The 288,358-nt window shown below is 44.1% G+C and overlaps 6 protein-coding genes across 9 annotated transcripts in view; 3 read left to right on the top strand and 3 right to left on the bottom strand.

Moving 5' to 3' along the window:
- The window catches only part of LOC147109514 (protein PALS1-like), a 135,588-nt gene extending 4,176 nt beyond the window's left edge, over window positions 1-131,412 (top strand). The window contains exons 2-16 of one of the 2 annotated variants that reach the window (XM_086003523.1): window positions 54,789-54,873; window positions 66,292-66,820; window positions 75,047-75,255; window positions 81,144-81,221; window positions 82,392-82,538; window positions 90,874-91,035; window positions 91,206-91,283; window positions 93,006-93,189; window positions 94,179-94,250; window positions 96,228-96,299; window positions 98,529-98,696; window positions 98,775-98,977; window positions 109,871-109,981; window positions 120,525-120,628; window positions 129,889-130,046. In XM_086003523.1, coding sequence (XP_085859649.1) covers window positions 66,454-66,820; window positions 75,047-75,255; window positions 81,144-81,221; window positions 82,392-82,538; window positions 90,874-91,035; window positions 91,206-91,283; window positions 93,006-93,189; window positions 94,179-94,250; window positions 96,228-96,299; window positions 98,529-98,696; window positions 98,775-98,977; window positions 109,871-109,981; window positions 120,525-120,628; window positions 129,889-129,913 — 1,980 coding nt within the window. In that variant the 5' untranslated portion in view covers window positions 54,789-54,873; window positions 66,292-66,453 and the 3' untranslated portion in view covers window positions 129,914-130,046. Of the gene's footprint in view, window positions 1-54,788; window positions 54,874-66,291; window positions 66,821-75,046; window positions 75,256-81,143; window positions 81,222-82,391; window positions 82,539-90,873; window positions 91,036-91,205; window positions 91,284-93,005; window positions 93,190-94,178; window positions 94,251-96,227; window positions 96,300-98,528; window positions 98,697-98,774; window positions 98,978-109,870; window positions 109,982-120,524; window positions 120,629-129,888 lie in introns of both variants that reach the window. The other variant, XM_086003522.1, reaches the window with a different exon arrangement.
- A 26,494-nt stretch (window positions 131,413-157,906) lies between these two features.
- atp6v1d (ATPase H+ transporting V1 subunit D) lies at window positions 157,907-176,766 on the bottom strand. Its single transcript, XM_086003521.1, has 9 exons — window positions 176,287-176,766; window positions 173,277-173,394; window positions 172,487-172,566; window positions 171,619-171,686; window positions 166,375-166,419; window positions 163,222-163,325; window positions 162,877-162,943; window positions 159,528-159,606; window positions 157,907-158,437 (listed from the first exon to the last, which is right to left on the bottom strand). Exons 1-9 carry the CDS (start codon window positions 176,325-176,327, stop codon window positions 158,299-158,301), a joined length of 741 nt encoding a protein of 246 aa, XP_085859647.1. The 5' UTR covers window positions 176,328-176,766; the 3' UTR covers window positions 157,907-158,298.
- A 157-nt stretch (window positions 176,767-176,923) lies between these two features.
- LOC147109512 (eukaryotic translation initiation factor 2 subunit 1) lies at window positions 176,924-201,757 on the top strand. Its single transcript, XM_086003520.1, has 8 exons — window positions 176,924-177,071; window positions 181,766-182,007; window positions 184,664-184,743; window positions 188,346-188,497; window positions 190,656-190,762; window positions 196,507-196,604; window positions 200,105-200,248; window positions 201,193-201,757. Exons 2-8 carry the CDS (start codon window positions 181,767-181,769, stop codon window positions 201,316-201,318), a joined length of 948 nt encoding a protein of 315 aa, XP_085859646.1. The 5' UTR covers window positions 176,924-177,071; window position 181,766; the 3' UTR covers window positions 201,319-201,757.
- A 10,315-nt stretch (window positions 201,758-212,072) lies between these two features.
- plek2 (pleckstrin 2) lies at window positions 212,073-241,289 on the top strand. 3 transcript variants are annotated; one of them, XM_086003517.1, is made up of 10 exons: window positions 212,073-212,199; window positions 214,021-214,522; window positions 220,718-220,882; window positions 221,294-221,475; window positions 223,924-224,015; window positions 232,067-232,254; window positions 233,666-233,767; window positions 235,546-235,629; window positions 236,361-236,442; window positions 239,156-241,289. In XM_086003517.1, the coding sequence occupies exons 2-10, from the start codon at window positions 214,475-214,477 to the stop codon at window positions 239,350-239,352; spliced, it is 1,140 nt and encodes a 379-aa protein (XP_085859643.1). In that variant the 5' UTR covers window positions 212,073-212,199; window positions 214,021-214,474; the 3' UTR covers window positions 239,353-241,289. The 3 variants fall into 3 exon arrangements, with proteins under 3 accessions (XP_085859643.1, XP_085859645.1, XP_085859644.1); XM_086003519.1 differs by lacking the exon at window positions 239,156-241,289 and adding an exon at window positions 237,551-238,429; XM_086003518.1 differs by lacking the exon at window positions 212,073-212,199 and having other exon boundaries at window positions 213,958-214,522.
- A 4,535-nt stretch (window positions 241,290-245,824) lies between these two features.
- On the bottom strand, window positions 245,825-279,432 carry LOC147109509 (galectin-related protein A). Its single transcript, XM_086003515.1, has 4 exons — window positions 279,194-279,432; window positions 278,357-278,445; window positions 253,307-253,481; window positions 245,825-246,291 (listed from the first exon to the last, which is right to left on the bottom strand). The coding sequence occupies exons 1-4, from the start codon at window positions 279,374-279,376 to the stop codon at window positions 246,148-246,150; spliced, it is 591 nt and encodes a 196-aa protein (XP_085859641.1). The 5' UTR covers window positions 279,377-279,432; the 3' UTR covers window positions 245,825-246,147.
- On the bottom strand, window positions 253,490-257,174 carry LOC147109510 (major centromere autoantigen B-like). The gene is given in 2 exon segments (XM_086003516.1): window positions 253,490-256,106; window positions 256,109-257,174. Coding segments are annotated over 2 exon segments (576 nt in total). The 5' UTR covers window positions 256,286-257,174; the 3' UTR covers window positions 253,490-255,707.
- Window positions 279,433-288,358: the final 8,926 nt, after the last annotated feature.

Raw genomic sequence — 288,358 nt, 5'->3', positions numbered from 1 at the left:
TAAATACTCGAAGGGGAAAAAATCCAGGGCTCTGGGGAAAGAGCAGGGGAGTGAGACTAATTGGATAGCTCTACCAAAGAGCCAGCACAGGCACAGTGGGCCAAATCACCACCTCCTGTGCTGTATCAGTCTATGATTCAATAACTTCTGGTCTATCAGCAGAATTTGAGATGAATTAAACTGGCAATTTTTATAAATGTAGCAACTCCATTCTTTAAGTATAAATTACACTGAGATTGTTTCCTGCATATGATATGGATACCTTCTGAGAATGGGATTTATTGAACATCTTTGTAATTGAGCTTCTTCAAAGCTTATAATGTGACAGTTTATTTTTACCTTTTGTCTAATATAATCTTCAATTGAAGCTTTAACTAAATGTACTGTACATTTTTGTTTGAAGAGCCCAGCACTTAAAATTCAGTATCTGATTAAATGTCATGTTTTGTAGTTGAAGACAATGCACCTCTGAAATTGATAATTACTTCTGCTTTTTCTTAAGATTCATTTTATGCCATTTTACCCAACAATGTATTTTTTGTGTCTGTCGTTACAATGAGTGTACATAGAGCTGGCTGTAAACCTTGTGGCAGACATGGTGATGAGCTGGCATTGCTCAAAGAGCAATAAAGCTAATTATCAAATTTCAGCTAAAGTTATATACCGTCAGGTGATTGGAGTATTTGGATTTTTGGACCGCATGCTACTGCTTAATATGCTATTTGGACTACCGTATTTATTTAATTGGGACTGTTGTGGTAATAATGCTCTATTTGATATGTGGTGATCCAGAGCTTGAACTTAAGATTGTCAAGTTGTGAGTGACGAGTGGGAGTTTAGAAAGACAGACAGACAGACAGCGCAAAGCATTGCCACAAGCTTCATTGTATTACAGGTACACTATCCCTTGTACGAAAGCCTTGGGATCAGCTGAGTTTCGGTTTTCAGAATTTTTCGGATTTCAGAAGGTATTATTATAAGACTGGGAAATTTGTATTTAATATAAATTGTAAAAGTTCAGGCTACCTCTTGCGACTGTTCCGTGTCTCATTCCCCTTCCTGCTTCTCTGGAAAGCCGGATATCGGCTGACTCCTACTAAGCTGGCCCGCAAATCAGGTTGGGGGTCGGGTGGGGGGGGGAGAAAAGAATATCGGACAGGTCGAGGGGGGGCTGGGGTCGGGGGGGGGGGGGGGTCGGGAGAAAAGAATACCGAACGGGCCGCTGCAGCTATCGGACGGGCCGCTGTATTGTTGGGTTCACTCTCCCGGTACCACCTCCACACTGCCCGGCTCGGCCTGCAATCTCCTACCCAGGAGGGAACTCTCTGACCCTCTGCCCTGCTCAGCGTAAGTCGTGCGCACGACTTACGCTGAACAAAAAAACTTTTGGTTTTTAGAGGTTTTCGGTTTTCGGAAGTTCGGATAAAGGATAGTCTACCTGTATTATTGGGCTTCATTAACAATCCCCTTTTTGTGCGTGAAATTATTTGAGTTCCAGCCTCACAATTTCAGTTCTTAGGATTGCCCTCATCAATATTTTTTTGGGAAAAAACAAATAATTTCTCTAATATTATGTTCATACCATGAATACAGTGAGATTTTCTCTACTTCATTGAGATTTATTAGGGGGTATTTGCTTCTTTAGAGAGACAATGAGCTGATATAATGCAGTGGCTGAGAATCCCTGTAAAAAAATTTTTTTGGAAAAATATCTTTACTAACATCATCATCGCTGGAGCATCGCTCGACTCTGCCCTTACCTCAGCTCATCTGCTGCTGAAACCCTCACCCATACCTTTGTTACCTCTAGACTTGACTATTCCAACACACTCCTGGCTGGCCTCCCACGTTCTATCCTCTGTAAACTTGAGGTCATCCAAAACTCGGCTGCCTGTGTCCTAACTCGCACCAAGTCCAGTTCACCCATCACCCCTGTGCTCGCTGCCCTACATTGGCTACAATGCCTTGATTTTAAAATTCTCATCCTTGTTTTCAAACCCCTCCATGGCCTTGCCCCTCCCCATCTCTGTAATCTCCTCCAGCCCCACAACCTTCCGAGATATCTGCGCTTCTCTAATTCTGGCCTCTTGAGCATCTCCGATTTCAATCACTCCACCATTGGTGGCCGTGCCTTTAGCTGCCAAGGCCCTAAGCTCTGAAATTCCCTCCTTCAACTTCTCCGCCTCACTACCTCTCTTTCCTCCTTTAAGACTAGGGTTGCAAAATTCTGGGAATTTTTAAAAGAGGAAACTTTCCATGGGAATTTTCGGGAATTTGGGGAATTTATGGGAATTTTGAGTTTTTTTGCACACTGACGGTTTTTGTCTCTGACCCTTATATTATCTTTGTCGTCAAAATAGACATACTGTTCCATACAAATAAAAACAGGCTTTCAAAACTTTATTTAGGTTATAATTTTGAACTTTATTGAACCCCCACAAAAAAGACCCATCTAAAATAAAATAAAAAGAGCGTCAGCTTATTTAGCCTGTAATTTGTCCTTATTTTGTCCCTTTGAGTCTTCTACTCATGAGTCTTCTACTCCTCATTGCTCCTCCTGATTCTCTGACTCTGGCTCTGACGTATCCATTTCCTCCTCTGTGTCAGTGTCTAGCTGTGTGGTGGAAACTTCTGTATCTGGCTCAATAAGTTGTAGGTTCGCCCGGATAGCCACCAGTTTCTCCACTCTCTTGTTAGTCAGCCTGTTGCGCACCTTTGTATGCGTATTCCCAAAAAGTGACCAGTTTCGTTCAGAGGCCGCTGATGAAGGTGGGATTTGGAGTATCACCGATGCAATAGGTGACAGGGCCTCAGATGCACAAAGTCCCTTCCACCAGGTATGTGCACTGATATGCTTGCATGATTCCCATATCCCATCCCCATTCCAAAGACCTTGCTTGGTAGAGAACTTTGCCAGACTTCCCAGAACTTTGCCCACATCCAGATTGAGATGGTGTGAGAGGGTAGAAATCACACTGTAAGCGCTGTTGATCTGTTCCCCAGAAAGTATTGGTCTCCCAACATGCTTTGGGTCCAGCATGTATGCTGCAGCATGAATCGGCTTGACACAAAATTCTTGACGCGTCTGTATGAATTGAACAATTGCCTTCTCCTCTGCTTTGAGCAGCAGGGATGTGGGTAGGGCAATGCTGATTTGTTCTTTTAAATCAGTAAAAAGCCTGAGAACATCTGACAAGACAGCGTCATCTCCTTCAATCTGAGCAATTGCAGATGCTACTGGTGAGAGTAGTTTAAGGCTGCTAACCACTCTCTCCCAAAACACATCATCCAGCAGTATTTTCTTGATGGTGGTTTCCATATCCCCAGACTGGGATATTGCCATTTCTTGCAGCGACTCCTTACCCTCCAGAAGGCTGTTGTACATTATGACAACACCACCCCATCTAGTGTTATTGGGCAGCTTCAGTGTGGTGTTCTTGTTCTTTGTCATTTGCTTGGAGTTGTAGGTTGCTGCAACTACCTGTTTTCCCCTGACATACTTAACAACTTGCTTGGCTCTCTTGTACAGTGCTTCCATGGTTCTCAAACCCATGATGTCCTTGAGGAGCAGGTTAAGCCCATGAGCTGCGCACCCAATAGACGTAATATGAGTGAAGTTGTTGCATTTGGATAAATGCTGCTGCATCTTTGTGGCAGTCTTTACATATGGCTTTCTACAGTGTTTGCACATGTACACAGTCTTTCCATCTTTAATGCCTGGGGTAAAATGCTTCCACACATCCGACGGTAAACGTGGCATTGTTCTATGCAGAGAAATAAAGGGCATTCATCTCTGTGTCGAACTGCGGTCGATCAGCACGATTGCAACAGGGTGAGTACATTTTTGCTGATGCTCCATGTGATGGAAGCATGACCTGTACACACACGACGCTACATCACCAATAGTGTATTATTTTGTATATTTTAAATTGAAGGACAACAGAGTTCAACAAGTAACTGGTTTATTTGGTATAAAGTCTGATTTACTTACTGCATCATCACAACATCAGCAGAAAACAAAATGACTTCCCTCAGGACCCCTAACCTGGATCTTAAAAAAACTATAGCAGTCTTACAGATGCCTGCAGGCCAATCACAATTCGATATGCAAATATTACAAGTAGAGGGAGCTAATCGCTCATCCAACCAATCAGGACACATTTGTTCACAGTCACACACACAACTTGTAATTATTAAAACAAGCCAAGTAAGAAGATAAACATATATTGATTAAGAAATTCCTTAATGATTAAGATTCCATCTCGGTTAGTAATTTTAAGAGAGGACCTGTGGGGGGGAAAAAAAAGACAGAAATACAAAAAAAACAATATTATGCTAGCATGTGCTTTTTTGGGCAAAATTCCCAAGCTAAACTTCCCGTGGAAAATTTCCGGAAATTCACCGGAAATTTACCGGAAACTTTCCACCCCTTTGCAACCCTATTTAAGACACTCCTTAAAATCTACCTCTGACCAAGCTTTTGGTAATCTGCCCTGATAACTCCTTATGTGGCTTGGTGTCAAATCTTGTTTTTTATCACTTCTGTGAAGCGCCTTGGGACAATTTACTACATTAAAGGTACTATATAAACAAGTTGTTGTTTACTAACTGGGGATTTGTCATATACCTGTGTACTTGAGTTAATACAAGGATGAATGAGAAATTAAAAAAAACTAGTGGTTCCTCCTGTGACATTGACACAGAAAGTCAGGATAAAGTGAATTTTTCTCCGTGCATTCGCAATGCTGTAGGTATGGGGATCTGAAGCTAATGAAACCTCATTTTGGTGGCCGAAGTGTGCAACTGGAGGTGTGTCTGTGTGACGGGTAGCTTTATCATGGGGAATCCTATCCAGATATCACCTCAGGCATGGCAGATTGGTAATGCCCAAACACATAGCATTATCTACAAGAGATCAGATTTGCTATGTTTTCAGATTGTAGATGTTCAGTTTTATGTCAGATATGCAGATGTGTCAGGTTCACAAAACTTTGATTTTGTACAAATATATAAATTTCATAATACACTTTAACATTTCTCAATACTTTCAGTAGCTTTAACACTTCAAAACAAAGCAACTTTCATTTATATAGTGCCTTTCATGCCTACAGGACATCCCAAGCGCTTCACAGCCAATTAAGTACTTTTGAAGTGTAGCCATTGTTGTAATGTGGGAAACACAACTGCCAATGTGCAAGGTCCCACAAGCAGCACTGAAATCAGATCATCTGTTTTACGTGTTGGTGAGAGATAAATGTTGACCAAGAGCTCCCCAGCTCCTCTTCGAATAGTGCCGAGGGATCTTTTACATCCACATGATGGGGCAGACGGGGCCTCGGTTTAACGTTGCGTCTGAAAAACTGCACCTCAGCAGTGCAGCACTCCCTCAGTAATGTTTTGACTTATCAGCTTGGATTATGTGCTGAAGTCTCTGGAGTGGGGCTTGAGCCCACAACCTTCTGACTTCAGGCGAGAGTGCTACCACTGAGCCGAGGCTGACACCTGACCAGCTATTTTTTAATTAAATGAAAAGCTTTTATGTAAGAACTTGTTTATACAGATGTGGCATTATTCTCAGCAGAGTCTAGCAACTTAATTGGTGGGGCATGCTAAATTTCAAGTGGCTTTGCAGGATATCTTTTATTGTAGTATTTAATTAAAATGAATTCACTTTTCATTATATTGCAACGCTTGTATCACACTCTGTGATTCTGATGTTATACATGTTGAGCTGGTTATTCTGTTGGTTCAGTCTTAAATTAAATTCAATTGAAAAGTAGATTTACTGCTGTAAAATGATTATTTAACTGTATGATTGATGAGGGATGTTCCATAGACGTTTCGAGCTTGACTTCGATTCCTTGCTATTGGAAGAGCTGGCCAGATTGTTGCCGGAGGGAGACGGGCTTTTTGACCAGTACAAAGTCTGTTGCTGCACTTGTGAATTTTAAATTTTTTACATCAACTTGCTATTAACATTGTACCTTCTACATTCAGAGCTACATGATACAATCGTTTTGTAAATAGAAAACTTCATATTAAAATATTTTTGGTAGATTTATCTACAAATAAAATTTCAAGTGCGTTTTATGTGGTTCTTTTTGCCTTCTGATACAGATGAATAGATTTTCTTTACTATTATTATTATTATGTGTACCATTGAAAGACATATTCCAAGATAACCATTGATGGTAAAATCATACTTTTAGTATAGAGGCTTTGTGATCGCCCTGCAAGAAAACCTGATATGAGTTCAAATAGGGTTTTGTGCAGTGCCGTTGCTGTTTGGAATTAATATGTCTAGGCCAGCGAAGGGTGATTCTATAGTTTCCGTTCCACCTTGACAGCATTTCCATTACAGAAACTCCTTTCTAAGTTGGAGTGCCTGTTGTATCAGATTTGGGTAAGACAAAGGTGAACCGTTTCCCAGTTTGCAAACTCTTGAGTATGAAAATGCATTTTCTTTTTCAGTTTAAATGAGTTTGTCTGGCTTTCAACTGCATTTAGGTGGCCATATTTCTGTGTACTGCTTATTCCCTATTACTTCCTACAGTACTGTGTAGAAGGAAGATAATTCAGAGGACTTGAGAGATGAGCATATTTGTGTCTTTATGAAGAAGTTTGGATTTTGTTTAATTGTCAAAGATGCAGCCCTTACCCCCACTTGAAACTTAATAGTGCAACAATTTTAATATTCAATGTATTTAATTGAGACTGATATCTTCTCTTGATCTTCCTGGGATTGGGTTTCGTTTTCTCAGCTTTGCTATATTTGTTCACGGTTAATGCCTCTTTTCTGTGTACTGAAACACAGTTTGTATTTGTCCTTGCCTCTGATATTCTAGCAACAGTGACATATAAATTAAAAATGGAAAATAAAACACAAGCCAGAAGGGATTCTGCCAGACGATGCTTTTACTAACGTACCACATTTCTGTAATATGCAGGGGCTGCTAATGCTGTGGAATCTTCTCCATTTATATTGTGGGCGTCAAAACAAAAGCAACTGGGCTTGCTCAAGCTCGCCGCTTTTGTTGCTTCTTGGGTTTTGTTTATTCTGGTGTTACAAGGGAGCGGAACCACCCTTTGAGGCCGCTCTTCCAGAGGTAACTCTTCATTTATATTAGAGCTGCTGCTAGTGCTGTAAAGGAATGCATTGCACTGTAATGTGAATGCAACCTAATTTCATGGACAGTGTAATTTGCAGGTGTTACCGTACTGCCCGGAAGCGGTGGTTGTGGGGGTGCTCACATTGTTGAAAATCCAATGCATGAAGTATGTGACAGCACTTCTGGTGTGTACTTAAATTTTAAGAAAAGTCACCAAACTGCCTTCTGCGATGCATTTATTTGCAGCCTTTCTGACGATAGGGTATGGTACTGTAGTGGTTATGGCTTTGGACTAATGAGCTAAATCCCACCATGGCAAATTGTGAACTTAAATTAAATAAATCTGGTAATTTGTGGACAAGCACCAGGAAAATAAAATGACTGTGAAAGCTGACTTTCTGTTGTAAAGACTCAAATGGTTCACTGATGTACTTCAGGGAAGAGGATTTGCCACTCCAGTCTGATCTGGTCTAATCCTATACTACTTGGGTGACTTTTAGTGCCTCTGAGGTGGCCAAGTAAGAAGAGGGACCAACACCATCTTCTCAGGGAAACTAGGGATGGCCAATAAATGTGGCCTTGCCAGTGTCGGCCACATCCCACGAACATGTATATTGAAGTTGCCCAACAGCTTTTGTCATGAGAATTTCAGACCAGACCTTGGCCTTCTGGTCCTAATTGAGAAGTCTAGACTATTACATCTGCCTTTAGCAGATCAGATCTAGTGTACGTCAGTTGTGATGTTCGCATGATGTCATAAGGATGAGATCATCTGAGGCTGAATTACAAAGCAAGTAGAATAGATCCTCTTGACATTGAAATGTGTTACAGATAATTTGCACCCAGGACATGAAGTATAACTAATTTATTTTTAAATTGAGAAACCAAGGTTGAGGGCCAAAGCCCATAGAGCAGGCTTCAACAAGGTTTTAAAATAAACAGGTGAATTAGGAAGTTGTGATTAAGCAACACTAAGATTGTAAGAGGAAGAAAAGACTGAGGGTGGTAAGGAGTTGTGTTTAGACTGTCGTTGGTGTAACTTTGTATAAATCTAGGCTTGTGAATGTATTTTTATTTATATGGAAACCATTTCACTGCAGGTAACATCTCGAGAATGCCCTTAGATAAGTTAGTACATCAGGAGTGCAATAATGCCGTCATAAATGGTATTAAAAGCTTTTCAACTAGAGAGGAATATATTGTGAAGTTCACAGCTTTTCTAATCTTGTGCCACAGAACCTGATTCCTGAAAAGGGAGTTGAGAACTGGAGGCAGATCAACAATTATTGGTCCTAATTATTTCATCCTTCACTTGAATTTCTGTATTGGGTGCTTTGCTGTTCTTGATGCCCATAAAGAATCATCCATTCTGTTGGTAATTTGTTTATGCCAGAATTCTGTAATAAAGTGAAGTGTAAGGTATTGAGTTGTTTATTGCCTCACATGTACTATTGAAACTACACCTTGATTAGCAGTGTGTTCAGGAACAAAGGGCAAATTGTGAACATGAGGGATCTGCACAATGAATTCCTCCTGTGATTGTCCTAGGTTCCAGAATTACATCAAAACTAGCGTTTTTATAATTCTTGAGATTTAAGGTTTGAAATCGGATAAGTTACTTGGGAATTTTATTAATGAAGTGCGTACATTTGTTCTGCCACATGAAGTAATGAGTGTATTGGTATGCACCCAGAGCAAGACTGTCCTGACATCTTGGCTCAGATTGGCTGTAAATAATGCCATCTTGCCGCTAGTAACGTGCTCCAAATTTTGGTAGTTTTTTAATTAGAATACCCTGCAGTGAGCATAGCAGTGAATCAGGCTCTCGGCACCGATCCAAGAGCTGAAGTGACGCCACGTTCACCATCCGGAGCTGGGGGAGGGTTTCAGTGAATGGAAATGCAACTTCTTTAACAAACTTTAATCTATAATTAAGCAGTAATGTCCCTTTTTGCGTTTTGAGATTTTTGTCAGTTTCCCCGTTGTGTGTGATCTATGACTTCAGGCCACTCCGAGTCACTACATTATGAATTATTAATAATTTAGGAATAAAATAATTTGACTTATTTTAGTGGATTATGAAGGCATAAAATGAGCTAAGCAAGCTAACCTTGAATTTTAACTTATTGAAAAGTTCTGAGTTTGAATGAGACTGAAGATTGCAAATCTTTGTGGACAGCAAACATTTACATAATGACACGCTGACTTCCGTCTGAATAGATGGGCTTGGCATGCTTTTGAGGTATATGTACATCAGTTTACGCATGACTGATTAAAACCTCATGATTAATAAGCACATTAGAGTTATTAGAAAATATATGTTGGTTGTGTTAGTGGCTGTAATGAGGTTGGGCACTGTGGGGGGGGGGGGGGGAGCAGAGAAGGAAAGGGTCATTTAAATTTTGAAAACAGTCTCATAAATTGAATGGGTTCCAGACATGGTGTGGCAATATTAAAATTGAAAATCCCAGGAGCAGGAAGTGGATATTCAAAGAGCATAGTTGTTTAATCTTTGCAACAGTAATATGTTTTTAACAACTGGGAGTTTAACTCCGATCTTGGAGCAATAAATCACCGTCACGACCAGGCCACTTAGACCATTATTTTTGACTGTAAGTAGCAGTAGCTGGCTTAAATATAGGAAAATCGCGATCACCATTAATTTTAATAGGGGGTTGGGCTATAATTACCTTCTAGCTGTTATTGGCAAGGGTAATGGCAGAGCTGTGCAATAGTCCCAGGAAAGTTGAGAGGCATAATTAATAGTGTAGGTAACTTACTCCATAATTTCCTCTTTTGCACTGTTGAAGGGCCCTACAACATAGATACGCCATTATAATGGGACAAGTCCCCAGGAAAATCTTTGCCTATAATTTGGGCTAGTTACAAAATTAATGTTATGCTACAATTCCTGTTATATGATTATGCTTCAATAATAAATGGAAATTTATTATGTGGCATAAAAGGAATACTTCTTTGGAAGTTGTTTGCTGGCTTCATCTTGGGGTACAATTGCTATTTTCATGTCCACACAAAGTTTCTGGTGTATATATTAATGTAGCAGTATAATTTAAGCGTTCCATCCCAATCGGGCCCCAAAGCATCCTAAAGACGAGGTACGAGACTGTGCAAGGAAGCAGCTTGAGTTTACATAGTATGCATTCTAACTCCAGACTGATTCTAAGATGCACTTAAAAAAATATGTTTTCATGTTTTTAAAAAGAAAATTGCCGCTCCTGCCCACAAAGTCCTAAAATTGAAGATTAGCTGCCCAAGTAGATATACATGGAGCTGCTTCATCGCTGACTATGGTGTGACCAGCAGCAATGTGCAGTCGGCAGTATAACTCCAGTTAACAGCTGCGCGTGACATTTCAGAGTCTGAGGCTAGTGTCATTGCAGCCTTACTTGTGCCTATGGCCTTTGAGTGCTGCTACTCATTACTTGCAGGTTATCCAGTTGGTTGTTGGTCAAGTGTAAGTTTGTATAAATTCTGATCTAATAGAAAGAAAAGAGCTTATATTTATATAACATCTTTGGCAACCTCAGGACGTCCCAAACCGCTCTACAGCCAATGCATTATTTTTGAAGTGTAGTAATGGTGTAACATCTCCGTGATGTTCTATATCTCACTACTTGAAACAATAACCAGAAGAAACTAATATTAACTGAATGGAAACCTTCTTGAATCCTGGTTCAGTATTGAATGATCAGCAAAGGCAATGTACTGTAAATAGCTAGTTTAATGCTTGCTTTCAGTTTATGTAACTTCTGTAAAGAATAGCTGATCCAAGTCTGATCAAACTGTAGTATCTATGGTATAAAACAGAAAATGCTAGAAACACTCAGCAGGACAGGCAGCATCTATGGAGAGAAGAAGAGTTAACGAAAGGTCATCAACCTGAAACATTAGCCCGGATTTTGCAATAAAAATAATGGTGAGGCTATCGCCGCTTGAAAGAGTCATGAAAGAATAAATCGGTCAGCAACTTTTGACGGATGCACATGCGCAGTTAAACATGGGAATCAGAAAATTGGTGTCCGAGTTGCCCAGCTCCTCCAGAAGCTTCGCTATACCGGTATCTTGCCGAAATAAACTAAAATGGCAGGGGGTTGGGAACCTGTGCAGGAAGACAGAGGAAAGGGAAGCAAGGATAGAAACAAAAGACATGAAGGAGAAAAGCAAAAGTGGAAGGCAGAGAAATCAAGGGTGTAAATCAAACAGGGCTACAGTAAATAATAATTCTAAAAGGACTAAGAGTGTTAAAAAAACAAGCTTGAAGGCTTTGTGTCTTAATGTGAGGAGCATTCGTAATAAGGTGGATGAATTAGCTGCGCAAATAGATGTTAACGGATATGATATAATTGGGATTACGGAGACATGGCTCCAGGGTGACCAAGGCTGGGAATTCAACATCCAGGGGTATTTAATATTCAGGAAGGACGGGCAAAAAGGAAAAGGAGGTGCGGTAGCATTGCTGGTTAAAGAGGAGATTGACACAATAGTAAGGAAAGATATTGGCTCTGATGATGTGGAATCTGTATGGGTAGAGCTGAGAAATACCAAGGGGCAGAAAACGTTAGTGGGAGTTGTATACAGACCCCCAAACAGTAATGCTGAGGTTGGGGTTGGCATTAAACGGGAAATTAGAGACGCATGCAATAAGGGCACAGCAGTTATCATGGGTGACTTTAACCTACATATAGATTGGGCTAACCAAATTAGTAACAATACTGTGGAGGAGGCATTCCTAGAGTGTATACGGGATGGTTTCCTGGACCAATATGTCGAGGAACCAACTAGAGATCAGGCCATCTTAGACTGGGTATTATGTAATGAAAAAGGATTAATTAGCAATCTTGTGCAAGGCCCCTTGGGGAGGAGCGATCCTAATATGATAGAATTCTTCATTAAGATGGAGAGTGAAGTAGTTGACTCAGAGACTAGGGTCCTGAATTTAAATAAAAGTAACTATGATAGTATGAGGCACGAGTTGGCTAGGATGGATTGGGGAATGTTACTTAAAGGGTTGACGGTGGATAGGCAATGGCAAACATTTAAACATCTACAGAATTTGTTCATCCCTGTTTGGCATAAAAATAAAACAAAAAAGGTGACTCAACCGTGGCTAACAAGGGAAATTAGGGATAGCATAAGATCCAAGGAGAGGACATATAAAAGCAGTAAACTTGAGGATTGGGAGCAGTTTAGAATTCAGCAAAGGAGGACAAAGGGATTAATTAAGAAGGGGAAAATAGAGTATGAGAGTAAGCTTGCGGGGAAAATAAAAACTGACTGTAAAAGCTTCTATAGATATGTGAAGAGAAAAAGATTGGTGAAGTCAAGCGTAGGTCCCTTGCAGTCCGAATGAGGGGAATTTATAATGGGGAACAAAGAAATGGCGGACCAATTAAATACATACTTTGGTTCTGTCTTCACAAAGGAGGACACAAATAACCTCCCAGAGATGTCGGGGAACATAGGGTCTAATGAGAGGGAGGGTCTAATGAGAGGGAGGAATTGAATGAAATCAGTATTTGTAGGGAAATGGTGGTAGAGAGAAAACGGGGAATTATAGGCCGGTAAGCCTGACATCGGTAGTGGGAAAAATGCTAGAGTCCATTATAAAAGATGTAATAGCAGAGCATTTGGAAAACAGTGATAGGATTGGACAAAGTCAACATGGATTTACAAAAGGTAAATCATGCTTGACTAATCTACTGGAATTTTTAGAGGATGCATCTGGTAGAATAGATAAGGGAGAACCAGTGGATATGGTGTATTTGGACTTTCAGAAGGCTTTCGATAAGGTCCCGCATAAGAGATTAGCGTGCAAAGTTAAAGCACATGGGATTGGGGGCAAGGTACTGACTTGGATAGAGAACTGGTTGGCAGACAGGAAGCAGAGTTGGAATAAATGGGTCTTTTTCCAAGTGGCAGGCAGTGACTAGTGGCGTACCCCAGGTATATGTATGTATATATATATCATCTAGACGAGGGAACTAGATGTAATATCTCCAAGTTTGCAGACGACAAAGCTGGGTGGGCGTGTGTGCTGTGAGGAGGATGCAGAGAAACTCCAGTATGATTTGGACAGGTTGGGTGATTGGGCAGATGCATGTCAGATGCAGTATAATGTGGATAAATGCGAGGTTATCCACTTTGGTGGCAAAAACAGGAAGGCAGATTATTATCTGAACGGTAATAGATTGGGAAAGGGGGAAGTGCAACGAGACCTGGGTGTCCTTGTGCACCAGTCGCTGAAGGTAAGCATGCAGGTGCAGCAGGCGGTTAAGAAGGCAAATGGTTTGTTGACCTTCATAGCGAGAGGATTCGAGTACAGGAGCAAGGATGTCTTGCTGCAGTTGTACAGGGCCTTGGTGAGACCACACCTTGAGTATTGTGTGCAGTTTTGGTCACCTTATCTGAGGAAGGATGTTCTTGCCATGGAGGGAGTGCAGCGAAGATTCACCAGACTGATACCTGGGATGGCAGGAATGACGTATGAGGAGAGATTGGGTCAATTAGGCTTATATTCGCTCGAGTTTAGAAGAATGAGAGGGGATCTCATTGAAACTTATAAAATTTTAACAGGACTAGACACATTAGATGCAGGAAGGGTGTTCCAGATGGCGGGGGAGTCCAGAACCAGAGGTCACAGTCTAAGGATAAGGGGTAAGCCATTTAGGACTGAGATGAGGAGGAATTTCTTCACCCAGAGAGTGGTGAACCCGTGCAATTCCCTACCACAGAAGGCAGTTGAGGCCAATTCAGTAAATATATTCAAGAAGGAGTTAGATATATTTCTTAAGGCTAAGGGGATCAAGGGATATGGGGAGAAAGCAGGAACAGGGTACTGAGTTTGGATGATCAGCCATGATCTCATTAAATGGCAGAACAGGCTCGAGGGGCCGAATGGCCTACTTCTGCTCCTAACTTCTATGTTTCTATGAGGGACTCGCCATTGAAACACGTGAAATTGTGTGAAGTTGCGGTACTTGCGTGATAAGAGGACGCGAACGTGGCACAAAGCAACTCGCGCCAGGGCGCGGCGTCCCGTGAAATTCAATGGGAGGTTAGCGGCGGCACTAACTGTTAGCGCCCTGCGGTGGTGCACCGCCGGCAATTACATCATCGCCGTGCGCAGCGCCCCAGCCGCGATCTTTGGTGGCGCACCCTGACTTACCGCCGGACGCTTTGTCCGACGGGGTCAGGGGGGCCTACCTGCGGCTGGGGCGGTGCTATTTAAAGGTGAGGTGCCGGGCTGCCATTTTTGTTGCTGGCCGCCTGCCAGCACCTGCCTCTGCTGCTGTCCCCGGCCTCCTTACACGCCACCACCCCCCCCCCCCCCCCCCCCCCCCCTTGCGGAGTGCAGATTTCTTTTGAGTGCCGGGCTCTTTTGCTGGCACTCCCAATCCCTGGGGGCCCAGCTGGGCCCCGGGTTATGCTGCACTAGGCCAGTCCCCTTGAAGAAGGGGAGGAAGGCCTGCTGTGCCGTGATATTCCCTTGCAGCGCCCCAAGAGGGAGGTGGGGCACTTCCAGTAGCGACCCACTTCCCTCTTGGGGCGCGACCACTCAATTTCGGTCGCGGGGGCGCTAATTTTTCCAGGGCGCTAAACAAAGGGGGTGCCACTCAATTTTTCACCCAAAGTGTCTCCTTAACGATTCTTAAATCTGATTGGTTAAGGAGACCAGTTGCTTGCCTTGTTCACAGAGACCTCTGATTCTCCTGTAGAGGGCGCCGTGCTGTTTTGGCTCTAATAACTGCAAGTTCCAGTGAGTGTAAGTGTAGTGAGCGGCCAGCACCATTCGTTAGCCACTGACTGCAAAATCCGGGCCATTAACTCTGTTTCTCGCTCCACAGATGCTGCCTGCCCTGATCAGTGTTTCCAGCATTTTCTGTTTTTATTTCGGATTTCTAGCATCCGCAGTATTTTGCTATTGTTGTAGTATCTTTGGGCGTATTTTTGAGTAAGGAAAAGTGATCGTTATGGGCCACTGTAGACGCCAAATTCTGGTAAATTGTCAATGAACCGTGAGACTACACATCGAACAACCTTTAAAGATGGCATTTTCATTCATCGACTTTGTGTTCTTGGTCAAAAAGCATAATGGGAGAAGAGGGGAAACATTATCACTACTCGTATCTTCTAAATATAAATCACCTGGTATGCCTCTTAACAGGCAGCCGCTCAGCTTGTTTGAATTGTGTACAGCCTGGAGCAGTTGTAGTGTTTGCAAGTTGATACTGTGCTTAATTACTAAGATTATAAAGTAAGCTCTGCATTAAACGTCAAAATGGTGACTAAGGTAATTCCCAAAAGCAGAATTTTAGGTGCTCTGCTCAACGTTAGTAAGGAGTCAGAATGGGCTATTGTAATGTAACTCCCAACTAATTAACTTCTTTTTCTGACTCACTGTGCAAAACTCTGCTGAGAACTGCTGCACCTTCAAATTGTGCTGACCAACCATTCCTGTGGTTCAGTCTCCATATGCATTCTGCCAGTTTCTTCAAAGTATCACTGCCATGTTTTGAAATTGCAGTGTGTTCCAAGGTTTGTATGTCTCTAGCATTGGAGCTACACTGCTTGTGTTAGTGCAAAGAAATAAGAAATTGTCCCTTTTTAAAATATATATCCTTAAATTGGTAGTTTTATAATAAATTGAATAAAATTCATTTAAATTGTTTCTGATAAAGCTAAAAGGAAGGTTCACCAGCGTTAAACTGAAAGAATTGGTGTTGCTTAGGAGTCAGTCGAGATGAAATGGCAGTGTCATGGCAGCTTGCTATGAAAAATACCAATTATAGTTTGTTGGTAGGGCCAACAATGAGGAGGGAGAGATAGAGAAAGATAATGCAGAGAAATTATTTAAAATTGGTTACAAAAAGCAAGCTGACAAATAATAAATTCAAGAAATGACGCAGAGGATGGAGAATCAGTGGAGGGAGATTTTGTGAAGGGATTTTCCTATACCCCATTATTCTTCACTTGGACAAGTAATGGAAGTGAGTAAGGAGGAGGGCTGGATTTACATAGAAACATAGAAGATAGGAGCAGGAGTAGGCCATTCGGCCCTTCGAGCCTGCTCCGCCATTCAATGTGATCATGGCTGATCATCCAAATTCAGTACCCTGTCCCTGCCTTTTCCCCATATCCCTTGATCCATTTAGCCTCAAGAAATATATCCAACTCTTTCTTGAATATATTTAATGAACTAGCCTCCACCGCCCTCTGTGGCAGAGAATTCCACAGGTTCACCACTCTCTGGGTGAAGAAATTCCTCCTCATTTCAGTCCTAAATGGCTTACCCCTTATCCTTAGACTATGACCCCTGGTTCTGGACTCCCCGGCCATCAGAAACACCCTTCCTGCATCTAGTCTGTCCAGACCTGACAGAATTTTATAGGTTTCGATGAGATCCCCTCTCAATCTTCTAAACTCCAGTGAGTATAAGCCCAATCGACACAATCTCTCCTCATACGTCATTCCTGCCATCCCAGGTATCAGCCTGGTGAATCTTCGCTGCACTCCCTCCATGGCAAGAACATCCTTCCTCAGGTAAGGTGACCAAAACTGCACACAATATTCAAGGTGTGGTCTCACCAAGGCCCTGTACAACTGTAGCAAGACATCCTTGTTCCTGTACTCGAACCCTCTTACTACGAAGGCCAACATACCATTTGCCTTCTTAACCGCCTGCTGCACCTGCATGCTTACCTTCAGCGACTGGTGCACAAGGACACCCAGGTCTCTTTGCACTTCCCCTTCTCCCAATCTATTGCCATTCAAATAATAATCTGCCTTCCTGTTTTTGCCACCAAAGTGGATAACCTCACATTTATCCACATTATAGTGCATTTGCCATGTTTCTGCCCAATCACCCAACCTGTCCAAATCGTACTGGAGTTTCCCGACATCCTCCTCGCAGCTTACCCTCCCGCCCAGCTTTGTGTCGTCTGCAAATTTAGAGATATTACATCCAATTCCCTCGTCCAGATCATTAATATATATTGTGAATAGCTGGGGTGCTAGGACCGATCCTTGCGGAACCCCACTAGTCACTGCCTGCCACTCGGAAAATGACCCGTTTATTCCAACTCTTTGCTTTCTGTCCGCCAACCAGTTCTCTATCCAAGTCAATACCTTGCCCCAATCCCATGTGCCTTAATTTTGCACGCTAATCTCTTGTGTGGGACCTTATCCTGGGACCTTGGGATATTCTTGTTGGGCACTCGGATTACTGTTGTTTCTCTTGAGCGAAAAGAAGTATTTATGATCTGCTTCTGTGACCTCAACCAAAATGACAGCTGCAGGCCCAAATTTATAAAATAACCAAAAATTAGAAGCTTTCTACTGTCTTTTTAAAAATCTAAATTGTGCATTTCAAAAACATTCTGATTTGGATGCAAGTCTACTACAGGCAGATTTGCAATTGGTCCTGTGTTCACAACATGTCGCTGACCTAAAATGGCATCTCTTTTCAGCAGTTTTTATGTTTTGGCAATTGAGTGCAACAAGTTGGGCTTGGAATGCGGAAAACACACACTCATTTTTAAACACAAAGCCAATTTCAAGTTGGTACTGAGAAGTGAGTAATATCACCAGTTTAATTACACTTATTTTGTTAAATATTTTTTAATGTCGGTTTGGCAAGGCAATGCCATTGATTTTTTGGGAATGATTCCATTACCCAGTGTCAACTGTGGCTCAGTGGGTAGCAGTCTCACCTCTGAGTCAGAAGGTTGTGGGTTTAAGTCCCACTCCAGAGACTTGAGCACAAAAAATCTACGCTGTCACTCCAGTGAAGTGCTGAGGGAGGGCTGCGCTGTCGGAGGTGCCGTCTTTCGGATGAGACGTTAAACTGGGACCCTGTCTGCTCTCAGGTGGACGTAAAAGATCCTATGGCACTATTTCGAAGAAGAGCAGGGGAGTTATCCCCGGTGTCCTGGCCAATATTTATCCCTCAACCAACATAACAAAAACAGATTATTTGGTCATTATCACGTTGCTGTTTGTGGGAGCTTGCTGTGTGCAAATTGGCTGCCGCGTTTCCTACATTACAATAATGACTACACTTCAAAAGTATTTCATTGGCTGTAAAGCACTTTGGGACGTCCGCAGGTCGTGGAAGGCAAGTCTTTTTTTTCTTTTTACATTTGATGGTGTTTAATTAAACTTTGGAGTATGAATAATGATGAATGACACCTTGCCAGAACCTTTTTTTTAACCCGATGCAGCTCAAATAAGTCCTTGTGATCCGAGATTTGATTGCGCAAGATAATTGGAGCTTCTTGATATTACCTAATAATAATAATAGAATAGGGCGGGATCTTGCACTAACGGTCCAACCCGGTAAATAATTTTTTGTAGAAATTACTTGACGCTTAAAACACAAGCTAACCTGTATCCAAATGTGGGTGACATTTTTCACACTGAAAGAGTTGATAGCTTGTTTGCTGTTTGTTAACAAAATCTTAAAGGTGGTTCAGTAGACTGGGAACTTGAATTTTCAATTTTGTTATGTAGCTCTGCTTGCAGTGACTTGATACTCAATATTGAAACTCAGGCTGAGATTGTCATACTTCACATGATGCACTCCTTTGAAGCCAAAAGCATTTAGTGGTGATGTGAAGCATGCAACATGAATGGCGCACAGAGAAGGTGAATTCATTGTGAGGGCAAAATGTTCACATGAAACAATTTTCTTTTACAAGATTAAAAATTCTCCAGCTGTTCTCGCCACCTTCCCTCTGCAAATGTGCAACAGAGGGATTTATATTGTAGCAGTACACAAACTCACTGTCCATCTGTTGTAACAGGATTACCGTTAGTCCTTTAATTCAGAACTGCATCACATCAGATTTTTAACCCAACCTTACAAATGGGTCCATACGATGTGCATTTATCTGTATCCAGCACCCGGAAACTTCTAAACACTTCATTCAATATTAATCAAATTTCCTTCAAACAACCCAGATTCATTTTTAAAAACTGGTCTTCTGGATTTGTTTTAGTTAAAAACTGCTTCCTCGATACCAAGAGCGATAATTATGCCCTTCAGAACTGGACCAGTTTAAAAAAAAAAAAAAAATAGATTTTTAATTAATTGCCACTTCATTGTACATATTGAAAAATTAATATTTTGTATTATATGAAAGGTGTAGTTTTCAAATAACACTTATCGCCTGTTTTAATCAATCAAGTTTTGGACTTAATGTTTTAGAAACAAAATCTTAATTTTTGTTTTAAGCCAGTAGATTGTACTTCTGTTAATTCAAAGTTGTATTTTTCACTTAAAGAATGCAGTAAGCTGAATTAAGCATTTGAAATAAACAGCAAAGGAGGCTTTTAGCGCTAAAAAAAATAAGAGCAGTAATAATTTGAATTAAACAACTTTGAACTAATAGTGGTAGTTAACTCGTTTCTAGTGCAGGAGTTGAGCATGTAATCTAGGCTCACCCTTCAGTGCAGTGCTGCGGGAGTACTTCATTGTCAAGAGTGTCGTCTTCTGTACGAGATGTTAAACCAAGACTGCATCTGCTTGTTCAGGTGGATATAAAAGGTCCCTGGGCACTTTCTTGAAGAAGGGCAAGGTGTCAAAATGGTATCCTGACCAACCTACATCCCTCAACCAACACCACAAAAGACAGATCAACTGGCCATTGATCTCATTGCTGATTGTGTACAAATTGTCTGCCACATTTTCCTACAAAGCAGTAGTGATCACGTTTGAAAAGTGAACGTTTGAAGCTGTTCTATAAATGCAAGTGTGTGTTTAGAGATGTGTTTGTGTCACACCCTCTGTCCTCAGCTGAAATTGGCTAAAGACCATTGTCCCTTTTGGCTAGAGATCAGGGATTGTAATTGGAACCTCTTGGTTTGTATGACTCATACACACTGAGCCACTGGGGAAGCTTTATGCCTTCATAGATCTAAAAACCTGTCGCCCACAAGTGCAGGTAAAATTTGCTTGATCAATTTAAGTCCATGGAACAACGTGTTCTGGAATTGGACCTTTCACTAAATGTTAATATCCTGTAGTGTGATAATTGATTACAGTGACCTTTTTAAAAATTTCGTGCAAACCAATTAGCACATTACAGGGCATTGATTCGTCATTTGTAGCCTTCAAAGACATTTTAGTTGTAAGTGCTTGGACAGGCAAAATTTCTGCTTCAAGCTTGTGACAGGATCTTCCACTTCCATTCGTTTTGGTTTGTATTTTTCTTAATTTGTTTTTAATATGTGTGCAGTGCTGACGGGGGCTCATATATTGGCCATCCCCAGTGGAGGGAAGTATTTTGACAATTGAATGGCTTGTTGGGCCATTTCAGAGGGTATTAAGCGTCAACTACAGTCACGTGCAAGACAGGACAGGTTGGGGTGGTAGGTTCCCTTTCCTGAAAGACATGCGTTTGGGTTTTTATGATAATTTGGCAGTTTTCACGGTAATCTTTTTTGATGCCAGCCCACAAATGACCAGATTTATTGAATTCAGTTTCACAATTTGACGTGGGTGTGAAGTAAAAACCTAGATAGCTTGTCTGCTATGTTACTGAACCTGATTCTCTTGTATTATGACGAGCATTATCTTTTGAGATACCTTAATTCCTTGTTAGTATCCCGCCTGTCACCTGGGAAATCACGGTTCAATTCCCCGACGGGGAGAGATTATTTTCTCTGGCACAGACACGATGGGCCGAATGGCCTCCTATGCTGGCAATTTCCATGATACATGCCAAAATTGTTCTTTTGAAGTTTCATTTTGTTATTTTTAATCCTTAGTTCATGTTTTAATACGGTCATTTTTCTGCTTTACATCTTTTGTTACAGGAAAATGAGCTGGGAGTACAGGAAACTTTGTTATATCTGGCACCGACGGGACCGAGCTGTTGCCGATCTATCAAAACTGCCGGACATACAAAGTTAATGTTGAAGCATACGGAGATTTTCATCTCTGTATCTGACGACGAACACGGTTGCTTAGCAACAGCTTCAAACAGTCAGCCCGTACCTTGGAAGCGTCTCTGTAGCTTAGCAACAGCTTCAGAGAGACTTTCCAAAGCCTGACTGTTGGGGAAAAAAAAGCCACGAGAAGAAAAACAACCTAACAGAACGGCTCCTGATTTCTGCCGGTAGATCGAGGTTTCCGGACATACAACCTCTGGATAAACCAAAGTCTCCTGTATTATAGGTACTTCAGGAGTATTGCTTTTATTAATGTTTTTACATGTCACAGATTAAATCCGTATGATCTGTTGCCAAGTCCAGCATTGGTTCTTAATATTTTTTACGTCACCAAATAAAAAGATGAGACATGACCGTGTCTCAAAAGCCATACTGGCAATCAAAACTACCAGTAAATTCATATTCCCTTCGTCTGATATGATATCTTTTTTTGAAAAAAACTGCGAACAAAAATTTGCAGTCACCTGGGCTATACTGAGATTCTGTCCCTATTATTCCATTGATACTTATGATGGGAACCTTGTACTATAAAAATTGTAGAAAATATATAAAAGCACTAAAATGATTATGACAATGGAGTGTGTGCTCACCGCTGTTCACTGATGAGCTACGAATAATTGTTGTAGTTTTGTGCAAGAGGACAAAGTGCTTTCTGTGGGGGAAGGGGATAAAGGCTCCAATCACATTCCTTTATTTCACATTTTTAAATGCCTGTTTGGGAGCGGATAAAACATCAACCTTGTTCAAAAAAAATGTAACATTACAAATGGCTCTTAAGCCTATAAAGAATGTACATATGCCATGCTGAACTTAAGGAGCAAGTTAGCTCTAGAAAAAAATGTTAACTCCCAAATAACTTCAAAGTGTCAGGAATTCCAAAATTTCCAATCATTTAGAGTTTGTCATAAAAATGAATTCATAGTGTCTGTCTGGAGGTGAAAAATTCAACTTTACTATATTAAGTGTCAGTTTATCTGTAATGTGTACTGGTGTATTATGAAACAACTATTACTTCTATTAATGTTGCAAAATATCCTAACCAATAAAACAGTGTTTGAGAGGCCAAACGTTTCTTTTGTTCTCTCCTCTTCTTGTTAATTGGAAAATAAACCACACTTTTAATACGTGCAAATAGTTTCAACAGTCATGGTGATCGAAGTTACAAGCTCAAAAGTTTGCTTTGTACTTGGTTCAATGATGTAATAAACTCTTGAGGGCCGATTTTAACTTCTGGTGGGATCATGCCCGGAAGTTTGAGTCAGAGACCCAGCAGATTTTAACTGTCGGGCCTCACTTGATTGCCACCGGCCAGCTGCTTGGCTGTTTCCAGCGGAAAGCAGCAGCTGGCTTGCGGGGAGCATGAAGATTGGACGGCACGGGGGCTACACGCCGGCATCGGGAGAAGGCTACCGGCAGCAAAATAAGCCGGTGGGGGGGGGGGGTGGATTTGCGATGGTCTCGCAGCTGAGAGGGAGGGTGGTGGTGTTAGCCTGTGGCAGCAGAAGCCTGGACTTTCCCTGCTCCTCCAGCCCCCACGAAGGACCATTTTTTAATTTGCCTTCAATGGCCTCACTGGCTTCCCAATGGTTTTACCTAACTGGGCGCTCATGGCTGGCACTCTGCTCAGGAGAAGGTCAAAATTCCATCAGGGTCTCCATATGTCACGGGACACTGATGTGCATTTATTAATTGGCTCCTGCTGAATTACGGTTGGAATCTCACCCACCAGTGTTAAAACCGCAGACAGACCAGAACGGAGTGGGAAATAGAGCCGCTCCATTTTAACTGCCCCTCGGTTCCTTTCCTGTTGATCGGGGAGAGTTAAATTTGCCTAATTATTTTGGATGATTGAAGCATAATAATGGTCAATAAGATGATAGTTGACTTAACCTCCTCAGGAATGTTTTGCAACATGGTCCTATATGTAACTGAATACAGTCCATGTAGGGCTAATTCAGCCAAGCGTTTATGCACATTGCTTCTGCCAGCTCATTCAGGACTGTTTTCCTTGCATTGAGGAAACAGTTTAGAAAAGCAAATTTTTTTCTAAGCTGTGTGTCGTGCCAGGATTGTTTTTTTTGTAGTTTTTTTAAAATAATGGTGGAGAAAATAAAGCACTATGTTCCTGACTGACTAAAGGTGCTGTATTTACACAGTGTGGAATGTATGTGCTGTACATTTAAATGATTTAGATTGTTGAGTTTTATATCGAGGCACCCAGAACTACGTGGGCGTACTCCAAGATCTTGATCAAAAAAGTGACTGCGTTCCATTACTGGCTTCTAAATTTCAGTAATTTACACGTCATTTCTTAGCATACTATTTGCAAGGTGTCACTGGTTAATATCACTTCACATAATACTGTGGTGCATTTAATGAAAATATTGTTGAATTTGACGTGTTTTTTTAGGTAAATAGGAAGTGTTGATTCGTGAAGATGTCTGTCGCACTCTTTTTAATTTGAGAGTTTATCTTTTCTCCTCCCTTCCCCTCAATTTCAATCGGCCGTGCATTAGTTGCATCTGAGAGTGCCATGTGAACTGGCCACATGCATGTGCATGAGAAGACCATGTTGAACCTTAGTCAAAGAATAGCTACAGAGGCAAAACAGAAGTGCAAGAAATTCTTTCAGTAGGCCAACAGTAAGAGGGAAGTTAGCGAACAGCTGAGAACAATAATCTAAACAGGCGCAAGGTAGTAAATACTTCCAAAGATTACTTCCTCCAAGTATTCAGAAGGGACGATATGAGCAATTTGCCTTCCCCAAAGAGAGCAATGACTTTGTGGATACAAGGGCCTAGAAATTCGTGGCAGCCACAAAAGCCGCTGGTGCCGCTGCGGCCAGGGGTTAACCGCCGCCGAAAATGGTGGCGCTAGCAGGACCGAAAAATTGGCACTCGGGACTAATGATCGTTAGGCCAGCGCTAAACTCACAGTGTAACCCTGTCCTGGTGGTGTTGGTCCTGGCAGCAGGCCCCAAAGTGGTGTGCCCAAGCGGTGTTGCTGCTTCAACAGCCTGTGATTTCGCAAAGCAGTGTGGGATTCTTAAAAGGGCAATGCATTGACATTTCTTAAAAAAGCAATGCCTTCTGAAATGATAAAAATAAAAATGATGTAAAAATATGACATTTTTAGCCTTTACAGCTCAAATGCCTTCTGGAAAAAAAATGAACATTAAAAGGAATTCCCAAATGGGAGTCTTCAGCTCTTAAAGTGAATTCCTTTCCACACCTTAAAAAAAAAAAAAAAAATGGGAAAAGTGCTTCAGCACTAACACAACTGGCTCAGCAAGCCAGGGAAGGGGCACCCAGGGTCTCGCACGCAGCACTCCAGCTTTGTGCAGGGGGGTCAACACTGCAAGAGAGGTCCTCTACCCACGGGCTAGGTGGCCCTCCAGAAAGAAGGATGTGGGGCCAGATCACCAAGGCCGTCACTGCCATCAGCGGCAAGCACCCGATCCTAATTTCAGGCCCAGTATTTCAATAGAATGGCATTGAATCTGCATCTTAATCACACGGTGCAGCCACTGCATCGTTGCCATCTCTCACTTGTTATCTTTGAGATTTAAAAAAAAATTCGTTCCTGGGATGCGGGCATCGCTGGCAAGGCCAGCATTTATTGCCCATCCCTAATTGCCCTTGAGAAGGTGGTGGTGAGCCGCCTTCTTGAACCACTGCAGTTTGTGTGGTGATGGTACTCCCATAGTGCTGTAAGGGAGGGAGTTCCAGGATTTTGACACCGCGACAATGAAGGAACGGCAATATACTTCCAAGTCAGGATGGTGTGTGACTTGGAGGTGATGGTGATCCCATGCGCCTGCTGCCCTTGTCCTTCTAGGTGGTAGAGGTCATGGGTATGGAAGGTGCTGTCGAAGAAGCCTTGGTGAGTTGCTGCAGTGCATCTTGTAGATGGTACACACTGCAGCCACGGTGGAGGGAGTGAATATATAAGGTGGTGGATGAAGTGCCAATCAAGTGGGCTGCTTTGTCCTGGATGGTGTCGGCTTCTTGCGTGTTGTTGGAGCTGCACTCATCCAGGCAAGTGGAGAGTGTTCCATCACACTCCTGACTTGTGCCTTGTAGATACTGGAATGGCTTCGTGGAGGCAGGAGGTGAGTCACTCGCCGCAGAATACCCAGCCTCTGACCTGCTCTTGTAACCATAGTATTTATGTGGCTGGTCCAGTTACGTTTATGGTCAATGGTGATCCCCAGGATGTTGATGGTGGGACATTCGGCGATGGTAATGCTGTTGAATGTAAAGGGGCGGTAGTTAGACTCTTATTGGAGATGCTCATTGCCTGGCATTTGTATGGCGTGAATGTTACTTGCCACTTATCAGCCGAAGCCTGAATGTCGCCCAGGTCTTGCTACATGCGGGCATGGATTGCTTTGTTATCTGAGGAGTTGCAAATGGAACTGAACACTGCAATCATCAACAAACATCCCCACTTCTGACCTTATGATGGAGGGAAGGCCATTGATGAAGCAGTTGAAGATGGATGGGCCTAGGACCCTGCCCTGAAGAACTCCTGCAGCAATATCCTGGGGCTGAGGTGATTGGTTTTCAACCACCACAACCATCTTCCTTTGTGCTAGGTATGAATCCAGCCAGTGGAGAGTTTTCCCACTGATTTCCATTGACTTCAATTTCACTCGGGCTCCTTGATGTCACACTCTGTCAAGGGCAATCACTTTCACCTCAGCTCTGCAATTCAGCTATTTTGCCCATGTTTGGACCAAGGCTGTAATGAGGTCTGGAGCCAAGTGCTCCTGGTGGAACTCAAACTGAGCATCGGTGAGCAGTTTATTGGTGAGTAAGTGTCACTTGGTAGCACTGTCAACGGCCCCTTCCATCACTTTGCTGATTATTGAGAGTAGATTGATGGGGCGGTAATTGGCCGGATTGGATTTGTCCTGGACAGGACATACCTGGGCAGTTTTCCACATTGTCGGGTAGATGCCGACAATGTGAAAGGATTAATTAATAACCTTGCAGTAAAGGGACATTTTGGGAAGACCATAATATAATAGAATTTTATATTAAGTTCAAAAGTGATTTAGTTAAATCCGAAACTAGGGTCTTAAATCTAAACAAAGCAAACTACGTAGGTATGAGGGGTGAGTTGGCTAAGGTAGATTGTGAAACTACATTAAAAGGTATGATGGTAGACAAGCAACTGCTAGCATTTAAAGAATTAAAACATAATTTACAAGTATACATTCCTTTAAAGCACAAAATCCCCCACAGGAAAAGTGGTCCAACCTTGGCTTACAAGCGAAGTTAAAGATAGTATTAGATCAAAGGAAGAGGCTTATAATGTTGCCAAAAAGAGCAGTAAGCCTGAAGATTGGGAGAATTTTAGAATTCAGCAAAGGAGGACCAAGAAATTGATAAAGAAAGGGGAAATAGAATATGAGAGTAAACTAGCACGAGACATCAAAACAGACTGTAAAAGTTTCTATAGGTATGTAAAAGGGAAAAGATTAGCGAAAGCAAATGTGGCTCCCTTACAGGCTTAAACAAGAGAAATTATAATGGGGAATAAGGAAATGGCAGAGAAATTAAACAAATACTTTGTGTCTGTCTTCACGAAAGAAGACCCCAAAAAAACTTCCCGGAAATAGTGGAGAACCAAGGGTCTAGCGAGAATGAGGAAATGGAAGAAATTAGTATTAGTAAAAAAAATAGCACTGGAGAAATTAATGGGACTGAAAGCCAATAAATCCCCTGAACCTGATGGCCTATATCCTAGGGTTTTGAAAGAGGTGGCTTTAGAGATAGTGGATGCGTTGGTTGTCATTTTCCAAAATTCCATAGCTTCTAGAACGGTTCCCGCCGAGTGGAAGGTAGAAAATGTAACCCCGCTATTTAAGAAAGGAGGGAGAGAGAAAACGGGGAACTACAGACCATTTGGCCTGACATCAGTAGTAGGGAAAAGCTAGAATCTATTATTAAGGACGTGGTAACGGGGCACTTAGGGGAAAAAAAATAATAGGATTGGGCAGAGTCAACACGGATTTATGAAAGGGAAATAGTGTTTGATGAATCTGTTAGAGTTTTTTGAGGTGGTAACTAGCAGAATAGATAAGGGGGAACCAGTGGATGAGGTGTACAGCATTTGGATTTTCAGAAGGCATTTGATAAGGTGCCACACAAGAGGTTGTTAAACAAAATGAGTGCTCATGGGATTGGGGGTAATATACTAGCATGGATTGAGGGTTGGATAATGGACAGAAAACCGAGAGTAGGAATAAACAGGACGTTTTCGGGTTGGCAGGCTGTAAATAGTTGGGTACCACAAGGATCAGTGCTTGGGCCTCAGCTATTCACAATCTATATCAATGATTTGGATGAGGGAACCAAATGTAATATATCCAAGTTTGCTGATGATACAAAGCTGGGTGAGAATGTAAGTTGTGAGGAGGTTGCAAAGAGGCATCAAGGGGATATAGATAAGCTAAGTGAGTGGGCAAGAACATGGCAAATGGAATATAATGTGGAGAAATGTGAAGTTATCCATTTTGGTAGGAAACATAGAAAAGCAGAGTATTTTTTAAATGGTGAGAGATTGGGAAATGTTGGCGTTCAGAAGGACCTGGGTGCCCTTGTACACGAATCACTGAAAGTTAACATGCAGGTACAGCAAGCAATTAGGAAAGCAAATGGTATGTTGGCCTTTATTACAAGATGATTTGAATATAATTATGCAATTATATAGGGCCCTGGTGAGACCACACCTGGAGTATTGTGTACAGTTTTGGTCTCCTTGCCATAGAGGGAGTGCAACAAAGGTTCACCAGACTGATTCCTGGGATGGGGGGGGATTGTCCTATGAGGAGAGATTGAGTAGACTAGGTCTATATTCTCTGGAGTTTAGAAGAACGAGAGGTGATCTCATTGGAACATACAAAATTCTTACAGGGCTTGACAAGGTAGATGCAGGGAGGATGTTTCCCCTGGCTTGGGAGTCTAGAACCAGGGGTTACAGTCTCAGAATAAGGAGTCGGCCATTTAGGACTGAGATGAGGAGAAATGTCTTCATTCAGAGGGTGGTGAATCTTTGGAATTCTCTACCCCAGAGAGCTGTGAATGCTCGGTCGTTGAGTATATTCAAGACAGAGATCGATAGATTTTTGGATATTAAGGGAATCAAGGGATATGGGGATAGTGCAGGAAAGTGGAGTTGAGGTAGAAGATCAGCCATAATATTGAATGGCGGAGCAGGCTCGAGGGGTCAAATGGCCCATTCCTGCTCATATTGCTTATGTTCTTATGCCAGTGTTGTAGCTGTGCTGAAACGAGTCTTCAGCACGACAGCAGGGATTTTGTCGGGGTCCATTGCCTTTGCTGATCCAGTGCGCTCAGCCAATATTAGAAAGTTTTATTCATACCTAAGTGTTTACATGGTTTACAGTTTGTAGTTCTTTAAGCTAACTATGCAATAAATGTTTGTAAACTGAGAAGTTTTCTAGTTTGTTACAGACTGAACTTAAGCATGACAGAGACCATCAATTATAAAATAAAAACAGAAAATGCTGGAGATACTCAGCAGGTCAGGCAGCATCTGTGAAGAGAGAAACAGAGTTAACGTTTCAGGTCGAAGACCTTTCGTCAGAACTGGAAAAAAACAGGAAATGGAACAGATTTTTAAGTAAGTGTAGGAGCTAGGAAAGGGGGGAGGGGATGAAAACAAAAGGGAAGGTCTGTGATAGGATAGAAGGCAGGAGAGATTAAGAGATATTCAAGGCAAAAGGAGATGGTAATGGGACAGGTTAAGAAACAAAAGATGGCTCTAGATGAAGTGTAAATTGCGCTGGTAGATTAAAAGACAGCTGCCATGTGGGAGAGAAGAAAAGACAACACAACAAAAAAAAAGTGTGGGGAAAAAAATATATATGATTGGGGCCGAGATTCTGATCTGAAATTGTTGAACTCTATGTTGAGTCCAGAAGGCTGTAAAGTGCCTAATCGAAAGATGAGGTGCTGTTCCTCGAGCTTACGTTGAACTTAAGTGGAACAATGTAATAGGCCGAGGACGGTGGTCCGAGTGGGAATGGAGCGGAGAATTAAAGTGACAGGCGATTGGAAGCTTGGGGTCCCCCTTACGGACTGAACGGAGGTGTTCTGCAAAGCGGTCACCCAATCTGCGTTTGGTCTCCCCAGCGTAGAGGGGACTGCATCGTGAGCGGCGAATACAGTATACTAAAATACAGTATACTAAATTGCAAGAAGTACAAGTAAATCGCTGTTTCACCTGGAAGGGGTGTTTGGGGCCCTGGACAGTGGGAAGGGGAAAGGTATAAGGGCATGTGTTGCATCTCCTGCGCTTGCACGGGAAGGCGCCGGGCGAAGGGGAAGGGCTGTTGGGGGTGATAGAGGAGTGGACCAGAGTGTCGCGGAGGGAGCGGTCCCTACGGAATGCTGAAAGGGGAGGTGAGGGGAAGATGTGTTTGGTGGTGGGATCACGCTGGAGGTGGTGGAAATGGCAGAGGATGATCCGTTGAATGTGGAGGCTGGTGGGGTGAAAGGTGAGGACAAGGGGAATCCTATCGTAGTTCCGGGAGGGAGGGGTAGGGGTGAGGGCAGAACTGCGGGAGATAGAACAGACACGGTCAAGGGCTGTGTCAACCACAGTAGAGGGGAATCCTCGGTTGAGGAAAAAGGAAGACATGTCTGAAGCACTGGTATGGAAGGTGGCATCGTCAGAGCAGATGCGACGGAGACTGAGAAACCATCAATTACTGAGTACAGAAATCTACTTTGAAAACTGCAAGTGGCGCTCTTGCAATATTGTCCACAGTGCCTTGGCTTTGCTCAGTCCCCATTCCCCCCTGTACTGCCGTCCCAGGTGCAGGAGCCCTTTTTGGTAATGGTGGAGCTGGAGCAGTGGAGATGTGCCTGCCTCGGTGGGAAAAGCTAGAGGCTGAGATCTGGAATTGCTGCTGTGAGGGAGGGATCAAGCAACCGGTTGGGCTAGACTTGGAAACCAAAGAGAGGATTACATCGGATATACGGCACAGAAACAGGCCACTCGGCCCAACCAGTCCATGCTGGCGTTTAAACTCCACTCGAGCCTCCTCCTGTCTTACCTCTTCTAAATCTATCAGCATACCCTCTATTCCCTTCTCCCTCATATGCTTGTCTAGCCTCCCCTTAAATGCATCTATACTATTCGCTTCAACCACTCCCTGTGGGAGCGAGTTTCACATTTCATCACTCTTTGGGTAAAGAAGTTTCTTCTGAATTCCCTATTGGATTTCTTGGTGGCTCTCTTATATTGATGGCCTCTAGTTATGCTCTTCCACAAGTGGAAACATTCTCTCTCTCTCCACTCTATCAAAACTTTTCATAATTTTAAAGACCTCTATTAGGTCACCCCTCAGCCTTTTTTCAAGAGAAAAAGAGACCCAGCCGGTTCATCATTTCCTGATATGTATACCCTCTATTAAAAAGAAGTCCCCAATGTGATTATTCAGGTGAGTTACTGCCTGTTTGCAGCTCATACCAGACAGCTGGTGCCGAGTGGAGAGGCCAGGGAGGGTGAGGTTGACAGCTCAAGTCCCTTTTAGAGGAATACCTGCAGCCCTAGGCTAATGAGGTTGAGGCAAGAGTGGGCCCGTAAGAGGCGAGGCATATTGGAAGGATTGAAATCCAGTGTGTTTCTCTTCCCCTCCCCCATTGGTCATGTGGTCCCAGGGACTATTTGCATTGCTGAAGGAATTAACAGATATGAGTCAATTTCCTATGGCGTACTCATAGCAAGTCAAGACCAAATATAATTTTCAGGTGAAGCAGGTTTAAAGGACGAAAGATAATTGAACCAAGGCGTATGTTCTGTCCTTATTTTTATATTTCTATTACAAATTCCTATGTCTACATTTATAATGGAAACTGCATATATAAACTAATTGATAATCATGGGGTAAATTGGGAGGGAGGAACTTAAAACTATCACTAGAGAAAATTACTAGGCAAACTAATAGGATAAAGGCTGACAAGTCCCCTGGACCTGATGGCCTGCATCCTAGGGTCTTAAAAAGAGTGGATGCGCTGGTTGTAATCTACCAAAATTCCCTGGATTCTGGAGATGTCCCAGCGGATTGGAAAACCGCAAATGTAACGCCCCTATTCAAGAAAAGAGGGAAGCAGAAAGCAAGAAACTATAGGCCAGCATCTGTCATTGGGGAAAATGCTGGAATCCATTATTAAGGACATTTAGAAAATCACAATACAATCAAGCAGAGTCAACATGGTTTTGTGAAAGGCAAATTGTGTTTGACAAATTTACTAGCGTTCTTTGAGGATGTAACGAGCAGGGTGGATAAAGGGGAACCAGTAGATGTGTATTTGGATTCCCAGAAGGCATTCGGTAAGGTGCCACGTAAAGGGTTACTGCACAAGATAAGAACTTACGGGGTTGGGGGTAATATATTAGCATGGATAGAGGATTGGCTAACTAACAGAAAACAGCAAGTCGGGATAAATGGTGAGGTTATACACTTTAGTAGGAAGAATAAAAAAGCAAATTATTATTTAAATGGAGAGACTACAAAATGCTGAGGTACAGAGGGATTTGGGGGTCCTTGTACATGAAACAAAAAGTTAGCATGCAGGTACAGCAAGTAATTAGGAAGGCAAATGGAGTGTTGGCCCTTATTGCGAGGGGGATGGAGTATAAAAGTAGGGAAGTCTTGCTACAACTGTACAGGGCGCTGGTGAGACCACACCTGGAGTACTGTGTACAGTTTTGGTCTCCTTATTTAAGGAGGGATATACTTCCATTGGAGGCAGTTCAGAGAAGGTTCACGAGGTTGATTCCTGAGATGAAGGGGTTGTCTTATGAAGAAAGGTTGAGCAGGTTGGGCCTATACTCATTGGAGTTTAGAAGAATGAGAGGTGATCTTATTGAAACATATAAGATTGTGAGGGGGCTTGACAGGGTAGATGCAGGGAGGATGTTTCCCCTCATGGGGGAATCTAGAATTAGGGGGCATAGTTTCAGAATAAGGGGTCACCCATTTAAAATCGAGATGAGGAGGAATTTCTTCTCGGGGTCGTGAATCTTTGGAATTCTCTATCCCAGAGAGCTGTGGAGGCTGGGTCATTGAATATATTCAAGGCGGAGATAGACAGATATTGGAGCTAGAGGGGAATCGAGGGTTATGGGGAGCGGGTGGGAAAGTGGAGTTGAGGCCAGGATCAGATCAGCCATGATCTTATTGAATGGCAGAGCAGGCTCAAGGGGCCAAATGACCACCTCCTGCTCCTATTTCTTACGTTCTTATGTTGTCACGCTGTAAGTACACCCTTCCACCAGTGGTGGCACTGCAGCAATCTGGAATGGGCATCCTGACAAATTGTTTTTCCCTCCCTAACCCAGGGGCACTTCGACCAATTGCAGCACTTTCTCTGTTACTGTTGAGATCAATTTACTTAGCATCGATGGAACAATGAACCTGGGACCTGTCTGATCTTTATAGCTCTGCTACTTGCTGGATCAATCTACTGAGCCACCGGGGGAACCTAACACTAAACACAATTTTTAATGTTGTTGATGGATTTAAATTTTCAAAATTTAGATATTTCAATCTGTTTCCAAAACCATTTCTTTTATTGGCATTGAATTAACAATTATAGTTGTATTATTTTTCATGTTTTTTTCTGAAGCACCATGACAGGTCATCCTAACAATTTTCTCAATGTAATTTTATGTTTGAAGTAAGTCTACAATAATTACACAGACATTGACCTGCTGCTAAATTACAACCAAGTGTTAAGTTTTCTCAAGGAACCACTTGTGGCATTACAGACAGGAAATAGTTATGTGGTTGCAAAACTTGTCTTGAAACTGTTGCAGCTAATACCTGTAATGGTAATGCTTAATTTCCAAAATGTTGATCTGTAAATTCGAGAACTTGTAAGTTTTTCAATAATTTTAATGTATTTTATTTTTGAAACTTGCTTACAAAGGGACCTGGGTGTCCTTGCACACCAGTCACTGAAAGCAAACATGCAGGTGCAGCAAGCAGTTAAGAAGGCAAATGGTATGTTGGCCTTCATTGCAAGAGGATTTGAGTACAGGAGCAATGATGTCTTACTACAGTTATACAGGACCTTGGTGAGACCACACCTGAAGTAGTGTGTGCAGTTTTAGTCTCCTTACCTAAGAAAGGATATACTTGCCATAGAGGGAGTGCAGCAAAGGTTCACCACACTGATTCCTGGGATGGCAGGACTGTCGTATGAGGAGAGATTGGGTCGACTAGGCTTGTATTCACTAGAGTTTAGAAGAATGAGAGGGGATCTCATGGCAACATATGAAATTCTGACGGCTAGACAGACTGGATGCAGGGAGAATGTTTCCCCTGGCTGGGGGGTCTAGAACGAGGGGCCACAGTCTCAGGATAGGGGGTAGGACATTTAGGACTGAGATGAGGAGAAATTTCTTCAGTGAGGGTGGTGAACCTGTGGAATTCTCTACCACAGAAGGCTGTGGAGGCCAAGTCACTGAATATATTTAAGGAGGAGATCGATAGATTTCTGGACACAAAAGGCATCAAGGGGTATGGGGAGAGAGCGGGAATATGGTATTGAGGTAGAGGATCAGCCATGATCATATTGAATGGTGGAGCAGGCTCGAAGGGCCGAATGGCCTACTCCTCCTATTTTTCTATGCTTCTGTATGACTTTCCTGCTTTAAAAATTGAATTGGAGTTCAGTAGGTTGCTAATAAAAGAAAAAGGAACCAAATGCACCAAGATATCCCCCCTGTTCTCTTGAGTAGGTAACATTGCACTGAATTTTCAACTTGGGTTGTAGATGACACTGGCAAGGCCGCATTTATTGAGAGAGGTGGTGGAGGGCCTTGAATTGCTGCAGTCCTTGTGGTGATGGTGCTCCCACAATGGTGTTAGGTAGGGATGCCAGGATATTGACCCAGCGACAATAATTCCTATAAACTTGGAGGTGATATTCCCACAACACTGTCCTTCTCAGTGTTGAAGGTTACAGGGGAGAGGGGTACTGACGAAGTAACCGTGGTAAGTTGATGCAGTGCATCTTGTAGATCTTGCGTGCTGCAATCTGTAATTGCAACTCATGGTGTCCAAAATTACAGGTAAACATTTGATGACATTACTGGATCACATAGAAATATTTATGCTGAATTGTAAGTATTGCCTCTCAAACTTTTGTAGACCAATTAAAAAGTATATGCAATTCAAAATGTGCTTTGGATGAAGTTTTGCATGTATGATGCATGCTTTCCATTAATGAACACATTATATCAGCGAAAGGGTGGAGGGGGCGCGCCCCAGTCTGCCTTTAACAGCATTTTTTTGTTGCATACATAGCTTTTGGTAGGCCATTGCATGTTTTATAGATGGTGACTCCCACAGAGAGTGGGAATTGAAGACCATAAAATGTTTTGCTACCCATTAATACCAACTAGCTAAACAGAATTTGAACATCAGACAATCACGTTCCACAGCTGTACTGCTTATATTGGTCAAGACTCAGTTGAAATGTACCAGGATTAGTTCTGTTAAAAAATCTTGGCCAACTATTTAATGCAATGCAATTCAGTTGCTTGGCAAGCATCAGTTTATAAAAGGCAACTTTGTCTTGTCTAACTGCTGCTAGTCCAATTAGTTTTTCTTCTTACAGAAGAACATTGTACTATAGTTCATGCATGTATTCTTCACATTGATTCATTATTCTTTTGTTTTAAAACACAGATTTTAAACACTTTTTCTCCAGTTCTAAATGGTTGCTTTGTCAGCCTTATGTATTAATAAAAGGAATGGGTTTGAGGGAAAGGAAAGCAAATTTAAAACAACACCATACAGTACATATGCAGTATTTGTATTTCACTTTTCCAAAAGCATTCCAAGCACATACTGTAAACAATTTGCAGTTGCAATAATGAAAAGAAAGTCTGAATCACTGTGGTGGTAATGGTAATGCTTTAGAACCGGTTTTTGGTATAAAGGTTCGTTGCCTTGTTTAGGCTAATTCTAGCTATCATTCTGTTTGTTTTCATTGAAACATAAAAAAAGACTTGCATTTATATAATGCTTTTCACGACCATCGGACGTCCCAAAGTGCTTTACAGACAATGAAGTACTTTTTGAAGTATAGTCACTGTTGTAATGTAGGAAACGCGACAGCCAATTTGCGCACAACAAACTCCCACAAACCGCAAAGTGATGATGACCAGGTAATCTGTTTTTGTTCTGTGGATTGAGGGAGAAATATTGGCCAGGACACTGGGGATAACTCCTGTGCTCCTCTTCAAAATAGTGCCGTGGGATCTTTTACGTCCACCTGAGAGAGCAGACGGGGCCTCGGTTTAATGTCTCATCTGAAAGACGGCACCTCTGACAGTGCAGCATTCCCTCAGTACTGCACTGGAGTGTCAGCCTAGATTTTTGTGCTCAAGTCCCTGGAGTGGGACTTGAACCCACAACCTTCTGGCTCAGAGGTGCTACGAACTGAGCCACGACTGACACGGCCACAGCTGACAACTTTGTAAATGTGACTTCTTAACAGTTACTCCAATTGAACAAAATACCATATGGTTACTGCGAAGTTGAGTGACTTCAGGGTTAAAATTACAGCTGGAGATCACTTCATACTAAAGCCTAATCCAAGACTGACTAGCATTTGAAATATGATGAAAGTGATAACTCAATTCTTAGCCAAAATTCAAGTTCTGTTTAATTCCTATAATTTCCCATTCATGATGACTACCATAAGGAGTTAAATTGCCTGCAATACCATTTCATGTTTAACGAAGATTCTATTTTCCAGAGAATTATGGTAATAGTGGAAATATATTATTTTGACTTGATTGTTGCAGAGCTTTGATACTTGAAACTTAATTTGTTAAATGTGGCTTAGAAACATGGAAGATGGGAGCAGGAGTAGGCCATTCGGCCCCTCGAGCCTGTTCTGCCATTTAATGAGATCATGGCTGATCATCCAAATTCAGTACCCTGTCCCTGCTTTCTCCCCATATCCCTTCATCCCATTAGCCTTAAGAAATATATCTAACTCCTTCTTGAATATATTTAATGAATTGGCCTCAACTGTCTTCTGTGGTAGAGAATTCCACAGGTTCACCACTCTCTGGGTGAAGAAATTGCTCCACATCTCAGTCCTAAATGGCTTACCCCTTATCCTTAGACTGTGACCCCTGGTTCTGGACTCCCCTGCCATTGGGAACATCCTTCCTGCATCTAGTCTAGTCCTGTTAGAATTTTATAAGTTTCAATGAGATCCCCTCTCAATCTTCTAAACTCGAGCGAATATAAGCCTAATCGACCCAATCTCTCCTCATACGTCATTCCTGCCATCCCAGGTATCAGTCTGGTGAATCTTCGCTGCACTCTCTCCATGGCAAGAACATCCTTCCTCAGATAAGGTGACCAAACCTGCACACAATACTCAAGGTGTGTGGTCTCACCAAGGCCCTGTACAACTGCAGCAAGACATCCTTGCTCCTGTACTCGAATCCTCTCGCTATGAAGGCCAACGTACCATTTGCCTTCTTAAACGCCTGCTGCACCTGCATGCTTACCTTCAGCGACTGGTGGGCAAGGGCACCCAGGTCTCGTTGCACTTCCCCTTTTCCCAATCTATTGCCGTTCAGATAATAATCTGTCTTCCTGTTTTTTGCCACCGAAGTGGATAACCTCGCATTTATCCACATTGGACAGATGCATAGCAAATGCAGTATAATCACCCAACCTGTCCAAATCATACTGGAGTTTCTCTGCATCCTCTTCACAGCACACACGCCCACCCAGCTTTGTGTCATCTGTAAACTTGGAGATATTACATCTAGTTCCCTCATCTAGATCATTTATATATATTGTGAATAGTTGGGGTCCTAGCACCGATCCCTGCGGTACCCCACTAGCCACTGCCTGCCACTCGGAAAAAGACCCGTTTATCCCAACTCTTTGCTTCCTGTCTGCCAACCAGTTCTCTATCCAAGACAGCACCTTACCCCAATCCCGTGTGCTTTAACTTTGCACGCTAATCTCTTATGCGGGACCTTATCGAAAGCCTTCTGAAAGTCCAAATGCACCACATCCACTGGTTCTCCCTTATCTATTCTACCAGTTACATCCTCAAAAGATTTCAGTAGATTAGTCAAGCATGATTTACCTTTTGTAAATCCATGTTGACTTTGTCCGATCCTATCACTGTTTTCCAAGTGCTTTGCTATTACATCTTTTACAATGGACTCTAGCATTTTCCCCACTACTGATGTCAGACTTACCAGTCTATAATTCTCCGTTTTCTCTCTACCACCTTTTTTAAATAGTGGGGTTACATTAGCTATCCTCCAATCCATGGGAACTGTTCCAGAGTCTATAGAATTTTGGAAGATGACCAGCAATGCATCTACTATTTCTAGGGCCACTTCCTTAAGTACCCTAGGATGTAGATTCAGGCCCTGGGGATTTATCGACTTTCAATCCCGTCAATTTCCCGAACACCATTTCCCTACAAATACTGATTTCATTCAATTCCTCCCTCTCATTAGACCCTATGTTCCCCGACATCTCTGGGAGGTTATTTGTGTCCTCCTTTGTGAAGACAGAACCAAAGTATGTAATTAATTGGTCTGCCATTTCTTTGTTCCCCATTATAAATTCCCCTGATTCTGACTGCAAGGGACCTACGCTTCACTTCACCAATCTTTTTCTCTTCACATATCTATAGAAGCTTTTACAGTCAGTTTTTATGTTCCCTGCAAGCTTACTCTCATTCTATTTTCCCCCTCTTAATTAATCCCTTAATCTTCCTTTGCTGAATCCTAAACTGCTCCCAATTCTCAAGTTTGCTGCTTTTTCTGGCCAATTTATATGTCCTCTCCTTGGATCTTATGCTATCCCTAATTTCCCTTGTTAGCCACGGTTGAGTCACCTTTTTTTGTTTTATTTTTATGCCAAACAGGGATGAACAAATTTTGTAGTTCATCCATGCGATCTTTAAATGTTTGCCATTGCCTATCCACCGTCAACCCTTTAAGTAACGTTCCCCAATCCATCCTAGCCAACTCATGCCTCATACCGTCGTAGTTTTACTTAAATTCAGGACCCTAGTCTCCGAGTCAACTACCTCACTCTCCATCTTAATGAAGAATTCGATCATATTATGATCGCTCCTCCCCAAGGGGCCTCGCACAACAAGATTGCTAATTAATCCTTTCTCCCTACATAATACCCAGTCTAAGATAGCCTGATCTCTAGTTGGTTCCTCGACATATTGGTCCAGGAAACCATCCCGTATATACGCTAGGAATTCCTCCTCCACAGTATATTGTTACTAATTTGGTTAGCCCAATCTATATGCAGATTAAAGTCACCCATGACAACTGCTGTGCCCTTATTGCACGCGTCTCTAATTTCCCATTTAATGCCATCCCCAACCTCAGCATTTCTGTTTGGGGGTCTGTATACAACTCCCACTAATGTTTTCTGCCCCTTGGTATTTCTCAGCTCTGCCCATACAGATTCCACATCATCAGAGCTAATATCCTTCCTTACAATTGTGTTAATCTCCTCTTTAACCAGCAGTGCTACCGCACTTCCTTTTCCTTTTTTTCTGTCCTTCCTGAATATTGAATACCCCTGGATGTTGAATTCCCAGACTTGGTCATCCTGGCGCCATGTCTCCGTAATCCCAATTACAGGTATATCATATCCGTTTACATCTATTTGCGCAACTAATTCACCCACCTTGTTACGAATGCTCCTCGCATTAAGACACAAAGCCTTCAGGCTTGATTTTTTAACACTCTTAGTCCTTTTAGAATTATTATTTACTGTGGCCCTGTTTGATTTACACCCTTGATTTCTCTGCCTTCCACTTTTGCTTTTCTCCTTCCTGCCTTTTGTTTCTATCCTTGTTTCCCTTTCCTCTGTCTCCCTGCACAGGTTCCCAACCCCCTGCCATTTTAGTTTAAACTCTCCCCAACAGCACTAGCAAACACTCCCCTAGGACATCGGTTTTGATTGTTGATTGCGTGGTTGGGTTTGAAAGTTTCCTGCCTTCAGCCCAAAGCTGTCTTCATAATTCCTCTCTCTCTCCCTTCAATCCCACTTCTAGCTCTGTTCCTGCTCATCTTGGCTTCAAATATCCAGACATCCAGAACTTGGAAGCTCTGATAGCATATGTCTGAATGATCAAAGACCAAGAATAGGTTTCGTTACAGGTCCAAATTGGTACATCGTGATATTTTTGCTTCCAATTTGTAATAGGAAACATGATGTTGTGACAGAACTATTTCACAAAGGTCATATACCAGTTTAATGATTTAAGTTCAAAGAGTTTCAGCTATCTGTAAAAGTATACAGATAAGACAAAATTAAACTGTATTTGACAAGTCTGCATTGCGGACATCAGTTTTTGCTTGCTGAAGACAATCTTGTATATGTTGATCCAGTTTTGGAGCTGTTGTCTGCAGGGTTTTCTAGAATAGAATGAGGTTATAATGATCCCTTTCCTGCTCAAAAGCAACTGTTTTTAGGACTCTAATAAAAATGAATCCATTGTAAAGAACTACGATTTCATATGTCATACAAAGGTTCCATGTTGGACAATCTACCCAATTTATATTGTAGGGTGGGTTACGCCACAGTCAGGACAAAATAAAAACCATTAGAATTTGCTACCATATATCTGGATGTTATACCTTCCCCCGAAATCAAAAGCGTTACGCTGACCTGTCTGTACAAGCGAATGAACTGCTTAGGTGAAAATATGGCCACCTGCGACAATCAAGTTTCAGTTTACAATGCCTTCAGGAGTGGAATGCTTCCAGTGGTGCCCCAGAAACCGCCAATTGATGGTGTGGTGTGCATATAGGTACTGTCAATGATAGTACCAACTCATTTACTTTACTGTGGTGCTGCCAACATTGGAGGAGGCTACTGCTTTCAGGTAATTTTCCTGTAACGTAAAAGTGCTGCTGATTTTTACAGTGGCTGTTGAAGATACCAGAACTATTTTGAAACTCATGATTCTGACAGTTGAGAGTATATTTGATGAAAACAATTGAAGTAAAATCATTGAAAGACCAGATCTGTTTTTCCTGATGTGCTCCTCCCTTGCTCTCCAGGACTCACTAATTTCTTCTCATGAAAACAGCTTACCTTTTAAACAAGGATATGGCTATTGAAACAACTTTGTTTTCATAGCAGATGATCCAACAACTGGGTTGTATCAAACATTAACGTCAGTATGTAGGAACTGGGGTTCCTAGCCAAAGAATTGAGATCGACTCAGAAAATCCAAAACAATAAAAATTTAATGAACAAACGAAGCTGTAAAGGAAACTGTAGGATACAATGCAAATAGGTCAAGTCTGCTTGAAAGCCTCTCTGGAAACTGCTAGAAGGTTCCGAGCTCTACTGCTAGAAGGTTCCGAGCTCTGACGTCATCACGTTCTTCCCGCCGTTGAGAAATCACGTGACGGACGGCATGACGTCATCACGCGGAGTACAGGAAAGAAGCCCTAGTACAGTTAACAGATACATTAAAGGTGCAGCCCCCCAGCTGTACTACATTGCTGTAAAAGGAATTATATACAATTGTCCGTAATCCTCTGGTGGTTCCGCCACAAGTACTTAATTCTGCTGTTGCAGCTTTGCATCCTTTATCAGTTTTTAAATTAGTTTTGAGGCTTCATCTGTTATGAATTTCAGCTCTGATGAACAGTTAGATTTAGGCTAACATAGATATTTTCCATGCAAAGCTCTCAAAATCTGGAAAAACAGTTTTGAATGCTTCACGACATCAACTGTACCTTGAAAATCAGAGTTCACAAAGCACAGCAACATTTTTTTAAAATGTACTTAAATTGTAATGAATATAAATTTACTTTTGTGACTTTTTGCATTCGAGTAGAATTTGAAAAAACTATTAAACTTTTCTTGATTCATAGTAAGTAAATTCATCACTGAATTATCTTATTTTTTCTGTCCATCAGGACTTGCACCTTGATTCAGCATGCCTCCAAATGTGAAATGAGCAAGGCAGGGGTGGGGGGGTGAAACATTTGCCTTCCAACTGTAGCACTGAATATTAAAACTGGAATATTCAGTGCTGCCACACCATGCCATTTATATTTACATAACTTTTAGTGCTCATCAAGTTGAGCGATGACAACGCTGTGGAATGGAGCAATTTTTCATTGTGGGATCTTGGTATCAGCATTGAGCTTTTTCAGGACAGCTGGAAACAGCCCAGAGTACGCATTTGTACTCTGTCCCAAACAGTGTGTCCTAATGTCAATCTTAGAATAGTATCCTTCCTGCAGTAGTGGGATCTTTCCACGCTTGTCACCCTCAAGGCCTCTGAGTTTGTGACAATTTATGCTGAATTGTGGGAAGTCTTGTTCAGATGATCAGTGTCTACTGGAAACTGGATCAAGATTGTCCAAACAATTTTTATATATGAATCTAATGCCTAGCAGAGAGAGTTGTTTCCATCCTGACCTCTAGGCTCGGAGGTGACAGACAGTTTGTTAAACTATTGTGCCTTAATGTTGAGAAAGAAAAAAAAGACTTGCATTTCTGTAGCGCCTTTCATGATCTCAGGATGTCCCAAAGCACTTTACAGCCAATGAAATACTTGTGAAGGTAGGAAACACAACAGCCAATTTGCGCACAGTAAGATCCCACAACAGCATTGAGATAAATGACCAGATAATCTGTTTTTTGTGTTGGTTGCAGGGTCAATTCAAGTTTTCAAGACTAAGATTTATAGATATTTGTTGGGTAAGGATATCAAGGGATATGGATCAAAGGCAGGTTAAATGGAGTTCAGGTACAGATCAGCCATGATTTCCACTACCCTTTTAGCTTGCTGATTTCACTCCTAAAAGGCCTAGCTCTAATTTTAAGATTATGCCCTCTTGTTCAGGATGCTCTCGCCAGAGAAAATAGTTTCACCATATTTACCCTATAAATATTTTAAATACCTCAATTAAATCACCCCTCAACTTTTTAAATCAAGGGAATGCAATGCAAGTTTAAGCAACCTGTCGTCCTAATTTAACCCTTTAAGCCCTGATACCGTTCTGGTGAATCTGTGCTGTACCCCCTTCCAAGACCAATATATCTTTGCTGAAGTTCGGTGGCTAAAACTGAACACAGTACTTCAGTTGGGGTCTGAGCAAGGCTCTGTACAGCTGAAGCATCACTTCCTCCCCTTTTGTATTCCAGTCCCCTTGAGATAAAGGCCAACGTTCCATTAGCCATTTTTATTACTTTTTTGTACCTGTGCACTAGTGATTTGTGTACAGAGACACCTAAATCCCTTTGCTCTGTCTCTGCTCTAGCCTCTCAATGTTAAGAAAATATTCTGATTTGTCTTTCACCGATCCAAAGTGGATAACCTCAAACGTGGAACTCCATTAGTCAGTTTTTCCCACTCCATTTGTGTGTCTATCTCCTTTGTAACTTCCTGCTCCCATCCACGTAACTTATTGTGCCTTGTAACTTGGTGTCATCTGCAAACCTGAATATACAACTCCCTAATCCAAGTCACTAATACACATAGTGCAAAGCTAAGACTACAGTACAGATCACTGGGGAACACCACTTGTGACAGCCCGCCAATCGGAGAACAAACCCATTTTTCTCTACTGTCTCCTACCTCCTAACCAATTACCGATCCATGTCACAAGGTTACCTCCAATTTTGTGCGCTCTAATTGTTGATAATTCTCAAGATGTGGGTGACACTGGCAAGGGTGCAATTATTGCTCTGAGAAGCTGGTGGTGGGTCTTTCCCTTGAACTGCTGCAGTTTTTATGCTGATGATGCCATGATGACATTAGGATTTTAACCCAGTGATGATAAAAGAACAGTGGTATATTTCCAAGTCAGGATGGTGTGTAACTTGGAGGAAAACTTAAGAGGTAATGGCGTTCCCGTGATCTTGGTACTCTTGTCCATTTTGGTCGTAGGGTTGGGAGGTATTCTTCAAAATTAAATAGTAATGGAGTGCTCTCCAGTAGTTTGGGAATTATAATACCTTCTTGGTGTTTCCCACATTACAACAGTGAGTACACTCCAAAAGTACTTCATTGGCTGTAAAGCGCTTTGAGATGTCTGGTGGTCGTGAAAAGCGCTATATAAATGCAAGTCTTTCTTTCTTTCCTGTGATCCTGAGTGATGTCTTGTGTGGTGCGTTGAGAGTCTGTAATCTCCCTACTGAAGTGGTCACACTTTAGGATGAGGTAGGAGATAAAAGCTGTGAAATGTGAAATGCTTTTTACTTCATCTTATGGCTTTGATTTTCATGAGTTCATTTTAAACTGCACCATATTGGGATAAGAACGTAAGAAATAGGAGCAGGAGTAGGCCATTCGGCCCTTCGAGCCTGCTCCGCCATTCAATGAGATCATGGCTGATCTTCTGCCTCAACTCCATTCACCGGCCCTATTGCCTTATCCCTTGACGCCCTTACTAGTCAGAAATCTATTGACTTCTGTTTTGAATATACCAAATGACTGAGCCTCCACAGCCCTCTGGGGTAGAGAATTCCAAAGATTCACCACCCTCTGTGTGAAGAAATTTCTTCTCATCTCAGTCCTGAATGGCCTACCCTTTATCCTGAGGCTGTGGCCCCTGGTTCTAGACTCCCCAGCCAAGGGAAACATTCTCCCAGCATCCATCCTATCAAGCCCTGTAATAATTTTGTATGCTTCAATGAGATCCCCTCTTATTCTTCTGAATTTAAGAGAATACAGGCCTAGTTTACTCAATCTCTTCTCATACGACAGTCACACCATCCCAGGATTCAACCTTGTGAACCTTCGTTGCACTCCCTCTATGGCAAGTATATCCTTCCTTAGGTAAGGAGACCAAAATTGTACGCACTACTCCAGGTGTGGTCTCACCAAGGCCCTATATAATTGGAGTAAGACTTCTTTACTCCTGCACTCAAATCCTCTTGTAATGAAGGCCAGCATACCATTTGCCTTCCTAATGGCTTGCTGCACCTGCACATTCACTTTCAGTGACTCATGTACAAGGACACCCAGGTCCCTTTGAGCATCTGCATTCCCCAATCTTTCACCATTTAGGGATAGGCCTTAAACAAAACTTTAACCATAATATTGGAATAGTTCCACATTTTTTTGTAAGTCAGTTTTTTCTGGGTGTTAAATTACTGAACAATACAAATTTTAGGCAGAAGGTGTAAAGTTTCTGAAATGCAGCAAAAAATGTCTTGATTCCAAGAGTGTACCCTTTACTTCAAGTTGGGGGAAGGGGATGCAAAGATGCTTTCAAATGGGGAATTTGTGGCTTTCATTTTCATTAATAAATTGTCAGTAAATACCAACTGAAGTGTTTTAAGGTTTCAATCCCAAATTTGAGTAGTACTGGTGCCCAAGCGTATATGTTTATATTGCGACATCAGCATCACTGCAAATGGTTTCCACTTCACAGTGGTGCTCAAGTTGCAGTATAGCTTTTGACTTCCTGACCTGACTCTCGAGTGAAGCAGTACGAGATTCCATGGAGGTAGTCTCACTGCTTCAGTTTAACATTGCATGGACTACTACAACAACAACAACTTGTATTTATATAGCGCCTTTAACATAGTAATAAAGCATCCCAAGGCGCTCCACAGGAGTATTTTAAAACACAAAATTTGACACCGAGCCACATAAGAATAAGTTAGGGCAGGAGTCCAAAAGCTTGGTCAAAGAGGTAGGTTTTAAGGAGGAAAGAGAGGTAGCGAGGAGAAGTTTAGGCAGGGAATTCCAGAGCTTAGGGCCTAGGCAACAGAAGGCACGGCCACCAAAGGTTGAGCGATTATAATCAGGGATGCTCAAAAGGGCAGAATTAGAGGAGCGCAGATATCTCGGACTTCAAGTTTATGTAGGGTGGAATGTGGGAGGCCAGCCAGGAGTGCATTGGAATAGTCATGTCTAGAGGTAACAAAGGCATGGATGAGGGTTTCGGCAGCGGATGAGCTGAGGCAAGAGCGGAGACGGGGCGATGTTATGGAGGTGGAAGTAGGCGGTCTTTGTTATGCTGCGGCTATGTGGTCGGTAGCTCATTTCAGGGTCAAATATGACACCAAGGTTGCGAACAGTGTGGTTCAGCCTCCGGCAGGGAGAGGGATGGAGTCAGTGGCTAGGGAACAGAGTTTGTGGCGTGGACCACAAACAATGGCTTCGGTCTTCCCAATATTTTATTGGAGAAAATTTTTGCACATCCAGAACTGTATGTCAGACAAGCAGCCTGACAATTTAGAGACCGTGGAGGGGTAGTGAGGCAGAGCTGGGTGTCGTCCGCGTACAAGTGGAAACTGACGCTGTGTTTTCGGATGATGTCGCTAAGGGGCAACATGTAGATGAGAAATAGGAGGGGGCCAAGGATAGATCCTTGGGGGGACACCAGAAGTAACGATGCGGGAGTGGGAAGAGAAGCCGTTGCAGGTGATTCTCTGGTTACGATTAGATAGATAAGAATGGAACCAGGCGAGTGCAGGCCCACCCAGCTGGACGACGGTGGAGAGGTGTTGAAGCATGCAGTGGTCAACTGTGTCAAAGGCTGCAGACGGACGAGGAGGGATAGTTCACCTTTGTCACAGTCACAAAGGTGTCATTTGTGACTTTGATGAGAGCCGTTTCGGTATTGTGGCAGGGGCGGAAACCTGATTGGAGGAATTCAAATGTGGAATTGCAGGAAAGACGGGCACGGATTTGGGAGGCGACAACACATTCAAGGACTTTGGAGAGGATGAGGCGGTAGTTTGCAAGGATGGAGGGATCAAGGGTTGTTTTTTTGAGGAGAGGGGTGATGATGGCAGATTTGAGGGAGAGGGGGACAGTACCTGAGGAGAGAGAACCGTTAACAAATGAGCTAACATGGGAGCCAGAAAAGGAAGTTGGGTGGTCAGCAGTTTGGTGGGAATAGGGTCGAGGGAGTAGGAGGTGGGTCAACTGGACAAGATGAGCGCAGAGTGTTCGAGGGGAGATCGGAGAGAAACTGGAGAAAGAGGTGAGTTCAGGGCTAGGGCAGGGGGGAACCTTAGTGGAAGTTTAGCCCCGTGCAGTGTGAAACCTGGTTTTAAAAAGTGCTCAAGGAACTCTCTTGTGTCTTCTGAACACTTAGGAAACTGAAACAGAGCTCATTTAAATGTATTGAGCGTGCTGTCCTCAAAATTTAAAACTTAACCACTGGGAAGGGAGATTTAAACATGTACACAAATCTCTTCCCACGCAGGCACTCTAACTGAAGTGCTGCCTGACTGGAACTGATACTGCAGCTAGCTGTCAATCTTTGACCAGTAGCTGCAAGTAGTCCAGCATGGAATTGCAGCAAATTGGCGATAGTTTATTCTCATTCCATTTTCTTTCCCCTTCCCCATACCAATTAATTTTTTTTTAATTTGCAAGATGCTGCATAAAATACTAGGAAGAGCAAAGTGAAGCTCCTTAGTTCAGACTATGGATACATTTATACCAGAGCTGATTGCATCAGTACTCCCTGGGAGAGTCTCTGTGTTGCTTCAGTCAATTAAGGCCTGGATACCCAATTTACACTGCACCAGTTTAGTGTCAGTGTGAAGTCGAAACTGCTTTAGACTGGCACTAAATTTGTAGCGTAAATGCACTCTGATTTAAGTAACATGTAGCTTGTGTGTACCTTTGTAAAGTAGTGTTTTTTTTCCAAGGGACAATTATAGTATTGAATCTACTAAGAGAACCAACTGTTCTTTGGAGCATTCAGATTTAGAGTCTTCAGATTTTCCCATTTGTGTACAAAAAGGATTTTCAAATGTTGATTTATGAAGAATAATATGAAGCCATTTTACTTTTTTTTCAAAAAACACTTGTAATTTTTTTAAACAAAGTTTTGTGTAGAAGTGGCGTGCTGGAATTGTTTTCTTTATACGTTAAGAAATGTACTTTTTGCAGCATTAGGTATGAGTGGTACTGTGGGTTTACAACATTGGCCCGGATTTTGCGGTGGTAATGACGGCGAAACTGTCGGCATTCGCTGTCATTACCCCTCTGAAACTGACAGCAAGTTCTGGAGATGGCGCATGTGCACATAAACGTGAAAATCCTGAAGTTGCTGTCAGTGATTCTACGCTTCTCCATAGTGTGCGCTTTTGACCTCTCCGGAGCTGGCAATCTTTGAGAAATTGCTGAACTGACGAGAACTTTAGCTTTTACCCTGTAATATCGCTCTTTAAAAAGCTAAGTCTTGTTGAATGAGGTGTATCTGGGTTTTTAATGGCATCCTGATTCATAATTACTGCTGAACAACCGTTCTGGCCATGAAAAACTAATTTTATATTTGTGGAATCAAATTTTAAAAATTCCATGGTTTTTAATATATAATTTTTAATTTACATTTTTTAAGTTTGTATGATATTTCAGCTTCTACCTTAATCCCATGTGTATGTCCCAATCTTTATTTTGCTTTCTAAAATGATGAAAAAGTGAATGAAAATCAGTACATTTTACTTCCTGGTTTGCTGTCTGTGAAAATTCTTCAATGTGATTGGCTGCTTAGACAGCTTGATGACATCACTGTTGCTGAACGTTGGAGATCCCCTGGACTTGACGCCAACATGAAATTAACGTGGGGAGAGGTGAAATTCACGCCACAGAGGTTGCTAGATCTTTGTGGGCAGCTTTCTTCGAGGTCAGTGGCCATTATCCTTTCACCTCATTTATCGATGTTTGAATCCTATCCAGACCACCTGGATGAATTTCTTTCACTTACTCACTCACCCACCAGCCTACCTTAAGTGTGGTTGGAAAAATGAGTGCTTTCTTGAGGCTGGAGTTGAGGTAAATTGTTGAGAGTGCAAAGGAAGCGTTAAAGTATGGAGAAACGGTGAAGATTTAGGACAATAGGATTTTTAATGAAGAACTCAAACTTAAGTGCTATATATGGCAAATTGGATCTGTGGATTATGTCTGAATATTTTCAAAAAGTAAATATGAAAATTCTTATTTTTAACCCTCAGTTTTGTACATAAATGATGATTATAACAAGTGTTGAATTTTTAATTTGGGTCCACTTACAAGATTGTACCTTCTCCTCCACTCATCTCTTTTGAACTGATTAGGATTAATGGAGCAAAATAGATTGCTAAATCGGATAGTTTAGTCAAATAAGTCAAAAGTGTACATTTACATAATCAAGTCCAGATTTCTCCTTTTATTTTCATTCTTCACTTCAATTCAGTTTTAAAGACAAGAAATGTTTCATATCAATGTTTAAAAAGTGATCCTTTTCTTACAAATACTTCCCCAAAATATTTTGTAACAGTCTGTGAATATTCCACTTTAATCCTGCCCAGTGATATGTAAGTAGTTGCGCATATAAAGCACGCCTTTAGTTTAATGTCACTAAAGTACAGGTTCCAGGTCATGAATGTGTTTTTGATGCCGGTATTTTAAAATATAAATGGTAAGCTTACACCTGCATTCGTTTAATTATGTTACTTAAATAGTTTGCATGTTTGCTATGAGAGGACATTTGTGAGCAGCTACACAAACAGATTTTAATTAGATTAATGGTTAAAAAGCTACAAGGAATCAATTAGACTAACCCTATAATTGCAGGCAAGTGTTATGTAACATTTAACATCCTCCATTGTACTCAAAATTGGCGTTGAGCTGCATTTTTACTCCATTTTGACTAATCGGTTCTCAAAAATGTGGTCCCTATGGGGACACCTTATTCAAACTGCTGTTGTAAAATTATTAGAACTTAAGTTTTGTTTGCAAGTGATTTTCTGTATTTTTAAAATGGATATTCTCTCAGTTCTCTTAACCGTAGACATATCATCTTGATGTCACTGACCGTGTCTTGCATACTGAGCAGCAATATCATGTCATTGAGTATTTCCAGTGCTGTTAGTCTGTGGACATGGCTATCTAGTGTGATTTGAAGTTAAAATGAGCTAAAGTTTGAAAACTGTTTTTGTCTCCCATTTAACATTTTTGGGGAATGTGCTGCCTTTCTTTCGGAATTTATGTTAGTTTTCCAGTTAATACAGGGGTTTGAGTAATTTGGGTCGATTTCCATTGTGTGCCGCCACCTAGTGGATATTTGGTACCTAGCAACTGCAGTAAAGTAAACTACTGTATATCACAGACCTGCAGCCACACATGGTCTGGGAAGTTATATTCTTGTCACGCTCCAGCCTTGGACACTATTTGTCTGTAAGTACTTGAGAATGTTATAGATGATTAGTGTACACTATATTTTGCAGAAAATGTTTAGTTTGTAACTTTTCTCTGTAAGCAAACTTACACAGCTAGCCGTGAAGTGATCGCTCTCTCTAGCTGGTTAACTTGTAGCTGTATTTTGATGCACTATGTACAGGGCTAATTTAAAGAGAATGCCTTTCAGTTTGCTAAATGTATCTTCACAGTAAGCTGTGTTTCCACGTGTTTTGGTAAGTTACATGCCAAATGTACTGTGTTGCTCAGGCGTACCTAAATTTGTGTATGCATATCAGTTATGTGCTTGTATACTAATGTGTGCGTCCATTTCCGTATTGCATTTCAGTTTCACAATAAGAATCTTTCAGTAAAGTTTACAAGAAAAGTCAAGCCTTGTGATTTTTATGGGAAGATATCAAGTTGTTAGCTACCTGTCTAGCTCTGCATAGGAACGCGCTGCAAGGGCAGAACAGGGAATGTGTAGCTTTAAAAGGGAGAGATTCTCTCAATCCCACCCATTTTTCTCCCCAACTCTTCCCTTTTTATAAAGCACTAAACTGTACTTGGATACACTTTCATGAGCACAGCAGTCCTGCAGTACATATCTTGCACAGGTGACCATTCTTGAGAAATAAGCCTCGACAGTAAATGTTGCTAGGCTATTCATTTGTGTGCCTGACAATCGCACGCATTGCTTTTCAGTATAGTACCCTGGTTAGAGAAATGATGCAGAAATCGTAGCTGATCTCATTTTCCCTCTGCCCCAACCCAGGGGCCAATGGTTGTACGTTTCCTGTCACCCCAAATGAAATCAGATAAATCAGCTTGGGTCACGGGTCAAACCAGGATCTACCTGATCTTTAAAGGCTTAGTATCACATGGAGCATTTACTTATCATGCTTTGGGGAGGGAGAACAGCAGATAGTTTTGAAAAATAATTAAAATACTGGATTCATGGGAGTAGGGTTATGTGCATATACTGAAATCATGGTTTAATGTTAGCACTATCATACTGCTGTTTTGTTAAGTTTTAAAACCATCTCAAAGTTTGTTGTAATCTTAAGTGACAAAGTTCTCTGAATTTGCAGATCAGCTTGCTATTGCTTGCAAAAGACAAGAACTTTTACTGGTTTTGTTTAGAATTTCTATGTTGAACTATTTATAGTCTTATGAGTTGAGCCAGTGAAAATCTGCAAAAATATTAGATTAGAAACAATAGAGAGGCCTTGCCAAAACATCACCAACACAGTTTTTAGTTACAACCGAAAGGTCAGGTGAAGCATTAATCTACAGCACTGCAGAGTCCTACACACGAGCTTTTAGACTTGTGACTCACCAATATGTGCCTGTTTTCTTTCTCTCACTCACATTTTGAAGAATGTCTATTTTTGAAAGAGAATTTAAATTTAACAGCTGTAAATGAACACTTGGACATTAAGTAACACAAATTTTAAATCCACTCCAGGCTGATGAGGTGAAAGTTGTCTCTGCCTGCCAGTGGCAGTCTCAACCAAATCTCTGATGGTGTGGGCCACAGTTAAAAATTGCCCATAATTGGGCACTAAATTGGCAATCTAACTCTGAGACCATAAAGATTGCTGGAGTGGGAAAGAGAAATGTCATGTTGATATAGTAAGTGTGCTCTTTTGAGATTGAGCTAAGGGTGCAAATATAGTGCCACGTAGGCATCATTGTTAAGTAGCTTAGGTGTACATTGGCTCGTGAAAACCGAGCCACGTGAGACTCCTAAGAGTAGGACCTTGTAAGACTTTGGAATGTTTTCAATGTTGCTCCTGCTACCTGCTCCAAACATTAAATGTTTGCTGCAGAGCACTCATACAGTGCTCCACTGTTGCTTTATCTGGGTGTCAATCAGCCTTGGGGCAATATACCAACTGTGCATTGCAGCCTCCTTGGGTACAGTATAACTGCAGCCAGCAGCTCATTGTTAAGCTAAACTAGAGGGAATTTTACTCTGCATGCAACACCAGTGCTTGGTGCTAAAGCTGCGTGTCTCAATGGGGAAATGTTCTAATTCCCAGTGCTAATATCCCTTAGCATAGAAAATTAGAGTAAAGGAAAGGCATGCAAGTCATTTGTTTTTCCACAATACATACAAAGCATGGTATTTACAAAACAGTAAACCTCCACGAAGCATCAAATTTAGCTGCATTTATCTCTGCAACAACGAAGCTGTTGAATGTCCGTTCATTTCAACACGTTTAGTGTCAAAGGAAGCCAGCATGTTTGATTTGAACAGTGGGAAATGATTCACTATCTTGTTTTTGCATTCTGAATGGACAGTTTGTCCAAACTGGTTGGGTGCAATGGGTATTTTATTTGACTGTTTAAATGTAATTTTCCAAACAGTCACCATTAGAATACTTTTTCATGATTGATGTTCAGTTTACAGACTAAGCTCTCTGATAGCTCAGTTTGTAAAGTCACCGTGTAATTAGAATTGAGCCACACTAACCAGGAGGTTTCAGGTTCAATCGCTAACTCAGTCTGAGTTCGAGAGGGGAAACCAGCCAAAGCTGTTGTTCCTGATCACTGTCGAGTGACTCCCTTGGGAAGTACACATATGAACATCATCAGCCTTGGCTGCGATGCACCAAGATCTAAATAGTCTGGTTATCTGTCGCAGTTTAACTATGAAGAATGGCCACTTGGGCAATGCATCAGAGGTGGCTGTTGTCCATGAAGCCATACTCGAGTGAATCTGCACCTTGAGGGGACGGAGGAGGGGGATGTTTGTGGATAAGAGGTTTCAGTTTTGATTTTGAATGGACGTTTTACACTTGTTTTCATTTCTACGTGTCATTTGGAAGTTGGTACTTTAGTACATTTGTGTGACTACTTGTTATCTTCTTCCTTGCCCTTCCCCAGATAGTTCTGTCTTGAAATACATTGGCCCATAATTTCCGATCGGAGGCATCCTGCGTGTGGATGCCTCCTATCAGGGGGGAAAAAATCCACGCCCTTACCTGAGGGCTCCCAAGGTCCGGACTCTTCCGCTCCTGGGCCTCTCCTGGTGTGTGTGTGCAAAAGCCCAGGGTGGGCCAGGCGAGCCAATGGGAGAAGGGATTCCCCTTAATACTTTTGACAGATAGACCTGTCACAAGTATGAATGGGGATCACTGAAAATAGACACTACAACATTAAATAATTTTTCTTTTTAATCATGTTTTTAAAATGAGTTAAAATTACATTTTAAATTAAATATTTTAAACAATTAAATTTTTTGAAAAAAATAAATTTTTATGGGGCTAAAAATAAACTTGCCTTTTTAAAAAGTATTTTATTTACATTATAAATGAGTGGAAAAAAATATTTTTTTACTTTTTTTTTAACTCTTATGCTGGTAAAAGCAGGCCTTATGTCAGCTTTTACCAGGTGTAAGATTTATAAGGGATTTCAGTGGGCGGAGGTTCTGCAGAAAGCGGAATCTCCCCCCGCAGAGGCCCTTCTCCAGGGCAGGTGCAGGATCTGTCAAGAGCATTCTTGACAGATCGGAAGTGCCAGTTTTCAGCGCATGCGCGTCGCATGTCTGAAACCAGCACTTGAGGTTCCTACGGGTGTGTACACAGCTCATACATACCCGTAGGGATCGGAAGATACGGGCCATTGTGATTAATGTAACCAATTGGCCTACAGTCCGAATCTCAAGGAACCTTTTGTGGCCAATGTCCAGTTTCCAGTAAGAACTTTTATATTTGCAGTGTTCTTTTGTTAAGGACAGGGTCTCCCTTTAACATCTCATCCAAAAGACAACCACCAAAAATGCAACATTCCTTCAGTCCTGCACTGAACTGTCAGCTGAGATCGTAATATTTACAACATTAATGTCCACACAGATGGAGAATAACCTACAGCCAATCAATTTAGCTCTTGACAATAACATCAACCAAGTCATTTGGTTTATCGATAAACACCAGGGAAAACTCCCCTGCTCCTCTTCGAAGTATTGCCATGGGATCTTTTACATCCACCTGCTCCTCGGGGCCTCCGTTTAACTTCTCTTCCGAAAGACGGCGCCTCCATCAGTGCAGCACTCCCTCAGTACTGCACTGGGGTGTCAGCCTAGATTTTTGTGCTCAAGTCTCTGGAGTAGGGCTTGAACCCACAACCTGCTGACTTAAAGGCACGAGTGCTACCAATGAGCCCGGGCAGATACTTTAACAAGAGATCCTTTACTGGACATTGCATGCGCCAACAGTTCAAGTGATTTTCTTATGGTCTTCACACATATCTCTTGGTAAGTAAGCCAAGGTGATGGGGTCCGCTCTGATTTTTTTTAATACTCTGATCTCTTGGGCCTGAGCTGTCCTGATGAAAGCATACATGTACTACGTACTTGGAAACAAAGTACTAATGGAGAGGGGAAGGAAAAAGAGAGAATGATTTTGCCAATGTCTTCATGGAGGAAAACTCGTGAATTGCTGTAATTGATAACTGTTGTGTGAATAAGGCTTTATTCTTCCTTTGTACGGATGTTTCTAATAATAAATGCTCACCTTAATGTTTGAGGAATCAAAAGGAAAGTAAGCATAGCTGCTTTAAACTACCAAGTGAAATTACAGATGCAGACGTATGTCTGAGCTATGATTTAAAAGGAATCTGGGCTCTAACTTGCAGGGAGAGCCAAGTGCTAAGTTTTTTCCTCCGTTAACTTTAAGAAAACTTTTAAGATAAATTGTAAAAATTAGGTAATTGGTTATTTTTTTTAAATTGTTGCCCTTGTGCAATTTGTTGGTGGCAAAAGCAAATCGCCTTCAAAAACACTGAAAAAATTGACTAAGCTGTGGTTGTTAAAACCTTCAAAGGTGCTGATACAATTGGCAGCTGAAAAACAATACTGTACAGATTTAGGATTGGTTTCATGCTTGGTATCAGCAATGGGTGCGCTTGTGGTCCTTTCTTGTATTTTTGTTTGATGTACATGGAACACATTGCTCTTTGTAATATTTGAAATTGAGTCACATCGCAAGATTACAAATAGAAAATTTCCAATTCAAATTCGTGTACAGGCTGCATTTCTGTACTGTGACAACAAATACTGGACTGATAGAATTTTGAAAGCTTGGGGTGGAAAAATGGACACTCATTTTACAGGGATACGTTGAGATGAGATGGATTGAACACGAGTACCCCCACTTGCTGCTGATTTTGATTCCTGGTTTGCAAAGCTGATTTAAGGGTGACTCATTAAGTTACAAAACTAATTGAAGCAGCCCATATGTGTCACCCAATTGCCAATCAGGTATAAATCCCTCCCCTAAAGTGACTGACTGACATAAATAGAACAGATACTTTGCATGCCATTCTTTATAGGCTTTATTGGCATCATGCATTACAGATTCTTATGGCCTAGCTTTAGCTGTCTGCTGTCTGGGGCTTGGACCAACTATATGTTGTGATTGTGCACTTAAATTATTTTTTTTTTAAAGAAAACATTGTTTTTATATTGTGGCAGGCAGGAAAGCGAAACCTAAACCGACGTGGGACTAAAAGAAAGCTAGAAAGAAGAAGCTGAAACGTGGAAACTCTCCCGGTGTGATGTAAGTATTTTCTGGTATTGTGCCGGGGCATCTTGATGGTTGACAAAGCTGTTACTATAGAAACGGGAGTCCAGTTCTTCAGAATGCCACAGGAATGCTAATCTTGACTAAATGAGAATATCCAGCTGCACTGGAAGGCTGGAGGAGTAGAAAAAGTTTGTATAAAAAGAATCCATAAAATAATGAGGGGGAGGCAAATAATTGCCATTGACGAAAAGAAAGAGTTTTTAATAAATTCATAAGCTCAATGTGCAGAGTATACTTTGTATACACCGATAATTGTGCTGCAGCAATGAGTTTAAAAATAACCTGTTGCTTGATGACAGTACTTTCACAAATATGTGCTGGTTTTTATGTCCAAACTTAAGTATTGAAAGGAAATACAGCAGTAACCCATCATTTACTGATGAGCTGTAAATTTTATTTTATGTAATTGTTCTTATAAGCACATTTATTTGAATCTGGAACAATGCTGTGCTACTTTTGCCTATGTCAAAATCTGTAGCCCAACCATGCAGATCTCCGATATGCTAACCTTAAAATAAAGAGTAGATTTCCTTTTTGGTTGAACCTGGGGAATGCAGTAAAGAGGAAGTGAAGGTGGAGACCTGTTACCTGAGGTGTCTGCCCCCACAACACTGCGCTGCTATTTCCGGAATTCCCCATCCACACCAGTCGCAGGTCGGCATAGGAATTGTAAAGGGGTTCTCGGACCCCCACCTTGCTTGTCTTTCTATGTACCTGTTGATGCCCAAAGAAACTTGTGTGTGGGGTTTGCATCAGGACCTCCACAAACTGAAGAGTCTTCAGGACTCCCAGCAGCATCTCGAAGATGGCAAAATGGCCTCTGCCACTTCCCTTCCTCTAGCCCACTGGGCCAAACTTCGTCCAGGGTTCCCCCCTGCCCTAGCACTGAACACACATCTTTCTCCAGTGTCTCTCCGATCTCCCCTCATGACCTCTCCGCGCTCATCTTGTCCATGAGACCCACTTCCTGCTCCCTCGACCCTATTCCCATCAAACTGCTGACCACCCAACCTCCTTTTCTGGCTCCCGTGTTAGCTGACATTGTTAACGGTTCTCTCTCCTAAGGTACTGTCACCCTCTCCCTCAAATCTGCCGTTATCACCCCTCTCTATATAAAAAAAAAACAACTCTTGACCCCCTCTGTCCTTGCAAACTATCACCCCATCTCCAACCTCCCTTTCCTCTCAAGTCCTTGAACGTATTGTCACCTCCCAAATCTGTGCCCATCTTTGCCACAACTCCATGTTTGAATCCCTCCAATCAGGTTTCAGCCCTGCCACAGTACAGAAATGGCTCTCATCAAAGTCACAAATTACATCCTTTGTGACTGTGACAAAGGTAAACTACCCCACCTCGTCCTTGACTTGTCTGCAGCCTTTGAAACGTTTGACCACTCCATCCTTCTCCAACGCCTCTCCGCCATTGTCCAGCTGAGTGGGACTGCACTCGCCTGGTTCCATTTTTATCTTTCTAATCGTAGCCAGAGAATCACCTGCAATGGCTTCTCTTCCTGCTCCTGCATCATTACCTCTGGTGTCCCCCAAGGATCCAGCCTTGGCCCCCCCCTATTTCTCATCTACATGTTGCCCCTTGGCGACATCATCCAAAAACACAGCATCAATTTCTACATGTTGGCTGACGTCACCCAGCTCTACCTCAGTACCACTTCTCTCGACCCCTCCACGGTCTCTAAATTGTCAGACTGCTTGTCCGACATCCAGTACTGGATGAGCAGAAATTTCCTCCAATTAAATATGGGGAAGACCAAAGCCATTGTTTTCGGTCCCTGCCAGAAACTCCATTCCCTAGCCACTGACTCCATCCCTCTCCCTAACATCTGTCTGAGGCGGAACCACACTGTTCGCAATCTTGGTGTCATATTTGACCCTGAAATGAGCTTCCGACCACATAGCTGCAGCGTAACTAAGACCGCCTATTTCCACCTCCGTAACATTGCCCGCCTCCGCCCTTGCCTCAGCTCACCTGCTGCTGAAATCCTCATCCATGCCTTGTCCTCTAGACTTGACTGTTCCAATGCACTCCTGGCTGGCCTCCCACATTCTACCCTACGTAAACTTGAAGTCATCCAAAACTTGGCTGCCGGTGTCCTAACTCGCACCAAGTCCCGTTCACCCATCACCCCTGTGCTCGCTGACCTACATTGGCTCCCAGTTAAGCAACGCCTCGATTTCAAAATTCTCATCCTTGTTTTCAAATCCCCCCATGACCTCACCCCTCCCTATCTCTGTAATCTCCTTCAGCCCCCCACCCCCCAAGATATCTGCACTCCTCTAATTCTGCCCTCTTGAGCATCCCTGATTATAGTCGCTCAACCATTGGTGGCCGTGCCTTCTGTTGCCGAGGCCCTAAGCTCTGGAATTCCCTGCCTAAACCTCTCTGCCTCTCTACCTCTCCTTCCTCCTTTTAAGACGCTCCTTAAAACCTACTTCTTTGACTAAGCTTTTGCTCACCTGCCCTAATTTCTCCTTATGTGGCTTGGTGTCAAATTTTTTGTCTTGTAATACTCCTGTGAAGCGCCTTGGGATGTTTTACTATGTTAAAGGTGCTATATAAATACAAGTTGTTGTTGTTTTAAATCATTGCCTTCTCAGTTGATTGCCCCAATCCCAGTGCAGGATCCTGTCCGGGGATGGAGGAGTACCCAGGCCATGAAAATGGAGCGCTCTTCTGCCCTCGCAGAAACTGCTTACCTCTGGTACTCTGCAGTTGTCAGACAACTGCCTCCATCAGGCTTATACCCCATAGTACTCCTAATTGAATGAATATCCAGGTGTTCCACGCTTTATTATTTTTACCCTTTTCACCCCGTGTATATGAAATTATACTGAAAGCAACTACAGCACCTTGCTGCTTCTGTAAATGTAAATTAGTGATGGTATTCTTTTCAGCCATGTATCCGTGTGTGTTCCTTTGTCTTTTTTTCCATAAACTTTGATGAAATCCTGAATAAAACTTTTTTTTCAACAACTATTTTTTCTCAGGCATTGAGTTTGGGATTGATTATTAGAGCTTTGTTTGGCCCTGAGGCCTCTTCAGAATAGCTAGAAGCACAGATAAATTGGTTTGCTGTCACTTCTCGAAAGATTTAATTTGACTTGGTGCTGAATATAGCACTCTAAAAGAGTTAAAGGGACTGTTACTTCTGAGCAATTAACACTCTCTGGCTTCAGGAATCCGAGATCTGCTTATTCCAACAACCCTTTTAGTTGCAAAATTTGGGTTTGCTTTACTTGTGCATTTGACAAATCTATTTTGCTTAAATGTATGGAATTGAAATTATATTTCAATTTTAGCAACTTTTAGATGTTTTGTAATTCTACTTTGATCTACACCATAGGTTACTGTTACCTCATGGATTTTTTTTTGTTTCTCAAAACAAAATCCTAAATGGCACAGTGCTGCAGTTGTTGAGCTGGAAGAATCTTGATAGCAACTGAACTGATGTACTCGATTATAATAACCAGTAAATTCTCGGGTCAGTGTGAATGTCCATCACTGATCGTTCTGTGGCGAAAACGTTGGACTTTGTTAAATTACAATTTTTAAAAATCACGAGTTGGTAAGGAGGGAAGCAGAAGTGTTTCAGTCTGAGTGATAACTTCATTAAGAAACTTAAAAATGCTACGCATCCCTCTCTTCAAGCAAACAGCAGCTTACATTCTGTCTTAAGAAAGATAGATCCGATTATTTAAAAAATGGTAAAAAGCTGGGAACAGTGGAGGTCCAAAGAGATTTAGGGGTCCATGTACACAGATCACTAAAATGTAGTGGTAGTCAGGTACAAAAAATAATCAAAATGACTAATGGTATGTTAGCCTTTATATCTCAAGGGCTAGAATATAATGGGAAGGAAGTTTTGCTATAGCTATACAAAGCCCTGGTTAAACCACAACTGGAGTACAATGTACAGTTCTGGGCACTGCACCGTAGAAAGGATACATTGGCCTTGGCCAGAGTCAAGATGGCGACCGAGACGGTCCTTCGCTAGCGCGCTCTCTCTGCTTCGGGTGGCCCACTCTCGCCGCTCGCTCCTGCAACCGGAGCGAGGTGTTCAGCGAGTCGGGCGGAGGCAGCGCAGCGCATCGGGACGCAGCAGCAGCCACATCGACCCGTTAGAGCACGTCGGCTGGCTGCTCCTCAGCGGGGAAGCATTCCGACTGGGAGGAGGGGAGCCGAGCACAGAGGCCGGACTGGAAGCGGGAGAAGCAGGCCCGGGCCGTCGGACCATGGAGCCAGCGACGGTGAGGTGGAGGCCGCAGTGACCGGAGGATGTGTTCGGCGAGTTGGGCGGACGCAGCGCATCGAGCAGCAGCCACGACGACTCGCAGTCCGACTGGGAGGAGGGGAGCCGGGAATGGTGACCAGAGGGTGAGTGGGAGAAGCAGGCCACCACACGTGGAGCCGAGCCGGCAACAGTGAGGAGGAGGCCGCGGTGACGAGGAGGACGGAGCGGCTGAGGGACGTCGTGCTCCCACTGCCACTGGATGCCAAAGAATTGACTTTCTGAACACGGCGCTGTAAAAATAGCTGACGTGTCCCTACGGGGAGTAAGCATTCCATTGTACTAGTACATATGGCAAATAAAATTGAATTGAAGGCGTGCAGTGCAGATTCATAATGTTACCAGCGCTCCAAGGGTCAAATTGTGAGGAGAGATTACATAAACTAGGCCTGTATTCCCTGGAATATAGAAAATTAAGCGGTGATTTGATTGAGGTTTTCAGGATTTTGAAAGGAATTGATGGGGTAGATAGAGAGAAATTTTTTCTGCTGGTGGGGGAGTCTAGGACAAGGGGACATAACTTTAAAATCAGAGCCAGGCCATTCAGGAGAGAAGTTAGGAAACACTTCTTCGCACAAAGGGTGGTAGAAGTGTGGAACACTCGGCCACAAAAAGCAGTAGATGTTGGCACAATTCATAATTTAAAATCTGAGATTGATTAAATTTTTGCTAGCCAAGGGTATTAAGGGATATGGAGCCAAGGTGGGTGGATGGAGTTCGAGCATTGAATGCCAGAACAGGCGCAAGGGGCTGAATGGCCTATTCCTGTTCAATGTTCCCCGTAATTTGTTTTGGACCACGCGGCCCCTTTAACTGGCTGCGAGGCCCATGCAAAAGTCCGCGCATGCGTGGCTTTTTTCCAATTTAAAAGCTGGCTCACCAGCTGGCGGGACCCCTGGAGCGTTGCATGGCCGCGCAACTTAAAGGGAACATTTGTTCCTGTTCCTATGTTCAAAGGTCAGAGTTTGGACTCGAGACAAAATGAAATGCAATTTTTTGATTGGAAAAACTAAACGTATCTAAACAATTTGTGATATTGAATAACAAGTTGAAGGTGACTCATTTTTTCCTTTAAGTATGAAATTGAAAATATTCAAGCTTTCTTATTTTTTCTCTCTTCCAGCGTAGCACTTAGAAATGTTGTCGGCTGTGTAGATTAAACTTTCCTCTTTTCCTTTCCTCTCAAAATATGTAATTTGAAGTCTTTGGTTATGTCGTCTTTTAGATGAAGATTAGAATTCAAATGTTCCTTAAAATGGGCACATTTGATCTTGCCGATCTATTTATAAAAATTAGCACTTTAGTCTGCATGTAACCTCTTGAGATGTCAGATGTTTGTGTCTCAGCTTGCATTCTCAATTCATTTCTACTTTGTTTGGGGGGAGCTAAGTTTAATTAGGAAATGTAGTAGGAGGTCACAGGCATTCCACTGAAATATGTGTCCACTTAATTGACACCAAAATTAGAAAAAAAATAGGAGCAGGAGTAGGCCATTCGGCCATTCGAGCCTGCTCCGCCATTCAATATGATCATGGCTGATCCTCTATCTCAATACCATATTCCCACTCTCTCCCCATAACCCTTTGATGCCTTTCGTGTCTAGAAATCTATCTATCGCCTCCTTAAATATATTCAGTGACGTGGCCTCCACAGCCTTCTGTGGTAGAGAATTCCACAGGTTCACCACCCTCTGAGTGAAGAAATTTCTCCTCATCTCAGCCCTAAATGCCCTACCCCGTATCCTGAGACTGTGACCCCTCGTTCTAGACCCCCCGGCCAGGAGAAATATCCTCCTGCATCCAGTCTGTCTAGCCCTGTCAGAATTTTATACATTTCAATGAGATCCCCTCTCATTCTTCTAAACTCTAGTGAATACATGTAAGAAATCACACAACACCAGGTTATAGTCCAACAGCTTTATTTGAAATCACAAGCTTTCGGAGCGCTGCTCCTTCGTCAGGTGAAGTGGAGAGATGCATAAAAACACAGCTTATATAGTCAGAGAATAATGTCAGATGTTTACAGGTAATCTTTCTAACTGCCATTTATCACACCTCGGCAGAGAGATAATCACAGCAATCAAAGGTGTAAATGGTGTCCAAACAGGTCAGTCAGGAAAACATTACATCAAAGAACAATGAGGTGGGGTCACAAGGGGTCAAATGTTGCAGATGCTGGGGTCTGTATGAAAAACAACAATTTTTTTGCTGGAAATCACAGCAGGTCCGGCCGCATCTGTGTGGAGAGAACAAGCTATATAAGCTGTGTTTTTATGCATCTCTCCACTTCACCTGACGAAGGAGCAGCGCTCCGAAAGCTTGTGATTTCAAATAAAGCTGTTGGACTATAACCTGGTGTTGTGTGATTTCTTACATTTGTCCACCCCGGTCCAACACCGGCATCTCCACACCATGGCTAGTGAATACAGGCCTAGTCGACCCAATCTCTCCTCATACGACAGTCCTGCCATCCCAGGAATCAGTCTGGTGAACCTTCGCTGCACTCCCTCTATGGCAAGTATATCCTTTCTTGGGTAAGGAGACCAAAACTGCACACACTACTCCAGGTGTGGTCTCACCAAGGCCCTGTATAACTGTGGTAAGACATCCTTGCTCCTGTACTCAAATCCTCTTGCAATAAAGGCCAACATACCATTTTCCTTCCTAACTGCTTGCTGCACCTATATGTTTGCTTTCAGTGACTGGTGTACAAGGACACCCAGATTCCTTTGTACATCAACATTTCCCAATCTATCACCATGTAAATAATACTCTGCCTTTCTGTTTTTCCTACCAAAGTGAATAACTTCACATTTATCCACATTATACTGCATCTGCCATGTATTTGCCCACTCACTCAACCTGTCTAAATCGCCTTGAAGCCTCTTTGCATCCTCCTCACAATCCCACCTAGTTTTGTGTCATCAGCAAACTTGGAAATATTACATTTGGTTCCCTCATCCAAATCATTGATATATATTGCCCAAGCACTGATCCCTGCTTTACCCCACTAGTCACCGTCTGCCACCCCAAAAAAGATCCATTTATTCCTACTCTCTGTTTCCTGTCTGTTAACCAATTTTCAATCCATGCCAGTATATTACCCCCAATCCCATGTGCTTTAATTTTGCACACTAACCTCTCATGTGGGACTATATCAAAGGCCTTATGAAAATCCAAATACACCACATCCACTGGTTCTCCCTTATCTATTCTACCAGTTACATCCTCAAAAAACTCCAGTAGGTTTGTCACACACGATTTCCCTTTCATAAATCTATGTTGACTTTGTCTAATCCCATTGATATTTTCTAAGTATCCTGTTATCACATCCTTTATAATAGATTCTAGCATTTTCCTGCTACTGATGTTAGGCTAACCGGTCTGTAGTTCCGTTTTCTCCCCCTCCTTTTTTAAATAGTGGGGTTACATTTGCCACCCTCCAATCTGCAGGAACTGTTCCATAATCTATAGAATTTTGGAAGATGACAATCAATGCATCCACTATTTCCATGGCTACCTCTTTTAGTACTCTGGGATGCAGATTATCAGGCCCTGGGGATTTATCAGCTTTCAGTCCCATTAATTTCTCCAGCACTTTTTTTACTAATACTAATTTCCTTTAATTCCTCCTTCTCACTAGACCCTTGGTTCCCTAGCATTTCTGGGAAGTTATTTGTGTCCTCTTCCGTGAAGACCGAACCAAAGTATTGGTTTAATTGCTCTGCCATTTCCTTGTTCCCATTATAAATTCTCCCGTTTGACTTGACTGTAAGGGACCTACATTTGTCTTCACTACTCTTTTTTTTTTTCTTTTTACGTACTTGTAGAAGCTTTACAGTCTGCTTTTATGTTCCTTGTAAGTTTACTCTCAAAATTGTTGCTGTCCTGTATGTCAGTCTAGGTTACAGCATTTAAAATTCAAAAACATGGGTTCCAGCATACTTCATTTTTGCTGGACTTAAGCTCCAGCATGAGAGCTTCAATCACTCATAGCTTCAGAATAATTAAAGGAGGAAGTTTAGATTGGACAAATATCACAAGCTGTTTGCCACATCCAGGAATCCTTGAAAAATGCACTAGTGTTGATGTTCAATTCAAATCAGCATTGTTTACAGTAATAAAAACAGAAATGCTGGAAAACACTCAGCAGGTCAGGTGGCATCTGTGGAGAGAGAAACAGAGTTAACATTTCAGGTCGATGACCTTTCATCAGAAAGGTTCTGTTTTTTTTATAGCAAAACCAGTCTTGTACACGAATAATGTTGTTTCACTTGTTTTGAACTAGCTATCCTCCAGAGCAGCCATTTAAATGAAAATTAACAGCATCTGATGCACTGATCAGTTCTTGTTCTTGACAATCAGTGACTGGATTGCTACATTTGGATATAAAAAAAACTTTGACTCTGGGACGTATTCTGCCCTCCTCTCCACTGGTGGCAGAGCCTTCAACAGCCTCCGCCAACTCCTCCACTTCTCTATCTGGCCCCCAGATTTCTCAAAACCCATCTCTTCAACCAAGATTTCAGTAACTTCTCCTAGCCTTCCCACAAAGCCTCAGCACCCACTACTTTTCTCCTCTGTGAAATTCCTTGAGATGTATTTCTATTGTCTATGTGTAACAAATTATTAACATTGAGATAGCTTGGTTTTATTACTGCCACATAAAATGTTCATATGTAGTGTTTCTGTATTTTGGCAAGTTATCTGTAAGAGGCTCACAGAAGTTCTGCTTGGGTTGTCCTCTTTGAGGTGGCTGGTTGAACTGGTTTTGATGGTTGCTGTCAGTGCTGCCTCTGGAGGTATGGTGAGGTCCATTCTATGGCTGTTTCTCATATTTCACTTTCACTGCTTTCACTACAGTGATTTGCTGCACCTGATGACTGCTACCAAATGTTGCAGCAGGTTCCAATTTAATTTTGAGGCACCTGAAATATTGTCAACTTGCTATTTCAACAGTAAAGTTTAATAATTATCTGGGCAAAGTTACATGATTGATCACAAAGCAAATGACTAGCTTAGGGTACTTGAACGCAGAGAGAGCAATATTAATGTATTTTATGAAAAGTCAAATACATTGACTCTGACATTCAAAATGTTTCGTGGGATGAAGTTTGGCAGATTTGATTCCTGTCTCTTTCATGTATACTTCAGACTCTGTTAGTTTGAAGCAATCTTGAAGCCATTTGCTTCTGGATGCATAGCTATGTGAGAGACTCAATTACAGGAAACTTTGTGATATCTGGCACCGACAGGACCGAGCTGTTGCCGTCCCATCAAAACTGCCGGACAAACCAGCAGTAATGTTAAAACATACGGAGCTTTTGAGCTCCGTATCTAGCAACAAACCCAACAGCTTCTAAACAGTTGGCCGTAGCTTGCAAGCGTCTCTGTAGCTAAGCAACAGCTTTAGCTAGACCTTGCAGAGCCTGACTGGTGGGGAAAAAAAAGCAACGAAAAGAAAAAAAAAACTTACTGAACCGACTCCTGAATTTTGCCGGTGGATCGAGCATTCCGGACAGTTAACCTCCGGATAAACCAAAGTTTCCTGTACACAGTTGATTTGATTTGTTTTTCTAAAGAACACATGGTGCAATGAAAGTAGCAGATCCCTCAACCTCGGCGGCAGCTATTCGGCAAGATTGACAGAGACCAAGGGCAAATGGCTAACGGGCTTGAAGAGCTGAATGGCTTACTCCTGTTGCTTTGTAAATGGCAGAAATTAGCGACACTTGGGGTTGTCCCACTTACCTGATTATTTTCTTTAAACTCTGATTTCCACCTTTGCACTGCTAGTAAATAATTGCTATGCCTTGGTAGCACTCATACTGACACGTAGATGCAGCTGGCAGTTTCATTCACGTGGCTGTTAGTTGCTGCTGAATGGTGGGTGGAGTTGTGACTGAAAATGCCAGCAGGTGGAAAAAGTGGCAGCCATGCAGGTGGAATCTGATGAGAGAAATGCACTAGTCCACATTGAAAGAGATAAATGAATTGATCCATTTTGAAATGCCAAGTCATTTGTTTGTGAATATTTGTTTCCTTTTATGTCTTACGAGTTTCCCCCCCCCTTGTACTTGTCTTATTTTTGTATTTTTTATTGTTCCTTCATACAGTTTAATTTTCTTGGCTTTACTCCCACTGTGTTTTTCCTGCTGGTATCTAATCATTTCTCAACTACTTGTGTGGACGTTTCCCTTTGTGAACAATTTGTCTGGCCCCTTCCCTCGCATTTGTTTACCTCCCTCAATTTCTTCATGTTGTTAAAGCCTGAGTTAAAGTTACAGTCGGGTCTCAATGATATCCGCAACTTTGTAAAGAAGGACCCTGTTGGCTCCAGGCACGTGTCCTTGCTGCTTGCTCAGGCGAGCAGGTTAAAATTGCAGATGTTGCAAGTATGGCAGTTTTCGGACAGATAAGAGCCGACCCGCCAGGTTTCTGCTGAGCAAGTATGGTTAAAATCGCCCCCACGGTATTGGGTGATTTGAGAGAGTGAACGTATCTTTTGCACAAAATTCCCGTGAGGAACTCGGTACCAGTAAAAACTTAGCTGGCAATAGTGTCACCAAGTAGGCACCTTGATGGGTTTTTCAGGCAAAACCAGATAATTTTGAGCCATCTGTGTACAAACCGTAGAGTTGTAAGATGGTCCATGTGTTTTATTTTCTCCTTACTTCTTCTCCCCTCTCTTCAATTTCCTGATCTCTGTAGAGAGATGTCAAGAAAAGCTCAATTGAATCTCGGTGGCTGGTTCTAAGTGACCGTGACAGAAACTTGGGAACTGGTCACTTCTTTGCTTCAGGGAAACCAGAGGGACAAAAACTGAAGCGTGAAATAACTTCAAATATGGGGCAGCATTGGTTTGTGTATTGTATTGAACAGTCTGGTGAGGTTGCGTTCATGCTCAGTAGGCCAGAGTAGAATATGGGTTTGTGTCTGCACAACCTAAACGTGGCGGCTAAACTAAAGAGGTGAGAAAATAAATGCCGAGCATATATTGTGGATTATTTTGGATTTCAGTGTCTGTATTTTGCAGTGGATGAAACTCTCTCTTTATTTTTTCTAATGAGTAATTCTCTCTCTTTCCAGGTGAGTCTCCATTGAAATGGACTTGTCAAGTTTAAATGCACAGCCATGTGAATTTCACAAGAAGTACCTTGATCATTAACATGGATTTTCTGAAACCGAACCAACTTTTATGTAATCGTTCCAGATATTAGTAAGATAAGTGGAAACATTTCAGTTGTAATCATGACTACTTCATACATGAATGGACATGTTGCAGAGGAATCAGATAATGAGGCTAAGAACATAGACCTTTCATCCCGCGATGAGCCGCCAAGACACAGAGAAATGGCTGTGGATTGCCCTGATGACTTGGGTTCACGAACCATGCCTGTTCGTCGAAGTGCTCAGTTGGAGAGGATTCGCCAGCAACAGGATGATATGCGTCGTAGACGAGAAGAAGAGGGAAAGAAGCAGGAGTTTGACCTTAATTCTTCCATTCGACTGAAGAAGCTGGCACAAATTCAGCCTAAAGTGGGCATTGATAACCCTACGTTTGATAAAGAGGAGGACTTTATTTTAGAGGGTCCCAGCAACACAGTTAAAGTTTTAGGTATGTAAGTGGACAAAATGTGTTTGTAATGGAATATCGTTATTTTGCTGCAGAAGAACCTGGATTTGTCTATACACAGTGTACTCGCATGACATTTTAAGTTTTACTATTTTCTTGACTTAATGAGCTAAAAGATTTTGACAAAGCTGAATGATTGATTGATTGAAGTAACATTTTATAATACTTTTGAGTCATGGCACAGCAGGTAAGTACTGTAAATATTTGCAGATTTATCTTCCAACTTGACATGAATATTAGATCATTACGATTATTTTACATCAGCAGCAAAGGTGACCAGGTGCAAAGTTAAACCACTCGATTTACAGTAATAAGAATATTAAGAACATAAGAAATAGGAGCAGGAGTGGGCCATTCGGCCGCTTGAGCCTGCTGCGCCAATTAATAAGATTATGGCTGATCTTTTACCTCAACTTCACCTTCCCACACTATCCCCATATCCCTTGAATCCTTTAGTATTCAAAAATCTATCGATCTCTCTTGAATATACTCAACAACTGAGCATCCACAGCTCTCTGGGGTAGAGAATTCCAAAGATTCACAACCCTCGGAATGAAGAAATTTCTTCTCATTTCTCCTCATTTCAGTCTTAAATGTCTGACCCCTTATCCTGAGTGTGACCCCTAGTTCTAGATTCCCCAGCCAGGGGGAAACATACTCCCAGCATTCACCCTGTCAAGCTCTTTAAGAATTTTCTAGGTTTCAATGAGATCACCTCTCATTCTTCTAAACTCTAGCGAATATAGGCCTAGTCTATGCAATCTCTCCTCATAGAACAACCACCCCCCCCCCCCCCAATCCCAGCAATCAGTCCAGTGAACCTTTGTTGCACTCCCTCTAAGGCAAGTATATTCTTCCTTGGATAAGGAGAGCAAAATTGTCCACAGTACTCCAGGTGTTGTCTCACCAAGGCCTTATATAATAGCAGTAAGACTTCTTTACTCTTATACTCAAATCCTCTTGTAATAAAGGCTAACATACCATTTGTTTTCCTAATTGCTTGCTGTACCTGCATATTAACTTTCAGTGATTCGTGTACAAGGACACCCAGGTCCCTCTGAATACCAACATTTCTCAGACCCTCACCATTTAAAAAAAATTCTGCTTTTCTATTTTTCCTACCGAAGTAGATAACTTCACATTTCTCCACATTAAATCTTGCCATAAGTGCTAAAACTTCCATGCATTTGTCAACAGGTCATTGAATCTTAAGACTGCAATGGAAAGCAATTTGGCCCTTCATGTCTGTGCCAGTACCAGTTCCTGCATGGCACCTAACTACTCTCATCCTGTTTTCCTGCGCTGCTTCTGTAATATTTTTATCTAATACCCTCTTAAATGTCATGATTAACTCGGCTTCAATAAACATTTGTGACAAAGCATTGCAAGTCCTAATAGCCCTTTTATTCTTTTCGGAAAATCTTTGACTTCTCCCATTATGTTTTGAGTGCTAATCCTGAGTTCAGATCCTGTTTGTAGGTAAACTATCCCTCCTCCTCCTCCTTGACTTGTCTGCAGCCTTTGACACGGTTGACCACTCCATCCTTCTCCAACGCCTCTCCACTGTCACCCAGCTGGGTGGGACTGCACTCGCCTGGTTCCATTCTTACCTCTCTAATCGTAGCCAGAGAATCACCTGCAACGGCTTCTCTTCCTGTTCCCGCATCGTTACCTCTGTTGCCCCCCCCCCAGGATCGATCGCTGGCCCCGTCCTATTTCTCATCTACATGGTGCCCCTTGGGAACATCACCCGAAAATATAGCAACAGTTTCCACATGTACGCTGACAACACCCAGCTCTACCTCACTATCACTTCTCTCAACCCCTCCACGGTCTCTAAATTGTCAGACTGCTTACCCGACATCCAGTTCTGCATGAGCAGAAATTTTCTCTAGTTAAATATTGTGAAGACCGAAGCCATTGTTTTCGGTCCCCGCCACAAACTCCTTTCCGTAGCCACTGACTCCATCCCTCTCCCTAACATCTGTCTGAGGCTGAACCACACTTGGTGTCATATTTGACCCTGAAATTAGCTTCCGACCACACATCCGCAGCATAACTAAGAGAGCCTATTTCCACCTCCGTACGATTGCCTGTTTCCGCCCTTGCCTCAGTTCATCCGCTGCTGAAACCCTCATCCATGCCTTTGTTACCTCTAGACGTGACTATTCCAACGCACTCCTGGCTGGCCTCCCACATTCTACCCTACGTAAACTTAAGGTAATCCAAAACTCGGCTGACCGTATCCTAACTCGCACCTAGCCCTGTTCACCCATCACCCCTGTGCTCGCTGACCTACATTGGATCCCGGTTAAGCAATGCCTCAATTCTCATCCTTGTTTTCAAATCCCTCCATGGCCTCACCCCACCCTATCTCTGTAATCTCCTTCAGCCGCCACCCCGAGATATCTGCGCTCCTCTAATTCTGCTCTCTTGAGCATCCCTGATTATAATCGCTCAACCATTGGCGGCCGTGCCTTCTGTTGCCTAGGCCCTAAGCTCTGGAATTCCCTGCCTAAACTTGTCCGCCTCGCTTCCTCTCTTTCCTCCTTTAAGACGCTCCTTAAAACCTACCTCTGATCAAGCTTTTGTCACCTGCCCTAATTTCTCCTTATTTGGCTCGGTGTCAAATTTTTTGTCTTTTAATACTCCTGTGAAGCGCATTGGGATGTTTTATTATGTTAAAGGCGCTATATAAATACAAGTTGTTGTTGCCGACTTCCAATGAATCTGAGGGCTAGTTTTTTTAATTCTGAAAATATTTTTCCCCACTTCAGTAGCTGCCATAATCTGTTGAGAAAATATCTTTGTCTAATTTAATTTTGAAAGAAAAAATGAAAGACTTGCATTTATGTAGGCCTTTCACGACCACCGGACGTCTCAAAGCACTTTACAGCCAATGAAGTACTTCTGGAGTGTAGTCACTGTTGTAATGTTGGAAACGCGGCAGCCAATTTGCGCACATCAAGGCCCCACAAACAGCAATGTGATAATGACCAGAGAATCTGTTTTTGTTATATTGATTGAGGCATAAATATTGGCCAGGACACCTGTTCTTCTTCGAAATAGTGCCATGGGACCTTTTACGTCCACTTGAGAGAGCAGACGGGGCCTCGGTTTAACGTCTCATCCGAAAGACGACACCTGACAGCGCAGCACTCCCTGAACACTGCACTGGAGTGTCGGCCTAGATTTTTGTGCGCAAGTCCCTGGAGTGGGACTTGAACCCACAACCTTCTGACTCAGAGGCGAGAGTGCTACCCACTGAGCCACAGCTGCTACTGATCTTATTATCTTATTACTGGTCTTTCAGATGCGACGTTAAACCAAGGCTCCATCTGCTCTCTCAGGTGGATGTAAAAGATCCAATGGCACTATTTCGAAGAATAGCGGGGGAGTTCTCCCCAGTGTCCTGGCCAATATTTATCCCTCAATCAACATGACAAAAACAGATTATCTGGTCATTATCACATTGCTGTTTGTGGGAGCCTGCTGTGCGCAAATTGGCTGCCGCATTTCCTACATTACAACAGCGACTTCACTTCAGAAAGTACTTCATTGGCTGTGAGGCACGTTGGGGCGTCCGGTGGTCGTGAAAGGCGCTATATAAGTGCAAATTCTTTCTTTTTTTTCTTCATTAAATGGAGCAGGCTCAAGGGGCCAAATGGCCTACTCCTCCTATTTCTTATGTTAATGTTTTTATTTTGCAGTTCCCTTCTTGCTGTATGATGTGTGACTGGTGATGAATAGTCAGACAAAGTTTCAACCATATTTTTTAACAGCTTGTCCATTTCATGGGCACTTTTTGAAATGGTTCTGTCTGCAACGTGCCTTTTTTAAGCATACTAATCATTAAAATGATACAATCAATATGTTTATAATTTTAAACATTAATATTAATGAACAGAAACTTTTTTCTTCCCTTGAAATTTGTAAAGGCATAGACAAGATATTGAAACTTCTGAGACAAATATGCGGTTGGAATTTTGAAATATGGGAATATTTTTTGCAGTGATAAATGATGTAGTAATGTGCAACAATGCTAATCTGTTGACATGCCTATGTTACTTATTTATGCTGATTCTTGCGAAGAACTTGATGTACAGAGTAGTACATTAATGTTTCACCACTGACTGACTTCCTCCAAATAAAAAATACCCTTGACCCCTCTGTTTCCACAAAGCAATGCCCCATCTCCAACCTCTCTTTCTCTCAAGTCCTTGGACATGTTGTCGCCTCTCAACTCCATACTCCTTTCTCCCGCAATTCGTGGTTTGAATCACTTCTGTCCAGCTTCTGCCCCATCCACAACACTGAAATGGCCCTAACCAGAGTCACAAACAATACTCTGTAATTGTGACTTTAGTGAATTATAAGAACATAAGAAATAGGAGCAGGAGTAGGCCAATCGGCCCCTCGAGCCTGCTCCGCCATTCAATAAGATCATGGCTGATCTGATCCTAACCGCCAATCTACTATCACAGAACCATCTCCTGAATCTAACAGAATTAGACACACGAAATAGGAGCAGGATCAGGCTACACGGCCCCTGGGCCCGCTCCGCTACCCACAGGGCCATGTCCGATCCGAACCTAGACTCATGTCCAAATTCCTGCCCGCTCCCCGTAACCCTTAATTCCCTTTACTTCTAGGAAACTGTCTATTTCTGTTTTAAATTTATGTAATGATGTAGCTTCTACAGCTTTTTGGGGCAGCATATTCCATGGACCTACCACCCTCTGAGTGAAGTAGTTCCTCCTCATCTCAGTTTTGAAAGAGCAGCCCCTTATTCTAAGACTATGCCCCCTAGTTCTAGTTTCACCCATCATCGGGAACATCCTCCCTGCATCCACCCGATCCAACCCCTTCACAATCTTATATGTTTCAATAAGATCGCCTCTCATTCTTCTGAACTCCAATGAGTAGAGTCCCAATCTACTCAACCTCTCCTCATATGTCCATCCCCTCATCCCCGGGATTAACCGAGTGAACCTTCTTTGTACTGACTCGAGAGCAAGTATGTCTTTTAAGTATGGACACCAAAACTGTATGTAGTATTCCAGGTGCGGTCTCACCAATACTTTGTACAACTGAAGCAATACCTCCCTATTTTTATATTCTATCCCCCTAGAAATGAAAGCCAACATTCCATTGGCCTTCTTAATCACTTGCTGCACCTGCATACTAACCTTTTGAGTTTCGTGCACCAGGACCCCCAGATCCCTTTGTACTTCAGTACTTTCCAGTTTCTTGCCATTAAGATAATAACTTGCTCTACGATTTTTCCTGCCAAAGTGCATAACTCTATTGTATTCCATCTGCCAAATCTCTGCCCACTTACTTAGCCTGTCTATGTCCCCTTGCAGGTTTTTTATGTCCTCCTCACTCACTACTTTCCCCCCCATCTTAGTATCATCTGCAAACTTTGATATGTTACACTCGGTCCCCTCCTCCAAATCGTTAATGTAGATTGTAAAGAGTTGGGGACCCAGCACTGACCCCTGCGGAACACCACTAGTTACTGATTATCCCTCCTTGACCTCTGCAGCCTTTGACGTGATCTACCACACCATCCTCCTCCAGCTCCATGAGACTCTTTTGTTCCATTCTTACCAACCTGATTATCATCACAGGATCTCTAGCAATGGTCTCTCTTCCCACCCCTGCACTGTCACCTTGCGAGTCCTCCACTGATCTGTCCTTGGCCCTCTATTCTTCCTCATTTAGATGGTGCTTCTTGGTGACATGATCCTGAAACCATGGGATCAGTTCCACAAAGACGCTGATGACACCAAGCTCTACCTCTCCACAAGTTCTCTCAATCCCGCTGCTGTCAAACTGCTTGACTGTCATCCCTCCATTGGGAAAACCAAAGCCCATCACCTTTGGCCTCTGACTCCATTCCCTTCCCAAGCTGCTGTCACAAGCTGAACCAGACTGTTCATAACCTTGGCATCCTGTTCAACCCTGAGCTAAATTTTCAACTGCATATCCTCCATCTACTTCCACCTCCGTAACACGGCCCACCTCTGTCCTATCTCAACCTATCCACCACTGAAGCCTCAGCACCTCCAGACTCAGTTACTCCATTGCTCATCTGGGCAGCCTCCCATCCTCTACCTGCAATAAACACTAACTCCTCCAAAATTCTGCTTGTATCTTCGCCTGCATTAAGTCCCACTTACCTATTTCCCCCCTATTCTCATTGGCCTATGTTGGCTCCCAGTCTCCCACGCCCTGAATTTAAAATTATTGTCCTAGTCTATAAATCCATCTATGGCCTCCCCACCCCCATCTCTTTCACATCCTCCAACACCCCCATACTCTCCATTGCTCTGACTGCAGCCTCTTGTACATCTCTTTCCCTCCACCATCGCCAACAATGCCTTCAGCTATCTATGTGCCATGCTCTGGAATTCTCTCCCTAAACTCCTCTGCTACTGCGCCACCCTCTCCTCCTATAACGCTCTCTTTAAAAACCCTCTTCTTCCACCAAGCTTTTGGTCACCCCTCTTAATCTCTTCTTTGGTCCAGCTTCTGTGATCCTCACGCATCAGTGAAGCACCTTGGGACATTTTCCTATGTTCAGAGGTGCTATATAAACCACAACTTGTTGGTCTGGGTTCAAATTCAGCCCATCTTTCTGAGATGGAAGTTTCCTATCTGCCAACATTAAGCCTACTATGTGTAATTAATTTGGGCATTCTCAGCTGAGTTTTAAATGGAATTAGCTCCATGGTGCAAAACTTCCCATGATTAAAAATAGATGAGAATGTCATTAAAACACTCACTGAGAGAGCACAAACAATGGCTGGTGTGTAAAGTGGAAAAATGACATTATGGGTGAAGACATCTTACTAAGGCAGAGCAGAGGGAACTTCACTCTGCATTGTGAGCATTGTTACACCTGTTGTGGTAATACTTGATGCTGACTGGGTGTGTGAAGTGGAAGAGTGTTCCATTCCCCAACACTGACATTCAACAATTCTTTGAGCAGAAAATCCCCCACCAGTGTCTCCCAAAGAGATGCAGGCTGATCCAGACTAGATGCAACAATTGTCAAACTGTAATGTTCAATGCCAAGAATTGCCAGTTTCAGATCCTCCTGCATGATCCACAAATGAGACTTAAAACATTGTCATCCTACTTTTAAAGACATTATCAACTAATGTGAACAGTAAGTGATAAAACAAGTACATGATATATTGCTCAGGAAGGTGTAAGCTTTACAAAGTCGTCTTGGCAATTTAGTATTTTTCTTTAGCCAGTATTCTTCCATTATCCTTGATGGGATACAGTTTCATGCTGCCAGGTACCCTCCAGTACTTCACCCAATTGGCCTTAATGGTGAGTTTCAGTGGGCTATTCAACTGTGGTGGGATGGGGGGCAAGAACATCATAGCTGAGCCCAAACCTTACCTCGCTTGTCGTCTTCCAACAGGATTGCAACCCTAGCTGATTTTCTTCAGCTGCCCCTTCCCTCCAGTCTACCTCACCCAGTGTTGCTGAAGCCAATTGTGTTTCCCATGCACATTGCCGACATACCTGAAATCAATTAATTCATTAACTCAGGATTAGAACTGAGACATTCCCAATCTGGCCTGGAGGAGTCCGTGTTTCACATATATGTACAATGTGAGAGGTTGCAGCCCCTCTTCCATTATTTGAAGGGGCTGCTCCTCGATTTTTGGTTGCACTTCAGTCCCACGCTCTTGATCTACGGTCACCCGGTGCGGAGGGGAGCGGGCAGGTTGGAGGACCTCCTCGTGGGTCTGCTCCTGGGCCTGGCTAAAAAAGCCATCAATTGGTCCAGGCAGCGGGCAGTCGAGGGGGTCGTCCAGCCAGATTGCCTCCCCCTCTTCCGCGGCCATGTTCGCGCCCGGGTGGCCCTGGAGATGGAGCACGCGGTGGCCGCCGGCGCGCTCGAGCACTTCCGTGACCGGTGGGCGCCGCGGGGACTGGACTGCATAATTGGATTGGACAACCAAATTTTAATTTGATTTGCTAAGGTTTATTTAAAGTTTGAGGTTTAGTTACAGTTTATTTGTTTAATTTACTTGGTCTTTTAAAAGAGGGACATTCCCAATCTGTATGACTCAGCCATTCACTAGCAATTAGCCATTTAGCTTGATCCTTGTCTGCAAAGAAGAGTTGTGAAATGCTTTTTGAATAATTCTACTAACGAGGCTTTTGTGTTCTTAACTCTAGAAGTAAATGAGCTGCTGTCTTCTCTAAAACACATACAACACAGCCTGGTTGACAGTCAGAGTCAGGATGATGTGGCAGTCATTTTGCAGCTGGTTCAGAACCGGGATTTCCAAAATGCTTTCAGCATTCACAATACGGTAGCAGTTCATATGCACAAGATGAGTCCACCTTATCCTGTGAACTCCAATGCACAGGAGCTATCCCAGGAGGTAGGTCTATCACTAAATTAGATTAAAGAATGGATTGTAATTAAGCTTTTTAAAAACTTTATGGGGGTGAAATTCGGGAAATGGGGCAAGTACTGCCCCGGCCGCTAAATTCGGCTTACCGCCCAGATGAGGAAGCACAGCGCTATCTTGGGTGCTCCACTTCTTATTGGGGCAGTGTCAGAGGCGCAAAGTAGCGCTGATGCGTTTCAGCGCTCCTCCCATTAAAGGGGAGGGATGCTGCGAGGTCTGCAGGGCCTCCGATGGCCCACACTAGCCCGCCAGGGTGGCGTGTTGCCATGGCTGCAGCCCGGCACCGAGGTCGGCCCAAAAAAATTAAATGGCGGCGTGGTCGCACCTCCCTTTAATTAGTGCCCCGCGAGCGGAGGACGGCCCAGCTCGCAACCCGCAAGGCTGGCGCTGACGCCGCCCACAGCAGCCTCACGGCGCAGCTGAATTTCAGCCGCAGAGCGGTAAGGGCTCGCGGCGGGGCGCTAAGGGGTCGCGGTGCATGATGATGACATCATCACCAGCAGCGGCCCAGGGTGCTACCGGCGGGGGTGCAGTGCTATTGGCTAGCGCCTCAGTAACGCCCCGCCAAATTTCTCGGGAGGCGCTATTCCCACCCGGGCGATAAGCCCTTTGAGCCCCATTGTCACCCCCGGAGGTGCTAACAGCAGGCGCAAAGGAGCAGAATTTCACGGCCTATGTTTTCAGCGTTCTGATTGCAGTTTTTGAAGCCTGTTTTGGTGATAAAATGGTGTGATGTTAAACAGGTGCTTTTTATGTAACCTGAGCAATCCGTTTGTCTAAAACAAGAGTCATTACTTTCGCATGGCTCCACTGCAGTGACAACATCTTCTCCAATGGTTTTTACTCTCATGCCTGCACAATCTTCTCCAGTCTGTACAAAGCTCCTTGGTCCCCTCTCCTCCTATTTATTCATCATCTGCACCCCTCTCTAGTTTCATCCACATGCATGGAATCATCTTCCATGTGTGTGGTGACGCAGCCACCATTGATCTGAAGGCTTTTGCTGTAATATTACGACCAAGTATCCAAGACCTGCATGAGCTTTAATTTTCTTCCGCTCAATACCGAGACTGCAGCTGTCTTGTTCTGCGCTCATTACAATTTATGTGCTTCTAGCTCTGACTCCATCATCCTTCCTGGTTCCCTCTTCAGGTTGAATCCAGTAGTGCACATCCTTGGTGTTTTGTTTATGCAGGAGTTGAGCTTTAAATGCCAAATCTAGTACATTGCCAAGATCACCGCTTTGCATCCCCCCCCCCCCCCAGTATTACAAGGCTTTTATCCCTATTGAGCACTTTGAGGATTGATTTCTCCCCATTTGCACTCTTCCGAAACACGAGCTAATGCAGAAACCTGTAATTGTGTCCTCTTTCCATATGAAGTCTTGCACGCATCCAGTGCTGAGTTGCATTGACTCCCTGTGCCTCCGAGAATTTGTTTCAAGATCCACTTTCTCAGCTTCAAATCCTGCAGCCACCTTGTTTTCCTAACTTTCTCCAACCCTGTGTCTCAGCTCACACCTTCTGTTTCTCTAACTATGATTTATCACAACCCTTTTCAATTTCCCCACAGGAGCCCAATCTTTTAACTGTGATATTCCTGCTCTTTGGAACTGTCTTTCAAAGACATTTTGCTGTGTTACCTGTCTCACTACTTTCAAATGTCTCCTCAAAGACCCATCTCACTTTTAGTCTCTTCCCTCCTCCAAAAAGTCCTTAATTTCCTGCTAGGTATTTACCTCTTCCTCCTTGCAATGCATGCTTGACATTCATCAATGTAAGGAAAGTTAGAGAAATGGAAGTTATTTTCAGTATTCCGAGTGGAAAAATGGCTATTTTTCTCCGTTGATTAAAAACACCATGCTTTATCAATGAAGAACAACACAACAGTTGGTGAAAATTAATTTAATGATGAATTTAGTGAAATATAGACTAAACTATATAGACTAGAGGACACTATTTAAGGCTATCAAAATAAAATGGCTTTAGGGATCTCTCTTTTATGAAGAGGGTGATAGAATTGTGGAACATATCAGCAAGGTTGGTGGAAGGGAAAGTCATTGAATGTTTTAAAGAAGGACTGATGAACTTCTATTTTGAAAGAGAAAACAGCTACTAATGGAGGAAGTTGTTTTGGAACAGTGGGGTTAGGTGTACCAAAGGTTTTCTCATACCCCAAACATTACTGTTATTAATTACTGCAGCACATATGTTTCCAAGAATTTGGTGAAACGCTTACATTTCCAAGGAAAAAACGTAAGTATGGATGTTGCATTTTAAGTACCCATCATGAGAGAGTTTAATTTTATTTTTAGCGAATAGAATATTTACGTTTTCTGTGTAGAGAGTTGGATTTATGGGAAAGTTAGATCTGGAAGCTTATTTTTGTTCAGTGACGATGGCTGAAGGGAGTGTATGAACTATAATTTTGCCAGATATATTTTTTGGAAAATCATGGATTTGTCTAAGTTAAGTTGTCCGAACTCTGCTGCCCGTATTGTAACCCGCATCAAGTCCCGCTAACTCATCACCCCTGTGCTCGCACACCTACATTGGCTCCTGGTCCCCCAATGCCTCCAGTTTAAAATTCTCCTCCTCGTTTACATTACAACAGTGACTACTCTTCAAAAAGTACTTCATTGGCTGTAGAGTGCTTTGGGGCATCCGGTGCTTGTGAAAGGCACTATATAAAATGGAAAATCTTCTTTTCTTTCTTTCTCTCTCGTTCAGATCCTTTCATGACCCTGCCCTCCCTATCTCTCGTAAGCCTTCTCCAGCCCGACAACCATCCAAGAACTCTACGTTTGTCCTGCCACATGGAGAAATTTCCGGGCTGGGGAGGGAGCCATTGGAAGAGGTGAAAATTGGTGCTGGAGATGACCAAATACAAGTTTACGTTTCCTCTTGTTTCACAAAGAAATCACTCAGTCGTGTGGGGAAAAAAACTGTAAAAATCCTCCTAGAAATTTTTAGAAACCATTTAGTGAAAAACATTGGGTAAGATTTGATTTGCTGAAGTGAAGGAACTTGGTGTGATTGACACAGACACCAGCCAATCATGAGGAACCATTGCAGGGCCACATGCCCTACGTAACTTTTTCCAAATAAAACTGTTAAAATTCTAGGATCTGTGGCGCTCATGATAAAGGTTCAGCCTTTGTCATTGTTTAGTTTCAGCAGATGTGCTATTAATTTGTTTAAAGTTTTTAGTATGCACAAGGCACTGCTGAATGCAAGTTCATTATTATGTAAATACATTCATAACTTACACTGCTGAATTTTATAATTGCTTTCTACACAATGTAATCAGAGCATGCTAGAGGGAATCTGAACACTGTCGTAGTTGTTTGTTTGGAACCTTGTGGTTTTTGTCAAATAGCCAGCCATTATACTTCTTTTAGCCCCTAAAAAAGGACTTCCTTATTTTGCCGTACAATCCAGTAGGAAAAATTGGACTTTGTACTTTAAAAAATATTTCGAGGCACTTGACGGTAAAATCCTTAAACCGTGGGAAAGAAAAATCAGAAGACCACGTTCATCAGTTGATTAACTGTTCTGCAGTAGTTACAATTGATGGTTAGAGTAATAAAAGTGCAAATATTACTGATTTATTATTTGAGCTTATGCTTGGCTAAGGGCTTGAAAAGGACTATGCTTTTTAATGCTTAATGCTGCTGCCATTTCTGAAAAGCATCCCTGCAGTGTAATGCCACTTCAACCAACAGAAACCAATTTTGACGATCCACCTGAAAGCGTTGTGTGTTTTATTTGTGCATTACTGTGGGGGCAAAGTTCCTCTGGGCTTCTCCAGCTTTGGTGAAATCCCTGTTTAAATGCGTAATCGGGGTTACCGCCGGAGCTACATCAACGGGACAGAAGAAGCCCTGAGGAAATTCCTGGCATATATTTCAATGTGTCTGGTTGTAGTCCAGAGATGTTTTTGGAAGCTAAAATGCATCTAGTGTTGGCCGGTTGAGTGTGGAGTAATTCATAAGTATGTTTATGAATTGTGACATCAGTAAGTCAAACTTCTCCGATCTTGAAGGATAACAACCAGACCAGGGCTGACGAATGGCAGGTAACATTCATGCCACTTAAGTACCAGGTGATCCATCATCTCGAACAAGAGAAAGCCCAGTCATCTCCCCTTGATCCTCAATAGTACTGCCATTGCCAAGACTCCCACTATTAACATCTTTGGGGTCACTTCTTTGGAGATTTGCGGTGGGGTGGGTGGGGGACGGAGAAGAGAGTGTACGTATTGTGATACACCAGACATCACAATTATATGGGACTGGTTGGATGGACCAGTTGGTCTTTTCCTCTGTCATTTTACGTATGTTCATATGTCACCATTGGCTTGGAGCTAAACTAGACCAGCTATATCAACATTGTGGCTATAAGAGCTGGGCAGAGGCTGGGTACTCTGGTACAAGTAGCTCACCCACTTAACCCTCAAAGTCTTGCCACCATCTACAAGGCTTGTCAGGGATGTACTGGAATGCTTGCTACTCGCCCATATGGGTGCAGCTGCAACAAGACTCTAGAAGCTCACCATCATCCAGACCAGAGCAATTTGCCCTGGCACTGGATCCCTCCACCACAGACACACTGGCTGCATTATGTACAATCTACAGGATGCAGAGCAGAAACTCATCAAGGTTACTTTGACAGCACTACCCTCCTCTGCAATTGCTACCATTGAGAAGGACGAGAGCAACAATGTCACTGGAACATCAACACCTCCAAGTTCTCCTTCAAGCCACACACCATCCTAACTTGGACCTATATCATCATTCCTTCATCACCGCTGGATCAATATCCTGGAATACCTACACAACACCATTGTGGGATCATTACCACCACAAGGACTGCAGTGGTTCAAGGGGAAGGCTCGCCACCGCTTTCTCAAGGCAATGTGGGATGGCAAATAATGTGACTTTGCCAGTGTCAACCATGTCCCGAGAACAGAAATAAAGTCTTGCACTGCCCATCTACCTCATTTTGGCTCATCATTTTTATTTTCTCTCATTAGCTGCTTATATCTGTAGATTTCCCCCCAGATAGGGGAACGGAGAGAACCTACTACAAGTAAATGGTTCAGAAGATCCTTTGCCTTGTATCTGACCCCAACACAAAAGTTATGTACTGGTGTAAGAGAATGATGTATGTATTATGAAGAATCTGATCCAGTGGGCTGACTTAGAATTAATGACGTGCATTGCTGATAATTGTGCTCCTTAGCATCAAATGTCAGTCTCCCCAGGAACTTAAGCCTGCAACTTCAACAACACTGCTGCATATTGTTCTTTTTAAATGATCAAAAGAAGACACACCCAGAACAGAATAGCTAACAGACTCCGTGTCAGAAATGTCAAAATGCCAGGTTCCTTTGCAGCACTGAAGTAATAGAGCTGCTTTTCGATCTCTTCACTTTCCTAGCATTTGTCAACAAGGAAATGTGGATGTGATTTTTGCTGTTAATTTATTAGGGCATTTTGACAGACAGCACTTTTAGTACGGTAAATTTGGACACAGTCCAGTAGTTAACTGGTAATCACAGTTATAATGTGTAGCCTTTTTCTTTTGCCAGATGTTCTTATATCCTGTTAATACTCCAATTTCACAGGGATTTCAATCATAGTAGTGATCAGTATCATATTTTATAGGTGCATGCCCTCACAAGGACTTGAGCAAGATGGGGAAACGGTCCAAATCTTATGCAAAATCCAGACATCACAATGCAGACATGTAGAAAAAAGCATAAAGGCAGCAATGCATTGTTGCAGCCTTTATTGAGATTGTGAACTGTTATGAGCATATATAGTTGCTGTTCATTGCTATCCTTTTTCTTTTAAGGTGCAGAAGATTTTGACCATTAGTCACCAGAAGGATGGACAGGAACTCGGTGCTCTTCTTGCTTCACCACATTTTGAAGTATGCACTTTAGTTATTTTTGCTGTTAACTCCTGTACTGTGTATTTTGTGTTTTTTTTTTAAATAAACTGTTTAGGGTAGGTTAAGTTCAAATGGAGAAAGTTTGTTTGAACTATTAAATTGATTTTTTCAACTAGGATACATATTTTGGTTATTTTAAGCATCACCAATTTAACAACTTACTGGTTTGACAGACAGACTGTTTCAGGGATGATCAAGTTGCATATTTAATTGTCAATCTTGAGATGTTTTGGAAGCCAAGTACATATGGAAAATCTGTCTCATAAGTAATGTCCTTGTTTTTTTTCTTAAAATTGAGGTTTTCTTGTTAAAAAATACAACTAATTTCACTTAAGTGACTAGGAATAGAAGTTGCAGAAAGAAGAATTATGCTCTCAGATTTACTCAAGAGGATTATTCTCTAATGATTTAACATGTGAATTGTGGTGGGGGATAAACCGTATGTTGTAATATTTCTACCATAGAAGTTAGCATTTTGTGACACTTTATTGTATTAAGAATGGGTACTATAAAACAATGGCACTCGACAAGTCTGAATTGCTTATACATGTATCTTTGCGCTGGTACATCATTATGGTTTGTTGTAGCCCCCAAAAAATTATGAATTGTTAGTCACAGAAATTTGGTAATGTTTGCTTCATACAAATAGATGGAGTACAACTACATGGCGATATTCAGGTTTGAAGTCTACAAATTGAACATTGATTTCTCCAGCTTTTTTTGAAAGATGGTTTTCTTATGTTTGTAAGTGGGTATTATTGTTTATTTTTTCCAATAAACCAAATAGTCTGGAGGTGTATTTTGTAAAGCAGTATTAAAGCCACCCAGCGAGTGCATAATTGATGTAGGCAAATGCTTTTAATTGTTTTCTTTTAAATCATTAATGGAGAGATTTGATTTTTAGCTATTAAGAAAAGAAAAATCGGAACAGCAATATACTTAATATGTAACAACAATTGTTAAGAGTTTGACACGCCTAGTACACTTAACCAGCAGTCTGAGAGATGCATGAATAATCTGTCTATATTGTTTATGCTAAGTAATATGAGGGGAGGGGATTAGGCTGTAGAAGTCTGTTTTTATAATACAGTACAAAGGCAAATTTGAACTGTGATGTACTTAAGCTTGTTTGATCTCTGATTTTTCCAGGCACTACTTCTAGCCCATGATGGAGTAGCACAGCAGGAAATGCTACTAGAACCAGCAGCTGAAGACCACGTTTATGAGAGAGTAGCACAGTATGGAGGAGAGACTGTGAAAATTGTTCGCATTGAAAAAGCACGTGATATCCCCCTTGTGAGTATCAAGTTCTGCTCACATTATTTACATGCACTTCAGCTTGCCACGAGATGCTGCAGTAACTCTGAATATTCCCAGTTAAATGCAGCCACTTCACCTTAACCAACTGTCATAAATTAATATACCTTACAATGTAACAATGGTTATAAGTGAAGAAAGTTCAAGAAAATTAAATTCTCGCTTTAAAAAAGTACTTGGTTAAAACTGCGCAATAATATATTTTTAACAATTTCACTGTCGGGATCTATGTTTAAAAAGTAGACCATTAAAGTATTAGGATTCATATCTGTATTTACTTCTCTCCATTTTGATCATTTTCCCCCAAAATTTTAGTTCAAGCAACATGCGAATTATGTAATTAGGGTTCTGGTTTGGAACAGTTACTGAGCCTTCCATTCTGAGGCAGTTGAATTAACACACATTTCGGATGCTGAATCATCCCTGGATTTGACTATCTTCAAAACTGTTAATTCAGCTCCCTCAATCGGGTTCTCTAATCTCTCTCTACCAGTTTTGCTTCATGATGTCATCAGGACTTCTTGCTCAGACAAAAAAGTCAGAAATAGATGCAAGAAAACAAAGTATGTGTTAATCATATTACTTTGTAGCAATTTGGAAAGCACATTCTGATGGCAGTACTCTTTAATTTGCATAGATAGTTCTCCCAACAATCTTGGAAAAAGTGCAATTTAAAAAAAAAAAAAAAACAACATTTTGAAGTTCTCCCCATCATTGCGGTTTGGTCTTGTTGGCAAATTGAACACCTTATCCAGCAGTCTTTGCAGATCCCAGAATGAGAAAAGCAATAGCCATGTAAATCACAGCATTTGAGATATAAGAATTCTTCCTGTTAAATGCATGTGCAGCTAACAGAATTTGATCGGATACTGCTGAGTGTTTTTGTAATTGTTGGTTTCAATGAGGCAGTGCAGCATGAATGCGAAACTAGACATAACAGTAACAACTGTAGCTCCTGATTTTTAACATTAAATCTTGATTACTAAGGGACTTTACACTTTTGAGACATATAACCCCAAGACTCTTATTTCATTTGGAGATCTGCAAAGGCCTGATGAAACCAGATCAGCTCAGTGTTTGCTTCCCAGGAATCAAAATGTCAACAAACTGGGACTTAACTGCTTATACAAATAGCTATATTTGCATATATAGTCTTCTTTTGAGTAATCTATTTGTCTTTGCTTTTTAATCACTCAGCCCCATAGAAAATGGGATTTAGATTGATGATGCTCATCATTTGTCCTAACGTAGAAACTGACATTTCACATAAATAAATCACTTGCAACAAGCTCCACAAAACCTTGTTTCATCGAGGTTTATATGAAAATGGTCACACTGGGAATGACGTGCATATACATTCACTTTGCTGTCTCTTTCCAACTTGAAACCATCTGACTTTATTCTGCGTTACATAATTAACTTCTTACCGAGATCTTGGGTACTTTGAGTTTTGGTGTTGAAATTCAGCCCTTTCAGTTAATTATTTTAATTGGATTACAACAATGAACTTTTAATACCCTACTTTGAATACTTACCATACTAGGTTGCAATTTAAATTAGTGATTTAAAAAAAAATCTTCATCCATAAAAATAATTTAGTTGTTTTTCATGTAGGCTGGACTTGAGAGCAGTGTTGAGTATTCAAACTACGCTATCTTCCAAATCTGAAAACCATATATTGCTGTGTTTTGTCCTGGTTCCATGACTACAAGCCACAACTTTGGTACCACATTCAAGGGGCCATTCTTAATTTGTGTGTTAGAACAGTGAATGTTGGCAGGCTATTAAATTTTAGCACAACTTGATTGAAGTCCATTTATTTGCATTTACAGCAGGGGTCATTGGAGAGTTCTCAGTAACTGGAACCCTGTCAAGTTTTCCTCCTCCCTAGTTTCACAATCTGTGATTATCGTGGTTTGCATGACCTAACTACTGAGTGGGTAAACTTACTGACACATCGGGGAGTGGTAACGCAATGTTATGATATGTGCATGCACCTACTACAATTTGGCATATGTTCCTTCATATCACAAGATGGTGATGTTCTGTTTCAGAAGCCCTTATCTTAAGTGAGAATACTCAAGATGCTTAAAGGTTCTTGTTACAAGTAAATATTGTACCATTTTTGAGGTACAGGAAACTCTCTTTTTTATCCAGCACCGACGGGACTGGCGTGGTGCCGGTTTATCAAAAAGTCCGGATTACAGAGAGGTATAGTAAAAGGTACGAGAGCCCTGTACACGACCACAGATCCAGGCATCCCTGTTGCATGGCAACATGTGCGGGAACTCTGGCCCCAGACCAAGCGTCCCTGTTGCACAGCAACAAGTGCAGGAACCCCGGTTACACGGCCACAGATCCAGGAACGGCCACTAATATGAAGTAAAACTTACCTGAACCTACTCCTGAATTTTGCTGGTTAACAGAGATTACCGGTTATTTAGGTGCCGGTAAATCGAGAGTTTCCTGTATTTCCCTTTATCACGCTAGAGTAGTGACTATGGGACACATTAGAGGACTTACAACAGTACAATTATAATTTACTTCCCTTGTCTCATTCTATGGAGCGCAACACTTTGGCACAAGAGCAGTAAGAAGTTTTTATAGAGATGACTGGTTCTGCAGAGTGGGAAGAGGGGCATAGGATGGATAAAATAAATCCAGTGTTGTCGTCATTATGTGGAATCACTTGCTGATATTGTGTAATTTTGAATCTGATTGCATTCAAAAATGAGAGGGCAGTCCTGACATGAAATATTTGAACACACCTTTATAAATCAAGACTTGACTTGTGCTGCTTCATTTAATATGCTCCACCAGTACAATTTATTTGGAAGGAACTAACAAATTGTGGCATGGCATTTTGTCTGAGTTTTTTATTTTAAGTATATTTAAAAAAATAGTGCTTGAAAGAATAGAAAAGGATTTGGAACATAACTTGATCTAATGCCACAGAACATGAATTGTAAGATCAGAAATCTGCATGCATATGCCATTTGGTAATTACACATAAAAGTATGATATTTAGTATCCAGTTGCTCCCCAGAGAGCAGATAAAGGATTGCCTAGTTCAAAGCCAAACAGGGGTAAGATAGATGGTGGGACCATGACTTAAATTACATTTTTGTTTGCTGACAAAATTAATTTGACATCTTATAAATCGTAAAGGTTGAATATTTACAATCTGAACTTTGTGTCCAGTTTGCATTTTAGACATAAATGAGTAAATACTAAGTTGGAGAATCAAGTTTCCATTGAGCTCTCCTTTGAATTTTTTTTGGCTTGGTAGATTCATTTTGATTTGTGTGGCTCCTCCTTGTAGTCTGTAAACATCCATTTCAGGATATTTATATGGTGCTCAATTGCTACGGTGACATCTGGGGGGGGGGGGGGAATTCCCTTTAGTATGTCCACTTTATAGAGTGAGGAATCCTTTGGCTGTGTTGTGGAGCTCAGTCACAGAATTGTTTTGCCCTGTTCTCCTCCTCCCTCCCTCACCCCCTTCCTCCCTGAATGTAAGACAAGACAGGAAAATTCATGTGATAACTCTCCTTAAAACTTACCTCTTTGACCAAACTTTGCTTCACCTTTCCTAATATCTCCTCCTTTGGCTCGGTGTCAATTTTTGTCATTATGTTCCTGTGAAGCGCATTGGTGCGTTTTCCTACGTAAAAGACACTATATAAATACAAATTGCTGTTGGATTTGCCGAGGTATTTTAATCCATAGTTATCTTTCTCTTCAGTAGACATAATTTGAGTAGGATTGGAGAGTGTTGGTTCCTAGAGAGAGAGGCAGCTGATTTGCTGTTGAAAGTGATCAATAAATGTAGCCGCAAAGAGTCGTTGAAGCAGTTACTGATATTTGATACTGTAGTTAGTCATAACCAAAGTATATCCACAGCCTCTATAGTCCAATAGAAACAAAATCTAAACATTAATCTCAAAACCTTCAACTCGAGCTGTACGGCCGACATATTTATGTCTGTAAATGTCCTTGATTATTTTTGCAGTTATTGGAATGTGTAAAGTTTTAAGTGCATATTTAAATTACTAATTTATACCCTTTCTATGCATATACAGGAAACTTTGAGTTATCTGGAGGCGAACCATCCGGCAAGCTGGAGCCACCGGCAAAAATCAGGAGCCGTTTTTTATTCTTTTCGTTTCTTTTCTTGAACAGTCAAGCTCTGCAAGGTCTGTAGCTAAGCAACAGCTTCAGCTAGAGACGTTACAGAGACGCTTGCCGACTATTTAGAGGCTGTTGCTAAGCAACAGGGTTTGTTGATTTATACGGAGATGAAAATCTCCGTATGTTTCAACATTAGCTCTGGAGTGTACGGCAGTTTGGAGGGAACGGCAGCAGCTCAGTCCCGCCGGTGCCGGATAGCACAAAGTTTCCTGTACAAGGTTTATACAGCTACAGTATAACCTTCCAAATGATATTCTAGAATATTACAGCACAAAAACAATCCATGCAGCCCAATCTCCAGTTGTGAATACATATTTATCAAAAAGGTTGAGAGTTCACTTTGTGAACTTTTGTAAATGATTTCACTTCAAATTAGTTGTCAGAGGGACTCCTAGATTGAATACTGCACCTGGATAAGATTCTAAGTACTGATTGTTCAAATATTTTTACATTAGAAACAAAACTAGTTTGACAGCATTTACATTCTGGATCACTTGTGAAATAGGGACTTAGCTCACAGTATTTAAATCTTTAAGCCATTGACGTTTAATCTCATTGCAGCAAGAATTTATTGGACAACTTAATTGTAAATCCTTTTGTAAATATTAAATTTAATCAAATCACAACACAATTACTCAGTGTAAGTTATTTAATAACTTGTGCTTGGCCATTTGTTATGGTGCTCTAAGAATTCCAAACTTTAAAGCATTTTTTAAGTCCTACAGAAACTGTTACATTATTGTTTGTTTCTAATGACGTGGAAGTTGGACATCAAAAAGCCTGAGCAAGCTCACTTGATTACCTTCTTATGAAAGCCATTGTTGGTATTCCAAGTCTGTAATTCTCTATTCAGGCTTTTTCAACAATGTTGATTCCATGTGCACATACAAAGGATTTTTATCTCATTCTTACAAGTACTTGCTTTGTTGCATAGAAATCAAATTTCCAGTATTTAAGATTTTGGTACTTTTTATTTTATTTGTTCCTGGGACGTGGACATCGCTGGCAAGGCCAGCATTTATTGCCCATCCCTAACTGTCCTTGAGAAGGTGGTGGTGAGCCGCCTCCTTGAACTGCTGCAGTCCATGTGATGAAGGTACTCTCACAGTGCTGATAGGGAGGGAGTTCCAGAATTTTGACCCAGCGACGATGAAGAAACAGCGATATATTTCCAAGTCAGGATGGTGTGTGACTTGATGGGGAACTTGGAGATGGTGATGTTCCCATGCGCCTGCTGCCCTTGTCCTTCTAGGCGGTAGAGGTCGCGGGTTTGGGAGGTGTTGCTGGAGAAACCTTGGCGCGTTGCTGCAGTGCATCTTGTAGCTGGTCCACTGCAGCAACAGTGGTGGAGGGAGTGAATGTTTAAGGTGGTGGATGGGGTGCCAATCAAGCAGGCTACTTTGTCCTGGATGTTGTCCTGCTTCTTGAGTGTTGTTGGAGCTGCACTCATCCAAGCAAGTGGAGAGTATTCCATCACACTCCTGATTTGTGCCTTGTAGATGGTGAAAGGAGGTGAGTCACTCTTTGCAGAATACCCAGCCTCTGACCTGCTCTTCACAGAAATCACAGAAACCACACAGTGCAGATAGAGGCCATTTCGGCCCATCGAGCCTGCACCGACACATATCCCACCCGGTCCCCGTAACCCCAACACCAACACATATCCCACCCTATCCCCGTAACCCCACATATTTAATCCCCCTAACACTAAGGGTCAATTTATCATAGCCAATCAACCTAACCCGCACATCTTTGGACTGTGGGAGGAAACCGGAGCACCCGGAGTAAACCCACGCAAACACGGGGAGAATGTGCAAACTCCACACAGACAGTCGCCCGAGGCTGGATTCGAACCCGGGTCCCTGGCGCTGTGAGGCAACAGTGCTAACCACTATGCCACCGTGCTGCTCTTGTAGCCACGGTATTTATGTGGCTTGTCCAGTTAAATTTCTGGTCAATGGTGACCCCCCAGGATGTTGTTGATGGGGGATTCGGCGATGGTAATGCCGTTGAATGTTAAGGGGCGGTGGTTAGACTCTTGTTGGAGATGCTCATTACCTGGCATTTGTGTGGTGCGAATGTTACTTGCCACTCAGCAGCCCAAGCCTGAATGTCATCCAGGTTGTGCTGCATGCGGGCATGGATTGCTTCATTATCTGAGGAGTTGCGAATGGAACTGAACACTGCAATCATCAGCGAACATCCCCACTTCTGACCTTATGATGCAGGGAAGGTCATTGATGAAGGAGCTGAAGATGGTTGGGCCTAGGACACTGCCCTGAGGAACTTCTGCAGCCGTGCAGCTTATCGGGAGCGTTGCTCCCAGGGCTGCTCCCTCCCAACTATATACCACTGTGCCGCCACCTCTAGCTTGTGGAACAGCTCTCCCAATTTTGGCACAAGTCCCCAGATGTTAGTGAGGAGGACTTTAAAGGGTCGACTGGGCTGGGTGTGCCGTTGTCGTGTCTGAAGCCGGTGCCTAGGTTAATGCTGGGTGGTCCGTCCAGTTTTATTCTTGGTATACTTTGTAGCGGTTTGGTACAACTGAGTGGCTTGCTCGGCCATTTCAGAGGGCAGTTAAGAGTCAACCACATTGCTGTGGGTCTGGAGTCACCTGTAGGCCAGACCAGGTAAGGACTGTAGATTTCCTTTCCTAAAGGACAGTATTGAACCAGAAGGGATTTTACAACAATCCTGTAGATCGCTATTACCGATGCTAGCTTTTTATTGTAGATTTATTTAATTAACTGAATTTAAATTCGCCAGCTGCCGTGGTGGGATTTGAACTAATTCTCTGGATCATGAGTCCAGGCCTCGGGATTACTTGTCCAGTAAGATAACCACTATGCTACCATACCCCATTGCTGAAACTCTTATCGTATTAGTGATCCTTGTTTTGTTTGCAGTGATAAACTTCTTTGCACCACTTGGAGATTCCAAGCTCAGATTTTAACTTGTGGGGGTGTCACTCGCTACTGCTCCCAACATGAGTCGATGGAAAGAATTAGATTGATTACATTTTTTAAAGATATTTGGATGCCACTTCTACCCTTTGTTCATCTTGCCCTTCACCTGATAAGTCTACATTTCAATGTAGCATTTTAACTCCATCTAGTGGCCCTCCTGAAAAGTTTCACATTCCCAGTAAGTATCAGTTATCCCGTAAATTTTTTAGTTCCCCCGCGCTCTTTTTCCCCCCCCCCACACCCCCCCGGCCTGTCCTGAAGGTAGCGCCTCAAACTAAGGCTCAGTTCCACTGGCAGTGACATTTCTCTAGTTGTTCATTCATGATGTGTGAACTTGGTTAATGACTGTAAGGCTGTTCGAGCACATGGATATCACAGCCAAGTAGTTGGGTAATGGGCGTCATTTGCTGAGAACTTTCGTGTTATCATCTAAGGTTCACTTGTGTCCCTTACAACAGAGGATCACTAGCGACAAAGAGCAGTATTTTGAGCTGATTTTTTCCCTTCCCTAGCACAGGGACAGTGAGCCATTGGTAGTGCCTCCATTTGAGGTGATCCAAAACTCGGCTGCCCGTGTCCTAACTCACACCAAGTCCCGTTCACCCATCACCCCTGTGCTCGCTGATGTACATTGGCTCCCAGTTAAGCAACGCCTTGATCTCAAAATTCTCATCCTTGTTTTAAATCCCTCCATGGCATCGCCCTTCCCTATCTCTGTAATCTCCTTCAGTCCCACAACCCACCCGAGATATTTGCACTCATCTAATTCCGCCCTCTTGAGCATCCCTGATTATAACCACTCAACTATTGGTGGCTGTGCTTTCTGTTGCCTAGGCCCTAAGCTCTGGAATTCCCTGCCTAAACCCCTCTGCCTCACTTGCCTCTCTTTCCTCTTTTAAGACGCTCCTTTAATCATACTTCTTTAACCAAGCTTTTGGTCACCTGCCCTAATTTCTCCTTATGTGGCTTGTTGTCATTTTTTTGTCTTGTAATACTCCTGTGAAGCGCCTTGGGACATTTTACTATGTTAAATACAAGTAGTAGTTATTGCTGTCTTCGTGGTAATCAGCTGATTCATCAACAATCCAGGCATTCAACCTGTCTGTGTGGCTCACCGTCAACCTGAATAACTCGTATTCCTTTGTATTTGTGTACAGGGAGCCACAGTACGTAATGATGTGGATTCTGTCATTATCAGCCGTATAGTGAAGGGTGGTGCTGCAGAGAAGAGTGGTGTATTGCATGAAGGAGATGAAGTCCTTGAAATAAATGGGATTGAGATTCGTGGAAAAGATGTCAATGAGGTGTTTGATTTGCTGGTATGTGATTTGTTTTTATCCTTTTTAAAGCTGCATTTCCTTTCTGATTTTATAGATCTGATCCTTGTGAAGTATTTGTGTGGTTTTCATGTTTCCAGTAGCCTTTGAATTAAATTGATTGATGTTTCAATAAGGTCAGACCAACGTTTTTTTCTTTGTTATGCACGTAGGCCGATATGCATGGTACACTGACATTTGTGCTGATTCCCAGTCAGCAGACCAAGAATCCTCCTGCCAAGGAGATGGTGGTAAGTAAGTTAAATGTAAAACAGCTATTTAGAAGGTACACATGACTGATTTGAGTTTTTTTAACTACTATTTGACTGCATCTTGTTGCCTTAGCAGACTTATTTCAATTTTGGTGATAGTAGTCTTACTCCATCAATCCAGTCTGTTAACTTTTTTAATGGTTGAACCGATTGAGCACTGATTATTTGTGCTTTGTGCGTGTGAGGTGAAATGCTTTTCTTCCAACTTGGGAGGTGAAAAACATTCAGGATTACAGAGATTGTTGAGTCGTTACAACTAGTTATTAGAATATGAGGGTTGAAATTCCTCTTAATGAAAAATGGGAGAATGGGTTGTCTTTCTCCATAGTTAATGGTCACTAGTGAAGTTTAAAGTTTCAAAGCTGTGTGTTTCCATGATTTTGTTTCTGAATTATAAAAAGTAGAATTGATAGATTAGACTTCAATGTAATCCAGTAAGCTAGTATGTTAGAATTGTAAATATTATCTGTGGTAAATGTGCTTACAGTGAGCTGATAAACAGAAGAGTCCTGGTGTCAAACTTTGTGGACCAGACTGTGGGCTATCCATGCAGTCTCCTATTTGAAAGAAAATGACTGCTGCATGAATATCCGTGGGGGAGATTGGTAGTGTGCACTGTCTTGAAGGCCCACGGCATGGTCAAACTCTGGTTCATGTTGATGTTTTGTCACTTGGTGTATTTTCAAACCCTGGGAAAAGGTGCTGTGTGGAGACAAGGGGCTGGATTTTCATTGAGGAGTCGGGTAGGAGGCAGGACTACAACTTTAGGGGTTGTAGTCCCGCCTCCATCTAGTTCTAGCCAACCCACGCGATTTTAACTTGATTGACCTTGTTGAGCCCGCCCAGCGGGCTCAGCAGGCCAATTAAGGGCCACCCGGCAACAGGTGACGTCACAGATTGATATTTCATCTGTCAAGACCTTTTGACAAATGAAATATCAGCGTTTCACAGCTGTTTGAAGCTGTCAAACACTGACAATCTGTACTCCAGGTTAATTCCTTCCTGTCAGGATGATTTCGAGATCGCCCCGGAACAGAAAGCTGAATGCTGGAACTTTTGACAGATCGCGGCCATTCTGCTTTCTGTGCCGGTGAGATGAGGGACTCCCGAGACCTGAAGGAAGGAAGGCTGTAAAGGTATGTAAATATAAGTTAAACTTCTTTAAACACACCAAACACACTTACCTCTGCACTCATGCACCCATCACTCACCTGAACACCAGACATCTCGACCCCTTCATCCCTTGGCATGGTTTGGAGCCATCAGGAATCCCACATTTCAACAATGAAAATAGGGATTAGGCTAAAAACTGCCTGTTAACTACCTGTTAACAGGCAGTTAATTGGCACTAATTCCCTTCCCGCCTCAGGGAGGCGGGTCCCAGTGCGGGTTGGGTACCCGCCTCCTTTGAAATTGGCTTGGGGGTGGGATGGGTTCGTGCCCCCCGATTTCGGGATTTTAACCCCCCACACGCCTCTAATCCCACCTCCACGGCCCAATGAAAATCCTGCCCAAGCGCTTCCTCCTTGCAACAAAAAAAAAAATTGTAGGAACTGTCATGGAAGCAGGTTGTGGATCTCTGCCTCTCTGCTCTGGATGCATTGTGATGTTGGGAGACAAGATGAGGAGCAGAGATTACTTTTTCCTTTAAAAAATAAAAAAGGAGGAAATTTTGATATTTATAACTTCCTGTTTCTTTAGGTACACGTGAAAGCCCATTTTGATTACGACCCCTCAGATGACCCTTATATTCCCTGTCGTGAGCTGGGCCTATCTTTCCAAAAAGGAGACATACTTCATGTAATAAGCCAAGAAGACCCCAACTGGTGGCAGGCTTACAGAGATGGAGATGAAGACAACCAACCATTAGCTGGGCTAGTTCCAGGTAGGACATTGGTATACCGTTACTCACCTATTTGTTTGTTGTAATGCACTTCTTCGTATCTCGGTTGTGAAGAGGGAACCTTGCCATCAATAACTGATTTAATAATTTTGCACAGATTATTTTTAACTTTCTTGTTTCTGCATTCTTCCCCCACCCATATTTTTGTTTAAATGGTGGTTTGTGAAAACTTAATTGAAAGGTGGCTTTTATACTTGAAGCAAACTGAGATCAACATCCCAAGTTGCTTCTGATTTTGAGAGCTGATTTACACTGGCTCTTCCAAAACCCAATCTAACTGCCTTGGCTTCAAATCGGTTCGAAACCTGTTATTATTGTGTCATGGCATATGCATAAAAATGCCATGATTGTAGTGTAGTTTTAAAATAAACTTCATTTTGTTTAATAGTTCATTGCTAAAAAAATTAATTTCTGCTGCGCGATCCATGAAGAGTGCATGCGTACTTGACAGTTTGTAAAGCTTGCCAACAATGAAGAACATTTCTTCCAGTATTCCCTGGAGAGATATCAAACTGGAAATTTAATCAGACATCAGAAAACCATCTTGCCTGCCTTGCTGGCAAAGTTCAGTCCACTGAGTACTTTTGAACCTAAACTGCAGGACACCACATTATCATTGCAGTCTGGGATCTGCAATTCAGGGTTTCATTTTGAACAGCTTTAGTGCAGTCCAATCTGAAATTGCTTGCGCCACTTCTTGTTTACACATCAACCACTTTGCCATGACACTGAAGTTAGTGTATAAATGCACCCTTTGAGTTGTTGAATCCTGACAATAGATCCTGATTTTTGACATCCTTGTTAGAAATAACTGACGATGTATGAGTTTTAAAGTATCTTCATGGGTTGAACAGCACAAATGAATTTTTCTAGTAACTTGCCATTGAAAAAAATTTAATTAATTTTATATCTACATTACAGTCATATATCTTATTCTTTGCAGTAACCTTTTTCCTTTACATTTTAAACAGGGAAAAACTTCCAGCAACAAAGAGAAGCCATGAAACAAACCATTGAGGAAGACAAGGAGCCAGAGAAATCAGGTTAGGAAAAGTATAAATTCAAAGGCTTGTAAATTAAGACTTTTAAAAATGCTAACAAATTAAATACAAATTGGGAATGTTATAGAATCACCATAAAAATATATTTGCAGCGCATTGTTGCCCATAAATTAAGTCTATCAATGAGCATAATTAAGATGTAACTGAAGTAACTCCAAGCTGTAGATGGTTGGACTGTCACAGTGAAGGACTAGATTTGGATTCCAGCTGTGACTTGTGCTTGAAAGTGGCGGCTATGTACAATGTGTGTTCTTTTACTGATTACCGGCTCGGCCATGGATGGCGTCCACATCCTTGAGTGCAGGAAGAGGCGATAGTAGGACTCAACCAATTATGCAAAATGTACACTGTAGCCCAAGTGGTGTAGTATTGATATCCATGGAACAATCTGTGGTACAGGGCAACCCCTCCATGACTGAATGAAAATATTTGTCAAAATCTCCCAACTGCATTCAAAACAGAATGTTTCATAGTCAGAAGAATTTTTGTGGTGTAGCTTGAAGTTCAACAGGGTAACATTTCCATGATCCACAGCAATGCCAGAAATAGGATAACAGTCTTCTTACATGTGTTCGATAATTGATTTGTATCTTTCTTGGTTTTAGGCTATACTTGGGAGTTGAATACTCCAACACAACTCCCAATTATTTAGCCGTTGATTAATTGTTGTTGTACGTTTTTCACAATTAAACTGCTCATCCTTTACAAATTACTGAAGATCTGCTGCCCAATATGCAGCAAACAAATTTGATCTGTACAATATTCAGCAGTTGTGATTAATTAATCTAAACTCTGAATATTTACCTTCTATATGGTTAGCAGATTTCTGCAGTGTAATATTTTATGTATCTATGAAACTGAACTGTTCTTGTAGTGATTAGAAATTATTGTCACTCCTTATGTTTTTTTTTAAGTTGTCTTGTGCATCTGGACTCCTTTATTGGGTAGATACCAATGAGGCATTCAGAACATTTCCCAAGTCCCAAAAACTGAGCTTGACTGGCTTGTTAAAATCATCTTAAATACAGAGTCATTGCTGCCTTGAAGTGGGTGTTGTATTATGTAGTTAAATGTACTTGCAGTCATAAAAATCAGTAGTGCTATTGAGTTCCAAGGTGGCAGTCTGTATCAAGTGAGTTATATTGCACTGATGGGGACTTTATTTCACTAATTTTTGAGAAATATTACCTTAATTGGTATCTGGTATATCACAATACAACATGTTGTAATATCCTAATTATCGTACAACACTTGGTGTCCCAATTTAGTTATATAAAATATTGTTAAATTATTGGTCTGAAATGTAACTGAGTTAGAAAGGTAAAAGCTCAACTCTTAACCATATGATGAAGACTGGTTAGGTTCAAATATCAACAAAGAATGGGTTAACAAAAATGTAATCCGCACAGCAAAGGGAATCCTAAGCTTGTGTATGTAAAACTACTGCAGTTATAGCAACAACAGCAAAAGCCACTGGAAGTCATGGTATCCTGCTTGTGATGTCATGATTTTCCAGGCAGTTAGGAAAGGGATCCCCAAAGAATCAAAAGTACAGTATTATCAGTAACCAGAGGACACAGACTTAAGGTAATTGGCAAAAGAGGCGAGAAGATTTTTTTTTTACACCGCAAGTTGTCATGATCTGGAATGCACTGCCTGAAAAGAGTGGTGGAAGCAGATTCAGTAATCATTTTCAAAAGGGAATTGGATAAATACTTGAAGTGGAAACATATTTGTAAGGCTATGGGGAAAGGGTAGGGAAGTGGGACTAATTGGGTAGCTCTTTCAATGAGCCGGGTCAGCCACTTGTTAAGAAATAATGAGTGTTCTGATTCTAACCTTGCCTCCTCTTAACTGTGACTGTCGTATTTCATCTGTTTGAAAGCTAGCCTTGAAATGTACTTCAAGTTTACGCACTTGGTGTAAAATATCATTAGCCCTAACATTTTTCTACTTTAGGTAAACTTTGGTGTGCTAAGAAAAATAAAAAGAAGCGGAAGAAGGTGTTATACAATGCAAATCGAAATGATGGTATGTATAAATAAAATGTCCAGTTTTAATGTAAGGATCTTGATTTAGTGAACTATAACCACCATGGGGTGTAATTTTTTGCTTAATATTTAATTATTTTATGACTGAAGCTGGGTAATTTTTCATCTGAAACCTATGCTCAAGATGTGTCAAACGGATACATGCCAAGCTTCAGCAGTTCACATGACAGTCAGCCTGCTCAGTATCCCATTGTTTGCTGATAAAAATCAGTGGAGATCATTCACCTTCCCCTTCAGTCCTGCTGCTACCTAATTACAGCTGCAAATAGACCAAATCAGGCCCCCTTTTCCTAAACCCAATTCCTCACACTAATGACAACAACAACTTGTATTTATATACTGCCTTTAACATCGTAAAACATCCCAAAGCGCATCACAGGAGTATTATAAAACACAATTTGACACCGAGCCACGCAAGGAGAAATTAGGGCAGATGACCAAAAGCTTAGTCAAAGAGATAGGTTTTAAGGAACCTCTTAAAGGAGGAAAGAGAGGTAGAGAGGCGGAGAGGTTTTAGGGAGGGAATTCCAAAGCTTAGGGCCTAGGCAGCTGAAGGCATGGCCACCAATTAAAACCAGGGGTGCTTAAGAGGCCAATGATTGTGATTCTGGCTCACTATACTGCAGGCAGGAATTCTCACTTCCAGCATACCAAGGCCAGAGCCACTCCCATTAGTGCTCGGGGGAGGAAGGGCTCAGTTCGGTCCATTAGCAGCTGGACTCGGGTAGGAGAGGGAAAGAGCCAATAGATAAGAATGATGGGGGGAAATGGGTGGCAAAGGGGAGATGGAAGGGAGAAAAGCATAGCAATGAATTTAAGAAGGAGAGGAGTTAGAAGCTGAGGTGAGGAAGGAAGGAAGGAAGGAAACAGTGTCGGCATTAACCAGAATGCATTAGTTTTAATGTAACTATTAAAAACGTTCCAGGGATCGTGCCCCGGAACCACTTCTCCTTCAGGCTTACTTGTACTTTCTTCTCCCCTTCCTGTACAAGTGAAAGAATACTATGTGTGCCTATATATAAAGTTACAAAACCCATTTGCCATATTTTTAGTCAAGGCAGTTCTTAACAGCGGAGCAGGCTCGAGGGGCCAAGTGGCCTATTCCTGCTTCTATTTCTTACGTACCAGCTTTTTGGAGACTCAACTTTTTTAAAGCTGTTGATCAGGTTTTGCTAGTTTCCTAGGTTGATCTGTATGCAAATGATTTGCCATGCAGAATTGCCAGTAATTTATAAGTGTGGTACAATGAAGTGGATAGCATGGATTCTGTCCTTTCCCTCCGAGATGTAAATTTGAAAAAAGCCCCAAATGATGAAAGGTGTTTGGAATAAACTCGGCAGAATTCTGAATGGTGTCCACAGGAGAAAACTGCTCATAATTTGACCCATGGTAACACTTGAAGCAAAGTCTGTGGTAAATATTTCACTATCCATCATTGGCATCCCTCACCTTAATCAGCAGTCAATTACTGTTGAGACTAAGCTTGATTTGCTGGGATAGGTGTGGGAGGAAGAAACAGACACTTAAATTGGATATTGTTCTCCTCTGGAATTGATCTTTACACTGTTACCAATTGATGCAAGAAGCGGATGTAGAAAGACATTCTTTTGAAATGATTACATTGTAAGTGGAGAACAGTGTAAAGTGCAGGTGCTTTGAGTGCTGCAGTAAAGCTTATATAAGATAGTAAATTTATAGGCCTGGTTATGTAGCAATTATAAGGATACATATATCCTGGTAGTAACGGAATAGATAGGAGACATTAGGAGGGAGTCCAGAGTTAGTCAGATTTTAATCGCTCAACCGTTGGTAGCCGTGCCTTCAGCTGCCAAAGCTCTAAGCTCTGGAATTCCTTTCCTAAACCTCTACCTCTCTTTCCTCCTTTAAGTCACTCCTTAAAACCTACCTCTTTCTATCTTAATATCCCCTTATGTGGCTTGGTGTCAAATCTTGTTTTTTAATGCTCCTGTGAAGCACCTTGGGATGTTTTATGAGATTAAAGACGCTAGATAAATGTAAGTTGTTGTTGTAAATTTATCACTAAACCTACATAGAAGCTTTTTTCAAAACTTGCAAGACGATAGATTGCCATTTTTAGACAAGTCCCTGAAACTCATCAAGGAATGATTGGTTTAGTGTAGGTGCGAAATAACACAACTGATTAACTTGTGTGAGTGACTGTTTGTTTTATTTCTAATTCCCCCATTAGATTATGACAATGATGAGATCTTGACGTATGAAGAAATGTCACTATATCACCAACCTGCAAGCAGGAAGCGGCCAATTGTTTTGATTGGCCCACCAAACTGTGGTCAGAATGAACTGCGGCAGAAACTGATGGAAAGAGAGGCTGATCGTTTTGCTCCGGCAGTACCTCGTAAGTTATCTGGACAATCTTGTTTTAACTGTGTTGTATGGTACATTTTCTATATAACTCGTATCCTTACATTTGTAGATACAACGCGTTCCATGAGAGATAATGAAGTGAATGGGCGTGATTACCTCTTTGTGTCACGCCAATTTTTTGAAGCAGACATGGCAACCAACAAATTCATCGAACATGGAGAATATGAAAAGAATCTATATGGCACCAGTATTGATTCGGTGCGACAGGTGATCAACTCTGGGAAGATATGCCTGTTAAATTTACACACCCAGGTAAGCAGCCAAGAGTACAAGTAAGGAATTTGTGGCAATTGGAATTTTTTCATTAAAATCATTTTTTGGTGGTGTTTTTAAACTAAAAGAAAATCGGCAAAAATTAAGCCCAAAAACTTATGGTAAATTCAGTGAAAATCAGTTTTTATTTTGAGCAGGAATGCTGATGGCGTCAGAATCGGGCCTTATGGTGGTAGTCCAAATAAGGGTTAACAACATAGGGAAAATTAATAAAATACACATACACGAGGGTTGCCTCAAAACCCAAAGATAGGGGTTGCAAAGTAGTATTCTCTGACATACTTCCAGTGTTGAGGAATGGAGATGAATTAAATAATTAAGAAGGTAAGTAAATACTTGCCAACGTAATGGCAAAACAGCAATGTTACCTTCATAAATAACTGGGATTATGACCAGCTTAAAAAGAACTGGTACAGTGGAGACTGCACCTTAATCAGATAGGAATAAAAAGCTCTACAAGGAATATTGTGGCCACAACTGAAAATCAGTTAAACTGGGTCGGTGTGGAGAGGACAAGGAGATAACCATATTCCAGATGAAATGTATTGTAGGGTATACGATGGTCAAAAGTTGGGTATGAACACAGTAACCAGGAGAGAGGCAAATCTACAGGATCGTAGGAAAAAGCTGAAACTGAAAAACATGAAAGAAGGAGCACGGTGGCATAGTGGTTAGCACTGTTGCCTCACAGCGCCAGGGACCCGGGTTCAAATCCAGCCTCGGGTGACTGTCTGTGTGGAGTTTGCACATTCTCCCCGTGTTTGCGTGGGTTTCCTCCGGGTGCTCCGGTTTCCTCCCACAGTCCAAAGATGTGCGGGTTAGGTTGATTGGCCATGATAAAAATTGGCCCTTAGTGTTAGGGGGGATTAAATACACGGGGTTACGGGGATAGGGCTTGGGTGGGATGGCTGTCGGTGTAGGGACTGGGTGCTAGGGTTTGGATGATCAGCCATGATCTCGTTGAATGGCGGAGCAGGCTCGAAGGGCCGAATGGCCTACTCCTGCTCCTATCTTCTATGTTTCTAAGGAAAGGAAGACTTGCATTTATATAGCACCTTTCACGACCACAGGATGCCACAAAGCACTTTACAAGAAATAAAGTGCGATTGAAATGTAGTCACTGTTGTAATGTAGGAATCGCAGCAACCAATTTGCGCAAAGCAAGGTCCCGCAAACAGCAATGTGATCATGACTAGATAATCTGTTTTTAGTGAGGCTTGTTGCGGGATAAATATTGGCCAGGACACCGGGGAGAACTCCCCTGCTCTTCTCCGAATAGTGCTAGTGCCATGGGATCTTTAGAGTGTTCAAGTCTCTGAATTGGGATTTGAACTCTCAATCTTCTGACTCCGAGGTGAGCGGCTGTCACTGAGCCACGGCTGATTCCCCTAATCAGCCTAAAGTATATGAACACGAGAAGCAATAGAAATAAGATGCCAGAACTGGAGGCTGCTGTGGCAGTAGGGAACTGCAATGTGAGAATATCCAGAAACCTGGTTAAACCTAGAAGACGGAAATTAATTTAGTATTCAGTGATGTACAGTGCTCAAAGGATAGAAAAGGAGCCAGTGTAGCCATTTTTTTTTAATTTGTATATGGGATGTGGGTGTTGCTGGCAAGGCCAGCATTTACTGCCCATCCCTAATTCTCCTTGAGAAGGTGGTGGTGAGCTGCCGCCTTGAACCGCTGCAGTCCGTGTGGTGATGGTACTCCCACAGTGCTGTTAGGGAGGGAGTTCCAGGATTTTGACCCAGCGACAATGAAGGATCAGCGATATGCTTCTAAGTCAGGATGGTGTGTGACTTCGAGGGGAACTTGGTGGTGGTGTTCCCATGCGCCTGCTGCCCTTGTCCTTCTAGGTGGAAGAGGTCACACGTTTGGGAGATGCTGCCGAAGAAGCCTTGGCGAGTTGCTGCAGTGCATCTTGTAGATGGTACACACTGCAGCCACGTTACACCGGTGGTGGAGGGGAGTGAATGTTTAAGTTGGTGGATGGGGTGCCAATCAAGCGGGCTGCTTTGTCCTGGATGGAGTCGAGCTACTTGAGTGTTGTTGGAGCTGCACTCATCCAGGCAAGTGGAGGGTATTCCATCACACTCCTGACTTGTGCCTTGTAGATGGTGGAAAGACTTTGGGGAGTCAGGAGGTGAGACACTCGCTGCAGAATACCCAGCCTCTGACCTGCTCTTGTTGCCACAGTATTTATGTGGCTGGTCCAGTTAAGTTTCTGGTCAATGGTGACCCCCAGGTTATTGATGGAAAGGGATTCGGTGATGGTAATACTGTTGAATGTCAAGGGGTGGTGGTTAGACTCTCGCTTGTTGGAGATAGTCGTTGCCGGGCACTTCTGTGGAGCGAATGTTACCTGCCACTTATCAGCCCAAGCCTGAACCTCGTCCAGCAATAACTGGGGAGTAAATTAGTTGCTACAGTTGGAAGGAGTAAGCCACAGAAAGCTACTCTGGTTAGAAATGTCTAATGTGAATAAATCTAAGCTAACACTAGGAGTATGCTATAGATCACCAGGTCAACACAAGGACACGTTGCTATATGAAGAGATAAGAGTGTGTGAGAACAGGAAAGTTGTTTTATTGGAAAACTTCAGTCAACCCAATGTAAATTGGAAAAGCCTGAGTGATTTAGAGTCAGCGGTGATAAATGTAATGCATGATTGAAGGTGTAAGGGAAGCCGCAAGAGGCGGTGCTTATCTTGGCCTGGTAGTTGTAAATGATCCAGATAGCACAGAAAAAACGGAAGTTGTAGTACTCCTGGGGGACAGTGGCCACAGAATGATCTGGGACATATTTATACCAAAGACTAGGAGACAGGTTTATAACTTCAATAAGGCTAATTTCGAAGAGATGAGGGAAGAATTGAGACATCTGAAACATATACTCAAGATGTGTCGAACAAATACATGCCAAACTTCAGCAGTTCGCACGACAGTATCCCAGTGTTTGCTGATAAAAATCATTGGAGACCATTCACCTCCCCCTTCCGTCCTGCTGCTACCTAATTACAGCTGCTAATAGACCAGATCAGGCCCCTTTTTCCTCAACTCAACTCCTCACACTAATGATTGTGATTCTGGCCTCTACAATGTAGGCAGGAATTGGAGAAAGCTGTTTTGTCAACATTTTCGTAGAAGCCAAATGGGACATCTTTAAAAGAATAATAACAGAAAATGCTGGAAATACTCAGCAGGCCAGGCAGCATCCGTGGAGAGAGAAACAGAGTTAATGTTTCAGGTCTGGGACCCTTCATCAGAACTGGAAAAAGCTGGAAATGTAACAGATATTAAGCAGGTGCAGAGACCGGGGGGTGGGGTTTAGGAGGGGCGGAAGGAATTGAAAGAACATGCTGTGAAAATGTTGCAAATGGGAATGGCAAAATCATACTGCATGAAAAATGGGGGCAGGGATTATTATCTGAAATTGTTGAACTCTATATTGAGTCCGGCAGGCTGTAAAGTGCCTAATCGAAAGATGAGGTGCTGTTCTTCGAGCTTACGTTGAGCTTCATTTGGACAATGTAATAGGCCGAGATCAGAGTGGGAGTGAAGCGGTGAATTAAAGTGACAGGCGACCGGAAGCTCAGGGTCACCCTTACGGACTGAATGGAGGTGTTCCGCAAAGCGGTCGCCCAATCTGCGTGGTCTCCCCCATGTAGAGGAGACCGCATCGTGAGCAGCAAATACAGTATATTAAATTGCAAGAAGTACAAGTAAATCGCTGTTTCACCTGGAAGGGGTGTTTGGGGCCCTGGACAGTGGGAAGGGAGGAGGTAAAAGGGCATGTGTTGCATCTCCTGCGCTTGCACGGGAAGGTACCGTGGGGAGGGGAGGGGCTGTTGGGGGTGATTGAGGAGTGGACCAGGGTGTCGCGGAGGGAGCGGTCCCTTCGGAATGCTGAAAGGGGAGGTGAGGGGAAGATGTGTGATCACGTTGGAGATGGCGGGGGATGATCCGTTGAATGTGGAGGCTGGTGGGGTGAAAGGTGAGGACAAGGGGAACCCTATTGTGGTTCTGGGAGGGAGGGGAAGGGGTGAGTGCAGAAGTGCGGGAAATAGAACGGACACGGTCAAGGGCCGTGTCAACCATAGTAGAGGGGAATCCTCGGTTGAGGAAAAAGGAAGACATGTCGGAAGCACTGGTATGGAAGGTGGCATTTTTCTCTCTGCCCTCGGCCTATTACATTGTTCAAATGAAGCTCAACGTAAGCTCGAGGAACAGCACCTCTTTCGATTAGGCACTTTACAGCCTGCCGGACTCAACATAGAGTTCAACAATTTCAGATAATAATCCCTGCCCCCATTTTTCATGCAGTATGATTTTGCCATTCCCATTTGCAACATTTTCACAGCATGTTCTTTCAATTCCTTCCGCCCCTCCTAAACCACCCCCCCCACCCCCCCCCCCCCGTCTCTGCACCTGCTTAATATCTGTTACATTTCCAGCTTTTTCCAGTTCTGATGAAGGGTCCCAGACCTGAAACGTTAACTCTGTTTCTCTCTCCACGGATGCTGCCTGGCCTGCTGAGTATTTCCAGCATTTTCTGTTGTTATTTCAGATTTCCAACATGCGCAGTATTTTGCTATTATATTTAAAAGAATAATGCTGGACATGCAGGACAAGTACACATCTAAGATCAACCAGCACAACCCTAAATGAATTAACAAAGTGAAATGAAGAGGCAGCATGACCTCTACAAATCATGCAGGAGAAAGGGTTCACTGGGACGAAAATAGGATCGTGCAGAAACCAGTTTAAAAAGGTGATCAGAGTGGCTGAGAGAGACCAAGAAAAAATTGTAGCTGCAAGGGCAAAATGTAACAGTAATAAAAATCTTTCAGTACTACAACAGCAAGAGGACTTTGAGAAGCAAGAGGATGGGTTGCACCTCAACAGGGCCGGGACCAATATCCTCACGGGGAGGTTTGCTAGTGCTGTTGGGGAGGGTTTAAACTAGCTTGGCAGGGGGATGGGAACCTCGGTGTATATTCAGAAGGGAGAGAAGCAAAGCTGGAAATGGAAGGCAGAAAATTAGTAAGTGAGTTTGGAAGGCAGAGGAAACAAAAGCTAATAGTTTTTTTTATTATTCATTGGATGTAGGCGTCGCTGGCAAGGCCAGTATTTATTGCCCATCCCTAATTGCCCTTGAGAAGGTGGTGGTAAGCCACCTCCTTGAACCACTGCAGTCCATGTGGTGTGTCATAGAGGTTTGGTACAACTGAGTGACTTGCTAAACCATTTAAGGGCAGTTAAGAGTCAACCATATTGCTGTGGGTCTGGAGTCACATATAAGCTAGGTAAGGGCAGCAGATTTCCTTCTCTAAAGGACATTATGAACCAGATGGGTTTTTACAACAATCTGGTAGTTGCATGGTTTTAGCTTTTTATTCCAGATTTATTTAATTTACTGATTTTAAATTCCCCAGCTGCTGTGGTGGGATTTGAACTTTCTCTGGATCATTAATCCAGGATTACTCTGGATTACTCGCCCAGTAACATAACCACTATGCTACTGTTCCCTACGGCAGTGCTTAATAATAATGGTATTACTTCAATGCAAGGAGTCTAGTGAATAAGGCAAATGAGCTGAGGGCACAGATAGGCACGTGGAAATATGATGATATAGCTATTACTGAAACATAGCTGAAAGAAGGGCAGGAATGGCAGCTCAACATTCCTGGTTACAGGGTTTTCAGACGAGATGGGGGGTGGCACATTGGTTAAAGAAACAATTACAGCTGTGAGGAGGGATGTTACGTTAGACTGATCAAATGAGGCCATATGAGTTGAACTGAAGAACAAAAAAGGGGCAATCATACTGCTGGATGTGTACTGTATACCCTCAAATAGTCAAAAGGAAATAGAAGAGCAAATATGTGGGCAAATTTCTGGGAAGTGCAAAAACAATAGGGCACTAATAGGGGATTTCAACTACCCTAATATTAACTGGGATAGAATTAGTGTAAAAGATATAGAGGGTGCAGAATTCTTAAAATGCATTCAGGAGAACTTTTTTAGCCAGTACGTAGCAAGCCCAAGAGAGGGGCGGTTCTGGACTTGGTTTTAGGGAATGAAGCTGGGCAAGTGGAAGGTGGTATCAGTGCGACAGCATTTTGGTGATAGTGATCATAATTCAGTTAGATTTAGCGTAGTTATGGAAAAGGACAAAGATAGACCGGGGATAAAAATTCTCAATTGGGGAAAGGCCAATTTTACTTAGCTAAGATGTGATTTAGCAAAAGTGGACTGCAAACAGCTACTTGAAGGAGCAATGGGAGGCATTCAAGGAGGAAATAGTGAGGGTTCAGAGCAAATACGTTCCCACAAAGAAAAAGGGTGGGATTCCCAAATCTAGAACCCCCCTCCCCCCCCCCCCCCCCCCAATGTGAAGGAGCATACATTTAGGATAAGGCAAAAAAGGGAAGCTTATGCCAGATACTGAGAGGTAAATACTACAGAAAGCCTAGAGGAGTATAGAAAGTGCAGGGTTGTAATTAAAAAGGAAATTAGGAATGCAAAGAGAGGGCATGAAAAAATATTGGCAAGTAAAATCAAAGAAAACCCAAAGATGTTTTATAAATAAATAAAGAGCAAGAGGACAACTAAGCAAAGAGTAGGGCCTATTAGAGACCAAAAAGGTAACCTGTGTGTGGAGGCGGAAGACGTGGGTATGATTCTTAATGAATACATTACGTCTGTCTTCACAGAAGAGAGGGACGATGCCGACATTGTAGCTAAGGAGGAGTGTGAAATATTAGATGAGATAAAAATAGTGAGCGAGGAAATATTAAGTGGTTTAGCATCTTGGAAAGTAGATAAATCACCAGGCCCGGATGAAATGTATCCCAGGCTGTTAAGAGAAGCAAGGGAGGAAATAGCGGAAGCTCTGACCATCATTTTCCAATCCTCTCTGGCTGCAGGTGTGGTGCAATGGACTGATAACGTTGTACTGTTGTTTAAAAATTAATAGACTGAGTAATTACAGGCCAGTCAGCCTAACCTCGGTAGTGGGGAAATTCTGAGGGACAGTGTTAATCGTCATTTAGAAAGGCATGGATTTATTAAGGGAAGGTAGTGTCTGACTAACTTGATTGAATTTTTTGAGGAGGTAACAAGGAGGGCTGATGAGGGTAGTGTGTTTGATGTAGTCTACGTGGATTTTAGCAAGACTTTTGACAAGGTCCCACATGGCAGACTGGTCAGAAAAGTAAAAGCCCATGGGATCCAAGAGAAAATGGCAAGTTGGATCCAAAATTGGCTCAGTGGCAGGAAGCAAAGGGTAATGGTTAACAGGTGTTTTTGTGACTGGAAGGCTGTTTCCAGTGGGGTTCAGTACTCGGTCCCTTGTTTTTTGTGGTATATATCAAAGACTTAGACTTCAGTGTAGTGAAGAAGTTTGCAGATGATACAAAAATTGGCTGTGTGGTTGATAGTGAGGAAGAACGCTGTAGACTGCAGGAAGATATCAATGGACTGGTCAGGTGGGCAGATAAGTGGCAAATGGAATTCAAACCAGAGAAGTGTGAGGTAATGCATTAGGGAAGGGCTAACGAAGTAAGGGAATACACAATAAATGGTAGGATACTGAGAAGTAGAAGTGTAGAGGAACAGAGGGACCTTGGAGTACATGTCCACAGATCCCTGAAGGTAGCAGAACAGGTAGATGAGATGGATAAGAAGGCATAAGGGATACTTTCCTTTATTAGCCGAGGCATAGAATACAAGAGCTTATGCTCGAACTGTATAAGACACTAGTTAGGTCACAGCTAGAGTACTGCGTACAGTTCTGGTCATCACATTACAGGAAAGATGTGATCGCACTAGAGAGGGTACAGAGGAGATTTACGAGGATGTTTCCAGGACTGGATCATTTTAACTATGAGGAAAGATTGGATAGGCTGGGGTTGTTTTCTTTGGAACAGAGGAGGCTGAGGGGAAACTTAATTGAGGTGTATAAATTATGAGGGGCCTAGATAGACTGGATAGAAAGGATCTATTTCCCATAGCAGAGGGGTCAATAACCAGGGGACATAGATTTAAAGTAATTGGTAGAAGGATTAGACGGGAGTTGAGAATTTTTTTCACCTAGAGGATGGTTCTGGAACTCAGTGCCTGAAAGGGTGGTAGAGACAGAAACCCTATTCACATTTAACAAGTACTTGGATATCCAATTGAAGTGCCGTAAACCTACGGGGCTACGAACCAAGAGCTGAAAAGTGGGATTAGGCTGGATAGCTCTTTTTCAGCCAGCACAGACATGATGGGCCGAATGGCCTCCTTCAGTGCCGTAAATTTCCATGATTCTATGATGAGAGATGAGATTAAAAGATGCAAATAAGCTTGAAACTGATGATGGGCCCAAGTTAGTAAATATTCTGAATGATTACTTCCTCAAAGTATTCACAAGTGAAGATATGCACAACAAGCCCTCTCCCAAAGAAGAGCAAAAAGGCAAAATTCAAGCTTTTGTTACAAATAAGATTGATGTCCAGGACAAGCTGAAAGGGCTTAAAACAAATAAACCATCAGAGTTGCATGGTAATTATCCCAGAGTGTTGAGAGAGACTGGCAAGGCGATTGGCGAAGCACTGACAATCATTGAGGGAATTAGTGAACACTGGAGCGGTACCAGTACTTTGAAAACAAGCTAATATGATGCCCATATTCAAAATGGGGTGGGGGGGGGGTGGAAACAGATAGAATTTAAGACTTATGGGTCTGTAGGTGTCTCTATGTAGCACTGTTGCCTCACAGCGCCAGGGACCCGGGTTCGAATCCGGCCTCGGGTGACTGTGTGGAGTTTGCACATTCTCCCCGTGTTTGCGTGGGTTTCCTCCGGGTGCTCCGGTTTCCTCCCACAGTCCAAAGATGTGCGGGTTAGGTTGATTGGCTATGATAAATTGACCCTTAGTGTTAGGGGGATTAAATGGGGATATGTGTTGGTGTGGGGATTGGGTGGGATATGTGTCGGTGCAGGCTTGATGGGCCGAAATGGCCTCTATCTGCACTGTGGGGTTTGTGAGATTCTGTGTGATTCTGTGATATTGGGAGCAAACTTGAGGAAGAGCCTCAGTGAGGGTTGATCCTTCGTGCTAGTGGTTTGAGTTATGAGGAAAGACTGGAGACACTTGTGCTTTGTAGCCTAGAAAAGCAGTGACTGTGGAGATATGCAAGATAGTACATGGTATGAAAAAGGTTAATTCTGAATACAACTTTAAATTAAACAGTGGGAATAGGATAAGGGGCACGGGTTCAAACTTGTGAAAAGTAACTTTAGGACTAATATCAAGTGGTTTTTAATGCAGAGAGTAATGAATATTTGGAATGGACTTCCTAGGAGAGTGGTGGAGATAAGAAGCCTGGAATCATTTAAGAAACAATTAGATGCAGCAATAGTGGGAGTTTAGGGTTCTTCTGGCTGGATACAGTAAGATGGGCCAAATGGCCTTCCTCATCCGTAAGTGTCTTGTGATCACTGAATCTCAAAAAATGAGCAGGAAACGAACAAGGACAGTTAACCTGCCTTGCATATCAAGTCACTGTGCATATTTCCTGCAAAGTCCCTTTAAAACAATGCATTCTGTACAAAAATAATTGTTACTAACAATAAGTGCTGTGCATGAAAATAGTTTGCACATCTGGTACTTCGATACTTATAGAATGTAGAAACCTTTCATATGTTTTTACAGGAATGTTTCATATGGATTATTTCAGTGCAAAAACCATTTGAACACAAATATCCATACTTTTATGTTTAATTTTGCTTTAATGTGTCATCATCTGTAAAATGTGTCTGTTTTGTTAATAAGGCACCTTTTTAGGACATTGAAGTCTTGAGTCATTAAATGTTGATTTAATTGCTTTTTAAAAAATAAAAAAAATGACTCCAATAAAAAATGCTTTAGAAGCATCCCTATTGTAAGCTGAGCCTGTAAAAACTGCAGTTTAGTATATTATTTTTCTGGTCATAAAGCTTACAACAAAACTGGATGACAGTAATAGAAAAAATGACAGGGGTAACAGTAGATTACTAATTCTCATAACTGTATATGTTACAAAGAACACAAAGTAGCCAGTGGTATCATTGAAGGTTGGAACACATGAGTTTGATCAACATTTGTTCGTAACCCACTAAAACGGTTCCAAACTAGGGCCTGCACATCATAGGCTTCCCGTGAAGACTGAATGCCTCACTCTCTTGCAGTCCTTTCCTGAAACAGAGCACCGAGTTTAAACAGCAACACCAAATTCAAATTGTAACTTGGCTTGGGGTGGTTTGCCTATGCGTGTTCCTCTAATTTGGTGTTTTGCATTATAGGTTTCTATATGTGACCCGCTGGGCTGCATGATATACAACTAAGGGCCACATAGAAAAAATATTTCAGAGCCTTACAAGTCGGTAACCCTGAAATGTGTTGCAGCTTTGTAATCCACAGACAGCCATCTGTTGTTCACTATCTAAATTTATAATCCATGGGAGAAATCTGATCGCAATTATTAACATAAACCCTTAAGCTTAGACCAAATTAATTTGAGCTCCTCTACTGTTGCTGCTGTTCCTGTATTTAACAATAAAATAATGCATAAGTACAGCACTTGTAATTGTGGGATGCTGCTTGGAACTAGAGAGCACTTCTACAGTTAGTTGTCTTCAATGCAAGATTACACAGTTTATTGCCTCATTTACATTTATTGAGTCTCCGTGAAATGGAAAATCTCTGAAAAATACATTTTCCCTTGACAACCAAGGAATAAATCATTATGAAATGGCATTAACTATTTTGTCTAAAGAAATATCATAGATCTTGCTATTCAGAATTTTCATATTTTTTTTCTCATTGCTATATTTTTTATTCCCTAGTCGTTGAGGATTCTGCGCAATTCAGATTTAAAACCTTACATAATCTTCATTGCACCACCTTCCCAGGAGAGACTGCGTGCAATGCTGACCAAAGAGGGGAAAAATCCGAAGGTAATATTTTTGTACCTTTTTGTGTTTTTGAGAAATCACTGCAATCATAAAACTAAGTTTAAACAGGGCATGGTGTACACTTAGTTAGAGAATGCACTTTCAAGGTCGACGAGTTTAATTCAAAAATTGCGAGTAACATTACTTTTTCTCTCTCCTGTTCCTAGTATTCAGTGATAATTTTCTTGGACTTTTCTATTAAACACAATAGTATTGTGACGCATACACAAACGCTTTCACCTTCTACAATATTGCTGTCCTTAAAAGTTGTCTTTCATTACTTTGACCTTTTATTATTTGTTAAGTACTTTTGGTCCCAGGTACCATTTCACTGCTTTTGTTTCGTACCTTCTTGCCTCATCTGTCAAGTGAATATGATGTTCTTATCTATAAACCACACATTCAGGATGTGTTTCAAAACATTCCCATAATATACAAGTTGCTAATAGTGAACTGTTTGAAAAAGCAAATGAAGTTTGCAATAGGTATTGGCAGTCACCTTCTTACAATCGGTGGCCCATTATTTCCCATTTAATGTGCAGTACTGAGATTATAGATCAGGCCTCTGGTCTTCCATTTGCTACAATGCTTGTTTAGCTGTCGATCAGCTTAACTTTCACCTCCACCTTTGCCCTTGACCCGGTAAAACCTTGACTAGGTGTCGCCCTTGGTTCAAAGGTAGCGTTCGCACTTCTGACTCCTCATAAGTTCAACCCTACTCCAGGTACTTGAGCACATAAACTAGGCTGATATTCAGTGCAGTACTGAAGCAGTGCTGCATTGTCAGAGGTGCCGTCTTTTGGATGAGACATTAAACAGAGTTCCCATCTGCCCTCTCAGGTGGATGTAAGAGATCCCATAATACTATTCAAAGAAGAGCGGGGACATCCAGACCAACATTTATCCTTCAACCAACATAACTAAAAGAGATTATCTGATCATTTATATTATTTCTGTATGTGGAACCTTGCTGTATGCAAATTGGCTGCTGCATTTCCTACATTACACGTCAAAAGTACTTCATTGGTCATGAAGTGCTTTTGAACAGCCTGAGGTTGTGAATGACACTATATAAATGAGAGTTCATTTTTTCTTTCTATTTCTGCCATCCTGTTCATTCCCCTGGTATGGCTCTCATCTTTCATGCCAAGGGGTGCAGATTTGAGCGAATCTGATGCACAGCTGATATAGCCATTCATCAGCAGATCTGGCTGGACCACATCAAGCGCTACCAGGCCTCACTCTTCTCTGCCAAAACCGCCCACTACTCCAGGATTATCCTGGAGAGCAAAGATAACCTTCTGTTTCTTTTCTCCACTACAACCATCTCCTTAAACCCCTCTCCCCTACCTCCTCCAACAACAAAGCAAGGAGCTCATGAACTTTTGTCACTGATTGAGATCATCCGTTCAGCTGAGTCTCCCCCTTTCCTTTGCCCACCCAGGTCCTAAACCCGCATTTTTCTCTCGTTTCTCACCTCTCTGTCCTCAAGCCCTTTCGGAGCTCATCTTATCCATGAGACCCATGTCCTGCTCCCTTGACCCATTCGCACTAAACTGTTGACCACCCAACCTCCCTTCCTGACCCCCATGCTAGCTGACATTGTAAATGGTTCCCTCTCCTTGGGTACGGTCCCCCTTCACTTTCAAAACTGCTGTCAGCAATCCCCTCCCCCCCCCCCCCCCCCCCCAAAACAATAAACCCACTCTTAGCCCCTTTGTCCTTGCAAAAGACTGCCCCATCTCCAACCTTCCTTTCCTCTCAAGTCCTTGAACATGTTGCCTCCCAACGCCATGCGCATTTTTAAAAATTCGTTCGTGGGATGTGGGCGTCGCTGGCAAAGCCAGCATTTATTGCCCATCCCTAATTGCTTGAGAAGGTGGTGAGCCACCGCCTTGAACCACTGCAGTCTGTGTGGTGAAGGTACTCCCACAGTGCTGTTAGGGAGGGAGTTCCAGTATTTTGACCCAGCGACGATGAAAGAACGGCGATATACTTCTAAGTCAGGATGGTGTGTGACTTGGAGGGGAACTTGGAGGTGGTGGTGCTCCCATACACCTGCTGCCCTTGTCCTTCTAGGTGGTAGAGGCCGTGGGTTTGGGAGGTGCTGCCGAAGAAGCCTTGGCAAGTTACTGCAGTGCATTTTGTAGATGGTACACACTGCAGCCACGGTACACCAGTGGTGGAGAGAGTGAATGTTTAAGGTGGTGGATGGGGTGTCAATCAAGCGGGCTGCTTTGTCTTGGATGGTGTCGAGCTTCTAGAGCGTTGTTGGAGCTGCACTCATCCAAGCAAGTGGAGAGTATTCCATTACTTATGCCTTGTAGATGGTGGAAGGGCTTTGGGGAGTCAGGAGGTGAGACACTCACCGCAGAATACCCAGCCTCTGACCTGCTCTTGTTGCCACAGTATTTATGTGGCTGGTCCAGTTAAGTTTCTGGTTAATGGTGACCCCCAGGTTATTGATGGTTGGGGATTCAGCGATGGTAATGCCGTTGAATGTCAAGGGGCGGTGGTTAGATGCTTGCTTGTTGGAGATAGTCATTGCCTGGCACTTGCGTGGCGCGAATGTTACTTGCCACTTATCAGCCCACACCTGAATGTCGTCCAGGTCTTGCTGCAGGCGGGCATGGACTACTTCATTATCTGAGGAGCTGTGAATGGCACTGAACACTGTGCAGTCATCAGCGAACATCCCCATTTCTGACCTTATGTTGGAGGGAAGGTCATTGATGAAGCAGCTGAAGATGGTTGGGCCTAGGACACTGCCCTGAGCAACTCCTGCAGCGATGTCCTGGGGCTGTGATGATTTTCCTCCAACCACCACAACCATCTTCCTTTGTACTAGGTATGACTCCAGCCAGTGGAGAGTTCCCCCCCCCCCCCCCCCCCGATTTCCATTGACCTCAGTTTTACTAGGGCTCCTTGATACTACACTCGGTCAAATGCCTTGATGTTAAGGGCAGTCACTCTCACTTCACCTCTGGAATTCAGCTTTTTTGTCCCGCAATTCCATGTTTGAATTTCTCCAATCGGGTTTCCACCCTTTCCACAGCACTGAAACGGTCCTAATAAAAATAACAAATGGCATCCTGTGACACCAATTGACGGTGGCCATGGTGCATTTTCCTCCTAGTCCGCCCTGCAGTCTTTGATGTGGTCGACCACACCATCCTCCTGCAACACAGATCCTTGATTGTCCAGCTGAGTGAGACTGCCCTGGTTTGGTTCCACTCTTGCATCTCCAGCAAAGGCTTCTCTTCCTACCCACCGTACATTATATTTGGAGTCCCCAATGGTTCTATCCTTGGCCCCCTCCTCTACATGTTGCCCCTTGGCCATGACATCTGTTAAAGGTGCTTTTAAATGCAAGTTCTTGTCCAGATGATGACAGCTGCTGCCAAGCCTTAAACTGAATAAAACCACTTCATAATTTTAACAACTTATTACTCTTATTTAAAAAAAAAAAAAAAAAATATATGTAATACCTTGGACTTCGGATGAGTGTTAAAAAGTGTAATAACAGTTTGACTATTTTTCCTTTCCCTATAAGCACTTATGAGTGGTGCTTGCCTTGTAATTTTTATTGGGCATGTTTAGAAATTCAGACGGAGTTTATGATGATTGGAAGTTGTAGTTCATCTGTATTCAATCCTCCTGTTTGTGCAGTGAAACCTCTATTATCTGTGTTCCAGTTACCCACCTTCTGATTATCTGCCAGAGGTTTTGTGGGACAAAACATTGCATGAGCTGTTGTCTCATTGCACACTCCACTTAAAGTAATTTCCTTTTGTCTGACGTAGGTCAACCTTCTAGCCTAAAATAGATTTAAATTCACTTCATTAGTATTGTACTTCATTGCTGTGACCTAGAGTAGTGCTCTACCATGCATGCAAGTCCAAAATGTGTGGGCTGTCGAATATCCCTGGGGAAGGAGTGGCGGTCCCCCTCTATTTTAGTGGATGACAGAGGTTCCACTGTACACCTAAAACCATCCATTGTTTAAATGTTGAGAGGGACCATTAAGAATTTGAATCAAATTTTTAACGTAACTTCTCTGCTTCTCAGCTGTATCCCTCTAGAAATTAACTCCACTGCTTTGTTTGCTTTTTAATGGCCTTATTTACCTGCGTCGCTACTTCTAGTGATTTGTGTATCTGAACCCCCAGATCCCTCTGATCCTCTACCCCATTTAGACACTTATTTTCCAAGGAGTTTGTGGCCGCCTTATTCTTTCTACCAAAATGGACCACCTCACACTTATCTATATTGAAGTTCATTTGCCAATTACACGTCAATTCTGCAAGTTTATTAATGTCTTCCTGTATTTTGGGGCAGTCCTCCTCTGTATTAACTACACTCCCTAATTTGGTGTTGTGTCAAATTTTGAAATTGTACTGCCAATTCCAGAGTCCAAATTTATGAAAATAGTGAACAACCATGGTCCCAGCACCGATCCCTGTGGAACACTACTTCCCACCTTTTGTCAGTCTGAGTAATTACCTTTAACCCCCTACTCCAACACACAGGCAAAATACTGCGGATGCTGGAAATCTGAAATATAAACAGAAAATGCTGGAAACACTCAACAGGCCAAGCAGCATCTGTGGAGAGCGCAGTAGAGTTAACGTTTCAGGCCGGCGACCTTTTGTCATAACTGGAAAATGTTACAGGTTTTAAGCAAGTACAGAGGCGGGGAGAGGGGTGGAAAGAACAAAAGGGAAGGTCTGTGATGGGATGGAAGGTAGGAGAGATTAAATGAACAGCAGAATCATTACCAGCACCTGCTGTCTGGAAAAATGGGAGCAGCGGTTATGATCTTAAATTGTTGACCTCGATGTTGAGTCCGGAAGGTTGTAAAGTGCCTAATCGAAAGATTAGGTGCTGTTCCTCAAGCTTCCGTTGGTGCCCAAAACTGAACGCAGTGTCCAGAGTACAACTGAAGCATTATTTCCTTGCTTTTGAATTCCAACCCCTTGAGATGAAGGAGAACATTCCATTAGCCTTTTTGTACCTGTGCACGAGCTTTCAGTGATTTGTGTACATGAACACCTAAATCCCAGTGTGGTAAACCACGTTCACTATCGTATCACTGTTAGTAGTTAGCACTGTTCACCACTGTTCGTTATAACTGTATCACTGACCACTATTGTATCACGGTACGAGGTCGCCTCTTGCCACACTGCTATACCTGGGATGACCACCGCCGACTCCGCCTTGGCTCCACCCACCAGGCCAGGTATAAAGGTGAGCGACTGACTGGTATTCCTCCTGCTTGGATCGGATCACCCACGAGAGTGGGCTCTGTTATTTAGTCAATAAAAACCTTTAGTCACCTTCGTAACTCTTCGCCTTTTATTGGAGGAATTGATAGGTATATCAATTTTATTGACTAAATTTAATGATGTCCGACAACGAGTCACAACCGGCGGAGGAGCCACCAGCGCAGCTCCCAGGAGCACAGCCACACCAGCCAGCTTGGCTGCGAGCCCTCAGACCGCCGTACCTGGACCTGAACCCACGAGCAGCAAACTCAGCCGCAGACTTTAAACACTGGCTGGTCTGCTTCGAATCATACCTGAGAGAATCCAGCGTCCCTCAGGCATCCAAACTAAGTGTCCTGCAGGCGCAACTGAGCCCGAGAGTATACACTCTCATCGAGGACATGACTACCTACGAGACCGCCATCAACCTGCTGAAACAGAAGTACCGGACCCCGGTAAACTACATGTACGCTAGGCACCTCCTAAGATCACGGCCGCAACAGCCAGGAGAATCAGTAGCCGAATTCTCACAGGCGCTATATGCACTCGCCAGGAACTGTGACTTTAAATACTGAAGATAATATCCGCGACGCATTCCTGAAAGGCCTACGGTCCGAGTACTCACGGCAAAGACTGCTGGAAGCTAAAGACCTCAGCATGGAAAAAGCTGAAGCCCTCGCTATCTCCCTGGAAGTGGCCCACCAAGATCAGGAAGCATTCACCAGGTACTGCTCGCGACCCTGGGACTCGGGCCCGACCCCTACCACAGCACCCTTCCCAGCGCCGCCCCCGGGACCTACCTCTGCGTCGGCGTCCCGGACCCGACCGGCCCCGCCACCCCCGGCACCGGCCCCGACATCGGGCATCCGCGATCGGGCCGCCGGCTGTTTTTTTTGTGGCCAGGAGAAGCACCCGAGGTCGCGCTGCCCAGCCAAGAACTCCACATGCAGAACCTGCCTGAAGAAAGGCCACTTCTCCAAGGCCTGCAGGAGCGGATCCTCAGAGGCCAGCAGTGCCGCATGCGAACTATGGGGGCGGCCATCTTCGTTTAGGGCAACTGAGGCCAGCATCCCCACACATGAGTCATGGGGGCGGCCATCTTTGTTTAGGGCAACTGAGGCCAGCATCCCCACACATGAGTCATGGGGGCGGCCATCTTTGATTAAGGCAACCGACCCCAATAGTGCCTCATGTGAGCTACGGGGGCAGCCATCTTCTCCGTCATTTTGCCCTACCTCGTGGGAGACGCCATTTTACTCACCACGCCCGACCGCCTCGCCCGCAGATGACAACGACTCGCTCAGCTACACACTAGCTTCCGTCACCCTGGACCAAGCCCGCCCGCACCATCTGTCCAAGTCAATGATGGACATCAAAGTGAACGGCCACGCCACGACCTGCCTGTTCGACAGCGGAAGCACGGAGAGCTTCATCCACCCAGACACGGTGAGCCACTACTCCCTCTCTGTCCTACCAACGCGCAGCCGAATCTCGATGGCATCGAGGTCCCACGCCACGGACATCAGCGGCTACTGTGTCGTGACCCTGTCGGTTAAGGGCACGGAGTATAAAAACTTTAAACTCCTCGTCCTCCCCCATCTCTGCGCTGCCGTCCTACTAGGGCTGGACTTCCAATCCCACCTCCAAAGCGTAACCCTAGCATACGGTGGACCCCTCCCCCCACTCACAGTCAACAACCAGCAAACGTTAAACCGCCCACCGCGTAACACCTGCAGCCTCTCCACCCTCAAGGTCCCGCCACCCTCTCTGTTTGCTAACCTTACCCCTGACTGCAAACCCGTCGCTACCAAGAGCAGGCGGTATAGCGCCGGGGACAGAGCCTTCATTAGCTCTGAGGTGCGGCGCCTCCTGAAAGAGGGCATTATCGAGGGGAGCAGCAGCCCCTGGCGTGCCCAGGTCGTAGTCGTAAAGACCGGCGATAAAAACCGCCTGGTCATCGACTACAGCCAGACCATAAACAGATATACCCAGCTGGACGCATACCCCCTCCCCCGCATATCTGACATGGTCAATCAGATTGCACAGTATAAAGTATTCTCGACCATCGACCTGAAGTCGGCCTACCACCAACTCCCTATCCACCCTGAGGACCGCCAGTATACCGCCTTCGAGGCGAATGGGCGCCTATACCACTTCCTTAGGGTCCCCTTCGGTGTCACTAATGGGGTCTCGGTCTTCCAAAGGGAGATGGACCAGATGGTTGACCAGAACGAACTGCAGGCTACATTCCCCTACCTAGATAACGTCACTATCTGCGGCCGCGACCGGCAGGAACATGACGCGAATCTGGAGAAATTCCTCCGTACGGCCCAACGGCTGAACCTCACCTACAATAAGGAGAAATGCGTGTTTAACACCACACGCCTTGCCATCCTCGGCTGCGTAGTGGAGAACGGAATCATCGGCCCCGACCCAGAAAGAATGCGCCCCCTCATGGAGCTACCCCTCCCCCACTGCCCTAAAGCACTTAGGAGAACCCTGGGGCTTTTCGCCTACTATGCCCAATGGGTACCCAATTACGCGGACAAAGCCAGACCCCTCCTGAAAGCCACTTCCTTCCCCCTCACGGAGGAGGCGTGCGCGGCCTTCTCCCTCATTAAGGGAGACATAGCCAAGGCCACGATGCACGCAGTGGACGAGTCCATCCCCTTCCAGGTGGAGAGCGACGCATCCGACTTCGCCTTAGCCGCCACCCTAAACCAGGAGGGGAGGCCAGTGGCCTTCTTCTCAAGGACCCTACAGGGCCCCGAGATCCGACATTCGTCGGTCGAGAAAGAGGCCCAGGCGATCGTGGAGGCAGTACGGCGCTGGAGGCACTACCTGGCAGGCAAACGATTTACCCTCCTCACCGACCAGCGTTCGGTGGCTTTCATGTTTAATAACAAGCTGAAGGGCAAAATCAAGAATGACAAGATTTTGAGATGGAGAATCGAGCTCTCCACCTACGATTATGAGATCTTGTACCGGCCAGGCAAGCTGAACGAATCCCCTGATGCCCTTTCACGAATGACATGCGCCAGCGCGCATATCGATAGGCTTCAGACCCTCCACGACCAGCTCTGCCACCCCGGAGTCACCAGACTCTACCATTTCATTAAGGCCCGCAACCTGACCTACTCCATCGAGGAGGTCAGGACCATGACCAGGAACTGCCAGACCTGTGCGGAGTGCAAACCGCACTTCTATAGGCCGGACCGAGCAAGCCTGATCAAGGCCACCCGCCCCTTCGAGCGCCTGAGCATCGACTTTAAGGGGCCCCTCCCGTCCTCTGACCGTAATGTGTACTTCCTCAACATCGTTGATGAGTACTCCCGTTTCCCCTTTGCCTTCCCCTGCCCCGACATGACCAGTAGCACGGTCATCAAGTGCCTGAATGCCCTCTTCGCCTTGTTCGGGTTCCCGAACTATATACACAGCGACCGGGGCTCCTCCTTCATGAGCGAGGAACTCCGGCAATTCCTCCTAGAGAGAGGTATTGCAGCAAGCAGGACCACCAGCTACAACCCCAGAGGTAACGGTCAGGTGGAAAGAGAGAACGCGACGGTATGGAAGGCCGTCCTCTTAGCCTTAAAGTCTAAGGGCCTCCCAACCTCCCGCTGGCAAGAAGTCCTCCCGACAGCGCTGCACTCCATCCGGTCATTACTTTGCACGGCCACTAACACCACCCCCCATGAACGAATGTTCGTTTTCCCCAGGAAGTCGACTACGGGAACCACTCTACCAACCTGGCTGACCGCCCCGGGGCCGGTCTGGCTGCGGAAACACGTGAGGGCCCATAAAACGGACCCCCTGGTCGAGAGGGTGAACCTCCTGCACGCCAACCCCCAGTACGCCTACGTGGCGTACCCAGACGGGCGGGAGGACACTGTCTCCCTACGAGACCTCGCACCCTCAGCCGATCCGGAAACACCGCCACCACCCCCCCCAACCCCAGCCCAGGTAGACGGCATGCCGGAACCCCACGAGCCCTCGCCGACCACGCAAACACCAGCATCAACACCGGATAAGGCACCAGCACCGGATAAGGCAACACCACCGCTGCGGCGATCGGAGAGGCTTACGAAGCCTCCGGACAGACTGACCTACCAGAATTGGTAGTACACTTCACCCCGCCGGACTTAATTCTAAACAAGGGGTGAATGTGGTAAACCACGTTCACTATCGTATCACTGTTAGTAGTTAGCACTGTTCACCACTGTTCGTTATAACTGTATCACTGACCACTATTGTATCACGGTACGAGGTCGCCTCTTGCCACACTGCTATACCTGGGATGACCACCGCCGACTCCGCCTTGGCTCCACCCACCAGGCCAGGTATAAAGGTGAGCGACTGACTGGTATTCCTCCTGCTTGGATCGGATCACCCACGAGAGTGGGCTCTGTTATTTAGTCAATAAAAACCTTTAGTCACCTTCGTAACTCTTCGCCTTTTATTGGAGGAATTGATAGGTATATCACCCAGCACTTCCAATCTCACGTCACATCACACTATCATAAATTTGCAGTTAGTCAAATCTATCGAGAGTTCCATCATATGCTGAAAAGATTTAAATTATTCTTCATCAACAGTTCTCTAAATCATCACAGTTTTATCCACTCCACACTACCAGAAGCTGCTCCCTTTAACCTTTGCTTCTGATTGCAAAGGTCTCTCTGGCGGGTTTAAGTAAGGTGTTTCGCTTAGTAACTTTTTGTGCATCGCTTGGGGCAGACTTCTCTCTGAAGGATGTGCGTGACTGCAGTTGTAGATGTCAGCGTTGGTCAAGGATCTAATCTGATCGCCAATAGAAGTTAGACCCCTGACCCCACACAAACCTAAGTAACAGATCTGATTAAATCCCCCACCAATAGGGACTCCTGCAGCCACATACATGCACCTCTCCATATATTTTCCACACAACTGGCACAATAAAAATGTCTGCAGTTGTATATCTGAGGGGAGGGGGAGTGCAGAGAAGAATATATTAAATGTATCATGGAAAACGATTCGGGGATCAAGATGTCCATTTAAAATATGATGCTCATCTATATATATAAATCGGTACTTCTATCTGTCTATCTGTCTGTCATCGCGTGTGCTTATGGGTATGCACTCAAAAGTTACAGGGCGTACCTACGCGCGCGTTACCTCCAAAGAAAGCTTACGCTTCCGAGACGGTTTTAAGCGTATTTACGTTTCGGCCGGGCTAAAATTGCGCCCGCGGTATCCCAAAAACCTTCAACATTCCGCTCATTAGCATCTCATTATCCGCTCATTAGCGACAGAGTGACCTCGAGCTCGACCAATCGTACGCCGGGTTGCTGGCGTGTGCCGCCGGGCCAATCGGTGTGTGTGGGGCCGGGCTTTATCGTTCTGAACCGAGGTGAGTCGCCGCCATCTTGATTCCAAACTTTTCCTTCCTTTTTCCCGCTTTCTGCGTCTTAAAAAAAAAACGTTGCTTTTAAAACACATATTGTTTTTTTTTTAAATGATTTAGAAAGTAATTAACTTATCTAATCTCATTAATTTTCCTACCTTTCCCCGTTTTTCCAGGTAGGCCTAGAAGCCTCGGCGTCTCCTCCGCACCCACGCCCGAGCTAGGCACCTCCTGGCCCCACTCGAAGGCTGGAGGGCCGAGCCTCAGCCCAGCGCCGCTAGGGTGCGCGCGCAGCAGGAGCTGAGACGCGCTGTCTCTCTCTGGCTGGCGGGGCTTGCTGAGCGTCCAGCGTTACCCTGGCAACCGGGCCCACGTCTCCCACAGCCGCAATCGGCGGTCTTCACCTCGGGGGGGGGGGGGGGGGGGGGGGGGGGGGGGGGGGGGCCCGCGCGCGCGCAGCAGGAGCAGCTGAGACGCGGCGTCTCTCTCTCTGGCTTGGTCAGCGTCACAGTTACACTGGCAACCGGGCCCGTCGGCCGAGAGAGACGCCGCGTCTCAGCTCCTGCTGCGCGCGCAATCGGCGGTCTTCACCTCGGGGGGCGACCCTCGGGGGGGGGGGGGCGCCTTCCTCACCCCCTTCCTCCCCCCCCCCCCCCCGCCCTCCCTTCCCCTCCCTCCCTTCCCCGCCCTCCCTCCCTTCCCCGCCCTCCCTTCCCCTCCCCCCCTGCCCTCCCTTCCCCCCTCCCTTCCTCCCCCCTCCCTTCCCCTCCCCTCCCCTCCCCCTCCCTCCCCCCCTCCCCTCCCCCTCCCTCCCCCCCCTCTCTTCCCCCCAGTCGCTCGCTCTCTTCCCCCCAGTCGCTCGCTCTCTTTCCCCCCAGTCGCTCGCTCTCTTCCCCCCAGTCGCTTCGCTCTCTTCCCCCCAGTCGCTCGCTCTCTTCCCCCCAGTCGCTCGCTCTCTTCCCCCCAGTCGCTCGCTCTCTTCCCCCCCAGTCGCTCGCTCTCTTCCCCCCAGTCGCTCGCTCTCTTCCCCCCCAGTCGCTCGCTCTCTTCCCCCCAGTCGCTCGCTCTCTTCCCCCTCCCAGTCGCTCGCTCTCTTCCCCCCAGTCCCTCGCTCTCTTCCCCCCAGTCCTCGCTCTCTTCCCCCCAGTCGCTCGCTCTCTTCCCCCCCAGTCGCTCGCTCTCTTCCCCCCAGTCGCTCGCTCTCTTCCCCCCAGTCGCTCGCTCTCTTCCCCCCAGTCGCTCGCTCTCTTCCCCCCAGTCGCTCGCTCTCTTCCCCCCAGTCGCTCGCTCTCTTCCCCCCAGTCGCTCGCTCTCTTCCCCCCCAGTCGCTCGCTCTCTTCCCCCCCAGTCGCTCGCTCTCTTCCCCCCAGTCGCTCGCTCTCTTCCCCCCAGTCGCTCGCTCTCTTCCCCCCAGTCGCTCGCTCTCTTCCCCACAGTCGCTCTCTCTCTTCCCCCCCAGTCGCTCTCTCTCTTCCCCCCCAGTCGCTCTCTCTCTTCCCCCCCAGTCGCTCTCTCTCTTCCCCCCCCAGTCGCTCTCTCTCTTCCCCCCCAGTCGCTCTCTCTCTTCCCCCCCAGTCGCTCTCTCTCTTCCCCCCCAGTCGCTCTCTCTCTTCCCCCCCAGTCGCTCTCTCTCTTCCCCCCAGTCGCTCTCTCTCTTCCCCCCCAGTCGCTCTCTCTCTTCCCCCCAGTCGCTCTCTCTCTTCCCCCCAGTCGCTCTCTCTCTTCCCCCCAGTCGCTCTCTCTCTTCCCCCCCCAGTCGCTCTCTCTCTTCCCCCCCAGTCGCTCTCTCTCTTCCCCCCCAGTCGCTCTCTCTCTTCCCCCCCAGTCGCTCTCTCTCTTCCCCCCAGTCGCTCTCTCTCTTCCCCCCAGTCGCTCTCTCTCTTCCCCCCCAGTCGCTCTCTCTCTTCCCCCCCAGTCGCTCTCTCTCTTCCCCCCAGTCGCTCTCTCTCTTCCCCCAGTCGCTCTCTCTCTTCCCCCCCAGTCGCTCTCTCTCTTCCCCCCAGTCGCTCTCTCTCTTCCCCCCAGTCGCTCTCTCTCCTTCCCCCCAGTCGCTCTCTCTCTTCCCCCCAGTCGCTCTCTCTCTTCCCCCCAGTCGCTCTCTCTCTTCCCCCCAGTCGCTCTCTCTCTTCCCCCCAGTCGCTCTCTCTCTTCCCCCCAGTCGCTCTCTCTCTTCCCCCAGTCGCTCTCTCTCTTCCCCCCAGTCGCTCTCTCTCTTCCCCCCAGTCGCTCTCTCTCTTCCCCCCCAGTCGCTCTCTCTCTTCCCCCCAGTCGCTCTCTCTCTTCCCCCCAGTCGCTCTCTCTCTTCCCCCCAGTCGCTCTCTCTCTTCCCCCCAGTCGCTCTCTCTCTTCCCCCCAGTCGCTCTCTCTCTTCCCCCCCAGTCGCTCTCTCTCTTCCCCCCAGTCGCTCTCTCTCTTCCCCCAGTCGCTCTCTCTCTTCCCCCCAGTCGCTCTCTCTCTTCCCCCCAGTCGCTCTCTCTCTCTCCCCCAGTCGCTCTCTCTCTTCCCCCCAGTCGCTCTCTCTCTTCCCCCCAGTCGCTCTCTCTCTTCCCCCCCAGTCGCTCTCTCTCTTCCCCCCAGTCGCTCTCTCTCTTCCCCCCAGTCGCTCTCTCTCTTCCCCCCAGTCGCTCTCTCTCTTCCCCCCAGTCGCTCTCTCTCTTCCCCCCAGTCGCTCTCTCTCTTCCCCCCAGTCGCTCTCTCTCTTCCCCCCAGTCGCTCTCTCTCTTCCCCCCAGTCGCTCTCTCTCTTCCCCCCAGTCGCTCTCTCTCTTCCCCCCAGTCGCTCTCTCTCTTCCCCCCAGTCGCTCTCTCTCTTCCCCCCAGTCGCTCTCTCTCTTCCCCCCAGTCGCTCTCTCTCTTCCCCCCAGTCGCTCTCTCTCTTCCCCCCAGTCGCTCTCTCTCTTCCCCCCAGTCGCTCTCTCTCTTCCCCCCAGTCGCTCTCTCTCTTCCCCCCAGTCGCTCTCTCTCTTCCCCCAGTCGCTCTCTCTCTTCCCCCAGTCGCTCTCTCTCTTCCCCCCAGTCGCTCTCTCTCTTCCCCCCAGTCGCTCTCTCTCTTCCCCCCCAGTCGCTCTCTCTCTTCCCCCCAGTCGCTCTCTCTCTTCCCCCAGTCGCTCTCTCTCTTCCCCCCAGTCGCTCTCTCTCTTCCCCCCAGTCGCTCTCTCTCTTCCCCCCAGTCGCTCTCTCTCTTCCCCCCCAGTCGCTCTCTCTCTTCCCCCCAGTCGCTCTCTCTCTTCCCCCCAGTCGCTCTCTCTCTTCCCCCCAGTCGCTCTCTCTCTTCCCCCCAGTCGCTCTCTCTCTTCCCCCCAGTCGCTCTCTCTCTTCCCCCCAGTCGCTCTCTCTCTTCCCCCCAGTCGCTCTCTCTCTTCCCCCAGTCGCTCTCTCTCTTCCCCCAGTCGCTCTCTCTCTTCCCCCCAGTCGCTCTCTCTCTTCCCCCCAGTCGCTCTCTCTCTTCCCCCCAGTCGCTCTCTCTCTTCCCCCCAGTCGCTCTCTCTCTTCCCCCCAGTCGCTCTCTCTCTTCCCCCCAGTCGCTCTCTCTCTTCCCCCCAGTCGCTCTCTCTCTTCCCCCCAGTCGCTCTCTCTCTTCCCCCCAGTCGCTCTCTCTCTTCCCCCAGTCGCTCTCTCTCTTCCCCCCAGTCGCTCTCTCTCTTCCCCTAAGGTCGCTCTCTCTCTTCCCCCCAGTCGCTCTCTCTCTTCCCCCCAGTCGCGCTCTCTCTTCCCCCCAGTCGCGCGCTCTCTTCCCCCCAGTCGCCGCTCTCTCTTCCCCCCAGTCGCGCTCTCTCTTCCCCCCCAGTCGCGCTCTCTCTTCCCCCCAGTCGCGCTCTCTCTTCCCCCCAGTCGCGCTCTCTCTTCCCCCCAGTCGCTCTCTCTCTTCCCCCCCAGTCGCTCTCTCTCTTCCCCCCCAGTCGCTCTCTCTCTTCCCCCCAGTCGCTCTCTCTCTTCCCCCCAGTCGCTCTCTCTCTTCCCCCCAGTCGCTCTCTCTCTTCCCCCCAGTCGCTCTCTCTCTTCCCCCCAGTCGCTCTCTCTCTTCCCCCCAGTCGCTCGCTCTCTTCCCCCCAGTCGCTCGCTCTCTTCCCCCCAGTCGCTCGCTCTCTTCCCCCCAGTCGCTCGCTCTCTTCCCCCCAGTCGCTCGCTCTCTTCCCCCCAGTCGCTCGCTCTCTTCCCCCCAGTCGCTCGCTCTCTTCCCCCCAGTCGCTCGCTCTCTTCCCCCCAGTCGCTCGCTCTCTTCCCCCCAGTCGCTCGCTCTCTTCCCCCAGTCGCTCGCTCTCTTCCCCCCAGTCGCTCGCTCTCTTCCCCCCAGTCGCTCGCTCTCTTCCCCCAGTCGCTCGCTCTCTTCCCCCCAGTCGCTCGCTCTCTTCCCCCCAGTCGCTCGCTCTCTTCCCCCCAGTCGCTCGCTCTCTTCCCCCCAGTCGCTCGCTCTCTTCCCCCAGTCGCTCGCTCTCTTCCCCCCAGTCGCTCGCTCTCTTCCCCCCAGTCGCTCGCTCTCTTCCCCCCAGTCGCTCGCTCTCTTCCCCCCAGTCGCTCGCTCTCTTCCCCCCAGTCGCTCGCTCTCTTCCCCCAGTCGCTCGCTCTCTTCCCCCCAGTCGCTCGCTCTCTTCCCCCCAGTCGCTCGCTCTCTTCCCCCCAGTCGCTCGCTCTCTTCCCCCCAGTCGCTCGCTCTCTTCCCCCCAGTCGCTCGCTCTCTTCCCCCCCAGTCGCTCGCTCTCTTCCCCCCAGTCGCTCGCTCTCTTCCCCCCAGTCGCTCGCTCTCTTCCCCCCAGTCGCTCGCTCTCTTCCCCCCAGTCGCTCGCTCTCTTCCCCCCAGTCGCTCGCTCTCTTCCCCCCAGTCGCTCGCTCTCTTCCCCCCAGTCGCTCGCTCTCTTCCCCCCAGTCGCTCGCTCTCTTCCCCCCAGTCGCTCGCTCTCTTCCCCCCAGTCGCTCGCTCTCTTCCCCCCAGTCGCTCGCTCTCTTCCCCCCAGTCGCTCGCTCTCTTCCCCCCAGTCGCTCGCTCTCTTCCCCCCAGTCGCTCGCTCTCTTCCCCCCAGTCGCTCGCTCTCTTCCCCCCAGTCGCTCGCTCTCTTCCCCCCAGTCGCTCGCTCTCTTCCCCCCAGTCGCTCGCTCTCTTCCCCCCAGTCGCTCGCTCTCTTCCCCCCAGTCGCTCGCTCTCTTCCCCCCAGTCGCTCGCTCTCTTCCCCCCCAGTCGCTCGCTCTCTTCCCCCCAGTCGCTCGCTCTCTTCCCCCCCAGTCGCTCGCTCTCTTCCCCCCCAGTCGCTCGCTCTCTTCCCCCAGTCGCTCGCTCTCTTCCCCCCAGTCGCTCGCTCTCTTCCCCCCAGTCGCTCGCTCTCTTCCCCCCAGTCGCTCTCTCTCTTCCCCCCCAGTCGCTCGCTCTCTTCCCCCCAGTCGCTCTCTCTCTTCCCCCCCAGTCGCTCTCTCTCTTCCCCCCCAGTCGCTCTCTCTCTTCCCCCCCAGTCGCTCTCTCTCTTCCCCCCCAGTCGCTCTCTCTCTTCCCCCCCCAGTCGCTCTCTCTCTTCCCCCCCAGTCGCTCTCTCTCTTCCCCCCCAGTCGCTCTCTCTCTTCCCCCCCAGTCGCTCTCTCTCTTCCCCCCCAGTCGCTCTCTCTCTTCCCCCCCAGTCGCTCTCTCTCTTCCCCCCCAGTCGCTCTCTCTCTTCCCCCCCAGTCGCTTCTCTCTCTTCCCCCAGTCGCTCTCTCTCTTCCCCCCAGTCGCTCTCTCTCTTCCCCCCCAGTCGCTCTCTCTCTTCCCCCCCAGTCGCTCTCTCTCTTCCCCCCCGTCGCTCTCTCTCTTCCCCCCCGTCGCTCTCTCTCTTCCCCCCAGTCGCTCTCTCTCTTCCCCCCAGTCGCTCTCTCTCTTCCCCCCAGTCGCTCTCTCTCTTCCCCCCAGTCGCTCTCTCTCTTCCCCCCAGTCGCTCTCTCTCTTCCCCCAGTCGCTCTCTCTCTTCCCCCCAGTCGCTCTCTCTCTTCCCCCCAGTCGCTCTCTCTCTTCCCCCCAGTCGCTCTCTCTCTTCCCCCCAGTCGCTCTCTCTCTTCCCCCCAGTCGCTCTCTCTCTTCCCCCCAGTCGCTCTCTCTCTTCCCCCCAGTCGCTCTCTCTCTTCCCCCCAGTCGCTCTCTCTCTTCCCCCCAGTCGCTCTCTCTCTCCCCCAGTCGCTCTCTCTCTCCCCCAGTCGCTCTCTCTCTTCCCCCCAGTCGCTCTCTCTCTTCCCCCCAGTCGCTCTCTCTCTTCCCCCCAGTCGCTCTCTCTCTTCCCCCCAGTCGCTCTCTCTCTTCCCCCCAGTCGCTCTCTCTCTTCCCCCCAGTCGCTCTCTCTCTTCCCCCAGTCGCTCTCTCTCTTCCCCCCAGTCGCTCTCTCTCTTCCCCAAGGTCGCTCTCTCTCTTCCCCCCAGTCGCTCTCTCTCTTCCCCCCAGTCGCTCTCTCTCTTCCCCCCCAGTCGCTCTCTCTCTTCCCCCCCAGTCGCTCTCTCTCTTCCCCCCAGTCGCTCTCTCTCTTCCCCCCAGTCGCTCTCTCTCTTCCCCCCAGTCGCTCTCTCTCTTCCCCCCAGTCGCTCTCTCTCTTCCCCCCAGTCGCTCTCTCTCTTCCCCCCAGTCGCTCTCTCTCTTCCCCCCAGTCGCTCTCTCTCTTCCCCCCAGTCGCTCTCTCTCTTCCCCCCAGTCGCTCTCTCTCTTCCCCCCAGTCGCTCTCTCTCTTCCCCCCCAGTCGCTCTCTCTCTTCCCCCCAGTCGCTCTCTCTCTTCCCCCCCAGTCGCTCTCTCTCTTCCCCCCAGTCGCTCTCTCTCTTCCCCCCCAGTCGCTCTCTCTCTTCCCCCCAGTCGCTCTCTCTCTTCCCCCCAGTCGCTCTCTCTCTTCCCCCCAGTCGCTCTCTCTCTTCCCCCCAGTCGCTCTCTCTCTTCCCCCCAGTCGCTCTCTCTCTTCCCCCCAGTCGCTCTCTCTCTTCCCCCCAGTCGCTCTCTCTCTTCCCCCCAGTCGCTCTCTCTCTTCCCCCCAGTCGCTCTCTCTCTTCCCCCCAGTCGCTCTCTCTCTTCCCCCCAGTCGCTCTCTCTCTTCCCCCCAGTCGCTCTCTCTCTTCCCCCCCAGTCGCTCTCTCTCTTCCCCCCAGTCGCTCTCTCTCTTCCCCCCAGTCGCTCTCTCTCTTCCCCCCAGTCGCTCTCTCTCTTCCCCCCAGTCGCTCTCTCTCTTCCCCCCAGTCGCTCTCTCTCTTCCCCCCAGTCGCTCTCTCTCTTCCCCCCCAGTCGCTCTCTCTCTTCCCCCCAGTCGCTCTCTCTCTTCCCCCCCAGTCGCTCTCTCTCTTCCCCCCCAGTCGCTCTCTCTCTTCCCCCCCAGTCGCTCTCTCTCTTCCCCCCCAGTCGCTCTCTCTCTTCCCCCCCAGTCGCTCTCTCTCTTCCCCCCCAGTCGCTCTCTCTCTTCCCCCCCAGTCGCTCTCTCTCTTCCCCCCCAGTCGCTCTCTCTCTTCCCCCCCAGTCGCTCTCTCTCTTCCCCCCCAGTCGCTCTCTCTCTTCCCCCCCAGTCGCTCTCTCTCTTCCCCCCCAGTCGCTCTCTCTCTTCCCCCCCAGTCGCTCTCTCTCTTCCCCCCCAGTCGCTCTCTCTCTTCCCCCCCAGTCGCTCTCTCTCTTCCCCCCCAGTCGCTCTCTCTCTTCCCCCCCAGTCGCTCTCTCTCTTCCCCCCCAGTCTCTCTCTCTTCCCCCCCAGTCGCTCTCTCTCTTCCCCCCCAGTCGCTCTCTCTCTTCCCCCCAGTCGCTCTCTCTCTTCCCCCCCAGTCGCTCTCTCTCTTCCCCCCCAGTCGCTCTCTCTCTTCCCCCCCAGTCGCTCTCTCTCTTCCCCCCCAGTCGCTCTCTCTCTTCCCCCCCAGTCGCTCTCTCTCTTCCCCCCCAGTCGCTCTCTCTCTTCCCCCCCAGTCGCTCTCTCTCTTCCCCCCCAGTCGCTCTCTCTCTTCCCCCCCAGTCGCTCTCTCTCTTCCCCCCCAGTCGCTCTCTCTCTTCCCCCCCAGTCGCTCTCTCCCCCCCCAGTCGCTCTCTCTCCCCCCCAGTCGCTCTCTCTCTTCCCCCCCAGTCGCTCTCTCTCTTCCCCCCCAGTCGCTCTCTCTCTTCCCCCCCAGTCGCTCTCTCTCTTCCCCCCCAGTCGCTCTCTCTCTTCCCCCCCAGTCGCTCTCTCTCTTCCCCCCCAGTCGCTCTCTCTCTTCCCCCCCAGTCGCTCTCTCTCTTCCCCCCCAGTCGCTCTCTCTCTTCCCCCCCAGTCGCTCTCTCTCTTCCCCCCCAGTCGCTCTCTCTCTTCCCCCCCAGTCGCTCTCTCTCTTCCCCCCCAGTCGCTCTCTCTCTTCCCCCCCAGTCGCTCTCTCTCTTCCCCCCCAGTCGCTCTCTCTCTTCCCCCCCAGTCGCTCTCTCTCTTCCCCCCCAGTCGCTCTCTCTCTTCCCCCCCAGTCGCTCTCTCTCTTCCCCCCCAGTCGCTCTCTCTCTTCCCCCCCCAGTCGCTCTCTCTCTTCCCCCCCCAGTCGCTCTCTCTCTTCCCCCCCCAGTCGCTCTCTCTCTTCCCCCCCCAGTCGCTCTCTCTCTTCCCCCCCAGTCGCTCTCTCTCTTCCCCCCCAGTCGCTCTCTCTCTTCCCCCCCAGTCGCTCTCTCTCTTCCCCCCCAGTCGCTCTCTCTCTTCCCCCCCAGTCGCTCTCTCTCTTCCCCCCCAGTCGCTCTCTCTCTTCCCCCCCAGTCGCTCTCTCTCTTCCCCCCCAGTCGCTCTCTCTCTTCCCCCCCAGTCGCTCTCTCTCTTCCCCCCCAGTCGCTCTCTCTCTTCCCCCCCAGTCGCTCTCTCTCTTCCCCCCCAGTCGCTCTCTCTCTTCCCCCCCAGTCGCTCTCTCTCTTCCCCCCCAGTCGCTCTCTCTCTTCCCCCCCAGTCGCTCTCTCTCTCTCTTCCAACAACAACATTCCCTCGAAAAAGCCTCGGCACCGCCGGGCACTTCAGCTAGTTTCAATATAGATTGATAGATTGTGTTTCTGCAACACAAGGTAGTGTCGGGGTGCTTCTCCTTCAGATGAAATATCAACGTCTGTGAGGAGCCTACCTAATGGCTTGACCAAGAAAGCAAAAAAAAAGGTTAGCACAGGTGGTGTGCTGCAGCAACTGAGGCTGTAGTTGAGTGAACACATATAACTTTACATCAAGTGTCTGCTAGCAATTTCGAGTCTGCCCTTTAGTGAGCTAATGTAACCTAGCACAAATAACCTTTTGCTGTGTCTGCTGTTTATCTAAATGCTGCAACTATCTCTGTACTGGACATTTTCATTTTTGTGTTGCAGCCTGAAGATTTACGGGATATTATAGAAAAGGCCAGGGAAATGGAGCAAAACTATGGTCACTATTTTGATGCAGCTATTGTTAATACGGACTTGGAAAAGGCATACCAGGAATTAATTCGCCTCATAAACAAACTTGACACAGAACCTCAGTGGGTTCCATCCACATGGCTTCGGTGAAAAACAAATCGTTAAGTGACAAGTCCTCTTTCTGGCAGTTTGGCAGGAAGTGATTGTTAATGGAAGACGCAGTGTGAAAAAAAATTAACAATATTTGACATTCCATTTTATACCAGCACTTGGCGGTAGAAATATTCATGTAATTACTATTATGGTAACTATTTATAATGTAAATATAGATACACTTCTTACATTAGCTATCTTTGAATCACACTGTACATAACCCTGGGTCCAGGCTGTACTGATTTAACCTTTTAGGTGTGGTATTTTTATATTTTTTTTAGATTGCAACCTTGCTGGGGGACAGCTCATGTCTAGCATAGTTCGAGTCTTTTGTGAGAATTAAGTGTGCAGACGACAGAGTATATTTTTATGAAATAAAATAGAATTCACAAATTCCACCATATAGATTTTTATATTGTAATAGATTTTGTTTCCTCATTCCTCCGAGCAGAAAAATCTCTAGATTGGAGCAGTTCAGAGCCTTGCTCAGTTGGAAGGCTTGATAGTTTAAGTTTTTAAAAAGAAGTGTTTGTGTGAACCTGATTTGTGCAGACTAATAAATTGTCTCATGATCAGAATGTTTGATCAAAGACTGGAATCGAATTATTGAATGTAACTACTGTACAGTAAAGCAATAATTGGCACAGCAGGCATCCCAAGCAGCTGCCTTTTCAAAAAATAATCATCAAATGTGAATGTTTTAATTTAAAATATGTGTGAGTCCTGTTAAGATCTTTTCTCACGCAATTTTGATTAGTAAAGATGTTTTGTGCTTTTCTTCTCTCTTTTTGGAGAATAAAGTTTTTAAACACTGGAATTTCATGATGCTGTTTATTGCTGGAATTGACTGAACAGTCTCCAAATGAATGATGTATGTGTTCTTAATTTTGTCTGTACTGTATTTTGTACAAATGGTTTTTTTTCCCCTCCAGTATTAAACTAATAATGCAGAGGCACTGGAGATGGTGCACTTTTCCACCTTTGATGCTTATCTGCTTGTACTAAAGCGAAGCAGCATCTATGAATGGTTGAAGTGATAGAAATGGAATATTAACTTTATAGATGATCAACATTAAAAAGACATCAGGGTTTGTTGACATGCTGAATGACATGTACAACCTTTGTGGCTTCAGTCAAGTTCATTGGGCAGGCATTTGGATATGGCATGTGCAAGTTATGCAGATTTTAACATAAGGAATCCGTCTATATTATGAGGGGTACAATCTAAGCTTGCAATGTATCTGCACTCACTTTGCATTATAGAAACTATTTTCAGAGCCTCAACTGCACATGGAATATTGTAAAAATGTATTTGTAGATTTTCAATAAAACAAATCACTCCTGGCTGATGTCTGGTTACATTGTCACTTCCGGAGCTCACCAAGGTGACCTGCATTTTTCGTGTTCTGCAAAGATTAGAAAGCCCGTTTGTGGGAATTAAATGTTTCAAATATAATTATTGAAAATTGATAGGATTAGGAGAATTTTGAACGTTAGCTGTCGATCAGAATGTTTATCATTCGTACAAATAACCCAGCCCTTCATTTAAAGGAACAACTTGTTCAATAAAAACCAAAAGCTTAATTATCCTCACTTCTTACATTTTTCAGTGTAAATATGGTTTTAATTCCAACTCTACAGGGAAGTTTGTCAGTGAATTTAGGCTACCTGGCATTGCAGAATGTTAATAATTGTATTTGTTATAAAACTATTAAATTAGGCATGACTGCCACAGGCACCATAGGCCGAATGCTGCATCATTTTAGGATTCTGAGATGTGTGATTTGTTCTGTTTGTGATTTGTGCACGCTTATTCTGTGCTGTAAATCCACATACAATATAACTTCACTATAACAAACACCCGGTTTTAATGATCCCAATGGCAAGACCCGATTTTGTTCAATGTAAATCAGCCCTATCACTACTTAAGCACAATCTGTCCGGACCAACCCGGATACAATGATGAAATTCAAGATGAGGCTAATTGAAAGGTAGCCTCTTGTAGTGAGAATCCTACATGACTCATGCATTTCATGAAGGAAAATCGCAAACCACAATCCGCAAAGTACTCGGTTTTGCAAAGAGCACTGTGTGGGCCAACAGGAAAAATCAAGTCAGCCTTTGCTGACGATGGAACGCTGATCCAGAGAAAGTGAATCCGTACAGCAACTCATGAAGATCTTGATGAAGCAATTGGTTTAAAACAGCCAGAGTGAGTAATATTCCAGTGTCAGGCGATGTGTTGATGCTCAAAGGCTGAAAAATGAGCCAATCATTACCTGGAACTTAAGGATCTATTTGGCCTGGTTAACGAAATCAAGAGCGGGCATTGAAAAGAGCACGAATAATATGAAGCAATCTATAATGGAAAGTTTTTTTAAACCGAATAAAATTATGTTCAAATTGGTGGTTCATTTCTCCGCTGCAGCAAATTGCCAAATGGAACTATAGTGAACATCCTGTTTGCCTCGCACCATCATCCCTTTTGTCTCTTAATCTCTCCTGCCTTCCATCCTATCACAGACCTTCCCTCTTGTTCTTTCCTCCCCTCCCCCTCCTCTCCCTGCCGCTACACTTGCTTAAAAACCTGTTCCATCTCCAACTTTTTCCAGCCCTGACGAAGGGTCATTGACCTGAAACGTTAACTCTGTTTCTCTGTCTACAGATGCTGCCTAACCTGAGTATTTCCAGCATTTTCTGTTTTTATTTCAGATTTCCAGCATCTGCAGTATTTTGCTTTTGTATCCTAACATAATGATCGTTTCTGCTGGCCCTGAAGGGATTTGCCATACTGAACTTAGTGGGAGTATGGGACAGAATGAAACCAGTACTTGATGTGCTGTTGTTTGTAAATTACAAAGAATATCAATACAAAAATAGGCCATTCAGCCCTACTGCTCTGCTAGTGTCTATATTCCACATAAGCTCCTCCCACTCCGATTACCTCTTCCTATCCTGCCTCCCTATCGCTCTATTCCCTTCCTCATGTATGCATCAAGCCTCCCCATAAATATGTCAGCCTCTCCTTGAATATCCATTAAAACATCTGAAAATGTTAATTTATACAAGCCCAAAAGATGTCAAATTTAAGTTTGAAGATCCATTGAGAATCTTTATTTTCAATATATCTGCACACTTTCCTGTCATTTGCTACTATAAAGATTGAAAATTCCAACAGTTCACAGCTGCTCTTTGTTTGACAGCTGTTCTATCCCCATCAACACGAGGTTTTGCCCTAATGCTGTGAATTTCTCTTCTGACTTGCCCCATTGGTGCAGTGCCCTTTCACCTCTTCAACTCAATTACAGCCCCAACAGGCACACTTAGCCATTTAAGGCCTCCCTAGCGGAAGCAGTTTGGAAAGCCATTCTATCCTCCATTTCAGATTTGAGTCCTGGTTGTGAATGATCTTGAACTTCAGTGCAACTGATACTAATTTGTTTGGCCTTTGGATATAAGGACACGCTGTTGCAAAGTTCAGCAATATTGCAGCAAGAGGGTGCTCATTGGAGTCTGAAGTTAATGGCCCAGAATTTGGGAAAATAACAGTGAGTTTAACCCACTGGCTGTTACTAGTGTGTAAATAATCCAGCAATTTGTGGTGAAGAGATACACCGTGAGTTGCAAATCGTCACAAATTGCTGAACGGTTTGCGTTGCTCTGCCGTTAGCCTTGCAAAAAATGGGGGGTCACCGTCGACCTCCCCGTGAGTTTCAAGTTTGTGCAGTTAAAACGAATTAAACTCACTGCAGAAAGTTAGAGCTGGTACTTAATGACACAAGAACCCTTTTTAATGAACAGATTTATGTTCCTGCAATGCCATTCAACCTCTGCTGCCCAGAAAGGGAGCAATTGAAACTGGAATTTCATTCCTGCAGGTAGTAAATTGTTCCTAGAGTTTTTTCTTTAAAAAGAATCTTTTTCTTGCTTTTTCTTTCTGTCTCTATTTTTCTCTCTTTCTTAACCCAATCTTTCCTTCCTTCTCTTTATTTCTCTTTCTGTAGCTGATTTGATTCGAATGCTTCTCTATTCTTAAATCATTGGTTTAGTAGATAGACTGTTGGCTCTGTCGTTCAGCAAGGTCCCAGAGGCCCCTTTGACCTCGCTGTGTCATTATCAGCTCGCACTTCCAGCACAAAAAATTTTCGAGCTCAAGGGTGAGGGGGAAAAAATCTAACAAAAGGGACACCGCGCCAGCAAATTCTGGGCCAATATATGCTGCCTATCCACTCACAGAGGGTGAGTCCTGAACTGTATTGGATTTGGTTCCAGCTCCTTGTGCAGGAGCACACAATGTGATTTCTGACTGAAGGGCAATTCACTTTTGCAACACTGTCCTCCCTCAAACAGCACGTTCATCATTAAAATAAAGTACCGCTTTATGAAAGGAGCCCTTCTTCAGAATATTGTGTAAAGGGGAGTTTCTATTTATCCATCTGTCAGTGAGCATTAATTAGTCACTTGCATGAATTGGAAGACCATCTCATTTCATCCAAGCATCACAGCTGACTTTGGATAGTAGCTAATGGAATTGGTCAAGCTCACTGGGAGTTGAGTATGCATGTAAATTACATGTTCATAAGCAGGCATGTATCACCACAAATTTAAAAAATGATTTTAATCCAAAAAAAAAAGCAGTTTCCTCTTGCTATAACTGGCATTGCTTTGAAAATTGCTATGCTTGAAACTGATTGATCATACTGTGGTTATTAGCGTAATTAATAAGAAGTAAGTCTGTTCTAAATGCATTTCGATAAAAAAGAATACCATGTGTAAAAAAAATTCATAGCTGAGTGTTATACATATATTATAATTTATAATATCCTATCAGTTTCACAAGCACCTGCTCCCCCACACACCCCCACAACCCCCACCCTCCATTCACTGGAAGTTGCCATTGGTCTGCAGTTTGGATAAGATGACGTAAAAGAACGTTGACTTGTTCATGCAATGTGGTCTTCTAGTCTAATATGTGGCTCTGCTCTTTGTTGAAGACGCAGCTCAAATTCACAAGACAACACGTTTGTCCTGTTTCAACAAAGTCAAATTTTCATAGTCCAAAGGCTTTGTAGCTACTGATTCCAGTAAGGTCCTTTTGAAATGTTCACCAGTGCCGGTGTTGGAACACCAGCTCACTGTGCCAGACAACATTGAGCTCTGTCATTCCTCTGAGTTCCATGATGCTGTAGGAAAGTGTCAAGTGAGGGCCAGACGCTTCCCCTCAAAGGCTGGGAGAGCAGTTTCCAGGTTTCTTTGAGCATCTCCAGTTGGCTGATTTGCGAATGTCATTGCCAGAGGTCTGGCAACAGGTTTGCTACAGTTTGTGTGTTGCCAGGGAAGAAAAGAGAGGCAACACTAGTTTATCTTTGAATTAAAAAAAATATCTACCAATTCCCATTTGTTTACATGTCAACTTATTTTTGACATGCTGTATACTTAACTTTCCTTACATAGCTTTCAAAATTAATAGGATTTCCCTGCTTTTTCAACACTTTTTTGAAAAAGAACATTCCCAATTTTATCTCCTGTTAGTCTTCCATGGTCTAATCTAATTGTGTTCTCATCTAGCTATTTGGAGCCATATCAGTCAGCAGTCAGTTGGTAGCGCCCTCGCCTTTGAGTCAGAAGGTTGTGGGCTTAAGTTCCACTCGAGACTTGAGCAGAAAAATCTAGGCTGACACTCCAGTGCAGTGCTGAGGGAATGCTGCACTGTTGGAGGTGTCGTCTTGCGGATAAGGCCCCGTCTGCTCTCTCAGGTGGACGTAAAAGATCCTATGGCACTATTTCGAAGAAGAGCAGTGCTTTTCTTCCCTGTCCCTGGCATCCTAGCCAATTTATCCCTTAATCAACATCACTAAAACAGATTATCTGGTCATTGTCACATTGCTGTTTGTGGGAGCTTGCTGTGCGCATATTGGCTGCTGCGTTTCCTACATTACAACGGTGACTACACTTTAAAAAAAAATGTACTTCATTGGCTGTAAACCGTTTGGGATGTCCGGTGGTCATAAAAGGCGCAAGTCTGTCTTGTCTTTCCTTTCAGTGGCTAGGGGATAGCTTTCTTTCTAGGGCGCACACTTCAGGCCACATATGTGCTCTGCCTAGCAGCTAGCTGTCAGCAACAATGGCATAGCCTTTGACCACGCTTGCAGTTTGTCCTAGCCTAAGGAAGCTACAGGTGGGGGGGTGGGGCGGGGGGAAGAGATAAGAGCCTGAAGTAAAATTTACTAAAAAATGTTACTTGTAAAATATTAATTGCTTTTTGTTATGAACATATGAAAAGGACAGGAGACCAACCCACCCCATCCGGGAGAAGGAGAGTGTCTCTATTTTATTTCCATGATTTTGCATTTTTTGAATCAGAAGAGTGAGATAACATTGAGGGATTACCTACCGATCCATCAATGGCACAGGTAAGTTGAATAGATCAAACTGTCTTCACCATCCGACCTCCTTTTCAGAAAGAGCTGCCTCTTCTGTCACTCGAGGTGAGAATGGAATACATCACTGTGTCGTGACAATACAAACCCATTGTGTGTCCTTCAAATGCATCACAAATCAGGAGTGTATGCATATTATCAGACTATACTTTAAAACAGCACTTTGTACATCTCGTTCTTTGGTTTTATTTCTGTTAACCATCTTAATACTTTCCAATTCCATCCTCTCCCTCCTGTTGTAATTACTTGTGTTTTTTTAAGACAGCTTAATTTTCCTAAATGGGAACTTGTGCGAAGACTGACAGAAGTCCTCTTTGTGAACCACCCTTGAGGTATTTGCCAGTTCATTGTTTTATTTTGAAACTTGGCTGGGTTTGATATTTGTCTTTGTAATCCACCAATGGCTGTCTCCGGTAATGGGCTGAATGAATGTAGAGCTTGAGGATGGCTGTAGAGTATCGCACTCCAATTTCAGCTCAAAGCTGTTTGGAAAATATACATTCAAATATACTGGCCACTTGGAAGAGTATGATATTTCAACAATTCTATTTGCAGTTGGTGCTGAAATTGTTGAGTCAGTTCCCACACCTTGAGGTTCTGGTACTTCTCTGAGCGCATCTTCAGGCCACATGCCTCCTGATACAATGCACAAAATGTGGAGTAAAGAATTAACTGCAGCGCAGGATACTACCCTCTAGTGGACATGTAAGGACATCTCAGGAAAATGTTGAAGAACTAGCTGCACGGTACAAAAAAATCTGTTTTACATCTATTTTTCACTTCAGCCATCTGCCTGAAATTGACAAAATTATGCCAATTAATGCCAAATTATTTTACTTAGTTTGTTTTTGCTGTGCCAGCTACTAAAACCTGAATTGAGACTCCACAAACACGTTTTCCTTTAGAATTTTACTGCTAATGGAGAGGAAGGTTTTAGACACATAGAAGATAAGAGCAGGAGTAGGCCATTCGGCCCCTCGAGCCTGTTCCGCCATTTAATGAGATCATGGCTGTTAGATCCGTGGTTCAGTGGATAAATAATTACACGGATGCTGTACATAAACAAATAACAGGTCTTTACTGGAGGAGGGCAATCTCTAGACTGGAGTACAGAGGCATGCGCACAGCTTATATACCGGTGTGGTTACTGCCGGTACTACAGTATACAGGAGCTGTAAAAAGTAGTTCTGACTTAAAGCACATACACTACAATTCCTCCCTTTTTAGATTAATAATACCCCATTAATATTCAAATAACAATTACATTTTTACATGTACATTCAATAACAAAAGTCCATTTATAGATTCAGTCTTTGGGGCGGCTTCCTGACCCTTTTGGGATAGCGCCTTTCCGGAGGTTCTTGTTCTTGGTGCAGAGGCAATTCTGACCCCCTTTCATCAGGTAGTTCATCGGGTTCCACTGCTACTGGGTCTGAAGTAGATACTACCAGTATGTCGGGTTCATCCCCAGGTACTCGAGACATGGGGTTGACGCATTCCTGTGATGCTAAGATCTGATCGACGTGGCGTCTCACAATGTTCTCCCCGACATCCACTGTGTACATTAATGACCCCTGCCTTGTACATATTGTTCCGGGTTGCCACTTCTCTGTTCGATAGTCCCGGGCCAAGACTGGTTGCCCTACATTGAAGCTCCTTGTCGGCTTCTCGTTGATGTGCTGGAATTGTTTGTCCTCAACATTTCTTCGCACATTTGGTCTGAGCAAGTCCAGGCGCGATCTCAACCTTCGGTTAAAGAACATCATGGCCGGGGTCTGGTTGGTAACTGCATGTGTCGCGTTTCGGTAGGCTAATAAGAAATTGTCCATCTTATGCTGTAGTGGAATTTCCTCGTCGCACGTGGCCTTTATCGCCTTCTTAAAGGTTTGTACGAACCTCTCAGCCAATCCATTGGTGGCTGGATGATACGGGGCGGATGTGTAATGCCTTACCCCATTCCTTTTCATGAATTTTTGGAACTCATCAGACACAAACTGTGGTCCATTATCAGAGCAGATCTGCTCTGGCAACCCGTTTCTGGCAAATATGGTCCGTAGGACTGCAATCGTTTTCTCTGTAGTGGTTGAAGACATCTTTATCACCTCAGGCCATTTCGAATGAGCATCCACTGCTATTAAGAACATTGAGTCCATGAATGGACCAGCGAAATCAATGTGCACCCGTTGCCATGGAGAGGAGGGCCACTCCCATGGGTGTAGAGGGGCATGTGGTGGTGCATTTTGGACCATCTGGCATCCTAAGCAGCTCTTAGTTAGGTCTTCGATTTGTTGATGGATTCCCGGCCACCACACATAAGCCCTAGCTAGGCTTTTCATTTTCACTCCCCCCAGATGACCTTCATGTAGCTCATTTAGCACTCTCTCCCTTAACTTGGGTGGAATCACCACTCTGGATCCACACATCACTGTCCCCTGGCATACTGACAGCTGTTCTATTCTGGATGAGAATGCTGGCAACAGTGAGTCGCCATGTGTTGGCCATCCCCTCACCGTCAATTCATATACCTGTGACAGCGTCAGATCATTGCGGGTCTCCTTCTCTATATCCGCGTTTGTTACTGGCAATCGTTCAATTATCGACGAATAAAATATCTCGATAGGGTCCACTGCTGGTGCTTCCTCCACAGTAGGCAGTGGCAGGCGCGATAGCCCATCAGCGTTCCCATGCTGTCTCGTGCCTTTATATTCTATTTCATATTGATTCGCCCCTAGAAACAGGGACCATCTTTGTAACCGCTGTGCAGTCATTACTGGCACGCCCTTCTTAGGATTAACGATGGAGACAAGTGGTTGGTGGTCAGTCAGCAAGGTGAACTTCTGTCCATGCAGATAGTGGTTGAATTTTTTTACTCCCCATACTAGGCTGAGGGCCTCCCTGTCAATCTGGGCATAGTTGCGCTCGGCTGAGGTTAGTGACCGAGATGCAAAGGCTACTGGCCTCTCCAAACCGTCCGGGAATTTGTACGACAGCACTGCTCCAATGCCGTAGGGTGATGCATCACATGCCAAACGAATTGGTAGTGCTGGGTTGAAATGGGCCAACACCTCTTTTGATGTGATCAATTCTTTACACTTCTGGAAAGCTCGTCTACGTTCGTCATCCCACTTCCATGGTACCCCTGTTTGCAGTAGGGTGTTCAGCGGGTGTAATACCGTAGACAAATTTGGTAAGGACTTGTGGTAATAGTTTACCAGCCCGAGGAACGACCTCAGTTGTGACACATTTTCCGGTGCTGGAGCCTTGACTGCTGCCTCTATCTTGTCAGGGGACTTATGTAACCCCTCTTCATCGATGACGTGGCCGCAATACGAGATCTGTTTCTGGAAAAACTCGCACTTGTGGCAATTAGCTCGTAGCCCATGTTCCTTTAATCTGGCGAGCACCTTCTCCAAGTTAGCGAGGTGATCCCCGTCATTTTCGCCCGTGACCAAGATGTCGTCCAAATAACACTGGGTCCCTGGAATCCCTTGCCGGACCTGATCCATTGCCCTTTGCCAGATAGCCGGAGCCGAGGCTACTCTAAACACCAGCCGGTTGGATTGATAGAGACCTTTATGGGTGTTGATCGTAAGGTAATGTTTCGAAGCATCTTCTACCTCCATTTGCAAGTACGCCTGGGCTAGATCAATTTTTGTGAAGCGTTTACCACCAGATAGCGAGGCGAAAATATCCTCAATTCGTGGAAGCGGATATTGCACCGTGTGAAGGACTGGGTTCACTGTCACCTTAAAATCCCCACAGATGCGGATCTTCTTTGGTTCCCCAGGCGTATTACTCAACGACCTCTTCATTACAGGAACGATGGGTGTAGCCCACTCGCTCCAGTCCACTTTGGACAGTACTCCTGAACGTTCCAACCCTTCCAGCTCTGCTTCAACCGCTGGTCTGATCGCATAAGGCACTGGTCTGGCCTTCAGAAACTTTGGGCTTGCATTATCCTCAATTTTAATTGTTGCTGTTATTCCTTTTAGTGTTCCTAGTCCCTCCTGGAACACTTCTTTTGCGTCAGTTAGCATTTTTGACAGTCGTCCAGGTGTGACGTTGTCATCCTTTTTGGCCTCCACCTTCAGTGCCTGTATGGAATGCCAATCTAAATGTATCTTCTGGATCCATTCACGTCCTAGCAGTGGCGGTCCTCCATTTGGCAATACATATATATCCATTTTAGGTATTTCCTGACCTTTATATGTCACTTTCACCCTTATTTTTCCTTTGGGGTAGACTTTTTGCCCCGTATACGTCTTCAAGACAATCTCTGTAGCTTTCAAGGGTATGTGTGAAAATAGCCGCTTGTAGTCTCTTTGATTTATGACTGTTAGAGCTGACCCTGTGTCCAATTCCATTTCCACTTGGACTCCGTCTATCTTGAGTGTAACCCAGATAGTCTGGTGATCCTCCATTTCAGTTACATTATGTAGTTTCAGACAACCCAGCTCCTTGCTTCCGGAGTCTGTGTCACTTTTCTGTTCGTCTGAACCACTGTCCATCACCTGGTGTACCTTTTTGTACTTCTCCTGTGGAGATTTCTTACTGTTGGTTTTCTTCCCAGACCTGCAGACTCTTGCTATGTGTCCTGCTTTCCCACACTGTCTGCACACTTGGTCCTTGAACCAACAATCTTTCTGGTCATGTGTTGTTCTGCCGCAGCGATTGCACTTCCCTGTTCCATAGGTCATTGCGTTGGTGCCATATTCTTGCGGTCTCTGTTGTATCTCTGCAGCGCCCCTTGCGGCTGCTTTGTGTGATACTGCCATACTGAAAGCTTTGTCCAGTGTAAGGTCCTTTTCTGCTAGAAGCCATTTCTGGGTTCCTTCACTTTGTAGCCCACACACAAACTTGTCCCTTTACGTGTCTGCTAGTCCCGCTCCAAACTGGCAGTATTTCGATAGCTTGCGCAGTTCCGTTAGGTACTCAGCATTGCTTTCGTCTTTGTGTTGGTTCCCTTTATGGAACTTAAATCGTTCTGCTATCAGCAGCGGTGTGGGGTTTAAGTGGTCCTGTAGGATTTCTACTATGCTTTCAAAATTCTTGTTTACCGGCTTCTCTGGGGTTATTAGATTTCGCAGTAACCCATAAGTTTTTTCACCCATGGAATTTAACAGAACCAGTGCTTTATTAGCATCTGGCACTTCATTCGCCCTGCAGTACACCTCAATACGTTCCACATATGTCGCCCAATCTTCGACTTCATTGCCGAACGTAGAGATACTGCCACTCTTCGGCATCCTTGGTTGTGCGTTAACTATCACCAATGGCGCCTCCCGCGCTTCCCCTTCTTCTCTGCTGGCACAAAATGGCGTCTCCCGCGCTTTTATTCCTTCCCGCGCTCGCCCATCTTCTCCGCTGCGACTTCGCAAAATGGCGTCTCCCGCGCTCTTCCTTCTTCTCCGCGGCTCAATGGCGCCTCCCGCGCTCTCCCTGCTCCTCCGCGGCTCAATGGCGTCTCCCGCGCTCTCCCTGCTTCTCCGCGGCTCAATGGCGTCTCCCCTTGCTTCGCCCCGCGGACCCTGATCAGCCCGTGATCCCTGGCTGTGCTCTGCGCGTTCTTCTCTTGATATTTGTCGACGCCGCTCAGTCTAGAACCCGACTGTTTCTTACCCTCTCTCTCCGGTTTTGCAGTATTTTTCCTCGACGCCGCTCGTTGATCAACCCCCGGCTGCGCCCTGCTCTCTTCACCATTTTTCTTACCCCGTCGACGCTGCCCGGCTCTCTCTCTCTGCCGTCGGTCGGCTCCAGCCGCCGCTGCTCGGGAAGGGTCTGCTCTGGACCTGTCGTCGGTCTCTTACTGCTCGTTGTGGCTGGGGAACCAAGCCCGGCTCTCCACAGCCTCCCCATTGAAGTTGGATCTCTGCCTGACTGCTGGGCGGTTGCTCGCGGTCGACGCCCGTGTTCCTGGACTCGACTATTTATTTATTTATTTATTTATTGTTTAATGTTGCAGGTAGATTCGCATCAACACTCGTCGCCACTGTTAGATCCGTGGTTCAGTGGATAAATAATTACACGGATGCTGTACATAAACAAATAACAGGTCTTTACTGGAGGAGGGCAATCTCTAGACTGGAGTACAGAGGCATGCGCACAGCTTATATACCGGTGTGGTTACTGCCGGTACTACAGTATACAGGAGCTGTAAAAAGTAGTTCTGACTTAAAGCACATACACTACAATGGCTGATCATCCAAATTCAGTACCCTGTCCCTGCTTTCTCCCCCTATCCCTTGATCCCTTTAGCCTTAAGAAATATATCGAACTCCTTCTTGAATATATTTAATGAATTGGCCTCAACTGCCTTGTGTGGTAGAGAATTCCACAGGTTCACTACTCTCTGGGTGAAGAAATTCCTCCTCATCCCTGTCCTAAATGGCTTACCCCTTATCCTTAGACTGTGACCCCTGGTTCTGGACTCCCCCGCCATCGGGAACATCCTTCCTGCATCTAGTCTGTCTAGTCCTGTTAGAATTTTGTAAGTTTCAATGAGATCCCCTCTCATTCTTCTAAACTCTAGCGAATATAAGTCTAATCGACCCAATCTCTCCTCATACATGATTCCTGCCATCCCAGGTATCAGTCTGGTGAATCTTCGCTGCACTCCCTCCATGGCAAGAACATCCTTCCTCAGATAAAGCGACCAAAACTGCACACAATACTCAAGGTGTGGTCTCACCAAGGCCATGTACAACTGCAGCAAGATATCCTTGCTCCTGTACTCGAAACCTCTCGCTATGAAGGCCAACATACCATTTGCCTTCTTAACCGCCTGCTGCAAATGCATGCTTACCTTCAGCGACTGGTGCACTTCCCCTTCTCCCAATCTACTGCCGTTCAGATAATAATCTGTCTTCCTGTTTTTGCCACCGAAGTGGATAACCTCGCATTTATCCACATTATACTGCATTTGCCATGCATCTGCCCAATCACCCAACCTGTCCAAACCATACTGGAGTTTCTCTGCATCCTCCTCACAGCACACACGCCCGCCCAGCTTTGTGTCGTCTGCAAACTTGGAGATATTACATCTAGTTCCCTCGTCTAGATCATTTATATATATTGTGAATAGCTGGGGTCCTAGCACCGATCCCTGCGGTACCCCACTAGTCACTGCCTGCCACTCGGAAAAAGACCTGTTTATTCCAACTCTTTGCTTCCTGTCTGCCAACCAGTTCTCTATCCAAGACAGTACCTTACCTCAATCCCATGTGCTTTAACTTTGCACGCTAATCACTTCTGCGGGACCTTACTGAAAGCCTTCTGAAAGTCCAAATACACCACATCCACTATTTCTCCCAATATCTATTCTACCAGTTACATCCTCAACTTCCAGTAGATTAGTCAAGCATGATTTACCTTTTGTAAATCCATGTTGACTTTGTCCGATCCTGTCACTGTTTTCCAAGTGCTCTGCTATTACATCTTTTATAATGGACTCTAGCATTTTCCCCACTACTGATGTCAGGCTTACCGGTCTATAATTCCCCATTTTCTCTCTACCACCTTTTTTAAATAGTGGGGTTACATTAGCTATCCTCCAATCCAAGGGAACTGTTCCAGAGTCTATAGAATTTTGGAAGATGACCAGCAACGCATCTACTATTTCTAGGGCCACTTCCTTAAGTACCCTAGGATGTAGATTATCAGGCTCTGGGGATTTATCGGCCTTCAATCGCATCAATTTCCCTAACACCATTTCCCTACAAATACTGATTTCATTCAATTCCTCCCTCTCATTAGACCCTATGTTCCCTGACATCTCTGGGAAGTTATTTGTGATCTCCTTTGTGAAGACAGAACCAAAGTATGTATTTAATTGGTCTTCCATTTCTTTGTTCCCCATTATACATTCCCCTGATTCTGACTGCAAGGGACCTACGCTTGACTTCACCAATCTTTTTCTCTTCACATATCTATAGAAGCTTTTACAGTCAGTTTTTATGTTCCCTGAAAGCTTACTCTCATAATCTATTTCCCCCTCTTAATTAATCCCTTTGTCCTCCTTTGCTGAATTCTAAACTGCTCCCAATCCTCTGGTTTGCTGCTTTTTCTGGCCAAATTATACGTCCTCTCCTTGGATCTTATGCTATCCATAATTTCCCTTGTTAGCCATGGTTGAGTCACCTTTTTTGTTTTATTTTTATGCCAAACTGGGATGAATAAATTCTGTAGTTCATCCATGCAATCTTTAAATGTTTGCCATTGCCTATCCACCGTCAACCCTTTAAGTAACATTCCCCAATCCATCCTAGCCAACTCGTGCCTCATACCATCGTAGTTTCTTTTATTTAAATTCAGGACCCTAGTCTCTGAGTCAACTACTTCACTCTCCATCTTAATGAAGAATTCTATCATATTATGATCGCTCCTCCCCAAGGGGCCTCGCACAACAAGATTGCTAATTAATCCTTTCTCGTTACATAATACCCAGTCTAAGATGGCCTGATCTCTAGCTGGTTCCTCGACATATTGGTCCAGGAAACCATCCTGTATACACTCTAGGAATTCCTCCTCCACAGTATTGTTACTAATTTGGTTAGCCCAATCTATATGTAAATTAAAGTCACCCATGATAACTGTTGTGCCCTTATTGCATGCTTCTTTAATTTCACATTTAATGCCATCCCCAAACTCAGCATTACTGTTTGGGGGTCTGTATACCACTCCCACTAATGTTTTCTGCCCTTGGTATTTCTCAGCTCTGCCCATACAGATTCCACATCATCAGAGCTAATATCCTTCCTTACTATTGTGTTAATCTCCTCTTTAACCAGCAATGCTACCCTACCTCCTTTTCCTTTTTTCCTGTCCTTCCTGAATATTGAATGTTGAATTCCCAGTCTTGGTCACCCTGGAGCCATGTCTCCGTAATCCCAATTATATCATATCCATTTACATCTATTTGCGCAGCTAATTCATCCACCTTATTATGAATGCTCCTCGCATTAATTTACAAAGCCTTCAGGCTTGATTTTTTAACACTCTTAGCCTTTTTGGAATTATTATTTACTGTAGCCCTGTTTGATTTACACCCTTGATTTCTCTGCCTTCCACTTTTGCTTTTCTCCTTCCTGTCTTTTGTTTCTATCCTTGCTTTCCTTTCCTCTGCCTCCCTGCACAGGTTCCCAACCCCCTGCCATTTTAGTTTAAACCCTCCCCAACAGCACTCGCAAACAGATCGATTTTATTATGCAAAACAAAAGTTAGCTCAGACAAGGCAGCAAACCCTCAGAACATGATATGGTACCTTTCAATAACCTTGAATTAAAGAAAACAGAAATGCAGTGTTGTAAATTCTGGGACACGTTAAGTGCAGAGCAATAATTGCATAGCAGCTAACTAATCTAACAGCCTAGACTTTCTGATTGGCATGATTTTAACACCACGTTAACCCACTTATTTTAAAATCCAGGCTAGCATGTCTCACCGATAAATTCAGCATTGACTTTTAGAAACGGCAAAATGTGCTCATAAATCAAGACTGCAGGTTAGGACATCGGTCCCGGTCCCGCCCAGGTGCAAACCATCCGGTTTGTACTGGTCCCACCTCCCCCAGAACCGGTTCCAATGTCCCAGGAATTTGAAACCCTCCCCCTTGCACCATTCCTCTAGCCACGTATTCATCTGAAATAACCTTCTATTTCTACTCTGACTAGCACGTGGCACTGGTAGCGATCCTGAGATTACTACCTTTGAGGTCCTATTTTTTAATTTAACTCCTAACTCCCTATATTCAGCTTTTAGGACCTCATCCCATTTTTTACCTATATCGTTGGCACCTATTTGCACCCCGATAACTGGCTGCTCACCCTCCCCTCTCCAGAATGCCCTGCAGCCACCCCTTGCACCAGGGAGGCAACATACCATCCTGGAGTCTCGTTTGCGGCCGCAGAAACGCCTATCTATTTCCCTTACAATAGAATCTCCTATCACTGTAGCACTCCCGTTCTTTTTCCTCCCGGCCTGTGCAGCAGAACTACCCATGGTGCCAGGAAGTTGGCTGCTGCTGCCTTCCCCTGATAAGCCATCGCCCCCACCAATATCCAAAGTGGTATATGTGTTTGAAAGGGGGATGGCCACAGGGGACCGCTTCACTACCTGCCTGCACCTACTACTCTGCCCATTCCCTTCCTGCCAGTGCAGCCTTTACCTGCAGTGTGACCAACTCCCTAAACATGCTATCCACGATGTCCTCAGCATCGCGAATGCTCCAGTATGTATCCATTCGCAGCTCCAGCGCCGCAATGCGGTCTGTTAGTAGCTGTAGCTGGATACACTTCCCACACACATGGTCGTCAGGGACACAGGAAGTGTCTCTGATTTCCCACATAGTGCAGGAGGAGCATGCCACGGGGCCGAGCTGTGTTGCCATGACGTACCCTTTAATTAATTCAAATTAAATTAAATCAAATCAATACCACTAATTACACAATTCAATGATATGCTCAAGGGCCTTTGTTTACTAGCACTCCCCGCTACACAACGGAGACCCTAGAAACTATAAACCACAAAAATTAAGTTTGGAAAAAAGCGAGAAAGAGAAATACTCACCAACCAATCACTTACCTGCTTTCTGGTGACGTCACACTTCGATTACTTTTGACTTCTCTCTGCTGCCGCCGGTGAGTCTGGGCCGCTGTCTCTCTCCCCGCTCCTTAACTCCTCGGTCTCTGTGCTCAATCTCCACCTAGGGCCGCTCTCGCTGCTGCCGCTGGTGAAGTTTTCTTCCATAATTTAGGCTAGATTTGAAACTAGCTCGGTCTCCAAGGTAGAAGCACAGAGCACTTTCCCCATTCCATCACCAGATCCCCAATTATTAATTTTCTGATGAATGAAATACAGTTTGCAAGAACAAAATATTAATAGAGAATGGAATCAAATTGTGTTTGCTTTCTTTTTCTCCAAATTGTTGAGTAAATTTAACTTTAAAGATTTAGGGGAGCGGTGATAAAAGAGAGGGCTCTGTTGGTTGGGGGAAGAGCTAGCTGTAGCACACGGTTTTTAACTCCTGCTCCACCTTCCGCGAAGTATGGGGGCCTTCCTGCCCGCCATATTGGAGGCTTAGGAGGCCGTTTAGTGCCCGACAAACAAGTTCTGCACGATCGCAATGACTTTGGTCTTTCCAGTGTTTAACTGGAGGAAGTTGAGGCTCATCTCAGACTGGATGTCAAACAGCACATGGAGAGGTTGAGAGAGCGGTGATTGAAAGGTAAACTTGGATGTCATCATAGAATCTTACAGCACAGACAGAGGCTATTCAGCCCATTGAGCTTGTGCCAGCTCTTTGAAAAAGCTATCCAATTAGTCCCACTCCCCTGCTCTTTCCCCATAGCTCTGTAATTCTTTCCTTTTCAAGTATATATCCAATTTCCTTTTGAAAGTTACCACTGAATCTACTTCCATCACCCTTTCAGGTAGTTCATTTCAGATCATAACAACAAATTGATGCTGTCTGCAAATGATGAGGGACTCTTGTGGTGATAGTGTAAAGGTGGGATGAGAAACCATTGCTCGAGATGTCGTGGCTATGATTGAATAGATAAGATTGGAACCACGCGAGGGCAGTCCCACAGGGCTGGACAGCGGAGGAGAGACATTGGAGGAGGGTTGTGTGGTTGCCCGTGTCGAAGACAGCAGATAGAACGAGGAGCGATAATGCACCAGAGTCAGAGAATGTTGTTCATGACTTTAGTTTGGGTTATTTTGGGGCTATGGAAAGGGCAACAGGCTGATTGAAGGAATTCAAGGAGGGAGTTGTGGGAGAGATGGGCACGGATCTGGGAGATGACAACACATTCAAGGATCTTGGAGAGGAAATTGAGGTTGGAGATGGGAGAGGAAATTTTAACTACCGGGCGGAAGGTTGACGGGACGATCACCTGGGAGCTGCAGGTGGAGGCCATCCATGTTAACAGCCGGGCTTCATTAACCTTCCGTGGGCCAGCTACCTGCCTGAATCAGGCGTCCAGAGGCAGCTCAGGCAGCACAGGAGCCGCCAGACTGACGGTCAGGTAAGTCCTGCAGGGAGGGGGATTCGGGAGAGTTTTGCGAGTTGGAAGGTGGGACCTTGATTTACATTTATTCATGAGACTCCAGCCTGAGTCAGGCTTGGATTTTAACTCCCGCTCCCCCTCTACACGCCCCCCTCTCGTTTCCATTGGGCGGAGGGAGTTAAAAATTCCCTCTAGTAGATTGTTAGCAAGGACAGAGGGGTTGGGGTGGGTTTTTTGACAGCTGCTTTGAAAAGGAGCATTTGTATTAACAGCAAATCTGGGAATGAGGAACGGAAGTTGGATTGTCATGAATTTAGTGGAAAAGGGATTGAGGGAGCCGGGAGACTTGATTTAGTGGGTAAGAGAAAGGAGGGAAGCAGTAGGGGCAACTAAAGACCCTTATAAAAATGCACGTTTTGTACAAAACAGTCAATCATATTAGCATCCTGGAAGAGTACAAAAAGGAAAATCGAATCCCATTAAGACTGATATAATCTGGGTGCAGCGAATAGCCTCAATGCTTCCAGGTTAGAGATGGTGCGGGACAAAATCTCGTGATTAATGAGATGCAGTAAGAACAGGACAGACAACAATTTATTTAAATTCAATTTTAATATTTCCAAAAGGAGTTCCCAGCTGCCATTAAAACACAAATATGGGATTTCTTTTAGCTTTAGTTCCTAAATTAAATGTTTCCTGTTTCTCTTTTTAAGCAGAACAGAGATCATTAGAACCAGAATTTGTGGTGGAATTATATTCCGATGTGTACGTTTTGAGAAAACCTACAGCATATTGACATGACCTGAACATGTTATGGAAGCTACATTTAAAACAGCAGCAACATGAACTTCAGTATGAGTATAACATTCAAATTTATGGGGTCCGTTTCATAAATGTGCAGCGTAAGGCCTGCACTCGTTTCTTGTCTGAGATGCTGGGTAAGTGAACCATATTTCACTTGGGGGTGAGACATACCTTTAGTATGGTGCCCTCTTGTGGTCAGTTAAGTTCTCAACGCATTTGGCAGTTTTTCATTTAATTTAATTGCAATATGATTTAAGTGATACAAATGGGAATTAGTTGCTTGTTTGATTTTCTTTTCAAGAAAAAATGTCAATACAATTTTTCATCCAAATTTCCCTCTATGAATATCAGAATGTGGGTTTATAAAGAATAATGAATGAAGAAGTACATATATAGTTAAATGTTAATATGCTTAACAGGTCAGGATGCACAGCCCAATGATCAAATCATGAGCAGAAGATTAGCCAATGAAATGTTCTTTTTTTGGTAATGCCTTTCCTTACTTCATCTGTTAAATTCCCATTCAAGTAATTTGTCAAAAGTAACAAGGATACTTTCTAGCAGTTGGATTGAGGATTTAGCACATACAAGGAGCCAGTTGAGGAAAAAAGTTTAAAATCACATTAACCCAGGAGAGAATTGAACTGATTTCATATCTATTCTGGTTTTATTATTTTATTATTTGTTCCTCTTTTTTCCCCTCTTTAACATTGTACCATAATTCTGCTCGCTGTTTTTACTTCACAAACAGCAGTTGTCTTCAGCTTTTCTTGTAAATCACCTTTTCCTCCGTTTATATGCTTGTGTTAATGAAATTAATTTTAAGTTGAGATCTAACTGACCTGACCGCTTTTTGGTTTATTGTCAAGAAATTAAATTGCATTAAATTAAATATAAGGTTGCCGTGATGTTGTAAACATTTAGTGGGAGGGGATTAAATTGCATTCATTGCATTTTGGATGAAATAAGTGAAAATTGGTTGATTAAAATAACCTTTTCCTTAATGGTCGACATTCAGCTGGTTAATCGTGTAGTTAAGCCTTACTACAAATTGGTCTCCGCAGCCGAGTTAGGGAATAGAAAATTGGATTGGTTTCCAGCTCCTGATTGTCATTCCTGGACCCTGGATTTGTGTGTCAGTAAGGGCAGGATTGGACTTGGCAGTGAATGAGGCCCGGCCAGAGCGGACCTGCGAGCGAGCAGCTGAGGAGTTTCAAAAACTGGCGGCAGTTGGGGAGCGGCGGCTGATTCAGCGAGGCGAGGCCCGACCAATTCAACAGCAGGGGAGAGAGGTAAAAAGTAATCCAAGTGTGACGTCACCAGGAAGCAGGTAAGTGATTGGTTGGTGAGTATTTCTTTCTTTCTCCTTTTCATTACAAGCTTAAATTCTGCGGTTTATATTTTCTAGGGTCTCTGTGGTGTAGTGGGGACAGTTGGTAAATAAGCGCCCTAGAGTATATCTTTAACTGGTGGTATTGAATTAATTTAAATTAATTAAAGGGGTAAGTCATGCCAGGAGAGCCCAGCCCCGTGTTATGCTCCTCTTGCTCTATGTGGGAATTCAGGGACGCTACCAGTGTCCCTGACGACCACGTGTGCCAGAAATGCATCCAGCTGCAGCTACTAACGGGCCGTATTGCGGCACTGGAGCTGCGGATGGATGGGTTGTGGAGCATTCACGATGCTGAGAGGGTCGTGGATAACACGTATAGTGAGTTGGTCACACCGCAAGGTAGGGCTGCACAGGCAGAAGGGAAATGGGTGACCATCAGGCAGAGCAGTAGAGACAGGCAGGTAGTGCAGGGGACCCCTGTGGCCATCCCCCTTTCAAACAGGTATACCAATTTGGATACTGTTGAGGGGGATGACTTACCAGAGGAAGGCAGCAGCAGCCAACTTCCTGGCACCAGGGGTGCTTCTGCTGCTCAGGAAGGGAGGAAAAAGAGTGGGAGAGCAATAGTGGTAGGGGATTCTATCGTAAGGGGAACAGATAGGCGTTTCTGTGGCCATAGACGTGACTCCAGGATGGTTTGTTGCCTCCCTGGTGCCAGGGTCAAGGATGTCACTGAAAGGCTGCAGGGCATTCTGAAGGGGGAGGGTGAACAGGCAGAGGTCGTGGTTCACATTGGGACCAACGACATGGGTAGGAAGAGGGATGAGGTCCTGCAGCAAGAATTTAGGGAGCTAGGTAGCAGATTAAAGAGTAGGACCTCAAAGGTTGTAATCTCTGGATTACTCCCGGTGCCACGTGCTAGTGAGTATAGGAATAGGAGGATAGAGCAGATGAATGCGTGGCTAAAGAGTTGGTGCAGGACGGAGGGCTTTAGTTTCCTGGATCACTGGGCCTGCTTCTGGGGAAGGTGGGACTTGTACAAGTTGGACGGGTTGCACCTGAACCAGAGCGGGACAAATATCCTTGCGAGGCGGTTTGCTAGCACTGTTCGGGGGGGGTGTAAACTAAAATGGCAGGGGGTTGGGAACCTGAGCAGGGAGACAGAGGAAAGGAAAACAGGGATAAAAGCAAAAGATAGGAAGGAGAAAAACAAAAGTGGCAGTCAGAGAAATCAACGGTTTAAATCAAACATGGCCACAATAAATAATAACTCTAATAGGTCTAAGAGTGTTAAAAAAACAAGCCTGAAGGCTTTGTGTCTTAATGCGAAGAGCATTTGTAATAAGGTGGGTGAATTGGCTGCGCAAATAGAGGTAAACGAATACAATTTGGTTGGGATTACAGAAACGTGGCTCAAGGATGGCCAAGACTGGGAACTCAACATCCAGGGGTATTCGATATTCAGGAAAGATAGGCAAAAAGGAAAGGGAGGTGGGGTAGCATTACTGGTTAAAGAAGGGATTAATACAATTGTAATGAAGGATATTAGCTCTGATGATGTGGAATCTGTATGGGTAGAATTGAGAAATACCAAGGGGAAAAAAAAAATTAGTGGGAGTGGTATATAGACCTCCAAACAGTAAGGCGGAGGTTGGGGATGGCATTAAAAGGGAAATTAAAGAAGCGTGCAATAAGGGCACAGCAGTCATCATGGGTGACTTTAATCTACATATAGATTGGGCCAACCAAATTAGTAACAATACTGTGGAGGAGGAATTCCTGGAGTGTTTACGGGATGGCTTCCTGGACCAATATGTCGAGGAACCAACCAAAGATCAGGCCATCTTAGACTGGGTATTATGTAACGAGAAAGGATTAATTAGCAATCTTGTTGTACGAGGCCCCTTGGGTCGGACCGATCATAATAGGATCGAATTCTTCATTAAGATGGAGAATGAAGTATTTGACTCAGAGACTAGGGTCCTGAATTTAAATAAAGGAAACTACGATGGTCTGAGGAGCGAGTTGGGTAGGATTGATTGGGGAATGGCACTCAAAGGGTTGACGGTGGATAGGCAATGGCAAACATTCAAAGACCAAATCGATGAGCTACAGAATTTGTTCATCCCAGTTTGGCATAAAAATAAAACAAAAAAGGTGACTCAACCGTGGCTAACAAGGGAAATTAGGGATAGCATAAGATCCAAGGAGAGGCCATATAAATTGGCTAGAAAAAGCAATAATCCTGAGGATTGGGAGCAGTTTAGAAGTCAACAAAGGATTAAGAAAGGGAAAATAGAATATGAGAGTAAGCTAGCAGGGAGCATAAAAACTGACTGTAAAAGCTTTTATAGATATGTGAAGAGAAAAAGATTGGTGAAGTCAAGCGTAGGTCCCTTACAGTCAGAATCAGGGGAATTTATAATGGGAAACAAGGAAATGGCAGACCAACTAAATATATACCTTGGTTCTGTCTTCACAAAGGAGGACACAAATAACCTCCCAGAGATGCCGGGGAACATAGGGTCTAATGAGAGGGAGGAACTGAAAGAAATCAGTATCTGCAGGGAAATGGTGTTAGGAAAATTGATGGGACTGAAGGCCGATAAATCCCCAGGGCCTGATGGTCTACATCCCAGGGTACTTAAGGAAGTGGCCCTAGAGATAGTAGATGCATTGCTGGTCATCTTCCAGAACTCGATAGACTCTGGAACAGTACCCATGGATTGGAGGGTAGCTAATGTTACCCCACTATTCAAAAAAGGTGGTAGAGAAAAAGCAGGGAATTATAGACCGGTAAGCCTGACATCGGTAGTGAGGAAAATGCTAGAGTCTATTATAAAAGATGTAATAGCAGAGCACTTGGAAAGCAATGACAGGATCGGACAAAGTCAACATGGATTTACAAAAGGTAAATCATGCTTGACTAATCTACTGGAACTTTTTGAGGATGTAACTGGTAAAATAGATAAGGGAGAACCAGTGGATGTGGTGTATTTGGACTTTCAGAAGGCTTTCGATAAGGTCCCACATAAGAGATTAGCGTGCAAAATTAAGGCACAAGGGATTGGGGGCAAGGTATTGACTTGGATAGAGAACTGGTTGGCGGACAGAAAGCAAAGAGTTGGAATAAACGGGTCGTTTTCCAAGTGGCAGGCAGTGACTAGTGGTGTACCGCAAGGATCGGTCCTAGGACCCCAGCTGTTCACAATATATATTAATGATCTGGACGAGGGAATTGGATGTAATATCTCCAAATTTGCAGACTACACAAAGCTGGGTGGGAGGCTAAGCTGTGAGGAGGATGTTGGGGAAACTCCAGTACGATTTGGACAGGTTGGGTGATTGGGCAGAAACATGGCAAATGCACTATAATGTGGATAAATGTGAGGTTATCCACTTTGGTGGCAAAAACAGGAAGGCAGATTATTATTTGAATGGCAATAGATTGGGAGAAGGGGAAGTGCAAAGAGACCTGGGTGATATTGTGCACCAGTCGCTGAAGGTAAGCATGCAGGTGCAGCAGGCGGTTAAGAAGGCAAATGGTATGTTGGCCTTCGTAGCAAGAGGGTTCGAGTACAAGAACAAGGATGTCTTGCTGCAGTTGTACAGGGCCTTGGTGAGACCACACCTTGAGTATTGTGTGCAGTTTTGGTCACCTTACCTGAGGAAGGACGTGCTTGCCATGGAGGGAGTGCAGCGAAGATTCACCAGGCTGATACCTGGGATGGCAGGAATGACGTACGAGGAGAGATTGTGTCGATTGGGCTTATACTCACTGGAGTTTAGAAGATTGAGAGGGGATCTCATCGAAACCTATAAAATTCTGTCAGGTCTGGGCAGACTAGATGCAGAAAGGATGTTTCTGATGGCCGGGGAGTCCAGAACCAGGGGTCATAGTCAAAGGATAAGGGGTAAGCCATTTAGGACAGAAATGAGGAGGAATTTCTTCACCCAGAGAGTGGTGAACCTGTGGAATTCTCTGCCACAGAGGGCGGTGGAGGCCAGTTCATTAAATATATTCAAGAGTTGGATATGTTTCTTGAGGCTAAAGGGATCAAGGGATATGGGGAGAAGGCAGGGACAGGGTACTGAATTTGGATGATCAGCCATGATCTCATTGAATGGCGGAGCAGGCTCGAAGGGCCGAATGGCCTACTCCTGCTCCTATCTTCTATGTTTCTATGATATCCCTTCCCTTCCCTGTTCTGCTCTTTAAAAACATCAACAACTTGTGTTTATATAGCTCCTTTAACGTAGTAAAATGTCCCAAGACGCTTCACAGGAGCGTAATCAAACAAAATTTGACACAGAGCCCCATAGGCAATATTAGGACAGGTGACCAAAAGCTTAGTCAAAGAGGTAGGTTTTAAGGAGCGTCTTAAAAGAGGAAAGAGAGGTAAAGAGGTTTAGGGAGGGAGTTCCAGAGCCTCGGACCTAGGCAGCTGAAGGTATGGCTGCCAATGGTGGAGCGATTAAAATCGGTGATGCACATGAGGCCAGAATTGGAGGAGTGCAGAGATCTAGGAGGAGATAGGGAGGGGAGAGGCCATGGAGGGATTTGAAAACAAGAATGAGAATTTTAAAATTGCAAGCACAGGGGTGATGGGTGAAGAGGACTTGGTGTGAGTTAAGATACAGGCAGCAGAGTTTTAGATGAGTTCCACATTTGAGAATCCTGCCAAAACTATCTAGGATTATATGTGAAGAGTGACTACTTGGGCACAGGAGGGTTGTGGAACCCAACCCCAACAGTCAACATCATTGATGGAGAAAAAAAAGGTTTTATTTAATGCTATTTGAAAATTCCTTTGCATGTCAAAACCTATTGAACTTATTCATTGCCACTATTAATTGATAATCTTTGACTGAGAATGAGAGGATAGTGTATCGGGATTTAAAACCCATGGCTGTCATTTTCACCCCCCCACCACACACACACTTAATCAAAATGATTGATCATGATCATCATGGTTAGCATGGTTTACAATCAAGAGATCATTTTCTCATTCAAAATTTTAGCTGGCAACAGGATGAATTGTAGCCAGAGACAACAGTAAACAAGTGAAGATGTGTTGTGAAATTGACCCCAATGGTTGCCGAGAGCTTAGAGAAACTTGGAAAAAATAGTACCTTAATACGAATATGCAAGTTATAGGTTTTCCATCACTTATTGCACAGTAGCAGCTGATGGTTAACTCTTTAATTAAACTTCCATGTACAAGGAACATAATTCCAGCTGACAGCACCTTCTGCCAGAGTTCCGTAGGTAGAGGAGTGTGTGTATCCTTCTACTGATGTTCTGTGGTTCTTTTGCATTAAGTGAGAAAGTTGAACTGCAGCTGTCGTGGCTCTTGAGTTTCTAGCTTAATCACTGAGCAGAAAAGGATGTGTGTGAAATAACAACAGAAAATGCTGGAAAAACTCAGCAGTATACTGTGAGGCATAATACTGAACTTCCTCTAGGCGCTCCCTCTTATCAGAATGTTGCAACCTTATAACCAAAGAGATGTTTAAAAGCGACACTTCCTTAGAAAAACCTTTTTAATGATGGAATGTCTAGTTCCTATCCAAAAGACTGAGGTCCACTCAGGCGATCAAATAAACGAGGTTTAATGAAAACAAACAGTTTAACGGGTAACTACAGAACATCGAATATAGGTCTAGTCAGTTCGGAGGCTCCACAAGGACTGCTTGGGTGGTCCCGTGGCTGACATGACGTCATCACGTTTTTCCCGCCGGTGGGGGATCACGTGATGAACGGCGTGCCGTCATCGCGTTTACCCGCGCTATTAAAGTGATCGCGCTCTGTACATGTAAACAGTGAAAACAAAGATACAGACTTAGGCTGTAGCTAACATATTATTAAAGGGAATTATATACAACTGATCGGAGTCCCTTAGTGGCTCCGCCACAGAATCATAGAATGGTTACAGCACAGAAGGCCACTCGGCCTGTGCCGGCTCTCTGCAAGAGAACTTCGGCTGGTTCCACTCCTCTGCCCTATCCCCACAGCCCTGCAGTTTTTTTTCCTTCAGGTACTTATCCGATTCCCTTCTGAAAGCCTCAATTGAATCTGCCTCCACCACCTTTTCAGGCCGTGCATTCCAGATCTTAACCACTCACTGCGTAAAAAGTTTTTCCACGTCACCTTTGGTTCTTCTGCCAATCACCTTAAATCTGCGTCCTCTGGTTCTCGACCCTTCCACCAATGGGAAGTTTCTTACTATCTACTCTGTCTAGACCCCTTATGATTTTGGTGACGCAAGATCTGAAAGCTATCACGAGGTTGAGCCTGTCTTGTGCCATCTTCCAATGAAAAGGGTTGTTCCCAATTGTTTTAACATAAACCGGGTTCTTTTTAAAACTTTTTCCTCAAAACGGATAAACTATGATCCGACTCCCTCCACATTCAAACTATGTGACTGTCGCACTGGTTTCTACTCGAGGTGTCTTTTGTTTGAAGATCAAGAAAGGCTTGTCAATTTTAAATTATGAATGGTTCTATTTAAATATCCTGATTGGGCTAATGCTATGTCCATTTTGGTGTAAATGGTATCGTAGCTTCTGTGGGATACTGTGTTAAATTGACTCATCCTTGTTCAAGTAACTATCCACAAGCCATTATACACACACAAATGAAAAGCACAAGTCACTTTTTGTTCTGGACTGGGATAAATGGAGATTTCCCAGAAGAGTTGATTTGGGCTCTTATGTTAGAAAGTAGGACATCCAAAAAGCACTGCAGTTTTCGTGATCTGTTGTTTGAACAGAGGTTCACTTTTAATTCCCCAATTAAAGGAGATGTTTACATTTTGTGGAAACGGAAAATGGCATGAGCAGATGAAACTGGTGAATTCATCATCATAACCTCATCTTTAGAACCAAAGGGGGAAAATTTGGTTGTTTTGCACCTTCCCCTATGTCCGACAGGGTCAGGGTGGCCTTTTTGCAGCCGGGGCAGCGATAATTAAAGGGCCGGCGCCGGGCTCTTTTGCTGGCACCCCGCTCCTCAGTGGTTCAGCAGGGCCCTGGTGCGCCCTCCCCTTTAATCAGGGGAAGGAGGCTTGCATTACCGCGGTGCTATGTGCCGGTGCGATAGAAAACAAACCGTTCATCACTGTATACAACACTGCGGAAGAGGAATGAATTGTATTGAATGGCATAATAAGTTTTTCCCTCTAATTCCTCTCAGTTGCATAGTATCCTATGTAATGTAATTAATGTTTATCACTCAATAAATGGACATCCAAACATTTAACAGTGATTTTCCAAATCATTTAATCATTGACTCTGATGACACATCTAGTACAGGCTCAAACTCTGCAATGGAATGTATTTTATTGGCGGAGAGCAATTTTTTTTTAAACAGTAAATACTTAGGTCATTAGAAACCACTTGTGCCCTCACAGGGCACTGATGACAAACATGCAAGAAATCAAATGTTTTGTTTTCATGTAATAAAAACCAGTGAACCTGCAAAACACAGCATCCACCTGACAATCACAATCACAACTGCATTGGCAGGTCAAACATCTTGCATTAAATATAACAAATATACAAATACGCCACAAGTGTTAATATTTGTCGAGCTCAAAATGCTTGCTACTTCAATGAATAAGAAGGCAACCAAAGCCACTCAGTAACATCAGTCAAACAGCAAATCCTCGTCCTTTTCTTCTTCAAGTAGGTTGGCTGGTGCATCGGCATGCTTTGTCCTACGACCTTCCTGTTCTTTTTCTCTCTTTTCTTTCAACTGCTTTTTCTTTTCCTGAATCTTTTTCAACCTGTAGATGTGAAAGAACTGGCTTTTATCTAAACACTAGCTGGGGCGGCCCGGCGTGGTCAGGGCAGTTTAGAGAGCCGCGCAGTTGACGGCCAGCCGCTGCCGCTCCCCAAATCTGTGTCTCGGGCCGCGCGGTTGACGGCCGCCAGCTGCCGCTCCCCCGCTGTGTGTCTCGGGCCGAGCAGTTGAGGGGCCCGGCCCGAGTGACCCCAACTCACCTTCCGCTCCGGCAGGCGGACGCAGCTGCCCCGCTCGCTGTTGAGGAAAAGCAGGGGAAAAAATGGCGGCGAGGTTTCGGGAGGCTGCAGGATTAGGTCCCGCCCGTGACGCACCGATTGGTCAACCATCACGTCACTCAACGCTAATGAGCGGTAGGATTGGTCAACCGCTAATGAGCGGATTTTTGAACGTTTTTTGTATACTGTCCGAACAATTTTTGTCTGACCAAAAAGTAAATACGCCTATGACACGCCCCTGATCATCAGCTTTCTTTTGATATAACATATGTGTAGGTACGCTCTATAACTTGAGTGTATAGCAGACAGAGACAGATACAGAAAGACAAACACAGACAAACCAACTGCTTTATATATAAATAAGATACATCAACCTTGTTGAACATTCCCTCAAGAAAAATTTAAGCAAGTATAAATCTGTGACATTTATTAAGTATCCTAGCAAACATCATCGTAAAGATTCCTCCCCCCCACCAGCTACTAAAATCAAGAAGTGGAATGCATTTCTTTCCATATTATACCATGGACAAATGAACATATACCAATTTCTCATTCAACATGTACTGAAATACCAGTGCTTTACCACAGCAAAGCTAAAAAGTAGTTTAATTTCACCTCAGTTTTATATTGGTAGCATTTTGAGAGCAATCCATGTGAGCAGTATTGGATTGCACTGTATTTGTAGATGAATAAAGCTGAGCTCTGTGTATATACTTCAATGCATGTTAAGGTCTCTATGCAAGAGGCTCTAACTGACAGTGAAAATTCTAATGTTGGAAAATAGCTGACAGGACAGTTCGCTCTTCAATATTAAAAACTTGGTGGTCCAGCAGAATGAAATCCCACATCACTTACCGATAAAACTCCTCCCTTTCTCGCTCATCCAGCTCGGTTATGATATAAGACAATGTGCGCTCAATCCGAGGAATTATCACTGTTAAGTAAAATGGGACAGTGATTCGTAGTGATTGAGCAGATAACTTAATGAATGAGCATTGTACGATTCTATCACTAACAATCAATTCTAGTCCTGTGTTTGGCATAAGCTTGCCCTTAAGTTCTTTGGAACATTTTTAAGCATTTTGCATCTTCCCTGCCCATGCTAGGAAAAATTAGATTTTCCAGATAGCAACATAATTCCACTTCCAACAGGTCAATGAAGGTTGCAATTATTTTGCACCCCATTATTGACAGCAACAGTTAAGTGGTTATCGCTGTGCATTATAAACTAAGTTTGTTCAACTGATTTAGTATTTTATTTGCATTAAATACAAATCTGTGTTTACAATCACTCTTGACGCAGCACTTGAACCTTTAGTGAGCGGTCAATAATCACTCTAGTCTCTCCCCTTTTGGTCATCTTTAACCATCACCCACTCATGTTATACTCTATCCCAGAATTCTACGTTTTACTATGTTAAAGGCACTATATAAATGAAAGTTGCTGCTGTACGTGTATAACTGCACACTTAATGTACATTGAAAGACATTTGCCAATCTTGTGCTCACTTCCCCAATCTATTTCCTTCTTCCAAGGTTCTGATTTTAAATTGCACATGATGATACTATCTATACACCGCTCCACATTAATATAGAAAGGAGGGGACCCAGCCCCGAACCTTAGAGCACCCTACTGATGACTGGATTAGGAAGCAACCACACTTCCCCTACAGTCGTACATAGAAGATAGGAGCAGGAGTAGGCCATTCGGCCCCTCGAGCCTGCTCCGCCATTCAATTAGATCATGGCTGATCATCCAAATTCAGTACCCTGTCCCTGCCTTCTCCCCATATCCCTTTAGCCTTAAGAAATATATCTAACTCCTTCTTGAATATATTTAATGAATTAGCCTCCACTGCCTTCTGTGGTACAGAATGCCACAGGTTCACCACTCTCTGGGTGAAGAAATTCCTCATCTCAGTCCTAAATGGCTTACCCCTTATCTTTAGACTGTGATCCCTGGTTCTGGACTCCCCGGCCATCGGGAACATCCTTCCTGCATCTAGTCTGTCTAGTCCTTTTAGAATTTTGCAAGTTTCAATGAGATCCCCTCTCATTCTTCTAAACTCCAGCGAGTACAAGCCCAATCGACCCAATCTCTCCTCATATGTCATTCCTGCCATCCCAGGTATCAGTCTGGTGAATCTTCACTGCACTCCCTCCATGGCAAGAACATCCTTCCTCAGATAAGGTAACCAAAACTGCACACAATACTCAAGATGTGGTCTCACCAAGGCCCTGTACAACTGCAGCAAGACATCCTTGTTCCTGTACTCGAACTCTCTCGCTACGAAGGTCAACATACCATTTGCCACCTTAACCACCTGCATGCTTACCTTCAGCAACTGGTGCACAAGGACACCCAGGTCTTGTTGCACTTCCCCTTCTCCCAATCTATTGCCGTTCAGATAATAATCTGCCTTCCTGTTTTTGCCACCAAAGTGGATAACCTCGCATTTATCCACATTATACTGCATCTGCTATGCTTCTGCCCAATCACCCAACCTGTCCAAATCATACTGGAGTTTCTCGGCATCCTCCTCACAGCACACGCCCACCCAGCTTTGTGTCGTCTGCAAACTTGGAGATATTACATCTAGTTCCCTCGTCTGGATCATTTATATATATTGTGAATAGCTGTACAGCCAATTTGTAATCTCTCACCATTGACGCCATGGGACTTGATGGACTATTTTCTCTAGCATAAATCAGTGATAAGGGGTCATGAGTTTAAAATTTCAGTCTGAGGAGCAAGGTCAGGAGAAAATTCTTCATAAAAAGTTGTTAGAGCATGGAATAATTCACCATAAGCAGTTGTGGAGGTGGAGACAATTGCATCTTTTAAGAGAAAATTGGATAAATATTTGAAGCCAAGGAAAACACAGGACCATGGAGAGACAGCAGGATATTGAGATTAGTACCTCCTTCAGGAAAGGGGTAAAAATTTGCCACGGAAAAAAGTTTTTCATACTTTACTTCACTGATGGAAATGTAAAAGTTGGTATTCAAATAGTTCTTTCTAATCAGTAGAATTCAGGTGGGGAATTTCAGACAAAGTTTTAACATTTTTGTGGGTAGCCAGTGTATACACATAGCATAGTTCCAAAATACTTGTCATATGATGCTTGCATGCCATAAATTCAAGAGTTTGCATTCCATGAATTCTCAAGAATTAAAGTACTGCACTCCAGTTTCCATCAGCACTCCTTTCCAAAGGTTCCCAACAAATTCACTAGGAACCCGAAAAGGACACCGCAAGACCAAACATTCAGGGCTCTTCTCCCTGCCCTCCACTTTTCTTCAGGAGGAGGCTTGTACTGATTGCACAATGGCAACCTTCCAGTACCCCTCACAACTATCTATCCTTGCTGTGCAAACTTGAACAGCAGCAGCAGCAGGCAGTTTGACTGTGGGGGCATCACAGGAGAGTCCAATCCCATCCTTACACCATCCACAGAAAGGCATTTTCCAGCAGGACTCACTAGAAGATCACAACTCATGGGTATTTTTTTTTCTTTAACCTATGGTGCTAACTCAGGTCAGTTAACTTGGCACAGACTGGAAGTAAACCTGGAACCCTACTGGTCTATATAGCTCAACAGCCAATTCATTTTTTCATAATAAAACTTCCAAAATACATTTTTGAAAGTTTCCAACAGCAAATGTACTTTCTTCCTGGAGGAGGGGAAGGAAATTAATACACATGCATGCCTGTTTTTTAATCCAAACTTTTGTACCCATGAAGATGAAGGAACAGTGCTGTGCAGGAACTGACCAAATTCATTTCCTCTGGTCCCTTAAGGCTGACAAAAAGGTAGAAAACTTTAATCCCTTCACTGAATTGAATTCAAGCCCAGGTCCCACAGGTGAAATGACAAAAGGGTAAGCAAATGCTTGCAATTAGCAGATAGGATTACAAACTTGGATTACATGTCCATCCTGCATTCTTTGAATGTGGAAACTGGTATGCGAATGTGGAAACTGGTATGCAACCTTATTTAAAACTCAGTGAAGTAGTTGTTTCTTGGAGGGATCAGAAGGTAATGCCTAGACACACACATTCCTAAGGAAGTTTTGGAAAGTTAGTAACGTACAATATGATTGGAGGATAAATGGTGTTAATTGAGATGCCCAATTGACTGGACATTCTTTTCCTTTCCTCTGGACCTTAAATTCAAAGCAGTAGCAAAAATACATAACCTACCATGTTCAATTGCATTTACACGTCTATTAGTAATTTTAATGGCTTCATCCAGTGTCACAAATGAAGTCTGAAATAAAAAGGTTACAAGTTTAGTGTGGTAATTGTTGTGAGCGAGTTCTCATTGTTTTTCCATTGACACGTCTCAAAATGCATGTCTTTATATCAGGGTTGTAGCTGGGGTCAAATTATTCATGAGATATACATGGCCAGTAACAGATTTTGGCATTTGTCTGGTGCACTTTAATATCATTTGTGATGTGTGTTTTTGCTAATTTACATAAATAACTTAAAACACATTTTCTAGTACAGGATCAGAGCACATTCTTGCCTTCCTCGACCTCTTACCTGCAGTGATGCCAGTTCAACCAGAAGCTCCACTGCTTTTGCATAATTCCTCTTGAGTTTAGCCAGCTGTTCTCCACCTCTGGCCAGGCCAGTCAGCTCATAACCTGATAAGTAAAGAATTTTTTAAAAAATACCTCAGGAATTAAATAGCTCAATTAGGTGAAGCACTGTAACCAACTTTTTAAATTTATGGTTAACTGGTGGATTTCCTGTAATATTCACATTGAGTCAGAAGATAGTGTTTTATAATAGAAGCATGGATCATGTAATAAACAATGTATTATACAAAATATCGTTCAGCTCCCTTGGCATTGCTCAAAGTCAAAATTCTGATTTTCTTTCAGTAACTCTGCTTTCCCACTAATTCTTTGGTTTCACTTTTTCTAACCATCGTTCTTTCCAGAAGTGTGTCCTTCACTCTGTCTCCTCTGCTCTGCATGTTTTCCAATGACTTTGGCTCGCACACATATTTTCCTGATGCAGTTAGTTTCTACATCTTAGGTTGTTAAAGTCCAAGGAATGTAAAAGGTGTAAATCAATATGTTCCAGCTCAAAGGTGGAGCAGGTTGTTCAGAAACTAGTGCAACACATATGGGCGAGATAGAAATTGTTAGCTCAGGAGGCGAGGCAGTGACCAGAACTGGCTGAGTAACATTCTGAAGGGATCTAGGACTTGAGAATTTGAAGGCAAAAGGTGCCTACTCTTCATTGCCCCCATGATTACCAATGTCTGGGGCCAGTAAGCTTGCAAGATAGAGGGCGAGCAGAAGGAGTAGTGAGCAAAGACAGGGGTAAGGAGGAAGGGGAGGGAAAAAACAGAGCATAGCAGTGGCTTCCAGAAGTCCAGGAACTGCAGAGGCAGATAGATGGGAGCAGAGATAACTTGTAAAAATGGCAAAGACTTGGGCCTACTAAGGTGGAGAAACAGAAGTCCAAAGCAGAAAATGGCTGACCTTTGCAAGATTCATGGAGCTGCAGTTTCCAGCTATACCCTGTGGATGGAGACAGAGACTGCAAAGCCAGATTTTATTTACTTATTGCTGCAACAGAGGGGTTTCCCAGGTATAAAAAAAATAGTACTCTAATTGTCACAGACTGAAACTCAGATGGAACATTAACTCTGTTTCTCTCTCTGCAGATGCTGCCTGACCTGCTGAGTATTTCCAGCATTTTCTGTTTTTATAACTAAAGATGGAGCATGCTCGTTGTGTGAGAAATATCAATAGGGGAGTCCAGGCATTTATCTAAACTGTGGAAAATAAGTACCACTTAAGCCCTGAGCATGAGAAAAAAGGCAGGCCTGTATAGAGGAAAGTTATTGCTGGTATTTCTAGGATAAGAGTTAGGTTTATTGATATTTTAGCAATTATTTTGTTTCTTGTAATATAAATTGAAAATGTTTTATACATGTTTAAGTTTTATAGTCTTGGCTCATAAACCAACATATCTGCAGTGCAAACATTCAGTTCTTTGGTTTGATTAATTGCAACTGCTGGCTCCAGATTGCCATTTACAAAAAAATAATTGAACAATGTGGTTGATGGTGCTTTTCCGCTTCACGATTGGTAACTTATCCTCCCTATCTGAGGACTCAATGTAGTAGCTACATTTAACAGACAGCTAGTTCAGCCAATGAGAAAAGTATAATGGGTGATTTTTCATGCTGCAGACCCACTTGAAGTCTAATGCACAAGATTGCAAATCATAAAGATAGTTATGTGGCTTTAACAAAGATCATGGAGTATGGGACCAGGATGTCTGGGGCAGTGAAAGGCAGATTCTGAGCATGGGGAATGATGCAAAAGCTATTCACCACACCCAAGGTGATCCTTTTTTTCAGCATTAAAAAAAAAGTACAGGAAACTTTGGTTTATCCGGAGGTTATATGTCCGGAATACTCGATCTAACGGCAAAAATCAGGAGCCGTTTTCTATATGTTTTTTTAGTTCTCGTTGCTTTTTTTTCCCCAGTCAAGCACTGCAAGGTCTGTAGCTATAGCAACAGCTTCAGCTACAGACGCTTGCAGCTGCAGCCGACTGTTTTGAAGCTGTTGCTAAACAACAGGGTTTGTTGATTCACACGGAGCTTCTCAGTTTCGTATGTTTAAACATTAACTCTGGTATGTCCGGCACTTTTGATGTTACGGCACCAGCTCAGTCCCGTCAGTGCCGGATATCAGAAAGTTTCCTGTACATTGTTTAATCTCTTGGTAATCATCCCCCAAAGGGAACAGTCTGTTATGTGGTCGATTCCTAACCAATTCCCATTCAAGTCTGATAACGTGAAGGGCCAGAATTTACTGTTAAAATAACACCAATTGCGCAAATGGTACAGCAACTTCAGACGAGGGGTTAAACGTGGATATCCAAAAGTTGCTGTCCCAGTTGTGCCGCTCTACCATTAGCTTCACGAAAACAGCATCTCACTGTCTGCCTCACCACTGAAATGCATTAATGCTGTGAAGTTGCTGTATTTGCGCAGTAGATACAAACTAAACATGCCATAGCAAGTTAAGTCTTGTCATTTCAAATCTAAGTACCCTTTTAACATGATAAATGTTAATTACTACTAGTCAACCTCTGGCACTGAAAATTAACTATTACAAGTGTGGAGTCTCATTCCTTCAGGTATCAATTGTTGTTGGAGATTTTAAAAATGTCAAATTTAAACTTTTTTTTTAAACTTTCTCTTTTTCTCTCTCTCTCTTAATCCAATCTTTATTTCTCTTTCTGTATCTGATTTGGCATTGAATTCACACACTGTAATTTACACTGCCTTTCAGTCAGTGCGCTATTTATTTCAATCTGATTGGTTGCTTGCCCTGTTCACTCAGGTCCCAGATTACCTGTTTCCCTCAGTTTATCAGATCGCACTTTCAGCAATTTGCCATGCAAAAAATTTTTTAAACCTAAATGTGCAAGGGCAAGTCTAACTAACAGCAGACGTCGTTAGATGCCCTGCCACAGCAAAATCTGGGCCAATATTCTTCCTGTGGTGCAACACATACATTTCAGTTTTTTATGGAAGGCTACCCACAATAATTCAGTTGCATGAATATTGTTTAACCTTTATCCCCCCTCTTGGCAATGAATCCGTAACAATGGCAAAATGAACATTGCCATTTCTGACAGAAGTGGATGGATTTTTACTCACTGTCTCCTCCTTCCTGGTAATGTTCAAACACTGGCAGAATAACACCTATTGAAAGAGATGAGATTTATTCACTAATTGCAGCAACAGCAAACAAACATATTTTATATTCCATCATAGTGTACAAAAGTTTTTATGTTTTTAAAAACACACAATTTGCCCCTTTCCCTTTTCTCCCCCCTCAAAACATACGCACGTGCCTATACACACACCCACACTAGAAGTCAGACAAGTTGGCCAGCTGCTCTCGGGCTCAAACAGCCAGCGGCTGGGAGGTGTGGCAGAATAACTCAAGCTACATTACTTTCCTTCCATTGTCTTGGCAGAATAGGGCCCTCCATCTGATGGCATAGTCACATTCAGGAACTTAGCAGATAGGTCATCAGCACAAACCTACTTTGTATCACACTGTCCACCAATAAACTGCTTTATTTTTCTTACTGTGAAATCAAGCAGAATCCTAGTGCAGGAGAACATCAAACTGGAAGAGAGAAGTCTAGATAAATGACAAAGTAGTGAGGCATTACATAGAGTCTACAGCATAGATATAGGCCATTTGAACAAACTGGTCTATGCCAGCATGTATGCTCCGTGCGAGCCTCCTCCCACCGCTCTTCATCTAACCCTATCAGCATACCCTTCTATTCCTTTCTCCCTCATGTACTTATCTAGCTTCCCCTTAAATGCATCCATGCTATTTGCCTCACCTACTCCTTCTCGTAGCGCATTCCACATCTTTGGGTAAAGAAGGTTCTCCTGAATTACTTATTGGATTTATTAGTGACCATCTTGTATTTACGACCCTTAGTTTTGGTCTCCTCCACAAGCAAACATTTTCTCTACGTCTACCCTATTATCTTAAAGACCTCGATCAGAGAAAAGAGCCCCAGCCTGTTCAGTCTTTCCTAATTGCTATAACCTCAGTGTTCTGGGCTCATCCTTCTGAATATTCTATGGACCTTGCCCAATGCCTCTATATCCTTTTTATAATATGGTGACCAGAACTGTGCACAGTACTCAAAGTGTGGTCTAACCAAGGTGATGACAAGTTTGGGCTTTAGAAGTCTGAAAATTGTAGAAGACAGACACAGAGGTAAGGAGTTCCAGAGCTTTCAGCTATTAGAAAAGAGAGAAAATAGTGCCATAAATCATGATTTCACAACAGTAAGGACATAGGGATGATGAGCATTATTACCACGTCATATTTCAGCTGTGTAACAAGAGAGCTTCTTATTTAAAATAAAGAGAGAGGAGAAATATTAAAAACTAATCAAACTCAGGATAAAACCCCTGGTCTGGACCGATTACATCCATGCATTTTAAAAGAATCTAGGGAAGAGATAGCAGAGGCACTATTACATATATTAAATAATTCGTTAGAAAAATGTGTAGTGCCAGAGGACTGGTGGATAGCTAATGCATTACCTATATTTAAGAAGGGAGCTAAAACATGTCCAGGGAACTATAGACTAGTCAGCTTAACATTGGTGGTAGGAAAAATAATGGAATCCCTAATAAAGTAAAAAATTAGAACATCTAGAAACCAAAAAGGTATAATAACGAATAGTCAGCATGGATTTCAAAAAGGGAAAGTCTTGCTTGACCAACCTCACTGAATTCTTTGAAGAGGTAACAAGAGAGTAGACAAGGGTAATGCAGTAGATGTAATTTATCTAGATTTCCAAAAGGCCTTCGATAAGGTACCACAAACTAACTAATGAATAAGGTCAGAGAATGCAGGTTTAGGGGACAAGTAACAGAATGGATAGCTCGCTGGCTTCAAGACAGAAAGCAGAGAGTAGGGGTAAAAGGTAGCTATTCAGAGTGGCAGAAGGTGGAAAGTGGGGTCCCACAAGGATCAATGCTGGGACCAAAGTTGTTCACAATTTATATTAACGATTTAGATCATTTCTAAATTTGCGAATGACACCAAATTTTTTTTTTGGGGGGGGGGGGGGGAAGGAGGAGGGAGTGAGAGAGACAATACCAATTAATAAACTTGCAGAATGGGCATATACTGTAATTGGCAAATGGCTTTCAACGCAGATGAATGAGAGGTATTACATTTTGGTAAGAAAAATAAGGAGGCCACATATTACTTGGAAAATATGAATCCAAATGGGGTAGATGAGCAAAGGGATCTAGGAGTACAAATACACAAATCACTAAAAGTAGCAACGCAGGTTAATAAGGCCATAAAAATGTCAAACCAAGCACAAGGTTTTATTTCTAGAGGGATAGAATTCAGAAGTAGCGATGTTATGCTAAACTTGTATGGAACCTTGGTTAGACCACACTTGGAGTAGTGTACACAATTCTGGCCGCCATATTATAAAAGTCGGACGGACATTTATATAGCGCCTTTCACAACCACTGGACATCTCAAAACGCTTTACAGCCAATGAAGTACTTTTGAAGTGGAGTCGCTGTTGTAATGTGGGAAACGCAGCAGCCAATATGCGCACAGCAAGCTCCCATAAACAGCAATACGATAATGACCAGATAATCTGTTTTTGTTATGTTGATTGAGGAATAAATATTAACTAGGACACCAGGGATAACTCCCCTGCTCTTCTTCAAAATAGTGCCATGGGATCTTTTATGTCCACCTGAGAAAGCAGACAGGGCCTCGGTTTAACGTCTCATCCGAAAGACGGCACCTCCGACAATGCAGCACTCCACTGGAGTGTCAGAGTTATACAGCACAGAAAGAGGCCCTGCGGCCCATCGTGTCTGCGCTGGCCATCAAGCCCCATCTATTCTAATCCCATTTTCCAGCACTTGGTCCATAGCCTTGTATGCTATGGCGTTTCAAGTGCTCATCCAAATGCTTCTTGAATGTTGTGAGTGTTCCTGCCTCTACCACCCTTTCAGGCAGTGAGTTCCAGATTCCAACCACCCTCTGGGTGAAAAAGTTTTTCCTCAAATCCCCTCTAAACCTCCTGCCCCTTACCTTGAAACTATGCCCCCTGGTTATTGACCCCTCTACTAAGGGAAAAGTTCCTTTCTATCTACCCTATCTATGCCCCTCATAATTTTGTACACCTCAATCAGGTCCCCCCTCAGCCTTCTCTGCTCTAAAGGAAAACAACCTCAGCCTGTCCAGTCTCTCTTCATAGCTGAAACGCTCCAGCCCAGGTAACATCCTGGTGAATCTCCTCTGCACCCTCTCCAATGCAATCACATCCTTCCTATAGTGGCGACCAGAACTGCACAGAGTATTCCAGCTGTGGCCTAACTAGCGTTTTGTACAGCTCCATCATAACCTCCCTGCTCTTACATTCTATGCCTCGGCTAATGAAGGCAAGTATCCCATATGCCTTCTTAACCACCTTATCTACCTGTCCTGCTGCCTTAAGGGATCTATGTACATGCACACCAAGATCCCTCTGATCCTAGCTTTCTGATCCTAGTATCAGCCTAGCTTTATGTGCTCAAGTCCCTGGAGTGGGACTTGAACCCACAACAAGGATATAGAGGCACTGGAGAGGGTGCAAAAAAGATTTACAAGGATGATTCCAGAAATGCAAAGTTATGCCTATCAGGGTGAACAGGCTGGGTCTCTTCTCTTGCAAAGAGAAGGCTGAGGGGTGACCTAACAGAGGTCTATAAAATTATGAAAGGTTTTGATAGAGTAGACATGGAGAAAGAGTGTTTCCACTTGTGGGGAAGAGCAAAACTAGAGGCCATCAATATATAAGATAGTCACCAAGAAATCAAATAGGGAATTTAGAAGAATGTGGAGCTCGCTACAACAGGGAGAGGTTGAAGCGAATAGTATAGGTGCATTTGAGGGGCGGTTAGATAAGCATATGAAGGAGAAGGGAAAGAGGGTTATCCTGATCGAGTTAGAGGAATGACGGGAGGAGGCTCGAGTGCAGCATAAATGCCGGCATGGACTGGTTGGGCCGAATGACCGGTTTCTATGCTGTATATCCCATGTAATCTTCATTGGCTGTAAAGCGTGTTGAGATGTCCGGTGGTCATGAAAGGCGCTATATAAATGCCACAACAATTTACTATCAACAGGATCCACTGCAGTAACTCACCAAGTCTACTTTGACTTCCTAGTCCCACAACCTCTACCACAGATGATGAAAGGAGCAGAAAAGCCATGGGATTACTATCATCTCCACATTCCCCTCCAAGCGCACAGTATCCTGACTGGGACATACATTGCCGATGCTTCAGTCATTGGGTCAAAATCCTGGAATTTCCTACCAAACACCATTGTGGGAATACAGTCACCACAAAGCCTGCAGCGGTTCAAGAAGCCAGCCCACCACTACCATCTCACAGCAACAATGGATGAACAATAAATAGAGCCTTGCCAGTGTTGCCCACAAGAAAAACTGTACTTCCTTGACAAGCGGTGTGGAAAAAGGATTTACAGAAGTTACAATACAGCTTTGGTCAGGAACGAGAAGCTGCAGTTGATACAATAACAAAATACTTGTGTTTAGCAGCTGTAATGGTAGATTTATTGAAGTTACGAGCAGAAATAAAGTTGGCATGGTATGCTTAATACAGCTAGCAATGCCAGGTGTGGTGGGCAGAAGCTTTAGGATACAGTAGAATCGCTGGAATAACTGAACCAAGATCTGACAGCAGCTGAGAGAGATATAAAACATACAATACCAAGATGATTTATTTCATTGCCACGTGTTAAAAGAATCAGAAAAGCTGGAGCAAGAAAAAGTAGTGAAGAATTCAGCTAGTTGGCAAACTCAGTGCCAGACAAGACAAGAGTAGTTTACAAAGTATAAATCGTTAAGAGTAGTCTGCAAGATGCCTTTCCCATTATTTTAAATTTTACATTAGATGAGAAATCTGGAAGAGTCATAAGAGTCTAAACCGCCAAAGTGGGAACCCGCCCCCTAAATAATTTGCATTTACTTTAAATTTCACTTGATAAGAGAAAGGTGGAAGACAAAACAATTGGTTTCAGAATGAAACCACCACACTGGTAATGTTAGCGAGTCATTTGGACAACCAACGTGAGAATTCCACAAATTTTGCATATATGACACCCAACGTATACTACTATGGGAGGATGGAATATAGTTGCCGCTTCTGTTCAATTAGCTTAGGTTTCCATGTACATGTTAAAGATACTGCATGAAGGCTGGCTTATAAAACTGCAGCTCTTTGCTCATCCAGCTGTAAATGTCATATTGTGCCAAGTTACAAAAAAAAGTCACATTTCACAAAAGAAACAAGATATTGATAGCCCCAATAAAAACGTACCTGCTACATTGTCTCTTTTAGCTCGGACTTTGACCTGTGCCTTGTTCACATTCTGGATCACAGTAGTACTGCACACAACAGAACCAGTATATCAGCTACAATATGAGTCTACTTGCATTATATACTCTACTCCATTTAATTTGAAATAAATTCCTACTTTGTTATTTGATCTAAAGGATAATGTCAATGGACTAATGCCTAAAATTACTGATTAATTATGCAGATCTAAAGAGTAACCGCTGGACAGAAATACTTGATTTAGTCCTTGCATGCAAGGTCAATAAATATCAAATGGACTCCATACTTATTAAAATCGAAGTGAATCCAACACGTAATCACAGAAATCACAGAAACCCCACAGTGCAGATAGAGGCCATTTCGGCCCATCGAGCCTGCACCGACACATATCCCACCCGATCCCCGTAACCCCTGCACCAACACATATCCCACCCTATCCCCGTAACCCCATGTATTTAATCCCCCTAACACTAAGGGTCAATTTATCACAGCCAATCAACCTAACCCGCACATCTTTGGACTGTGGGAGGACACCGGAGCACCCGGAGGAAACCCACACAAACACGGGGAGAATGTGCAAACTCCACACAGTCACCCGAGGCCGGATTCGAACCCGGGTCCCTGGCGCTGTGAGGCAACAGTGCTAACCACGTACTTAGGCTTCAATTCAGTGCACAACCATTTTTCATACCTGTAACTGCCTCTACACAGCAAGTGAATGCCACACAAGTCACCAAATCTACAGTCTCCAAACACCACCAATAACAAAGACCAATTGCTCAATTAGCACAGGTTAGGGACGACGAATCTGGTCAATCTGCAAAGAAATCTTTGGCAGTTATAGTCTCACCTGAAATCTCCAGCAGTGAATTTAGCTTCAGCCAAGGAAAAGGCTGCTTCCCTCATTACTTCACCCATCAGCGTCTTAGTCTGGGAGGAGAAAACCAGAGTTGATGCAAATCCAACATGTGGAGGTGTTAACTCATACTGAAATATAGGGCTTATTTTTATTTTACCTTTACTGCTTTTTTTTTTTTTTAAATAAATAAAAAATATATGTAGAATTCATTTTTAGATGGAGCAGCATTTGTTATTTCTAAAAATCTGTGAGGATGTCCTCATTTTCTGCCATTTTGCCCTGGTTTAATCAACCTGTGCACCATCTTTGGCGGAGAAGAGGCGGATGACCTGCCCCAGACCTCCACCAACATTGCTCTGTGCTGGCCACAGAGTTCAGCAACTCATTTTCTCCACACAACACTCGCTCCAACAGAAGCATTTGGTTTCCACCCACCAGATTGGTTACAACCAAACCTGGTAGAGTTGGGGGGGGGGGGGGAGGGGTAAAGGGTGGAATTTCTAAACATGTTTCTTCTCTGACATCCTGCTTTACTAAGAAGATTGATTGATTCACTTTGCCAGCACATTCCAGCACAAAGCCAAAATACTGTGAATATAACTAAAATAAAGTGCTGTTTAAGGCAGAAAACCAAATAGACCTGGTATTTACAAGCAACCAATTAATTCTGGTCATTTAATGACCAAAACTTGCATTGTGCTAAAAGTAGTGTAAACTAGAAAAAAAAAATGGGAAAGTTTAATTAAACTTGTAATGGTTGTTCTTCAAACATAAATTTCACCTCTATAATCTTTTTCAGGATTTGTCTGAAGCGCAGTGTAAGGGCATCAGACTTTTTCTTCAGTAAGTTGCGACCAGTCTGAGCACCTTTCAAACGGGCCTTCATTATAGTTTGCGCCCTATAGCAAAAGCAAAAAAAAATAAGTTTACTTTGAGCTGGCCATTGTTTTCTTTAATTAAATAAATCGATTTCACATTGAGAGTGTTTCAACACAAAGGTAACGCAACAGCTTCTCCTTTTTTGGCACCCTCGCAAGTGCGCATTTTTATGAATTGATGAATAGGAAAGCTTCCAGTGACAGAAGGATGCAACATTTTTGTACCCAGTTTTCATATTGATACGTTAATGCAAGATGATTCACATTTCTATTTTTAAACTAGAACGGGGGGGGGGGGGGGGGGGCGGGGAAATGAGAAATGTCCTCAATGCACAAATTTTTAAGTATAAAAGCATAATGAGAAGCACCTTGGGTTGCTGTTCACAGAAAATGGATGGATGGATTCAAGACGCATCCAAAAGTGGCCAATGGTTGCTTTGAGCAAGATGATGAAGTTGTGTACATAAAAGAACAGAGCTAGAAGTTATATTTTTCACTCAAGCACATAACAGAAATGCACTTGACATCTACACTTCACCTGGCTATCTTGTAAATATGAAATTAGCACAAAAATATTGCAAACATGAAAGCTCATCAATGTGTTGGGAAAAAAGGCTTTATTCTCTCCAAAGCTGGCTCTATACTGTATTCGGTAAAACTTTCCATTTTCAAAAATGTGCTTTACCATTAGTACCGTTTTTAAATTAAACCAGTGAGGAAGATGTTTTCAAAACATGGGAACACTGAAACGTCCCTCCAACTGCAACAAATATGATAGTTAAACAACCAGATGCATTAAATTGAGTGTCAAAGTTTGTGTAAATTCATCTATGAAGGTTGGTTTAGCTCCCCGATACCATCAGCTACTATAACTCCCCCAAGCCAGTTCCTAATGCCATTATCTGCACGCTGTTTATACAAAAATATTTATTTGAAAACAATTTTTTCTTTATTTAAGAAGGTCATGGAGGAAGATACCAGACAGAAAAGGAACTCATTTTTAATATGGTATCTTTCACATTCTCAGCACAGTCCCAAAGCACTTCACAATGAATTACTGTTGAAATGCAGTTATTTATGGCAGCCAATTTACATATGGCAAGGTCAATAACAATTTAATCTGTTTTTGGCTACCACTGAACCAAGCTGACCACTTTTAAATACAAAGAACCTCTCGCTATAATTTTACAGAAATGCTTTTCAGCAACTCCTCTCCATGTCTGTCAGTTGAGCAATTTTGGTCTGGGGGATGGCGGAGATGTTCAGGGAGTGTCACATATAACCATGTGAACCTTTCCAAGTCAGCCAGAATGTAAAAGATACCATGGCAACAATGTGCTGTGGGTGTACACACATTCCAAATGAAGACATCAAACAGACACCTCTGATTATGTATAATGTATTTTGTAACTGCAAATGAGTTCACGTTAATTCCCACAATGTTTAAGTTATTACTATGTCACACCGCACAGTATTTCACAAGTCCTTGTGCATATAGTATGCTTTTAAAAAAAAAATGTTCATGGGATGTTAGCAACACTGACAAGGTCACATTTATTGCCCATCCCTAGTTGCTTTGAGAAGGTGGTGGTTGGCCATCTTCTTTAACCACTGCAGTTGCAGGAGCAGCGCTCCGAAAGTTTGTGATTTCAAATAAAGCTGTTGGACTATAACCTGGTGTTGTGTGACTTCTCACAGAATCACAGAAACCCCACAGTGCAGATAGAGGCCATTTCGGCCCATCGAGCCTGCACCGACACATCTCCCACCCGATCCCCGTAACCCCACATATTTTAATCCCCCTAACACTAAGGGTCAATTTATCATAGCCAATCAACCTAACCCGCACATTCTTACAGCAGTCCTTGTAGGGATGCTAGATAGGGGATTACAAGATTTTGACCCAAAAATGTAGGAACAGTGATAAATGTCTAATTTGTTGTTGCATGCCATTGTGTACAACAGAACTCCACTGTAATCCAATACTATCTTGTGTTCCATGCAGTATTTTTTGTGTGTTAAATGGAGTGCTTCCTTAATACGTTGATATTTTGATTTGGAGTGCTTGAGATCCATTGAGGGGCATATTCTAGTCTAGCATTAGCACTTTCATAGCAAGTACATCGAGGGAGAAAGGAATAAAAAATTTATTGATAGGGGAGATGAAGTTAATAGAGTGGGAGGAGTCTCGTGTGGAGTATAAACAGCGGCAAAGACCAGTTGGGCCAAATGGCTTGTTTGTGTGTTGTAAGTTCTAAGTAATTTTCATACCGTACTATACGTGCATTTTACCCCATGGCTACTATTTGGTTTGTTGTAAATTATGAAACTAACTTAAAAACGAGATTGGATTTTGTTTGGTGTTAACAGGTATATTTTATTGGGGTATACAAGGGCTGGTCGTGTGCATCATGATCAAATTATGTAGAGTGCAAAGTATGATGATAGTTTTTGTTAAAAATGTAACTGGTTCTTACAATTTTTTTAATGCACAACTCCAACTCTGTTCAATTACAAATTATTTTTCTTAAAAAAACATTTTCGATGGTCTCAGTCTGCAATACTGGATTGCAACATTTTTCCAATATTAACTGTTTTGCAAACCGGGCAGTTACAGCAATCGACTGTTTCAGTTATAATCTCCCACAACCAGTTACTCCCAATTTCTATTTAGTTTCTCTAGTCTCTGCGAGTTCCTTCCTTTATTTGGAAAAATAGGCTGATGATTCAGCGAGAAATAGGCCGGTCCTTCGCACAAACCTACTCCCAGTACAAAATTAAAACGCTGCGCTCGGACACTGATGGTCCACAAATCGCAGCACATTTTGGGAAACCAGCTTGCCAGGTGTGAGCGCACTGAAGCATAAGCCAAGCTTGCGATGGCCGGGAACTGTAATCGAATAGGATACTCACATCCGCGATGGAAAGATCTCAATCCTTTCTTTTCCCGACATGTTTGGCTATGTGTGAAAAATCCAAGAGCAAGTGGAAAAGAGAATCCAGTGACCTTGAGCGGGGAGCGGCGGAGCCCTGTACGGGCTGCGGTCGCCTCTGGTTTGGGTGAGTTTTTGCTCCGGTGGATTTGTGTCACCGCAGTCAGCTGCTCGCAGTCACATGGCAGGCGGAAGTGACCGAAGCCCCTGTGAAGTAACTGCTGACCGAATATTTTTCACTTTTGGATGCGGAATTTTTTTTTAAAAACTTTTTCTGCTCGATATAGTTGTTTGCTTCAGCAATTTGTGGGTCCTGTTTCTCAGGTTTTGTGTTTGTCCCGGCGCTGCGAACTCGCCTTTACTAAGATGGCGGCCACGCAGGCCTCAGTGACCTGAATTGTTGCGCATTTCCACACGCCCAGTGCGCTTGACAGTGACAATCTAACAGAATAATCGTATAATGATAAGGCGGCGAAGAAGTGAGGGGGACGAAGGTCCGCGCCTGGTGAATGTCACAAATGAAGGCCGCGCCGCCATTTTAGCAGAAGTTCAAGCTCCGCTGCGAAACAATTGAACCGGAAGTGCCCTCTGACTTCCTGTTGCGGCCTGACGCCTGCGCAGTGCGAGCGCGGATCCAGGTGTGGGGCCTGTGAGGCGGTGCGGGGGAATCGGCGCCAAGTCACGGTAGAGACTGGTCCTGAACCGAGGTTCCTTCTTTACAGCGTCATTCGAGCAGCAGCCGTGCTGCCGACAGATTCGGTGCAGGTAGGTGAGGCCCAGGGCTCGTGGAGGGCGAGGCCGGCAGCGGACGGGAGCCAGGCTCTGGCCTAATTCAAGCACGCTTTACACCATTGCGCGCAGCGCTAGCTGTCATCACCAGCCCCGGGCGGGGTATCGGCCAGATTCTCAACCAGCCCTGTGTTCGACGTGAACTGTTATCTGGGTTTTAAACAGTTCCACTCTGTGGGTCGATGTGTTGAAATCTGGTACTCGGAGCCACTCTTCCATTGCCCACCTCTATTAGTTCATGGGCCCCTCAGATTTGCGGTGTGATTCCCTTCTCTCATTGTTTCCATTTCCCACGCCAGCTGCCCTGCGGCCTTCGAGTGTGGTTGCTATCAAGCTTACAGTTTTGTGCTCTGTGCCCACGTGTAATTGAGGTGTCGGATTGTTAAAGTTCACAAATGGAGGAGACTTTGATTGCATCATTCTGGGCTGGAAATTTAAGTGAAGTCCCAGGAGATGAAAGGCTACCCGACTTAACACCCTATGTCTAACTTCTAAATGTGCATTGCATTCTATGCTCGGGGAGCATCTATCCTTTCTTCTCCAATTCTTGATTAAAACTATATTAATTTCGGCTTAAATTTCATTTTTGTTAGACATGATCACTGGGAATGAAATTTTATGGAGATTTTTATATTTTGTCATGAATAGGATGCAAAATTCAAGTGAGGGGTTGTGGTAGCAAATACAGTTGCATTACCACAGGCTAGTTTTCAGTTTTCTGTTTCTGTGCATTGTGTGGATAGCTTTATGCCTCCTCCACATCAGCACTTTTTTCATCAGTCATTTAACCAGGGAAATTAATGGTGCTAATGAGGATTAGACAGTGAAATGTGAATATTCAAGTTGAAATAGCAATAAAATATACCACAAGACATACATATGCCAAAGGAATGGGGCAGAATGGCTGACAATCGAAACTGATATAACACAGCCAGTTCATGTTGACTGACGGCTCAACCGTTTTTTTCATTGAAATTTATTGAGAAATCTGAAGCCACCTCCATAGCATCAAGTGTGAATTCTGTAGTTACGATTCCATGGCTCCATTGTAATATATCACATTTGATGGATTTAACTGGAATAACTGCACATATGCAAACCTTTGGTGGCATTAACGAAAGGTTCTACTACCCAACAATATCAAGTTTTCTTGGTGCTATTTATACTAGAGAATTTAGCAACAATTGAACTCCGCGTGTGTAGATGCTGAAAAGTTGCCACTTTGCCATTTTTGCTACATCTTCCACAGTGTTGGGAAGGTTCGTGTCATGACAAACTGCACTGCTCGCTTGTTTAGTCAAAATCAAAACTGGACCCAATGGAAGTGCAGCTGTGATGGCATCTTTGATACCAGTGACATTTTGCTGTCAGTACTCTGAACCCACCTGACAGGGGTTACATTGCAGCACCAATGCCAGATCTGTTACAAACGTCAGTTTTAACACACTTGTCTCTTGGGTCAGAAACATTTGGGTTCAGGCCCCACTGCCAGAGCATAGAATCCAGGCTGACATTTTAGTGCAGTAGAGACTGCAGTGAGAGACTGCTGCCTTGTCAAGTGTTCCCTTTCAGGTGAGAAGTTAAACTTGAGATACTGGGATTATTTCCACTGGCACAGAGGAGGTTAAGAGGAGAGGGTTTAAAATTATGAAGGGTTTTGATATGAGTAAATAGGGAAAGACTATTTTCTCTAGTTGTGAGTCAGTGGCAACAGGTAGGCAATTTAAAACTGTCAAGAGAATTGGGATAAAATTGCAGGACCATGCAATGCTTTGCCATAGGGAGCAGAGGACATTGCATCTTGTATTGGAAGAGATAAATATTTGAAGCAGAGGAAGATACTGGGATTTGGGGATAAAGCAAGGCAATGGGATTAGTTTTCAATTGTTCTAGCAACAAGTTGGGGCAAGCATTGCACCAAAATGCCTCCCCATGTGCTGTAATCGTCTACATTTCTACATTAACACTGCACCTCATGGCCTTTCTAATATCAGTGTAACTTCGCTTTTCAAAAGAAAATGCCAGCTAGTACAGGCCAGAATATTTCAGCTTCAATCCCCTGTTTGTGCAGAGTCAGCTGGTCTCAGCCTCCGCATGCTATTGAAAGAAACAAAGCAAAACACACCAGATGCCTACTCCCAATTGCCATCCATTGACACATCTGGAAAATAGATATGTACATGGACACAGAACAGGATTTGCTCCGCTGCGATGTCCTCTATTGTCGAGGTTTTCACAAAGAATGGTTAATTTGGCGCTGTATCAGAAGGTGGTTGTGAAACTAGGAGTGGGAGGTAAACAGCTGAAAAAGCTTGTCGAGCTACATTTCAACAAATATTAACATTGTGTTTCAACTTTTAAGTCTGAAATATAATCATTTACTAGTTGATGAGCAAAGTGCTAGTGAATTAACAGTGCTACGTGCCAGCAAGGCCAGATGCATTTTGTTAGGCATGTTCACAACTAAATTGCTGAGAATCTGTAAATTATTACAACAGCCCAAACCAGCATTCCTTATTCCATCAGCAGAACCAACAGAAATGTTACCAAAGATCACATTTTTACACCTTGCTTACTTAACCAATTTATTGAAATGCCGTTCACCGCCACCAACGTGACAGCAAGTGAGCACAGTTTAAGCAACAATTCAGGAATTTTCCAGGTCACCGATGTGAAATGCCAAGCCTATTTACGTCAATTATTTATTTCTCCCTCAATACAAAATGATAGTGTGCATACTTCAAATATTCTACAGAAACAGAGATTTTCACTCTGAACGAATGACCCCGGAGTCATCTCTGCCAACAAGCGCACCTTTGGAGGCAACACTTGTAAAGTGTGAAAAGAAAAGGAAGAACCATTTCTAGAGCCTTTCATATCCTCAGCATAACCCAACGGGTTTTATAAATACTGGTTACTTTTGAAGTCCATTCACTTGTGATATAGGCAGTTTACACACCGCAATGCCCCACAAACAGGAATTGTGAACAGCGATAGGCAGGAAAAGATCCTTTGGTCCACCCAGAGAGAAGTGATTAGATAATCTGTTTTTGATGCATTGGCAGAGCAGGAATTCCTTGCTCCTCTTCAAATAGTGCCATAGGATATTTTACATCCTCTTTGGCAGGCAAACTTGATTTAACTTCCCATTAATTACAGTTTGTTATCACTTGGTATCAGTTTGGTGAATCGATGCTGTACACTCACTATGGCTTTAATACCCTTTTTATAATGGGTGCCCAAAACTACACACTGTACTCTAATTGATGTAACCATTTCCTTGCACAAGTTTAGGATAACATCTTTGCTCTTCTACTCTTAATAAAACCCAAAGTGCTTTTTTTAAATGGTTTTATCTACATGCATCACACTTTCAAATAGTTATTGTCGCACTCCTTGTTTCTCCTCCCAAGATGCATTAGCTGGCATTTATAACGGGTAGAGATTGTTGCTGCCAAATGTTGTCAGTGAACAGTCTTAATTTTCTGGCCCATGTTGGTGAATAATGATTTTCTATTTTAAGCAACTGCTTTCAAATCTTATTTTTACAAACTCATTGGGGATTGAGGAAATGAGGCATATGTTTGAGCCCTTGTGGCCTCGCAGCCTCCTTAACCAAAATTTGCTGAAGTAGAATGGTATTTTACGAGATCAGTTGTACCTATGCTACAACGGTGTCTGATAAATGTTGAGGATCCTTGTGATTTAAGTGATACATTTCATATAATGGGCTTGCATTTCAGTACCAGGTACTAGCGTGCTCCCCAAGCATTAGTCAAGCATGAACCTTGATGGTGAATGTCAGAAGCCCACTGGACAGCAGTAGGCCCTGATCCTATTATCCACACAATGCACATTTGGCAGGGGTTCTGGATAACAATCGGGACTGAGAACCTGAGCTGATTTTTCCCTCACTGACCCAAGCTTGCTAAGACAAATTATAGAACAACTTACTGCAGCTCTGCTTGGCTCAGCCAACACAACATGGGTCTTGGTCTTTCTGCTTTGTTTAGCTCATCTTACTGGCTAAACTCATTGACCTATGGGGGAGTGGGAAACCATGATATTTTAAATGTACACTGTGTGCCTTTCCAGAAGATGAATATAAAGTGGTTGTAGATATCAAGGAACAGTCCAGTGTATATTAAAGCTGCAGACAAGCTGAACTTATTGAAGCCACTGTAACATCTTTGTTTTTTGCTTTCATAAGTTACCTTAATACTGTAGTCAAACATACTGCAAAAAAGCAAGCTCTCTGGAATCTAAACACTTCATTGCCCTGATCTTCTATACTCTGGAATGTATTAAAGGGCATGTAATACTCTTTGAAAAATATTCCTGCAGTGTCTCTTTATCCTTGTATTGTACTGTCTTCCTTTTTAGTTCCTTTAAAGCTCCCAGGCTGAAACACACTAATCTCAACTGTGTGGTGGCTCTCCACAGGTATTTTCACCGTTTGTCAGTGCTGCTTTGTGTACAGCCAGTACACACTATTTTTACAGAACCCCTGTAACATTTTGTCTTTCTTTCTCTTGTCTCTTCCGCACTCATTTTTAGGATCCTGTTAGCTCGGCACGTTATCCAGCAGGCCAGCAACAATAAGTTGGCTGGTCTTTCTGTTGTCTTTTGATATACCAAAATATAATTCAATTTCTTTTTCTCTGTTTCAGAATGCCAGCTCTAAGTTGTCGGTTTTACCAACACAAATTTCCGGAGGTGGAAGATGTGGTGATGGTAAATGTCCGCTCCATTGCAGAGATGGGTGCCTATGTCAGCCTTCTAGAATACAACAACATTGAAGGCATGATTCTCCTCAGTGAGCTTTCAAGGAGACGTATCCGATCTATCAACAAACTGATTCGCATTGGTAGAAATGAATGTGTAGTTGTAATCCGAGTGGACAAAGAGAAAGGTACTGTAGTACACAGATTGCATTAACTAGAGGAGGTGTTCTTCAGATCTGGATTTTTAAATCTCTGACTACTTGCAGTATGGATGAGGGTAATTGGAGCCCCTTTAGTGGTTCAAGCTTTTCATTGTTTGCTCATCTCGCTTTTTTGTAAATTGTTTCTTGTGATAAATGTTGGCTCAGTGGCAGTAATCTTGCTCCTGAGTCAGGTGGTATGGGTTCAAGACCCGCTGTAGGACTTGAGCGCAAAATCTAGGCTGACGCTTCAGTGCTGCACTCTCTTTTGGATTAGACATTAAATCGAGGTGCAGTCTGCTCTCTTGGGTAGATGTAACAGATCCCATGGCACTGCTTGAAGAAGAGCAGAAGAATTCTTCTGGACAACATTTATCCCTTACTAATACCAGCAAAAACAGTCTTATTTATGGGACCTTGTGTGAAAGTTGGTTGCTGTGTTTGCCTACACTTCAAAAGTAATTCATTGGCTGTAAATTGCTTTGGGACATCCCAAGGATGTGAAAAGTGCTATATAAGAACATAAAGAGGAGCAGGAGTAGGCCATTTGGCCCTTCAAGTCTGCTCCGCCATGGCTGACCTTCTACCTCATCTCCACTTTCCTGAATTATCCCTTGAGTCCCTTAATATTCAAAAATCTGTTGATCTCTGTCTTGAATATACTCAACGACTGAGCCTCCACAGCCCTCTGGGGTAGAGAATTCCAACGATTCACCACCCTCTGTGTGAAGACATTTCTCCTCACCTCAGTCCTAAATGGCCAACCCCTTATTCTGAGACTGTGACCCCTGGTTCTAGACTCCCAAGCCAGGGGAAACATCCTCCCTGCATCTACCCTGTCAAGCCCTGTAAGAATTTTGTATGTTTCAATGAGACCACCTCTCATTCTTCTAAACTCTACAGAATAGAGGCCTAGTCTACTCAATCTCTCCTCATAGGACAATCCCCCCATCCCAGGAACCAGTCTGGTGAACCTTTGTTGCACTCCCTCTATAACAAGTATATCCTTCCTTAGGTAACGCAAGTTCTTTTTTTTCTTCAATATCAGCTGCTTATGTTTTTTGGACATATTTACATACATAAAAATGTCTGCAGCCTAAGACTAGTTAACTTATAACACATGGCCTAACCTTTTTTTTCTTAATGAAATTCCAAAACCAAAACTGAATTTAGAGTTCTTTCATGCTGTGATTTAATGTCCAGATGTCCTGTAAGAGCTACAGGTTATAGCCATTTGGCTTAAGTGTCCATGTGGTGAATTTAGCTTTTTAGGTGGGTTGCTTGAGGGAATTACTCAGCAGTGATGAAGTGATTCCCTATAAAGGAAATAAATATTGGAAAGAGTGTCAACCCAGTTTCTTGTCCATCTCGGGTAAAGATTGGAATTACTTTATATTAAAGTAAAGTAATTAAAACATAATTGTATTTGCTTCCAGAATTTTTTTTTCCCTTTGCATACTTACTTTAAGCTTCTGATGTTGACGACACCCAAGTGTACCTCGCCACCGCCTTTCTAGACCCTGCCACTATCTCTGATTTGTCACGCTGCTTGTCCGACATCCAGTACTGGATGAGCAGAAATTTCCTCCACCTAAATGTTGGCAAGACTGAAGCCATTGTCTTTGGTCCCCGCCACAAGCTCCATTTCCTAGCCACCAACTCCACCCCTCTCCCTGGCCACGATCTGAAGTTGAAACAGACCATTCGTAACCTTTATGTTGTTTTTGACCCCGAGATGAGCTTCCAACTACAAAACCGCTCCATCACCAAGACCGCCTACTTCCACCTTCGTAACATCGCCCGTCTCCGACCCTGCCGCCGCTCATCTGTTGCTGAAACCCTCATCCATGCCTTTTATAACCTCTACATTTGACTATTCCAATGCTCTCCTGGCCGGCCTCTCATCTTCCACCCTCCATAAACTTGAGCTCATCCAAAACTCTGCTGCCCGTATCCTAACTCGTACCAAGTCCCGTTCACCCATCACTTCTGTGCTCACTGACCTACGTTGGTTCCAAGTCCAGCATCGCCTTGATTTAAAAAATTTTAAACTCGTTTTCAGATCCCTTCCCTATCTCTGCAACCTCCTCCAGCCCTGCAAACCTCCGAGATCTCCAATTCTGGCCTCTTGCGCATCCCCGATTTTAATCGCTCCACCATTGGCGGCCATACCTTCATCTACCTAGGCCCGAAGCTCTGGTATTCCCTCCCTAAACCCCTCTGTCCTCCTTTAAGACGCTCCTTGAAACCTACCTCACCTGTACTAATATCTCCTTATGTGGCTTGGTGTCAGATTTTGTTTGATAACGTTCCTGTGAAGCGCCTTGGAATATTTTACTACATTAAAGGTGTTATTTTACGACATTAAAGGTGTTATGTAAATGCAAGTTGTTGTTGTTGGGAGCCCTAACCAATGCTGAAGCATCAGTTCAGTTGGAGTTCACATGAAATTTAGGATTATCCTGAGCTGTGTGGCATTGACTTTCGGAAACATGATGGGAGCCTGGTTTTATTTTCATAAAACTCACTGTACAGCTTTCAACTTAACGGAATGTTTTAGGACTGGCTCTTCACAGCAGGTGAATGATGGTTGAATAAGTGGTCATTGTGATTGATTGCTTTGTATCTGTCTTGTTTAATTCAGGTTACATTGATTTGTCTAAGCGCAGAGTTTCGCAAGAAGAAACCATAAAATGTGAAGACAAGTTTACCAAGTCCAAGACTGTAAGTGTTTTCTTCTTCACGTTTATTTACTACATTGATGGATGAAAAAGTTTGGTGTAGCAGCGATGGGTTATACAGCACCAAGAACTGACAATATTGGCCTAGAAATTCAGTTAAGGCCCGCCAGCAGGCTAACGCCCAAAAGTTAGCGCTGCGTGCGGAGCCGGGTGCGCCCGTCAGATATTCGGCTTTTGCGCCCCAAGTCGGAACCGGGCGCTATTCCAGGGTGTGCCCGCCCCTGCTTAGGGCGCTGAAACTGAATTTCTGCGCTGTAGGCCCCGCTGCGGAGCGGCAGGCTGCGGTACTGCAGGCCTCCTCCTCTTAAGGGGGAGGTGCCTGCAACAGCGAGATCGCCGCTGGATTGTGCCGGCAAATGAGCCCGGCACCACGGAGAAGTGCCGGGCTTGCGGAAAGCAGCCGGCAATGCCGCAGGGGGGCGGTGGAGGAGGCCGGGGAAGGAGGTGCGGGCAGGCGGCCGCCGAAAAAGCGGCCGGCCGCACCTCCACCTTAAAGCGCCCCAGTAGCGCAGCAGTACGGCCCCGTTTTTCAATCGCTGTTTGCGGCCGCTGCAGAAGAGGCGGCCGCAACTAAATATGGGGTTTGGGGCGGAACCGGGGCACTGCGCACACCGATGACGTCATCGGTGTCGGCGCAGCGCTACTGCTACCGCCGCCATTACCGCAGCGCTGAATATCAGTGCACCCTCTTACACTGGCGCAGAAACACTATTTGGGCAGTAACTGGGTGCAAAGTCCACTGAATTTCTAGCCCTTAGTATCTTACCTCTGTATAATGTATAGATTGTGATTTTATGTAGGTTTTTATGACAGCAGGCTTGTGGCATCACATGAATTGCTGACACCAATGCATTAATTTTTAATATAAATTTCTGTGGACATGGGCCTTGGCTCCATGTTGCCTTTGCTAACATCACAACTGAGATAGGGAGCTTGCTATACAGGTTTACTACCAGTCTCTGGCATGGTTTATTTCTTATGCCAATACAATACCCCACAAAACAATAAAAATTGATGTGCATTAAACTGTGTGTGTTTAAGCATAAAATGCCCAACATCCTAACAAATGACTTAAATGGAGGGAACGGTAGAATAGTGGTTATGTTACTGGACTAGTAATCCAGAGGCCTGGGCTAATGATCCGAAGACGTGAGTTCAAATTGCACCGTGGCAGCTGGGGAATTTAAATTCAGTTAATTAAATAAATCTGGATTAAAAAGCTGGTATCAGTAATGGTGACCATGAAACTTAAACCTGGATGACTGCAGCTCCAACAACACTCTAGAAGCTCAACACCATCCAGGACAAAGCAGCCCGCTTGATTGGCACCCCATCCACCACCTTAAACATTCACTCCCTCCACCACCAGCGTACCGTGGCTGCAGTGTGCACCATCTACAAGATGCACTGCAGCAACTCGCCAAGGCTTCTTCGATGGAACCTTCCATACCTGCGACCTCCACCACCTGGAAGGACAAGGGCAGCAGGCGCATGGAAACACCATCACCTCCCAAGTTCTCCTCCAAGTCACACACTATCCTGACTTAGAAACATATCGCTGTTCCTTCATTGTCGCTGGGTCAAAATCCTGGAACTCCCTTCCTAACAGCACTGTGAGAGTACCTTCACCTTGCGGACTGCAGCGGTTCAAGAAGGCGACTCCCCACCACCTTCTCGAGGGCAATTAGGGATGGGCAATAAATGCTGGCCTTGCCAGCGATGTCCACATCCCAGGAACGAATATAAAAAAAACATGAAATACAAATTTAAATTGCTTAATAGGTTCCACTGTAAAGTGGTGCTGGACCAAGTTCCCAGTAATTGACACTAATTTGTGCAAAGATTGGATATGTTTAAGCCTGGTGGGGCCACTTTCCCTGTTGGCTATTTGAGCAAAATGTAATTGCGCTAATAAAGAATTGTTTACAATTTTGCTGGAAGAGCACCGAACAAAGCTGATCCTGTAGTCGATCATATGTTAAAATGTCAGCTTGACTCAGTTGGTAGCATTCATGCCTTTGAATTAGAGGGTATGGGTTCAAGCCTGTTAGAAATTTTTGGTGTGCCGTAGATACTCCTTCGGGTTAGTGTCACCGGTCCCTCCCATGAGTGCCCCTGCATCCCTCATGATCGGGAGATGGCTTTCGCTGCCCAGTATCTAGACAGACAATAGTGTGACTGATTGGTGGTGGGGTTGAGGGGAATATAACAAGGAGACCCCCTTGTTACCTGAAATGGATATCATGGTCCTTGTAAGTGCCCTCGCATGCGCTTTTCAGTCTTCCAAGAGATGGACTGATTAACACTTGTGAGACAAGGCCAGATACAAATTGTTAAGCCCCTTCATTTAATAGTCACTAAAGGAATCACAGAATCACAGAAACCCCACAGTGCAGATAGAGGCCATTTCGGTCCATCGAGCCTGCACCGACACATATCCCACCCGATCCCCGTAACCCCTACACCAACACATATCCCACCCTATCCCTGTAACCCCACGTATTTAATCCCCCTAACACTAAGGGTCAATTTATCATAGCCAATCAACCTAACCCGCACATCTTTGGACTGTGGGAGGAAACCGGAGCACCCGGAGAAAACCCACGCAAACACGGGGAGAATGTGCAAACTCCACACAGACAGTCGCCCGAGGCCGGATTCGAACCCGGGTCTCTGGTGCTGTGAGGCAACAGTGCTAACCACTATGCCACCATGTACAGTATAACCATAAATAAGAAGTAAAACAATAAACCGCACTGCCTTTCCCTAGTTTAATAGGTTAAATATACTTGCTTTTGATCAGTTTTGGCATTGAATCAGACAAGCCTTACGCTGGGCCTTGGTGGGCTCTATTCTTGATAAGCTACCTGGGCCTTGCTCGTCTCTCTCGGAGCAGACATCACCAATTTCAAACATATGACTCTTTTTCCCTGTGTCCGCTGGAAGTGGAAGGGGGTTTGTCGACCTCTAGCCCCTCCTTTGTCCAGGGGCTGGTTAGTAGGGCTGCCAATTAAACTAGATACTACCCTCCCGAGAGTGAATTCTTACCAGACAGTCCTTGTTGTCTTTGCAAGAAAAGTACTCGTGCAAATGTCCTGCTGGAATCCATGAAACAAAATAATGAATTGTCGCAGATCATTATTGATAATGGTTACACTCGCTATCTTATTAACATATCAATCCCCTCTTTGTCCCAGTAGCTCCAGCACGTCCCTATATTTAAAAGAACTGGGAGAAAGCTACATATCTGTGAAATTAACCCTTTGAGTCCTGGACCTAAATCCCAGGGAGTTCTGGTGTCCCTCACCAAGCAGCACCAAAAGCAAATTAACTTGGTTTTCATCTAATTTGCTGGGTAAGGGAACTAACTATGTACAATTTGGCTGCCATTTTGAACCCTACAACAGCAGTGACTGCTTTTCAATAGGAATTTATTAGTCTGAAGCACTTTGGGACGTCTTCAAGACAAGGCAGTATCTTTTTAATGAACCCTCTTGTTAAAGAATAAAGACACATCATCACTGTTGAATATTAAACTCTCCTTGAGTGAAACGACTTTTCATCATGTTTGCTTTTTTTCAATAGGTGTATAGTATCCTGCGACATGTGGCAGAGGTGCTTGAGTACACTAAAGATGAACAGCTCGATAGTCTGTTTCAGAGAACAGCCTGGGTCTTCGATGAGAAGTACAGAAGGCCTGGATATGGAGCTTATGATGCATTTAAACATGCAGTTTCGTAAGAATTAATTTATTTTCTACTTCATTGAGGTTGGGGGCTTTCTGAGGACATTTGTCGTATCTCACAGCATTTATATTACCGAACCAGTTTTAATTGTAAGTGACTTTAATATAGCCGAGTTCTCTTGCTGTCAAATCTGCCCCTTTTATACTCGGCAACAACAGATAACTGTGCACGTTGCATTTAAGGGCACCAGGCAAAACCCCTCCCTGGGGGAGTTCTGATGTCTGTTTATTATGGGTTGCCATTGGAGATCCTCTTCTAAAGTAAATCGCAGGCCTCTTCAGTGAGCATAAAAAATTAATGGGATAAGCATGTATCCTATAAGCATTGTAATTGTGTTTCAGAAACCTAATCCAGCTGTGAACCCATCTGAAGCAACTTAGTTGCCACTTGATGGCAGCAGATGCAAGCTTTAGTTACAGTGCTGTTATTAAATTAGAGATATTAAGTGCTGCCGAATCAGAGAGTGTAAAATTAGAAGTTTCTTCTCCCTTCACGCAAAGACATTAACTCCTTTAATAACAATACTTGGCATTTATGCAATACCTTGGCTTTTCAAAATGTTTCAAAACATGTCAACAACTTGCATTTATAGAGTAGAAAAATATCCCAAAATGCTCCCAAAAAAATGGGCACCGAGCCAAAGAAGGGGATATTAGGAGAGTTGACTAAAAGGTTGGTCAAAGAGGCGAGTTTTAAAGAGTGTTTTACAGCAGGAGTCTTTTGGTGCTTCCCCGCTCGTCATTCCTGCGAGAGCCTTGGCAACAATTGTCGATAGAGCTAACTTAGTCAGGCATTTCTTGTCTATATGTATCAATTGATGGGTTTTTCAGTCTACTTGTCGCAGATGCATCTGTCCATGGTAGGAGTGGTTGCTGCACAATCCTTGTGGAGAGGAAGTCCCGTCTTCACACTGAGGATACCCTCCATCGTGTTGTATGGCACTACCACCGTGCTCATTGGGATAGATTCAGAACAGATCCAGCAGCTAAAAACTGTGCACCCGTGAGGCACTGTGGGCCATCAGCAGCAGCAGAATTGTATTCCACCACAATCTGTAACCTCATGGCCTGGCATATCCCTCATTCTACCATTACCTTCAAGGTAGGGGACCAACGCTGGTTCAATGAGGAGTGCAGAAGAGCATGCCAGGAGCAGCACCAGACATACTTAAAAATGAGGTGCCAACCTGGGGAAGCTACAACACAGAAGTAAATGGATTTGAGCTACAGATCAACCAAGATCTAATTGAATGGTGGAACAGGCTCGAGGGGCTGAATGGCCTATTCCTGTTCCTATGTTCTCCCATAGGACCTTTTACTTTGTGTTTATTTGCTACTTGCCTGTCTATTTACATAGTGTGGTAATCAGTCGGTTCTCAGTCTGTTGTGTGGAATCTGGCTGTGTGCAAAATTACTGCTGAATTTTCCTACTTAAGAGACTCTGCACTTAAGTAAATGTGGAGCACTTGGAAACATCTTGAGAAATGTGATGCAAGGGTGGTATAAATGCAAGTCTTTCTGTTGTTTCCTTGTTTAAAATGACATACATTGTCAGGCATTGTTATTAAACGTATTCATTCTTCTACAAAAATCGATCGTGTTGCGAAGGTAATTCAAGAACTTTTGACTCCATTCGACACAATGCCAACAAGAAGCTATCTTTTACGTACAAGCCTTGACGGTGACTGTTGGCACACGGTTACACCAGAGATGCATCACAGCTAGGACATGTCCTGTCTGCACATGTAATTCCAGCAGGATCACTGGATCATAATCGGGAGCAGCACCCATGGTTGATTGCCCTCGCCCCCCCCCCCCCCCCCCCCCCCAAACCAGCAGCTCTGAGAGCAGTTGTAACACTTCCACCACCACCTAGCTGAGATCAGTTAATTCACAACAGACCAAGGATTTATTGAAGGACTTCCTGGTCTGTGTGGCTCAGCTACTCCCTGGATAAATTCACTGCCTCACCATGGAAGCTCCCTGGGTGGTGGGCATATTAATCACCTCTTTCACCTTCCTGTCTCTCTTGCTCGCTCTCTCTTAAGGTTAGATCATCTGACTGTCTGTACTTGCTATGAAGAGAACAGTCTTGCATCGACTTATTTATTCTGCATATGTGATTTTTTTCCCCCTCTTTTTCCCCATAGAGACCCTACCATTCTGGACAGTCTTGACTTGACGGAAGAAGAGCGGGGTGTGTTACTTGAAAATATCAGACGACGTCTCACTCCACAGGCTGTTAAAATCCGGGCAGGTGTGTCTATTGTAATTCTGTAATGCATTGCGGAGCTGTGGAATTGATGTAAGCTCAACCAGTCATGTGTTTTGGGTTTGCATTAGTTGATTGATCAAACAAATGAATGTGATCCATTAAGCTATTCACCAACCATAGTAGAACACAGTTCAGTATTAAGATGATATATACCAGCATACCCTCCTCTCACCTCTTTTTGGGGTTAACTTTCCAGAAAAGACACTGGTTCTTAAGTATCTCACCCAAGTGGGTGTTCTTTGTGAGCTTGGACAATGATTGCTGCATGGCTATTTTGACTGATGGGGGAGGGGTGGGAGATGTGAAGAGTGGGCTCCTATCAAACCCTGTTCTTACCTGTCAACCACACGTACACACTTTTGGATTTGATCAGAGTTCACACTGTTTCTGGAAAGTTTAGTGCCCAGTGTTAATAAATCCAGTGCCTTTTTATTTCAAAATGTGACTAGTTACTTTCCCATATAATTGTAATAGTAAATGAAATGATCATTCTTGTGGTCAAATATTAAGGTTTGTTACCAAACTGGGTGAGTCAACACATTTTTGGATCACATGCAATTTGAACTGATTTTCAAACTACTATTCTCCTTTTTCCCCCCCACCACCATCCCCAATTTTCTTGGTTCTACTTCACAGACTGCATTATCCTTTTTCTCCCAATCTTGAAATCCTGGCCTACCATAGTTGCCAAATTCAATGCAGTTTTTTTTTTTAAACTTGATTTTCATACTGGTGTGGGTTTGGTCCTATAGCTGTTGGTTAGGCTAATTTTCTTGAACTTAACAAGATTCTTAATGCTGTTTACTTTGTCTGGGTAGTGCAAATGAGTCCGTTTATTTCTGCCTCAGTCACTTTGGCCAGGTTATCCTTACCGCACACGGAACACTCTGTTTTTTCACTGGAAGTGCCACTGCACAGGAATGGAAGTGTGTGTGCACACATACAGTAGTTCTCCCAACTTCAGAGAAAAACCAGACTGCTTGGGGTATGGATCAGTTGTGACCTAGCTCCAAATATGTTGCATCTGCCCATCACCAGAAATCAGTCAGATATTCGCCCGTTGATTTAGAGCAGTTTGTGTGCATCATTCCAGACAAGGGATTCTGGGACAGAGTGTAGACTCAAAACGGGTAGAGTGGAGCTAACGCAGAATTACTTGATTGTTGGACAACGACTTTCTGGGGAGAAAAGGGAAGTAGAAAGAAAATCAGCTGAATCAGAATGAGGCTTGAAAGCTCCTTGTGACAAATTTAACATCTGATGGAACTTGGTGCGAAAAAGGTATATTTTCTTCTGTGTAAAGTTAAAAGAAAATTCTTTTACTAAACTGTCTTAGTGAAAGAATATCTCTTCAAATTGACACAGAGGATATGTAATAAAAGTGTAAGATTGTTTCTTGCCAAGCTTCGTTCATAGAATTACATAGAATATACAGCACGGAAACAGGCCATTCAGCCCAACTAGTTTGTGCTGGTGTTTATACTCCACACGAGACTTCTCCCATTCTGTCTGCCTCATCGCAGTCTTTCAGCATATTTTTCTATTCTGTTTTCTCTTGTACTCGTCTAGTTTCTTTTTGAAAGCATCTTAGCTATTTGCCTCAAACACTTCCTGTGGTAGTGAGTTTCACATTCTAACCACCCTCTTAAGTAAAGAAATATCTCCTTATTTCCCTATTGGATTTATTAGTAACTATCTTGTATTTATGGCCACAACACAATAGCAAAATACTGCAGATGCTGGAAATCTGAAATAACAACAGAAAATGCTGGAAAAACTCGGCAGGTTAGGCAGCTTCAGTGGAGAGAGAAAAACAGAGTTAACGTTTCAGGTCGATGATCCTTCGTCAGAACTGTCATCCAATCTGTATTTGGTCTCCCCAATGTAGAGGAGAACACATCGTGAGCAGCGAATACCGTATACTAAATTGTAAGAAGTACAATTAAATCACTGTTTCACCTGGAAGGAGTGTTGGGGGCCCTGGACAGTGGGAAGGGAGGAGGTAAAAGAGCAGGTGTTACATCTCCTGCGCTTGCACAGGAAGGTGATGTGGGGTGGGGAAAGGGGTGTTGGGGGTGATAGAGGAGTGGACCAGGGTGTCGCAGAGGGAGCGGTCCCTTTGGAATGCTGAAAGGGGAGGGGAAGATGTGTTTGGTGGTGGGATCACGCTGGAGGTGGCGGAAATGGCGGAGGATGATCTGTTGAATGTGGAGGCTGGTGGGGTGAAAGGTGAGGACAAGGGGAACCCTATTGTGGTTCTGGGAGGGAGGGGAAGGGGTGAGAGCAAAAGTGTGGGAAATAGAATGGACACGGTCAAGGGCCATGTCAACCACGGTAGAGGGGAATCCTCGGTTGAGGAAAAAGGAAGACATGTCCGAAGCACTGGTATGGAAGGTGGCATTTTTCTCTCTGTCCTCGGCCTATTACATTGTTCAAATTAAGCTCGAGGAATAGCACCTCATCTTATTAACCTGCGTCGCTGCTTTTAGTGATTTGTGTATCTGTACTGTCAGATTCCTCTACCCCATTTAGACATTTATTTTCCAAGGAGTATGTGGCCTCCTTATTCTTCCTAACAAAATGTATCACTTCACACTTATCTATATTGAAGTTCATTTGCCAATTACCCGCCCACTCTGCAAGTTTATTAATGTCTTCCTGTATTTTGTTCCAGTCCTCCTCTCTGTTAACTGTACTCCCCAATTTGGTGCCGTTTGCAAATTTTGAAATTGTACTTCCAATTCCCCAAGTCCAAATGGTTTATGTAAATTGTGAACAACAGTGGTCCCAGCACCGATCCCTATGGAACACCACTTCACATCTTTTGCCAGTCTGAATAACTACCTTTAACCCCAGCTCTCTTTTCTGTTTTGTAGCCAGTTTGCTATCCATTCTGCTACTTGTCCCCTGACTCCACATGTTCTGATCTTAGTCATGAGTCTACTATGCGGTACCTTGGCGAAGGCCTTTTGGAAATTTAAATACATTGTGTCTACTGCATTACCCTTATCTACCTTTCTGTTACTACTTCAATGAATTCAATAAGGTTAGTCAAGCATGACCTTCTGTTTTGGAATCCATGCTGACTACTCTATTTTCTTTTCAGTTTCTAGATGTTTTTCTATTACTTTTTTGAGTAAGGATTCCATTATCTTTCCTACCACCAACGTTAAGCTAATTGGTCTATAGTAACCCCGGACTTGTTCTATCTCCCCTTTTAAATGTAGGAATCACTTTAGCTGTCTGCCAGTCCTCTGGCACCATTCCCTTTTCTAATGAATTTATATATTTATTTATTTATTTGTAATAGTGCCTCTGTTGTCTCTTCCCTAACGTTTAATATGCGCGGATACAATTCATCCGTACCAGAAGTTTTATCCTCTAAGTTTGATTAGTTTATTAATTATCCCCCCCCCCCCCCTCTATCTTAAATGTCTTTACATCCCTTTTGACCTCTTCTAATGTCATGCCCACCTGTAGTCTCCCTGGTAAATACTGAGGCAAAGCAACTATTCCACATTTCTGCCATTTCACTGTCATTACCTGAATGGTCCTATCCTTTCCTGATTTTTCTTTTGTTATTTATGTGTCTATAGAATACTTTTGATTTAATTTTGTAGTTCCTCTTTACCGTCCTAATTTTAAAAAAACCGTTTTCCTAATCTTTTCGTATTCCCTTTTGTCATCCTCCTTTGTTGTCTATGTACTTAGTGTATGCCTTTTTCTTTAGTTTCAATTTTGCCCTTATTTGATTATTCATCCAACGTGTCATATTACTGGCTAGTTTGTTCTTGCTTTTTAGTGGGATATTTATAGAATGGAGACCAGAACTGTGCACAGTACTCTGTGTGGCCTGACCAGGGTCCTATACAGGTTTAACATAACTTCACTATTTTGGAATTCTATACACCTAGAAATAAATCCTAGTACTGGTGGTGGTGGGGGGGGTCACCATTGACCAGAAACTTAACTGGACCAGCCACATAAATACTGTGGCTACAAGAGCAGATCAGAGGCTGGGTATTCTGCAGTGAGTGTCTCACCTCCTGACTCCCCAAAGCCCTTCCACCATCTACAAGGCATAAGTAATGGAATACTCTCCACTTGCTTGGATGAGTGCAGCTCCAACAACGCTCTAGAAGCTCGACACCATCCAAGACAAAGCAGCCCGCTTGATTGGCACCCCATCCACCACCTTAAACATTCACTCTCTCCACCACTGGCGTACTGTGGCTGCAGTGTGTACCATCTACAAAATGCACTGCAGCAACTTGCCAAGGCTTCTTCGGCAGCACCTCCCAAACCCACGGCCTCTACCACCTAGAAGGACAAGGGCAGCAGGTGTATGGGAACACCACCACCTCCAAGTTCCCCTCCAAGTCACACACCATCCTGACTTAGAAGTATATCGCCGTTCTTTCATCGTCGCTGGGTCAAAATACTGGAACTCCCTCCCTAACAGCACTGTGGGAGTACCTTCACCACACAGACTGCAGTGGTTCAAGGCGGCGGCTCACCACCACCTTCTCAGGCAATTAGGGATGGGCAATAAATGCTGGCTTTGCCAGCGACGCCCACACCCCACGAACGAATTTTTAAAAATGCGCACGGCGTTGGGAGGCAACATGTTCAAGGACTTTGGAGAGGAAAGGAAGGTTGGAGATGGGGCAGTCTTTTGCAAGGACAAAGGGGCTAAGAGTGGGTTTATTGTTTGGGGGGGGGGGGGTGGAGGGGATTGCTGACAGCAGTTTTGAAAGTGAAGGGGGACCGTACCCAAGGAGAGGGAACCATTTACAATGTCAGCTAGCATGGGGGTCAGGAAGGGAGGTTGGGTGGTCAACAGTTTAGTGCGAATGGGTCTCATGGATAAGATGAGCTCCGAAAGGGCTTGAGGACAGAGAGGTGAGAAACGAGAGAAAAATGCGGGTTTAGGACCTGGGTGGGCAAAGGAAAGGGGGAGACTCAGCTGAATGGATGATCTCAATCAGTGACACAGAAGTTCATGAGCTCCTTGCTTTGTTGTTGGAGGAGGTAGGGGAGAGGGGTTTAAGGAGATGGTTGGTAGTGGAGAAAAGAAACAGAAGGTTATCTTTGCTCTCCAGGATAATCCTGGAGTAGTCAGCAGTGTGATGGAATACTTGCCTAGATGTGTGCTGCTCCAACACTCCTCAAGAAGTTCGACACCATCCAGGACAAAGCAGCCCGCTTGATTGGCACCCCATCCACCACCTTAAACATTCACCCCCTCCACGCACCATGGCTGCAGTGTGTACCATCTACAAGATGCACTGCAGCAACTCGCCACGGCATCTTCGATGGAACCTGCCGTACCTGCGACCTCTACCACCTAAAAGGACAAGGGCAGCAGGCACACGGGAAAACTACCACCTGCAAGTTCCCCTCCAAGTCACACACCATCCTGACTTGGAAATATATTGCCATTCCTTCATCGTCGCTGGGTCAAAATCCTGGAACTCCCTCCCTAACAGCACTGCGGAAGTACCTTCGCCACCCGACTGCAGCGGTTCAAGAAGGCGGCTCACCACCACCTTCTCAAGGGCAGTTGGGGATTGGCAACAAATGCTGGCCTTGCCAGTGACGCCCACATCTCGTGAATGAATTAAAAAGAAAAGTTGCTTCTTCTTAAATAGGGTGCGTTTCTTTACTTTTGAGCTTTCCTACTTCAAGCCTCACTTAAGCTTTTCAATTTTTATATCTTAAACCAGATATTGAAGTTGCGTGTTATGGATACGAAGGTATAGATGCTGTTAAAGAGGCACTTAGAGCTGGTCTAGAATGTTCTACTGAAATTATGCCCATTAAGGTGAGTGCCGGGGATTGTTCAAACCACAAAGCATTTTCTAATAGCAGTGGCTTAACATGATCATGATGCTGCATTGTAACAAATGACTACAGGAGCCAGAAAGCATAATATATCCAGGGACCTGCTCAAAACGTTTACAAAATCTGAATAATGAGATCTGTCCAATTGCACTTTTTTTACTGTGATAGATTTGGCTGACTTAGTAGAGTTTTGTTAATGCTGTACAGTAGTCATTGTGCAATGACAATAACAAGTTACAAAAACCAATTTCACTTGGTAAGAAAATATTGATTGTTTAACTGATTCTTGGCAGATATTTTTAACTACATTGTGCAACCTCCACCATAGATGTCAAGAACTGGTGGTTTGCATAAACTCTACAGTTTGCAAGCAGTGAATTATGACTGCAACACAAATGGTTTATTTTGCTTAACCCACTTGTGTGGTGAATGGAACTTTTTTTTGGTGAAACTTTCCTACATTTTGTGACATGTAAGGTCTTGACTGTTTTTTGAAAGCAGTGTTATAAGATTGTGCCCGGGGCTTGAAGGATGAGGTTATCTAATAGGTTTCATGACTGCCAGTGTTTTTTATCTGCCTTGTTTTTGTGAGAGGTTTTGTGCTTTATAATTAACATTCAACGCCAGAGGGAAGACATAGCACTCAAAATTGGTGCAGGCCTGCGTGCTCATAATAGAACAATAGCTGAATGGAGACATAAGAAATCATTTTAAACTTAAATACGTTTTATACAGTTCTGTCAGAGCAAACTGAAATCATACTGCAATTGTCTGGAAATGGATATTGCAAAACCGGGAGAATTTTTGTTAAAAGAATTTTCTCCTGTTTCTCCTCTTCAAAGTCCTGACTCACGCTGGAGTACAATTCCACACTTGCCTCCAGTGCTGTGATCTCTCGCCCTGCTCATGCTTCTTGTGTGAACCGAGGCAGTGCATGTCAGCAGGCTAGAAGACATCATAATTGTAGGACCCCAACACTTGCCTTGGCTGATACTCAGCTTGTGGTGTGCCGACCTAGATCTTCTGGTCTGACAGCTCAGTAACACACTAAAGTATTGGGGGAAGTTCTGATGGAAATTTGAAATGTTACAGTAAAGCCTGTCTTGCACACCACAAATTAGGCAGAATATGCCCAAGCAAGCTTTTAGTTGTGTTTGGGGAAAATTGAACAAAATTAGATTGTTAAGCTTAGATTTGTTTTGATGCTGTCAGGTCCTGCAAATTTAGGTTTTATTTTACATTTGTATGGAAGTGGCCTCTGTAGATGTTCTTTTCCACTAGCCAAGTATTATCATGCCAAATGCAAAGTTTCTATAGCACAAAACCTGTATGTAGGGAGGATGGAACCCTATTATAATTTCATATACAATAATCTTTGCTTAATATTAACCGTTTGTGCTCAGAACCCTGCAATATGTGAAGCACTGTCAGCAAAGGCTGACTAGGCTGGGGTTCTTTTCTCTAGAAATTATGAACGTGTTTGATAGGGTAGACGTAGAGAAGATGTTTCCACTTGCAGGGGTGACCAAAACTAGGGGCCATAAATACAAGATAGTCACTAATAAATCCAATAAAGAAGTCAGGAGAAACTTCTTTACCCAAAGAGTGGTTAGAATGTGGAACTTGCTACCACATGGAGTAGTTAAGGCGAATAGCATAGATACATTTAAGGGGAAGCTAAATGAGTACATGAGGGAGAAAGGAATAGAAGGATATGCTTTTAGTTAGGTGAAGTAGGATGTGTTAAGCATAAACACCGGCACAGACTAATTGGGCTGTAAATTCTATGTAGTTATAAAGTGACTAGTTTAGACAAGTAGGGCTAGAAATTCAGTAAGGCCCCGCCAGCTTTGCGCCCAGTTACCGCCCAAAGAGTGCTTCTGCGCCAATAGAGGAGTTTGCGCTGATATGCAGCGGTAATGGCGGCGGTAGCCGGTAGCGCTGCGCCGGCACCGATGACGTCATCGGTGTGCGCAGTGCCCCGGTTCCGGCCCGACCCCCATATTTAGTTGCGGCCGCCTCTTCTGCAGCAGCCGCAAACAACGTTCTGCAACCGTGGCCGTCCTGCAGCCCTAGTGGCGCTAGTTAAGGCGGAGGTGCGGCCGGCCGCTTTTTCGGCGGCCGCCTGCCCGCACCTCCTTCCCCAGCCTCCTCCACCCCCCCCCCCCCCCCCCCCGCGGCATTGCCGGCTGCTTTCCGCGAGCCCGGCACTTCTCCGTGGTGCCGGGCTCATTTGCCGGCACTATCAAGCGGCGATCTCCCCGTTGCAGGCACCTCCCCCTTAAGAGAAGGAGGAGGCCTGCAGTACCGCAGCCTGCCGCTCCGCAGCGGGTGGCGCAGCGGCACCTACAGCGCTGAAATTCAGTTTCAGCGCCCCAAGCGGGGGCGGGCACACCCTGGAATAGCGCCCGGTTCCGACTTGGGGCGCAAAAACTGAATTTCTGACGGTCGCAACTGGCTCCGCGCGCAGCGCTAACTTTTGGGCGCAAGCGAGCTGGCGGGGCCTTACTGAATTTCTAGGCCGTAGTATTTTTGGAATGTAGATGGGTTTGTTAGTGAACCATAAATGAAGAAAACATTTTATTTCCAAATGGGGAAATCTTGTTTATTATCATTAAAAAATCTCAAATGAACGGAGGTGGAAACCTGACTGCACAAATATGATGTAGGATTTAGGCATCTATTTTGAGTGCTAAATCTTTGCTCTGAATAACCGTATGTCTAGGTTTTTTGTTTCTGTGCTCGCCAACCTGAAAAATTAAACAGTGATGTTTATATATTGTTGGGAAATGGAAATAGCTTTGCAGCAATGCATAAGTGGCTGTGTAATGCCACTGTTGGTTCATTAGAAACTTTGAATATGTTTAATTTTTTTAAAAATCTATTATTGAAATGTGACAAATTGCGCAGTTACACTTGGGGATGGGGAGGGGGGGCATAATGGATCGGGTTAGCAGAATTTTAACCAATCCCTTGATTTTCACAGTAGAAAATGTCAATAACAAAAGTGTTAAAATAATTGAATTGAAATGCTAACGAGACTTATAACAGTGGTATATGGACGCAACAGTTGGAAAAATTGACTCATGAAAAATTGTCAGTTCAGCAGAAGAACATTGACACGCAAGTTTGTGTAATCTTACAAGCAAACCCTTGGATGTCATTTGATACTGTGTGAAGAACTGGTCCAGGAGGCCCTAAGTAAAAAGATTGCCAGGCAATGTAAAACATGGCATGCAGCAATTGGATGAAATTTCAGAAGAAATGGGTAGAACATACATTGTTGCTTTATTTGTAATTCACGTTGGCTTGATCCATGTCAGCTAAACCTCCTTTTATAGAGCGTGTATTTGAACTCTGGAAGTCCTTTCTTCATAGAGTATGGTGGCTGACAATCTTTATTCTCAGTTCCTGCACTTGGTTGAAGATCAGTATTCTCCTATAATCTCATTGGTGTTTAATTTTTGCTTCCCTATCTAGATAAATCTAATAGCTCCTCCAAGATACGTTATGACTACTACAACACTTGAGCGTACAGAAGGCCTTTCTATTCTAAACCAAGCCATGTCTGCAATTAAAGAGCGGATCGAGGAGAAAAGGGGAGTGTTCAACATCCAGATGGAGGTCAGTGCCATGTTTTCTTAACCTCCTTTTGAATACATTCCTTGCTTCCTCTCTGTACCAATCCCTGTAATCAAGAATGTCTTCTTCAACATGGTTCAGAAGTTACTGTGGGATTGAGTGTGTGTCCTGCCACTCAGTACTCTGTTTTCAAACAGCACCACTATACTGTCCCAAGAACTGCAGTACCTGAGAGTTGAATATACTTTAAGAAAACACATGGCTGACTTTGCAAACCAGGTCCAAATAGCTTAGACGAGGGACAGGTTGATGGTGCCATGCATTGGAGCACTGATGGGTTGTTCACTTCAGTGGTTTGCACTCTTGGTTCCTTGTTGTTCATTCATTCAGGAGGAGTATTAAGTGGAAGCCAGGAACTTTCCTAAAGGTAATGAGAGCAGCCACCTGGACCCCCCCCCTCAAAGTAGTCAGGGTCAGAATTAAATCAGTTCTGGCTGTGGTGTGTATGGCACAAGATAACTGAAAGGGAGCACCGATTAGTTTGCGTATCTGCCCTTGTACTACATGTTTTAACTAATCGAAATGCACCTCTTTCCAATGTTTTGTACCTCAGCTGATTTATTGAAAAGTCACTTTGATGATGGAATGGGTGTCCTTTGTCTGTATCTAATTTGTGATCACACTTCATTATCTACACTAATGTGACAGGTGTGTGCAAGTAACCAAAATAGACAGTAACTTTGTCTATATGTGTACTTAAATTAACAACTTACAGCTGCAAAAGTTTACATTTTCTATTATAATTACATTTTAAACTGATCTGGATTTTTGCCTTAAATACATCTGAAATGGAATGGAATGCACTTTGTTCAAACTTTTTCAGTTCCTAGTTTGGTTCTGTAAAGGGAGCTTGTATGCAATCTTTAAGCCATACCAATTGTCTTCACATTTTTCACAAGTTGTTCATTTTTATATGGCCTTCACAGCCCAAGGTAGTTACAGATACCGATGAGACAGAACTGGCTAGACAACTTGAGCGACTGGAACGGGAAAATGCTGAGGTTGATGGAGACGACGATGCAGATGAAATGGAAGCAAAAACTGAGGATTAATTAGCTGCTGAACACAGGAAGTTGACGAGGGAAACACAAAACTCCATTCAAAATACAGACTCCAAAGCTATCAGTATTGGATGTATCCAAAAGACTTCACGCAAGAGTATTTGATTTCTCATTTACATAGCTTGTGATTGGGAATTGTTCTGTACCATTTTCTTTTCAGGGTTCCAATAGAAAATGTTCCAGGCTGGCCTAATTCTTTGGGAAGTTGTAACTGCCCCAGTGTAAAAATGATGCAGTGGGGAGCAAGTTGAGTGCCTGTTACATTTACAGCAGGAATTTTCCAAATTGAAACACTTGAAAATCGCTAATTGTTTAATCATACTGGAGTTTTACAAGAATGTGGTTCTGTGGGAGGAAAGAAAAAGTTTTTCAAGCAAAATTGTATTCAGAACATTTAACAAAAAAAAACAATAAACATTGGTAAAATGTAGTGACTTTTGACCCTCAAGCCTTTAAACTTTTTTTCTTACATGCATTTCTGACACATTGCCTTTGCGCACTACATGACAAATCATGGTCATCACTAACAAATTACAGTTTTCTACAAGATCAAATTCGAGGCCTAAATGGAGGGTGTGACTTAGTCAATTTTTTCCACTAGCAAAGCTATTTCTGCACTTTGCTCCTGTAACATAACTTGGCTGTAATTGCATGAAATTTGATATGCAAGTCAAAACCACTCGAATACTTTTAATCATTTTGGATTTTGAAAGGGAACTTCTCCAATACCAAACTAATTTATTGCTTAATATACTCAGATTATCCTATTATGCCTATAGTACAATTGTAGGCAGAGCTGAATTGTGGCGTAGGGGCCTGACTGAGTACATTAGAAATGGTGAAGTTTGATGTTCACTGACCAATAATAACACCTCATTGCTATGTTATATTTAATATCAATTTTATGATGGCACGTTTTTTTGTGTAAAATATTTCACCACTGCGGTGATATATTTGAGGTTAACGGTGGCTAGCATTAGGAATCTGCAGCCTGCTGTTGAATTTTGCCCACTTTTTATGCACCTACTTAACTAACTTGTCCTCAGTGTGTGACTATGATGCTTCACATTGGTGGATGTCTCCATTTCCAAAATACAGGCTGCTAACGCTATGCCAGCTAAACCACCTGTTAGCCAAAAATAAAGTTTCATTGTGGTCATTAACGTTTGGGTGTCTACAATTACGTGGGAGCAATTGTTAAACGCAAAGTGTTTAATGGGCATATAAAATTCCAACAGCTGTCCTGAGTCCACAATCCAGAACTGTGGTCATTGCATTCATTGTTTGTTCCCTTCAATAATTACGATTTCTGATCCTGGACATTGTAGAAGTAGTTACAAGTTAGTTTTTTAATTGGTTGGTGTTAACAACAGTAACTGCAAATTGCTCATTACAGTGCATTCACCATCTATGGTGGGAGATGTAAAATCAAGATGAAAGCAATTGCTGGCTTTGCTGTGTACTGTAAGATGCTCAAGAATTGTAATCCAGTTGAATTCCAGTGTTATGCGTATATTTAAAATTTAGTGGGTCCTTGGTTTTATATGTAAATGATTCCAATTCCTTTCAAGTGAGTGTTGGCTCCACCCAGTTATGTTAAAATTCAAAAGTTGTCGGGTTAAGTTTCCAATCACTTTGCATTTTTTGTTTCTGACGAAGTGGAACGAACTGCCATTTTCAGATGCCTGTCACCAGACTGCGGTGTTGCAGCATAATTTAAGATATATCTGAATTGTTGCTTCTATGTTCCAAGGCCAGTGGGGAATAATTGAACCTTGCAGCATCGAAGTAATGTCATACATATTACAACAATATACTGTGCCACACATTAGTGGAATCCGAGTTGATCCCACTTGAAAGTTAGAATCATCAAATAGAATCCTACAATTTTACAGGAAAGGAGGCCGCCATTTGGCCCATCTCTCTCTGAAAGAGCTATCCACAGTTCCATTCATCTGCCCTTTCGCCATACCTTTTAAAATTTTCTCTTTCAAATATTTACCTATTGCTCTTTTATTATGGATTCTGTTTCCATCGCTGTTTCTAGTAGCAACTGAATAAAAATAAATAAATAATTCTACCGACACCTCTTTATTCTGTTGGTGATGAATTTATACCCTCTAGTTACTGATTCACCAACCAGTAGAAATAGTTTTGCCTGTTTTAGCTCCTCAAAATCTCTCCATCTGAACACTTCTATTGGGTGCTCATAATTATGAGGGGTTTAGATGAGCTAAAACAGGAAAAACTATTTCTACTCGACCTTTTTTTCGATGAATAGCGCACCCCACTCCAGTTTCTACAGCCTCTCATAATTGAAGCCACTTATTGTTGATATCTTTATGATTCTCATCTGCAACCTCTCCAGGGCCTAAACATCTTTCCTAAAGTAAGGTACCCAAAATTGAATGCAATATTCAAACAGTGGCCTAACCATTGTTTTCTATAGGTTTAACATTAATTTTTGCTTTTGTACTCTATACCCCTGTTACTAAATCCCATATTCTTTATTTAACAATCTGAAGTGTCTCTGCTCCTCTAATCCTATTTAAATTTTTACCAGTTAATGTATATGTCCTCTCCTTATTCCTCCTCCCAAAATGTATCCCCTCAGATTTCTGTTAGATATCATGACATCCATTTGACCAATCTACCAAATTGTCCTGAACTTGGACTATATAAGTTAACCACACTTTCTATTTTTAAGTCGATATTGTGCCCGCTATATCACTGTTTAAATCCCTTGAGGTCGAAAAACATCCACAAACCACTACTGCTTTCTGTCCTCTAACCAGCTTCTTATCCATACTACCACACTTGATTTTCTATTGTGTGTCCTAATTTAATCAACCAGCCTCCTTAAATGCCTTTTGAACACAACATCAACAGCATTTCCTTCATCAATACATTCCATTGTATCCTCAAACAATTCTATTTGTCAGACACCCCTTGCCTTTTACAAATCAATTCTGGCCGTCCTTAATTAACCCTGGTCTTTTTAAGTAATTTTATCCTGAGTTATGAACTCCAGAACCTTAATTGCCACTGATATTATGCTGACTGGTCCATGGTTACCTGATTTATCTCTCTCTCTTTTGGAACAGAGGTGTTACATTGGCAACCCTCGAGTTGCATAACTTTCATATCCAAGGATGTTTGAAATATTGTGGGCAGAGCTCTGCATGCCAAAAGGGTCCAGCGTCTTTTCCACTTTTAAGTTCCACCAATGTTCTTTCAGTGCTACTTCCTGATCTGTAGTTATCCTAATTGCTCCACCTCTTTCATCCTTTGATCACACTCTTCTGCAAAAGCCACGGCAAAGTACCCATTTAATATCTCTGTCATTCCTTCATCCTGATAACATTTCCTTCAATAATTTACCGTACCCTTTGAATAACTTTTTGTGTTGATAAAATCCTTTGTTCTCTTGACAGTCTGGCTTCATATCTCTCTTTAGTCCTAATCCTTTTTGCTTCCTCTCTAAACTTGGCTTTGTTTTCTTTTGTATAATTAGCTCTGGATTTGTGGTATGCTTTTTTAAGTGTCTCATTTTAATTTCTCTACTCATCAAAGGAACTCTAGCTTTTGCTGCACCACCTTCACTTCAAGCAGGAATACGTCTCGTTCTGGATCTCAACTGTGTGAACGTGCTGGAGAGAATTTTCACCTGTGCAGTACTTGAGTGCCCCGTTTGATATTTGTGAAGGCCTGGGAATGGCTCACTACCTTCAGCTAGTGTGTGGCATGGGGAGTCCCAAGAAGTAGCGGGGGAGAAAGGGAGTCTTAATCTTGATGTAAGCTTTCAACATTTTTTATCAGTTAACCTGGAATGAACTTGGAAACCCTACACAGCTATTAATAAATACTTGAATTGATGTGACAGTAAGCACAATGCAATTTTATCATTGGTAATGCCCAGGATTGTGCAATGTTCATTGTACCAATTTTTCCTGTTGTGAGCATATAGTCTTGGCATTTCTGGCAGGCAACTATGAAACTATAATTAGTGAGTCCTTGTTTAATGATTGGATTTGGCACATTTTTATCTTGATGGCAAGCCTGAAACTTATGCGTAAGAAGACCCCACAAGTGCAAATTGGATGAAACTCTTCATTAAATAAAAATCAGAGGAATTAATTTTTTTCACTTTTTTCCAATGCTTATGTTTATTATAGAAGGGACACGTCTCTGTGCTAATTAAATGATATTAAATTTTAATATCAAACAATTTTCTTGTGCAGTTTATCAATTTTTTTAAGTAGTTGAACAGCATCAGTTCCCACCATGGAGCAGTTGGGTCGGAAGGCTGTGGGCTCAACTTCCATTCCCGAACCTGAGCACAAAGTATAAGATGACGCTTCAGTGCAACTACTGCTTTGTGAGACTTTAAACCAAAGTCCTATCTGCCTATTAAGATGCATGTAAGATTGCACGTGATTATTCAGCCAAGAGTAGGCAGTTCTCAAAGTGTCTTGGCCAACATTCCCCCCTCAGCCAAAGCTGCCGAAAAAATATTAACTGGTTACTTAACTCATTTGTGGTAAAATTGACAATGTGACACTATTAAATTGGTTCCTTTTCTTAAAATAAAAGTATTTTGGTTAGTGGCTTGATATTACATTGTTTGCTCCGTACCTGTCATTATTAATTTGCAAAATGTCCTGAAGGAACATGGTGAAGATTCTTGCAGTAACTCAAATTTGCCTAACTTTGAACAGTAAATGTATTTTGTGAGTTTGTTGGCAATTCAGTGTATTGCCTATAGTCATATGACACTGAACGGTACAGGTGCTTGGTTTACAGCTTAGAGGGATGGGCATAGGCAATTATATAGAAATTACAACACCAAAAGGGGCTGTACGGTCAGTCTACACTGATGTTTATCCTACACAAGCAATCCTCCTAATCCCATGTGCCTTCCCTGTTCCCATATCCCTTTATTCTCCTTTCCTTCAACTGCCTATCTAACCTCTTAAATGTTGACGTGAGCTCTGCTTACATCACTAACTCTAGTAGTGCATTCCACAGCATCACAACCCTTTGTGTAAAGCAAAAGCTGTCCGAAATGTCTTGCATCTATGTTCCCTCAATCACTAAAAACAGCTTTTCATAATTTTAAACACCTATCAAATCACCACTGGGTCTCTCTTAATGAACACTGTCCCAGTTTTTCACAGCTTAATATTTGTATCTCTTCATACAAGACATCCTAGTGAATCTGCACTGTACCCTTTCTGTTGTCTCAACATTCTTCCAATACTGTGGAGCACGAAACTGCACACAATACTCCAGCTGTGGTCTTAGCGAGGTTTTAGATAAATTCATCATTACATGTCGACTTTTATATTTTATACCTCTTGTCGTTAAACCCAATATTCCATGAGTTTTTATGTCTTCTGAACCTGAATCCCCAAATTGTACTGCTCTTCCACATGACCCAGCCGTTCCCTTTTGAAGTATAATTATTACTTTCAGAAAGTGGAGAGTAGTGGTGAACAGTTGTTTTCAGATTGAAGGGAAGTGTGTAGTGGTGTGTCCCCCCCAGGGTCGATATTAGGACCACTGCTCTTTTTGATGTATATTAATGACCTGAACTTGGGTATGCTCCTTCAGCTCTATGATGATCAAGAGTGGGAAACATGGTTATTTATTTTGTTCTTCCTTATCCAAGATTACTGAGGCCAATTGTAGTGCCTTAATTTCTACTCTCTGAAATTGAGACAGAACTATTTGTCATTCATAGGTTGATGAAATTCAAATATTGACTATAGTCAGTCTGGCTTATCACTACTCTTGAAAGCCTGTTGTAGAAGTTTCCAACAATACTTGTGCATAAATTGCTATTCTGCATCCTGTTTGTTTCTGCAAGCTTTTTCTTATACAGAAAGAGTACACTTCATGAATTGAGGGATTACAAAACATTTTGTTCATAAAATGAAAGAAACTTGAATTGTTTGCTTCCAAATACACACACAAGGCTTATTCCAAGTGGACAGATTGTTAATAGATGACTTTTCCCACCTCAGTCAAGTGGTGAGAGATTACCTGGAAAGTAAGCAGTGTAAATAATGGATTGACCAGCCTAAAATAATAACTTGTTAGGCACCTCATCCATTTACAACTATGACATAAAATTGCATAGAGTCTACAGCACAAAAACAGGCTATTCAGCCCCACTGGTTTATGCCAGCATTTATGCCCCACATGCACCTCCTCCCACCACTCTTCATCTAACCCTGAGCAAGTCATGCCAAAAAATCCAAAGAAATTAAGTTCCACTCTCCACTATTTAAGTAAATTCCTCATCTCACTATTTTTAGTCCATGAAACCATCTTGTGATGAATTGTTGTACGACAGTGGTTTCTGTGACAAAAGTTGAGCTATTCCTCTGCATCAAGTTAAGAAAACTTCTGCATTACACATATATGTTTGATGATTTTTGAAATAATGGATGATGTGTTTTTAAAGTAATGAGTTAAGGTGATTTTTCCTCATTAAATTACATGATTGAGGCCGGAGCACAACTGTCGGTAACCCACAGGCAGGCTCTTTGATCTGTAGTTTGGCCAGGATGGGTTAGCTTAGTTCTAGGACTAATCGAAACCGCAGGAACTCTATCCAGCAAGCCCTTCTGTAAGTGCACTTATGTGAATGTCAGTTGGGACAGAATTGGACTACACTGTGATAAAGCCTATGGTTCGATGCCTTATTATCGAGGCTCACACATGAATAATAGCCAGTTATGTAAGGTGCCAGAGGACAACACATGCTTGTGGAACTGCATCCAGCATGGCGTCAATTCCTTTGAGAGGGAAAGGCGGCAGGGGAATTAGGGGGGAAATCAGTAGTTAATTTTTCCTGCTCTTTTAATTAAGTGAAATGGTAGGATCCTGTGTGTGTGTAATATATATATATATATATATATGAGAGAGAGAAGCAGGGGAGTCTTATAATCTCATTGTAAGGGATCTTCTAGGAAAGAGTGATCATAATATAGAATTTCACGTTGAGTTCGAGAGTGACGTACTTAAGTCCGAAACTAAAGTATTAAACTTAAAGCCAATTATATAGGTATGAGGGGCGAGTTGGTTATGGTAGATTGGGAAATTAGCTTAAAAGATACGATGGTAGATAAGCAATGGTGAATACTTAAAGAAATATTTCATATTTCTCAAATATACATTTAATTGAGAATTAAAACCTCGGGATAAGTGATCCATCCGTGGCTAACTAAAGAAGTTAAGGATAGTATTAGATTAAAAGAAGAGGCTTAATGTTGCCAAGAAGAGTAGTAAGCCAAAGGATTGGGAGAGTTTTAGAAACCAGCAAAGGTTGACCAAAAAATTGATAGATGGTAAAAATAGAATATGAGAATAAACCAGCAAGAAATATAAAAACAGATTGTAAGAGTTTCTACAAGTATGTGAAAAGGATGAGAGTAGCAAAAGTAATGTGGGTCCCTTAGAGGCTGAGAAAGGAGACATTATAATGGGGAATAAGGCAATGGCAGAAGTTAAAGAAATATTTTGCATCTGTCTTCACAGTCGAAGACTCAAAAAGCATACCAGAAATAGTGGGGAACCAAGGGTCTAATGAGAAAGAGGAACTTAAAATAATTAGTATTAGTAAAGAAAAAGTACTGGAGAAATTAGTGGGACTAAAAGCCGACAAATCCCCTGGACCTGATGACATACATCCTAGGGTTCTAAAAGAGGTGGCTGCAGAGATAGTGGATGCATTGGTTGTGTTCTTCCAAAATTCCTGAGATTCTAGAATGGTCCCAGTGGATTGAAAGGTAGCAAATGTAACACCGAAGGAAAGAATGAGAAAACGGGGAACTACAGGTCAGTTAGCCTAACATCAGTCATTGGGAAAATGCCAGAATCCATTATTAATGAAGTGGTAACAGGGCGCTTAGAAAATCATATGATTAGGCAGAGTCAACGTGGTTTTATGAAAGAGAAATTTGTCAAATCTATTGGAGTTTTTTGAGGATGTAACTAGCAGGGTAGATAAAGGGGAACTAGTGAAAGTAGTATATCTGGATTTTCAAAAGGCATTCGATAAGGTGCCACACAAAAGGCTGTTACACAAGATCATGGGGTTGGGGGTAATATATTAACATGGATAGACGATTGGTTAAAGGACAAGAGTATGAATAAATGGGTCATTTGCCGGTTGGCAGACTATTCCTATTGGGGTGCCACAAGGATCAGTGCTGAGGCCTCAGCGACTTTCTTTCTTCATTAATGACTTCGATGAAGGGACCAAGTGTAATGTATCCAAGTTTGCTGACGATACAACGCTAGGTGGAAAAGTAAGGTGTGAGGAGGACACAAAGAGTCTGCAAAGGGATATGGACAGGTTAAGTGAGTGGGCAAGAAAGTGACAGATGGAGTATAATGTGGGGAAATGTGAGGTTATTCCCTTTGGTAGGAAGAATGGAAGAACAATATTTTTTGAATGGTGAGAAACTATTAAATGTTGGTGTTCAGAGGGATTTGGGTGTCCCTGTACACGAAACACAGAAAGTTAACATGCAGGTACAGCAAGCAATTAGGAAGACAAATGGCATGTTGGCCTTTATTGCAAGGGGGTTGGAGTACAAGAGGAAGGAAGTCTTTCTACAATTATATTGCGCTTTGGTGAGACCACACTTGGAGTAGTGTGATAAAAACAGAAAATGCTGGAAATACTCAGCAGGTCAGGCAGCATTTGTGGAGAGAGAAACAGTTAATATTTCAGATTGATGACCTTTTGTCAGAACCTGGAGTACTGTGTATAGTTTTGGTCTCTGTACCTAAGGAAGGACATACTTGCCTTAGAGGGGGTGCAACGCAGGCTCATTAGATTGATTCCTGGGATGAGAGAGTTGTCCTATGAGGTGCGATTGAGTAGAATGGGCCTTTACTCTCTGGAGTTTAGAAGAGTGAGGGTGATCTCATTGAAACATATAAGATACTGAGGGGGCTTGCCAGGATAAATGCTGAGAGGCTGTTTCCCCTGGCATAACCTCAGGATAACGGGTCAGCCATTTAGGACTGAGATGAGAAATATCTTCACTCAAAGGGTTGTGAATCTTTGGAATTCTCTACCCCAGAGGACTGTGGATGTTCAGTCATTGAGTATATTCAAGGCTGAGAGCGATAGATTTTTGGACTCTAAGGGAATCAAGGGATATGGAGAAAGTGGAATTGAGGTCGAAGACCAGCCATGATCTTATTGAATGGCGGAGCAGGCTCGAAGGGCCGTATGGCCTATTTCTGCTCCTATATCTTGTTTCTCTTTTTTTTATTCCAAGCGTAGTGCCATTTTGATATTCATTTCCTGTCCAGTCAAAGTGGTTTAAGTATGCTGTTTCTTATAAATAATGCTAAAAATGTCTCTTGCTAATCCATTGAAAGCAGGGTAATCAAATTCTTTGAGCTCATACTGATTACTTATTTTGTCTCGCCACAGCTGACTGTAACCCACCCACCTTTAACAAATAGCCCTCAGGAATTTATCAGTACAGAGCCTTTACATGCTTGTTGCTGTAATTGATGTTGATCAAGAGCCCTACCACGTGACTGTCTGATTTTTGAAACCAGAAAGAATGTGTTGTCTTCTTGTTGTGACGAGCCAGTAGATAATGCTGTCATTCAACTTTGGTTATATGCACAGTGCATGTCCAAAAATGGTTATACGTTATTTCCAGACAGGTACAATGCTGAAATAATTGTCTGCCGTGATGTGGATTGCATGGTGTAGTACTGTTTGCTTCAATGTCGGGGGTGGTGTTTGGTATGAATCGTGGTCACAATTTTGTTTCGGGCAAGAGTATCTGGACAAATTAATTGTACCAAATGAGGATGGTCGCTTTCAATTGGTGTTCTTTTCTGGGCGTAGGCGGCGGTGGGGCACACTCTGTGGATTTTGTGCAAATTGTAAACCACACCCTGAGCGGATAGAGCAGATTCTAGTCCAGTGTGCCGCCAGTCCCCACATTTCTTTCACTTTGTCATTTAAGTAAATGAATAAATAATTAGTGACAGATTAACGTGTTTCAGATTGTTCATGTGCCCTGAGCCAGCTCGAAAGCACAGTATTATAATCAGGGAATCTGTACATAGGGCCTCTGTCCCTGGGTTTTTCCAATGGTGCAACGGCCACACAGGACAGTTCCAGATGTTGTCCACTACTGCATTTATCTGGAACAGATGTGGCCTCTGAAGTCAAAAATGTCCAAAATGGGTGCATTCTGACAAAAGACATAGTCAGAAACAATGTTATAGCCTCTGCGTACATAACATCCCCAGTTCGTGTTAAAAGTTACATAAATGTACTGGTGCGACTCATTGATGCTCTAGTGTTTTGTACCAAATTGCTCCACAGCATAATTTGTGCCTACAATTTCCTCACAGCAGGTTCCTGATCTTGATTGTACTCTTGAGTGGGTGGTCTTTCACACGAAGAAGAAGAAGAAATAGAGGGCAAGTTAGCCCAGGCTATACCCCCACTTTTCCTTGTGCAGATTCAAGAATAGTCTTGGGAAGTAAAAGGTCATCTACTGACCCTTCAGGCAAGGAAAAGTTTAAAGGGACCAAAAAAGGAAGATTAAATCATTTTACAAATATGAATTTTAATTTTACTGCATCGTACAATTTCAATAAAGTATTTTATATTTCCATTTATTTAAGTGTACTGTTTTTTTCTAAAATAGAAGGGATCTGAGCCCTACTCCAGGACTTCACCAAATAATCTAGGTTGACACCTCAGTGCAGTACTCGGGAAGGGCTGCATTGTCAGAGGTTATGCCTTGCCGATGAATTCAAGTTAAACCCATCTGTCTATTCAAGTGGCTGTAAAAGATCCCATGGCACTATTTGAAGGTGAGCAGCAGTGTTCCCCCGGTGTCCTGGCCAATATTTATCCCTCAACCAACACCACCAAAGCAAATTAACAACAACTTGCATTCATATAGTGCCTTTAATGCCGTAAAACATTTCAAGGCGCGTCACAGGAGCGTAATCAAACAAACTTTGACACTGGTCAAAGAGGTAGGTTTTAAGGAGCGTCTTAAAGGAGGAGGGTGAGCTAGAGTGGCGGAGAGGTTTAGGGAGGGAATTTCAGAGCTTTTGGGGCCTGGGCTGTTGAAGGCACGGCAACCAATGGTGCAGCGATTAAAATCGAGGCTGCGCTAGAGGCCAGAATTGGAGAAGCACAGAGATCTTGAAGGCTTGTAGGGCTGGAGGAGGTTACGGAGATAGGGAGGGGCGAGGCCATGGAGAGATTTGAAAACAAGAATGAGAATTTTAAAATTGAGGTGTTGCCGGACCGGGAGCCAATGTACATCAGTTAGCACGGGTAATGGGTGAACGGGACTTGGTGTGAGTTAGGACACGGGCAGCAGAGTTTTGGATGAGGTCCAGTTTATGTAGGGTGGAAGATGGGAGGCCGGCCAGGAGAGCATTAGAATAGTCAAGTCTAGAGGTAACAAAGGCATGGATGAGGGTTTCAGAAGCCGGTGAGCTGAGGCAGGGGCGGAAAAGGGCAAAGTTACGGAGGTAGAAGTAGGCATTCTTGGTGATCGAGCGGATATGTGGTTGGAAGCTCACCTCGGTGTCAAATGCGACACCAAGGTTGCAAATGCTTTGGTTCAGCTGCAGAAAGTTGCCAGGGACAGGGATGGAGTTGATGGCTAGGGAATGGAGTTTGTGGTGTGACTGAAAACAATGGCTTCAGTCTTCCCAATCTTTAGTTGGAGGAAATTTCTGCTCATCTGGTACTAGATGTCAGACAAGCAGTGTGACAAATCAGAGACAGTGGAGAGGTCGAGAGAGGTAGAGCTGAGTGTCGTCAGCGTACATGTGGAACCTGGTGTGTTTTCTGGTGATATCGCTGAGGGGCAACATGTAGATGAGAAATAGGAGGGGGCCGAGGATAAATCAGTGGGAGACACCGGAGATAACGGTGCGGGAGCGGGAAGAGAAGCCATTGCAGGTGACTCGTTGGCTACACATAGATAAGAATGGAACCAGGCGAGTGCAGTCACACCCAGCTGGATGTTGGAGGAGGATGGTGTGGTCAACCATGTCAAAGGCTGCAGACAAGTCGAGAAGGATAAGGAGGGATAGTTTACCACGGTCACAGTCACACAGGATGTCATTTGTGACTTTGATAAGGGCCATTCCTGGTACAGGCACCTCTCTATTCTCCACCCACACTGCACGTTCAATCTATCCAATCATGGATGCTACCTCACCTCTCTAATTTCCACCTACACCTCACGTTCAATATATCCAATCACACGCTCTGTGGGTTAATGATTCTGGGCTGGAATACTGTTATTCCCATCTCTTACCTATGCTCCCTGTGAGTATGGATCAATTGCTTTGTTAATTTACAAAATGTACAGTTAGATAGAACAAGAACGGTGGCAAGGAAACATGGATGGTGTGTGAATTTGAACAGGGCACCTACTAGCCATTTATCTCATTGCTGTATGTTAGGCCTTGCTGTATGTTAGGCCTTGCTGTGCCCAAATTGGCTGCCACGTTTTCCTGCAGCACAACAGAGACAACACTTCAGAAAGTAATTCAGTGGCTCATGAGAGGTGCTATATAAATGCAAAGTTACATTACACGTTTTCTTGTTTCCTTCCAAGTAAGTGCAGTAAATTACATTGAAATGTGTCACCCTGTCAATTGCAGGTAATATAATACGTTACAAAAATGAGCCACAGATCTTCTGATCCTTCTCCGCACAAACAAACAAAAGTCCACAAAACCTATTCACGAAGCAGCTGTATTGTTCTTGCGAAATTCCCCTGAAAGCGAAGGATCTCACTCTGTACCGTGTGCCGAAGGTTTGTGTAAATCTCTCAACTTCTCTTGGAGGTGTGAAAAGGCTGCCGTGTTCTTCTGGTTTTCTTGCCAGTTTTTTCCACAGCCACGGCGCGTGTTTCATTTACAGCACCTGCTAGTCAAATCGCTACCTTAATGATCCTGCAGGCAAACATTACTCAGAATTAGTCATACTGGTTACACCCGAGGTGTGGAGGGGGCGGGCGACCCGGCGTCATGCCTCGGTGAGGCATTTCCTGAGGTATTTAAAGTTTAGCAATTCGGTGCTGAATAGAGAGAGTCTGGACACATAGCAGTCAACATGCAGGGAGAAACAGCCGTATCAAGGGAAGGATTCCTGATCAAAAGGGTAAGAGAACCTTATTCATTTATAAACTGTCTCTCTCATTTCACCCAGTAAAATAAGTTCTGTGTCAATAGTTCTTGACATTTACAGTAACATACTTAAAAGTGAATCCGTGGAAATCATGATTGTTTCGAATGAGTAAATGGTGCAGTGATGCGTTTGATAACATTTTCAATGTATTGTAAAGTGTGTAAAAAATATTAAGCCTTTCAGACTGAAATACTTAGAGACATCTTTGATGTGAATGATTTCGTACCGCATCACACGGCCAAAGATGAGAAAAGTCCATTTTTATTCACGGCTCTTTATTATTCTCCTCCTATTGCCCCCTTCTTGGTATCTTTAGTTTTTCTTCTCCCCACACTGTTGTCTCCCCGGGCACACACACACACACTGAGGCTGCTGAGTATCTGTAAGTTAGGCAATGAGTGCACTCACCCACGGGCTTTTCTCCCTGCCGTTCAGGAAGCACCTCCCGATGCCACCTTTGTCTGAGATCAGAGACTCCTGTACCTTGCTGCTGTTTCCATGATGCGATGCTGAGGACATTTTTTTTCCTGAACAGACTTGATACTAAATCACAGGATGCAGTGAAAATAAAGCGCTGATATGTCGTTTGAAAATCTTATTTATCCCCATCTTTTTATATCGAGCTGCTAAACCTCCTTTGTTGGAGGGAAAGATTATAGTGTGGCGTTGCCACACTGGGGAAACACTGTGTGTATGTAGATAAACCTGTATAATCCCCTTTTAACTGCTGTATTCCCCTCCCCCCGCAAGACAGTTTCAAGCTGAGAGGAATAAGGCACATTCAGACTTGCCTGCTGCTGAGAGAAGGAAAACCAATCAGGTTCCAGCAGGTGACCAATCCGTGAGTCATCACAGGTTCACGGGCTTCACGAATTTAGTACTGTATTGTGAGAGTTGAAGTAAAGACCTATTTCTTGTAGCTCGCTGTGTTGCCTATTTCTTTACGCGGGAGACCGTAGTCCCCCACATTGGTGACCCCGAATGTCGGCGGCCGAAGCCCCCGACTCACGCAGCCCTACAGAGGCCAGCAACGACCCGATGGCAACCAGCACCAGCCCGATGTCGGCCGGCGCCGCGTCCTTGAAGCTCCCTACCTTCTGGGAACACCAAGCACCAGCTTGGTTCGTGCACTCGGAGGCCCAATTCACCCTTCGCAGGGTTCAAGACGATGAAGAAAGGTACCTCCACGTAGTCTCAGCACTAGCAAGCTCTACCGCCGCTGAAGTTCTCGACCTGCTGGGGAACCCACCACAGACCGGCAAGTACTCAACCATTAAGGGCCACTTGCTGCAGGCTTACGGCCTGTCCGGGGAGGAGAGGGCCCGCAGACTTCTCTCACTACCAGGCTTCGGCAATTCTACCCCGACCCAGTTGATGAGCCGGATGCTTGCGCTCCTGGGCTCTGAACCTCAGTGCTTCTTGTTTCGGGCCCTTTTCCTCAGCCTGCTTCCTCAGCAGGTACAGACTGCCCTCGCGGGGTCCCCGATCACGGACTGCGTACAACTGGCAGCCGCCGCGGACAAAGTCTTCACCATCGCCCAACTCGGCTGTGCAGCCGCGAGGCTCCCCGACACCACCGAGCGCGCGCTGCCACGCCAGGCCGCAGAACTATGCTACTACCACGCGCATTTCGGCCACAAGGCCCAATGCTGCAGAGCACCCTGCTCTTTCGATCAAACCAAGATGGCCATCCGGACCAACGCACCAGCCCCGCGCCGCCGCCTAGGCCCGCTCGACCGCACCCCCGCCGCCACAATGGCCATCGGCACCGCAGGTAAACTGCTGTACATAACCGACTCTCTTTCAGGGCGCAGATTCCTTTGCGACACCAGAGCCCAATGCAGCATAATTCCTGCCTCCCAGCTCGACATCCAGGCAGGCCGCAGCGGCCCACCCCTCGTGGCGGAAAATGGCGCAGCCATCGCTACTTTCGGAAAGCAACGGGCTGAGGTTTGTTTCAACGGCCAGCGATTTACGTGGGATTTCGTGACGGCCTCAGTGGCACATCCCTTGCTGGGCGCCGATTTTCTTTGCGCCCACGGACTCCTGGTCGACGTCCGCGACAGGCGCCTGATCGACGCAGCAACTTTCGCTTCACTGGCCTGCCCGCAGAGCAACAGCCCGGCCCTCGTCGGGTCCTGCTCCGCCCCGGCACATGACGACTACGCCCGCCTACTCGCAGATTTCCCGAGGCTCACACAACCGACTTTCTCAGCCGCGGCAGCCAAGCATGGGGTCGAGCACCACATCGCCACTACGGGACCACCAGTGTTCGCTCGAGCCAGACGCCTGGACCCAGCCAAGATGGCGGTGGCCAAGGAAGAATTCACCACGATGGAAAAACTGGGCATCATCCGCCACTCGAACAGCCCTTGGTCGTCCCCCCTCCATATTGTGCCCAAGCCGGGCGGTGGCTGGCGCCCCTGCGGCAACTACAGATGGCTCAACGACGCCACCACACCCGATAGATACCCCATTCCACACATCCAAGACTTCTCGGCACACCTAGCAGGAAAGTCCATCTTTTCCAAGGTCGACCTGATTCGCGGCTACCATCAGGTCCCCGTCCACCACGCAGACGTCCAGAAGACGGCGGTCATCACCCCCTTCGGACTGTTCGAGTTCCTGCGCATGCCCTTCGGGCTCAAGAACGCCGCACTGGCCTTCCAACGGCTCATGGATTCCGTCCTACGGGACCTGAGCTTCCTGTTCGTCTATCTGGATGATATCCTCGTGGCCAGCACCAGCAAGGCCGAGCACATCGCGCATTTGCGCTCCCTTTTCCAGCGCCTCAGCCAACACGGGCTAATCGTCAACCCGGCCAAATGCCAGTTCGGAACAGCCCAAATTGACTTTCTCGGCCACAGAATCTCGCCAAGGGGAGCCATTCCCCTACCTTCCAAGGTGCAGGCGGTGGCGGACTTTCCCCAGCCCACCTCGGTCAAGGCGCTGCAGGAATTTTTGGGGATGGTCAATTTCTATCACCGGTTCGTGCCCAAGGCCGCTGCACTCATGCGCCCCCTCTACAAAGCCACCAGGGGCAAAACGGGTAAAGAGCAACTCACCTGGTCCAGTGAGATGGCGACAGCCTTCCACCAGACCAAAAGCACCTTGGCCAACGCCACACTACTGGCCCGCTCCATCCTGGGCGCCAAGACCGCCCTCACCACGGACGCCTCGGATTACGCCGTCGGCGCCGTCCAGCAACAGTGGGTCGAAGGTGCGTGGCAGCCACTGGCATTTTTCAGCCGACAGTGCGCAAGAACGAGCAGGTCTACAGCACGCTCGACAGAGAGCTCCTGTTCCTGGCAATCCGGCACTTCCGTTTCCTCCTGGAAGGCCGGCCGTTCACCGCATTCGTGGACCACAAGCTGCTCACTTTCGCCATGGCCAAAGTAACCGAACCCTGGTCCGCGCGCCAACAGCGCCAACTCAACTTCATCTCGGAGTTCACCACGGACATCCGCCACGTCGCCGGCAAGGACAATTTGGTGGCCGAATGCCTCTCAAGACCCTCGCTCCACGCAGTGCACCTGGGCGTCGACTACGCCAGCATGGCGAGAGACCAGGCTGCCGACGCGGAGATCCAGGCCCTCAGGACGTCAACTACCAGCCTCACCCTGGCCGACATCCAATTCCACGCAGCCGGCACAACCCTCCTGTGCGACGTCTCAGTCCCCTCGCCTTGGCCAGTCGTCCCATCCGCCTGGCGCAAGCGAGTTTTCGACATCATCCACGGCCTCTCACATCCAGGGATGCGCGCGTCTCAGAAACTTATGTCCGCCAAGTTCGTCTGGCCTGGACTCCACAAGGATGTGAGAGACTGGACCAACACATGCATGGCGTGTCAGCGCGCTAAGGTCCAGCAGCACACCAAGGCATCATTGGAGTGTTTCCCGGTGCCCGAGAGGCGTTTTGACCACGTCCACGTCAATCTGGTAGGCCCCTTGCCGCCATCGCATGGTTTTACACACCTGCTCACGATCGTCGACCGCACCACCAGATGGCCCGAGGTGGTTCCCCTCGCCTCCAGCACCACGACCGACGTCGCACGAGCATTCGTCTCGACATGGGTGGCCCGGTTCGGCGTGCCGACCGACATATCCTCGGACAGAGGCCCCCAGTTCACCTCCCACTTGTGGAATGCCATCACCGCCGGCCTCGGCACCAACCCGCAGGCCAACGGGCTCTGCGAGCGCTTTCATCGTTCTTTGAAAGCCTCTCTCCGCGCCAGCCTGGCCGACACCAGCTGGATCGACAAACTACCCTGGGTTCTCTTGGGATTGCGCACCACGCCCAAAGAGGACCTCCGCGGCCGAGATGGTCTACGGCCAACCGCTCAGAGTACCAGGCGACTTCCTCCCCCTGACAACGGAGCCGTGGTCGGCCGCCAGACAGCTTTCCCTGCACCAGGACGCGGCCCAGCAATTCCGTCCAGTGCCCACTTCATAACATGGCCCGCAGCCGTCCTACGTGCCTAGAGACTTATGACATGCGGAGTTCGTCTTCGTGCGCCGGGACGCGCACAGAGGCCCGCTGCAGGCACCATACACCGGCCCCTTCCCAGTATTGGAGACGGGGGACAAAGCTTTTCTTATCGACGTCGGCGGGAAGCCGGACCTTATTTCAGTAGACCGCCTCAAACCGGCGCACCTGGACCTCAGCGTCCCGTTTCGGCCGGCTCTTCCCCCACAGCGGGGCAGACCTCCCGCGTTGGCGGCGGCCCCACAAGAGGACCAAGACACGCCAGAACCTTACTTCCCGGCCGCCGCCCCACCTTCGCTGGCAGCCCATCGAGCCAGCCCACCGGCAGACCAGCCGCCAGACCAGCCGACGAACCAACCGGCCGACCTCCCAGACAGCCCTCCTCACACGCCAGATGGCTACTACAGCCGCTACGGCCGCTTGGTCAAACCTCCGCAGAGACTGACTTTTACAATTAACGAGGATTCTGGGGGGGCGTATTGGGGAAACACTGTGTGTTTGTAGATAAACCTGTATAATCCCCTTTTAACTGCTGTATTCCCCTCCCCCCGCAAGACAGTTGCAAGCTGAGAGGAATAAGGCACGTTCAGACTTGCCTGCTGCTGAGAGAAGGAAAACCAATCAGGTTCCAGCAGGTGACCAATCCGTGAGTCATCACAGGTTCGCGGGCTTCACAAATTCAGTACTGTATTGTGAGAGTTGGAGTAAAGACCTATTTCTTGTAGCTTGCTGTGTTGCCTATTTCTTTACGTGGGAGACCGTAGTCCCCCACACCACCACTTGCCTGGATGAGTGCAACTCCAACAACACTCTTGAAGCTCGACACCATCCAAGACAAAGCAGCCCGCTTGATTGGCAACCCATCCACCACCTTAAACTTTCACTCCCTCCACCACCAGCGTACCGTGGCTGCAGTGTGTACCATCTACAAGATGCACTGCAGCAACTCGCCAAGGCTCCTCGGCAGCACCTCCCAAACCCGTGACCTCTTCCACCTAGAAGGGCAAGGGCAGCAGACGCATGGGAACACCACCACCTCCAAGTTCCCCTCCAAGTCACACACCACCCTGACTTGGAAGTATATTATCGTTCCTTCATCGTCGTTGGGTCAAAATCCTAGAACTCCCTACCTAACAACACTATGGAGTACCTTCACCACACGGACTGCAGCGGTTCAAGAGGCGGCTCACCATCACCTTCTCAAGGGCAATTAGGGATGGGCACACATCCCATAAACAAATAAAAAAGAACTGTTTATTTGTAATAATCAGGTCTGGATGTGAGTTCTTCTATTAAGCTATTGGGAGAGCTTAGTATCAGTTGGTTTCTTTAGATGAATCACATTATATCCGTTATTAGAGCAGATAGACCAAGTATTGACACAATTCAGCCAAATTATGTCAGTGCAACAGACAGCAGCCTAGGACTCAAAATTTATAACCACCTGCTTGGGAACATAACTTCTTTTCCACTGGGTTGTTTAATATATCATTGAAAATAACATCATAAAGAATGCTCATCTGGTCCTTAAAAATCAATGCTGATGTCGGTTGATACATTTTTGTGTGTAAAAAATTAATAATGTCTGCAAAAGATTCCAATGGTCGTGTGTGGCATTTAAGGGTGTTTCTGCTGTTTAGGAATTGCTTTCAAGATGATTTTAAGATGAGCGTTTAATTTCAGGGTCATATTGTTCACAACTGGAAAGCGCGATGGTTTGTATTGTCCAAGGACCAAATTCTCTACTATAGAATTGAAGGAGGAAAGAAGGAGTCTCGCCCAAGAGGCATTGTTCCTCTGGAAGGATGTACTCTCCACTGTCCCTGTCTGGATTATGAAAACAGGCCGGTAAGAATTAAAATGCATGTTTTTGTGCTTTTTGCCCGTGAATTTGTTTCTTTCAACTGTACGATTTTACAATTGAATTTACGATCCTAATTGTACTATTTCTTTCTGATATTCTCTGTATTGTTGTATAACTTTACAAGCAAGACTGATTCTCCTTTCCCCACCACTCCCAGGGTCACCTGGCCAATTGCAGCACTCCAGCTGAGATTAGCTAACAGCACAGACAAGGCATCAAGTCTGGGAACTGCTTGATCCCTATGACATGGTGCATTTAGCCACTTAGCTTTGAGGGAGCTCAGTTCTGTTATGTTTTAACGATTGCAAAGTATGTGGTTGTGTTACAGTATCCGTACAATTTTGCCACAGAAAACAAAAACAACAGTCTGAGTGTGCGTTTACCTATTTTGCCAGATGGTGATTAAATTGAAGGCAAAGAATTCCGTGGAGCATTTCCTTGAAGCTTCTTCCCGTGAGCAGCGAGATTCCTGGGCTGCTGACATTAATAAAATGATCACAGCTTCTAACCCAGAGCAGCAAGAGCAACTGAACTCTTCGAACATGTCCTTCGAAATTCCAGCAGACATTTGCTTCAGGTAAGTGTCGTTGCTCTATTTCACAATCTGTCACATACGTGTCTTGTTTTTTCCCTTCGAGAATTTTCTCCTTCCTGTTCTGGAGTTGCTAACTCATTCTGGAGTATAGTTCTGCATAGGCTGACAGTTCTGCAGTAGATCACCCAAGTGGCCATTCTTTATGTGCGAGCCCAGACAATCAATGCCAGCAGCCTATTTAGCCAAATGGGGCATCATAGACAAACTTGATTCTGTCTTCATCTAATATCTACACACATTTTACAGAGTTACAGAGTCATAATGACACAGAAGGAGGCCGTTCGGCCCATCGAGTCTGTGCTGGCTCTCTGTAGAGCAATCCAGTCAGTCCCATTCCCCCGCTCTATCCCCATAGCCCTGCAAGTTTATTTCCCTCAAGTGCCTATCCAGTCTCCCCTTGAAAATATTGAGTGTCTCCACTTCCATCACTTCCGTCAGCAGCGAGTTCCAGATCCTCACCACTCGCTGCGTAAAAAAGTTTTTCCTCACATCCCCCCTGTATCTCTTGCCCAAAACCTTAAATCTGTGTCCCCTAGTCCTTCTACCATCAACTATTGAGAACAGCCTTTCCCCATCTAGCCTATCCAAACCTGTCATAATCTTGTACACCTCTATCAAATCACCCCTCAACCTCCTTTGCTCTAATGAAAACAATGCCAGCTTCTCCAACCTGTCCTTGTAACTAAGATCCCCCATCCCTGGAACCATTCTGGTAAATCTCCTCTGCACCCTCAAGTGCCTTCACATCCTTCCTAAAGTGTGGTGACCAGAACTGGACACAATACTCCAGCTGTGGCCTAACCAGCGCTTTATAAAGGTTCAGCATAACTTCTCTACTTTTGTACTCTGTACTTCTATTTATGAAGCCCAAGATCCCATATGCTTTGCTAACCACTCTCTCAATATGTCCCACCACCTTCAGGGACCTATGCACATTAACTCCCAGGTCCCTCTGTCCCTGCACACTCTTTAAAACTGTGCCATTAAGTGTATATTGCCTCTCCGTTCCTTCTGCCAACATGCATTACCTCAGACTTCTCTGTATTAAATTCCATCTGCCACTTGTCTGCCCATTCTGCTAGCATTTCTATGTCCTGTTGCATTTGATTGGTATAACCATCACAGTTTGCCACACCCCCAATCACTGTAAAAGGCATTACAGAATCATAAAATCTTACAGCACAGAAGGAGGCCATTTGGCCCACTGTGACTGTGCTGGCTCTTTGAAACAGCTATCCAATTAATCCCACTCTCCTGCTCTTTCCCCATAGCCCTGCAAATATTTCCTTTTCAGGTATATATCCAGTTTCCTTTTGAAAGTTGCTATTAAATCTGCTTCCGCCGCCCTTTCAGGCAATGCATTCCAGGTCATAGCAACTCAATTAGGACACTCCAAGGTTAATTGTAGCAGACCTAACAGCACCCTGGCTGAGATTATCTGAGTACAGTCCAGGGATCAAGCCTAGGATCATTATGGTTTGTATGGCTTATACTATCTCAGCCATCAGGGAAGTCACAGCAATATCTTTAAGAGTGAAGTTACAGAAGCATTTTACTGACCCACCTGTTTTGAAAAATGTTCATGGCTGACCCCTATCATACAGTGACTTGTGTGAAACGTGCATTATCAGGGTGGCGATCATATTCTTGATGTTATCTGTATCATATTTTAACAACTGGGAAAGTGGTCAAATCTCATTTAATGTGCATCAATGGCTGCAGAATCACCAAATGCTGCTGTTTGTGATCATCTCATCAAAACCTAAAAGAAACTTGTTGCTTAATGTCACAAATCACTTTATATTTGGGGAAATCTAATGTTCTTCTCACTTTATTTTCTGCAATAAGGAGGCAATAAAATAGATCATATTACACATTGCTTCTGATGCTGTTTAATATTTAACAGCTTTTCACTGTTATTTGTTTTAACCATAAAATCAGGGAGCTAGAAATGAATATTGTAGTTATTAAAATGAATCTTATTAAGCTATTATCTTGGGATATTGGGTATGGTAGTTGGGGGTTATGTTACTGGATTAATAATCCAGAGAGCGTGAGTTCAAATCCACTGAGAATTCCATTCTTTTAAAAAGCTGGTACCAGTGAAATGGTCATTAAACTGCTGGATTTTCATAAAAACCCAGCTGGTTCACCAATTTCCTTCAGGGAAGGAGACCTGCTGTCCTTACCTGGTCTGGCCTATACCTGACTCCAGACTCACACCAAAGGGGTTGATGGTTAATTGCCCTCTGAAGTGACCTAGCAAGCGTCTCAGTTGCATCAAAACTATTTACAGTGGTTCAAGAAGAAGACCCCCCAACAACTTCTCAGGGCAACTAGGAATGGGTAATAAATGCCTTGCCAGCAGTGCTCACGTCCGAAAATGAATAAATAATTAAAAAAAATAAAGCCACCTTTTTTAATTTATAGTCACTTAATCAAAGAAATGCAAGAAACCAACAGTGGGATCAAGGAGATGAGAAATGGCGAATATGGGAATACCTACAAACTGTGCTTCACAGGTAAGCAAGGGAATGTGGGAAACTGGAGAAGGTTCAAGTTTTGTTTGGCTATTTTCTTTCTTTCCAATTTTCTCCCCTCCCCGCTGAAGATAGTGAATCCTGCTGGGTGTGTTTCCATAACAATCCTCTGGTAACATGCCCAAATGGCCATTCTTCAGGTGTGCACTTTTGACAGTGAGTGCCAACAGGCTGTTTGACTGTGGTGGGGACCACAGCTAGGCCCGGTACTCTCCTCACCTGACATCCTATACATGTACACCGTCCACTTACAGTGACTTGATAAGCTATCAGGGGCAGGAACCTTGGCTAATTCCTCCGCCCCCCCCCCCCCCATGCTTCTGCTTCAACCAGAAGGGTAGTATGGGTCATAGGTATCTCCATGACCACTTTCACTAATGTTATGCATACCTGCCAAATGTCACACATTTCGAGTGACACTCACTCATTTTAGTTTAATAATATAAAGGATTATTTTGAATCCTTCAAAGCTTAATGTTAATTTGAATGGTGATATTTTCTTCCCGAGAGGGATTCAACTATGAGAAACTTTTTATATGAGACACCAAGGTTAAATAGGATTACATTGACCTAATCCCATATGCCCACTCTGGTTCCACATCCCTTTATTCCCCTTTCCCTGAATCATCTGTCTAACCTATTCTTACATATTGACCTGGTCTCTGCTTCAATCACGAACTCCAGTAGTAGATTCCACAGGCTCGCAACCCTCTGTGTCAAAAAGTTTATCCTGCTTTCTGGTCTAATTCTCTTACATTTAATCTTATATCTATGTCCCCTTCATTCTAGACCCCAATCTGTTTCTATCTACACTGTCTCATCCATTCATAATTTTTAAACACCTCTATCAAATCACCCTCAAATTTCTTCTATTCTAATAATAAGCCTCAATTTTTCACGACTTTCTTTGTACTTCCTCATACCAGGTGGCATCGTACTGAATCTGTGTCAGTCGTGGCTCAGTAGGTAGCGCAGTCGCCTTGTGGTTGTGGGTTCAAGTCCCACTCCAGGGACTTGAGCACAAAAATCTAGGCTGACACTCCAGTGCAGTGCTGAGGGGGTGCTGCACTGTCGGAGGTGCCGTCTTTCAGATAAGACGTTAAACCAAGGCCCCTGTCTGCTCTCTCAGGTGGACGTAAAAGATCCCATGGCACCATTTTGAAGAAGAGCAGGGGAGTTATCCCCAGTATCCTGGCCAATATTTATCCCTCAATCAACATAACAAAAACAGATGATCTGGTCATTATCACATTGCTGTTTGTGGGAGCTTGCTGTGCACAAATTGGCTGCCGCATTTCCCACATTACAACAGTGACTACACTCCAAAAGTACTTCATTGGCAGTAAAACACTTTGAGACGTCCAGTGGTCATGAAAGGCACTATATAAATGCAAGTCTTTCTTTCTTTGCCTTGCGATCTTTCCTGTAGTGTGGAACCCAAAACTGCACACAGTACTCCAACTATGGTCCTACTATGGTCTCACATAGAATCACCATTACACTTTGACTTTTATTACATAAGAACATAAGAAATAGGAGCAGGAGTAGGCCAATCGGCCCCTCGAGCCTGCTCTGCCATTCAATAAGATCATGGCTGATCTGATCCTAACCGCCAATCTACTACCACAGAACCATCTCCTGAATCTAACAGAATTAGACACATGAAATAGGAGCAGGATCAGGCTACACGGCCCCTGGGCCCGCTCCGCTACCCACAGGACCATGACCGATCCGAACCTAGACTCATGTCCAAATTCCTGCCCGCTCCCCGTAACCCTTAATTCCCTTTACTTCTAGGAAACTGTCTATTTCTGTTTTAAATTTATGTAATGATGTAGCTTCTACAGCTTTTTGGGGCAGCATATTCCATGGACCTACCACCCTCTGAGTGAAGTAGTTCCTCCTCATCTCAGTTTTGAAAGAGCAGCCCCTTATTCTAAGACTATGCCCCCTAGTTCTAGTTTCACCCATCATCGGGAACATTCTCCCCGCATCCATCCGATCCAACTCCTTCACAGTGTTATACGTTTCAATAAGATTGCCTCTCATTCTTCTGAACTCCAATGAGTAGAGTCCCAATCTACTCAACCTCTCCTCATATGTCCATCCCCTCATCCCCGGGATTAACCGAGTGAACCTTCTTTGTACTGACTCGAGAGCAAGTATGTCTTTTCTTAAGTATGGACACCAAAACTGTATGCAGTATTCCAGGTGCGGTCTCACCAGTACCTTGTACAACTGAAGCAATACCTCCCTATTTTTATATTCTATCCCCCTAGCAATGAAAGCCAACATTCCATTGGCCTTCTTAATCACTTGCTGCACCTGCATACTAACCTTTTGAGTTTCGTGCACCAGGACCCCCAGATCCCTTTGTACTTCAGTACTTTCCAGTTTCTTGCCATTAAGATAATAACTTGCTCTACGATTTTTCCTGCCAAAGTGCATAACCTCACACTTTCCAGTATTGTATTCCATCTGCCAAATCTCTGCCCACTTACTTAGCCTGTCTATGTCCCCTTGCAGGTTTTTTATGTCCTCCTCACTCACTACTTTCCCCCCCATCTTCGTATCATCTGCAAACTTTGATATGTTACACTCGGTCCCCTCCTCCAAATCGTTAATATAGATTGTAAAGAGTTGGGGACCCAGCACCGACCCCTGCGGAACACCACTAGTTACTGATTGCCAGTCCGAGAATGAACCATTTATCCCAACTCTCTGCCTTCTGTTAGATAGCCAATCCTCTATCCATGCCAGAATATTACCCCCAATCCCGTGATTTTTTATCTTAAGCAATAATCTTTTGTGTGGCACCTGGTCAAATGCCTTTTGGAAGTCTAAATACACTACGTCCACTGGTTCCCCTTTATCCACCCTATATGTTACTTCCTCAAAGAACTCCAGCAAATTTGTCAAACATGACTTCCCCTTCATAAAACCATGCTGACTTTGTCCTATTAAATTATGATTATCCAAATGTCCTGTTACTGTCTCCTTAATAATGGACTCCAAAATTTTACCTACCACAGATGTTAGGCTAACCGGTCTATAGTTTCCAGCCTTCTGTCTACTGCCCTTTTTAAATAAGGGTGTTACATTAGCAGTTTTCCAGTCTGCCGGGACCTTTGCCGAGTCCAGGGAGCTTTGGAAAATTATTACCAATGCATCCACAATCCCTACTGCCACTTCCCTCAAGACCCTAGGATGTAAGCCATCCAGTCCAGGTGATTTATCCGCCTTGAGTCCCATTATTTTACCGAGTACCACTTCCTTAGTGATTTTGATCGTGTTTAGCTCCTCCCCCCCTATAGCCCCCTGTTTGTCCAGTGTTGGGATATTCTTAGTGTCCTCTACTGTAAAGACTGATACAAAATATTCATTCAGTGTTTTTGCCATCTCCATATTTCCCACCATTAATTTCCCGGTCTCATCCTCTAAGGGACCAACATTTACTTTAGCCACCCTTTTTCTTTTTATATAACTATAAAAACTCTTACTATTTGTTTTTATATTTTTTGCTAATTTACTTTCATAATCTATCTTCCCTTTCTTAATTAATCTTTTTGTTATTTTTTGCTGTCTTTTAAAGTTTTCCCAATCCTCTATCCTCCCACTAGATTTGGCTACCTTATATGCCCTTGTTTTTAGTTGAATACTATCCTTAATTTCTTTACTTAGCCACGGATGGCTGTCTTTTCTTTTACACCCTTTTCTTCTCAGTGGAATATATATTTTTTGGAAGTTGTAAAATAACTCCTTAAATGTACACCACTGATCATGTATCGTCTTACCCTTTAATCTATTTTCCCAATCCACTCTACTCAATTCCGCTCTCATACCTTCATAGTCTCCTTTATTCAAGCTTAGCACGCTTGTTTGAGATCCAACCTTCTCACCCTCTAATTGAATATGGAATTCAACCATGTTATGGTCACTCATTCCAAGGGGATCCTTTACTAGGACATTTTTAATTAATCCTGTCTCGTTACACAGGACCAGATCTAAGGTTGCTTGCCCCCTGGCCGGTTCAGTTACATACTGCTCAAGAAACCCATCCCTAATACATTCAATGAACTCATCCTCAAGGCAGCCCTGCCCAATTTGATTTGTCCAATTAATATGATAGTTAAAATCCCCCACAATTATAGATGTTCCCTTATTACAAGCCTCAACTATTTCCTGATTGATACTCCGTCAAACAGAGTTGCAACTGTTCGGAGGCCTATAGACTACGCCCACTAGTGTTTTTTTCCCCTTATTATTCCTTATCTCCACCCAAACTGTTTCATTATCCTGATCTTTTGACCCAATATCATTTCTCGGTATTACAGTGATTCTTTCCTTTATTAACATAGCCACCCCACCTCCCCTTCCTTCCTGCCTGTCCTTCCTGATCGTTAAATAACCTGGTATGTTTAATTCCCAGGCATTGTCACCCTGCAGCCATGTTTCTGTAATGGCCACAAGATCATACCCATATGTAGTTATTTGTGCCATTAACTCGTCTATTTTGTTACGAATGCTACGTGCATTCAGATAGAGAACTTTCAAATATGTTTTGTGACACTTAGTTCCTGCTTTTGCCCTTTTTATTACTTTACCTTTTACTCCATACCTTCTGCCCCTTCCTGACACGCTCTGGTTTTTAATTTCCCCACTGCTACCTAAGTCTATGACCTTCTCTGTTGTCATTTTTATTATTTGCTCTCTAGGAACCTCCCCCCCACTAGTTAGTTTAAAGCCCTCTCTACAGCCCTAGTTATATGATCCGTCAGGACTCTAGCCCCAGCACTGGCCAAGTGAAGCCCGTCCCAACGGAACAGCTCCCTCCTGCCCCAGTACTGGTGCCAGTGTCCCAGGAAGCAAAACCCATTTCTCCCACACCAGTCTTTGAGCCACGCATTTAACTCTCTAATTTTATTTGTCCTAGCCAAATTCGCTCATGGCTCAGGTAATAATCCAGAGATTATTACCCTTGAGGTTCTGTCTTTTAATTTGACCCCTAACTGCTCATACTCCTTTAACAGAACCAGCTTCCTAGTCCTATCTATGTCGTTTGTACCAACATGGACCACGACAACTGGATCCACCCCCTCCCACTGCAAGTTTCTTTCCAGCCCAGAGGAGATGTCCTTAACCCTGGCACCGGGTAGGCAACACAGCCTACGGGACTCTCGCTCTCGGCTGCAGAGAACTCTATCTATCCCCCTAATAATACTATCCCCTACCACTACAACATTTCTATTTACTCCCCCCTCTTGAATGGCCCCCCGTTCCACGGTGCTGTGGCCAGGTTGCTCATCCTCCCTGCAGTCCCTGCTCCTGTCCCCACAGGGAGTAAGAACCTTGAACCTGTTGGACAAGAGCAAGGGCTGCGGCTCCTCCAACACTACCTCCTGGATCCCCGTACCTGCCTCACTCGTAGTCACACCATCCTGTCCCTGACCATGGGCTACATCTGAATTAATTAACTTCATAGGTGTGACCATCTCCTGAAACACAGAGTCCAGGAACTTCTCCCCCTCCCTGATGTGTCGCAGTGTCTGAAGCTCAGACTCCAGCTCATCAACACGGAGCTGGAGTTCCTGTAGCAGCAGACACTTGTCACAGACGTAATCACCGTGAGCCTCAATGGGGTTCACCGGCTCCCACATCTCGCAACAGTAACACATCACCTGCTCCATTCTATGTAATTAATTAAATTTTTTATTGTTAGTTATGGACACCCTCTGCCCGATTATAGATGCTAGTATCCCCTTTAATTTATTGGATTTAAATTAAATCAATCCCTCTAATTACACCAGTTAAATGGTTCACCAACAGTCACTCTGCACCAGAAAGGCCTTATTAACTGCAACCCACAGAGTTAAAGTTTGAAAAGAGCACCTAACACCCCACTTACCCAAACTCACAGCACTCTCTGCTGACCTCACACTCAGTGCTTGCTCGCACTAGCAATGGTCTTTTTATACTGTTTGTTTGTTTACAGCCAAATGAGTCACCCCTGCTGATTGGTTAGAAAACTAGTTTTCACTGCCTGCTGTGCCAATTTACTCCTACTGCAGTGTAACCTTGTTTTACTCTTCTTAAACCAACAGAATCCCAAATACTTAACTTTTCCCCTTTACTTAAACTGCTTAAGTAATCTTATCAAGAATGATTTAAAGAGAAATAACAATTAAAGAACTCTCACACTTACCCAAACTCACAGCACTCTCTGCTGACCTCGCAAAGGAACAAACTTCCATTAAAAATTGTGACTCATTTAAAATTAAAAATCAGTTCATTTTCTCATAACTTGTGGTTTCACAATGTGAACCGTTTAACACTTATAGAAGGAAACATTTTCTTAATATAAGCACAAAGTGAATGTAATCTCCCAATGTAAATGTTTAAGGAGAGCAACTGTGTTAAGCAAGGTACACTAAGTAATCTTTATGGTAATTTTCTTATAGTTCTGTGAATTCAACTTTTATTTTTGGAATAAAAACTGAGGAAATTTTGGGTAATTTATTTGAGTCTTTCAAAAGTTGGATAAAATACACGTTTAAAAAAACGACAGAAGTTTGGCAGGAATCAGAGAAAAAATGATTTGACATGGTTGAAAAGGTTATGCATGTCATTAGTTTTCACTCTCAGTGTATTCTCTGTAAAAGGCAGGTATGGTAACCCAGAAACCAGAGCAGGAAAAGAATGCACAGGTTTTTGGGAAACCAAAAACTGCATTTACAGTTAAAAATCCTGGTCAATGAAATGTGGAAAAATGGATTTTATTTGGGCAGGAAAGGGTATAATGGTCGAGGGGGGAGGAGAAAAAAATATCAGGATGCTGAAAACGTAGGGCTCCACTTGGTAAAATTTGTTTCTCTCTCACTAACCTGTGGGACTAGATTCCTGACAGCCAGCTGCTATTTTGAACTCGGCCTTCACTGATGAATGTTAGGGTCTATACGTCCTTTGACTAGCACGTGCCTCTGAAATTCTCCTGTTATGTTTGTGGAGTCGCCAGGCAACCAGTTTGAAATTCATTGCTTTCTGCCAATTCCTGATACACCGAGACCTTAATTTTTTTTTTGGTCAGGTACTATTGCTTGAAAATATTTTTTTTCCGTTCATGGGATGTGGGCGTCGCTGGCAAGGCCAGCATTTATTGCCCATCCCCAATTGTCCTTGAGAAGGTGGTGGTGAGCCACTGAACAGATTGCTACTGAACATGTCGAAACAAAAGCCCAAGGAGCAAATGGTGTCAAGCAGGCCTGGGCTCTGGAAACATCTACACCCTGTTTCCTTTCAGGACAACTTTATTTTTCTATCCTTTATTTTAATACATGTAAATATTTATTTAATAAGATAGCCCTACAAGAAAGAACAGGAACATAAACCTATTTTTAAAAAGGACTTATAATGCCAATTGATATTAATTACTCTTCCGAGTGTGTGTGTGTGTGTGTGTATTTAAGATCTGAAATTTGGGTAATGAGCTTGAGTTTGATATCAAGACTTTATTGTATTACAGTTTTTGGCACAGCATGACATCAACTGTAATACAATACCGTAATCCAATCTAAATATATTTTTTCTGCCTTTTGATCGCCAAAGGCATCACTTTGGTTAGACAACTAGAGAGAAAGGGCACAACCAGCCCCTGGAAAAATGGGGCGGGCCATTCCTCTCAGAACTAATGAGGAAGGACACAGCCATCCCTTGGAGATAGAAGGGCAGGAGAACTCCGGTCAGAAAGTTGATTTCAAGAAAATGTGCCCATGGTAAGACTATTATCCCTTTGGGAACAGAAGGCTTTTTGAAAACAAAAACGGAAACACTGTGTAGTTTGGCACTGTAGTTCTTCCACCAAAACCCTGGTTTTACATATTTTTTTTAGATAATAGACCCGCAGTCTCTCATCTGAGAGGTTAGGGAGCTCTGATTATTCACTGAATAGAATGTTGTCCTTGAGTTCTGTCAATCTCTAGACTAATTCTCAGTGAGTGGAGCTAATCATTTAATATATTTTATTCTTCTGTCTAAAGGCTCGACAGTGATTGACTGGCTCGTGTCCAGAAATGTTGCCCAGTTCCGTTCGGATGCCGTCACCTTAACCTCCCTTCTAGTTGAAGATGATCTCATTAAACCAGTTGGAGATAAAAGCACAAAAGCTATACGGAATATCGCCAGCACAGAGCAGTTCCTCGATGATTCAACAGCACTTTATTGTTTTGTAAGTCTCTTGCAGTGCACAGCACCTGCTCTTTTCCTTTCGTCCCCATTCATTTTCTCCTCTGCCGAAGGTGTCTACTCTTTGCTGGAATATGGTTCCAGTGATGCCAGCGCGTCTCCAGTACCACTCCCCTTCCACGCAAATTAGGGTTGCTACCCCTCCCGGATTGCCCTGGAGTCTCCCGGAATGGGACATAAATCTCCCAGGCATTTCTGCTAGCAGCCCGAGAGAACTTTGCCCTTTACATTTCCTGCTGCAGTAACGCCCCCGCCGCCCAGCTCGATGACATTAACGGCTGCCCCCGCAGAACAACCTCTAGCTCGGTGCCATCACTCCACCCTCCCCCGCCGCTGCACGGGGCTGGTCCGCTTAGGGACGCACCGGAAACGGGACTGACTGTAAGTTATAATCACCGTCCCATCATTAGATTTTTTTTTCTGCTGAGTTACTGAATTGTTACTAGGGAAACAATTTTTTCCTCAAATCAGAAATATGTTTTGACTGGAACCAACCCTAAACGCAGTGTTGAATGGGTAACTGTCGGTGAAGAGTTAAACTATCGGAACACATTGGATGTTTTCCCCAACTCTGTAGGCATGATTGTAAACTCTCTCTCTCTCAAATATTTCTAAGTGTTTTGTGCTGCTTTATTTCCTCTTATGTGTTCCAAACGTTGTTAATTTTTGTTGTTGAGGACGAAAATATCTAATTTGCATGGTTATCATGTTATTCAGTGACCTTTGCATTGGAGTTGTGGGTTACAAGTCAATGTTAATGAATGTAAATTAGTGAATCTGTGGCTGGTGAACAATCCAATGTGTGTGTGTGTCTGTCGTTTGTGGGGGCAGAGATCATAGAATCATAGAGCACAGAGGAGGCCATTCAGCCCATTGTGCCTGCGCTGACTCTTTGAAAGAGCTCTCCAATTAGTCCCACTCCCCCACTCTCCCCATAGCCCTGCAAGTTTATATCCAATTACCTTTTGAAAGTTACTATTGAAGGTAAGTGCATTCAGGCAGTGCATTCCAGATTATAACAACTCGCTGTATGAAATAAATATCTCATCTCCCCTCTGGTTCTTTTGCCAATTATTTTAAATCTGTGTCCTCTGGCTACTGACCCTCCTGCTGTGGAAACAGTTCCTCCTTGTATTATACAGTGCAAACCTGGTGGGGTCATCTTCTCAGGACAGGTTTAAGTCATGATGTAAAGCAGAGCCATCAGCAATTGCACCAACACAGTTCAGCATTAAAATACTTTACACGCGTTAAATGTCAATGTGACCCCATTAGGCTTTGACACCATGTTGTGACTCCTAAAGGACAAGCCAGTGACGCGTTTAACTCCTGGGGGCGGGGAGATGAGGGACAGGAAGGTACAATTTAACTCTTGTATTTTGCATTTTCTGTAGGCAAAAAATGAGAGGAAGACGGACATATCAAATTATGACATTGAAATACCGCACGTGGAGCTTAGTGGCAAGATTGTGAAGCAAGGATTTTTGATAAAGCAGGTAACTATGTTCCTGATCTATGTTTCATTTGGCTTAAAATGTGAATATTCTGCAATTAACTTGGATATGTCAAACCCTGTGATTGAAGAATCATGTTTTTTTTTAAATTTGTTTACGGGATGTGGGCGTCGCTGGCAAGGCCAGCATTTATTGCCCATCCCTAATTGCCCTTGAGAAGGTGGTGGTGAGCTGCCCTCTTGAACCGCTGCAGTCCGTGTGGTGAAGGTACTCCCACAGTGCTGTTAGGTCGGGAGTTCCAGGATTTTGACCCAGTGACGATGAAGGATCGGCGATATACATCTAAGTCAGGATGGTGTGTGACTTGGAAGGGAACTTGGAGATGGTGGTGTTCCCATGCGCCTGCTGCCCTTGTCCTTCTAGGTGGAAGAGGTCGCAGGTTTGGGAGGTGCTGCTGAAGAAGCCTTGGCGAGTTGCTGCAGTGCATCTTGTAGATGGTACACACTGCAGCCATGGTACACCGGTGGTGGAGGGAGTGAATGTTTAAGGTGGTGGATGGGGTGCCAATCAAGCGGGCTGCTTTGTCCTGGTGATCTCTCCGAAAAGCTGCATTGCAATTGTTTAATTATACCCTCCAAATGCCTTCTATGAAAATGTTTCCCGGAGTTGATATATTGATTGCTATAGTTTTAAAGTGAATTTGTTAACTGAGTAATATAGACAAGAAAGGTCAGGGTTCAATCCCTGGTCTGTGCTAAGCTACCTGATCAAAGGAAAAATTAACCAGTGACCAATTATTCAGTGATCCCCTGTTGGAAAGTGTGGATGTCAGATGAGGAGAGGATCAGGCCTGATTGTATGGGCTGCTCACAGTGTGTAGGCTCACACATAAAGAATGGCCACTTGGACAAGGTACCAGAGACCAGCTGATGCCACTGGTATCATATCCTAGCAACAGTCAGTGGGGGTAATTTAGACTTTGGGCGATAATGTAAAACGGGTGATGTTGGATCAGCTGCCTCTTGTACATCTCTTCCGATTTTCATTGAATTCCAAGGAAACAATAATCGGGAGAGATGTATAAAGGGAGGCTGATGTGATATCGCCCATTTTACACTATCTCCCAAAGTCAAAATTGCCCCCAATGTCTTCATAAGAGGAAAGGTAATAGGAGCATGGGTGTGGGGGAGGGCGGCGTGGGTGTGGGGGAAATAAAGTTTCAAAGTAGTGGATTTGGCTTTTTTTGTCTAAACTCTTGTTTAAGTAGCTGAGAGCTAATGGGAATAGTGAAGAAAATGTGCACATTTTGACTTACCATTGCACTGGTTGCTTTGCTAAGTAAATACATGTGCTTTCTCCTTTGTTATTACCTGATTTTAATTCTATGACATAATCTCGAATATAATTAGCAGTAAAGCCACTTCAGGCAGTGAGAATGTGCTTGAGTTCAGATGGTATTTTGAATAAAGGCCAGGTCCATGTTTCCAGTTGTGGTGTAAACTGGATTTTTGCTGTCAGATTTGTTAATTTAACTAATGAAAGACCAGTGATGCTTGTCGGACTGGATGGTGTTATATTCCAAGGTGTAAAGTGCTGCCCAGCTTTAGTCTGTACTACATTCAAGACAATTACTGGGTATTACAATAGCTGAAACGTTCTAAGAGACACTGTACAACGTGATGAGCTTGGAGACTTTGCCGAATATCAGTCTCCATTAGTTAAAATGTTAAGGAAAATGATATTTACTGCATAAAACTCTAATCTCTCTCACTTGCGCGTGTTCCAAGATCCTAAACATTGTGAATTTCCTTTGTGCTTAGGGACACAAAAGAAAGAACTGGAAAGTAAGAAGATTTGTTCTGAGAGCAGAACCTTCATACTTGCACTACTATGATCCCTGCAAGGTAAATATTGTGCACTTCAACTCCTGTTTTCTGTGAAAATATGTCTCCAGCTTAATCTGTCTCTGTTATGCCACTTCAGGATCAGGCAATGGGAGAGGTGCTTACCGCAGAGTGAGGCATCCTCTTGAATTTTTTCTCTTTGGACATCCCCTCTCCTTGCATCCAAATCCAGCCAAGAATTAATGCTCCGATACTTTTTAAAATAAATTAAGCCTGATACATTTATCACATTGTACCACACCACTGAGATCCTGATCTCACCCACATCACTGAAGCAAGATGGCAAGCTGAGCACATGGGTTAATGGCTCTGTTAAAATAGCAAACATAGGAACTAAAAACAGAAAATGCGGCAAATACTCAGCAGGTCAGGCAGAGAGAAACAGAGTGACCTTTCGACCTGAAACATTAACTCTGTTTTTCTCTCCACGGATGCTGCCTGACCTGCTGAGTATTTCCAGCATTTTCTGTTTTTAGTTCAGATTTCCAGAATCTGCAGTATTTTGCTTTTGTAGCATCATTTGAACATCTAGCTCATGTACACTAATGTTGTCAAAATGCAATTTCTCGCCTGAAGCAACTAGTGTATTGTGTATGTGTAATAGTCAAAATAGAAATGACAGTATAACTTGCATTCAATTTGTGTTTCTGGCACTTTTAACATTTCCATACTTTGAGTAAATAATGGGAGTTTTCCTCGACTGACCTGAAATAACTGTTTTACATCATTAGGAAAAAAATGATCAGCCTGTTGGTGGGTTGTCACTTCGAGGCTGTTTGGTGTCTGCTTTGGAAGACAATGGAATCCCACCAGGTGAGGCTTGGTTTCTCATTATTCGAATCAAATGAAGATAGAGGTATTAATTCAGCAAATTGGCCAAGAAAATCTTGGGCAATGTTTGTGAGTTGCTTAAAAGAGTACAGTAATGTGGTGGTTGTGATACTGGATAGCAGCAGAGGTCATGGACTAGCAACTGATGTCGAGTTCCAAATTAACTGCAATAAACCTGTTAGTTTGTGAGCTGGCACCAGAAAGAAAAAAATATCATGAAATCTCTGCTGGATTATCATAAAAACCGAACTGGTTCCTTCAGGGAAGGGAGCCTGCAACCCCTGCTTGGTCTGGATTAGAGGTGACTCCAGTCCCACACTACTTGGTTGACTCTTAATGACTTCTGAAATGGCCGAGCAAGCCACTCAGTTGTTATGACAATTACTTCTTAAGAAGAATCCTCACCTCATCCTGGCCTTCTTAGGAGAACTAGGGGCAATAAGTGAAGACTTGATGATGCCACCCACCTCTCGCGAACAAATATAAAAAATGTTTTTTATAAAGAAGGTAATTCTACAAACGCTGGCAGCAAGCATTGACCAGAGGTTATGCTGACTTTCAACTGTCTTAAGATATTTAATCAGGAGCATTATTGCAAAATGCACAACTTCTGGGTTTCATTTGATCATATAAAGGAGCAATAAAGACCGCACTTTATTTTTGAATTTAAAGTTTATGCTGGTGATTACCTCACTTGTGGAGAGGCTGCTGTCAGCCAAACTATTAGGAGAGATGTGAGCTCGGACTACACACCTGAGGAAGATGTTGCAATGAGCAGCATGCACAATATGAATTTGAAAATAGAAGGTTGTCCGATGTCTTTTGTCTATTACAACAACAAATGACAGAACATCACTGAAAGGAAGAAGGACTGACAGTTGTATAGGTCTTTCCCAGGTCTCCTTAAATCACCCAGCGGTCACGATGCTCCTCATGTAGAGATTTATAGATCCCTTCAAAGCTACTGCTTGTGTTATGGAGCTGTGAGGACTTGGCTCACCGAATGGGTTTTTGTTTTGTGCAGAAGAGCTGCTTTTTTTTTAACATAACAAACATAAATGTTTATCTGTTTGATTATTTAATTCTTCAGGAATAAAGGGAAATGTTCAAGGCAATCTCTTCAAGATCATAACCACAAATGACGTGCAGTATTACATTCAAGCTGGCTCCCGTGCTGAAAGGTCAGAGTGGATCCAGGCAATCAAACAAGTGACATAAACTTCTCGCAAAAGTGCCTTCAGTTGGAGTTGGGAAGAAGAACAAAGGCAATGAATTGAAACAAAATTTCAAAAGGTGTTTCTATCTCATGGCATTTGGTTTGCTCCAAAGCAGTGGTACATCATCAGAGAAGACAGTCTTGTATCATGATTATGAAAGCAATTGTCAAATATTATTTTCTCTCTCACCCTCTTGTACACATACACACATATCTATGTTGTCAACAAAATTTACCCATTGGCTTTGTGATCTCTGTTACTGGAGGAGTGAATGTGGCAGACTTTGGATATAAAATGGGGACCACAGGAGGTTGTAATCTCCAAGCTTTGAATTAATATTTGCTATTGGTCCATCTGTAAATATTTTATGAAAAGACCAGTTTCCAGAATGATGAGACGGCATTCAACAGCCCCCAACAGCCATACTACGCAGAAACAATGTCTTTCAATGGAATCTCAGGCAAGATAGAAAACTAGGCCTTTTGTAATTGTATTTATTTTCCCAAATTATTATTTATGCACTTTATTTTTATAGATGTAATTTTGCCGTTCCTTTTTGTAGCGTTATTGCTTTAATTTGTACCCAAATATAAATACCTTGTGGAAATAACTGATGTATTTGAATTTTGCTTTTCTCTAGGTTTGATCTCTTAAAATATTACTCAGCACCATTTAAAGTTGGTCTGCAATTTTGAGTGTAATTAAAAGGATAAAAATCTATTAATTAAAGGAGGAAGCTGGATCTTTTGAAATTGTTTATCTTATCTCTCGTCTATCTTGAGTCAAATGATTGCAGCCAGTGGGCAGAGACAAGGCTTTCCTACAAATGGTTGTGTTCCTGGACTGGCGACTGAGGAGGAGGAGGGGAATTAACTGGGGTTCCCACTCCTGAATTCTATCCAGTGACAATAGCCAGAAAATGAACATGCCAGGCTTGGCTGTGATGTTCTCACGGTCAAATAATCTGACAATGCTCCTTGTCTCAGCTCACACAGCACCCTAGAGCAAGTTAGGATCAGTTCGAGCAGAAAACGAAGAAGCCTGAAGGAATCCTCATTAGAAGTTTTTTCCCATCCTTGCCAGTGAGCAGTTGACGCTGTGCAGACCAGGAAGGTCCCAGGTTCAATCCCTGATCTCTGCTGAGTCAGTTGATCTGAGCAAGAGTGGGAGCAGGGGCATTGAATTTGGTGCCCTTGGCTTGGGGAGGGGGAAATCACCCAAGCCCCCACCCCCACAGGTGAATGGTATGCGGATGTGCTCTGTCAAGGCTAACACATGAATGATCACCGCTTGGGTGAGGTTCTGGAGAGTACCTGCGTAACCAAACCCCAGTAAGGAATACACACTTTAGAAGAAGGGTGGGAAGAAAAATTGGTGCAGACAATTGCTTGGGGGGGGGGCGTTTTTAAATTCAATGAGCCTGAAGCGAGTCTTCATATTTTCAATTTCCTCTTTTTTTCTCCTCTCCTTTCCTGAAGGTGTTGACTCCTCACTAGGTGCTACTAGCAACCTTCTGGTGGCTAGTCCAAGTGGCCATTTACGTGTAAGTCCAGTAAATGTTGGCAGTCTATTCAACTGTGGAAGCATGAGTTCTCAACCAACATCCACACACGTCCTTTCTCATTGGAGGAGGCTGCTGGTAGCATTCAACAGGGTTCATCAGAAGCAAATCTGACTCTGTCCTCATCCAATGTCCATACAAGTGTGGTTCCAGCAGGGTTCACTGGATAGTAAACAGCAGCAGGAACCCTGACTGATTTTTCCCCCCTCTGAGCCGGAAACCAAAAATAAAGATTCGCAATGAAGAACAAGACAATCAGTTGAGTGTGAGTGATTGATGAGAAAATAAACGTACACTGTCTCCGCACTGTCATTTTGTTGGATTGGTCGAAAGCGGGCGATAGTGAATCGGCATCCCTTTTTACATTCCGCCCAATTTTCTTTTCCATTGAATTCAACAGAAAAAAAAATTGGGCAAGGTGAAAAACAGGCTGCCGATTTGCTATTGCCTGTTTTCCACTACCGCTGAAGACCAATTTCCCCTCCTGCATCTTTACCTCCCACTCCCTCCTCCTGCTCCACAATCGGTAGCACAGCCTTCAGCCATCCTCTCTGAAATTGTCATCCTGACCCCCTTCACCTTCATTCCTTTCTCCCCACCTTCAAAAGTGTGATCGGTCATTCCTCTTAATTCTTCTCCCAATTCATGATTGTTCATTTCCCACCCCCACTGCCCTCTCATGATGAGCCTTGGGTCATTTTTCTCTATTAAAAGGTTTTCAGAGACAGAGAAGGGACATTTCAATGACTCTTTGAAAGAGATCAAGATAACCTCTTCGGTTTTTGATAAAAGACAAAAATTCCAGGAACTAAGTGGGCTTCAGGCATATTTTTTAACAATGTTGGGATAATTTGAAAGAGGAAAGTCAAGAGTTCAGAGAAATGTTGGGAAGAGGAGTAATTAACTACTTCATTAATGACCTTTAATAATAAGGGGAAAGGAAGTCAGGAGGAAGTGGAGAATTAAAGGCCTATCGTGTTTCTCAATGTTGATTATAACATTTTAGAAAAGGGTACGAGAGAAAATAATAGAGATTTAAAAATAGAAGGGCATAGACTTTTCACAAATGTGGACTACAAATAATGAAAAAGTCACAATTGAAAATAAAACCTAAGTTGATAAGCAAAATTGTAAGTTTTTGGTCTGGCACTAAAACCAGAACACTGAATGAGACACAGACTAAAGCAGAGTCCTTTTATATTGAACTCGAAGATGTTTAAAATGGATCTACAGCTCCTACAATGAACAGTTGAGCTTTACAGGCTACAATGTCCTAGTTTGGTCTTTAACTGTTTTGAGTCAACTGACCTCTGTTAAACTGATCAGAGGAGCACCTCATTTGGCCTGGAAACTAGAGTTCAAAAAAAAGGTTTAAGCTAGCATTTCCCCTCCCTCGTAAAACATTAATGGAGTGTTATCTTTTCTTATCTGGATCAGACTAACACATCATCTAAAAGTAACACAGGTACCTTCCATGGGGACAAGAACAAGGGGGCCCAGAATTGATTTCTGAAATCATGCAATATCACGACACGCCTCAAAGTTTTTAAATCTCACGATCTTGAAATTTAAAATAAAGTGAACCTTTTTTTTCGTCAGTCTCACTAACATGTTATTGCAGTGTTTTGCTCTAGTGCTTTTTGTCTCCTGGTACTCTGTGGCTTGGCTTCTGTGAATTTTACTTGCCTCTCATTCCCTTTTCTGTCTGCAACATCAAGGTAATGGTAAGCACACATTTTGTTCACTGACTGGGCCCCGAATTCCATGTCTGCTCTGGTATGCAGTTGTTTATATGCTGATCCGTGCCGCAGTCTCCACTTCCTGCAATTGTTGACTATTATGGGTGCCTCAATCTCCCATGGGCCCCCATCAGAAATCCAGATTGTTCAATACATTTTTGAGCGGGTTTGTGCTGTGAATTTTGTAAAAGAATAACAAGAGGATTTGTTCAGGGTTAAGGAGTTTAGTCCTATCTTCTTGCTTTAAACAGCTGTATGATAAGTTTGTGATAAAAATCAAAGGGTTCACAAAAATCTTAGTTCCTCACATGAAGAATAAAATGATCAAAAGATTTAAAAAAAATCATTTTTGTTGTGATATTAAATTAAATGAATATTATTCAAGATTTTTGTTAGAAATATGGAGCAGGGTTATGGGGTTTGGTGGGGGAAATCGAAGAGGGGGGCATGTACCGGGCTTAATTAATGCTTGTGTATTCCAACTGCATGGTTAATCCTAAAGTAAAAGGAAGGCCACGATGGGGAGACTGATGAAACACAAATGACTAGAAACTTGTGAATATCATTAATACATATTTGGGCCAAATAAGGATAACTGCCTTTTCTCAAATGAAGGAATAATTCTGCCTGACTACAGTATGAGGTATATTCACCTCCGCTGGTACCAGAATATTCACCATGTAGCTCAGCTGTCTGTTTCTCAGGCTGGCCAAAGATTAGTCCCAACATGCAAAAGTATAGTTTTGATGTTAGTATCAAATTGTGCTCAAGTTGAACATATTGAAGCAGCACTTGGTGTCTGCTGCTTTGTAAAGAGCTGGCGCAATACACAATAAGCTGACTGTTCTGGACCAAGGCCTTTGCTTCATCTCCACTACACACAATGAAGTGCTGATTCACACCCAACTTGCACTGTACCAAGGCCCATTGATCTCTGCATTAACTCACATCCCACCTCCGTGTACCTGAACATCTCTAAGGCGTGTCTCGATAGAATGTTGATTAAATGGCAACTCTTCGAAAAAATTTTAGCTCTCTAATGTGACTTCACATATAAGGAAGCCCTACAGTAATTGTTTGACGCTGTTATGTCTCTGACTCTTTAGTAAAAGGGAAATTTCTATCAGTGATCAAATGTGTTCAAAGAATGTCATTTTAATTTTTGTACTAACCTTGCCACACCTTACTGATTGGTGAGACAGGTGGGTGAAATATTTCTGTTCATACACCTTTGCCAATGCCAGTGTTGACAGTATAAATTTGAACCGAGCAGCGAGATCAGTCTTGAGTTGCGAAAGGCCAGGACAGTATGGGTCATGTAGCAGTGATTGGCACATAAGTACTCAAATTTTCATTTTTACTGTATTTTGAGTTTAATTTACATAATTTTAGCTACTCAATATTAGGAGGTGTTTAAACTTGTTGAATTGGTGCTATAACTGTGGGCTGACTCTTCTCATTGCTGGCAATTGCCTATTTAAAGTTTAAAGGGGGTCGTTTGACCCGACTGCCTGCCTCTCTTCCGCGGCTACGTTCGCGCCTGGGTGGCCTTTCGCGACCAGTAGGCACCGGAGGGACTGGAGTGCATCATCACCCCTGGGAACAAAATGTTAATTTAATTTGTTACGGTTCCTTTTAATTAGTTTTAAGTTACAGTCCTTATTGTTTATGCCCCTTTAAAAAAGGTGCACATGCTTGACTTTTAATTGGCAATTGCCACATGAAGAGTCAGCATAGGCCTGGTGAGAAGATATGCATTTACATAGAAAGTTGTTGGAGCATGGACTGTTTCCACTGGGAGTAGTTGAGACCGAATATTGTAGGTGAAAATTGGATTAATATTTGAAGCAGAGGGAGCTACAGGACTTTGGGCATAGAGCAGGGTAGTGGGATTAGTTTTGGATTGCTCTAGCGAAGATCTAGCACTGACATGATGGACTGAATGCATTCCTTCCATGCTGTAAACGTTTATGGAGCGGAGGTCACATGAGTGGGTCAGAGTGATGCACTTGCTGACCCCATTTCCAACACTCGCCTTGTGATGATATACAAAGCTTCTATTTAACTCGCTCTGTGAATAGTGTAGTCGAGATTGGGAGACCAGCATATGTAGAATTGCAGGCTTCAAACCGACTGCCAACTGCTCTGTCACACGACTCCCTTCACTGGACCTCCATGCCACCCAACAAGTAAAGAAATTATCATTCTTGGTTCAGTTAGCCGAATCTGTTAGTTTGAAAAGCAAAGTTCCTTTTCTAAAACACAATAAAATGATCGTCTGACTAGCTGGTTTGGAGTTGTGCCAAGTGTTGGGGCTCTGACACTTAACATTTGGAGCCTGAAATTATTTGTCATCCTCCTCCAACACCTCTCCTCCGTTGTCCAGCTCAGTGGGACTGCCCTCACTTGGTTCCACTCTTACCTATTCAATCATAGCCAGAGTATCTCCTGCAATGGCTTCTCTACCCTGAACCATTACATCCGCAGTCCCCAAAGGATCAATCTTTTCCTCTCCACATCTGCATGTTGCCCCTTGGCAACATCATCCGCATACATGACGTCAGCTTCCACATGTACGCTGACAACACTCGGCTCTACTCTCTAGACCCCGCCACCGCGTTGTCAGATTGCTTATCCAACACTGAACATTGATTTTATAGTTCAGCTGGCTTTTCTTTCTGAAGTGTTAATGGGGTTTTGCAAATGTATTGTCAGTAAGATGCTGTGTTAGTAATTGTACAGTCCCCACCACTTATAGCAGGCGGGTTTATGTGAACAAAATTTGCCCACTATAGGTGATGGCCGTGTAACAAACAAATGATGGTGTGAAGTAGTGGAAGCATAAAAGAACTTGGAGGGTGATTCAAATGTCTGCACTGACAACTGATGAATCTGTCAACTTTGCTGAGATTAAAACCATGGAAACATCAGGGGCTGGATTTTATCAATGGAGGCAGGACTCCCACTTTTGGGGTTGTAGGCCCGTCTCCATCGAGCTGTGGCCAACCCCAGCGGGCTCAGCAGGCCAATTAAGGGCCACCCAGCAACAAGAGCTTTTGACAGATGAAATATCAGCGTTTGACAGCTCTTTGAAGCTGTCAAACACTGACAATCTGTACTCCAAGTTAATTCCTTCCTCTCAGGATGATTTAGAGATCTCTCCAGAACAGAAAGCTGAATGCTGCAACTTTTGACAGCTCGCGGCCATTCTGCTTTTTGTGCCGGTGAGATGAGGGACTCCCGAGACCTGAAGGAAGGCTGCATTATTAAGTAAAGGTAAATAAAACTTACTTAAACACTTTACACACACCAAACACACTTACCTCTGCACTCATGCACCCATTACTCACCTGAACACCGGACATCTCGAATCCTCCAAGCCCTTCAGCCCGACGGTCCGCCTCGCTAACTTGACGTGGTTTGGAGCCGTCGGGAATCCCACACTTCAGGGATAAAAATAGGTCGGGTACCCGGCTCCTGTGAAACGGGCATGGAGGCGGGATGGGTTCGTGCCCACCGATTTCGCGATTTTAACCCCCCACACGTCTCCAATCCCGCCTCAACAGCCCGATGAAATTCGAGCCCCAGGTGTCTGTAGGAAGGCGAGTTATACTGGCTGGGTGTGCACTCTCACGTTAAACGGAGCCGGAATGTGTCGCCTCCATTCATTATTAGTTTTAAGTTGGATCATATTTAACCCCAATGAGAAAAAACCTCTTTCCAAAAGTTTATAACTAAGCCGGAATGTGTCCAGCTCAGCATGCTGGCAAGAAGGGCTCACATCAGTGGCAGGAAGTCTAGAGGCCACGGAGTGGGGGAGGTTAGGATTCAATGACAGGTAATCGCGAGGTGCTAACAGCTGCTCGATCTGCCGAGATAGCCGACCCGCTTAGTATGATCTAAGTGGCGCCTATGACAAATAGTTAGTGCCATTTGCCCGATATAGGTGGCTGTCTGGGATAAACAGGGACAGTGTAAGTGGGGACTGTATGGGGTAAAAATTGGGTCGCGCCCCTTTTGGGGTGTTAACTTCGCTACTTTTAACGCCCCAAAAAAAAGTTAGTGCCCCTGCGCCAGAAATTGAATGGTAGCGTCCCAAGCAGGAGGCGGGGCGCTACTGGAAGCGCTCCCCCTCCCGCTTGGGGCGTTCCCATTGAAAATCACGGTGCTACGTGCAGCAGTGCCATGCGCGTCGACAGGCAGCGCTACGGTACTGCAGACCTCCCTCCCCTGATTAAAGGGGAGGGGCCTAGCACAGCACGCACTGGGGCCCTGCTGGACCACCAGGGAGCGGGGTGCCGATAAAAGAGCCCGGCACTCAAGAGGCGTGCCGGGCTGACCGAACGCGGCTGGCACCCCGCAGGGGGAAGCGAGAGGGGGCAGGTGCTGACAGGCGGCCCAAAAAAAATGGCCGCCCGTCATCTGCCCTTTAATTTGCACCGCCCCGGCTGCAAAAAAGCCACCCTGACCCTGTCAGACATAGCGTCCGGTGGTAGGTCAGGGGGCGCAAGCCAAGTTTGCAGCCAGAGCGCTGTGCATGGTGATGATGTCATTGCCGGAGGCGCAGCACCGTGGGGTGCTACTGGCTACCACCGCCAATAACCTCCCGCTGAAATTCGCGGGAGGTGTTAGCGGTGCAGCGCCCGGGCACTAGAGGCTTTACGCCCAGTTAGCGCCCCCCCCTCGGGGTGCTAACAGGAGGCACAAAGCAACCAAATTTTTCCCCTATTGTTCATGGAATTGTTCTGACGTACTCCAAATAACTGGACTAAGAAAACCATTATTAATGCGATGGGAAAGCTGACTGCAGTGTGACGTGAACAATTAAAAGCAAATGCAGCCGGACCTCAGAACATCAAAAATATTTAATTACAGAAAGGAAAAAAGCTTTTAACTCGGTCCAATTTGTTGGTAATACTTTGAAAGTCAAAGCTGATTTTTGAAAAACTTGAGTTCACAGAACTGTCTTTAAAAAAAAAAAATTAACAGGATTTGTTCAAGTACACTTTTTCAACATTTGCAAAAAATTATGCTGCTTCTCAGAAGAACAGTTGGTGCAGGATCAGAGTCTGCAGACTTAAAAAAAAATCTTACCAAGTTATAAAAACTGGGGAAACCACCTCCACCTGTTTCTTAATTTCTGTCATTTAAAAAAAACTTTTTACTAAGATCAAGCTACTTTTGTCAGTTGAACGTCACCTATAATTTTTAAAGCAGTTAGTTTTTGTAGTTGCTGGACGCGATATGTAAAATCAAATAGCTGCTGTCCATCGACCTGAACCCGGAACTGCTGGTGTTCACATAGGATTTCCATCTGAAATCAAATATTTTAAAATATGTCACAAATTGTACAATCATGGAATCATACAGCACAGAGGGAGGCCATTCAGACCATCATGCCTGTGCCAGCTCTTTGAAAGAGCTCTCCAATTAGTCCCACTCACCTGCTCTTTCCCCATAGCCCTGCAAATGTTTCCATTTCAAGTATTATCCAATTCATTTTTTAAAGTTGCTATTGAATCTGCTTCCACCACCCTTTCAGGCAGTGCTTTCCAGATCATAACCACTCACTAGGCAAAAAAAATCTCCTCATCTCCCCTCTGGTTCTTGTGCTGATTATTTAAAATCTATGTTGTCTGGTTACCAACCCATCTGTCAGTGGAAACAGTTTCTCCTTATTTACTCTATCAAAACCCTTTGAACACCCCTATTAAATCTCCCCTTAACCCTCTCAGCTTCTCTAGGCTCTCCACATAATTGAAGTTCCTCATCCCCGTTACCCTCCTACTGAATTTCTTCTGCACCCTCTCTAAGGCTTTGAGATCCTTCCTAAAGTGTGGTGCCCAGAATTGGACACAATACTCCATCTGAGGCCTAACCAATGATTAATAAAGGTTTAGTTTAACTTCCTTGCTTTTGTACTCTATGCCTCCATTTATAAAACCATGGAGCCTGTATTTTTTTTTATTTTTTAAAAACAGCTTTATGAAATTGTCCTGCCAACTTCAAGGATTTGTGTATGTGAACCCCCAGGTCACTCTGTTCCTGTACCCCCTTAAAAATTGTACCATGCTGTTTATGTTGCCTCTCCATCCTTCCAAAATGCATCACCAGTGAATGCAGCACAGCAAACTTCAGTTCAGGAACTGAATGCTAATGAGCAGATGTCTTGATTCAATTAACAAAATCAAAGCAGCAAAATGGCCTGCTATCAATAATTTGTGTGATATTTCGGTTCATTGATATCTGGCACCAAGTTTGAAAGTAAAACATTCATTCTCATTTATCAAAGCATTGGAACCCAAAGCTGCCATGTTTCCAATTCTATGTTTGAATCCCTCCAATCAGGTTTCCGCCCTTGCCACAGTACGGAAACGGCTCTCATCAAAGTCACAAATGACATCCTCCTTGTCTTGTCTGCAGCCTTTGACACGGTTGACCACTCCATCCTCCTCCAACGCCTCTCCACCGTCGTCCAGCTGGGTGGGACTGCACTCGCCTGGTTCCATTCTTATCTATCTAATCATAGCCAGATAATCACGTGCAACGGCTTCTCTTCCCGCTCCCGCATCGTTACCTCTGGTGTCCCCCAAGGAACTATCCTTGGCCCCCTCCTATTTCTCATCTACATGTTGCCCCTTGGTGACATCATCCGAAAACACAGCGTCAGTTTCCACATGTATGCTGACGACACCCAGCTCTACCTCACTACCACTTCTCTCGACCACTTTCATGGTCTCTAAATTGTCAGACTGCTTGTTCGACATCTAGTTCTGGATGAGCAAAAATGTTCTCCAATTAAATATTGGGAAGGCTGAAGCCATTGTTTTCAGTCCCCGCCACAAACTCCGTTCCGTAGCCACTGACTCCATCCCTCTCCCTAACATCTATCAGAGGCTGAACCACACTGATCGCAATCTTGGCGTCATATTTGACCCTGAAATGAGCTTCCAATCACATATCCGCAGCATAACTAAGGCTGCCTATTTCCACCTCTAACATCTCCCGTCTCCGCCCTTGTCTCAGCTCATCCGCTGCTGAAACCCTCATCCATGCCTTTGTCACCTTTAGACTTGACTATTCCAACGCACTCTTGGCTGGCCTCCCACATTCTACCCTATGTAAACTTGAGGTGATCCAAATCTCGGTGCGAGTTAGGACACAGGCAGCCAAGTCCCATTCACCCATGCTCGCTGACCTACATTGGCAACGCCTCGATTTCAAAATTCTCATCCTTATTTTTAAATCCCTCCATGGCCTCGCCCCTCCCTATCTCTAATCTTCTTTAGCCCCACAACAGCCCCCCCCACCCCCACTATATCTGCGCTCCTCTAATTCTGCCCTCTTGAGCATCCCTGATTATAATCGCTCAACCATTGGTGGCCATGACTTCTGTTGCCTTGGCCCTAAGCTCTGGAATTCCCTCCCTAAACCTCTCTACCTCCTTTAAGACACTCCTTAAAACTTACCTCTTTGACCAAGCTTTTGGTCACCTGCCCGAATCAAATGTCAATTTGTGTGTGTTTTAATACTCCTGTGAAGCACCTTGGGAAGTTTTACTATATGTTAAAGGCGCTATATAAATACAAGTTGTTGCCGCCAACTATTTACAATTGTGCACAGAACAATCATTCAAACATATGCTTTCCCCCTTAACCACTGTCTGACTGAGCATGATTTCATGGTGAGATAGAGGTGGAAGGGCATTCATTCTGAAGTTAATGACTGGCTCTGAGGTTGTTTTTCCTTGCAAAGGTATTACTAGAAAATGAACTGAATTCAATACATTGAAGTTAGTTATGTATAGGTATAGATTTTTGGGGACAAGGGTCTGAAGATCTGAACCATCTGTGGAATTATATTCAATGTGAAACTTTTGTTTTTGGTTTACTCTTGCTGATGGGATTATTTCATACCGACCACATGCCTAATAGCATGTAGTTAGCATGTACCAATGTGACGGAGACCAAGCAGCTACATTTGGGGCTCGATTTTGCCAGGCTCGAGGTGGCGGGATTGGAGGCGTGAGTTGTTAAAATCACCAAAACTGGAGGGCCGGCCCAATCCCGCCTCTGAGCAATTTTCCTACATGCGTGTTTTCTGACCCCCTTTCCATCCCGCCTCCAAGGCCCTTAACCACTTAATAGCCTCTATAATCCCATTGAGAGAGGCCTTTCCGATTTTTAGTCATTCCCCCCATCCCTCATGCTTCCTCTGGAACACGCCAGGTAATGCTGGCGGCCTCAAGTGGATTGCTTACGAACAGTTGCAGCTCCACCATTACAAAGGAGTTTTCACCAATGATCATTTGCAGGTGGCAGAACTTTGTTGTTTCATGTCTGGGGGAACTTTTAGCAGGCATACTCAGTGTTGTGGAAGTTTGGAGCCTGACACCCATCTCTGCCTGACACCCATCTCCAGTGTGACTTCCTGGGAAACCCCTCTCCCCACCTTGACTAAGCGCTTCCTCAACGGAGGCATATACCAGAAGCATGGCAACCATTTAATTCCTTTCCTCCTGGACATCAGATTCGGATGAAGACCAGCTGCGGCAGCAGCACCAACAGCAGGAGCATCACCAGGAACGCCAAGCTGCTAGTCACCCACCTGAAGATGCACGGGCCAGAAGTCGCCAGAGCGCGACCATATTGCTGTCTGGGATGCAAGGGACGCACTCATGGTGGTCACATTTGCTTAGCCTGTACAATCAAACACTTTTGCCTCGCACCTTCTTACCAGAGCATCGACAATGGACAAGAACCTGCAGATTCATATCACTCTGACCACCATACTGACAATTGCAAGTTGCTCTAAGCCCTCAATGTGGAAGTCCCATTTGCGAAATGACACAGGCCACAACTTCAACAGATTGCCATCAGAATTTTTTTTATCACAACAAGCAACTGGTGGCATTTCAAAAATAAACACATAACACCCAAGTGACTACCCTTGTGACTATTTGTGTATTATCTTCCTCTTACGCGTGCTCCTACGTGGTGCTTCCCTTGTGGCTTCAGCAGATGTGGAGGCCCCTTGCTCACTTTCTTGCTGCTCCTGTCTTGACACCTTTGGCGGCCGTCCTCTGGAGTTGCGAACCTGTGAGGGCTCGGCAACAGTCTGGTGCTCCTGCGACTGTGCAGGGGATGAGACGTCCATCTCAGTTGGGTGAGGACTCTGGTGGGGCTCTGACCGAGTGCTTTGCAGTGGCATGGTCGTTTGAGCGCTTGGAGAGGAGCCCCCACTTTCTTGTTGTCTGCCACCAACATCCTTCTCATGGGTCAGCCCCACTTCAGAGCTAGCAAGTGGCTTGACAGCATCTTGCTGCACTTCAGGGGGGGCCATGAGGACCCGTTTCTGCACTGGAAGTCCTACTCCAGAGGACTTCCATGAAGGTCTGGTTTCTATGCTCAGTAGCTGACCATCGCTCCTCAAGAGATGCCAGTCTATTCTGAACAATTACCATGTTTTCTACACTCTGGCGACTTAGCTCCTCCATGGTCGTAGCCATCCTCTCCTCTACTGTAGCCATCCTTTCCACAGAGGTTGCCATCCTTTCCGTGGTGATGCGTTCATGCGCCAATGCCTCCACAAAGGCTCTGCTCATGTTCGCGATGGACTCCTCCATTCGCTCCACACTCGCAGCGACCCTGGAGACAAAACCTGCCAGAGACTTCTGCACCTGTTCCTGGAGTTCCAGCACCGCTCTCGTTCTGGATGGACCCGGAGGCACAGGGTCGACATGCAGCTGAGCCGAGCTGGCAGAGTCCTGCGCCCTCCGACAAGGACTCTCCACTGCTGTCCCTGTCTCCACCATCTGCTGATGCTCACTTGTGAGCTGTGATACATCAGGTGCCAACACTACTCTATCTCGCGAAGGTCCCACCGAGGTGCGAGTGTCTGTGCTGGTGCTGGGTGCGGTGAATTCTGCTGACGCTGTGCTCTCAGAGGTTGCAGCTTCCTCTGAGGAGTCTGGAAGCTCAGGCTCTTCCTCCTGGACAGTGGGGACGGGGGCTTCGATGGTCCTGTGGGGGAGTAAAGGAAAGAGTTAGAGATGTGAGGTCAAGGTTACATGAATAGTGCAGATGATCATAAATCAATCTGTTAGAGCATCAGATTCATTATCAGTGACTCATGCAATGTCAATGAGAGAGATGCCAAACTATTCTGTCACCAGCTTGCTGCGATGCGCCCGTCTGTCCATCCCCCACTTGGGTACTGTCCTTGATCCCAGCGATTTCCAGGGCTGCCTCCTCCCAGGGGGTGAGCTGGGTTACTGAGGGTGGCCCTCCTCCTGTCATGGCTCTTTCCCTCTTATTGTGGGCTCTCTTTTCCTCCAATGAGGGACACAAGTGGAGTTTGAGTGAGAATGAAGGAGTGTAGATAATCCATAGCATAGATGCTTAGAAGGATACAAAGGACCATCCCTGTGTGTTGAAAGTTGTTGTTGTCATGGCATCACAGTGATAGGGAATGTGAGGGCTGCATGGTCAAATAGTTAAGTGAATGTGACCTTCGAGAGAGAGGGAATGGGTAAAAGTGCAGGCATGTAAGTGTCAAGTGGCATGTGGAGGAAGAGGTTGGCAAAGCAGCGTGCTGGTGAGGAGAGGCAATGGGAAAGTCATACTCACTTTTCCTGTGCAGAGAAGATCATGAAACCTCTTCCTGCAGCTCAGCAAAATGGAGTTGACCTCCTGGGCCACTTGCAGCCACACAGCTTTTGTCTGCTGGGGTGGCTTGTTTCTCCCCGAGGAAGGGAACAGCACCTCCTTATTACATCTGGCTCCGTGTACCAGAGCTTGGAGGGAGGGCTCATCAAACCGAGGTGCACACTTTTGCTTGATCGTGGACATTGTCGGGAAATCAACACCTTCATACAATTTGCAGAGCCTTTGCAGTCTCCAGAGAAAGCAAGGCTGCTTGCAGGTCTTAAATCCAGCAGCATTGATGACATCATCAGAGGCGACTTTCTGTATGAAAAGACTCATTGGGCCAGGTGTTCCCACACGCAGGAAATCAAGTGCCCAATTAGGGGAAAATCCCACTTTTTCAGCACTTCACTTAGGAGTCGGGGTCCTGGCACGATTTCCACCTGAGACACCCCAGCCCGCCCACACTCACAAAATCCAGCCCTTGATCTCTGGCCATATGCAACATTTCTCCCATATCATCCCAGACATTTATAGTCATATATTCAAATACCTCAAATATTTATAGTTACAATACTTTATATATATTTAAGTGCACACAGTACTTCAACTGTGATCTAATCAGTGTCAGCCTCACCTATCCTTCATGCTCACGTGCACTTTATAGAATCATATAGTACAGATGGAGGCCATTCAGCCCGGCTCGTTGAAAAAGCTAACCAATTAGTTCCACTTTCCTGCTCTTTCCTCAAACAGAGAAGACTTTCATCCCCATCAGTCTGGACTGGATTTGAGCCCAGGTGCCAAGAGTTTAAAGGCTAGTATCTAACTTACAACACCAACCAACAGCCAGTAGAGATAGAGAATTACCAATCAGGTGTGGTGATTTTGTTTTTATCCTCTTCATTAACCCAAGGGCACTGATGCTAGTTGTTGTGCTCTCACTGCTACTCTGGCTGAGGTCAGTTAACTCAGCACAGATGAGGGATTAAGCCGACATGTCTCAGCTGCTCACTGCATGAACTTGTCGGGGAGGATTCCAAAACACAGGGATCAAAGATTTTGAACATAACTGCACCACCAAGAAATTGTTTTCCTTATTATGCATAGAATTGGTAGAAAGGAATTGTTGCAGTTCTTCTGCTAAATTATATTTATGCATTTGCCTAGATATAATTAGAGTGAAATTCCACTAATGCGCTTGCTAGCTTGCGATTTTCTGCTCATTCACTTTAAAACAAATAGCATATCTACACAGTCTTGTCTTTCACATATTTCACTAGGATACTACAGGAAACTTTGTGCTATCCGGCACCGACGGGACCGAGCTGTTGCCGTTCCCTCAAAACTGCCGGACACACCAGCGTTAATGTTGAAGCATACGGAGCTTTTCATCTCCATATCGGACAACAAACACTGTTGCTTAGCAACAGCTTCTAAACAGTCGGCCCATACCTTGGAAGCGTCTCTGTAGCTTAGCAACAGCTTCAGAGAGACTTTCTAGAGCCTGACTGTTGGGGAAAAAAAAGCCACGAGAAGAAAAAAAAACTAACAAAACGGCTCCTGATTTTTGCCGGTGGCTCGACCTTGCCGGACACTTAGCCTCCGGATAACACAAAGTTTCCTGTACCTAAAATGGCACAATTTTAAATGTAGTTTTACTTGAGGAAAGTTGACACTCACCTTGAAGTGCTGCATAGGTGTGAAAGGGAAATAAGGTATGTTTTTCTCTTCTTTTCCCCATTTTCCTGAAACTTTGGCATTTCGTACAACTGTGCGATCCCGGAAGCTAACAGTCACTTCAAGGCCTATGTCTGTCTCTGGTTCTGAAGGGTTGCTGATGAGACTTAGAACAAAGCTGTTGGATAATTGCAAGTGGAAGCATTAGCCACAAGTGATCACAAAAAAAGGTCATATTTGAAAAGTCGGTCTTGTTTTCTACTCACTTTCTCCTTGTACTCCTGTTCAAAGCAGCTACTCGTGCTGGATTATTGGCCAACAAATGGCATCAATTCTCAGGTACCTCACCTAAGCAACCATTATTCATGGGATTCTTGACAGTAATCTCAGCAGGCTATTCAACTACGGTATACCGCAACCAAACCCAATCCTAGCTTCACCTGGCAGATACATTTTCAGCTGCTATTGCTGATGGTGAAAATCCTGGCCAAATGTTTCTTTCCCTAGCCAGGGCCAATGAGGCTAATTATAGCAACCCACTGTGGTCAGTCAACCTTGCACAGATCAAGGCTGGAACTTGGGATCTTCCTAGTCTGTATGCTTTAGTACCACACAACATTTAATACTGCGGGATCAAGGCAGCTGGGGCTCTACTGCAGTCACTGTGCTAAAGAGTAAAATCAAAAATGGCCCATTTCTATGATGTATTCTGTGATTCTTTGAAAACGTCAAGCCGGATGTTGAAGTATTCGAATAATGTGACTTTAGAACCAAAATGAATGAAAATTTCAATTTGAAAGTAATCATAGAATCATACAGCACAGAGGGCCATTCAGCCCATCGTGTCTGTGCCGGCTCTTTGGTACAGCTATCCAATTAGTCCCACTTCCCTGCTCTTTCTCCATAGGGTTGTATTTTTTTCCCCCTTCAAGTATTTATCCAATTCCCTTTTAAAAGTTACTATTGAATTTGCTTCCACCACCCTTTCAGGCAGTGCATTCCAGATCACAACAATTTGCTGCCTAATTTTTTTCCCCTTATGTCGCCTCTGGTTCTTTTGCCAATCACCTTAAAGCTGTGTCCTCTGGTTATCGGCCCTGAGAGTTTCTCCTTATTTACTCTATCAAAACTGTTCAAATCTCCTCTTAAAGAGAACAACCCCAGTTTCTCCATGTAACTGAAGTCCCTCATCACTGGTACCATTCTAGTAAATCTCTTTTGCACCCTCCCTGCGGCCTTGACATCTTTCCTAAAGTGTGATGCCCAGAATTGAACACAACACTCCAGCTGAGGCCTAACCAGTGTTTTATAAAGGTTTAGCATAACTTCCTTGCTTTTGTACTCTATTCCTCTATTAAAAAAGCATATGGGATCCTTAGCGTTATTAACAGCTTTCTCAACTTGTCCTGCCACCTTCAAAGATTTGTGTACATACACCCCAGGTCTCTCTGTTCCTGCACCCCCTTTAAAATTGTACCATTTAGTTTTTATTGCCTCTCTTCAGTATTCGTACCAAAATGTATCACTTCACACTTCTCAGCGTTAAATTTCATCTGCCATGTGTCTATCCATTTCACCAGTTTGTCTAGGTCCTATTGAAGTCCGTTACTATCCTCCTCATTGTTTACTACATTCCCGAGTTCTGCATCATCTGCAAACTTTGAAATTATGCCCTGCATACCCATGTCCATGCCATTAATATATATCAAAATAGGAAATTGCTGAAAGTTTACAGTGGGTGAGGGTTGTGATCAGGATAAAACCAATTCCAGTGCAGTGTAACTGGGTTTCAGCTATCAACTGACAAACATTCATACTGTTAGTGCGATCATGAGAGTGCAACTTGAATGCGTCAAAGGTTATTTAATTGAAGTATTCCACTGTATCTTACATGTTCTCAGTATATGAGCAGGTGGATGTTAAAGGGTGCTGACACTGCTATTAAATTACTATAATGAACATTTAGTAACCAATAAAGACTTATTAATATAAAACGCAAACTACAATTTACCAGCACTTGTAATTACTAGAAACTCTTAAGTGTATAGAATTCATTTTTACACCAAGAAATTCTCTTTTTGAGATTGGCCAATTAGGTATTCATCAGACGTTGGACCATTATTAAATATTAATCTTCAGGGTACAATCACCATTTTTGCATAAATATATGCTCACCAAGGTGAGATGTCACCACAGCCTACTCCTCTTAATTCTAAACCATTTTTTACTGCAAAAAATATGAATTATGCACAAATTAAGCAATTTTAATGAAACAGCATGCCAAAACACTACAGAAACATGAACAATGCTATAAAACATCAACGCAACTATTGAAATGCAAACGACGGAAACATGAGCATCATACAAGCTGCGCACGTTCAGATATTTGTGAAATACTCAAGGATTAGGTATGCTTCCTGCCGACTGAACAATTTTGTGGACAATTGTGCTTTCTATTTATAGCAGAAAAAGGTCGCATTAGGACACCTGGCTTGGTTGTCAACCACTTCCGCAACATTCGCACGTAATTGGATGCCATGGTTGTTGTGGAGGCTGGCTCCTCTACCTCTGTTGCTGTAGGTGGGACCGCTGCTTGTCTCTCCCCTGGAGTTGAATGCAGAGCAGTTTTGAAGTTGCTGATTTGTGATGCAGAAACTGGGTCAGATTCGATTTCTTTGACAAACTCATTTGCCTTTTCCAGGACGACTAGGCTGGGTATCCCAGGAAAGTTAGCTGCTCTGGCCGGCGAGAACCAACTCAGTAAAGCTGATTTGATATAGAGACAAGCCGAAGTGTGTACCCCTACTTCCTTTAGCTGCAAAAATTCCGCTAGTAACTAGCAGTAATTCCTTGTTTTTCAGGTAGATGGAGAAGGGTGGTAAATTTCTGTGCCACAATTTTCTGAATTTCTCCAGGGTTCTCTTCCACATATTTAATGATCTTGTATTTTTCCTCAATGGTAAGTGTTATAAATCTCATCATTTATCAAGAAACTACTCATAAAATAACGCTGGACGGCCAGCTGGTGGCACCGTACAAGGAGTATAAATACTCGGGCGTGGGCCCAGCTTTCCAGGGACATTTTGTAAGACAAGGAACTAGTGAATACAACTAGACCTCCATGTTCTGAAACAAGTTGATTAAAGCCTTGCTTTATACTCAAACCAAGTGCGTAGTGAGTTTTATTACGTCAGTAAGGTTCTTGTACTTTTGGCTAGCCATGTTCTCAAACTGCTCGCAATCCATTCGATGACGCAATGCATTCAAGTGGGGGAGGGCTACCACAGCTGAGCACCTGATGTTGACCATGGGTTGAAAGCTTATTTCACTGAGGACCCAGTTGAGCTGGGAATTTGAATTCAAATTAATAAATAACTTGAATTAAAAAGGTAAGATTATAGCAACAAAATTTCAATGAGAGGCATTTTCTGCAAAATTTTGATTCAAACTTCACTATTTGAATAAAGCAGCTTTGAATTAAGAGATGTAGACTGTATTATGGAATACAATTCTTGTCTATTTTGGACAGCCTAAGTCAACATCCAGTCATCCTTGATGAAAATGCTTTATTCTCAACCTCAAAACAGCACTCCCTCTTTCCATTTCCCACATCAACTACTCACTTGGCTTCTCAGAGGTCACCAGTTAATGTCAAATTAAGAGATTTTGCAGTTGATAACATGCACTTTTTGCTGAATCATGGGTTACTCCTCAGTTTTGTGCTACCCAAATTAATTTCACCATACAAAAGCAAAATACCGCGGATGCTGGAAATCTGAAACAAAAACAGAAAAAGCTAGAAACGCTCTGCAGGTCAGGCAGCACCCATGGAGAGAGAAACAGTTAACGTTTCACGTCAATGACCTTTCGTTAGAACTGGAAAAAGTTCTGTTTTTCCAGTTCTGACGTAAGGTCATCAACATGAAATGGTAACTCTGTTTCTCTCCCCACAGATGCTATCTGACCTGCTGAGTATTTCTAGCTTTTGTTTTAATTTCACCGTAGTTGACTTCCTGTGACATGGCTCATGGAGAGTGAGGGTGGTCAGAGTCCCCTCACACTGCTGGTGTGGGTCAATGGCAGCGGGGGTGCACATGCACAAAAGGGTCAAAGTTCATATGGGCTGAGCAGCCCAAAGGGCAGGGGAGAGAAAGATCATGCTTGTAGGCAGATCATAAGAACATTAATGAATACAAGTTGGCATTATAGTGAAGGGTGACGAGAAGAATAGGACCTCCAGTAAAGGAGCGGAAGGACTTTGGAGATAAAAGTTGGTGAATGACTAGCGAAATGTAACGAGAACTGTATTAGTAAATTTGTATTTGGTTTTTTTTTCAAAATACTGAACCTTTTTATAGGTATAATTTGTAGGGGTATATAGTAGGGTATGTGAGGAAGCACCTACATCATAGCGATCATATAGTTATTTGAGTCAATCAAAAATGCATGTCTTTTTAGTACTAAGGACACACCAAGTGTGACAAGTTATTTGTGAGATTATTAATTGTATATTATAATATACTAGCTGAAGTGCCCGGCGGTGCCGAGGGATTTTTGAGGGCATGTTGTTGTTGGAAGAGAGAGAGCGCGCGACTGGGGGGGAAGAGAGAGCGCGACGGGGGAAAGAGAGAGAGCGACTGGGGGGGGAAGAGAGAGCGCGAAGGAGGGGAAAGGGGAGAGGAGGGGGGGTGAGAGGGGGAGGGGGGGGGGGAGAAAGGGAGGGGGGAGCCAGCAGACCCTCTCCCCTCTGCTGGCAATGGGGGTGAAGGGGGAAGGAGGGGGAAGAGGACTCTTCTACCTTGCTTAGGGTAGACACTCTCATCTGATTAGTCTGTTATGGAACTGAAAACAGGTACCAAAGGTGATGTCACAGTACTCTAAATAAAACGACTATGATTCTGATTTTGTTGCATGTTTGAGTCCAGACCTGGAGAAAGCCAGAGAAAAGGACAACCAATTTCAAATAGAGGCGAGTCTACAAGATTAGCTTTTGTCTGTATCTATACTAGCAAATGTCCTATGGCATTGCTCACAATAACTCAAAAGCTTATGCTATTTATAAGGCAACAGCATTATGCCATGCTACGTACAATGGGGCTGAAAATCCTTGACCTCACTTTGCCAGTGTAACAATGGCGGAGTAACACTAAATTATGTGTCTGACCTCATCAGAATGCCCAAGGTCAGATAACTTATACACAGTGGTGGGTGCCTGTGCCAATATCAGCATAGATGGGATGCCCGCTTGGGATGGGGCATGGCAGACGTTGCAGCATTGGCAAGCGACTGAAGACAAAGCAACTGATTTGGCACAACAAAAAAACGGGGCCCCCATCCCTGTTTTCGTACAGTAGCCTTTTAGTATCTGGTGGGTCCACTTCCACCTTCTTGACATTTCCGTATCCGTTTCGTACAGGTGTACATTACTTTGGAACCACTGGAGGCGGAACTTGCGGGAATTCCAAAGGTGATGTGATGTCATCCCGTCAGTTTCACTTGCAGCTATAACCTACATTTCGAATAGAGCAGATGCAGGATCCGCCCACTTCCCTAAGAGACCCCAGTTCTAACAAAGTAGATGTCCAGCCACAAATTCCTGTTTCGGCTGCCCCAGATGCCTCAAAAACATTGTGGGCTTTTGGGGCCAATACGTTATTTTGCTGCTGGGGGGTGCTGTGTGTTGCATGGTACATCATCCTTGAAGGCCACAAGGTTTTCTTGCCGTAAATAAGCTCATCCTGAGGTCAATTAGATATTCTGTTGTTGGGGAAGTTTCTATAAAACTGACAGGAAATTATTAATTTTCTTTCTATTGTATTCCCAACATGGCACAGAAATTTGCATGTGTAATAGATGCAGCTCAAAACTTTTATATGCATTAGTGGATCTCCCATGGTGCTGCTCACAGTAAATCAGTGAATCTGTTGTTTAATGAAGACAGGGGAGTATTGTATATTAGTATATAAAACATAAATGTATTTTTCTGCTGTTACAGTTGGTCTGTATTACTTTAAGGACACCAGGTCTAATTGCTGTGCCTTCCTGAGGTCAATAAGAAACAAATTGCTCTTAAGCAGCTCCTCAGGTGAACTAGAACTCTGATTGGCTTTATTTTTATATATACTTTTATCTTAAAAAGTGTGGCACAAACTTGCATGTGTGACGCTGACACCCAAAATGTGACAGAAAATTACACCTATTTTAGAAACATAGAAAAATAGGAGCAGGAGTAGGCTATTCGGCCCTTCGAGCCTGCTCCGCCATTCAATAGGATCATGGTTGATCCTCTCTCTCAATACCATATTCCTGCTCTCTCCCCATACCCCTTGATGCCTTTTGTGTCTAGATGATGCCTTTTGTGTCTTTAGTATTTTCCTCAATGCATGAGTTTTAAGTGATTGATAAACATGTCGTCAGTCAGTCTTAGTGAATTCATAAACTTGTTTACAAACAACACATTTATGAATTAGTTGAAACCAATGCAGAGGAAGACATCACCAAATTTTTATGATATGCCATGAATCCCTCTCATTTATACTGTGGTCAAGAGGGAAAGTGAGTGACCTGCTCTGAGTCTACAAGCAATGCTATTCTGAGCTGGCTACTAAGAAGCATACAATAGATTTCTCCTTCGTCCTTCGCCAACAGCAACAATAACTTTTTTTTATTAGTTTGTGGATGTAGGCATCGCTGGCAAGGTCAGCATTTATTGCCCATCCCCAATTGCCCTGGAGAAGGTGGTGGTGAGCCGCATTCTCGGACCGCTGCAGTCCGTGTGGTGAAGGTTCTCCCACAGTGCTGTCAGGGAGGGAGTTCTCTTCTTCTTAGGCAGTCCCTCGGAACCGAGGATGACTTGCTTCCACATTAAAAATGAGTTTGCAGGAGACTGATGAGTCCAAGTCTCTGTCACAGGTGGGGCAGACGGTGGTTGAAGGGGCGGGTGGGTGGGGTGCTTGGGTTGACGTGCGCTCCTTGCGCTTGGCTTCCGCTTGCTCCTGGCGAAGAGACTCGAGGTGTTCGGCGCCTTCCCGGATGCTTCTCCTCCACTCTGTACGGTCTTTGGCCAGGGATTCCCAGGTGTCGATGGGGATGTTACACTTTTTTTAAGGAGGCTTTGAGGGTGTTCTTGAAGCGTTTCCTCTGCCCACCTGGGGCTCTCTTGCCGTGCCGGAGCTCCGAGTAGAGCACTTGTTTTGGGAGTCTCGTATCGGGCATGCGGACAATGTGACCTGTCCATCGGAGCTGATCGAGCATGGTCAAAGCTTCGATGCTAGGGATGTTGGTCTGAGCAAGAACACGGACGTTGGTGCACCTATCCTGCCAATGAATTTGCAGGATCTTGCGGCGGCAGCGTTGGTGGTACCTTTCCAGTGCTTTGAGGTGCCTGCTGTACATGGTCCATGTCTCTGAGGCATATAGCAGGGCAGGTATCACTGCTGCTCTGTAGACCATGAGCTTAGTGCCAGGTTTGAGGTCCTGGTCTTCAAACACTCTCTTCCTCAGGCGACCGAAGGCTGCACTGGCACACTGAAGGCGGTGTTGGACCTAGTTGTCGACGTCTGCCCTTGCTGACAGTAGGCTCCCGAGGTATGGAAAGTGGTCCACGTTGTCCACGGCCTTGTCATGGATTTTGATAATCGGGGGGCAGTACTGTGTGGCGGGGGCAGGTTGGTAGAGGACCTTTGTCTTATGAAGTTTAGCGTAAGGCCCATGCTCTCGTACGCTTCGGTGAAGGTGTTGACGATGGTTTGGAGTTCGACCCCCGAGTGAGCGCAGACGCAAGCGTCGTCTACATACTGTAATTCGACGACAGAGGATAGGACGACCTTGGACCTGGACTGGAGGTGACAGAGTTTGAACAATTTCCCGTTTGTTCTGTAAATTAGCTCCACTCCAGCGGGGAGCTTACTGAGGGTGAGATGGATCATTGCAGCAAGGAAGATCGGGAAGAGCGTTGGTGCGATGACACAGCCTTGCTTGACCCTGGTTCATACGTGAATTGGGTCTGTGGTGGGACCGTTGGTCAGGATCACGGCTTGCATGTCGTCGTGAAGCAGGCGGAGGATGGTGACAAACTTTTGAGGGCAGCCGAATTTGAGGAGGACACTCCATAATCCTCCACGGCTGACAGTATCGAAGGCCTTTGTGAGATCAAAGAAGGCCATGTACAGCGGTTGGTGCTGTTCCCTCCATTTCTCTTGTAATTGACGTGCGGTGAAGATCATGTCCATTGTGCCCCTTAGTGGGCGGAATCCGCATTGCGACTCTGGGAGCAGCTCTTCGGCCACTGGGAGAAGGCAATTGAGGAGGATTCTTGCGATGACTTTCCCTGTGGCAGACAGCAGGGAAACTCCTCTGTAATTACCGCAATCGGACTTGTCACCTTTCTTGAAGATGGTCACAATTACGGCATCTCTGAGATCCCCTGGCATGCTCTCCTCCTTCCAGATAAGAGAAATGAGTTCATGAATTCGCGCCAGTAGTGCTTCTCCGCCATGCTTTAGTGCCTCGGCAGGGATTCCATCTGCTCCCGAGGCCTTGTTGTTCTTCAGTTGTCGGATGGCCTTTTCAACCTCATGTCAGGCTGGGGTTGTGCTGAGATGGTGGCGGGTAGCATGCTGTGGGTAGCATGCTGCGGGATGGAGTTGAGGACACTCGTGTCGAAGACAGAGTCATAGTTAAGGGGATCTTCGAAGTGCTCCTTCCAGCGGGCACTTACTGCCTCGCTGTCCTTGATGAGTACCTCTCCGTTCTTGGACCGCAGTGGGGTAGGGCCTTGGGTGCTTGGGCCGTAGATGGTCTTGACTGCGCTAAAGAATCCACGCACGTTGTGGTTGTCGGCTAGCTGCTAGATCTCCTGCGCTTTCTCCACCCACCATCTGTTCTTTAGGTCGCGAGTTTTTTGTTGGACCTCGGTTTTCAGGCATCTGTAGAGCTGCTTTCTTGCTCTCGAGTTCTGTTGCTGTTTCCAGATCAGGAATGCCTTGCGCTTGCCGCTTATTAGCTCCTGGATCTCCTGGTCGTTCTCGTCGAACCAGTCTTAGTGTTTCCTGGTCGAGTGACCGAGCGTCTCTTCACAGGTGCTGATTATGGAGGCCTTGAGTGCAGACCAGGCGCTGTGGGCACTCTGTGTCTCTGCATCACTGGGAGTCGTCAGGTTGTTTGTGAGGCGCAAGCTGAATAGGGCTTTCTTAGCAGGATCTTTTGAGTGCTCCAACGTTAATTTTCCTGTGGCATTGTTTCTGTTGCTGCCGCTGTTTTGGGGCTACATTGATGGTGATGACAGAGCGGATTAGGCGGTGGTCTGTCCAGCTCGGACGATGACGTAGTCAGATGCCAGTACTTGGAGCGAGGGTGCTGCCATGAAGCCTTGTACTTGTCTCTCTGACGGAACGAGGTGTTGGTTATGACAAGGCCATGTTCTAAACATTGACAGGAGGAGGGTACCGTTGGAGTTGTCTTTCCCTACCCCGTCTCTGCCGATCACACCGCCCCAGAGTGCCAGGATTTTGACCCAGCGATGATGAAGGAACGGCAATATATTTCCAAGTCAGGATGGTGTGTAACTTGGAGGGGAACTTGCAGGTGATGGTGTTTCCATGCGCCTGATACCCTTGTTTTTCTAGCTGATAGAGGTCGTGGGTTTGGGAGGTGCTGTCGAAGAAGCCTTGGCGAGTTGCAGCAGTGCATCTTGTAGATGGTACACTACAGCCACGGTGCACCAGTGGTGGAGGGAGTGAATGTTTAAGGTGGTGGATGGGGTGCTAATCAAGCGGGCTGCTTTGTCTTGGATGGTGTCGAGCTTCTTAATTGTTGTTGGAGCTGCATTCATCCAGGCAAGTGGAGTATTCCATCACACCTGACTTGTCCCTTGTAGATGGTGGAAAGACTTTGGGGAGTCAGGAGGTGAGACACGCGCCGCAGAATACCCAGCCGCTGACCTGCTCTTGTGGCCACAGTATTTATGAGGCTTGTCCAGTTAAGTTTCTGGTCAATGGTGACCCCCAGCATGTTGATGGTAGGGGATTCAGCGATGGTAATGCCGTTGAATGTCAAGGGGCGGTGGTTAGACTCTCGCTTGTTGGAGATAGTCATTGCCTGGCACTTGTGTGGCGCGAATGTTACTTGCCAGGTCTTGCTGCATACGGGCACGGACTGCTTCATTATCTGAGGAGTTGCGAATGGAACTGAGCACTGTGCAATCATCAGCGAACATCTCCCCACTTCTGACCTTATGATGGAGGGAAGGTCATTGATGAAGCAGCTGAAGATGGTTGGGCCTAGGATACTGCCCTGAGGAACTCCTGCAGTGATGTCCTGGAGCTGAGATGATTGACCTCCAACAACCACAACCATCTTCCTTTGCGCTAGGTATGACTCTAGTCAGTGGAGAGTTTTCCCCCCGATTCCCATTGACTTCAATTTTACTAGAGCTCCTTGATGCCACACTTGGTCAAATGCTGCCTTGATGTCAATGGCAGTCACTCTCACCTCACCTCTGGAATTCAGCTCTTTTGTCCACGTTTGGACCAAGGCTTTAATGAGGTCTGGAGCCAAATGGTCCTGGTGGAACCCAAACTGAGCATCGGTGAGCAGGTTATTGGTGAATAAATGCCGCTCGATAGTACTGTCGACAACACCTTCCATCACTTTGCTGATGATTGAGAGTAGACTGATGGGGTGATAATTCGCCGGGTTGGAATTGTCCTGCTTTTTGTGGACAGGACATACCTGGGCAGTTTTCCATATTGTCGGGTAGATGCCAGTGTTTTAGCTATACTGGAACTGCTTGGCTTGAGGTGCAACTAGTTCTGGAGCACAAGTTGTTGGGGCCCATAGCCTTTGCGGTATCCAGTGCGCTCAGCCGTTTCTTGATATAATTTACAGTCATACAGCATCTTCAAGATAAAACATCCCAAGGCACTTCAGAGGAAGAAAAGAACTGATATCGAGCTGTTGAGAGGTGACCAAAGGCTTGGTTGAAGTGAGTGGTTTTCAGGAGACTTTTCAGGGTGGAAAGAGAAGTACAAAAACTTTCGATTTTTGGGGCGTTCCAAAGAGTAAGACCGAGAGAACTGAAGGACAGAAGGGATGCACAGAAGACCAGAACAGAAGACAGAGTCAGTGGGCACATAAGGCTAGTGGAGGTCAGAGGTAAGTGGAGCAAGGCAATGGAGAAATATATAGATTACGGTCAGAATTTTAGATTCAATGGCGGGGGTGGGGAATAGGAAACCAGAATAGGTTAGTAAAGACAGGGATGACAGATGAGTGGAACTTAGTGCGGGACATGGTGTTGGCACTCTCACTTTTTCTTCCTTTCTCTTTTTTGCATCCCACAGGTGGCTACGGTTGGAAGTCTAGTGCTGTGGGGATTGAACTGGCATCCTTTGCTGCTGACATGGAACTGAATGCCTTGTCACTCTCTTGTTGATATTTCAGATGGAAGATCTTTGATTTTTATCACAATCCTTCATAAAATTTATGGAGAGATGTCAGTATACAAACTTTCCCCACCTCACCTGAAAATTATGAATGCAAAACAATGAGGGGGGGGGGGGGGGGGGGCGGGGAAGGAGGATTTAATATTGGCCTGATCCTCTGATACAGGCAGCAATCTGAGATGGGTTTTCTTTCATGCATTAAAACACACTCTTCTAGAAATTTATGCTGAATACTAAAACCTAATTTATATGTAGTACAAAGAAAGAACTTGTACTTGCACAGCGCTTTTCACGTCCTCAGGATACCCCCAAGGTGCTTCATTACCAATGTAGGTAAACAGCCAATCTGTGCATAGCAAAATCACACAAACAAAAATTAGGTAAATGACCAATTCCGTTTTTAGTGATATTGGTTGTGACTGATAAATGTTGGCCAAGAAACAGGGAGAAACTCCCCTGCTCTTCTTCAAATAGTGCCGTGGGATCTTTTACGTCCACCTTAACAGGCAGACAGGGCCTCAAGTTATCCTAGAAGTAGAGTGAATGCTTAACTTCTATAATCCACTCTCTGAATGGTAAACTGAACTTTTACTACATTCAAAAAAACCTTTGATTATTGTAACTGGGTTGTTCAGGTCAGCTCCAAAGGATGTAGTTATAGCTGAAAAAAAATAGGAAATTACTAGGTCATAGATTTTTTAAAAAGCTGTAGAAACAGGAGGTGAACAGAAAAGAAAGCTTAAGGGTGGTGCATAAGCGAGTTAGCAGGAGTCTCCATTACAGTGCTCCAAAATGGAAGGATTGCAACATGCTGGAACAATTAGTACCACACTGTTACAAGATAATTCCACTGTTCAATCACTCAACATATATTTTTAGATGAGGAACTACAGATCCGCCTCCTCACTTTTTTTTTCAGAAGCTGCAGCCTTGTCAATGAATTACTAATATCGGGACATCTCAACTTTAAATATCCCAGTTCTCCTCAAGGTGTATTTCCTCCTGCCACCGCGAAATGCTTCAGCCAGTCTCATTTGTAAAGGGCATTTATGGGTGAAAGAATTTACGTCAAGGCTGGCCTGAATCCGGTAGTGAAACTGCAATTGGATAGAGGATGTTTAGGAAAATTCTGCGGCACTTAGAAACCTCTAAGAGCAACCAATCTCAACTTTCCTCATGGTAATGGTTGCTCTGCATTCTGTTTAATCTTTGAAGTACTTTTAAAATTTACCATATTCCCCCTGAAAATTTATATCCTTTTCTGGAAAAAAGATAACTTATGTGATTTTCTGCAGCAGGGTATTTTCATGAAGGCTAAGGCACAAAATGCAATGTTCAACTTCATAATAAAGGGGTGATTTGTCCTGCAGATTCCCCATGTTAAAAAAAACCATAATGTCTAATTGTTGGCTATGTAGATGAGTCAAAAACTGCCGCTGTAGCAGATTGTTCACTGGCACAGTATTTGATATATCCCAGGGTTGCATGACTTGAGAGTTCATACATGTCATTTCCAGCGTAATAAATTCCTAATCGTGGCAGGGCTGCCAGGATTTGATGTAAAATGTGAGGCAAACTGGGCTGCTCACATGCACTCACATGTCCTCACTAGTGGCACATTCTGGGGAACAGGTCATTTGTTTGTGTGTCCATCCTGTACTGGGAAATGATGTGGAACTGCAAGATTACTAAAAAACAAGACAAAAGTATATGAACATAGGAATAGTAGGCCACTGAGCCCCTCGGTCCAGTTCCGCCATTCAATTAGATCATGGCAGATCTGTATCTTAACTCTATTTATCCACCTTGGTTCCATATCCCTTAATACCCTTACTTAACAAAAATCTATCACTCTCAGTTTTGAATTTTTCAATTGACCCAGCCTCGAGCTTTTTGGGGAGGGAGTTCCAGATTTCCATTACCCTTTGTGTAAAGAGGTGCTTCTTGACATCACCGCAGAACAGCCTAGCTCTATTTTTAAGGTTATGCCCCCTTGTTCTGGACTCCTCTACCACAGGAAATAGTTATGTTCTATCTACCCTATCAAATCCTTTAATCATCTTGAACACCTCAACTAGATCACCCCTTAATCCTCTATACTCAAGGGAATACAAGCCTACTATATGAAAGGAACTGCTGCACTTTAAACTTTCTTTAAAACTGCATTGTCCTTGTTTGGGTGGGTGCATACACTAGTCCTGAGGAGGAGGGATGGATGTTTAGGGTGTAATTGAGGACTGAGGTTGAGCTGGGGATTGGACAGAAAATGTTGAGACACTACAGTTTCATCTGACCAGAATCTAAACCTACATCGAACCTTGGTTAGACCACACTTAGAGTACTGCATACAGTTCTGGTCGCCGTATTATAAAAAGGATATAGAGGAACTGGAGAGGGTGCAGAGAAGATTTACAAGGATGATACCAGAAATGCGAGGGTATACGTATCAGGAAAGGATGAACAGGCTGGGTCTCTTTTCTCTTGAAAAAAGGCTGAGGGGTGACCTAATAGAGGTCTTTAAAATTATGAAAGGTTTTGATAAGAGTGGATACAGAGAATGTTTCCACTTGTGGGGAAGAGCATAACTAGAGGCCATCAATAGAAGATAGTCACCAAGAAATCCAATAGGGAATTCAGAAAAAATGTCTTTACCCAGAGTGGTGAGAATGTGGAACTCGCGACCACAGGGAGTGGTTGAAGCGAATAGTATAGATGCATTTAAGGGGAGGCTGGACAAGCATATGAAGGAAAAGGGAATAGAGGGTTATGCTGATAGATTTAGATGAGGAAAGACAGGAGGAGGCTCGTGTGGAGCATAAATGCCGGCATGGACTGGTTGGGCCGAATGGCCTGTTTCTGTGCCATATATCCTATGTAGAATCAGCTGTTTGTTTCTTCTTCTGTGTCACTGTCTTGACCTAGGGATGAGTACACTGGCTTCAGTTCAACATCAACTGCCTTGGAGCCAGAACTAAACTTCTAAAAGTCATTTCACTTTCTTACTGAAGTTAATGGGAAGTACTCCCTCATTGGCTCAGTGATTTAATCCAGTGAGCTGAGAGCCATAAAAAACAGGGAAATCCTCATCTGTGCGGAGTTAACTGAACTCAAGTGTTAATGCCACTACAATAAGCCTCAATAATAATACAAAAAAAATCAGCCAGGGCTCCGACCATGTGTTGGATGTCAGATGAGGATGGCATCCGATTCGACTGTGTTGGCCATTTATGACTAAGGCTGACGTATAAACAATGGCTACTTGAATAAGGTACCAGACAACCTTGAAACCATATCACAGCAAAAGGAGATGGGGCAGGAATTTGGTCAGTTATTTTTAAAAGGAATATTTTGTGAAAAAATTCATGGGAAAGTGACAAACTGCCTGAACTCAATATTTCAGCCTTATTTTTTTCCCAGAACTGCAAAGTTTCTTTACCATAAAGTCTCACATAGTTACGTTCAAATACTGCAAAAAAAGTGTTGCTCCTTCCTGCTCACCAACAAATCCAAAATTGGAAACTGTCAATTAGAGAATCGCAGATGTTTACTTATGTCCTACTACTCTTCACTACCTTCAACCGTATTATTTTTGAGAGAGCTTCAAGAAATCAAGGCATAAAATACAAATTAAACTACATTTCAGCATGAGTAACTTTTTTTTTGTTCAATGTAAATCAATCCAGTCATGGCCACTATCTTGTACAAAATTGATAAAAGACAAAGTTTTGCGCTTGTTATGAGTGATGCAGAACTAGCTCAAGGATAAATGTAACCCTTTTCTGTACTGTGTTGGTACATTTTGCATTAATTCGTAGTTAGTGTGAAATTGTGCTGCTGTTATAAATAGCATAGTTGAAACTTGGGAACGAGGAGAAATACAGGATTCATATATTTTTGACTGAAGATGAATCACCAGTACTTAAATAGTTAGTGATCAAGCCTTGAGAATGTTGAGCTTTCTTGCTAAGAACTATCCTCCTCCCCAGGGCCATGAGAAAGTAAACTATGATATACACGGCATGTTTACTAAAGAAAGGGGAATGCTAATTCTTCCTGTGCCAAGAACTCCAACCTCACATGAACTCTGTTCTCTTTGATTTTTTTTCTTTTCTCGTCGCCTGTTCGTCACAGTGCTAGAGATAAAGAAATCTGTACTATTTCCTCCTGTCCCCTTGCCCTCCCTCCCCCCAGCAAGAAGCATTCTATTCCCAAATTTGTTAGTTGATATTAACTTTCAACTGTAGTATTCGTAGCCTTGTCGTACATTGGAATCCTTAAATTTGGCTCATTTGTTAGGAATTTTTTTTGCTGCCATTACCAGAGAAGGGCAAAATTGTCTAGCATCTTCCCAATTATCTTCGTGTCCATTTTGTGAAATTGTCTCCTGTAGCATGAATAGATATTTAAAGTGGGCCCCCCCAATAGCTCAGTGAATATATCCAGTGAGTAACTGAGCCACAGAAGGTCCCGGGTGTGATACCTATTCCGTGCTGAGTTAATTTATCATAGCTAAATGGTTAAGATAAGCTAACTTGGCTCCTGCTTCTGATCCCTATCTAGTGACCTTTGTTGAATATGTGTGTATGTGGATATCTGGTGATGACCAAATTGGATCCTCAGCACTTGCATGTCTTCCCTCGTCTCCTTCTCCACCCAAACTAATTGTTCCAGCCCTACTCACTATTACTTCTCCGTAAAACTCCAGTCCCTCTGCCACCTTAGGCGCTTGTTCCTACTGGACTAGTTTACAATCTCTCTCTGCCTGAATCTGGGAATCCTGTCTTGCTCAAAGTGGCGTACACTATCGACCTTTGCTCCAGTGGTCACCCAACTGTCTCATTCCCATCTCCCAGCGCTTTTCCCACCGGTCACATTTCTCTGGGGCTAATCTCTTAAAGCGCCTCCCCATCGCACTCTCCCTAACTCATTCTTTATCATCCATCCAGCAAACCGCCAACCACCTTCCCTCTCCACATCACCCGTCGAAGTGTTCGCTATCTTGAGGACAAGGCTCTCCTCATCCATGACCTTATCTTGGGAGAACATAGAAACAGGAGTAGGCCATTTATCCCCTTGAGCTTGTTCCACCATTCAGTGAAATCATGGCTGATCTGTGACCTAACTCCACATACCCACCTTTGCCCCATATCCCTTAATATCTTTGGTTAACAAAAATCTATCAATCTCAGATTTAAAATTAACAACTGATCTAGCATCAACTGCCATTTGCAGAAGAGAGTTCCAAACTTCTACCACCTTTTGCATGTAGAAGTGTTTCCTAACTTCACTCCTGAAAGGCCTGGCTCTAATTTTTAGGCTATGTCCCCTGGTCCTAGACTCCCCAACCAGCAGAAATAGTTTCTCCCTATCTACCCCATCAGTTACCCTTAATGTGGAGATGCCGGACACTGGGGTGGACAAATGTAAGAAGTCACACAACACCAGGTTATGGTCCAACAGCTTTATTTGAAATCTCAAGCTTTCGGAGCGCTGCTCCTTCGTCAGGAGAAGTGGAGAAATGCATAAAGACACAGCTTATATAGTCAGAGAATAATGTCAGATGTTTACAGGTAATCTTTCCAACTACCATTTATCGCACCTCGGCAGAGAGATAATCACAGCAATCAAAGGTGTGAATGGTGTCCAAACAGGTCAGTCAGGAAAACATTACATCAAAGAACATGCAGATGCTGGGGTCTGTATGAAAAACAAAAAAAAGACAAAAAACATTTTTTTTTGCTGGAAATCACAGCAGGTCCGGCCGCATCTGTGTAGAGAGAACAAGCCAATGTCGACTCGAGTCTGGATGACCCTGCATCAGGTGGGGTTACATGTAGCGTGACATGAACCCAAGATCTCGGTTGAGGCCGTCCTCATGGGTGCGGAACTTGGCTATCAGTTTCTGCTCGACGATTTTGCGTTGTCGTGTGTCTCGAAGGCCGCCTTGGAGAATGCTTACCCGAAGATCGGAGGCTGAATGTCCTTGACTGCTGAAGTGTTCCCCGACTGGGAGGGAACACTCCTGCCTGGTGATTGTTGCGCGGTGTCCGTTCATCCGTTGTCGCAGTGTCTGCATGGTCTCGCCGATGTACCGGCGGGGCATGGTACATCGGCGAGACCATGCAGACACTGCGACAACGGATGAACGGACACCGCGCAACAATCACCAGGCAGGAGTGTTCCCTCCCAGTCGGGGAACACTTCAGCAGTCAAGGACATTCAGCCTCTGATCTTCGGGTAAGCATTCTCCAAGGCGGCCTTCGAGACACACGACAACGCAAAATCGTCGAGCAGAAACTGATAGCCAAGTTCCGCACCCATGAGGACGGCCTCAACCGAGATCTTGGGTTCATGTCACGCTACATGTAACCCCACCTGATGCAGGGTCATCCAGACTCGAGTCGACATTGGCTTGTTCTCTCTACACAGATGCGGCCGGACCTGCTGTGATTTCCAGCAAAAAAAAAAGTTTTTTGTCTGTTTTTTTTGTTTTTCATACAGACCCCAGCATCTGCATGTTCTTTGATGTAATGTTTTCCTGACTGACCTGTTTGGGCACCATTCACACCTTTGATTGCTGTGATTATCTCTCTGCCGAGGTGCGATAAATGGTAGTTGGAAAGATTACCTGTAAACATCTGACATTATTCTCTGACTATATAAGCTGTGTCTTTATGCATTTCTCCACTTCACCTGACGAAGAAGCAGCGCTCCGAAAGCTTGAGATTTCAAATAAAGCTGTTGGACTATAACCTGGTGTTGTGTGACTTCTTACAGTTACCCTTATTATCTAGAAAACTTCAACCAAATCACCCTTAACCGTCTAAATTCCAGGGAATACAACCCTAGTTTATGTAATCGCTTCTCGTAATTTAAACCTTGGAGTCTGGGTATCATTCTGGTAAAGCTACGCTGCACTCCCTCCAAGGCCAGTAAATCCTTCCTAAGGTGTGGTGCCCAGAACTGCTCACAGTACTCCAGGTGTGGTCTAACCAGGGTTTTGTATAGCTGCAGCATAACTTCTACCCCCTTGTATTCTAGTCCTCTAGATATAAAGGCCAGCATTCCATTAGCCTTTTAAAAAATTATTTTCTGTACCTGTCCGTGACATTTAACGATCTATGTATATGGACCCCTAAGTCTCTTTGGACCTCCACTGTTTCTAGCTTTTCACCATTTAGAAAGTTCTATCCATTTTAGGTCCAAAGTGGATGACCTCACACTTGCCTATATTGAAATCCATTTGCCAGTCTTGCCCATTTCACTTAATCTATTAATATCTCTTTATAATGTTATGTTTCTATCTACACTGCTTACAATGCACCTATCTCTGTGTCATCGGCAAACTTGGATATGTGACCCCCTATCCCATCAGCTAATTCGTTAATGAATATGGTGAATAGTTGAGGCTCCAACACAGATCCAGGGGACACCAGTAGTCACATCCTGCCAATTAGAGTACCTGCCCATTATCCACTTTCTGTCCCGTCGCTCAGCCAATTTCCTAACCAGGTCAATAACTTGCCTTCAATTCCATGAGCTTCAACTTTAGCTAACAGTCTCTTATGAGGGACTTTATCGAATGCTTTCTGGAAATCCATATAAAGGACATCCATAAACATTCCCCTGTCCACTACTTTAGTCACCTCTTCAAAAAAATCGATCAGGTTCGTCAGGCGTTACCTACCCTTTACAAATCCATGCTGGCCCTCTCAGATCGGCTGAATTTTCAAGGTGTCCAGTCACTCTCTCCTTAATTATAGACTCTAGTAATTTCCTGACAAAAGATGTTCGGCTAACTTGGTCTATAATTCCCTGGTTTCCCTCTCTCCCCTTTCTTAAATAGCGGAGTGACATGTGCAATCTAGAGGAACGGTTCCTGAATTGAGAGAACTTTGTAAGATTATAGTTACAGCATCTGCAATGTTTTCACCTACTTCCTTTAAAACCATGGGATGGAAACCATCTGGTCCTGGTGATTTGTCACTCTTTAGTGCCATTATTTTCTTCCTTATTGTTATTTGGCTTGCGTTAATTATGGCGAGTCCCCGTCCCGGATTCAAAATTAGTTTCTTTGGGGTGTCCAGCATACTATCCTCTTCCTCTACTGTAAATACTGACACAAAGTAATGATTTAACATGTTGGCCAGTTCCTTATTTTCATTTACAATATCACCGTTATCAGTTTTCAAGGGCCCACATTGCTCCTGACCACCCTCTTTTTTTCCTAATATAATTGTAAAAAAGTTTTGCGTTGATTTTGATACCCCTTGCAAGTTTCTTTTCATACTCCCTTTTTGTAGCTCTTACTATCTGTTTTGTCACCTTTTGTTGTTCTTCGTATCTCTCCCAGTCACCAGGATCGGTGCTATTTTTGGATTTTTGAATGCTTTTTCTTTTAGTTTAATGCTGTCCCTTACCTCTTGTCGTCCATGGCTGGGTTTTTTTGGCAAGTAGAGCTCTTGCCCCTCAGGTGTATAAACTAGTTCTGTATCACTTTTTTTTGAACATCTCCCACTGATCTTCTGTCGATTTACCCATTAACAAAATTGCCCAGTTTACTGTGGGCAGTCTCTGTCTCATCCCGTTGAAGTCAGCCTTACCTAAATCTTAGAATCATAGTAGCTGTTTCGCATTTCGCCCTTTCCAACACAATGCTGAACTCGATCATATTATGATCACTATTCGATAAATGTTCACGCACCATTAGGCTGTTAACTAAATCTGGCTCATTACTCATTATCAAATCTAATATGGCCTGTCCCCTTGTTGGTTCTAGGACAAATTGCTGCAGAAAACTATCCTGAACATACTCAAGAAATTTGCTACCTTTCTGACATGAGCTCGTCTGCTTATCCCAATCTAAATGAAAGTTAAAATCCTCCATTAAAACCATTTTGCCTTTACTACATGTTTGTCTAATCTCTGCATTTATACATTCTGCTACTTCACAGTTGCTACCAGGGGGCCTATACACAACTCCCACTACAGTCTTGAATCCTTTTCTATTTCTTAATTCTACCCATAAAGTCTCCACTGCCTGCTTATCTTTCATTATATCCTCTCTTATCATTGAAGAAATTTCACCCTTATCACTAAGGCTACTCCTCCCCAATAACAAGTTTCCCTACCCTTCCTGTAGACCTTATAACCTGGTATATTAAGTTCCCAGTCCTGACCATTTTGCAGCCATGTCTCAGTAATGGCTACCATGTCGTACCCTCCAAGTTCAATTTACGCCTGTAATTCATTCAATTTGTTCCTTATACTTTCTGCGTTTGTATAAAAAACACTTAATTGGAAAACACACCCTAACTTGTCCTTCTGCTCTAATGTTGTTTATCTCACACATTTCTTATTTCTTTCTCCTGATTTAATTACTTTACATCTTTTAGTTTTCCCTTTACCTATAGTGCCTAAAGCACAATTTCTGACTATTACTCTACTTTCTTCCCTTTCATTTGTTTTAGAATTTTATTTATAATACCTTTTCCATCTGAGCCTGCGACCCCCATTTACTAGTTAAAGTCCTTGTGACTGTCCTATTCATCCTTTCCGCTAGGACTCTGGTCCCAGTCCGGTTCTGGAGCTCTTCCCAACGGTACAGTTTCTTCTTGTTCCAGTACTGGTACCAGCGTCCCAAGAAATGCAACCGGTTTTTCCCACACCACTCCTTCAGCCATGTGTTCACCACCCTAATCTGCGCCAATTTGCATGTGGCTCAGGTAATAATCCAGAGATTATAATCCTCGAGGTCCTGTTTTTAAATTTAGGTCCCAGTACTCTCCGAACAGGACCTCTTGTCTACTCTTTCCTATGTTGTTGGTCCCAACATGGACCACAATGACTGAATCTTCCCGCTCCAATATCCTTCCAAGCTGGTTCGAGATGTCCCTCAACCTGGCACCAGGTAGGCAACATACCATATGGAACTCTCGATCCTGTTTACAAAGGATGCTCTCTGTCCCTCTAATGATTGAATCCCCTACAACTACCACATTACGCTTCCCCTCCTCCTCCCTTTGGACAGCCTCCTGCTCCAAGATGCCATGGTCAGCACTCTGGCTGTCCTTCCAACAGTCTTTATCCTTATCCTCACAGGCAGCAAGTAAACTGATTCTATCCAACAGGTACAGTTTCTCCGGATCCTTGTTCTCTATCCCCTTACTCTGTACACTATCAGTCACACCAACCCCATTCTGATCCTGCACCTCTGTACGAGATGTGACCGAGGTCTGGACCAAACTGTCCAGATACTCCACCTGTTCCTTATGTGTTGGAGTGTCTCCAACTCGCACTCCAGCTCAATGACTCTGAGCCAAAGAGATTAGAGGTGGAGACATCTATTGAAGACTTGTTCGTTCCAGACAGTCATACTGTCCACAAACTCCCACATACTGCAGTCCAGACTCACAACCTGCTCTGCCATATCTTAGTCTATACTTATTTATAATTACTTTAAATTTTTTTAATATATACACTAACTTGCACTAAGTGCTAAAACACAGAACAAGATTTTAAATACTTACTGATTAAGCTTACACGAACCACTACAAGTATTAAAAGCAAAAAGGAGCACCTCCTTCCCTCTCTGTACCAAATTCCCACTTTCACCAAATTCTCAACTTCCCACTTGGTTCACGATGCACTCTGTTCACCTTGCGATCTGTGGTTCAGCTCTATGCCTCGGCTCAGGAGAACATATATGCCCTGGGCCTGATTGAAAACTGGCTGACTGCTGATGATTCCATCTCCTTCACTGAGCTAGCTGCCTGGCTTTACATTCCATAACATGCCCTGAGCAAACCACCTTGGCGGTAGTAAGGCTCTCAGCTTGAGATCTCAATTACACACAGTTTCTGACTCTTTCTCCACACATGAACACTGTAACTCCTACCATCCCTCCAATCTATCTATTCAGATCTTTATTTACCATCCCTTTAGGCTCCTTCCTCACTGAAATCTTTTCTCTTCCGTCCAATCTCAACCTCTGCATTCAGCAATTTCTCATCCTCAGCGATTTTAATCTCCGCCTGAACTAACTTCCCCACTTCCTTGCCCTGCTTGCCTCCCTCAATCTCACCCCCACATTTTTTCCTCCCAGCTCATCCCTTTGATCTAGTCATCAGATGCGGCCTCAAGACCTACGCACCTACCTGCTGGCCTCAAACCCCTTTCCTGTCACTTTCCACCCCTGGAACCCCCCACCCCAGCTCACTTGCAATCAACCTCTAAATCTAATCTCCCCACTCCTCTGGCCTGTCACCCAAGATGTCATTGACACCTCTGTCAATCTCCTCCGCAACTCTCGTTTCCACCTTCAATGCCCGTGTACCCCTCATTAATCAGGAGGTCTCCCTCCCACACTCTTTTCCCCTAATATTACAGCCACCTTTGCAGCCTCAAATCTATAACTCCTAGCCAGAATGCACTTGGTAATCAACTGACCTGCAAGCACACCACTAGATCTGGGTAGACAACCTCAAGCTTCACGATGTTGCTCCCTCTCCTTGGTCAGAACTACATACTACTCCAAGATCATCCTGAAGAGGGGGAACAACTCCAAACTCCTTTTCTTCAGCACAAACCACCTCCTCAGTCCTCCCTCCACCATATCCCCATCCTCACCTCAGACTCAAAATACAAGGAACCTGTGGGCTTTGGTGTGCCCAACACTGAAAACATCTGCAAACTAGCTATTGTCTCTTCTGAATGCTCCACACCTCCCCCTGCCCTCTACTCAACCTATCCTATTCTCTCCAGTTTCTTCCCACTTCCTCTTAGCCCTCTTATCTTGTACATAAAGCCTCACAATGATATTCCTACCTCTCCTTGTTCAAGATCCTCCAATCTGGCTTCCAACCTGCACACAACACAACATTGGTCAAAGTCAAAAATCACATCCTGTATGACTGAGACTCCCTGTCTCTTATCCTCTTCAATATTGTTGACCACTCTATCCTCCGCCAGTGTCACTCGTCAGCAAACCATATTCTTGGCACTGCTCTCTCAGCCCATACCCATCACACTGCATGCACTACATTGCCTTTAACAGCTTTTCCTCCTCTGCATGCATGGTCACCTCTGGTATACCTTAGGGAGTATATTACTTGTCTCTTACATGCTATCGTTTGGCAATATTATCTTAAAGCATAAAGTCAGCTTCCACATGCTGAAGACACCCAGCTCTACCTCTCCACTTCCGCTTTCTCCATCAATCCAAAGGTTGTTCCTCCAATCTCCATCTATCTGTCCAATAACAAGTCCAAGAAGAACTAAAATTTCTTCCAGCTTAATGTTGGTAAAATAAAATCCATCCTCTTTGGCTCCAGCCTGCACGTACATGTGTGAAACTTTCCAACTGCCGCTTCAGGCTAAGTTAGGAGGTGCAGAACCTTGACATACAATCATTGGCTCGCTTTTTCCATCCTGCTTGGTGTTCTGTGTTCTTTTATCCTTAATTTAAACATTTCAAGATTTCTTTCTACACACGAGGAGCGCTACAGAAATACAAGCAGTTCCTGCCCCTGCTTCCCCACACATGAAGAATGGTCACTTGGGCGAGGTACCAGAAGTTGCCCATGTAACTGTTCCACAGAAAGTAATCAAAAGTTATGGGGCTTGTGATTCCCCATATGGTGAATTTCTGATCTCAGCTGCCACAGGAACAGGATCGAGACTAACAGTGAGGGGAGAGGACACATTAGTAGGGAGTCACCCTTAGGAAAAGAATCAAACAAAAGAGCCCTGAAAATGGAAACATCTATACTGAACACAGCACGGAGATGCCTACTAAATTGGTCTGAAATGTCACATTTTTTCAATGGTGTTTACCATTGCATGCTTCCTTGGTATAATTCATGTCAAAAAAACTTTGGAATTAAAAAGATGTATCTCTTCCTCTGCACAATAACAAACATTCTCTGTTACAGGGCTAAAACAAAGTGTGCATCAAAATGAGAAACTCGTAAAAGTAGAATGTTTATGCTTTTGAAATAATGACCTCCGACATGCCACATGGCAGTTAGAAAGATTACCTGTAAACATCTGACATTATTCTCTGACTATACAAGCTGTGTTTTTATGCATCTCTCCACTTCACCTGACGAAGGAGCAGCGCTCCGAAAGCTTGTGATTTCAAATAAAGCTGTTGGACTATAACCTGGTGTTGTGTGATTTCTTACATTTGTCCACCCCAGTCAAACACCGGCATCTCCACACCAGTATGTTTTTAGGCATTAGACTTTGTGGGAAAAATTGCAATTGTGTCTGGTCCCTAACAATGACACAGGTTCCATTCGTTATTTACAGTACTTTTGTTTTCAGTTCCTTTACTATTCTGTTTCACAAAACAAAATAAAGTTTAATTTTTAACTGGTTAAACCTTTGTTGCCCAACCCACCTTTTTGCAACTCAATACCCACTCGTGTGTACGGAACTGTGATACGAGGCCGAGAGCAACATTCCTCCTTCTCGGCCTGAAATGATTATCAATCAATGTGTGGGCTATAGACAGTGCAGCAACAATGCTGAGCAGCAGGACACGATGAACGAGAATTACCCCTGAATCCACAGTCGCGCGTGAAAGAGATGTCCCAGTTCGCTCTACCTGTTAGGCCTTGAATGAACCATCCCCATAACGCTCATCTTCATCGACGGTTTCAACCCATTTTTGATCTCGCCGACAAAGGGCTCAGCCTGTAAAATTAACAATGCAACCGACAATGTAAATTTGTAAAGCAACATCAAACTGAACAATATTTCGGTGCATTTTAATTACGTTAGGTTTCGATATGATCTACAACACTGGTAACGCGCAAGGTTTATAATATACTCGGTTTAAAGAAACACTTTTAGGGTTATAAAGGAACCTGCAACGTGTACAAGGTAAACACGCCCGCCTCACTGCAGCAACTGGTTACAATCTCCCATTAAAATGGACTTTGCCCTAACTGACAAAAACTTCCAAAACACAGATAAACCAGCCCGAATTATCTTAATTAGATTCACGACGATAATTCCGATCACAAACCAATTTTCCGGCCAGCAGTCACAAACAAAAGTTGACCCGCGGTGAAAACAAATGGTCGGACACGTGCTTAAAAAAAAAATCAGCAACAGCAGAAAATTACATTTCGCTGTGAAGTGGCGAGACTGAGCTCCAAAGTGCAGCAGCGAGCCCTGAATTTGCCACGAAAGCTCAGCCTTAAATGCCAAACATTTTCAATGAAACCAGTAGTTTGCAAAGATTATTCTCCACACTTTAATAACCAGGTGATCGAAAAGTACGACCGCACTTTAGCTGATCAGGTTGGAAGGAGAGAGGGGAAGAGGTGAAGAAAATATAATCGCGGCGTCAAAATGACCACTTTTTAAATTAAAACAAGACCCATTTCAGCTATTTGCATTTTTTTTGTTGGATTATTAATAAAATTAAAAGACTTACAAATGATGAGTTGTTATTATCCGCCATTTTCCCCCTATTTTTTTTCCTTAAGAGGTTGTTGGGGGTCAGATGAGGGAGTGTTGGAGTGGCGAGGAGGTTAGCTCCATTGGAGCCCGCCGCCTGCCTCCATCCTCGCTGACCACAGGCAGCAGCAGCAGTTGCAGCCGCCGCGCTGCTTGCCATGGCAACGCCGGCAGGGTGGGCCTTCCCACAGCCTCCGCCTGTCCGCCCGCAGCTCCTCCTGCCGCTGCAACCTGGCTTTTTAGCGCAGATAAAGTAATCTCGCATACCACACATTTGCTGCAAAATGAACACACTGCAAAAACGTCGGTTTTTTTAAATTAAAAAATCCCGCCAACACAGTTTCTGATCCAAATTTGCACGTGTATTTTGGGCGTATCAATCAATCATATATATAATATAAAAGTTTGTAACCTTTAAAATTTTTGAATTTGCGATATTTTGGCGCGAATTAGGGTTTCTCTTGACTTCACAGACTCATGAAGGAAACGGAATGCTGTGTGCACTTTTAGATTATTTCCTAAACCGATCGCTCAGACTTATTTTGAACGGATATAAGCTGCTCTGTTGCGGTATTTTCGTTCACTGCCCTTCCAGCTATCTTCTGCGAACAATCACTCGCAATATTAAGACACGTACATTTACTACTGAGCTTACTGGTATATTTATTAATTAAAGACAATAAATTAAGGATTCCACAATCCAAAGCTTCGAGGGGTCTCTCAGCCCTGAATCCTCAGCAAATGTGGTTACACTGGCTGAGTCTTCAACCTCACTTTTTTAAAGTTGGAAGATCAGCATTCATTACAGTATTTTCTCCGCTCGTCATTGGCACTAACTGTACAACTAACATTGCCGCATCAAGTTAGATTGGCCGCTGTACTGCCTTGGAACTTTTTAATGTTATATAAGAGATCAGATAGATGCTCCTTTATGTGCTTGCCTCACATTATAAATTATTATAAACTATAAAGCAGAGCACTGAGTGTAGTGTATGTAACCGTTCCACCTTTAAGAGAACTATTTTGAGGGTTGCACTACTTTATCTTGGCTGCTGTATACTGTAATACCGGTGGTGACCACACCAGTATATAAGTGCTGTGTAATGATTTATTGGGCAGTTCCGCCCTGACCTTCGACTAGTAAAGACCTGTTAAATTTTACTCTTGTGGTCTGTGGAGTAATTCTCAATATAACACACAGACTTAACAGTGGCGACGAGTACGATCTTACCCTGCGGCAGAGATACATCCAAGGCAGTTAACGGGCGTCGAGAGGAGGCATCCGCCCTCATCATTCTGCTGAGAGAAGACTCGGGTCTGCAGAGCAAAGGAAGAATTCTGACACGAAGCCTTCCATCAGCAACAGGCAGTGATCATCCCTTCTATCACGGTGGTGGGTAAGCCGATCAGCGACGAGCAGCAAGTCGGCCACGTTGGCTGTGAAATAGGGGAGGGAAGATCGGAGGACATAAGGGCGGAGAACTCGATCACGGCCGGGGAAAAGAGCCGGACAGAAGTCGGGGCCAGAGGCGCTGAGACTGGGGCAGCGTAAGGCACGGAAGCCGCGGTGAATGCAAACGCAGCCGGTGTGAGAGACCGGGCTGCAAGCGGGCTGGGAGACGCAACAGCGTCGAGAGCAAGCTCGACCGCGACCGGTGAAAAAGGCCGGGCAGCTACCGAGGCCACGAGGCGCAGCGACCGGGACAGCGAAAGGCGCGGGAGAAAAAAAATACCGCGGAGAACTCAGCCGCAGCCGGGGGGGGGAAAGGACTGGACTGCAAGAGGGGCTGGGAGGCACGATTCGAGAACCGCTGGGGAGGGCGAACGCAGCAATACGGCAATCGCCATTACAGCCAGCGGGGGAAGAAGACAAGCGCGGGAAACCGCCATTTTGAAAAAAAAAGTTAAAGAAAAATTTCTTTTTGTTTCTCAAGAAGAGTGCGAGGATGCCTAAGCGTGGTAACATCAACGATTTCGATCCCGATGTTGAAGATTGGGCCACGTATGTAGAACGCATAGAGATATATTGTAAGGCAAATAAAATATCAAATGAAGATAAAGCACTAACCTTACTAAACTCAATGGGCGCAAAGACATACGGGCTATTGAAGCATCTTCTATCACCAGCTAAACCGGCGGATCAGACTTTCGCTAATATTGTTGCTGTCCTGAAGGATCATTTGAACCCCACACCGCTGATGTTAGCGGAACGATTTAAATTTTATGCGAGAACGCAACTGAAAGAGGAAAGCAACGCGGAGTACTTAATTGAACTACGTAAGCTAGCGAAATACTGTCAGTTTGGGGAAAGCCTGACAGAGGCACTGAGAGACAAATTCGTGTGTGGACTGTCGAAAGAAGGAACACAAAAGCGGCTACTTGAAGAGAATGATCTTACACTTGATAAGGCTGTCTCTATTGCAGCATCGCACGAAGCCGCAGCGAGAGGCACTGCGGAAATGCAGCTGAAGGCAGCGGTACTCAGCGTAGATCAAATGGTTTTGGGTACAACGAAATGTTATCGTTGTGGAAAGACAACACACGATCAGAACCAATGCTGGTTTAAAAACCAGGAATGTAGAAAATGTGGCAAGCTTGGTCACATAGCTAAAGTATGCCGGTCAGAAAAGAAGACCAGCAACAAAAAGTCACCGCAGGAAAAGTGCAGAAAGGTACATAAGGTGGCTGAGAAGAGTTCGGATGAACAGAATTCGGATTCAGACTCCAACAGCCAGGAACTGGGTAGTCTGAGAATTCACAATGTGAGTAAGGAAGCTGACCGACAAACTATCTGGGTCACACTGCAGATAGCAGGAGTCCACATGAAGATGGAACTGGACACCGGATCGGCGTTGACGGTCATGAATAAACAAGATTATAAAAAGTTATTCACACATATTCCCCTACGGGATACGGAGATAGTATTGCAGACATACACGGGGCAAAAAGTATACCCCATCGGGAAGATAAAAGTCAAGGTGATACACAAGGGCAAAGAACACCAAGGAATGGACATATATGTACTACCTGAGGGAGGTCCACCACTTCTGGGACGGGAGTGGATCAGGAAAATAAATATGGACTGGCACTCCCTAAAAGCAATAACGGTAGATTCCGGAAAGAAAGATGGCAAACCTGAACGATTGTCCAGAATATTGGATGAGGCTAAAGAGGTGTTCCAACAGGGACTGGGAACACTGAGAGGAATTAAGGCAAAAATCAAGATTGCAGAACATGCAAACCCAAAATTTTTCAAAGCCAGACCGGTACCTTATGCGATACGACCTGCTGTGGAAGCTGAACTGGAAGGGCTTGAACGTTCAGGAGTACTGTCTAAGGTGGACTGGAGTGAGTGGGCCACGCCCATTGTTCCTGTCATGAAGCGTTCATCGAGTAACAAGCCAGGGGAACCGGGGAAGGTCCGCATCTGTGGAGACTTCAAGATCACAGTTAATCCGGTGCTTCACACGGTGCAATATCCGCTTCCGCGGATTGAGGATATCTTTGCTTCATTGTCTGGCGGGAAACACTTCACCAAGATAGACCTGGCGCAAGCGTACTTACAGATGGAAGTTGAGGAAGAGTCGCGCCAGTATCTCACAATCAACATGCACAGAGGCTTGTATCGACATAATAGACTGGTTTTTGGAGTGGCTTCGGCTCCAGCAATTTGGCAGAGGGCCATGGAGCAGGTGTTACAGGGAATTCCAAGCACTCAATGTTACTTGGACGATATCCTGATTACAGGAGAGGACGATGAGGAACACCTCGCAAATTTGAAACTGGTGCTCACCAGGTTGAAGGAATATGGCCTTCGAGTTAATCGCCAGAAATGTGAGTTCTTTCAGAAACGGATCTCGTACTGTGGTCATGTCATTGACCAGGAGGGGCTGCACAAGTCACCTGACAAGATCGAAGCTGTTGTGAAGGCTCCCGCTCCGGAAAATGTATCCCAGTTGAGGTCGTTCTTAGGGTTGATTAACTATTACCATAAGTTTCTGCCAAATCTATCCACGGTGCTGCACCCGCTGAATGCTCTGTTGCAGAAAGAAGTACCATGGAAGTGGAGCGAGGACTGTAAGAAGGCCTTTCGCAAAAGCAAGGCATTGATCACCTCAGAGGAAGTGTTGGCTCACTTCAACCCAATGCTACCTATTCGTCTAGCTTGTGATGCTTCCCCTTATGGTATTGGAGCAGTACTCTCACACAAGTTGCCAAATGGCTCGGAAAGGCCAGTCGCATTTGCATCCAGATCATTGACCTCCGCTGAGCGCAACTATGCTCAGATAGATAGGGAGGCTCTCAGCCTTGTGTGGGGAGTAAAGAAGTTCAATCATTACCTGCAGGGCAAGAAGTTTACACTGCTGACAGACCACCAGCCGTTGGTATCCATATTCAACCCTAAAAAGGGCGTTTCCATTATGACAGCGCAAAGGCTACAGAGGTGGTCCCTTTTCCTAGGGGCACACCAATATGACATAGAATACAAAGGATCAAAACAGCATGGGAATGCTGACGGTTTATCGCGTCTACCGTTGCCAACGGTAGAAGAGGCGCCTACAGTGGACCCAGTGGAAATGTTCCACTCAACCATAGTGGAATGTCTACCAGTAACAAATTCTACCATTGAAAAGGAAACGAGAAATGACCCGACTCTCTCACGAGTCTACGATCTAACGGTGAAGGGATGGCCAGCACATGGCGAGCCACTGTTGCCAGCATTCTCGCAAAGAAGAGAACAGCTGTCAGTGTGCCGAGGAACCTTGATGTGTGGATCCAGAGTGGTGATTCCACCCAAACTTCAGCATAAAGTGCTAAAGGAGCTTCACGAGGGGCATCTGGGTGGAGTGAAAATGAAGAACCTAGCCAGAGCGTTTGTGTGGTGGCCAGGTATCGATGGAGACATCGAAGAAATGACCAAGAGCTGTCTAGGATGCCAGAAGGTCCAAAATGCCCCACCACAAGCCCCTCTACATCCATGGGAGTGGCCCTCATCTCCATGGCAAAGGGTACATATCGACTTTGCTGGTCCATTTATGGACTCAATGTTCTTAATCGCGGTGGATGCATACTCCAAGTGGCCGGAGGTAATAAAGATGTCCTCCACCACCACGGAAAAAACCATCACAGTATTAAGGACCATATTTGTCAGGAATGGGCTGCCGGAACAGATCTGTTCTGATAATGGACCGCAATTTGTGTCCGAAGAATTCAGGAAGTTCTTAAAAAACAATGGGGTTAAACACTACACGTCCGCCCCATACCATCCCGCCACCAATGGATTAGCTGAAAGGTTTGTCCAGACCTTCAAGAAGGCCATAAAGGCCATGGGTAATGAAGACATAAATCTACAACATAAGGTAGATAACTTCTTGTTGGCGTACAGGAATGCAACACATGCGGTCACAAACCAAACTCCCGCCATGATGTTTTTCAATAGAAGACTAAGATGCCAGCTGGATTTGATCAAGCCAAACATCAGAAGGGACGTAGAGAACCGGCAATTTCAAGGCATGAATGAAAGGCCAACTAGAACCTTCCAGATAGGTCAACAAGTTTTGGCCCGGGACTACCGTACCGAGAAATGGCAGCCTGGAACTATTTGCACATGACTAGGACCGCTGATGTATACCGTGGACATTGGTGAAAGCATAATAAGGCGCCATGTTGACCAGATCATAGAGTCATCCGAAAAGGGCCAACCTACTCCACAACTCTATACGTCTAATGATGAAGCAGAGATACCCATAGTATCTACCTCCGATCCGGTAATACCGGAATCAGATGAACCCGACACTGGCATTCAAGCCGAATCGACCTTGACAAAAGAACCTACTACACCACCGAAAACTACTACACACCGAGGCGTTATCCGGACCGAGTCAGGAAGCCTCCAGAGAGACTGAATCTGTGAACTGTGTTTACATGAAGTTGTGTATATATGTTATGATGTTATGTATAATGAAGAATATATACTGTTAAGCTAAAAAGGGAGGATTGTAGTGTATGTAACCGTTCCACCTTTAAGAGAACTATTTTGAGGGTTGCACTACTTTATCTTGGCTGCTGTATACTGTAATACCGGTGGTGACCACACCAGTATATAAGTGCTGTATAATGATTTATTGGGCAGTTCCGCCCTGACCTTCGACTAGTAAAGACCTGTTAAATTTTACTCTTGTGGTCTGTGGAGTAATTCTCAATATAACACACAGACTTAACACTGAGCACTTGTTCAAAGGCACAGGCTTAGTTCTTTACGGATGACGTAATATGATCTAGGTGGATGCACAGTGAGCAGTATCATTCTTCTAGTTGCGTACTGCTTTTCACAGATATCTGAGATTGGCAGCTGCAGTATAATTCCAGCCTTAAAGACCCATGTATTTGACTGTTCCACTGATAAATGATTAACAACATCAACTTGCATTTATATAGCGTCTTTAATGTAGTAAAACGTCCCAAGATGCATCACAGGAGCGTTATCAAACAAAATTTGACATCGAGCCACATAAGGTGATATTAGGGTAGAAAGAGGTAGGTTTTAAGGAGCGCCTTAAAGGAGGAAAGAGGTAGAGAGACGGAGTGGTTTAGGGAGGGAATTCCAGAGCTTGGGGCCTAGGCAGCTGAAGGCACGGCTGCGAATGGTGGAGTGATTAATATTGGGGATGGGCAAGAGGACAGAATGGGAGGGGTGCAGAGATCTTGGAGTGTTGTAGGGCTGGAGGAGATTACAGACAGGGAGGGGCGAGGCCGTGGAGGGATTTGAAACCAAGAATGAGAATTTTTAAATTGCTCAACTGGGAACCAGTGTAGGTCAGCGAGCACAGAGGTGATAGGTGAACGGGACCTGGTGCGAGTTAGGATACGGGCAGCAGAGTTTTGGATAAACTCAAGTTTATGGAGGGTGGAAGATGGAAGGCCAGCCAGGAGTGCATTGGAATAGTCAAGTCTAGAGGAAACAAAGGTATGGATGAGGGTTTCAGCAGCAGATGAGCTGAGGCAGGTGCGGAGTCGGGCAATGTTATGGAGGTGGTCTTAGTGATGGCATGGATATGTGGTCGGAAGCTCATCTCGGGTTCAAATGTGACACCAAGATTGTGAATATTCTGCTGCAACCTCACAGTTGCCACAGAGAGGGATGGAGTCGATGGCTAGGGAACGGAGTTTGTGGCGGGGACTAAAGATCTTTGGTCTTGCCAATATTTAGTTGGAGGAAATTTCCACTCATCAATAACTATTTGTGTGTGCAACAACTGCAACTTGCGTTTATATAGTGGTGATGCATAAGAGACTAATCTCGTGTGTCATTATTGCATCCAGTAATTTTTATTGTGATACTTGAGAAATAATTTTCTCATTCAATGTGTGAACAATTAAAAAAAAGACAATTTTCTCCCACCCGTCTCCCCTAAAGGTGTTGAATCTTCCCTGGTTTATGATTCCATGGAACAATGCAGTCTGCTGGGCCCCGCTCTTGTCTTTTCCTTATATTATCAAACAAACAGTGAGGTAGTCAGGATGGGGCTCACAGTGAGATTTGCCTTGGATAGACCAACAAACTTAGCATTACTATAATGGGACAGTGCAATGTCTGGACATAAAATGTTATTGTAAAAATGTCATCAGTGTTTTATTTGTTGGTTTCAGCCTATTTGTTTTAAAAGGAAGCACAAATCTGTCTCAGTCACAGAGCTCTGGGGCACAGTGGTCATGAACCGTGACCAGTTTTGCACCATCAATCCTTAGGTCTTTATTCAACATTGTTCATCGTGGCCGTTGGACATCGGGAGCTTAGTTCTGGCTGATGAGCACTTTCTCAGCATCCTGGGTAAGAAATCCTGTGGTAAAAAATCTCTGGCTGGCCACTGGGAAACAAAGGCTAATGCCAACATAGTTATAAAGAGTATTAGAAGGAAAAAGAAAGACTTGCATTTATATAGCGCCTTTCACGACCACCAGACGTCTCAAAACGCTTTACAGCTAATGAAGTACTTTTGGAGTGTAATCACTGTGGTAAATGCGGCAGCCAATTTGCACACAGCAAGCTCCCACAAACAGCAATGTGATAATGACCAGATAATCTGTTTTTGTTATGTTGATTGAGGGATAAATATTGGCCAGGACACCGGGGAAAGCTCCACTGCTCTTCTTCGAAATAGTGCCATGGGATCTTTCACATCTACTATGAGAGAGCCTCAGTTTAACGTCTCATCCGAAAGACCTCCAACAGTGCAGCACTCCCTCAGCACTGCACTGGAGTGTCAGCCTAGATTTATATGCTCAAGTCTCAGGAGTGGGACTTAAACCCACAACCTTCTGACTCAAAGGCAAGTGTGCTACCCACTGAGCCACAGCTGACACTGGAAAGGGAAATAATGAAAGGGTCAATTCTATCTATGAAATATGTAGTGTGTGAAATACTAGAGAGCTTCTTTAAGGGAGAAGTTGGGTAGAAATATCATGGGGGGGCGGCATCAGGAAATGCCAGATGTGTTAAATTAATTATACACATAAAATTCTAGGTCCAGTCAAACTGTCTTGGGGGGCTATAACATATGCAGAGGTCAGTGAAGCATGCTCAAGAAGAAACCTGAAAGTATTAAATGTTTACAGGGCACCAGGACCAGATGGGATACACATGAGATTCCTCAAGGAAGCGAGTGAGAAAATATATGAGGCTCTTGTTAATATTTTCAGGATGTTCATAAATGCTGAGGGTGTTACATGGTAGCTCATGTAATCATGTGTATTCAAAAGAGATACACATAAATTAGGGAATTTTGAATCTGTTAATCTATCACTCAAGATTATTTGTTTTGGTCACCTGTCCTAATATCTCCTTATGTGGTTTGGTGTCAAATTTTGTCTGATAAAAAATGCTCCTGTGAAATGCCTTGGGCCGTGAGGATGGAAATTTATCCCCATGTTACGAGGAGAGATTGATAGAATTAAACTTGTTTTTAATTGAGAATGGGTATGTTCCAGGCCTTGAAAATACTGACTTGACTGCTAGAGAACTTTTCTATTTTTTTGTCAACTGTACAAAATGCAGTTTATATTGCTCAACCTCTCTCATTTTCTTTCCTGTTTTTTGCCCCAATTCACATTTCTGTGCAGCTCAGAATGAAAAGCAGTTCTT

The sequence above is a fragment of the Somniosus microcephalus genome, chromosome 12 (assembly GCF_052327205.1).
Source record: "Somniosus microcephalus isolate GS21.2 chromosome 12, FLI_Smic_1.0, whole genome shotgun sequence".
Classification (NCBI taxonomy): Eukaryota; Metazoa; Chordata; class Chondrichthyes; order Squaliformes; family Somniosidae; genus Somniosus; species Somniosus microcephalus.
This window is presented reverse-complemented; position numbering and strand designations above follow the sequence as displayed.

Excerpts from the sequence above, each read along its gene's own strand:
- LOC147109512 (XM_086003520.1), top strand. The coding sequence starts at position 181,767 with ATGCCAGCTCTAAGTTGTCGGTTTTACCAACACAAATTTCCGGAGGTG. Across the intron at positions 182,008-184,663 it reads CCGAGTGGACAAAGAGAAAG|GTTACATTGATTTGTCTAAG; the intron begins GTACTGTAGTAC and ends TGTTTAATTCAG. Across the intron at positions 196,605-200,104 it reads CTGAAATTATGCCCATTAAG|ATAAATCTAATAGCTCCTCC; the intron begins GTGAGTGCCGGG and ends TTCCCTATCTAG.
- atp6v1d (XM_086003521.1), bottom strand. The coding sequence starts at position 176,327 with ATGTCGGGAAAAGAAAGGATTGAGATCTTTCCATCGCGGAT. Across the intron at positions 172,567-173,276 it reads TCCTGAAAAAGATTATAGAG|ACTAAGACGCTGATGGGTGA; the intron begins GTGAAATTTATG and ends TTCTCCTCCCAG. Across the intron at positions 162,944-163,221 it reads TTGAACTGGCATCACTGCAG|ACTTCATTTGTGACACTGGA; the intron begins GTAAGAGGTCGA and ends TTTTTATTTCAG.
- LOC147109509 (XM_086003515.1), bottom strand. The coding sequence starts at position 279,376 with ATGGCAAGCAGCGCGGCGGCTGCAACTGCTGCTGCTGCCTGTGGTCAG. Across the intron at positions 278,446-279,193 it reads ATAATAACAACTCATCATTT|GCTGAGCCCTTTGTCGGCGA; the intron begins GTAAGTCTTTTA and ends TTAATTTTACAG. Across the intron at positions 246,292-253,306 it reads CACCTATGCAGCACTTCAAG|ATGGAAATCCTATGTGAACA; the intron begins GTGAGTGTCAAC and ends ATTTGATTTCAG.
- plek2 (XM_086003517.1), top strand. The coding sequence starts at position 214,475 with ATGCAGGGAGAAACAGCCGTATCAAGGGAAGGATTCCTGATCAAAAGG. Across the intron at positions 224,016-232,066 it reads CTACAAACTGTGCTTCACAG|GCTCGACAGTGATTGACTGG; the intron begins GTAAGCAAGGGA and ends TTCTGTCTAAAG. Across the intron at positions 233,768-235,545 it reads AAGGATTTTTGATAAAGCAG|GGACACAAAAGAAAGAACTG; the intron begins GTAACTATGTTC and ends CTTTGTGCTTAG.